This window comes from Natrix helvetica (assembly GCF_964273705.1).
Source record: "Natrix helvetica genome assembly, chromosome: 4".
In the NCBI taxonomy this organism is placed as follows: domain Eukaryota; kingdom Metazoa; phylum Chordata; class Lepidosauria; order Squamata; family Natricidae; genus Natrix; species Natrix helvetica.
Window position 1 is genome coordinate 92,994,079 of NC_138550.1, and position 288,358 is coordinate 93,282,436.

General features: G+C 38.4%; 4 protein-coding genes across 10 annotated transcripts; 3 read left to right on the forward strand and 1 right to left on the reverse strand.

Annotated features, from left to right (window-relative positions):
* Window positions 1–12,651: 12,651 nt before the first annotated feature.
* On the reverse strand, window positions 12,652–82,955 carry PIGN (phosphatidylinositol glycan anchor biosynthesis class N). Of its 3 annotated transcripts, none has more exons than XM_081951377.1 (29): window positions 82,800–82,955; window positions 75,427–75,695; window positions 74,073–74,194; window positions 73,090–73,188; window positions 72,345–72,451; window positions 71,102–71,226; window positions 69,743–69,873; window positions 67,788–67,904; window positions 66,380–66,420; window positions 64,367–64,426; window positions 62,177–62,269; window positions 60,679–60,734; window positions 59,420–59,498; window positions 58,578–58,757; window positions 55,317–55,456; window positions 54,184–54,283; window positions 52,602–52,694; window positions 50,429–50,520; window positions 46,281–46,395; window positions 42,182–42,290; window positions 38,003–38,105; window positions 37,412–37,514; window positions 32,550–32,636; window positions 30,715–30,770; window positions 29,124–29,199; window positions 26,597–26,670; window positions 24,353–24,395; window positions 22,056–22,108; window positions 12,652–13,405 (listed from the first exon to the last, which is right to left on the reverse strand). In XM_081951377.1, exons 2-29 carry the CDS (start codon window positions 75,651–75,653, stop codon window positions 13,282–13,284), a joined length of 2,805 nt encoding a protein of 934 aa, XP_081807503.1. In that variant the 5' UTR covers window positions 75,654–75,695; window positions 82,800–82,955; the 3' UTR covers window positions 12,652–13,281. The 3 variants fall into 3 exon arrangements, with proteins under 3 accessions (XP_081807503.1, XP_081807504.1, XP_081807505.1); XM_081951378.1 differs by having other exon boundaries at window positions 82,717–82,955; XM_081951379.1 differs by lacking the exon at window positions 82,800–82,955 and adding an exon at window positions 80,121–80,185.
* A 5,972-nt stretch (window positions 82,956–88,927) lies between these two features.
* RELCH (RAB11 binding and LisH domain, coiled-coil and HEAT repeat containing) lies at window positions 88,928–163,606 on the forward strand. Of its 4 annotated transcripts, none has more exons than XM_081950918.1 (29): window positions 88,928–89,019; window positions 105,280–105,369; window positions 108,899–108,970; window positions 109,082–109,137; window positions 109,576–109,689; window positions 113,550–113,750; window positions 113,842–113,933; window positions 114,658–114,957; window positions 115,806–115,881; window positions 116,638–116,733; window positions 127,046–127,158; window positions 128,790–128,880; window positions 129,251–129,322; window positions 129,948–130,088; window positions 130,649–130,813; window positions 135,364–135,511; window positions 138,356–138,512; window positions 143,329–143,452; window positions 145,466–145,514; window positions 146,946–147,025; window positions 148,222–148,328; window positions 149,237–149,336; window positions 153,066–153,148; window positions 153,355–153,418; window positions 156,968–157,106; window positions 157,226–157,342; window positions 159,584–159,672; window positions 160,096–160,166; window positions 161,345–163,606. In XM_081950918.1, the coding sequence occupies exons 1-29, from the start codon at window positions 88,953–88,955 to the stop codon at window positions 161,463–161,465; spliced, it is 3,195 nt and encodes a 1,064-aa protein (XP_081807044.1). In that variant the 5' UTR covers window positions 88,928–88,952; the 3' UTR covers window positions 161,466–163,606. The 4 variants fall into 4 exon arrangements, 3 of the variants coding, with proteins under 3 accessions (XP_081807044.1, XP_081807043.1, XP_081807042.1); XM_081950917.1 differs by lacking the exons at window positions 88,928–89,019; window positions 153,066–153,148 and adding exons at window positions 89,032–89,574; window positions 152,534–152,616; XM_081950916.1 differs by lacking the exon at window positions 88,928–89,019 and adding an exon at window positions 89,032–89,574.
* A 2,581-nt stretch (window positions 163,607–166,187) lies between these two features.
* TNFRSF11A (TNF receptor superfamily member 11a) lies at window positions 166,188–214,346 on the forward strand. Of its 2 annotated transcripts, none has more exons than XM_081951856.1 (11): window positions 166,188–166,496; window positions 173,150–173,422; window positions 192,678–192,759; window positions 194,995–195,120; window positions 197,542–197,685; window positions 198,295–198,388; window positions 200,502–200,593; window positions 203,683–203,805; window positions 206,034–206,083; window positions 206,388–207,195; window positions 211,719–214,346. In XM_081951856.1, the coding sequence occupies exons 2-11, from the start codon at window positions 173,360–173,362 to the stop codon at window positions 212,111–212,113; spliced, it is 1,977 nt and encodes a 658-aa protein (XP_081807982.1). In that variant the 5' UTR covers window positions 166,188–166,496; window positions 173,150–173,359; the 3' UTR covers window positions 212,114–214,346. The 2 variants fall into 2 exon arrangements, with proteins under 2 accessions (XP_081807982.1, XP_081807983.1); XM_081951857.1 differs by having other exon boundaries at window positions 203,698–203,805.
* Window positions 214,347–227,041: 12,695 nt separating this feature from the next.
* Window positions 227,042–267,106, forward strand: ZCCHC2 (zinc finger CCHC-type containing 2). Its single transcript, XM_081950259.1, has 14 exons — window positions 227,042–230,003; window positions 233,534–233,639; window positions 234,299–234,375; window positions 235,755–235,826; window positions 242,592–242,704; window positions 244,961–245,055; window positions 251,517–251,600; window positions 252,241–252,298; window positions 253,615–253,747; window positions 255,059–255,123; window positions 258,142–258,236; window positions 260,388–260,516; window positions 262,333–263,754; window positions 265,334–267,106. Exons 1-14 carry the CDS (start codon window positions 228,975–228,977, stop codon window positions 265,402–265,404), a joined length of 3,549 nt encoding a protein of 1,182 aa, XP_081806385.1. The 5' UTR covers window positions 227,042–228,974; the 3' UTR covers window positions 265,405–267,106.
* Window positions 267,107–288,358: the final 21,252 nt, after the last annotated feature.

Consider the following 288,358-nt stretch of genomic DNA (forward strand, 5'->3'; position numbering starts at 1 on the left):
CCACTGGAATCAGTACACGTAAAGGGTCACTTAATAATGAGAACAAATTCCAATGTGCAGAGTGAAATCTTAGATATCAAAATTACTGAGCTGAATTTTTTTAAACAGCATTTCATATTTTTATACATGTATTTTATATTTATATGCATTTGGTTCATGTTGATTATTGTTATACAGCTTTTGTAAGCCCCTTAGAGTTGCCTGATTGAATGGCATAAATAAATAAAGAATGAGCACATTTGATTGCATCCCAGAATGCTTTTCTTCCACCAGTTAAAAACCCATCTCAGGAGAGAGGAATGTTTGGAACAGCCTTTAATTAGTCTTATTTATTTCAATTGGAGAAGATTATGCATGTGCATAATTCTTCCTTTGGCATCACTGAGACTTGAAAGCATGGCTGAATTCCATCTGTGCAAAATTTGCCACACCACTTTCAGGAGTATGCAGGATCCATGTCCTCGGACACAAGTGCCTAAGCTCACAATTTGCAGCTAAAAGGCAGCAACAATAATCCAGCCAAAAATGTTAAATTTAAGTAAAGCCCTGGGGTTCCTTCCCACCTGCAAAACATTCCTCAGTGTTGCCTTTGTGAAGCAATAAATGGGTTTGCCATCTCTATGCTTAGTCAACACTTCCTAAATAAAGTTACTTTGGCAGGAACGAACCATTTCTGGTTCAACCACAATGCAATTTAAACTTAACAATCAGAGATGTCCACTTATCCACAAGGTGGAGTTTAAAACAAGATTTATGTTTACTTGCTTTCGCTTCTTGCTTCTGTTGTTTTCTATCATTCAGAGCCATTTCCGCTGCAGAGATTTCCTCACAATGACAAAATACACACCAGACATCACTACTATCAGGTGAACCGGTAGTGGCGGTGGCGGGAGGCTCCGCTCACCCGCCCAGATGTCATCATAGACATTCTGCGCATGCGCAGAAGCGCCGTACGTGAGCGAAGCGAGCATGCGAGGCTCCCGGTTCCGAACTGGTAGCGAAGATTAGAGCGTTTCATGCCTGATCACTACACTTTGATAACATTTGAAAAAAGGCTACAAAAGAGTTAAAGCCAGTGTGGATGAAAGGGAGCTGCAGAAGCCATTATATCTGGATATGAGAAAGTCACATTCACATCTGATTAAATAGTAGATATTCCACTCCTGAGGTTAGAAAAACAGAAACAGTGAAGATGATGTGCCTGGCAAGATACGAGATTTAAAGATACAGTAATTTAAAGATCAACAATAATGCAGGGTAATTTAGCCCAGCATCTGGCAAGACTATAAAAGACCTCAAAGGATTTCAGCACAACTTCTCCATCCAGACAATGGACCTCCATCCTCTCCAGATGTTTGGCCATCTTTGATTCTAAGTGTGCTAAAAAGAGAGAGAGAAAGGAGAGGGATGGGACTCATAAAACCACAGGATTCCTCATTGGGACTCATAAAACCATAGGGCTACTTGGAACTTCAAATAAAAGTTCACTAACCATACAAACTCTGCTCCGTAAGAACTTGTGTGCCATGTTGCAAATCAAGTATAAAAGAAGCTGGCATCAAATCATGAAACACTTTCCTCCCCCCTCCCACATACAATTATGCTATAAATCTAATTGACCCTATACAATTCACCCTATTCAACCCTATTCAACCCACTTCACCCCCAATAAACTCACAGGAAGATTTTTTTTTAAAAAAAATTGACATCTAACACTTTATCTAAACTCCATAAAATCACGATATCAGAAAGCGCTGAAGGTGACGAACTATTAATAATACTTTTAAGAATATCTTGGATAATATTATATAAAACTTAGTGGCTGTTGTTATCTCAGCATTTGCCCCACGGGGCTGTCCTTCTGTTGATCATCTAACAGCTTTCATAGCTCTCGGCCAAGAACTGCTATTCCTGTCAAAAGACGTCTCCTAATGAACTTGCTGTAGGCAGCCGAATGATGTGTTGGATATGCCTGGAGAAATAAAGGGAGGTGACATTACAGGATAAAAAAAGGGTGAACAAATATCACAAATGTGAACAAGTGACAGCCAGGAATGTGTGTGCTGCTTCCATGCCTTTAACCTTAAATACACACCCACATATCTTAATAACAATTACTGTATATCCTACCATGACAATTGTCTAATGCTTGTTAACACTGGGCCAAATTCAACATTTATATTTATTATCTGTATTCAGGAAGGCTTGAATATTTCAAGTTTTTTTCCAGGAAACAGCATTGGAAATCAGAGTCTCAGTGTTCTGGGATGGACACTAGCCAACCCTAGGAAGGTGAGAAATATCAATTATAAAAAAATACCAGATAGCTCATCACTGCATTGGCTGGCTTTCTTCATTTTATACACACGAAGGATTTCTTAAAAGAGAAATCATAATAGCTTTAGTATGTCTATGGAGAATTCCAGTAGTGGCATTCTGCCGGTTCTTACCAGTTTGGACAAACCGGTAGCGGCAGCTGCTGGAGGCTCTGCCCACCTGCCCCGAAGTAATGCCCGAGGTGGTGTGCATGTGTAGAAGGTGGACTCACATACGAGCGCGCTCACATTTGCGAACTGGTAGCGAAGGTAAGTTAATCCCACCATGGAGAATTCCCATAAGACTGGAAAGTGATCTTGGATGTTCTGGGTTATATAATATGACAATCTGAGAAATATCTAATTATATATACTTACACATAATTAAGCACTGCCCAACTCCCAATGTTTCTGGGTAATTTAGAATTCAAAAGAAAGGAGTTTTCTGAAGATGCCATTTAAACCAAAACACCAAATCCAATAGGATTCAACAAGGACCATTTGTTGATGCTGGGAGAAATGTCAGGTTTGTAGTAGCCTCTGAGTATTATCAGGATGGAAATTATCCAGATTAACTAGGTGGATGGATGGGGACTTGAACCTGGTGCTCCTGACCAATGTCTGCTCTTGCTTAAAAAAAAAAAAAAACAGACCTCTAGCCACACATCCCCATTCTACCATGCTATCTTGCCCTTTTTCTCAATCACAATATTTTGACACGTGGTTTTATAAGTAGGACAGAGATAAATAATTTTTCATTGCACGGTTTCTCTAAGTCCATCCAGAAGTTAATAGGTTATACTAAATAGGTCAATACTCGAAACAGAAAATACCGACTTTTATTAGACTTAAAAGTTGCACACAAAAATTATACACTGAACTTGTTCTGAAAACTTAGATGGGAAGATTTATTTAATGTTAAAGCTGTCAATAATTATTCCTCTTGGTTTTTATCATTATTAACAGTTATGACTAATTTCATGCCCACTGACTTCCCAATCACAGAGGGATAAACAGGAATGCCTAGAACATAGTTTACTTTCTTTAATATTTTGCCTGAATCTGTGGGTATGTGATCGCCATTTGTAGCCTTCTCACCTGGCTTCCAACAAAGTCAATGGGGAAAGCCAGATTCACTTAACAATCTCACAATACACTTACTGTGTTTCCCCGAAAATACAACAGGGTCTTATATTTTTTTGACCCATGAAATATGGCCTTGGGCTTATTAGAGGGGGAGGGCTTATTGCTTTGGGGTTGCCAGGCGGCTGCTCCTTTGCGACCGGGCTCCCGAAGAGCTGGGCACAGCCCCAGGGGAGAAGCAGCCGTGAGGTGACCATGCTCACGAGCAGCCATCCGGCAAACCCCCTCTCCAGCCAGGCAGAGCACCATTCACTGACCTAGGGGGTATCCCTAAGGCGCCAAGCCATGTGATGCTCTGCCCGCGCCCCCCCAACTCCCGCAGCTTGGCACATTCAGGATACTCCCTAGGTCAGTGCATGGAGCTCTGGCCGACTGGAAAGGGGGGGTTGCGCGAGTGCCTGCTCCGCCCCCAGCTCTCATGCCTCCCAGTCTCACCATGCCCTGGGCCAGCTGTCCTTCAGCCACCGCCGAGCTCTGAGCAAAATTTCTTCTCCGGCTTCCAAACTCCGGAACTCGGCTTCCGATTCTTCCAGCAGTGGCTGCTCTAGGAGTGTGCTCTATGGTTATGGGCAGGCTGCCGGAAGACTTTGTCCGGCAGCCTGCCCATAACCATAGAAAACACTCTTAGAGCAGCTGTTTCTGGAAGAATCGGAAGCCGAGTTCCGAAGTTTGGAAGCCGGAGAATAAATTTTGCTCGGAGCTCGGCAGTGGCTGCAAGGGCATGGTGAGGCTGGGAGACATGCGAGCTGGGGGTGGAGCAGGCGCTCACGCAATCCCCCTCTCCAGCCAGGCAGACCTTCATGTACTGACCTAGAGGGTATCCCAAATGTGCCAAGTCGCAGCAGCTTGGGGGCAAGCAGAGCGCCACATGGCTTGGCGCCTTAGGGATACTCCCTAGGTCAGTGAATGGTGCTCTGCCCGGCTGGACAGGGGGTTTGCCGGGTGGCTGCTCGTGAGCATGGTCACCTCATGGCTGCTTCGCCTCTGAGGCTATACCCGGATCTTCGGGAACCCGCTTGCAAGGAAGCAGCTGCCTGGCAACTCCCCCCTCCAGCTAGGCAGAATGCCACTCCCCAACCTAGCGGTATCCCGAAGGTGCCAAGCAATGTGAGTGCCTTTCTTCTGCCCCCCCCCAGCTCCCGTGGCTTGGTGCCTTCGGGATACTGCTAGGTCGGTGAGTGGTGCTCTGCCTCGCCGGAGGGGAGGGGTTGTCCAGGGGCTTATTTTTGGGGCAGGGGCTTATATTTTTGCCCATCTGAAAAATGTGGCAAGGTTTTAATTTCAGGACATGTTGTATTTTCGGGGAAACACGGTAGCAACCAGGGAGATTTTTTTAACAACAATGGCAAGAAGGTTGTAAAATGGAACACAACTCACTTAACAACTATCTTGCTTAGCAATGGAAATTTTGGGCTCAATTGTGGTCATAAGTTGAGGTCTATCTGTATGTAGGGATTGTAATATATCAAGAGCAGGGTTGTCAAACCGGATTTCTTTGAGGGCTGGATCAGCATTGTAGTTCTCATTCTCAGGCCAGCGGGGGGACAGGGAGTGGGAATGGGAATGACACTTCCTGCAGTATCCTGCCGGCCAAAACGGGGCACGGGGGCATGTTGGGCCCCCCATGCCTCATTTTTGCCCTCCATGGCCTCCTGAAGCACTCTGCTGGCTGAAAATGAGCTCTCTATGGCTTCCTGCAGCACTCTGCCGGCCAAAAACGGTCCTCCGTACAGCCATTTTCAGCTGGCAGAGTGTTGCTGGAGGCTGGTGAGGCCAAAAATGGGCCGCAGGGGGAAGCATGTGGCCTGTTTTAGTCAGCAGAGGCACCGCGGGCCAGTCCTTTTGATATTTCCAGACTGGCCCCGCAGCCCGGATTTAAATACCCTGCGGGCCAAATTACTGATCTAGAGGTTCAACTTAGTCCTCTAATAAGGATCCCTCCAAAAATAAGACACCAAATTTAAAAAATCTCCCTCCGTTTTGTTCAGGTCATTCCTACAAATGGTCTTCCTCTATGTTTTTCTCATTTTTCCTACATTTTTTTCTTACCTTCAAGATTTTCTGCAGTTTCTAAAGAATTGTAATTTCATCTCACTTTTCTAGCCCACACTGCTTCCTGATTTAGATAATTCATCCATCTATCTTTTTTCCACTTTCAACCTCGTATTTTCAGCTATTTTTGGCCTTTCTCCTCTCTCACATCTCTGGTTGACACTTCTAAATGTTAGGTTTAAAAGTATAAGCATGTCTAATATTGACCATGAATATCGACCCAAATTAAGCACATTTATGGGTAATTGCTTAGTGTTTTCCATTTGAAATCAGTGGCCACATTTGAAATTGCAGCATGTAGACAAGGGCTGTCAAACTCACAGCCTGTGGGCCAGATGCGTCACATGTTGGCCATGCCCATGCCCGGTTCAGCGAAGGAGGAAAGTCACGATACATCATGTGATGATGGTGTGATGATGCATGTTTGACATCCATGATGTACACTATAGCCCAGTCAAAATAATTTGATCTAGTCTCCAAAGTCTTTTTAGCTTAGTAATTGGGACATTATTCTATGCTTGCAATGAACTTCCTGATAAGACTAATGTGACCATCTGTGTAGGATACACACCTTGTTTCACCTTAAGTTCTCTAAGACAAACATTTAAATCATCAAAACTATACATTGTTAAAATACTTGAGATATTTGTTGCCAAACAAGGAAAGGCAAGGAGAAATTAACGAGTGTCTGTTATTACTTGACTCATTTTTAACATACACGTGCAAGCACAAATGCTTTAATTTTAAAAGTATTTTAGAAGATTGTGGGAGAAATCTTTAAATAATAATGAGATCAACCTACATAACAAACTAACCCAGGGAAAGTCTCTTTCTAGATACTTCTTCCATCCAGCAATCCAACAACAATCCTGGCTGAAGCAGCATGAATAACTACTGTACTTTCTTCTGAATTAAGCTGCTATTTATCCTTCCTTTCATCCAAATCACAAGACTCACTTTCACAACCTTTCTGGTGGAGATGAGACAATTATGTGCCATCTAGGATGTTCTGAACAGGGCTCCAATTCCAATCTCCTAATGACTTTCTCCCACATCATATAGATATTAACTAATATGAGAGTCAAGACAGATCCACAGCTCAGTAGGTAGAAGAACCATTTCTTAGCATCTAGAATCAAAATATCTAGGTATGCGATACCACCAAATCCTGATGTAACCAGAAGAATAGAGTAATGGTTCTAAAGCTGCCAATAATTCAATTGCAGGTAGCAACATGCACTTCCTATGGAGATCATTCATTCTGTTTGTTTGTTACACAGCCTGATCTCCAAGGCATCTTAAAACGAATTACCAGAGCATTGAAATAAAAGCAACTCTGAAACCAGATTGATTTCATTTTTAAATGAAATTAATTAAATGGAAGAGTAGAATATACAAATTTCACAATTATAATGGCAGCGTCAAAGGGTTTGACATGTGCATCTGATATATCTGATGCTGGGTAAAGACACAGAATGGCTGAACATATTATAAGATATACTCTAGTAATAACACTCTTTCCCAATTACCTTCTTGGGGAATTGTGACCACTTGAGAACTTTTGTTTTGGAATAAGGCAATTATAGATAATCAGTGGAGCAGCAGCGCAGCTAATTTGTAAGTAACCTGTTAAATTGCACCTTTCAAGAGCCTGAGGGTGAAGGTGTGATGCTTGGCTGTGCATTTTTATTTCTTTGCTGAATGCTACCCAGTGTCCTAGGAGACCGGGGTGCATTATAAACAATATAAAATAAATAATACACAATTATTTCATAGCATTTCCACAACACTAGACATGGTATAAAAGACTATTGCCATATAATTTTAAATAACTGAAAGAAAAAAAAACCTTGAGAAATATGCTAAATTATCCCAATCACCCTATTAGTGATTATGCACAACAAAAAGCAATGGAAAAACAAGGAAAGAAGTTGTTATACTGACCACCACTGCTGCAAATAACCTTAAAGGCTTATCAAGATTGCCCCAATAAGTTCAATAACTTTGGGGTGAGTTTGCTGACTTGTTGATTGCTAATCAAGGTTTTTTAAGGATACATCAAGTGAAGGGTAGTGGTTATGTCCTAGGTAAATCCTCAGTTCAGCAGGAGAAAACAATCAAACTCAATTGCCATTGCCAGAATTCCACATAAACTGATTTTGTGCTCTAGGCTATATTACTTGGGTATTCTACTGCTGACAAGGTAGCAGAGATTCTCTGAATGACAATTTGGAAAACATTCAACTAATGTCCTTCTAAACAGCTCAAGGACTTCTTTTTTGTAATTTTAATTTTTAAACAAGCACAAACGGACAGAACAAAAAACATTAAAACCATCTTCCATTACAAATTATAGAAAGTGTGTCAGTTGGTTACAAAATTTCTATGCATCACTTCCATAGTCATCACTTATAATTCATATCAAATCGCATATTTTTAAATCAAACATATTTATCTATATTACTATTATTATATCTATCTCAACCTTCATTTGACTATGATTGTTTTTACATCCTTTTATATGAAATATTCTAAATTTAAAGCAAAAACCATATAATGGCATTCCATTAGATTCTCCTAAAATCATCCAATAGCATTACATCTTTATAACATGTTCTAAAAAAAATTGGTTATATTTAATAATAAAGATTTTAAACCTCCTCTCATAGTCTCCATTTGTAGTTTATATAAAATTTCATATTATCAAATATATATGTGTGTGTGTGTGTGTTGTATTTGTGCTGATAAATAAATAAAGGGAGACTAGTATGAATCCATTTCAAGCTATTTAGCTCTCATCAGCTAGCCATACCCTTACTGGGATTTGAACCTGGGCTGTATTACATATTAGGCAAGAGTCTTAGCTGGGCTAAGACTCTAAATTTGAACCTGGGCTGTATGGCTACGTGGCTAAGACTCCTGCCTAATATGTAATACAGCCCAGGTTCAAATCCCAGTAAGGGTATGGCTAGCTGATGAGAGCTAAATAGCTCGAAATGGATCTATACTAGTCTCCCTTTATTTATTTATCAGCACAAATACAATACAAATATAAAAAGGCAACATTAAAAATAAAAATATGGTTTTCTGCCTGGATGGTTTTCTGTGATGAGCCGAAGGACAGAAGGAGGGAGTAATGAGCTTCCTCCCATATTTGGGCATACCAGGGGTTGTAACACAAATACATACCTATTTCCCTGGCTCAGCTGATAAAGGAGGAGAGCCTGTGGCATAGTGGCTAAGACTCCTGCCTAATATGTAATACAGCCCAGGTTCAAATCCCAGTAAGGGTATGGCTAGCTGATGAGAGCTAAATAGCTCGAAATGGATCTATACTAGTCTCCCTTTATTTATTTATCAGCACAAATACTACATACATACATACATACATACATACATACATACATACATACATACATATGCATTGTTATCATTATTAATCATTTATTTGACGATAACTATTATCACTTCATTTTATACATAAAATTCTAAAAATTAAGTTAAACTTAGTTAAACTTAATTTTTATTATACATTTTCATTACATCAGCCTGTATCTTTTCAGTAATAATGCAGTCTTATGTCTCTTGCTATTTGTAACATTAATATTCTGATTACTTTCTTGGTAAGTCTTGTATGGACTTCTCTTCGCAACTTGTTCATTTCGTATCTTATGAAAACTAGAAACCCTCCATCTGCTCCCTCCATCAGCTTGTCTTAGGTTATCACTGGTGTTTCTGTCAAGATTTCTCTCCTTACCTCCATCAATTTCTCTCTCTTTTCTTCTTCTATACTTTGAAATCTGGGGTAGAGTTCCAGTCCTTCTATCTCCCCTTTCCATATTCCACTCTTGCCATTTCCAACCACGCTCAGTTTGCTGTCAGGATCCACAATTTTCTTATCTCTTTGATCATTTTTTTCTTCAATTTTTACAACTCTGTCCTCCACTTTCTTCATTTGATAAACATCAATTTTTCCATCAAATGTTTCTGTTTTGTGTTCTATTTTTTCCAATCTCTTCTCAATTTTCTCTGTTGCTACTAATAATTTTTGAATTTCAAACATAATCATTTGCAATGTTAAAATTTATTTTTCCTGTTGCTCCATTCCTCCAACACTGCTACTATAGCATTCAAGGCTTTTTGTTAGATTTCAAGCAAGTTCATTATAATCTTTCAAGTCAAGGCTTTGTCTTTCCTCTAATCCAGCTGCTGATAAAACTCCGAAAAACACCTGTGTAAACAACCTGTGTTCTTCCTATTATCACTCTCAGTAAACAAGCTGAAAAGCCTTGAAGTGTCAAATGATCAAAGAGAAAAAAGAAAAAACAATGTTTCCAAGCCTCCAGTGTTACTTCTTTTCCCTCTGTTGTTACAGCCCTCTTTGTATTCCTCTTTATATCTTCTTTATGTTCCAAACTTAAAGAAAAAAGATTCTTAAATGGCAAGAAAAAACAATCCAATCAAACATTGTAAAAAGTTTTAATCCGTAGGTATAAAAAAGAAGAAAAAATAGAAGAAAAACTAATCTATTCAGTTTAAAAAAACAGGAAACATTTGCAAAAAATTCATCCATAAAAAGAAAAAGAAAAAAGATAACACACTAAGTTTAATATGGTTTAATTTCACCGCTTGCTCTCTTCTGTCTTCAATTTTAATTTAGCTTTATTTTTTTGAGTAGTCTCTTTTCTAATAATAAAATTTCCTCACCAATTCGACACACTTTCTATTTCCGCTTTCTTTCTGTTCCAGAGCTGTCCCAACTTCAGCAGCTTCAATGGCTGCATTTCTGTCATCAGAAATAAGAGCTTCTCCTGGATCTATCAGGGACTTTGCAGTGTCCCTGAGATCAGCAGGACGTACTCTTCTCTATCACCATCTCTACGGGACAGTTTAGGTCCAAAAGGACCATCCAGTGGCAGAAATATCGTCTGCGATTTTGGAGCTCCAAGATCGCACATCGTGTCGCCACAACGTCAGTTCCTCCTCCCACAGCTCAAGGACTTCTGTTGACCAAACTATAGTTATGGATGAATGTAATAAATGATGGCAATTAACCATGTATATATCCACAAATAAACTGCTTGTCTCAAACTTCAATGGAGAATGGCTAGTTCATTTCTAGTGATCTAACATAAAGAAAGGAATTAGCTTCTCTGGTTTCTCACCTTCTCCCAGGCTTGGAATTAAAGACCACTGAATCTAGGATTTATGTGTGTTCAAAAGATAGAGGCAAATAGGACATTTCACTGTGCAATCAATTGTTCAAGGTAAGACTGCTAAATTGTCAGAATTATGTAACCCTCCAGCACTAGAGAAATTTCAAATAGCAAGGACAAACACTCCTGACTTTTCGCCCAGAAAAAGTCTAGGAATAACTTCCTCAGATTTTCCATTAAGGATGTATAAAATATCCCTGAAAGGTGTTCACCCTTAATAGGATTAATAACATGATCAGAGGAAGTCAACTAAGGTCAGTGGCACTGTAACTCAACCAAAACAATACTAATTGAATTAGCAAATGAACCTTTCTACCGCACAGTGGGAGTAAAAAGAAGTCAGAGTAAATATTTCTCCACTCTATGTGTTTATATTTGTGAAAGCTGCATTAATGTGCTTTTGTTTATCACATCACTGTAACAAAGCTCTTCTTCTATTTCGGAGTGGGTGTTCTTTATTTTCCACAGTGCATATGTAGCTTAGTTCTATATTTTGCTTTTCTTTAAATCTAAATTATTTATTTTGGCAGATAATATTTACATGGCACATATTTGCAGGGTGTTTTTTTTTTAAGCTGTGACGCTCTTTCCTTTTTTGAAATGACATATTTTTTTTGTTCTATTAGGAAGGCTTCTCCAGTTCTTAACCAACGCAGCAATACTGATTATTAGAGCTGTATAGTGCACATAGAATTTGAAATCAAAAAAGGCATTCAGCGAGAAAAATACAGCATCTATTGGCAATTATTTTAACAAAAATAATCTTTTCTGAGATTGCATGGCAGTTGAAGAGAGCAGGCAACAGATTCATGTCTCTACATGTTCTAAAAAAAATTCTTTAATCTTGGGTCAAGTTTCTTGACTTTACCAGCTATTGGCAGATGAATTTTTCTAGTATTTTTGTGGCATATTATTTCATTGTTTCAAGAATACAAATGAATGCTTTTGTCTACTATCACATGGATATTCCTATTGGGGTGGCTGAATTCTAGAGTTTTACTGACATAGAGCCAAAAGGCTGGAGAGCTACAGCAATTTTCAGGATGAACAGGTTGCTGAAATGTTCCAGTTTTGACAGCTACCATGGTGTGCATGTTTTATAGAATTTTTTTTTCAGTTCCTTATAATTATGGCAGGCTCCTACGCCAGAGTATAATTTCTCATGGACACCATTATTTGCACTGACAAATTAGAAGTCTGAATAATGATGGCTTTTGTGAGCTATTTGCACTTGTAAGTCCATTCTCCCAGCAATGTACAACACTGCAGTATCATACTGCCCTGGAGTTTTTAGCTCGAATGTGTAATTGTAAAGAATGGCTGATTTCATACTGAGCAAATTGTAGCTCAGTAGTATACTATATGCTTTCCCTGCAGAAGACTCTCAATTCAATTGCTGAATACGTTGAATTAAAAGGATCAGGACAAAGATGATTAGAAAGATCATGACAAAGCCTCTGTCTGAGAGCATGGAAAGCACTTTCCAGTCAATGCTTCAAATTATTCAAAAAGGCATCACAGTAGCAAAAGCTAACCTATACTAAAAGAGAAAACAAATTCAGCTCAAGTGCTGAACGGTGGCTGTAAAACAATCTCACACAGCTCTTATCCAACTGATATTTGTATGAGAGCTGAGGATAAGTTTTAACTGAACAGCTGCTGTTGAAAACATTTGTTATTAAAGATAACTCCTTTCCCCATTGATCAGCAAATAGAGTCTCGAGCACGTAACTTGAGCAACCAACTGGTTTTCTAAATAGTTCTATTGGTTTAGTTGGTAGGTGTATAGTTTGCTTGATGGTTACATACAAGAGTTTGAACAGGTAGAGCTGGTTTTCAATATTTGCTAAGACAATTCCTTACAGTGGCTTTGAGCAAATGAAGCAGTTGAGATGAAAATAGGACAAACATTAATACATCATTGGTGTAGGATGAAAACTATTTTTGTATGTTTTATAAAAAGATGGAAAACAATAGCAGCAAACAAATATAATTAGTCTGCATCTTAAAATAGAAATTCCATTTGTACACAAACACACAATTTTTAAAAAGTACTATTAAAGTTTCAATCTCATCCCAATATATACATCTTTAAACCTGATTTGACTTCCCAAAGTGAAAAGTAGTCTGCCATATATCATAGCAAAAACGTATCTGTCTATTGTTTGTTCGAAAATTTGGCTTGGGAGTGGGACCAGACACAATGCTTAGCTTGTTAGCAGCTCATGAAACTAATTGTCTGGTCTTCTAGAGAAACCAATAAAACAAAATGCATCTTCCTTACCATCCTTTTGAGTCCCTTCTGTAAACCCAAGCACAGCATTCACCCTTAACAATAACTGAGGTTATATATAGTAGTTGTTCACCTTTTGATACCGGAAGTTTCTTTGAAGGCAAATGAAGGAACAAAATTTAATTCCATAGAGAAAATATGACAAGTTACTTCATGTTCTTCAGCATCAAATTCTTCAGGAGTCCCTAGAAGCCAATTTCATAATTCTGTCTGTCTCTTGGAAGAATGAAGATTCTATCAATATGAGTCCTTCAGTAATTTGTCACAATGAATGGCGTTTAGTTTCTTCCCAAAGCTCCAGTCTCTTTGTAGTGAGCAGCTGGGCCACTCCACTTAAAAGCATCAGGAAAATAGTGAAGGACATCACAATGACATAATGGCTAATACTGCAATGAAGAGAAAATGATGCATTAGAAAGAAGCAGATTACAAATCAAGTAATCTAAAGGAACAAGGTTTGCACACATGCACACATATGTAAACCTAGACACACATACAATCTTAGGCAGGTACAATCAAAGACACAATTGCAAACTGGAATTTTAACTGGAAATTTGCAGAAAGAATCCGAGTCATAGATTGATTTCTGAGCATTATATCGTAATGCATCAAATGCTCCCACAACTCTCTGTAAAATTATGGTTACCCAAGTTACTGGAACATAGAACTGCAAATGCCCTACATACAGAGTTTATTTTTTATTTATTTAATTTGCTTGCCGCCTGCTGTGCAAACAAGGCACTAAGTTCCCCTTAACTTCCCAAGAGACGTATGGAGATTTTGATACCAATTACCTTAGTTGGCAGCTTCAATAACAAATGAGAAAATGTTAGATAAAACTTAATTTTAAAAAAAATCCATTATTCAACAAGGGCCAAAAAGCTAACCATGGTTTATATAACATAATAATGGAGTTGGAAGGAATCTTGGAGGTCTCCTAGTCCAACCCTCTGCTCAAGCAAGAAACTCTATACCAGGGGTGGGGAACTGTGGCTCTTTTGCGACTTGTGGACTTCAACTCCCAGAATTCCTGAGGCAGCTATGTTGGTTCTGGAATTCTGGGAGTTGAAGTCCACAAGTCGCAAAAGAGCCACAGTTCCCCACCCCTGCTCTATACCATTCTGGATAAATGGCTGTCCAATCTCGTCTTAAAAACTTCCAGTAATGGAGCACCCACAACTTCTGAATGCAACCCTTTCCTAGTTAATGGTTCCACTGTCAGGAACTTTCTTAGTTCTATGTTGGTTGTATCCTTGATTAATTTCCATCCATTGCTTCTTGTCCTGCCTTCTGGTGCTTTGATAAATGGGCTGACTATATATTCTTTGTGGCAGCCCCTCAAATATTGGAACACTGTTATCATGTCACTACTGGTCCTTCTTTTCATTAGATTAGACATACTCAATTCCTATAACTGTCCTTCATATGTTTTAATCTCCAGCCCACTAATCATATTTGTTGCTCTTCTCTCCACTCTTTCCAGAGTCTCACAACTTTTTTTTATATTGTGGCAACCAAAACTGGATGCAATATTCCAAGTGTGGTATGACCAAGATATTATAACGTGTTACTAACACTTCACGTAATCTTGATTCTATCCCTGTTAATGCAGCCTATAATTGCATTGGCTTTTTTGGCAGCTGCAGCACACTGCTGGCTCATATTTAAGTGATTGTCTACTAGGAGTCCAAGATTCTTCTCACAGTTACTGCTATCGAGCAGTAACTCATTAGATAGGGTCCAGTATTTAAGTCTGTCAAGATCCTTCTGGATCCTGAGTCAATCTTCTGGGGTGTTGGCTATTCCTGCCAGCTTGGAGTCATCTGAAAATTTGATGAGCTCCCCTTCTTTTCCCTCATCTAAATTGCTTATGAAGATATTGAAGAGTATTGGGTCTAAGATAGAACCTTGAGGTACCCCGCTGCTTCCTTCCTTCCATATAGATGTAGTTTCATTACGGACATGCTGAGTGTGGTTTGTCAGCCAGTTACGAATCCATCTGGTGGTATTGCTATCTATCACACATTTTTCTAACTTACTCAAAAATAGGTTATGATCTCCTTTGTCAAATGCCTTACTGAAATCCAGGTATCCTATGTCCACAGCATTTCACTGGTCCATTAATTTAGTCACTTTGTCAAAGAATGAATTAAAGCCCACTTGACTTTAAAATCAGCCCAGAGTTTGCCCTCCATCCCTTAACATTTCTGAGAACCAGCCCACAGCATTGCTCAGTTTGCATAAAGAACTCAATAATAGACAGGTAGGATAATCAAACTGTACAAACTATTCTTTCAACAATTTGGCAAACACAATACAGTTGTCCAAAATTCTTATAATAAACACAACCTCTCTGGGAGAAAAATATTAACTTTGTAATCCAGCTGAATTTTTTTCTTCATTTCCAAGGAGTTTCACAGATAGCAAAAGTGCCATTGAATTAGTTCTCATTTTAAGGTAGAGCTTTGTGAAAGCTTATGAGTTCTGTATTCTATATTAGTATCTTCATTTCCTTCCCCAAAAGCTGTACGCAAGTGAGGAATAAAGCATAAGTATCCACTCTTTTGGTGTTTAAAAAAATACAGAGATTATTTGATGACTATTCCAATTTGTGTTTTAATCTTCCTAACTCAAATAAAAATTTAATTACTCTGAATAATTAAAAGGAATGCATGAATGCATATTTTGTTTGTTCAGAGTCAGAAGTTCAACTTATATTGAACTACTAGGGCAGTGGTGGGCAACCTTTTTTTTCAACTGAGCCAAATCTCGCCAAAACCACGATTGAAATTTATTTTGAGAGCCACATTTTTAAAACCGAAAATACATAGGATGGTACACTGTTTTTAGTTTCAATAAACTCTGGCATTTGAAGCACGCAAGTCTTAAAGCTGTCAAGTTACAAGATCCTTGCATCCCTAACCCTTTAGGAAAAAAAACCCAAGGGGTCTTCAAACCTGACAGCTTTAAGACTGGTGGACTTCAACTCCCAGAATTCTGAGAGTTGAAGTCCACCAAGGGCATCAATCATATTAGCCCAGGCAGGGATCTGCAAAATTGGCTCTTAAGACTGGTGGACTTCAACTCCCAGAATTCTGAGAATTGAAGTCCACCAGTCTTAAAACAGCCAACTTTGCAGACCTCTGTGTTAGCCGAAAGCCTGGCGCTGGGCGGGCCTTGCTCCCCCATTGGTGGAGCCCCAGGAAGCGAGGAGGGAGAAAAAGAGACGGAGGCCAAGGAGCTTCTCCCCCCCCCCCGCAAAAATCTTATCAGGAAGCCGGCGTGATCGGCTAATTTGCTAATGCCCGCCCGGCTCCCCGGTTAGATTTTTGCTGGGAGGAGGCCGGGGGGAAGCTCCTTAGCCTCCGTTTCTTTTTCTGCCTCCTCGCTTCTCGTCCCCGCCCTACTTCAGGATCCTCCCTAATCATTGTGGGTCAAAAAGAAAAAAGGGAAAGAGGCGCTTGTTTTGAAGTGCCCGAGAGGAGGGAGGGGAGTGGGCGCCCGGCACACAGAAGAGCCACATTGAAGTGTGTAAAGAGCCGCATGTGGCTCGCGAGCCGCGGCTTGCCGACCACTGTACTAGGGAATCTACTCAGTCACTGAGAAATACCTGTTGTAGGATATGGCTAAATGTCAAACAAACAATTGAAATGGCATAATCAGTAGATAATAGTAATTCACAATAGTTTGAATGAGATTCTTTGACATTTTGATTTTAAATGTGTCCAGGATCAACCTAACACCCATTTGCTAAATTGCAAATCAAACAACTCTCTCCTTTTTTCTTGGATTCACCTTTTAACTTCTTTTAAATTATTCTCAATTTTTCTGTGAATTCTTTGACTTCGCTCCATATTCTTAGCGAAACCAAGTCTAAACTGATTTCAAGAGCTAAATTAAATGCATATTCTCCCCCGTTACCTGTAACACCCACCATTACTTGTGTCATTTTTTTAGACACTAAGAATCTTGGAACAGAGACAATCGTTTTAATCTAGTTAAGCATTGTAAGATGCTACTGAATGAATGGCTGAAATGAGGAAAGCACATTTATTTGCATAGTGCAGAACTTGCTGTGCTGATCACAAATTGCCATGGGGAACTTCATTCTAAAAGATATATATATTACTGAAGTAGTTAGGAAGGCAGGAAGCTTAGTATAAATTCCTGTCAGAGTTGACAATTTAGAAAGAGGATAGACAGACAGATATAGAGTTATATAGATATATGGTTAAAGTGAACTGATATATTTGTTCCATGTCTGAACAAATGAAACACATATATACGCACACACAACACACACAAGAATGTATACCTATTTTACACAGCAGCTGCCCAATAAAGATGATTCCTAGGAACAAGAGTATTTAATGTCTTATTTGAATGTGACTGCATTCCTTCTCGTTTTTCCCAATGGAGAATTAGAGACAGCAATTTGTCATACGCTTTAAGCAGAAGTTTATCAGAACTCTGCTACCAGAAATCCATGACCAAGCATAGCACGGATTAGAAGCAACCGCTATTCGCTTCCGTTTAATTTATTTTCTGCATAAGCTGGGATTCTTTGCCTGATGGCCGAAGCACTGCAGTGGATAATCATCGGATTGAACATTCAAGCAATGAAGCATAATAATTTGAGGCAAGGCAACTGTGTTTGGAAAATGCAATATGGTTCGGGTTGGATATGCATGTGTGTGCATTTTTAAACAATAAACATTGAGCCAGCGTATATATCATGCTAAGCCAGGCTAATATTTTACAAGGAGTAGCACCTGCTCACACTCATTGGCTCCATTCCCTGGGCAATGCAACTGGCAAACAGATGTCACGGTTTAGCTAGAGCATAGCATATATTCCAAATGCGAGTTACATGCTAATCACAATTACCTAGAGAACATAACCATAAATAAATCTTGGCTACATTCTCTGGTTAGTACAGGCTGGATATAAAGTGCATCCTGCATCCAGAGAATACTCTTAAGTGTAGACACTTGTTTGAATATCAAATTACCTAAAGAGAATGGAAAACTAGGGGCGACTACTCTACGCTTATACTTATTTAATGTGATGTTTAAGCATTTCTGGAACACATTTTACAGAAACAGAGAGTAATGAGTGCAGAGGTGACAGACCCGTAAACTTCAAGCAAGTTTCACTCTTACCTATAGACATCAATTGCATTAGCAGTCTAGAAGACTTTTGACCAGCCACATGATTGATAGTAACTGTCTTTTCCCGTTAGAAGTCATTTAGTGTGTTCAAATCTATTTCTGTTGCTTTGCCTTTAAGCTGCAATAATAAAAATCCTGGATCTCAGATCAAATGAGACCATTTGGAATAGTACGGAATTGTGTTCCGGAGAAGAACTGAAACTTGGTTGTCTATACGTACACAGAAGCATGTGTTCTACCGCTGAGCTAGCATTGCCTAGCAGAGTCTGAACAAGACATTCTCATCATGCCAATCAAAGCTTACAAAGAGCGCTGCTAATCAGGATGAGGACGCAGCATGATTCGGAAAATGCTCATATTTAGTCATGATTACAGAAGGAACATCAGTGGGGGGGATAAGCTGTGATCTGAAGAGGTTGATTGATGCATCCGGAAGTAACTTCTTTTAAAAGTTTTAAATGTCTCCCGTGCTGATTCTTTCCATTCTCTCCTGATCGTGAAAGGCAGGCATCCAAAGCAAACCTGGAGGCACTTATTTTTAAATAAAGAGATTAAATTTTATGGCTCCAAGATTACATGTTCATATGTAGCTAAAAGTTAAGTAGCGGGTCAGGACATTTTAAAAACAATGTTGGGCCTCTTGATCCATGAGGAGAGCAAATGCCATTTCATTTTATAGCATTCTATAAAGAAAACCAGGGAACTATGTTAGCCTCAGTTCTGAGTAAGAATGGGAATTATCTATTCATAATTCACAAGACTCCCGTTAAAAAGGGACTTTGTCAGGTATGATTTAAACCAGTGTTTCTCAAACTTGGCGACTTTAAGTCCTGTGGACTTCAACTCCCAGAATTCCCCAGCCAGCTATGCTGGCTGGGGGATTCTGGGAGTTGAAGTCCACAGGACTTAAAGTCGCCAAGTTTGAGAAACACTGATTTAAACCAAGGGTGCCCAACTTTGGCAACTTTACGGCTGGCTGGGGAATTCTGGGAATTGAAGTCCACTAGTCTTAAACTTGGCAGGGTTGGACACCTCTGATTTAAACAATCATTGAACCATGATTTCTGTGTATTGTTAGAAAATACCCAGTGATTTGTTTGAAAATGTCTCTGTCAACTTCAAACTGAACCTGTTTTTTTTTCTTGTTCAGAAAAACAAAGTAAGTAAGCTTAAGGTGGAGGTGGTGAGGAAAATGCTGACAGACAGCTTCCTCATTGGTTTACCTCCAGAAAAATTAGTTTACCTTCTGAAAATACAATTGTTTGCTGGTTGGCCAAGCTAACCATTGCAGCTGTTTTGAAAACAAGGAAATGTTCATGGGGAGGGGAGGAAGCCACTTGGTGAGAATTACCAGGATATGCTTCTCAAATACCAAATATGCTCATCAACAATTCACAGAAGCCGGTTTTCTAGAGGAAAAGTCATAGGTACTCTGCACAGTGTGCCAGAATAATTTAGTAAAATTAAAAGCATAAAAGCATTTCAGATGTAAGAAAACTAGGAAAATGCTGTATTTTAGAGATGAAGACTGCAAGGACATAAATACTGCACTAATTATGTAAAACTTAAAGTAAGATGGGCATTTATTACTGGTGTAGCAGTGAAACCAAAGCAGCTCTTGTTTTCGATATGTATCATGAAAGAGCTATGTCAAACATGGATGATGTACATCAATTAATGAACCAAATTCTTTCAAAAGTCTTGAATGTGAAGAAATGTTCTACTTGCAGTTCAATCCCTGGTTACTTATTCACCCAAGTGATTTACTACATGATTCTAAAATGATCAAAGGAATAACAAAGATACGGTAACTTTTATGATTGCTAGAAAGTACTGGGGGCAGGAGCAAGGGTGGGCTGCTGAGTATTCGCAGGGGTTCGGGAGAATCTCTAGCTAAGATTCTCTGCAGTTTAGAGAACCCCCAAATCCCACTCCTGGCTGGCCCCACTCCTGGCTGGCCTCACCCACCCAGCCCCTCCCAGGAGTCCCCACATAGCCCATTTTGGATGCAGGTAAGTGCAGGGGAGGCTCGGGGAGAGCAAAAAACAGGCCTACCTAAAGTTCGGGAAAGCTGGAAATGGACCTGTTTCTGGCCCCCAGTGGGCCTCCCGAGCTTGGGGAGGGCAAAAAGGCCACCCCCACCATGGTTCAGGAGGCCGACTAGGCCACACCCACAATGGCCATGCCCACCCAGCAACCGGGCAGTTAACCCTTCGCTAAAGTTTTTGAAGCCCACCCCTGGGCAGGAGTCATGTAGGGTTTTTTATGCATTCTTCTCTTGTATTTATTAAATTTGCATGCTTCTTACCTCACCATTGAGCAAGGAAGCTTATATACTGAGTTAGAATGTTACTATGTAAAAATGCTGAATTAAAAAAAAGTGCTGTGAACAGAATACAATTGAAAGCAATTCCTAAGAAATTTGTATCATCTAATGGCAGTCTTCAAATATATATGGAGTTATCAGCAGCCCATAGTACTTGCCGGCAGCTCTATTTGGAAGATGAATTTTCATGGAGAAATGAGAAATGGGATAGTAATTTTAGAACAATAATAAAAAAGGTTTGCTGAACAACATCAACAAAATCAATAACAAAAAAAGGCTCAACAAAAAAGGACCTACTTCATGGCAGGATTTGATATTCTACATAGCAGGCACAGATTATGTTTATAATATTGAATATGTAATTTTTTTGTCTTGCTTAAATGTAAATAAAAAATCTACACATTAGCAGAATATGTGAATGTATGAATATGAGGAGACAAGGAATAGATAGCAATAGAAATAATACTTAGACTTATATACTGCTTCATAGTGCTTTTACAGTCCTTTTCTAAGTGGTTTACAGAGTCAGCATATTGCCCCCAACAATCTGGGTCCTCCTTTTACCCACCTCAGAAGGATGGAAGACTGAGTCAACCTTGAGCCTGGTGGGATTTGAACTGCTGAACTGCACTTAGCAGACAGCTGAAGTAGCCTTCAGTACTGCACTCCAACCACTGCGCCACTATATATATGCTGGTCTTGTTGTATTCGGGTCTTTTCCCATGTAAGATTGAGATTGTCTTGGCAACATTTCAGCGAGGTCTCACTCACCATCTTCAGGCTGGGTTTTGGGCCCTGAAGATGGAGAGTGAAACCTCGCTACTGCAGATTATCTGTCTTTTAAGAAGATGTCATTCACCTCTAAATGTAACACTTCAAAATAAAGTTAAAAATAATCTAGAAGGAAAAGGAAAGGGACATTGACAGCAGTGAAGACAGAAATAAATTAAGGGTATCAATTATACAGGCTTTCAAGTTTCCTTTGTGCTACCCTAGAACAATAAAGAACATTTTTGGAATCCCTGCTGTACCTGTTTCTTGACCTGGCCAACCTTAAAGAGTTGATATCAATCTTGCAAGCTTCTCTAGGCTTCTCTTTGCCTTATCTTATGCAAATAAAATCAGGGTCACTTTAAATTTACCATGCTTTCCTCTTTCTTGGAATTACATATGTTTTTGGAAGTCACTTGGCTCACTTATTATTTCCCCCTATTCTCAGTGTTGGATCTTTCTTTCTTTTACACAGATCATGTCTCACAGTTTGAGAATTTCTGCCCAAGGAACATACTATTACCCAACTTAATAAGGCGCGTGCCCGCACACACACACACACACACACACACACACAAAATAAAGGAAAAAAATAAAACGGGTAAGAAATTAGAAAGTCATGAATCCATTTTCTTTAACCAGAACAAGCAGCAGCATATTGCAGAACCACTTTTTACGCAACATTCTTGGTCAAACTGTTGAACCGCACATATTTGTAACATTAGGGTGGAAGAAGAAGTCGCAGGAGGAGCTAACCAATGATCTGTACCTTGTTCCAATGTCCAGCCAGCTTCCATAATCTTTAACCAGAAAGAAGAAGTGCTAGAAAAACAACAACAACTATATTCAGTACATGTACATTGCCCAATAAAAGTGACAAAACTGATATGTATATTTGAATTGTTCAGGACATATAAACCCATCTGTAAAAAAAGGAAGACCAGTCTTCAAAATATGATTTACAGTAAATAAAAACAGGTACATACTGTATGCCAGATAACAAGTCACTAAGAAAGTAAATGGGTAACAATCTGGTGTAGTGGTTAAAGACTGTGAGTTCTAGTTCTGCTTTAGGCAGAAAACCAGTTGGGTGATTTTAGGCCTGTCATTCTCTCTCTTCTCCCTAGGAAAAAGGCAAGGGCAAGTATTACTGAAATCTTGCCCCCAAAACCTGCAGAACCAGTCAAGACAATTGCTACAAGTCAAGAGTGATTTTAACAACACACACTCCCATCCCCAAAAGGAAACTGAATCAATTACTGTAAATTTTGTATTTGGTTATGAACTCCTTGAGTCCAGACAGATATTTCCACAAACAGACAGCTGCTGCCAAGAGCAACCAACCTGCATTTTCTTTACCACATTTTCTAAAAATGACCCAAAGCGTAATCATGTCTGGCTCTATTTTGCTGGCTACTGCTTGCAGAGATGGGATGATTCTTACTGGAACAATCATGCTTCTCTCAACATCTGCTTCAGCCTTCTAAATGGTCTTTGGCTAGTTGTTTCTCTTTCAGCTCTAATTCCCTATAGCCGCATTAATGATCAACCTAAATGATACCATTACTGAAAAGCAGGCATGCTGAAGAAGCCATAGAGATAGTGATTACAGTTTATTGTCTAAAAATTAGTGTAATTTTCCCCATCTCATGAATATGGCAAAGCAGTCTCCTTTTCACCGTCAGCAGTTGTACTAGCAGAAGAAAAAGCAATGGAGATAAAAAGAATTCTATTAATTTATTTCACCATTTGGCCAGATGGAAAAAGTTCTGATTCAGTTTAAGGCAGTTGTCTAGCTATACTGCTACAGAGCTATCACATGCTTATCCAATTTAAAATGCTGACAAGTAAAACTTTGAAGATGGCATTTAAGAGGATTCTACAGATTAGGTGGGAACACTTAGTCAACCATAGTTGCTCCCAGAATAAAGTAAGATCAGAACAGGTTAATATTTGGCGGGATAACACCAGGAAATCCCGTTTCTGTACAATATATTGAGAATTTGAAAAATCTGATAGGGGGAGGGGGGGAGAGGGAGGGGGAGGGGAAGGAGAGAGAGAGAGAGGGAGAGGGAGAGGGAGAGGGAGAGGGAGAGGGAGGGAGGGAGGGAGGAGAGAGAGAGAGAGAGAGAGAGAGAGAGAGAGAGAGAGAGAGAAGGAAATGGCAAGACCTTTCTATGTTGCTGCCAAGCAAACTACACAAATGTAGCTGCCAAGAGTTAAGTTCAACTTAAGAAGTTTTCACCTTTATTTTGGACTCAACAATAAATAGCCTGGGATTTGCAAATATTTCCTCCTATTTATGAGATTTCCTGGACCAGTTCAATCAAAACAATTTAGTTATGATGTGATAGAACAAAAGCTGGTGTGTCATATTTAACTAATTCCACTGGGAGGAATAAGGGAACATAGATTTGAAAGCATAAACCTCTTCCATTACTGTTCCAAAGACACATCCCTTGTAGCCAAATTGTGATGTGTGCATACACTACAGGCATTGTATATACTTTAGAGTGAGCATAGTTTTTAATTTTTTAAAATTCTATGTTTATTATAATTGTTTAATCTATTTGATGAATCCTGCTCCACCCACCCAAATCTCTCACTATATACAAAGATAGGCTTATTCAACCCGTTCTGGGTGGTATTTCTCATTACACATTGCTTGATAATTTGGTATTTCCTTTGAAAAATTAAAAGAGACTCTTTTTTGTTCTGAAAGTATGGAAGAAAAGATTAAAGCAGGTACGCATGTGCATCTGATATTTTCTTTTGCTCAGACTTTAAAATCCTGTATGAAGTAGATGAAAATTTAGTAGTAGCTAACTTAATGGCCCCATAAAAGAATCGAAGTGATAATATAGACTTACAACTTTTTTGATCATTCATTAAATTATTTCAAAGAATTATAGCCTTTCTGCAATTTATGCAGGGTTTCAAAGTCAACTCACTGACCTAATTCAAGGAACTTTGAAGTCTGAGGCTAATTCAGATATCCCTTGATTGAATTAGCAAAGCTCTTTGGGTTTTGATCTTATTTGTACAAAATGTCCAAGAGTAGCTTACCAAAGCCATAATGTCTGAAATCACAAGAACAATGAGAAAAAGCCTGAGGGGAAAAAATAAAGTGTGTCAGAAAAGGACAATAATCCACAGTTCAATAAAGCTTCGAAGAACACAAGATGTGTTCTGAGGTACAACGTAGTTCTCTTTTGATCTATTTTCTCAGTATTGCATGCCTTAAGAATATCAGGGCACCATACTGTGTGTTAACTATCAAACATGGAGCAGGCAGGAAATGAGCAGAATCAAAGTAGGCTGATTTGTATGACTTGTCAAAATTAGGCCTGGTTTTTTTTTTTTACAGCTAATGACTTTTCTACATAATTGATTATGTAACAGTTACCTACCTTTTCCAGGGACCTGACAGTCTCTTGATTGATGGAACCCTACTAAATTGTACAATTCAAGCTTCCAAAATTTCACAAAGGATTGGTCAGATTTCAAAGATGTTTGATATTTATATTCCAATTCTTTCCCAAGGAACACTAAACAGTATACCTGATTCTTCTCTTTTTCTTGGTCAATTTAATTACCTTGACAGCCATGGTTCCCTAGTCTTAATTCAGAATTATAACCGCTTTAGTAAATTTATTCAATATTATCTACTGTATGTAGATAGTGTAGAACTGCACAGCTTGCAAACACAAATGTTTGTTTGGTTTCGTTGGTTCATTTAACAATTGAGGCAAGAAAAGTCATAAAATGGGGCAAACCTGACAACAAACAACATACATTTTGGGCTCAAGGTTGAGGACTATATGTATTTACATAGGTTCTGCACCAGAAAACATTTGCTAATATTTATCACCATGTCTCAGTCATGAAGGCCTAAAGTGATGTCCACCAAGTTCAAAGATCATTAAGTATTTATTTCCCTTTAACCTTAAGGCTTAAGAAACTAGTTACCTGTATCTGAGGTACCCAAGACCACATTTTTGGGGGAAAGCACATTTCAAAAGAAAAAAAGGACTAAAAACAAGTAAACTCAAATACCACTAACGACCTTTGCATTATCATCTTTTCATCAAATAATTGAAATATTTTGAATGCGGATACTGCTCTAAATCACCAATGGCTGGTTTTACTCCAGGACTGTGCTAAAATGCTGTACATAGCTGACCTAGTAGCTCAAAAAAGAAATGGGTCATTAACTGTAATAATTTAATTTGTAAGAATTATAAAAGTGCTATCAGTTAGAGTGTGAAAACTCATTAAAATACTGCATTATGGCATTAATGCAAGGCAATCACAACAGCCTCTAACAAATTATATCCAGTCATATTATCAAGATCAGTTTTGTAAATTAACTTTACCTTAGAAGGCCATTAGAACAAGACAAAAAACATTTCATGCAAATTTGTTTAGAAGCTTACTTCTCTTTGCAAAAGAGATAACTCAGTTGGATACCATCAAAATCACTGATGGTATCTGATCAGCAGTGATGATCTGAGACTCTCTTCTGCATAGATTTGACAGATGCACAGAACATCAAAATCAAAATCAATTTCTATTGATTGCACTAAATATGGCACTGAAATTTCTTGGTTTGGAATGTGGTGAGTTTCGCTTTTACAGCTGGGGTCAAACATTTACCTACTCAGCAGGAACAGCCACTGCACAGAGGGAGAGCTGATCTGCATCTTTCTTCTCCAAGACATAATTTAAATCATTGATGCAGTCTCTCCAAATGGAGGTATATGTATGCCAAACTGCAATTTCTTCAATCATTCAAACTACTCCCCTCTGTCTTTAGAGGGGAGGAAAGAGAAGACTCCTATTAACCGGACAGTGATATTCCAGTATTATCCTCTGCATGAATTTGCTTCCATAATATGTTACTTCATCACTATAGACGGGCATACTTGCCTGCATTTAAACTCTCATGAATGTTTTAAAAACCCTACTTTGATAAGAAAAAGCATTTCATCCAATAATCTGTTATGTGTTAATTTTTAGCATTTGAGTGGAATGCTAAAATGCTGATCTTAGGTATCAATCCCTGTTCATTATGCAGAGACTGAAATTTTAATTGTTTGTGTGTGTGTTTGTGTGTGTGTGTATTGATACACATAAGGAGAGAAATCTAACACAAACTGAACACTTTCTGACAGGGGGAAAAACTTGGGAACTGAATCTAATGATCAAATTTACAAAGTAGCAGCCTACACACAGTTTAATTTTTCCCTTATCATCAATCCCAAGGCAACTTCTGATTCAGTAAGTGAAAAAGTAACTAAAAAGCTTTACCTTTTAGATGATAGCTGGGTTGTGACTTGAATAGCTTCAAATGCACATGAGACAAGAACAAAGGGGATTGCAATCTGTTCAATAAACACAATTCTGTTAAGCTGATGGCAGATTCCCACACCACAAACAAAAAGAAAGGACGCCAAAATTAACGTTGCTAATACTCAGAGAGTCATTTATGCACAGCCCAAAGTTTATCAGGTTGAATGCAGAGACTGCAATATATTCTTTTTAAACAATTCAGACGTTGTTTAAATTTAAACTAAACATTATTTTCAGTCCTGGCAAATATGGGCTGCTGCATTACGTTAAACCTTTTTAAAAGGTTATTAAAATAAACAGACTACAAAATGACATCTTTTAAAATAAATTATCTACTTTCAAGGAACATTTTCCATATAAATGCTGAGAAGCTGTTTAGTGATATGGAAAATCACTACTGGTAAACACATTCCCCTGTGCCAGAACAACCACCAGTGCTATTTTCACTGTGGAAATTCTGATAATTTCTGCTACAACAAATCCCCAGAATGTAATTTAAGATTGACCATATCCATTTTATATTATATTGATAAAAGTCACTCATTTGTTTATTCCTAAATATCTAGATGAGTCTGGGAGTTGAAATGCATATATTGTAAAGCTGCTAAGATTTTTTTTAAATGTTCTAGATTATTTAATTTTTAATTTTATTTATTTTGTCAAGCATGCATAAAATAACAGATATAAGCATAAACATGATTATGAAAACAGGAAATGGATACGAATAAGTGGGGACAGTAGGACAGGGACGGTAGACACACTGGTGCACTTAGGCACGCCCCTGACAGACCTCCTAGGAATGGGGTGAGGTCAACGGTAGTATATTTTAGGCAAAATGCTAAGTTTGTGTTTTTAAAAAAATATGTTCTCTCAATAGTTGTCTTACAAATTCAAAATCTAAGTACATCATAGTGATCTAGCTCTGAAGTGTTCTTGTTCCATACAGTTTTGAAGGTGTGATTTGTGGCATGCATGATAAGGGTATTCAACCTCATCATTCTTCTATAAGATTTAAAAGATGGTATTCCTGAGTACCATGCATTTTTTTCTATTTTTTTCTCAGGCAAAATAAAGGACAGCCTCATCTTATTTACTCTGGAAATTACGCTACGTTTCCTGAAGTGGCAGAGAGAAAAAAATGACTTTTTTTTCTCCTCTCTTTTTCGGCATTCATTCGGCATTCAGCTTCCACTATTTTGGTATAAACCCCTCAAAAGTCCTTCCTAATGGCATCCATGATTTATATTTTTTTTCTTGTGAATTACTACCACAAGTGACAGCAGCAAATACAAATTGATATGAAGTATTGTGTATTTCTTTAGTAGCATTTTTTTAAAAAAAATAGTTCAAAGTGTTGATCTGAACAGATCATCATAATCAATGCAGAAGTCTGAGAGACATCACCCCTGCCTCCTGTGACACAGAAAATGGTTCCTTTCTCTGTGAAGAAGGAACACAGAAGGAAATGGCTTCCTGTCAGAGATAAAGAGTTTTAGGAATGTGGGTTCCATGACCTGTAGGGAAAATCAAAACCTGCAAGATGGTGGATGCAGTGCTGGGATCCAAGCCCTGCTCCTTTTTGTACATGTGTCAAGCATCTACAAAAAGGGATGGGTTTGAATAGCAATGCCATGATTGGCAGCCTTTGGGTCCCTACAGATGCTTCTGCCAAAGCCCCACATTCTCTGGTGACATCAAGCCTGTGAGAGAAGAGGATCGGGTCTTTGGAATTTACTCAGTTTATCCCTTGGCCATATGATTTTATGATTTCATAACGTGGAAATCATAAAAGTGAAAATCAGACAAAATAAAACATGTTAAAACAGAGGCACACTAAAAGTCTAGTATTCTACATTTGAAATAGTACAAAAAACATACATAGGCCAATTCATTCTTCCTTCCTTCCTTCTTTCCTTCCTTCCTTTTCTTTCTTTCCTTCTTTCCTTCCTTCCTTTTCTTTTTTTCCTCCCTTCCTTCCTTCCTCCTTTCCTTTCCTTCCTGTCTCTCTATCTCTATTAAATTTCTATGCTGCCCATCTCCTCTACAAGATGACTTTGGGCGGCTTACAAATTATTGAAACAGGTGAAAAATAATTAAAAGATTATTTGTTGGAACGTGAACCTTGCTAACTTTAAGGTATAGTTACAAGTGTACAGTAGAACTGCAGCCTATCCCAGTAGTTTTGATCTTACTATATACATCTCATACATAGATGGGACTTCCAGCTCATGAAACTGGAAGTGCCATGACATCACAGGCTGCCGAGACTCGGGAGCAGAAAGGGAACCACTCTATCTTAGGTGCTGTCATCCAGGTGAGGTTTTAGTTACATAGTTGTGTGACATGTCCTGTCACTTCCTGTGGCTTACTGATATGGCACACCTGCGGATCTTTTGGGGCACATAAATGTGTACAGCACAGTGATTGAAAACTGCTGGCCTATCTAGTGTAACAAATAACATTTTCTAAAGGGGAAAATACTGACCTTCCACAATAGCAAGCCTCCCATCAGGAAAGGGCTGAACACAGTCAAGAAGCAATATACCGAGGTTGGATCAAAGCTAGAGTTTAAGAATGAGAACAGAACAAAACATTATTAATGTGCGTTTTTGTAGCCAATACATTCCAGGAGGAAACAGAAAACAGCATGTGTCCTTTGTCTCAATTACAAAAATGTGACACTATTATGTAACAAAGAGATATGCTGCTAGTTTGTACTGTTTCTACTTTTACAGCTGAATTTTAGTGTTTTAAGTCTCTAAGTGACAGCCTTCTTACCTCTGACTTAAATATTTTTAAAGCCCCAATGATCTCACAAAATATTTCCTTATATCATTTCCTTTCCCACTGATAATTATCAGTCCACGCCTAGATCTGTTAGTAAACAAGTGACATACACAAAAGCACTAGCACATTACCCGCTCCTTGTAATGATTGGCTGCCAGTTTGTGAGCCAGCTTACTGGTTTTGCTTTTTTTTTCACGTGGACAGTATTATATTTAGGATTCTCAGCATGGTCCCCATGATCGGCAACAATACCATATTTGGTGTTCAAGCTTTGGCCCACTTGAATTTATACACCCACGTATATGTTTCTTTCCTAAAGGCAGATTGTCAGCTTCCAGTATAATCTTTTATTTCCAAAAATAACACAGGAGGGGGGGGGGGAATCTTAGCACAAAGAATCTTAGAAAATACATCTAGCAGATGGTTGGTACCCGAGTGTTCCATTAATGCCTCAAGAAGACAAGACTAACCTAGGTGGGAGAGTGGTGGAAAGGAGGGCTTTGTGGAATAAGCACCACAAAGAGTATTCCAGCTAGATTTTCCTGTGTGGCTTTGTGATTTGCCACACTATGCAGAAGCAATTATTTTGTGAAGAGGTAAAGCCTCTGATAAGCAGTTATATTTATTTATCAAGAGCACAAATGGCATGTTCAAATTCTGGTTATGATTGCTATGGTTGTTGAGGACTACCTGTGTATGCTACTCTAACCTGAGTATTAAAGACAGAGAAAACACAGCAAGAAGCACTTATCAGCTAGAGCTTCGAGTTACTAAGATGGAGCTCCTACAATTCACAACTCACTTTTCCTCCCTCTATCCTAGATTGTTGGAATATTAGAGTATTCTTATGAAAGAGATGGAACATGTTAATTCTCCCTCAGTAAGGTAATGCATGCCAGGATAGAGCTTTCAGCCAGAATTTAAATTGCTGGTAAAATATATTTTACCAGCACCTAACCTGGCCTTAAAAAATGGTAAGTTTTAGCTGAAAATTCTACTCTCTCTGTCACCTAAACACGCTTTCCTATTGCATGAAAGGAAGACCAGCTACCGTATTCTCCCCTTTACAAATGGAAGAAAATATTTGGGGAAATTCCCTAAGGGTAGAGAAAATTTCTGGTCCTGCATATTCTTTTCCCCTCATCATGATTAATATAAAATATAAAACACTCCATGGTATGCAATATTATATGCAATTGTGAAGGCATTTGCTTAAATTGTTTAGCATAGAAACAAGTAGGCGGAAACGGAATGGAGGGATTGCGATGGTTGCTTTTAGATCAGTTTACCTGTTAATAGAAGCTATATTTCCAGTTCCAAAAAAGGCTGTCACTATGAAGAAAACCTGCATCAAGTTGAGGAAAATGCAATATTGCCAACAAGGTAACAAAGCATGTTTACTGCAATTTTTCTTTTACAAAAGTTAAAATTTCCTGACTGATCCAGGAACTAACAAGTATATACATTGCAATTCTCTGTATATGTACTCAAAATTATGACTTATAATATCCACCTGAGAACACCACCCAGAATTGCAACTATTAGTGCGATTAATATGCCAGCCAGCTTTCCACAGGCTACTAAACCCATATACATATATGAACAAACACCAAATCACTGCAGCTCCCTTCTTTTAACTTTGCATAGATATTACATTCTTTGGTTCCTTAAGATGAAATAGTTATTGAGCCATTAGTTTATATGTGTAGCAAGAAGAGGAGGAGGGAAAAAGAATTCAAATTTCTTGTGCCTGGAGGTCCCTGCTTATCCATCTAAATAGACATTTGTCTCGATGTTAAATTACTAATAGTTTTAAAAATATTGTTGCCAGCCCATCTCGCTGGATGACTGAGGTTACAGTCGACGGCAAACTGGTGCCCCAATTTCAGCTCACTTGTTTCTAAATTTTAACACTGTATTAGGCCCACAGGATTTGAAACAAGTGCAGTTTCAATAGCAGCTGCAGGATGCAAAGATTCTTAACAAGTGACTATTCCAGTCATTCACCTTTCACTGTCAAACAGGAAAAGCAAAACCAAACGGCCATCAGGTAGTTTCAGCAAAGGAGAACAGGTCATGTCCAGAATGAGGCCTTGAAGGCCAGGAAGGTTGGGGTCAGATGACCTGACAGTTATTTGAAAACCTAAAAGCTTGCATAATAATTCATGAGCAAAAAAATGTCTAAGCTGTTGAAATCTTAATATATAGACATCCAGATTACTATATATGTCATTTCATTTGGTTGGTGGGTTGGTTCTTGGTTTTTTTCTTTTTCTTTTCTTTTTTATTCAAATGAGTGTTGAATAAAATAGAAATGAGATAAAATAAATATAAACTGATTTGTGACTTAAATAGCTTTAATAATCTATAAATTTACCAAGCTTGTGAGCCTGTTTTATGTGCAAGTTTATTCAAAACCTGTATAAACCACTTCTACCTTAGGTGAGAAACCTTGAATTTCATTTGAAACTAAATTCTGTACAAAACTGTGAAGACAGAATTCTGTTGTAATATTTAATTTTGTTAAACTGTTATAATATCTTACAATATTTAATATTTGCTAAGCCTGAAGAACTGATTACATTAGCCTAAATGTTGTATTTTGAAGAATGTATATGGACAATTAATAATGATTTAAAAAGGAAGACAGGTTTTCTGATTAATTCTTAAAAGTACAAAACCCTAAATGCATGGAAAATAAGATTTTCCATTCTTGTGCTTGAAGCTATATGAAGTTAATTGGCTGCTAACACTTTCTAAGTAAGAAATCTAGGTTGATAATACTTAGAAAAAGTCAAAATGCCATTGTCAGATTGTTTTGTGATAGTAATTGAACCATAATCCTAAAATAAATGTATCAAAATAACCTTTAAAACAGTAAATCGTTTAGGCAATAACTCCCTAAAAGCAACTGTTTTTTTAAAAAAAAAACTCATCTTCACTGTGCTCTAGATCAGTGTTTTTCAACCTTGGCAACTTGAAGATGTCCGGACTTCAACTCCCAGAATTCCCCAGCCAGCGAATGCTGGCTGGGGAATTCTGGGAGTTGAAGTCCGGACATCTTCAAGTTGCCAAGGTTGAAAAACACTGCTCTAGATGAATATCTGTTTAAGTCAAAGGATACAAAGAAAAAAGCCCTCCTCAGGTCATCCACATGAAATGGTCGAAACTGGGGTGTATCTGTAGTGTAAGAAAAGCTGAGAGCAGCAAGCTACAAAAACAGAAAAAGAGAAATCAGTAACATAACATCAGATAGGATTGCATTCTTATTAAAAGTATATATCCCAGTGATCAAATGAGAAGTTAAGAGTACTTCTTCAGAGAATCCAGAGAATCTACACAAAACCTCTTGTCCTACAACTTTGTCATATCTCAGTTATTATTACAAGAAAGTTACTTTTCAAATACTGGTAACTAGTCAAGTACTTTGGTTGCCTTAAGTAAGGAAATAATATTCTGACCTATCCATTGGCTCTCTTGGGTTTTTTTTTCTTTTCCCCAATGTCCTACAAAGCGGTATATTTTCCTAATCCAGAAAAGTTGATTTTGCTTTCTAGCAATATCCTCTAGAGCTTTGTGGAGCAAAGATATTGCAGTGCCAAATCCATACTGAAAATTAAACTTGTTTTGCTCTGATGAGTTTCCAGCATCGAGTCCCTTTCGGGAGAGGGGGCGGTATATAAACGCTAATAAATAAATAATAATAATAATAAATTTTGCCCACTGCTCTCACATACCCTGGATTCAGAGGCTTAAATAAGTAGAATCAGAGATAAAGAAAGGACTTTAAAAAGGCATCTTGTACACTTCTGGTTAACATAGAAACTTCAATGCAGAATTCAATCTACATTTGCTAATACATTATTGTCCTCTTCATTTTAATAACAAAGAGGCAGATATTAGCAGATTATTATGGAACAAGTTTTCATTATTCTAGTTCTAAACTACATAGCCACATGCATAAAATAAGCCTGTTCCATCTTTCAACATGATGTCTTTCTATGCATTTGAAGTTGCCTACCATAGTTTCTTTTCTAAATATATTCAGCTCTTCCAAGCAATCCGTTGACTTTTAAATCCCTCAAAATCTTATCTCCCTCTTTTGAATGTCTCCACATCTACTGATGTCCTGAAATGTTTTGTAACACTCAGCATGGTATCCTAGATAGGATTTATGCCCACACACAGCATAATAAAATCATCTGTTATTTTCTTATGTTTCAATTTATTTTTTTAATAGTGAAACACAGAAAACTTCACCAACAGAAAAAGATGTATAGCAAATGTGTACAAGTGTATAACATATATAGTTATATAGAGGAATAAAAAATATAGCAATTAAAATAAACGAAAAAAACAAACTAGTAAAAAGATGTATATAATGTCCATTTTGTAATGGTATAAAATCAATTATATCCTTAAGCTTATAAATTAAGTATCAACCACAGAGAAACATACTGGTTCATCAATAATATCACTTGTGATTTGGATACTACTGTTCCATCAATATAGCTTAAGACTGCATTTGCTTGCTTAATAGCCATATCATATGGACAGGACTACAGACGTGAGAAGAATGGTTTGATTTATATCATTCTTTGGACTGGGAAATAGAAACTTCTATGTAGCACTCTAGCACTCATTTTTTACTTCCAGAATAAGGTGGCTGGAGGAAGATGGGGAGGAAATTAGGAGCAAACAGATAAGTGATTGGGATTCGACCGGAAGTTCTCCAGCTGGACAGTTGAGGGGGATGTAAGCTCTGAAGAGTATCACATGAACTCTGTCTGACAAACCAATTCTGAGACCCTTTTTGGATCAGAACCCCCCCCCCCTGGGGGGATGAAGAAGGGGCAATGTCTCATCAGACCCAGAGGGAGTGCAACAGGTCCCTCGTAGGTCAGAGATTTGCTCTCTGAATCGCAGCCTGGGCAGCAGCATGGCAACATGGCTGCACAAGAAGCTGGCTTCCAGCCAAAGCTACTGAACAGGAGCATGCAGGACAAGATGAAAGCCTGGTAAAAAGATCTAATTAACCCATGGTTATAAATCAGAACTTGGAAAAGGCAAAGAACCTTGAGAGTATAAATAATATTAATGGACAGATCTGGATTTTGGCAAAAAGAAAGAAAGAAGGGGAAAAATGGAGGATTGAAACACTAGCCTAAAAAGAGCCATTTGCTTGAAATAATTTGGACAGAAAAGGAGAAAGTAGAGAAGTGACAAACCCACACAAATACAAACTCTAAATTTGGTTTTGGTTTTGAAAAGATTGTGTTTTTAAAAGAAACTAGGAGGTTGAAATGGAAACCAAAACATACCGACTTTGTTCAAATGTCTTCTAACATATCTTAAGCAACTCCAATTAATGAGAGGTGGAATGTAATAAAGGAAAAAAGTAAAGGAAAAAGCAGTATTTTCTCACTGATAACCTAATCTTGCCTGTGAATGGAATGCAAAACTCTGAGCAGGAAGATTTAATTAACCAATTGCAATAAATCAGAACTTGGAAAAGCAGGAGGCAAAGAGAAACATACCGGAATTTGGATATATGCAAGTTTGTTCCAATTAAGATATTTTGAGCAACTATAACCAATGAGAGGTGGAAGGTAACAAGGGAAAAAATAATAAAATCAAGAACTTGGAAAATACAAAGTTTTTTTTCTTTGCAAAAGATCAAGATGTCTCCCGCTTCTCTTCTTTTTCACATTAGCTGAATTAGCTAAATTTAAGGTGGACCAGAACTTTGAAATAAGAACTGTATAACTAACTGCAACTTTGGAACTGGACATTAAGAAAGAACAAAGGATCAAGATGGCTCCCCCCTTTCTTCCTCTTTACATCAGCTGAACTAGCTAAATGTAAGGTGGACCAGAACTCTGAAATAAGAATTGCATTACTAACTGTAACTTTGGAACTGGACATTATGGAAAGGTGGAAATTTGAGGAACTATGTGAAATTATTAAAAAAAATGTGCATAAATCATTAAAATCAAGTCCAAATAGAATTTTGAACTCAGAGAAGCAGGAATTGAAGGAAGAAGTGAAGGAAGTAGGGGGGTGGGATAATGAAGGGGTAGAAACCATGGAAAATAAAAAGCAGAAAATTGAAGAGAGTGGACATGTCAAAACAAAGAAAAGGGAGAAGACGGGAATAGAGAAGTGGGACAAACGGCTTAGTAGGAAAAAATCAGACAATTGGAAATTGTTATATGGGGAAATATAAAGCTGAGATATGTGGTTTACTCCTATACATGATAATAAAATTGAGTTGCTAACTGATTGAATATGATAATGGAAAGAAAATTAAATAAAGGTTAAAATATATGAAACATGGACACATATAGAGCTCATAAGATGATGAACAAAGTGAGATGTGTACCTCTTGTTACTCTAGATTAGTGGTAGTCAACCTGGTCCCTATTGCCCACTAGTGGGCGTTCCAGCTTTTATGGTGGGCAGTAGGGGTTTGCTGTAACTCTACTTTATAAATTTTATAAAGTAAAGTTACTTCCCTACTTTATAAATCACATTACTGTGGAACCGGTGGGCGGTTAGAAAATTTTACTACTAACAGAGATACAAAAGTGGGCAGTAGGTATAAAAAGGTTGACTACCCCTGCTCTAGATAGTAGATTAAGGAAATTGTAATGAACAATGAACAGTAAGGATTGTTATTTAAAGACAATTAAGGATAACCTAAGCCAAGATATGGAAAAATGGAGAGAGAACATGAAATATGCTTACAATGGGAAATTATTGAGATTATAAAGACAGAATCACAAATTTGGGACGTGTAAGGATGCATAATTATATAAATATAATGATGAGAATAGCTGGGAACTGTAACCAGGTCTACATCTCAGCCAAAAATAGGCTGGGTGTGTGTGTGTTAAAAATACAATTACTATATATGTATACTTTTTTTCCCTTTTAAAAAAAGGAGGAAGATATATGTTAAAATTAAATATGTATATTGAAAAGGAATTATAAATACCATCAACATAAAAGGGAGCTTGCTCAGAGGCAGAAATACACCAAATAAATGAAATGAAGAGTGTGAAGTAGAGGAGAGAGGTAAGGGAAGAAGAGAGGGATAGGAGAGAGGGCAGGGGGGGAGAGGAAGAGAGAAAGGAGTGGAAAGAGGAGAGAGGAGAAGGAGAGAGGAGAAGGAGAGAGGAAGGGGAAGTAGAGAAGAGAAGGACGACAGAGGGAAGAAAGGAGATGGGGGGAGGAGGAGAGAGGGAAAAGAAAGTGATGGATGTACAAATATGGTAGAGCAGAAGAGCTAATAATTGTTTTTGGGAGTTGATGGTAAGATGAATTGATGTAAACATTTAATAATATAATATGATGTTGGTTATATAATAAGCGGTTATGTACATGCGGTTATATGTTATGAAAATGAAAAAATAAAAAACTTTATATAAAAAAGATACCATAAGTGATTGCAAGTCAATCTGAAGAGTGGGCTCCAAAATGCCAACTTCCCTCAATCTGGTGAATATAATTGCATTAACAACAGTGCCTTGCAACCATTAGTGTTCATACATAAAAATGGAGCCTGGATGTAAAAATACTGCCTGAAGTGGACCATCTGAAGATAGCTTTCAGATGTTTTTCAAAAGAATTCCCATAAGTTCATGAAGACTAGGTTTATGGCCTGGAACTATGACTATTTTCAAATTTTTCTAATGTTACTAGATCACTTAGCTCTGGTTTCCTCTGACTATAACTAGTTAGATTGGAGCTAGTGGAATACACGCTGGCTTCTGGGAAATCTGGCCACCTCTTTGGCCACAGCTAATGAGTCTCTGTGAAACTGCTGGACTTCTCTTATTTGAGCATTCTGTTTTAAAAATATGAGCACTGAAGTGGTTGGGATTCTGTGGCTACATTCCTAGGCTCATGAGTCAGTTGGGATTTTAATTGCTGGGGAAAATGGGTGGCAGCATTTTTTCCTGAGGTGTGTACTGAATCATTTACCTTAGGTTTAAATGAAATTCCATACTGTTGGATTGCTTCTTGCTCCATGTCTATCCACACAAACATCAACAAAGCCAACACCAGAGGGAAAAGAGCTTCATACCTACATCAGCACATATTTTGACAGCAAGTAAATATAAAGGAAATGAAAATGTGCCATACTTTGAACTTTTTTTCTTACAGGATAAACAAATATTTTCACAAATGTAACAATATTCAATAAATTCTCACAACTGCATAACCTTCCCCAAACCCAAAGCAAATCTACACATACAGAATACAAGTAAAGATTAGCTTGAGTCATACTAAATTCCCAGCCATCACACTAACAAATCCATGTAGTTTCTTTTGCAACATTATGGAAGCAGTTTGCCATTGCCTTCTCCCATGACAATTTTCCTATTTCCCAGTCTACCTAAGAGGCCTAGAAATCTTGCTGGGCTTCCATTGAAATATTAACCAAACCTTAACCAGCTTAGCTTCCAAGTTCAAAGAAAGTGCTGCCATCTGTTGCATAGAATCATCAGGAGTCAAACTCAATTCAAGGGCAACTTTATTTTTTATTTTTTTTAAAAAAGGGAGAAAAAATACCCGGTGCTAAGGAGAAGATAAGTTGACATCAGAGAAAGAAGTATGCTCAGCAGCCTCAGGGACAGAAAAGTGGGACTCAGGAGTGGCACAATCAAGGATGAAACTGTAAGAAATAAAATATTATCTGTCAAAAGAAAAATAGTTTATCATGTCTTTAACAGCATCCTAAATTTGGAAGCCATGGATTACCTGTAAACTATTGGCTAGTTTGCATTGCATTCCTGGAAATTACGGGACTAATACAGAAGAGCAAGAAGAAATACATTTTTTATACCTTTTGATGAAACTGCATAGTTTATGCTGAGCACAAACAAAACAAGGGCAGTTAGTACAGCCATTCTAAATTTCAATCATGGAGGAGGATGCTAATTTGTGTTCAATACTTTCTTCCCCTTTAAGTGACATTTGCATTGGGCAATTTGGAAACAAAAAATACAGAGGCCTGCAATACTTACAATACAATACAATACAATACAATACAATACAATACAATACAATACAATAGTAGAGTTGGAAGGGACCTTGGAGGCCTTCTAGTCCAACCCCCTGCCTAGGCAGGAAACCCTATACCGTTTCAGACAAATAGCTATCCAACATCTTCTTAAAGACTTCCAGTGTTGGGGCATTCACAACTTCTGGAGGCAAGCTGTTCCACTGATTAATTGTTCTAACTGTCAGGAAATTTCTCCTCAGTTCTAAGTTGCTTCTTTCCTTGATTAGTTTCCACCCATTGCTTCTTGTTCTACCCTCAGGTGCCTTGGAGAATAGTTTGACTCCCTCTTCTTTGTGGCAACCTCTGAGATATTGGAACACTGCTATCATGTCTCCCCTAGTCCTTCTTTCTATTAAACTAGACATACCCAGTTCCTGCAACCGTTCTTCATATGTTTTAGTCTCCCGCCCCCTAATCATCTTTGTTGCTCTTCTCTGCACTCTTTCTAGAGTCTCCACATCTTTTTTACATCGTGGCGACCAGAACTGAATGCAGTATTCCAAGTGTGGCCTCACCAAGGCATTATAAAGCGGCATCAACACTTCACGTGATCTTGATTCTATCCCTCTGTTGATGTAGCCTAGGACTGCATTGGCTTTTTTGGCAGCTTGCTTCAAACCAGTGCTCTAATGCCTAACTTGCTTCAAACCAGTGCTCTAATGCCAGACAAAGCACAGAAAAGGAGACAACTTAAAAGATTTTTTAAAAGAGGGAGATATGAATGATCTAGGGTCATAAGACAGCTGCCTCTTCTAAGTAACATGAAAAAGAAGCAAAGACCAGAGTGAAGGGATAGCAAAGTGGACTGAAAGTTCTGTTTTAGTGCTTGGAGCCTATATAGTTTTCCCACATGTCAGCTGGTAAGTGAGGGAAGTACAGAGGCAAAACTTTCAAGATCTTTATTCATCTTGGCACACAACACGGAGAACATCTGATCAGGTTTCTACCAAGCCTCGTATGCAAGATCAATATTCGAAGGGTGATGGGGCAGAACCTAGATCAAGGCAGTCAGGTGATGGGAGGTTCCTGACATAAAAGACTAGGATTGTGCAACTGGAAAGAATCAGATGTCAAAGAGTTCACTCTACTGCTGATTAATTATTTCTCAAGCCTTAGTTACAAACAACAGAGTGGAATATTATATTTTCTTAGGCTTGTTATCTACTTTCTTCAGGAGCTCACATCAGCATATATAGCATTCCCTCTTCTCTTTTTCTTCACAAAATCACCCAGTAAGATAAAGTAGGCTGAGGGTGAGTGACTAGCCCAAAGTTTTAATTTTAAAAAAAATTATTTCCTTTAAAATGTAGAAATAAAGAACGACAAAAGTCAAAAGTCAAACCAAAAAAAGGAAGAAAATACCAAGAATAAACACATCAAAGATATAGAAAATGATTTAATTTTAAACACAGTTTTAAATAAGATCAGTCCTCCCACAACCCAAAACTCTGGGGTGGCCCTGTATCCAGTCAGTTTCTATGGCTGGGGTTAGATTAGAACTGAGATCTGCCCAATTCTAGCCCTTCTTCATTGCCACCACACAACATTTAAACCAAGACTCTATACTTAATTATAAGGATTGGAATTTATATAATTGCCTTAATTCGTATGGACTAGTCAGAAAGAAACCAGGCTTCTGAAAATGAAGATCAGATAAGAAACCACAGCCAGTCTTCCTATTTCTGAAGAAGGAAGAACCATGCCAGATAACATTCTTTCAAGGTAGATTTCAAAAACCACTGCTAATAGCTAGGCCACAATCAGATTGTGCTGCAGTAAATACAGGTAGTCCTCAACTTATGATCACAATTGAGCCCAAACTTTCTGTTGGTAAGTGAGACATTTGTTAAGAGAGTTATGCTCCATTTTACGACCTACCTTCCTGCAGTTGATAAGTTAGTAACTTGCTTGTTAAGTGAATCTGGTTTCCCCATTGACTTTGCTTGTCAGGTCGCAAAAGGGAATCACATGACCTTGGGACATAGCAACGGTCATAAATGTGAACCAATTGCCAAGCATCTTAATTTTGATCACATGATCATGGGGATGCTGCAAAGGTTGTAACTGCGAACAACAGTTATAGGTCACTTTTTATACTGCCGTTGAAACTTTGAACGGTCACTAAATGAACTGTTGTAAGTCAAGGATACCTGTACCTAAAGTATACAACACAAAACATAAATCTTAAAAACAATTAGCAACAACTCACATTTTGTTGCTGCTCACATGCTGATTTTAACTAATGTTTTTTCAGCAAGTGTTCCAACCAGCAAAATATTCTGGAAGGAGATACAGTAAGCAACAATTTATACTATTTAAGTGGTTGGGGTGTTTTGTTTTTGACTGCAACTTAGAACAGAAGAATACATAAAAATGTGTTTTTGATGGATTGTAAGGCCGAAATGAAGAAAAGCAGGTAGAACAAGGAAAAGGAAAAGGAAACTGCAATCCCAAGGAATAAGGATCTTGTACTTTAGACGAGTACAAGAATGTATTTGGATAAGTGTGAGAACAAATCTCACCGGGCCCACCCTGGCTTATAGCTGTTATAAAACTTCTTAGGATTAATATGTCTCTTCTAAGTCTGATCACTCTCCAAATGTCAGCTCTGACTCCTAGGGAACTGATGGACAAAAGGCAAATATTGGGAAGGGCAGAGAGAACAGCAGCCAGCTTGAAGTGGCAAGAATGAGCTTTCAAAACAAACAAGCCTGGCCTGCAGAGTCTTTATGAAAGATTGGGATTGCCTGCCCTTAACTGGCAGCAGCAAGCAAAAGCAGAAGCATCATGCACTACAATCACATATAAGAACAAGTATCAGCAAGCACTGGCTTACAAAAACTTGGAAAATCCCCAGTTCTAATTCACATAATTTTCAAGTGCAGGGAGTGGACAGGTTGGAATTGTTAAGACACTGCCTTACGTTGAGGAGTGAATGCATTATGTTTATTAGTGATCCTCTTTTTTTTTTTTTAGGAATGTATGGTTGCTCATAAACTCTCAGCATCTGCCTGACTCTATTGCTATATGCAACACTTAATAGAATGTATTTATAGCATAGTGCACGTGGCTGTCCTCAATCCTGTTATGTTTGCAACAACCTTATCTGGAAGATTAGGTGAGAGATTGTGAACTTCATAGCTGAGAAGAGATGGGCACTTATTATTCAACACTAACATATTATTATGTGTTCATGTTTAGAGCAGTTCTTTGGAGGTTCATGCAAAGCCTTTTATTTCTGAAATTATTATTATTTTTTCCAATAAGAAAATTAAACTGAGAAATTCACCCCCCCAATATGCTTTGTTAGCTGCTTTCTCGATTCTTTGTAACTCCTATATAGTTCCAGGATCAATAACTGTAGCAAACTTAGTCCCTTAATCCACTGCTGCTTATGTTGAACCCCACTCAACACTTAACAAGACCACTAATTAATGCAATCTCTCATCTGCTTCAAAATAAATATTCATCATGGTGTGTTAAATCTGCTTATATTATTACAGAATGCATATGGATTCCTGTACTTATGTAATTACAAATCTTTATCAGAGTATGATCCTTCAGATCATGTTTCTCAATGACAGAACATGTGTAGCAATAGCAGAAAGACCAGCAAACCAGCATTTCTGATATGTACCTGACAGATCTTTATCCAAAATAATCTCTGTCGAGAGAGGTAGGCTTACCCAATGTCATCCAGCTGATAACCTGATTTATTATAGGCAATCCTTGTTTGCTCTGAAGACTGCTATGAGTACTGTTCACAATGTATGTTGATGCCACCAGACTCAGCAACTAATCAAAAAATAAAATAATCAATAGTTCATCAGAATGGTTTCACTTTATTGCAGTCATTAAGAAATGCTAGCAAGACGAAAAGTGGCTATTCAGATTTTTTTCAAAGACTACGGTAAAAAAGTTTTTTTTTAAAAAAAAACTGGAATGTTAGCACTTTTGTAAGAATTATGATCAACTTCAATTGACGATTTAAATAAAAAGAAATTGTGTATAAGAGAGAGGGGTAGAGAAACCTTCAAAACCACCCATTGCTTAAAATTTCATTTGATAACATTATTCGTTAAGATATTGTATAACCCCATTGTATTTTGGATATCACCATGAATGCATTCAGGAACTGCCAGAGCAAACTGTTGGTTCATACTTGCATAACTGCATTTTATGCTTGATTTCCTCCAGACTGAATAAATAAGAGAAAAAGGCACTCAGGAAGGAGGCTTTCAACGAAGTTTATTTAAAAGGGAGATTTGTCAATAGGAGTCCATTTCAGAGTTACAGATTAGAGCAGTAATTAGAGGTCATCAAACAAGTGCCATTTGGCATCAAGTTTTATGTTGGTTTATTGAACTTTGCCTGATGTGTCATCATGTGACAGTTCATAGAAGCCATAATAAGTTGCTAAGCTGCCTGACATTTTTCCCACTGTGCCTATGTGACGTACCGTAATTTGGACTTTAAACTTAAATACTAATAAAATGGCATAATGTTCTTATTTTAATTCTATTAAAAACAGTGTATGCATGATTCAAAATCCATTTCTCTCTATATTATTAGAGTGTCAAAAAAAGGATTGAAATAATTCATTGTTAAAAAGCAGTTTTCTCATATAAAAGTAAGAGAGGAGTGAACCAAATAAAAGGCACAATAAATTGGCACCAGTTATGCCAACCATAATTGGAAAGTAAAGCAAGTTTCTTAATGTGTTTAGAAAGGGCCACAAAATAATGGTTCAGAAGATGTAATGGTACAGAACCATTGTTTTTTGTCCTTATTCCATGTATAAGGACAAAAAACAACCTTACTTATCTCCCCTAACAAAAACAGCTAGTCTCGAGTTAAACCATTTGATAAGTGACGATTCAAAGTTACAGTGGCACTGAAAAAAGTGACTTATGAACGTTTTTCACACGACCCTTGCAACAATCTCATGGTCACATAATCAAAATTTGGGTATTTGGTAACTGGCTCATGTTTATGGCGGTTGTAGTGTTCCTGGGTCATGTGATCACCTTTTGCGTCCTTCTGGTGAGCAAAGTCAACGGGGAAGCCAGATTCACGTAACAACCGTGTTACTAATTTAACAACTGCAGAGATTCACTTAACAACTGTGGCAAGAAAGGTCGTGAAAAACTCACTTAACAACTGCTTCACTTAGCAACAGAAATTTTGGGCTCAACTATGGTCGTTAATCAAGGACTACCTGTATCAGATTTTTACCAAAAGGGCCGTCTGGGGAGATAAGGATTAATCCAAGGCTCTCTACTATTGGAAAAATGTACTATTTTTTCAGCAAAAAAAGTACATTTTTGTAATGTTTCAAACTTTTACAGAGTGATCCAAAAATTGAAATCATGTGAGAAAAAAAATTCAATATCTAATTCCAAGTCTATAGCAAAACTACACAATGACAATTCTTTATATATTTTAATCTGGATTAGTTTCTTTCAATGACTTCATTTATCTTAAATTTACAGTGACATCTACTGGACATGTTTTAATTTTTAAAATAGTGCTCAGACTAGCTCTTAATATTTCTTCTTCCTCAGAAAAGATGTACAGATAATATTTTAACATAAGATCATCAATTTGAGTACTATAATTTTTCAGCATCTCAACTCTATGCACTCAAACACAAAAAAATCACTCCAACACAAATCGGACTGCACAAATTATTTATGCCAACTTGAATATAGGTAATCCTTGATTTAAGACCATAACTGAGCCAAGATTTCTGTTGTTAAGTGAGACATTTGTTAAGTGAGTTTTGCTCAATTTTATGACCTTTCTTGGTACAGTTGTTAAATGAATCACTGCAGTTGTTAAATAAATAACCCGGTTGTTAAGTGAATTTGGCTTGACTTTGCTTGTCAGAAGGCCACAAAAAGTGATCACATGGCCCCAGGAAAGTGCAACCATCATAAATATAAGTCAGTTGCCAAGTATCTGAATTTTGATCACATGACCATGGGGATGATACAATGGTCATAAGTGTGACAAATGGTCACTTTTTTTCAGTGCCATTGTAAATTTAAATGGTCACCAAATGAACTGTTGTATATCGAGGACTACCTGTAGTCCTAATTGGAAAAGCAGAATAAAAGGTCCCAGTTTTCTTGGTGTAATTGGATTAATATCTTCTTTTAAAATTGTTGTGAAACATTATATATTCTTCACTATCGTAACACCAAAATTTCTCTCTGGAAAATATAACTGCTTTCCAGTATTAGCATTCCAGCATTTGGATTCTATGCAGAATATATTTGGACAATTTCTATAACATCACCAGAGGAATAATTTCTACCTTACTAGACCACCGCTGAATTAAGAATGTGTTGTTTTATTAAGCATTCCCCACACGGGGTTCAGGAAAAGAAGGAGGAGGAGGAGGAGGAGAAGTTGAGGGATACAGCAAAAGAACACTGAGGTATATTTTTTTCTGGATGTCCACATCTATTCCCTGTCCATCATCACATGCAAACTGGATAGCATCTTAGATGGAACCTCCTTGCTTGCCAGGTTAGCAAATCCCTTTTCCTAGGATTGTTTGACATCAAGTCATAGACTGTTTTGTGAGAAAATCTGTTTATAGACCTGGCTCTCCTAGCTAGTGATGTTCCTTTTGGGAGAACCATTTTGGAGGTAACATGTGAGTGAAGACCACAACCCCAGCAATATTGAATGAGGGAGTCTGCATGAGTAGATGATGCAAGTTGAGGGCTAGTTTCCCTACTGATTTTATTGATGTATCTTGAATAATGAGTTTGTTAATGGGTCAGTGTAAATTTTCCTAAACACCCAATCCAACCAGTTTCAAAAGTGATTCTTTCTAATGTAGAAGCTCAGTGTGAGAAACTGTGGGGATATTGGAGAATAATAAAAAGAATATTAAACATGAGCAATCAATGTTTAAGGAGGGAATACATTGATAGCTTATCCAAGATATTAGGTCCAAGTGGCAAACACGTGGAGGGAGGAAATGATTCAGACTGTTGTGAAAGTCTCCATCTTAATTAAACTACTAATAAAAGAGAGTTGGAAAATCTTCTGGCTGTTTCTAAGATTCTGTATTTATTCCGAATTCTAGCATCATAGTATCACATTATGGTGAAGGGTTCTCCACTTGTCCAAAAGAGTAACATGTCAGACTTGGAAGCCATCCTTGTATTGGGCCTCAAGCCTGCCACATATTCAAACATATTCTACTGTGGGAAACTGGGAGGGGGGGTTATATGGAGCATGTGAGATATGTAGCCAAAATAACATTCCTTCTCAGAAAGTCAAGGTCATCTTGTCCCTGCACATGGACTGACATGGATGGGAGGAATGATTGATTGGGCCATGTGATGGACATGTGGGTGCTGAGGCAGGGTCTTGAACTTTCAACTGGGTGGGGAAAACCTGGAAACTTTCAGTTTGGGTTTTACCAGATGTGCCAGCATGGCTTCTCTAATAAATTGGAACTTTGGGGAATCTCTAGCCTCGGACTTTTATTTGAATGAGGATGCGATCTGGAACCTTGACATAGTACCTATGAAGGATTCCAGGTCTTAAAAATATATAGAAAGTACATATACAATTCATTTTGTTGTTTGGAGATGCTGGTGTATAACTTAGCAGATTTTTTTAAAATGTAAATTTAAAAAATAACTGAAATAACTGAAAAGCAGTTGATTAAAATTGATGTGGACCCAAAAATACACAAAGCTGATTTTTCAAAGCAACAAATGTTATACTTCTCAACAATGCATATTTATAGAACTTACTTACCTGAAATAGATATATTTTGAGATCTTTATGATGCAAATATTTATTTTTGCTCCTCCGAAAAAATGTCACTAAGTAGGACAAAGCTATCAATATAATTAGCAAGCCAGCTGCTGTTCTGTAAAAGATAAACTATTTGTGAGTGCTTTTCAAAGATGTTTCTGTAGGAATTATTTCTTTAAAAAAATTAAATTAATCACAAAAGTGCAACTATGCAACATGAATAAGACATTAATCTAAGCTCCAGGGAGTCAAAAAAAAAGGTTCAAAACTGACAAATCTATTAAGAATGATCTTCTGCCCTATCATAATTCAATATTACTTGGAATCATTTGTGTGTGAATTGGGTGGCCATATAAATTTGTTTACTAAATAAATAAAAAATAAATACACCAAGCTTTCAAACTTGCATTTGGTTTATTGCTAGTAGCTGCCCTTAAATGATCAGATAATTATTTTTGGTAAAAAAAAAAAAAAAGATTAATTCTGCTGGTGCCTTTTAAAACTCTGACCAATACTTTTCTAAACCACTGACTCTAAAAAAAAAATTAAGAAGGTTGGATTTACTTCGGAATGGAGTCTTGGTGCTCATTAAAAAATCTGTCCATTATTATATTTATTAATGGTATCCTACCATTATTATTTTTAAAAATAACTCAAGGCATTGAACCTATCTATCCACCTTCCTCCTCCTTTCCCCCCCCCCCACAAAAACTGGGCTGAGAGTGACTGGCCTAAGGTCACCCAGCTGACTTTTAAGGTTGGCCAAGATAGGACTTTGAACTCTCATCTCCCACTTTCTAACTTTATGTTTTAACCACTAGATCAGTGGGTCTCAACCTTCCTAATGCCATGACCCTTTAATACAGTTCCTCATGTTGAGGTGACCCCCAACCATAAGATTATTTTATGTTTTCCGTATTTTTTCAAAAATATGTGTTTTCCAATGGTCTTAGGCGACCCCTGTAAAAGGGTCGTTCGACCCCCAAAGGGGTCTCGACCTGCAGGTTGAGAACCACTACATTAGATAATAGATTAGATAATGGAATATCCCTAAAAAAGATTTCCATGGTATTTGGAGTTTTGTTTTATTATAAGCATCTATTTTACAGGATAATACACGCTTTTCACTTAAGAATGACATCAAGGGTGTTTTCCTTGCTGCTTCATACTTGTTCTTTCTTTTCCATTTCTCTTCCATTTCTATCTGATCCTATTACAGTCTCCTGCTGAAAGAGAACCAAATAAACTGTTCTCTGGGTCAGCATGATACATGGATCCAGTATGTGACTCATCTCTTCTTTACATCTGTTATGAGAATGTAAGAGGCCTATGTGTAAACTTCTAGATCCATTTTGTTCCAATTTTTAAAAAATTGTTTTTCACTGATAAAAGAGAAGTTCAAAAATAAGAGAAAAGTTCTACACAAAGGGTGTCAAACTCGCACCCCGCAGGCCAGGGGTGTCATGTGCTGCCCATGCCCACCCTCCTTTTACTGAAGGGGGGGGAGTTGTGATACATCACGTGACAACAACATGACTCCCCAAGTTTGGCCTGGGTGGGGCTTGACGTCGCAATGACACAACATGCAATCTTGGGGCTCCAGGATTGCTGTCGATATCTCTGTTGCTATACGATCCTTTTGGATCTAAACCGTTCTGAAGGAACGGTGATAGTGAAGGGCATGTCCTGCTGATCTCAGGGACATCGCAAAGCCCCTGATTGATCCAGGAAAAAGCTCTTTTTGCCGGCTACAAGAGAAGCAGCCAATATGGCTACAGAAGCCCCTGAAACGGAAGCAGCACAGGAGAGACAGTGCATCGAAATGGTGAGAAAAATCTTTATTATTAGAGAAGAGAAAACCCAAAAGACTTAGAGTTAAAATAAAATTGAAGACAGAAAGAAACAAGCTGCGAATTTACCCAGGTTTAAAACTATCGTGTTATCTTTTTCACTTTAATTTTGTTTGTTTTTTATGGACTGACTTTTTACAAATGCCTCTTACTTTTAAACTGGACTGGTATTTTTTTCCCTTCTTCCTCTACACTTTTCCCATTTTTTGTGTTTGTGGATTAAAAGCCTCTTTCCTCGCAAGGCTCAGCCGGATTGTAATCTTTAAACATTTTTTTTTCTCTTTCCGGATAAAAACCCTTTCTGGAGTTTGGAGTTTAGAAAAGAGAGCCAAAAACAGAGGGAAAAGATGTAACACTGCCATCTAGTGGCTAGAGGCTTTGCAACATCTGATATTACAAAGCTATCAGCTTGGTTTACTGAAAGGGTCAGTGGAAAAAACTTCACTGAATTTGTTTGAAATCTAGCAAAAGCCTTAGTTGTTTTAGTGGCAGTGTCTATAACTTGAAAAAATGGCACTATATGAAGAAGAAAAGGAACTAACATTGCAAAAAATTATGTTAGAAATTCAAAAACTCTTAATAACTACAGAGAGAATTGAAAAGAGTCTTGAATTTATAGATCCAAATACAAAATATCAAAACAGAAAGTACAGAGGGAAGAGTTGAGAATACTTATAAAACAACGATGAAATTTGAGGACAGAGTTAAAAAAAACTACAGAGAAATATGAAAGTGATAAGAAAATTGTTGACATTGACAGCAAATCGAGTGTGGAGGGAAATGATAAGTGCAGAATACAGAATGGAGAGATCGATGAACTGGAACTCTATCTCAGATGTCAAAACATAGATGAAGATAGGGGAGAAAATTTGGCAGAAACAATGAGAATAATTTCGGCAGAAGCACCAGTGATAACAAAAGTCAAGCAGATGAAAGGAACAGATGGAGGGTTTTGAATTCTTTTAAGATATCCAATGAACAACAAGTTGTCAAGAGGAGTCCACATAAGACTTATCAAGAAAACACTTAGAATACAGATTCTACAAATGGCAAGAGATATTGGACTGCACTATTTCTGGAAGGATACCGGATGATGAAATGAAATGTCACAATAAAATTTAGTTAAATGTAGTTAAACTTTGAGTATTATGTATAAGATAAAGTAATAATAGCTATAGCCAAATAAATGATCAACGATAATAAAAGCATTTATATATACTAGATTGATAATATGAAATTTTATATAAACTGTGAGGATGATGGAGATGGTGTTGAAAAGCCTTTTTATAAAAGATAAATAATTCTATATAGAATAGAATATAAAGATGTAATATCATTGGATGATTTCAGGATGATGTAATGAAATGCCATAATATAAATTTACTTCAAATTTAATATGCCTCATATAAAAATGATGTAATAATAGCTATGCTTAATGGAAGTTTAACAATTATAATAATTTGTATAAATGTATATTAGATTGATGATACTAATAATGGAAAAAACATGAAATTGAAAATCATTAGAGAACATTATTAATGCTAAAATAATAGAATGATTTAAAATAGGATACAAAAAAAATATTTATTATTGGATATATTGAAGATGATATAATGAATCATCATAATATAAATGGATACATATTTAGAATATCTTGTTTAAAATGGTGAAACAATAGTGATAATTAAACAAATGAAGTACAATAATAATGTATACAAAGATATTTGATTGACAATAAGTGATTTTTGATAAAGCTCAAGTGATGACTATGGAAAGGACGGAGAAAGATTTTATAACCAATCGACAACTGTATTTAGTTGAAGAAGTTTTTTATGTTATATGTTTTGCATGTTTATGTTTGTTTGAAAATAAAAAAAATATTTAAAAAAAACATGACTCCCCAAGTTTGACACCCCTGGTCTACACTATAATTTTTATAGCTTACATAAAGTAGAAATCACCAGCAAATTATAATCTTCAGTTTGAAACAAGAATAAGAATCAGCAGAATTTTTGTTCCAGAAAGAATAAGTTTAGAAACCCACTATTTTAGAATATCCTTCTTTGAAGAAAAGAATGTGAACCATTCTGATAATGAAGTTCTCATCTGACAACTTCAAAAACTTACATCAATAATTACCTTTCTCCACTACCATAATTATGTGACTTTAATTTTGGGTTTCAAGAATAAATTATTTGAATTCCGATAACATATTTCCCTTCTAGAGACAAGAATTAGATGAAATTAGAATATGATTATATGAAAGTGGTAATGTGAAGAAAGCTGATTCATACTTACACTAAAGAGATATTTGATTCTCTTCCTATCACTGGCATCAAAGGGAAGATTGCCAGGAGCAAACACGAGAGAATCCAACTTAGCACTGTGGCCTATGGCAAAAAACAAGTAAGTTACACATACAAATAGAAACATAATGTTTAAATATTAATGTATGTAGGAAACATTTCAAATAAAGTTATATAAATTTCTACCTAAAATTGTATGAATTCAAAATGTAAATTTCTGGTGTGTGTGGGTGCATGTAAAATTTCAATATTGCTTGAAAGAATCATTCTAAGAGAGCGTAATGTAAAGTGTGGGGCAGGGTATTTAGTAGGCCAAGTAACAAGAGTAAGTAAGTGCTCACCCTTACTACAAAGTGGTCAAAATGTGGAAATAACTGCCATTAATACCTGTGTGATATAAAGGTAAAAGTAAAGGTTCCCCTCGCACACATGTGCTAGTTGTTCCCGAATCCAGGGGGCAGTGATCATCTCCATTTCAAAGCTGAAGAGCCAGCGCTGTTCAAAGACGTCTCCGTCAAAGGCACACAGAACGCTGTTACCCACCAAAGGTGGTTCCTATTTTTCTATTTGCACTTTTACATGCTTTCGTACTGCTAGGTTGGCAGAAGCTGGGACAAGTAATGGGAACTAACTCCGTTATGCGGCCCTAGAGATTCGAACCACCGAATTGCCAATCTTTCTGATCGACAAGCTTTGTGTCTTATCCACTGAGCCACCAGTCTCTGTGTGATATAGCTATGTGCAAAAAAGGAATGGAATCCCTACTGACCTGATATAGAATTATTTCAGAATATCTCTAAGCTATACAGCACTATTAATGATTTCACTGAGTTTAGATAACAGATAAACAGATCTAGTCCAACCCCCCCCCCCCAAGCAGGAGACCCTACACCTCCTCTGACAGAAGGCAGTCCCGTCTCTTCTTTAAAGCTTCCAGGGATGAAGCTCCCACAATGACTGTCTCAAACTGAATCACATTTCAGGAAACCTGTGTATTCTCTTTTTTATTACACTTTTCATTTCATTGTTTTACAGTTCAGATAAAAGCTAACTTTAGCTGAACTCAAAAAAAGCAAACAGAAAACCAATATCAGAACATATTAGTACTTGAATAAGAAATTATAAATAAATCCCAGGATGATAGGCTAAACTTGGAAGTCAAAATAAACATTTGAAAAGGTAGCACTTCTGCCTGTTGTTAAGAAAGTTAACCCAATCACTTGACTTAAAAAACTTTTTTACTTTCCCTTCAAATAAGTTAGCCGATGTACAGGTGCTCTTTGACTTACCAATATTCATTTCATAACTATTCAAAATTAGTGCCGAAAAAAATGACTTATACCCAGCACTCACACTTATTACTGTTTCAGCATCCCTGCAGTCACATGGTCAAACTTCATACATTTGGCAACTAGCATGTATTTATGATGGTTGCAATGTCCTGGGGTCATGTGATTATCATCTGAAACCTTCCCGGGGACCTCTATCAAGCAAATTCAATGGGAAAAGTTGGATTTGCTTAATAACTGAACTAAAAAAAGGTTGTAAAATCAGGTGCATCACTTAGCACTTATGATCACTTAGCAACAGTCATCCTGCTTCCGATTGTGATAGTAAGTCAAGGATTATCTTTATATTATTACTATGATTAATATAAAGAATTCTGCACCAATTTAAGACTTTTCTTAATTTTGATCATATGATCCTAGGGATGCTGCAACAGTCATAACTGTGAAAAATGGTCATAAGTCACTTTTTCAGTGCCATTGTAACTTTGAACAGTCACTAAATGAACTGTTGTAAGTCAAGGATAGTCTGTAGAAGCATCCACCCATTATTGCCTTAAACGTATCATTGCCATTTGGATTCCTTTAAGAAGATCATGTCACTGAAGCATAAAATGTTTCACAGAAAACCATTCTTGTTTAAAACTATGCTTGAACACAAGGTTTCCAAAATAGTGTACATGACTTGCAAGAAGGTAGCTATGGCTAGCAAACTACCAAAAGGCAGATAACTATTTACTCTTCCAAATATTTCCTATGCATTTGCAAAGAACTGCTTTTTAATTTAAATAAAGTGTTCATGAACTTCAAATGGAAATGTGCATTTCTCTGGGGGAGTGATCATAACCATTCTACCAAATCTCCTTATGCAGAAAATACCTTTGCTTGGATCCACAGTCGAATGACCACAGGCCACGTAGAAAACACAATCAAGCCAAAGGTAAGAGCGGAGCGATAGAAGAAGGAGAAAACCTAATTCACACAAATATATACAAATGGAAATAAAAGAACCTGGTTTAATAAAGAACTGATATTCTCCTCAGATACAAAATTTCATAATGATTTTTAATTTCTCAAAACATATTTTTATTGGATTCTTTTGTTATTTTATGTGTTTTTATTTTAATCATCTGTATCTATAAAAATTATACACAAATAATATTGTTAAAAATGTATCTAAAACAAATGGTAGCCACACTATATGTTCTTTCGTAAAAGTCCAGTGTAGATTAAAAATAGATTAAAATGAGTTAAAAATATAAAAATACATATATAGAGCGATTAAATATATCGTATTTTTCGGAGTATAAGACGCATCGGAGTATAAGACGCACCAAGGTTTTGAAGAGGCAATTTTTTTAAAAAAAGTAGGTAGGTAGGTAGAGGGATAGAAAAGGAGAGAAAGAGAGAAAAATACAGTAGGTAGGTAGGGAGAGATAATAGTTGGGTAGGTAGGTAGGTAGACAGAGAGAAATAGAGATAGAGAAACACAGTAGGTAGGGAGGGAGAGAGGGGGGGGTGTAGGTAGGTAGGTAGAGGGATACAGAGAGAAATAGAAAGAGAGAGAAATACAGTAGATAAGTAGGGAGAGAGAGAGAGAGAAGGTAGGTAGGTAGGTAGGTAGGTAGATGGAGAGAGAGGGAGAGAGAGAGAAATACAGTAGGTAGGTAGGAAGAGAGAGAGAGTAGGTAGGTAGGTAGATGTTTCCAGGTGTATTTATCCCTGTGCTGGAGAAGGAAATCACTGAAAATCTGCAGCACCTAAGACTTGTTTCTGCTGGCACAGCACTTGATCAATGTAATTCTCATCAATCGCTCTAACTAAAGAGCTTTCCTAAAGGGGAAAAAAAAAGTTTTTGCACTTTGCAAACCTCCCAAAAATGGCCCGTTTTTCACGAAAACAGGCCCGTTTTTTTTTAAAAAGGCATGAATAGCCTTGGGGGGGCTTGCAGAGCGCTCCTTGGGTGGTGGAGGGGGGCAAAAATGAGCAGAAAACATCCCATTTTTCACAAAAACAGGCCCTTTTTGTCAAAAAAATTGCATGCATGTCCTTATGGAAGCTTATAGAGTGCTGCTGGGGGTTGGGGGGGCAAAAACCGCCCATTTTTTGCTCATTTCTGCCTTCCCCAGCCCCCACAAGCTCTCTGAAAGCCTCCATAAGGGTATGCACGGTCATTTTGGTGAAGGTGCGGGGCTTCGTGAGGCAAAAAAATGCTGTATTGGATGTATAAGATGCGCCTAGATTTTCAGCCTCTTTTTTGAGGAAAAAAGGTACGTCTTATACTCCGAAAAATACGGTAGATTAAAAATGAGTTAAAATATAAAATACTCATGTATATATTTAAAAAAGAAAACCCTAATTTATTTTTGGAAGACCTCTTTACAGCCCTTGCTGCCTGTCCTCCATCTTACATCCTCTCCCCCACAAATAATATTAGAAGGCTATTAGCCAAATTACTTACTAATATTTCAATCCCTACAGCATACATTACTAAGAATCCAGAAAATTGAGTCCGCTGAACATTCAAGAGAAATGTGATCAATACATGGATAACAGGGTATCTAGAGGCAAACATTATTATAAATAAATTTCTTATTAGACCAAAAGCTACATAAAAATAAGAAATAAAAGCGAAGCAACATTTCCTAATTGAGAGGGATGGTATATTATAGTATAACCAGAGGTCGCTAGATTGGGAAGATTGAATTAAAAACGAACATGAACAAATTTCTCCAAGATAGTTAAATTCAAACTATCTATCAGGGATATCTGCTTTATCTGTGCCAGAGATTCCCAACTTTCTGGTTTATTGTGCCCCCTAGTGTCTCAATAATTTTTCGACATTGTCTCTAGTGGCTCTCAAACCTTGTGCTATGTCATCCGAGCGCAATACTGTAAACTTGTTACTAGTTTCTTAAATAGTAAATCTACCCTGAATTCCAGGGTAGAACAATGTCCTATCTGGGAACTGTACATCTATTCCATCAGTATTCGCAAAAGTACATTTCATAAAATTGAAACACAACTTAGTAAATCTGCTTATTACAGAATGCACGAAAGGCACTATTTCCTAAAATGAGCCAGAAAAAAAACTCCATAATCATTTTTTTAACCTACAGAAGATGCAATTACTCTTACTCTTAGTTTGTTGTACATTCTGAAGTAAAGTCAGCATCCCTAACTTTTGAAAGACACAAAGTGAGACTCAAGATCAAATGTTATTGATCTACCAGTCTACCTTCCTTCTGCTTCATATGTCAACCATCCCTTTCTTTCATTTTCTTGCTAGTAAAAGTCTATGTGAATCTACTAAAAATATGCATTTTTTAAAACCTCACAGAAACCCTAGCATCCACCACTTCATATACTAACCTTGCATTTTGAAAGCAGCACATACTGAATGTGAAGGGTTTTAGAAAACCACAAAATGAAATGAGAAAACCCAAATGGCTTCAGATCCAGGAACATGGATACATTCTTCCCTTTTACACACACACACACAAACACACACACACACACACACAGAGGGAGGGAGGGAGAGAGGGGGGGGCTGATTGACTGACGGACTTATTCATTTGTTTTTTAAAATCTTACTCTTTTAAAACTGCATACCACACAGGGACTGGTAATAGGCAATATATGTAGTAGGTCCAAGGCAAGCTTTGAATGAAGAGAAAAAAGGCTATCAAAACTCCAATAGCTGCAAACACACATTGGAAAAACTTGTCAGGCACCTGAAAATAGAAATGTTAATGTTATTTGATTATTGTAACACTGTAAATATCTATTTAAACATATCCAAATATTCACCAGGTTTTGAAACATACAACAAATATAAAAATCATCTCAGTGTAATTCACGCTAGGACAATCATCTGGGGCAGCAGCCCCAGTTACCATATATCTACCTGCTCTCTGATGCAAATCGACCGTTGACTTATCTGAAGGGTCCTTCTATGTGCACTGCGAGGAGAATCCATGCATGGGTTAACTTTGTCCATTAGCGAAGAGACTGAATTATGAAATTGTTGGCCACGCCTCCTCTAACTGGAAGGGTTCAGTTTTGTATGAAGACACAGCCGAATTAAGAGATGTAGATTTTGTTATCAGTTCAGAATGCAAATGAGGTAGTCCGAACAAATGAAATAGTCCGACAATTCAAGACAGGTGTCACATCCCGAATCCCCCTGGACCAGCCAAAGCGAGGGTGGGGTGGATTCTCCTCGCAGCACACATAGGACCGTTCAGGTAAGTCAACGGTCGTTCTCCTGTGCGCTGCTTGGAGAATCCAAGCATGGGACATGCCAAAGCAATAGAGTTCAAGGGCGGGAGCCAATCTGGTCAGGGGTCTGAGATGCCGTTAGAACCCTCTGAAGGACCCGCCGCCCAAATGAGGCCTCTGCTGAGGCAAAGACATCTAATTTATAATGTCTGACAAAGGGCGACTGCAATGACCAGGTCGCCGCCCTGCAAATCTCCTCAACCGAGGCTTGAGTGGCCCAGGCCGCCGAGGTGGCCACGCTCCTGGTGGAATTAGAAGTGATGTGCCTGGGCACAGGTCTAAATTGAGTCTTGTAAGCAAGGGCAATGCATGCTTTCAGCCAACGTCCAATGGTGTTGGAGGACGCTTTCTGTCCCATGGTTGGTGGCTGAAAGGAAACAAATAAGGCTTCCAATCTTCTGAATGAAGCAGTTGCTTCACATAACGGTGAAGTGCCCTGCGAACATCAAGATGGTGCATTGTCTCTCCCTCGGGTGCGATGGCTGCGGACAGAAGTCCGGGAGAATGATCGAGTTGACCTTGGGGAGGAATGTTGGATCCAAGCGAAGGACTACCCTGTTTGGGTGAAAAATACAGAGTTCCTTGCGGACCGACAGGGCTGCCAGCTCCGACACTCTCTGAGCTGAAGTAAAGGCTACAAGAAAGGCAGTTTTAAGGGTCAACAATCTGAGACTAACTGAGTAGAGGGGCTCAAAGGGCTCCACAGTAAAAGCCTGTAGTACCACAGCCAGATCCCACATGGGGACAGCGATGATGACTGGTGGTTTGAGGTTCGAAGGCCCTTTGAGAAATGACCGAACCCATGAATGGTGAGACAAAGAGCGCCTGTGTCCGCCGCCAATGACCGTTGATAAAGCAGCAACCTGGTGACGCAGAGTGTTGGGAGTAAGTCCTTTATCCATACCCGTCTGTAAAAACTCAAGTACTTGCGGCACTGAGGCCGAAACGGGGTCAATGTTGGCTCTGCGGGCCCACCAAAGGTCCTATGACTGCAGAATGCTGCAAAATACCATAAATGCAGGCCAGTTGTTGAGTGTTTCAAATGTGATTGGAACACTCAACAAGGTGACCACAGTGTGTGTGTGTGTGTGTGAGTGAGACAGACAGACAGAGAGAGGAACAGAGAGAGGGAGTGAGAGAAGGAATCAGAGAGAGACTGACAGAGTCTGACAGAATCAGAGAGGTACTTTTAACTACCTGGCAGCGGCGTTTTGCCTTGGGGGGCTCCTCAGAACATCCCAAGACTTCGGAGGGAAGCTTACAGCCCGGAGCAGGATCAAAGCCCCTTTCCCAACTGGCCCTTCCTCCCTCGGAATGCTTCAGAGGGAAGCTTCTGCAAAAGCCCGGGCGAGTGACAACAGGTTCCCGCCGTTACGAAGTCTCCGAGGCTGTAATTTTCTGAGCTGTGCGCGCGCACCTGTTTTCCACGGCGTGGAGCAGCGGCGAGCGATGATTCCGGAGGCCATCAGTGGGGGGGCAGGGGCCCCCTCGCGTTCCTCATCTTCCCGGATGGCCCCCGGAGTCATCGCTGGCCGCGCAGAGCCTCGCCGCTGCTCCATGCCATGGAAAACATAGGCGCAATTACAGAAGCTAGCTGCAGAGTCCTGACTTTTGGGGCGGCCGCCCGAGAGGAGGGAGGGGAGCGGGCACCCGGCACACAGAAGAGCCGCATTAAAGTGTGTAAAGAGCCGCATGTGGCTCGCGAGCCGCAGCTTGCCGACCACTGGCCTAGAGGAAAGAAATATCACACTACAAAGAAAAAATACTTACAGTCAATAAAGGTTAATTTGTCTATTATTCTAGAGAGAAAAATTATACGTCTCTTCAGGCTGGACTGAGTTAAAAAACTGAACCTTTCCAGTCAGAGGAGGTGTGGCCAACAATTTCATAACTCAGTCTCTAGGCTAAGGGACAAAGTTAACCAATGCTTGGATTCTCCAAGCAGCGTACAAGAGAACAGAAGATTCACGAAGATTATTTTCCCTGCAAGGTCAGAAAACTAAAATTTGTTCTTTTCCATAGCAAAATCTGTTTGCTTCCACCATGCAGAAATAAGAGTAAAACTACAAACAGAAATCTATTCATAAATTCCTCAAAAAAAATGAGCAATCAAATATACGCTCACATGTGGACACTCATATGCAAAACATATACTTTTATCAGCTTTATGTGATCTTCATCTGAATTAATGAATTTTTCAGAGGAATTTTTATAAATACAGTTTTGTATGTGAAGCAATGATGGGGACCCTAAAGCCATCCAAATGTTGAACTATGGACAGTATAATAAGATAGTTGTAAACTGTAATTCAGCAATCTCTGGAGGGTTTCCCATTTCTGATCTAAATATTCAACAGGTTACAAAATGTAATCCAACTCTCAATATATTTTAAAGAAACTTAAAAAGGAACTTCTTTCACAGCAGATTTACATTTCCAAAATTTCCATTTTTAAAAACATTTTATAATGTTTCTATAATGAAGGCATAGGCCAAAAATTCCAATGCTAAATTTTTGTAGACAAAATAAATTCACTTATGGAGTAAGCTGTCATACATAGCAAACCAAAAACTTACCTTATTTTTTGATATACCCCTGGTCATGTTTGTATCTGACTTTATTATAATCAGAATCACATAAAATGTCCAGCCTACAAAACCCATGGTGATACTCATGCCAAGGAAAAATCTATCATATGTATGGTAATAAGAGAGCCCATCTAAAGCAAGATTAATCAGCTTTCTACACAGGGATATCTGAAAAAGAAAAACAAACAAACAGCAAACAAGCATTTTAATGAGGGTTTAGCTCCAGCAGATCGGTATATAGGAATTCTTCTCCATGAGCATAATTTTGCTGGATCTTTAATACTGTTTTATCACCTGCATTATCCTTGATTTGTTTTTGCATACAGAAAGATTTAAGTGAAAATTATTTCACTTAATAACTGAATTGTCAGTCCCAGTTGTGGTCACTAAATAAAGACTGCCTTTAACAAGTTGTCAAGAGGAATTCTTATAAATGTTAAAGAAAACCCAATATGACAAATTCAGAGTATAGATTTTTAAGAAGAGACTGGACAGTCACTCTGAAATGGTATAGGTTCTCCCGCTTGAGCAGGGCGCTGGATTAGAAGACCTCCAAGGTCCCTTACAGCTCTATTCTATTCTAAATTCTATTGCTCTTAATGCAGAATTACAATAGGGGCAAAGCTTTTCTGAATGGAAGACAGATGCTTTTATAAGACTATTTGAGATTAAATGTATGCTCACATATTAGAAAAGTATCATTACACCATTAGATAATGGGCCAAAAAGAAAAACAGTAACATTTATAACATTAAGTTATAAATATAACAAATATATTTTAAAATTAACAAACATAAAACCAAAGGAAATAGGCTCATGGAGTTACTTACAGCTTCCTCATATTTCTCATGTTGAATAGATATCCTTGTTTTTCTCAGAATATCAATTTGTTCTGATTCAGGGAGAGATCTGTGCAAGACAGAATATTTTAATATATCACTTTTATTACTGATTTGGGAAAGATGGAATAAAAAGTACAACTTTAAAGATTCTTTTAAAAGCAATAAATTAAACCAGTTCACAGTATTATTACTGATAAATCCATTTCTACTAAATACATATTTATCAATAATTACTTTTAATCAAAAATTAAAATATCTTTGAAGTAATTTTAGCAAAGAGATTGGATGTAGTGCAAACAAAAGTTTCTGGAGAAATTAAGGAGCCCAAAGGCTCTATTCAAAAGAATCAAATTTTACAAAAGCAAAGTATATAAAACAGAACATTATACAACATATTATTTTATACAGCTGAATGTCTTAATAATTGCATATTAAAATTAAGAATATGATTAATCTGGATCATTATGACTAATGCTAACTAGATTTTTCAGCTCACTGAATTTATATGCAATGGTCATAGACTTTAAAATAGGATTAACAACTCTGATGAACAGAAGCTGCTTAGTTTCCAAAATATAAGTTACAATGGGAGGATAATTAATTATAAGATAAAACAACAGTGTTCAATGTACAATGCTTTGTAAATTGTCCCTTATAAGATGCAATGTATTCCTATGAGGAGCATAACTGACAAAACTATTGCTATTATATAATTGTCTTCCATTAGAAAAAAAATCTTGATAGTCCAGAACTCAAATCTGCAATAAAAATATATCATTATGATAAGCTTAAGAAATTTCATCTGATTAATGTTTGCCATCATTATTTTTAAATGCACTATTTCTACAGGGGTCATTTTCATGCCCATAATTGCCAACAATTTACTAATACAATGAATTTGACAGCAGGAATCTTAGATTTCTTGCTATTGCTTGCTATTTTTATTTTTTTAGGATTAAGCCACATTGCACCATGCGGTTTCAGGTCACAATATTATAATATTATATTATATCTCACATTTAAATTGCATCATCGCTTCACTTTCCCTTTCAATTATGTGTAGAAAGAAATTCAGCTCAGGCTCTGATTTTAAATTATTTTTTTGATCCCCCAAATACTAATCTTGTCCAACTTTCATTTTTTCTGACTAACTTAGTTTCAGTATAATATTCAGAAAATTTCATTCCCTTTCATTTCTTTATGTCTGGCTTAAAAAGATATATTCTAAGAATGGAACATGTACTTACTTGAATGGCGAAAACAAGAATGATAATGTAGTTTTCTTCTTCTGAACCATCTTAACCTGAACACACAAGAAAAAAATAACCAACACTATTAATAAAGTAATTTTGTATAAAATGAATGACTGAAACAAACAGTATGGTTTTCATTTTGTTCCTCCCAGTAGATCTCTTCCATTGTTTGATTATAAATCAATTTTTCTCCCCAACATATTGTCGGATTTGAGGCTGCAATGATATGTATTATATTATTTTGGCTTAGGACTACACATTGAAGAAATAATTAATAAATAAATACATGCTATTAAATAAAATAGCAAGAAAAGAGGATTATGAACCTTATGTAAGCATTAAATTCAGCATCACTTTTAGGAATTTATAACTTAATGATAATTTTCTAGATCTAAACCAAAGTCTCATAATTCCAGGTGCTTTACATGCTAAAAAAATGGAAAAAAATAAAGAATAACATAAAAGAACGAAACAGATATACACCCAGAATTAAATAACTTCTCCCAAACTTCCTGGAAACTACCTGATTTATCCTAATAGGCCAATGTAATAAAAGTTGCAGACACATCAATCAATACCTGAAATTGGAAATTACAAGTGTTTTTAAAAATAGGAGAGATATGCTTTCTCTCTTAAAGGACTAGAAGTGACTATTAATCGTAACTAAGATAAATATCAATGGCATTTATGTGTGAAAATAATTAATAAATTAGTAATATATATCTTAAAGATTGAGGTTAGCAGTAGTAAAAGCACAGAACAATTTATTACCCAAAACTCTTCTCAAAATTAAAGTCTTTGAATGTGAATAAAAGGCAATTAAGAGGGAGATAGGCAACCCTCTTAGCGAATGATTTCCAAAATTCACTTAGGATTTATTTCCTGATTTCAGGCAAGGCTGCCATAATAATATTAATTACTAGATCTTCACACTGGAGGAGCCTATTGTCCTTGAAGTATCCTGCTGTCAAGCAGCTTAAAGACCTAACCTCTATTTTGTGTATCAGGAAGCAATAAATAGTGACAACGGAAATTTAAACTTCAACTCTAAATCATCTTCTAGTGGTTGGAATAGGATATATGCCAGTCCTAATAACATCAGAATTGAATTATAGGAACAATTCTCCCCCTTGATTAGAATGCACTGCTTTCGATGACATCAATTCACATCAGTTATGCAAGTTCAACCCATAGAAATTACAGTAAATTCTATGTTTTAATAAACAAGTTCCATGAAACATTTAGATTTTTTAATATGATGAAAAATATTGGCTATCCCAGTTAAAAAAAAAGTTTTAAGGATTTAAGCTAGCTTTTCCATAATACTACTGTTTTTGATTTAGCAATAATCCTACCATCACAGTAAATTATAAGTATGGTGTACTCTATAACTAGCTATGTTGTTTCTAATTCTGCTATGACAATCTGATGTTTCTACTGGAAATATCCATATGAATGTGCAGTTTACATCTTTCAGCAATAGCTTACAGACCTTAAATTGTTCAAGAATCTGGACAGCGTTGGTAAGCATGCTCTCTGCCTTAAAATGAGCAGTATTATTCAAGTATTCAAGAGGTAAAACACCCTGGAGGGCAAAAAAATAGAATTAATATTTAGCAGCATAATCCAGGGCTAGAAAAGCAAGAATTTTTACTAAGATCTAGGACCTCTTACAGTACATAAAGTAAAACAGTATCTTCAGAATTAGAGAATCATATTATTCACAATGAATCAGTACAAACCTTCTACTAACAGTAGAGCAAATACCAGCTTTGAAACAGGAGCCTCCGTGCACATTGGAGAAAACTGTCCACAGAATGTTATGTAAAACTGACCCCTTTAGATAACTTCCAAAAAATAAATGGGTTTAGCTAGCCCATTGTGAGAGAGAGAATAGATGGTCCTCTTGCACATCAGACAGAACCATCGTGGTTTACAAATGATGCTCTCTTCTTTCAGAGGTTGTTAACTGAGTGACAATATTTTAACCTGACTGCTCCTTATAAAGGTTGGTTGATAGATGTGACAATTATTAGGCAAGTGTTTTGCTTATTAAAGATTGAAGACACAATTTCTCCTTTCCATAAGCTGGAACATTAGAAATTTCAGTTCACTTCATGTGGCACTATAATTTCATGACAGACAGCTGCTATGAAGTCATAAAGAGGGTGACTGTGATTTGAAGAAGTGTTTCAATTATCAAATGATCAAATTATTAATCTCCGTCTCTCTCACACACACACACATGAAGCAATAATTATCTGAGCCCCCAATAAGATACATTTTTCCAAGCACACATAGATTAAAGCATGAGAATGACTAAGGTTTCTTCCCCCAAGGTAATATAAAACAACTTTTCAAATGTATAATTTCTCCAAAAAGTATGGCTGATTTTTTATTTATCTGTTAAATTTATACCCGTTTCTTTAAAGTCTTCTCTTCCCCCTAAAACAACAAGCCCATGATGTAGATTACAGAAATAATGGCTGGCCAAAATCACTCAGTGAGTTTCTATGGCCAAGAGAAGACTTGAACTTGGCTCTTCCTAGCCCTGGTTCAGCACTTTCCTCACAGAATATTTCTTCTCAATTCCTTGCTCCCAGAAACAGTATTCAAGTTAACCAATAAGTAAAAGATCCAAAGATATGGCAACATAGATGAAACTGGATGAGTAAGACTGGATGAGACTTAAAATTGGCAGGGTTATTTATTATGAGCAGCAAAAGCTGTAATCCCACAGAGCTTCCCCCCCAAATAGAGGACAATCCCTCTTATTCAATGGAAGGAGGTAAAAATTGACTGCAGAGGTCTCTCTCACTTTCTTCTAAAATATTTGTGATTAACATTAACTTCTACAGGAGAAAAAAATAGTTAAACATGTCTAAATTGCCTAGTCTCATAGAAAAATAATTTAACATTTAAAAAATGAAAGCATCACTATGCAGATTCCACATTAACACATATATTGCCATTCAAAAAACATACTTTTGGATAAGCATTTGGAATGTATGAAGAGCTAGAGACAGTTTCTCTATATCATTGTTCAGCGATGGCACTTTGTATATTTCGAAGTTAATCTTTGCACTTATCTATTTATTTTGATATAAGTTTAATTAAGGAAGATTTTATGGGAGAGAGAAATTACCTAGGTGAGAAAGATACAATAATGTTCACCAATCTGTCTATGAGGGACCATGACAGACATAATGAGCAGGTGTTTATTGTATAGCAATCACTCCAAAAGGATACAGTCTCTATTTTTCATCATTCACTGAACTAAGAATGGTTAATAACAAAAGCACCATGGAAGTTGCTTCTGTGATTAGCCATAACATCAGCTAATGTTCAATGCTGCTGTCCACGTAATGAAGACAGAAGACAGTTCTGGAATCTTTCATCAATTGATTTGCTAAAGATTTAGCCTGCGCAAAATGCGTATAAGAGAATAAATATTAAATCATAGTGTGAAATATGTGCTTTTGGATTAGCTTGTTCTATGAATCCACTATGAAATATAAAAAGTTGGTTATGATTTACTGTGCTGTACATAGCCAGCCATTTGGGGTTTATTTAATAAAGTGATTAAACAAAACCATGGTTTCATGTAAAATATGAACCTGCTCTATAGAAAAATTTCAACACTGGTCATTTTCCACTGAGAAGAAAAATAGCATTAACTTACCACTGAATTCAGAGGAAAAGGAACTCCAATAAGGGAAGCCATCAGTGGTGCAATGTCAGCCTACAAGCATTAAAAAAAAGTCTCTCTTTAAATGTATACTTAAGTATAATTAAAAGCTGAAGTCTCTTTTATTATGTATTTTCATGAAACAATATGTATGTATGTATGTATGTATGTATGTATGTATGTATGTATGTACTGTATGTATGTATGTATGCATGCATGTGTGTTACAACCCCTGGTATGCCCAAATATGGGAGGGAGCTCACAACTCCCCCTTTCTGTCCTTTATTTATTTATCAGCACAAATACAACACACACATATACACATACATACATACATACATACATACATACATGTGTATGTGTGTGTGTATATATATATATACACACACACATACACATGTATGTATGTATGTATGTGTATATATCCCTTTATTTATTTATCAGCACAAATACAACACAAATATAAAAAGGCAACATTAAAAATAAAAATATGGTTTTCTGCCTGGATGGACTTCTGTGATGAGCCGAAGAAAAGAAGGGGGAGTAGTGAGCTCCCTCCCATATTTGGGCATACCAGGGGTTGCAACACAAATATGTGTGTGTGTGTGTCTGTGTGTGTGTGTCTGTGTGTGTGTGTTTGTTTGTGTTACAACCCCTGGTATGCCCAAATATGGGAGGGAGCTCACTCCTCCTTCTTTCTGTCCTTCGGCTCATCACAGAAAACCATCCAGGCAGAAACCCATATTTTTATTTTTAATGTTGCCTTTTTATATTTGTGTTGTATTTGTGCTGATAAATAAATAAAGGGAGTCTAGTATGGATCCATTTCAAGCTATTTAGCTCTCATCAGCTAGCCATACCCTTACTCGGATTTGAACCTGGGATGTGTTACATATTAGGCAGATTTGTTAGCCATATATATATATGTTTTCGTAGATTTTCACGGGTGTAGGTATGCTGGTTTTGTTGTATTCGGGTCTTTTCCCGTGTAAGGTTGAGATTGTCTTTGCAACGTTTCGGCAGGATCACACCTGCCATCTTCAAGCTGTGGCCACTTAAAAATGTGGCCATTTTTAAGCCCACAGCTTGAAGATGGCAGGTGTGATCCTGCCGAAACGTTGCAAAGACAATCTCAACCTTACACGGGAAAAGACCCGAATACAACAAAACCAGCATATATATATATATGTATGTATGTATGTATGTATGTATGTATGTATGTATGTATGTACATCTTTGGTTGTTCGGGTTTTCTCCCGCGTAGAATTGGAAGTATCTTCACGACGTTTCGATGAAGTCTCATTCATCATCTTCTGGCTGGTGCTTCTGGCTTGGTGCTTCCGGCTTGGTGCTTCCAAGCCGGAAGCACCAAGCCGGAAGCACCAAGCCAGAAGCACCAGCCTGAAGATGATGAATGAGACTTCATCGAAACGTCGTGAAGATACTTCCAATTCTACGCGGGAGAAAACCCGAACAACCAAAGATGTACATATAAACACCCGCGAAAACCTCAGAAAACATATATATATTTCAAATAATTAAAAAATTGTTTCCATGTTTAATGGATAGGAACTTATATTATGCATCATTCTTAAGAATTCAACCTGTGTCAACAGAGCATTGAGAAAAAATGGTCTGCAAACAAAATTGTCTCCATATTGGTAACAAAGGATGAGCAAGCAATGTAGCTTTAGAAATCAGGAAGGGTATTACAGATATAATATTCCCACTATAGTGCAGTTCTTGTGCTGAAAGCAGGGGCCATGTTTATACTATCAGCGGGTAAACCCATTTTAAATTTTGGATAAAAACAATGAATAAAACAGCTATCAAAGAGATTAAACCTGCGACATAGATTAGATGAAAGGCAGGCAGGAAGGCATAAAAAAAACTGGAGGCAGAGGGAACTGCCATGTTAATATAACTTATTATCATAATTATGTTTCTTTCTACCATCTTAAAATAAGGTAAGTTAAAAGAAACAATGGATTTGAAGCAACCAGATACCTGATTCACATCTTGGCGCCTCCACATCTCCAGCTTCCATTCTGTAAATGAGGAAAACAGAATGATAATTTATGAGGAGAAAAGATAACTTTTTTGATACTTAGCAGTTATAAGCTTATTCTTCTGATAACCTTTTTCTTCACATTCAAATATATTTGTGCTTCAGTTGCAGAGTATAGTATTAAGAAATTTACTCAAGGGAACACAAATCACTTTAATCTGAAGCTAAAGAATCACAAAGGAAAAACTACACATCAGAATATCCAAGACCTTCTCTTGGGTGGACAGCTGTATCTCGTTAAATCACTGATTAGGGTTTAGCAGGTAATCTACTTCAAGGTGGATGGGCAGCCACATAAATATACTAAATATTATAAACTGGGAATTGATTCCAGAAACAGTTAAGGCAGAGAGTTTCAACACATTCTAAAATCATGCATTTTTAACCAATCTGGCTATAGTTCTGTGGCTCATTGCCCAAATCCAGATTACTAGTTAATTTACCATTAAACAGCCAATAGTCTGTCTAGCAAAGAGCATTTTTTCCATCCCAGATATATTAGATAAAATTCTATTTAGAACTATATGCCTGCTATGTTCATTTTTTATTTATTTTATTAGTTCCCAAAACACTACCAGCATTGCAAAGATGACCTGAATACTTGGTTGGACCTGAGATGGCTGGTTCTGTTAATGAGTATAGCATCTATGAGTAATTTCTTACACTTGGATAATGTTATGTCCATCTTAGCATTTCAATTAATGTGCCCTTTTAAGTGCTGGAGGATACACCTATTTTTATCTTGGATTATTACACTATGCAGTTAATTTCAAGCTTAATTATCCCTCACATTTCCAATCTAGGAAAATCAGCCTTGGAAACAAGAATGATTCATACTCACAGAGGGTATGATGTTAAACAATATGAGCAAAGTGAAGATTAAATGTGGGAAGCAGGATACCTGGGCAAGCAAGAAGAATGCTGTGGATTTCAGGCATCATGAAGAACAATTAACATTATCTAAAAATCTGGTAATTTACAATTAATTTAAATGCAATAATCTATTTAATTAGGTTTGATTAAAGATGACAAGGAACCAAACTAGCCTTGTTTAAAACTGCATCTGGTTCATAAAACCAGGCCCACAAATCAAAAGTTTCAAGTAAAATTTTTTTCTGCAAAGGAGGATTTGCAGCATGAATATGAGAAACAGTGGCTCAAATGTTTCTGAGCAGTGAGAGAATTCATATAAACGTAATGGTTTCTAGTAAACTTTTATTCCCCATTCATTTAATGAGGATTTTATCTAAGTAACAGTAGAAGCAGCTTAAAACACTAAAATCTGTCTTTTAATAATGTATGTATAAAAATGGTAATTATAGGTATTACACAAGTAATTACATTTACCTTTTAAAAATATATCTTCAAATTGCTGTGAGGTAACTGTCTGAGGATATTTGATTCCTGCTCCCCAAGCAATTAGGGGTGTTAATGTTTCTGATGGATGACTTGCTCCATGAGTCCCTAAACATACAGAAAAAAAAATCAAAGTTGTTTTATTTTATTTTTTTTAAAAAAGCTGGCTTTTGAATACCATTTCTCTGCTCTGTTCATCTAGATCAGTGTTTCTCAAACTTGGCGACTTTAAGTCCTGTGGACTTCAACTCCCAGAATCTGGGAGTTGAAGTCCACAGGACTTAAAGTCGCCAAGTTTGAGAAACACTGATCTAGAGCAAGGGTGTCAAACTCGAGGGGCTCATCAGCATTGTGTTTGACCTCGGGAAGCAGGATGGAGGTGGCCAGCTATATGTCACTTGTGTCAGGGGTACCTGTGGTGGCTCAAGAGCTCTGCCCGCGATAATGGGCTGCCCCCCGGGCCTTGAGTTTGACACTCCTGATCTAGAGTGTAGTCTGCAGCTTCTATACCACTCAAATTATGTCTTCATGCAACTCTCCCTTTTGCCTCACAATTCACCCACAACTGCCCTTGAGCTTCTGAAGGATTGCCCCAATGTGGATTTTCAATTATTCATAAAGTATTTCTATGTATCTACTACTACCAACCAACAACCTAAAACTAAGGTTTGCTCAAATTCCTACAGATGCCTCAGGCACTTCATTTCTTTATATAGTAAACATTGTTCTATAACGAACTGTTTGCTTATTAATCCCGTCAGGCATAATTGTCACTCCAATTTTTTATTACTTTCAGTAATTCAAGATCTCTCATTTTTTAAAAATGACTCTGCCATTTTTCTCTTCCCATTCCTTAGCTTCAACATCATTTGTCAACCCATCCTATATGATCTTGATGTTTCTCTTATCCTTTTAAACTACCTATTAAAATCTCTGATTTGGTTCTTTTGTTCCTAGTCCCAGCTCAATTTGTTTTCACTTATTATTTGTAGCTTAGTCACATCTAAATTGAAATTCAGCCTTTTTCGGTCTCAGTCAGAACATCTTCGGTGTTATTAGTGAAATCTGTCTAAGACAGTGATAGGAAATCTTTTTTTTGATCAAAGACTGTATTCCTAACAAAGGTAATCTATTGGGGCCTCACAATATGTCCATGATTCGGGGAGGATGTGACTATTTAAGAATAAAGTAACTTCCCCCTTTTCCCTGACACTGACTTTTTTTCCTTATACCTTTTTGTTCCTCTCTTTCACTCCCCACAACAAGCTTCAGAATACCCAACTGATCAGCTGATCGACTTTTGCTGTATATCTGAACTAATTGCTAGAAATTAGACTAAGAGACATGAATCTGCAAATAATGTTTTGATTATGCTTTGTCCATTGTAAACCCTAAGATACTCTAAAGACTCCTTTAATAATTTTTATCAATGTTTAACAATGGATGGAACAGTTGTGAAAGGATTGCTTCAGATATATCTGCAATATTAGGCTGCTTCTAAGATAAGACTGATACAACTGAGAATGTAAGCATGCTAGCCTATATTTGCACAGGTGGTCCTCGACTTAATAGCCGTTCATTTAGTGACCATATGGAGTTACAACAGCAATGAAAAAAGGGACTTCTGACCATTTTGCATACGATCTTTGCAGTAACTGTCTTGCTTAACAATAGAAATTTTGGACTTGGTTGTGGTCATAAGTCGAGGACTACCTATATTGCTCTGCATCTGTAATATTTGTTTGTGCAGCTTCTAAATTATACAGTGCTGTGAATATAAACATAAACATCCATTTCTAAAAAAAACTTAATTCCAAAATATAATTAACCCTATGGAAAGAAAATACTGGCTTGTGTGATGAATAAAGAAAGCAAAACATGGAATACCACAATGGACAAAGATCTTCTGAGCTGAACCTTTATAGTGTTCTGAAACATAATCTCACCCCAGTCTGTCATTCCATGGTCAGAAGTTAAGATAAAGGCTGTGCTGCCATCATTTCCATAGAAGTCCTCAACCAATGAAACAATTTCTTGTACACCTTCATCAACTTTCCTGATATTGTTCTTATACTCCCTACAGAAAAAGCAAAATATTGTAACAATGAATCTAGAAATACATTTGCACAAGATTTAAAAATAGCACCAACTACAGTATTAAACGCATTAAAATATCCTCTACTTAGTTAATTTTGTACAATATTCCTTTCTTCGCATTACAAAACTGGATATAAAGCACTTCAAGCATTTAATTTTCAAACATGATATTGTATAAAAAATGATCAAAACAGTAAAAATGCAAGAGTTTATTTAGATGAAAGTGTTTGAAATATTTTTTTTATTACAAGCTGCCATTTTTTCACCTGCACATTCAGAATGTAATGGTGTTAACCTATATTGTCATTCTGCAAGAAAACATTCTAGCTGTCTATATAGTCCAGTTCAAACAATTTTCTTTTCCTTCATTTGCTACTATTACATTATTATTTAATTTTAGTAGAAGACATTAACACTTATTATATAGAATGCCCCCGTCTTCCATCAACCAAATAAACAACATTTATTATTATTGCAGAGGGAGCCATGCTCATGAAACTGATCTTGTCCTCAATAGCAATTTTTGTTCCATTCTCTTTCATGTGCTTCACAAGATATTTGAAACCTCTCACTTTCTAATGCATGAAGTTTCTTAATTTGAGAATTATTAAAAAACTTAATGCTTTCCTACAAACTTTGGAAAGTGTTAGCAAACTGTCTAAACTACAGCTTTTACATAAATGAATTAACCCGTTTTTTCCAGAGTCATAAATTTATCTCTCACTTCGTATAGATATCATCACTGTAAAGAAATCAACCTAGTTGAAATAAAACTGAAAATTTAATCACACAAAAGAAATTGTTCAAATATAATTGTGTCCTTTTAATTCTATTAATTTCAGTGGAGGATTTAGGCACATTGTTAATTCTCTCACTTATATCAAATGTACTCTGCACAAATGCCTTTAATTAATTAAACAGAATAGGAAAAAGAAAAACAATAAAAGGGGGGAGCCGAACATCAAAGAGACATATAAAGACTACTCATACATGTTTATAAACACAGCACTTTCAATAAAGGATCCGCATCATTCATAATCATTTATATACTGTAACCTATATCTATAAACAATTTGATCATCAGTTGGAAGTAACATCAAGTATTGAATCCACTGAATAATTGGTGCTATAAGTTAAAGATATTTAAAATTGTATAGCTTTGGTTGTACTTATACTATATTTAAAATATATAAATAATACATTTTTACCTTGAATGAGGCCGATGAGCGTGACCATTTGTATCTAATCCTAATAAGTGCAGGAAGAAAATGATTTTTTGTTCATGAAGTTTAGAAAACAATGTTTCATTGTTTTTAGCCAAGTTGAAGAAATCCTAGATCAGAAAACGAAGTAAATTACTCTGAACACCAGAAACGGTTCTAACCAGAAAGTTAGAACTTTTGTATCAGCAATTATCACGCAGAAGAACCTGGAAGGAAGACATTTAGATAAATTCCTCTATAGCAGCGATGGCGAACCTTTTTTGGCTCCCGTGCCACAAGTGGGGGGAGCGCAGGGGGGTCGTGTGCGGGCATGCTGCACCCATAATGCAATGCGCGACCCCCCCAGTGCGCATGCACGCACACGCGACCCCCCCATTTTTACATGCTTTTTTCGCCCTCCCCAGGGTCCAGAGGCTTTATAGGAGCCTGGGGAGGGTGAAAAGAGCCTCCCCCGCCCCCCCTGGAGGCCCTCCGGAGGCTTCAGGGACCATCCGGAGGCTTCCCTGAAGCCTTCAGAACGCTTAAAACCACCCTCCGAGCAACCCGGAAGTCACTTCCGGTTTGCTCGGAGGGTGGTTTTAAGCGTTCCGAAGGCTTCAGGGAAGCCTCCGGACGGTCCTTGAAGCCTCTGGGGGGGCGGGGGGGGCTCTTTTCGCCCTCCCCAGGCTCCTATAAAGCGTCTGGAGCCTGGGGAAGGCAAAAAATAGCTTTTAAAAAGGTGAACTCAGCTGACAGGGTAGTGCCTCGCGTGCCCTGACAAATGGCTCCGCGTGCCACTTGTGGCACGCGTGCCATAGGTTCGCCATCACTGCTCTATAGGATATGGACCTTATATTATTTTCTACAAACCCTCAGATTCTTTTCCCACTGTCTTTTACAGTATAACAAAAAGAAATCTGAAGTAAAAATACCGAAGGAGTACTTAGGTTGCAGAAAGTAAGAATATTCATAATTTAAGACATCAGTTCTCTTTGCATTCTGCCACAGAAATATCTCATTCTTTCTTCAGATGGAAATATGGACATGTACTACAAACAAAGGACAAGAAAACCCAACCTAAAATTGTCCTAAATACTGAACACTACCTAAAAACCCACTTTATTTAAAATGTACCACACTGTTTTTAAAAAAAAACAGAAACAACAAGGAATAAAGGAGATAGCACAAATTTGTCAGCTATAATCTGCCAGTCACATAAGAGGGATGCAAAATGAAGATTTTTATTCACCTTAACCTGGTCAAAAACCCAAGTGTCCAGTAGAGTGGCATCTTCAGCTGCAAAGTCCTCTCTTTCAGCTTTATAGCAATTGGTGTAAACGTGATCACCAGTAGCACCTGCAACCAAACATTCCAGCTGATGAAAAGGATAACTATATGTTTAACTCAGTTTGCCTAAGTCAACTCAAAACATATTTTAGCTTCACTTAAATGTACTTTAAAGTACCTAGAGTTATTTCACACCAGCTCAAAGCTGCTCACACACTTTACATGGATAATTTCACTAAAAATGATATTTCCTTCTATTTGATATGTAAACAACTACCAAAATGATGGGATGCTAGTAACAGGAGTCTTGGACTTATATCAAACTTCTTATCAAACAAAGCATGATATTATGTAATTATGGCAGCTCAAGACACTTGCACAGTACTGAATATATTTTTATTTTTTACTTTTTGAGGAAAATTAATCTGCCAACGATCTAGGCAGTATTTTAAAAACATGCATGGATTAAAATAGTCAGAAGACAAATTCACTGAAAATCCCCAAATAGTATCTACAATTATAGTGTTTCAGCAGAACATTTAATGCAGAGGTGCATGTTGTCATCAAACAAGGATGACCATCGGACTTTGTATGTCCTATATAGGGTTTTTCTGGGAAATGAACATTCAAAAGACTTCTGGTTATTGCAATTAATTATATTTTAATATTTTATAAACAAAGAATCATTAACACTAAGATAAACTCACCTTTAGCAAACATAGGTAGAATATCTGGACTTCCCCAGCTCCAAGTATATTTACTTTCGTTGAAAATAGAATCAAATTCCACTGGATTTTCTTTCCATCCTGTGAATCAAAAGATGCTTTGCTGAAGTTATTTGTTTTTCTTTAAGATAGAAAAGTAAGATTTGGTGCCAGTTGTTAAAAGCTATAAAGGCATTATGTTCATTTGGAGAAAGTGAATCCAGAACGCAACAAGACATTGTTTCAAAAATACGTTATCATATACTGTAATATAACATGCTGTACAATCAGCAATATATATAAAGAAGGATTAATTTTTAGTTTCTTATAATATGAATGAATATATCAATTCATACATATAGAGGGAGGGAGGGGGAGAAAGGGAGAGGGAAGGAGAGAAGGAGAGAGAGAAAATGAGAATGAAATTAGGACTTCAGTTCTGTTCAGATTTATTTGAGAACATACCCCACTAAAACTAATGATAATCATACACAGAATTGTGCTGCAAATATCATTTAGACACAGTAATAAAAGTAACTAGTCTCAAACTCTAACACCTGATTGCATTTAAGTTATGTCCTCATAATGGAAAGCTGACATGCTGCCATAATTCTATAAAGTAGTAGCTCCCATTTACAAAAGATTAAATGGGTGGATTTCAAAGACATAGACTGAATTCTTTAATATACTAAAATAAAATGAAATAAACCACATTATGGTTTATGATGAAATGTGAGCTTACCAGGTATGATTGCAGTCATTCAATAAAGCATAACTAACCAAACTACAGTTTAACACCACCATCTCATTTTCCATTTATATCAGAGGTCTTCCAGAATAATAAAGTAGGATAGGATACAGAGAAAATTGCCACAAATCGACAATCTAATTTACACACAGCAGTTCCCATGTTCATTATATAGCAAAAGGAGCCGCAAAAGACACAGAAAGTGCTTTTTTATTGAAATAAATTGGATGTTCCATACCTCTAGCAACAGCACTGACATCTTCATAAAATCCAGCTATTAGAGCAACATGCCCAGGTCTAGATTCTGTTGGAACACGAGTGTGAGATACTCCCCAACTGCCTTGTGAAGCTATGATATTCCTGGAAAGAAAGATTGATTCTAAATTAAAAAGCTGATGGCATAGGTCACTTACATTTCAAGTACTGAATCTTTAGGCTGCCATGAAAAACAGGGAACAATATCATGGACTCCGCTCGTAAAAACAAGAATGCCCATATCTAAGCATTAGACAAGTAAGCTAGTAATTCAATTCAAGCATAATGTTAAATTTAAAGCACTTTTGCATGACATGCACAGCTTAATCTATAGTACAGTCTTTCTGAAACTTGGCAACTTTAAAATGTATGGACTTCAACTCCCAAAATTCTTTAGTCAGCCATGCTGGCTAGAGAATTCTGGGAGTTGAAATCCACACATATTAAAGCTGCCAAGTTTCAGAAAGACTGTTCTAATACCAGTAATGAGTAAAACAAGTATAAAATGCTGAAACAGATTCAGCAAATGAAAAACAAAAATATTTGATAGTAATCTTATTATATACTTCTTCATTAGCTTATTAGCAGCCACTTGTAGGGATTTTGGTGTTGTTGTTTTTTTAATTCTATTTATGACCCCTAACCCTGATTGTATCTTCAATACTATGAACCCATGAAAAAGAAATGGTTTAAAAAGTGGAAAGAACTTATGTGGCTGAAACAGTTCTATATTGCAGTCATTCTAGCCTCCAGTTTTTTGTGTTCAGAGACCAAAAAGGGAAACAAGTTCAAAGTAATTCTCATTTTCAGATGAGGCTGGTACACAGAATCCCACAAACTTTTAGTACAATCAGTGGTTACCCAACATTCAGGTCCAAATCATGCACTATTTTTTTTTTACGAAAGATTAGTGTCCTCCAGATGTATTGGAGTTCAATTGCTGTCAACTTCAGCCTGCTGCATTGATTCATTGAATCTGTAGCCCCAAATATCTAGAACACATCGGTTGCCTATCCCTGCTTTAAACTATGCTGAAGAAAGTCAGACATAGAAAACCTGATGTGTTAAGCAAGGTAATCCATTGTTCAGTTGTCCAACACAAACTGAGTGACATACACATTCATGACATATTGGAGAAGGAGTTGGGAAAATATGCAAACCCAAGGCTGGACTGGAAAGACAGTAATTATGTAATTGCTCATAATGTCATAGTTAAGTACTTGGGGATTTTCCCTTAAAAATAAGAATCAAATTACATAATTTCAATACCTAGACTTGAATAACAACTTCTTTCCCTCAGCAACCAATACTTATAACAAATATTGGAAGGAAGTTACCTAAAGAAAGGTGCATTAGAATTGCCACTGTCATCCAACGTATATAGTGAATCTGCACGTAGACCATCCGCCACGAACAGTACTAAGCGTTGTGCAGGTGGCGGCAGCAGAATTTGATGAGGAGTCATTCCATGGACCAGAGGAGAGGTGAAATAAATGTCAAAGATAGAGATCAGGAACACGCAATGTACCAGAATTCCGGCAACTATAAAAAATTGCATATTCATGGCGATACGTTGTCAGCAAGGATGCAAACAAGGAATCCAACACTAAAAAAAAACAATCAAAAGTAATTAAAGGTCAGTGAAGCAGGAAATCATTGTATCCTAAGCTCACAAATGTTGTTGATCCACAAACAGCTAACAATATTGAGGCATAGAGGAGGCCGAGGCTGCTTCTTCATGAAAAAAAGGTTGTGCAATTGACTTACAACAGTTAATTTGGTTGACTGTTCGAAGTTCCACCAGCACTGAAAAAAAAGACTCATGACTGTTTTTCACACTTACGACTATGACAAGCATCCCCATGGTTAAGTGATCAAAATTCAGACACTTGGCAACTGACTCATACTTATGATGGCTGCAGGATCATGGGATTACAGTATTGTTTGCACCTTCTGACAAGCAAGATTCGTTTAAGAGCTGTGTTTCTAACTTAACTGCAGTGATTCCCTTACTAACATGAGCAAAAAGGTCATAAAATGGGGCAAAATTCACTTAAAAACTGTCTCATTCAGCAACAGAAATCTGGGGTTCAATTGTGCCCATAATTTGAGAACTACCTATATGACAGGTGACAGAAAGCATACAAAATTTGCAAATCTTTGCTTTAACCATTCAAAAAGAGGTTTTTTAATGTGTTTCTTTGTATTGTCAAGAACTTCCTTTAAAAGATTTACATAGCCTTAATGCCAACATATATACAGAATCACCTACATTATTAAACCAGTGTTTCTTAAACTTATTTTTCTCAGGATCTCTTCTCATGTTTAAAAATTATGGAGGACCCCCCCAAATAATTTTTGTTCATGGATTACATTTATCAATATTTAAAATGTATTAAAAATTAAAATTGACAGATTGGCTGCCACTACCATTTCTCACATTTGTTTGATAGGATTTTAAAGTTGCCTTGTAGCCAGCTGGGTGGCAAACATATTTAATAAATAAAATAAATAAAAACACTGTTATTTTTCAACATAGTCTGGTAACCAGTTTTGATTTTTCAGACTGCTGAGAGATCCACACTTTACAAAACACTGAATTAAGCATTGGAGCAGCTAATTAATTTAAAAACTTAAGCTTAATTACCTTATTTAGTTATTAAATTAAACAATAATATCAGGCAACCACAAGCAATTACCTTCTAAAATAAAACATAAACATTACAAAACTAATGAAACACAAAGTAATCAGAAGAAAAAAATGCTTCTTTCCTGGAAACGTAAAATATAGGAGCTAACAAAACTCCTGAGGAAACAGATTTGGCACAACTAAGCAGAAGGTACTTTTTCTAAACAACCATTTGATGGACTACTAAAAGTACATACTTCTTTATGAGGGTTTCTCTTAACCACCTTAGTGCCTTAGTATGAGCAATCCATCAAACAGTCAAGCCCTAAATTATCTAAGGCTATAAAAGTAACAGATGGTATGTATAATGAAACAAGCCATATCAGAAACATTTATTTTTGCTGTGCTGTGCTTTGAAGCAATTTTGCAACAGTGTACAATCTCTATTTATTTATTTTCCCCATCCCCCATCCTTTCTTGTTCTTTTACAGAAGTTGGTACCCAACCAAAAGTAGACTAATTAATTGCTTAATTGCTTTTCACACCATTAGAAAATGATGTGAAAGAAAATGCATTTAAAACCCAAGCCTAAATTAGGCATAACACTGTATTCATAGAACAAGTATATGTTTTTAAATATAGGCACACAGTAACATAATTCTGATATTATGTACTCCATCAATTACATTTTCTACCAACTAAAACTCCCAAACCTCTCTCTTCAAGGTATCAAAATAATAAGCATCTAATAAGTCATCCATCCATAAACTATGAAGGCCAGATCTCAATTAACTATCACTCCAAAACAGGGCTGTTAAACTCAAGGCCTGAGAGGTGCTTAGATCTGGCCCATGTGGAAACAGCGAAGGCCCACGGTGTCTCTGCCAGTGAAAATGGAGTACAGGAGGGCTGTAGGTGGCCCACCTGAGCTCCATTTTCGCTGGCAGACAGTTGCAGGAGGCCGTCGCAGCCAAAAATGGAGCTTGGGAGCCTGTTTTTGCTGGCAGAGTACTCTGGCCATCACAGGTGTCCCGGACACGAGTGATGTTGAGCCTTTGGGAGGACTGCAGGTGGCCCACCTTGGCCATGCCCAACCCAGCCCCCCAAGGTCAAACACAACCCTGATGCGGTCCTCAATGAAATTGAATTTGACACCCCTGCTCCAAAAGGCCATTTGGAACTTTTGTACTTAGGACTTCATCACATGACCTTGCTCTTTACAAAAACTGACAACACTTTGAATCAAAGCTGAATTCTGCCCCACTTCCCTCAAGCCACCAATTCAAGACATTTTTGGGCTCGAAACAAAGCACCAGAGAATGCAAAAGAATTAAAAACAAGAAACAGATCAGGCAGTTCTTCTCTGGCAATTCCATCATTGCTTGACAAAGAGCTGTCTATTTCTCCCAGTAAAGCTACAGGCTAATAAACTAGTGGGAGCAATGTTGGTTGCCGCCCTCTACTAAACCAGGTCCCTTTAGGTCGGGGGGGGGGGGTCCAACCTTGGCAACTTTAAGGTCTGTGGACTTCAACTCCCAGAATTCATCAGCAATCATGGCTATCTGAGGAATTCTGGGAGTTGAAATCCATAGGTCTTAAAGTTGCTATTGTTGGACACCTCTGTTTTTAAGCTGAATAAAAATCTAAAGTTTATGAAGCAAAATGCAGATCTTATTTTTCCCCAAACTACTCCATTTAATGCCCACTGTCTTTTGAAAAGTTTGCCTCACAAAGCTGGGATGTTGATACCGCTTTGTTTTTGTTTGTTTTTTTAAAGGCCAAAATATTAATCTTTATCAAATATGTCACCATTCACTATCCATTTCTATTTATGTTTTCAACAAGAAAGAAACATCTACAAAGCATTTGTCAGATGAACAGAGTAAACCAAGGAAAGGAGATACAGTATTTAAAGCATTCACACAAGTCCCAAAAAATATTTTAGTTGCGTTTTTCAAAAAAAGCCTATGCTCCAATGAGCATTACAAGCCTGCTATATATAATTTAAAAGAATCAATTGGAAATACATTTTCAAATACCATAGTATGCATATTGTTAAAAAGTGTGAAGAGATGCTATTTTTCTAAGTGGCAGGTTTAAAAAAATATCGGAGATTATTCAACCCAGATAGGAAACAATTAATTTATAAACAAGCACAAGCCAAGCAGAAATATCACTTCAGAATTTTATGCTGAAATGGATGCTACTACATTGTTCAATAATAAGAACTGCCTTGAATGTTAACCAGGTTCTTTGGCTCCACATGTTCAGCTGAAATGATCTAATTTATATATAAATACAAATTTGGATCTGACACCTTAAATATTAGAAAAAATATTGTAGAAATAATTGAGTGTCATGCACTCTGCTCACACCCTAAATCAATTTGAATATGTTTGCATGACATATGGGAACTGTCATAATGTATTGGATAAGATAATTTTTGAATGACTATTCATTTATACAGTATGTGTCTAGGTAACTAATATAATCCCTCAAAAGAGCTTCCAGTCAAGATTTTCATTGATTATGTTACATTGCAATAATACATGTCATCTGCTTTAAATTATAAATACAGTTAACCAATTATCTGTAAACCCAAGGTAAAAAGCTCCTTGAGAGTTAAATATTCCATTAATATAATTTGATTTATCAAGCTATGTCTCTGTATCAGCAATTCCCATGCAAAATCTTTAAGAAACATATATGATTTATTACAAGTTTGTAAGTAATTAAGCCCCAATGCTATCTTTTACAATCTACTCTTCTGAACGTCTTGTTATATTCTCCAGATATCAGTTTAGGTAACTCTGAGGAAATAGGGTATCCTATTTGGCAAGATCTGCAATATTTTTAAAAGCCAATGACTAAAAATATGGTTTAGACCACATCATTAATTTTAGAAGACTTGAATCCTATTGCAGACATTCCAAAGCAGGAATGTCCTCCATATACATATATATACAACCTACCATTCCAATGGACCTAGCTATTATCTCACGGGGACTGATATTAAAGGAATAGAATTTGGAGGATGACTAGATAAGGGAGGCTGGTGTCTAACATAAAGTTATTTGGCTTTGTCTAATTACCACTCAGAACAGGAATTCAGATAAACTCACCTTTATGTGCAGTAGCACAGTTCACATTTTAGAAGTAATATTGTATTGAATTGAGCAAAGACAATATTTAAAGTTCAACTAAAATAAAAGAATATTATGTACGTACGTACGTACGTATGTATGTACACACACACACACACACACACACACACACACACACACACACACAAGAATCCATTAACTGTTGCAGCTTGGAACTACAAAATAATTGCTTATGTGACATAAATTTAGTGTTGACTACTAGCAACAATTTAAGTAGATTATTCCAGGATGGGCTTACCTCAACCTGACTCTTCCCTTTTCATGCATCCTTACCGATGTCTTTGATTTCATTGCATAGTTCCATTGGTTCTCTATAAATGACAGTCAGGGCTTAAAAGCAATTTCTGATGTGTTTCCTGATAATGGTAGTAATATGCTCAAGATAACATTGTGTGCTGATTGATTTTGTTCTTTAGCTTTATATTGACTTGAAACTTGCACATGAACATCTGTTCCATAGTTATCCTACAGCACCTCTTTTCTCTTGTAATTCAGCTGTTCCACCTCCTTGTAACAATAATATTGTCAAGGAACTCCATTCAACATTTTTAAATTTTCTTTATACTGTATAAGGAAAGATCTCTGCTCTTTGCGCTGAAGACGACTAGAGGACAGGACTGCCTTTTCCCCCCTTTAAATGTAGTTACAGAACATAGGTAAATAATGGCACTCTATTTTATAAATTGCATGAAATACTACAATTTAGAGATGAGAAACATTTCTACTCCTCAATGGTCAGTTAATGTCTGCTAGGAATAGTGAACAAATTTAGATAATTTAATCCCCATGATATCTACCCTACCATTTCAGCTGCCTGTTCCAGTGCTCCCCAAATAATTAGAAGACCTTTGATGTGGAAGCAGTAGCAGGGTATTCACATTATTCTCAAACAGGAAACAGGAATCAGCTTTGCAGCATCTCTTTTGTGGCTTCTAGATTCTCTCCAGATTGAGAACAAAAAGTTTAACTCTTTCTTTTTGAAAATGGGCATTTTTTGGAAGAAAACCAAAACATAATAATTTGGGAAAACCCAAACACAATAATAAAGCCCAAATGCAATAATTAGATTTTCAACCCATAATAGTGACAATTATGCACTTGTGACAATTAAACTTTTTAAAGCCAAGGCACTACATGTTTTGTTGTATGCCACACAATGTTGCACTTACAAGGGCAGTCTTACATTAGGAGTTGCACAATTTCTGGGACCTTTACTTTGAGTTTCCCTGTCCATGACCTGTTGGGCTACCAAGGGCCCTTCACTTTTTACCAAGCTGCCTCTCTGCTCAGATTTTGGCTTCCTCTTGTCTCCAAAGTTTCCCTGAAAGAGTGCCTGAAAAGGGAGTTCAGCTTCCCTCTGTGTTGCAGAAATACAGGCCATAAAATACTCTTTCCTAGGCTGTGATAACTCTGAAATGTTGTTAAACAAACATAAGTCTAGTCAGATTGTTCTGATATGGTAATGGGATGACCACATCAGAAAAGAAATGATAGCAAAATTTTATACCATCACTAATAATTTTAGTTTATGTCTGTATATTTCAATAAACTTCAAACTGGGGCCAGAGATGCTGAGGGACAAAACATGTAAATTTCACATCTAAAAGCCAAATCTTGTCCAAAGGTTTTGCAGTCCAGGACAGCTCTTTTTTGATGTTCTATGCCAAACTATGCTTTGCTAAACTATTCTATAAGTAATAATTTGCTTATAGTTTAAATAAACCATAATGAACTAGGTTCATACAGCATGCATAATCTGAACCATGGTAAAAACAGCAGTGGTTGAGCTCATATAACTTCCTTTAGCTCAAACAAAACACATTTTTGAAGAATGTGCTTTAATTTTTTTATTAGCATCCAGGGATCTACCAATGGAATTCTCATGAAAAAAGGCTGCATTCACACAAATTTCAGCCCTCTTTTGGTTAACAAAAGTTTGCTGAATAAACCACAATGAGGTCTATTTATAAAAACAATAAACATAAACCACAGTGACAACAGTCTCATCATATCTTAATCCTACTTTGGCTTTGGCTGTGCAATCCATCCATAGTAAGAATTTGCTTGGTTACAATAGCTAGCTAATCTTGGACTTTTTTTCAGGTGGGCAGAATGCAATCCAGAGGGTCCTTGGATAGGAGACAACCAGGAAATTCCATTGTATAATAGCTTTGGAAATCAAGAAAACATTTTATTTATTCATCCCACCTTTATTATTTTTACAAATACTTCAAGCAGCAAGCATATCCAACACACCTTCCTCCTCCTATTTTTCCCACAATGTAAGACTCTGAGGTGGGTTGGATTGAAAGAGAGGGAGTGAGTGGACTAAAGTCACCCAGCTGGCTTTCATGACTAAGGTGGGACTTACATGGCAGGAGGCAATGCACAGTACTTCCATAATATTGTCAAGAAAAATGACACTGAAAGTCAAGCTTCGTTGGAAACTTGAGTCCATCCACACACATTTTGATTACTTCAAATATTCTTAATTCCAGCAATCTAATGTACTGACAATATATTAGTGTCTACAATAAGGCAGAGCTTATCATGTTGTTGCTGGCATGCTTAAACATAAGGGTGCCAACCACAGTGATGGCACCAAAAGTCAAGCCTCACTGGAGACTTGAGTTCACGCACACACACACTTACACAAATGATTACTTCAATTGTTTTTAATTCCAGCAATTGACAATAGTATATTAGTGTCTACAATAATGCACAGCTTATCATGTTATTGCTGGCATGGTTAAACACAAGCGTACCAACCACAAGCTATTGACAAATCACCTGGGCATAACCAGTCCCCACTTTCTTCCCAAATCAAAACCTACCGAACACACCCTGGAGACAAGAGACACGTCAGGAAACAGAACATCAGCATCATTTCAGGAAGCGACTTATTTATGTTGCTTACCCGGCTCATTCCACCAGCTACTGCGAGGACAATCGTTTCCTTGGAGACATATGCCGACCAGCCCCCCCCCCTCCTCCCCAAAAAAAGACTCCGCCACACTTGGCAGATAGGGAGAAAGTAATGGGAAAAAGTGCAGAAAGCAAAACGTTCACGAACTCTGTGCTGCCCCAGCAGTATATAGCTAGTGTAGGAATTAAGAACTGTCTCCTTTAAGAAACTACCTCACGGGAAATGTAGGCAGAGACTGCCTTATGGGAAATGTAGTTCCATGACATGTGATCACATCTCTGTTTCTGATTGGCGACTGGGGCATTCTGTCTATGTGCAAAGTTAACTGCATGCCCCGAACAAGCCTACAACAGAAGGCAGAACAGTAAAAAGATTGTGTTATGTTGAGCTCGCCTCGAATAAAAAGGACATTGAAGTTGAATCCCAAACTCTTTTTGCATTTTAACTGAGAACAGCTGCCGGGATTTCCCCCACTCCCTCTTGGGGCAAAGAGAAACATCCCGTTTCAGTGAGAAAGGCTGTGTTGTGATTAAGAAAATGTGCATGAGAAAAGCAGCCTCTACAACCTAGCTGGCTCAATCTGATCTGAAAAGCCTGTTTTTTGTTTGTGGAAGAATGCTTACGGGCTAGTCCCTTGTTTCTCCTCTGACATACTGAGAAAGCATATCCTGCAGAATTAGAAAAGCATGTTTCCTCTCTTTCCTTGTTTGAAAACAAGATCGACTTTGTTTCCATTTAATTGAGCTCCAGGGGAGTGGACCCAGGAATCGGATGAGAAAACAGCCCCCCTTCCCAACCTATCCAGTCCGATCTGCTGTGGTTAAGGCCAAGCACATGTGGCTTGGAAGCAAACAACAGCCTAACAAAGAAAGAAAAACCTGTTTCAATAAATCAATGCAAATTCCAAGCCTTACTCCTTAAGTGGTTGTAAAAGCCTCATGGAAGCTCTCTATGGAAACGGAATTTGAATAAGTAAGTGGTCAGCTAGCCCAGATCCTAAGTCCTTTGAACATTATTGATAAGTTGTCTTGGCAACGAGGGGCAATAAAGAGCCCCCAACCATCCCAGCATCAGCTTTGTGTGTGCAAAACCATCTGGCAGTCAAATGGCCACAAGGCAGATGCAGTCCAGCTGAAGGGCCTACAAATTATGACCTTGCTGATTTGTTACTATTGTTTATCAATTATTGGGAAAAAGCACAACTCCTTTAGGAGGTACCAAGCTAGCAAGGTCCATAATGGGTTCCAAGTCCAGGTAAAGACCCTTAGGAATTCCAAAATTGGAAAGTTACCAATCATTCCAAACATTAGTCACAAACAGCATCCTCTAATGGCTCCTCTACAAACTGCAATCCAGTATTTCAAGCTAATACTTGCAACGCACCTTAGAGGCCGACAAGTGAACTGCACCTGCATCTCCAAAACCTTGCAACGCCCCCTAGTGGCAGACATGTGAATTGTTCCTGCATCTCCAAAGCCTTTCAACGGACCCTAATGGCCAACACGTGAACTGCGCCTGCATCTCCAAAGCCTTGCAACGCACCCTAGTGGCTGACACATAAATTGCGCCTGCATCCACAAAGCCTTCCAAGGCACCCTAGTGGCTGACAAGTGGACTGCACCCGCATCTACAAAGTCTTGCAACACACCCTACTGGCCAAAAAAGTGAATTGAACTCAAAAATTCATAACACATAGAAGAAATTTCCTGACCTAATCCTAGTTATAGAATCTTCTCCAGCCATGGCAGAAGGGTCAGACACGCCGAACCCCATACCTGAACCCAACACAGACTCAGTATTGATCGTCCAAAGCTCAGAATTGATCGTCCAAAACTGAGAATTGGATGTCCAAATCTCAGAAAAGGCAGAGGCACCTCAGATAGCCTATGACAGCAATGGTGAAACTTTTTTGGCTCGCGTGCCATGTGGGGGGACCACAGGGGGGTCATGTGCGGGTGTGCCACACCCATAATGCAATGTGTGACACACACCCCAGTGCGCATGCGCACACTATAGGCACAACCCATTTTTTGCACGCTTTTTTCGCCCTCTCCATGGTCCAGAGGCTTTATAGGAGCCTGGGGAGGGGAAAAACAGCCTCCTCGCACCCCCGGAAGCCCTCTGGAGGCTTCAGGGACCTTCAGGATGCTTCCCTGAAGCTTCCGGAGCAGTCAAAATGAACCTCCGAGCAAACCATATGTCACTTCCGATTTGCTCGGAGGGTCGTTTTGAGCGCTCCGAAGGCTTCAGGGACCTCTAGGACACTTCCCTGAAGCCTGCGGAGCAGTCAAAACGAACCTCCGAGCAAACCAGAAGTTCCAGTTTGCCCGTAGGGCTGGTTTTTTGGGCTCCGGAGGCTTCAGGGAAGCTCATGAAGCCTCCAGAGGGCCTCCAGGAGGGCAGGGAAGGCTCTTTTCGCCTGCCCCAGGCTCCTATAAAGCCTCTGGAGCCTGGGGAGGGTGAAAAATGGCTTTAAAAAAGGGTGAACTCAGCTGGCCAACGCGCACATTCGCACTGGCCAGCTAACAGGGCAGTGCCTTGAGTAACCTGACAAATGGCTCTGCGTGCCATAGGTTCGTCATCACTGGCCTATGACCTAAGGCAGCATAGAAAGCCTACGCAGATTAAGCAGTCAAACCTCTTGGAGGAATAAAACAGGCTTTATCAAAAGCATGAGAATCGCTGAAAGAAGTTGCAGCATCTCTGCGACAAACTCAAAGACAATCTACCCCTCAAACACCTCCGCTCATTGGACGAGGACATGGACAAAACCTTCGCGCAATGGATATTTTATGGAGACCACCTTAACGACATCCAGTCACAAGTAAATGACGATGAAGAACTTCAGAAGGAAATGCTGCGCCTTCAGACTTTAAACAAAGAATGTAAAAAGCAGTTTCGACACAGCAAAGACCTTATCCAAACCAGTCTGAACAGGGAGACTTCCCCGAACAAGAAGTCCGAATTTGAAGTGTCTCATCTTTCGCATGCAACATTTCAGCAGTCGCATCTGCCTTCCTCTCAGGTTTCTAAGAAAGCATCCCCATCTAGTCTCAAGGACACACTGGGAGCAAAAGACGTATGAGGTGTTTCAACATTCACAGGCGTCATCTCAGCAGTCACTAGCAACTTCCTCCCATGTCTCCAAAAAGGCCTCATCCTTCCGCCCAAAATCAACCCAATCTCCAGTGGGTAGCAGTGTCTCGCAGCAATCTTCCCATTACAGCCAGAGATCATGGGGATCCAGAGTTGCAGAAGCACAAATAGAAGCTGAGATAGCCAAGGTAGAACTAGAAGTAGCAAGGAAAGAACGGCTGCTGAAGGTAGAGAGGGCAGCTGCAAAAGCCAAAGCTCAGGAAGAGAGGGCAGCTGCAGAAGCCGCTACAAACCTACGTAATGCTGAAGCTCAGGCTGAACTTGACTTTCTTCAACACCAGCGGGAAGCTATGGAGAAACTAATAAGGGCCAAAGCTCTACAGGCAGTAAAGTACTCGATCAACAGTTTGGATCATCCATGCTCATGGAGTCCTCACTCTTGAAACAGGTCATCGAGTACCCCAACATCAGTCCGAATGATCCTGAGGAATTATGGAAGTTTTCTACCCTCCTCTCGGAATTACGGGCCACTCAAAAGGACCCCGAAACCAAGTGATTGACATGCCTTGACGAGTGTAGCATATATAACATTATAATTGGAAAACTGTCAAGATGGTTCAATGATCGATGGACCGATCTGTGTGATGCTTACAGGAAGAACAATCAAGACGACAATCCTCCCTTTACTACACTTGAAGAATTTGTTCTCGATCAGGTAGAGCTATGCACCGACCCTCGAAACCAAGGTCATTGGGATCACCACCCCCCAGGTACCAAAAAGGCTGCCCATAATGCTGTTGCGATCAAGAGCCCAATGCAGACTGCAAGGGAAAACACCTACAAGTCTCCAACTCCATCAGGAACAACTCAGATGTGCAACCGTTAAGGGCAGTTCCAATTAAACCCCCAACAATAAGCAAAAACCCATTCTGTCAATTCCACAAGTCTTCCCACTCTTTGAACAAGTGCAGAGAATTTGGAAAGAAGCCCATGGAAGAAAGGAACGCTCTAATTAGGGAGTACAAAGTCTACTATAAATGTTGTGAATCTACAGAACACATGGCCAAAACATGTACAGTCAAGGTGCAATATCACATTTGTAAGAGTGACAGACACCCAGGCGCCCTACATCCAAATTCTGAGATGACGCATTGTCCGACGGCCGACCCTCCTCCAAACAATAAGTCTCCACACGATGCTGAAATGCACCCACAGATGTGTCAGATGCACCTCAGTATGTGGTGGTTCTTCATCACCTCACACATGCCACAAAATCTGCCTAGCCAAAGTCTACCCTGCTACACGCTCAGAACAAGGCGTGAAAATGTATGTAATCCTAATCAGGCAAAGCAATAGATCGTTAGCAAGGTCAGCATTCTTCGATCTCTTCGACATCCAAGCGATGTGATGGAATTCACCATATCAACGTGCACTTGGTCCCAGTGCATGACAGGGAGGGAAGTTGATGGATTCTGCATAGAAGCGTTAGATGCAAGTGCACAGTTCCCACTGACGTCATTACTAGGTGCACAATTACTGATCACAATCAGATTTGTTAAAGAGAATGTTAGAGTATGTTGTTTTGTTTGTTTTTTGTTTGTTTTTTGTTTTTATTGGATTTATATGTTGTCTCAGTTACAGTATTAACCCATGGTAAAAAATAAAATAGGACTATTATTTCTGCAGGACAATGTTTGAAACTTTTGTTTTAACAAAATGAAAACATTATGTGCCATCAAGTCATTTTCCATTCCTAGCGACCAGAGAGCATCATGGAGAAAATCTATCTCTAACTTAATATTTCAGATTTCAAAGGGAAATATGCAACTGACTTATAAAGAATAGGAATTTCTGCAATATTTTCATCTTCATTCATTACTGGTGGGAGATAACACTATCTCCGAATCTGCTACCATAACAAACTTCTGAAGTTTTCTACAATTGCTTAGGAGCAGTTGTCCATTATTCAGCATAAAACCTTGGGAGGTGAAATGGCATTGTAATAACCCAGGGAGCTTATCTTTGAACAATAGAATAGCAACCCCCTGCTCAAGCAGGAGACTTTATAGCATTTTCCATAAATGGTTGTCCAGTCCCTTCTTAAAAGCCTCCAGTGTTGGAGCACCCACGACCTCTGAAGGCAAGTTGTTCCCCTGGTTGATTGTTCTCACTGTCAGAAAATTCCTCCTTAATTCTAGGTTGCTTTTCACCTTGATTAGTTTCCATCCATTCCTTCTTGTCCTGCCTTCAGGTGGTTTGGAGAATAGGTTGACCCCCCTCTTCTTTGTGGCCCTTAGATATTGGAACACTGCTATCATGTCACCCCTAGTTCTTCTTTTCACTAGACATAACCAATTCCCGCAAACGGTCTTAGCCTTCAGGACCACCACCACCCCATTATCTTTTCTGCACTCTTTCCAGAGCCTCACCATCTTTTTTACATTGTGGTGATCAAAATTGGATGCAGTATTCCAAGTGTGGTCTTACCAAGGCATTCTATAGCAGCAGTGTCACTTCCCGTGATCTTGATTTGTTAATACTGCCTAGGATTGTGTTGGCTTTTTTTGACAGCTGCAGCATATTGCTGGCTTATACAGGTAGCCCTCGACTTACAACAGTTCATTTAGTGACCGTTCAATGTTACATCATCAGTGAAAAAAAGTGACTGAAGACCCTTTTTCACACTTAAAGCCATCTCAGCATCCCCATGGTCCCGTGATCGAAATTCAGATGTTTGGCAACTGACTCATAATTTAGGACGCTGTGCTGAGGTCATGTGATCCCCTACAGAGACCTTCTGACAAGCAAAGTCAAAACCTGTTTCAATTAACAACCCTGTTACTAATTTACCAACTGCAGAGTGGCAAGCTAAGTCGTAAAATGGGGCGAGCGTCACAGCAACAGAAAATTTGGGCTCCGTTGAAGACTGCCCGTATTTAACGAACGCTCCCTTCCCCCCTACAACTATGAGGATCTAGCAATTCCCTCAGGCCTGCCGGCATCTCCAGGAACCGGAAATGCAGCGAGGAGGATCTCGCGAGAGTTCCTATGCGGAAACCGAGCTCGGAAAGACAGGAGGGCGGGCCGGGCGCTCGCTCGCGAGAGAGAGGGATTGGTGGGTTGCGCCGGCTGCTGTGGTAACAGGGTTCGACTGGGGCGCAGCTCGGAAGAGCGCGCGGCTCTGGGGGGAATTCCTCTTCTCCTCCCAAGATGGCGGTGGTGGGGGGCGGGGGAGTGAACCCCTTCCTCAGTGACTCTGAAGAGTCCGAGCCAGAGGAGAGCAGGCCGGGGGGCAGCAGCAGCAGCGACCCCGGCGCCTCAGGCGCTCCTCTCCCGGTCTCTTCTTCCACCTCCTCTTCGCCACCCCTTCAGCAACTGTTGCCGCCGCCGCCTGCACAGGCCGAGGAACCGCCCCGAGTGCCCGTGGATGCTTTAGCGGCTCAGCTGCTGCGCGACCAGTTCGTGTTGACGGCGCTGGAATTGCACACGGAGCTTCTGGAGAGCGGCCGGGAGCTGCCTCGCCTGCGCGACTATTTTTCCAATCCTGGCAACTTCGAGCGGCAAAGTGCGGGCGGCGCCGGAACCCTGGCACCGACTCCTTCCGCCTCAGTAGCTCCCGGGATAATAGCGATGGTCGGAGGCGGTAAGGAGCCCGGCGCCGGACAGCTCCGTAAGTGGATAGCCGTGCTTAACAAAGGAAAGCTTAATAGGACTCTCTTTTTATTATTATTTTTCTTCCCCTTGCCAGGTTTCAACCCTTGGTTGACCTTGGCTTGGGTGTGTAGTTTCAATCAATTCCCCTCATTTGGTGTCGGAGCGTTTGTCAAATATTCGTAGAAAAGAGGCAGGAGGCGAGGATTGCCCCCATTCTGCAGTCATTTCATTACCTTAAATAGGTAGTAAAGAGTGCTGTTTGCTCAAGTTTATATTTATATGCTATCAGTTTTGTCTGTGTGAGCGGACAAGACAATCAAGACACCAGAATATAAACTGACCGCAAACCACTCCTTACTGCCACTGATTTCATTATCCTAACCTAGTTAGGATAATGAAAGGTCTGCAAGAAAACAAGCTCAGAGAGCACCAAGGATCCCTCATTTCAACTGCTAAGCTACAAATATTCTCCTTCATTGGTACCATTTATAAACTGTTGATCATTTAGATGATATAGATTGCAACTGCTACCTATTATGAGGCTTTTACCATTTTTATGGCAAGGTTTTTTAGAGCCACGATGGGTTGAATTATACAGCATAAGTTTAAAGTTTTTGGGTAGTTCATGCATCACCATAGAAAAGAATAGCAGTCCTGTGATTTCAGCTGATTTGATAATCTGAATTTTATATACACACACAAACACAATACTTTCACCTTTGTCACAAACATTTCAATTCAGAGATACCTTTGGGAGAGACTCTTGAGAACTAATTTTAGGAGGTCATCATATGAACTTGCAATAGTATGCAATCTTATTCTAAGTCATTATGTGTTTGGTTTTATTTTACCCTGCTTCATGACTTCAGCCAGTTGTGATTTAGTCAACAAACTAGGAGTAAACACAGTATGATTGATGGTGATAATTACCGTAAGTTGATGTTAACTCTTAATGAGTCAACCTCAACTTGATTACCAGCATCAAGTTGATAAATTTTCTTTATGTCATTTATCTGGTTTTTCAGGTTTTCTAATGGTATACCCATTACCACTGAAATCATGTCCACACATTATGCTGCTGGTTGGTCCCTTTTTCTTTCCATTATTCTCAGCATTATAGATTACTTAAGAGAGCTTGGTTATACATAATACGTCCAAAATGTGATAATTTGAGCCTGATCATTTATGCCACAAGTAAGAACTCTGAATCGATTTGTTCATTTATTTTCTTGTCAATCCCTGATATTTTCAGGAGTGTTTGGTAACACCAAAGTTCAAAATCCTCAATATTGTAAAGCAGTATGTAAAACCAGCCCTGAGTTCTGAATCAACTGGAGTTTTTTTGGTTCCTCTTTGCCATTTTCAATTTGATAGAAACTAAAAAGTCATAGCTAAAGAAGCAGCGATTTTTAATCTGTACTAAACCATTGGCAAAATAAAGATATTAAGGTAATACACTTTATTGATTTTAGCTTTTGCTCTTTCAGAGACAACATCCTGAAATATCAATGCAGGTACATGTTTTAGAATATTGTGGTGGTATAATTAATGCTGAGATATTGGATTAGATAATATGTGTTGTGTATATTGCTTATAGCTTTAGATAGTGGGAGGATGTTTGGACAATGTTTAGTAAATCCTGTTCAACTTAATGTAAGAATAATAAGAAATGTTTCCATGCAAGTGTCTCCATCTTTTTAATCTTTAGTACCAATATAGTGATAAGATTTTTAAAAATGTTAAGTCATTTCTAGTTTTTACTGGAAGATTATGAAGAAATATACACTGGGGAGTCAACAACATATCTTATAAGGTGGCAAGTGTCTAATAACATTGAGTCAGGAAAGACTTTATGTAAATGATGCCATGTAAATGCTTGTAAGGAACACAATAACTACCAAGAAATGCATCACTGTACAAAGTCAGGTAGAATATTTTAAGCACTTCAGCAGTTTAGAGAGAGAACAGCATTTTGTGATTCTATTGAGAAGCTTCTATAAATAATACATCTGCATCCCAGAAACATCTGCAGCAGCCAGATTACATCCATGCTAGAATTTTTGCAAAATGTCTTTATGTTTCCGTTACTATAAAGAATAATTTTAGTTCTTTGTTTCAGTCACTTATATTAATAAAAATAAGGAGCTTTTTAGTGTTTGCAAATAAGATTAGGCCATAATGTTATTTTTTAGTTTTGATTTAGACATTTTTTCTAAGCCAATAATATGTGGATAGTAAGTAACATATGTGTGACTTATTTAGCAAACTAAATCAGCTCAATATCTGATACTGATAAGGTGCTGGGATCACATAAGGTACAATTTGACTTGGCTATTTGTATAGGCAATGTAGGATCAAGCAACTCACCTCCTTCCTTCTGTGAATTGAAAAAGTACAGCATAATATCTAATTAGCAAAACATAGGCTTTAAATATACTGCTTATTAAAACTGCTCATATGAATATTTATTTGCCAGTACAGATGGTACTAAATTTTCAAAGCCAATTTTAGTATTGTATAAGAATGATGAACCTAATTTAGTATTATATTAGAAAAATACATTTTCCTTAAGGCAGGGGTAGATGTCATGGTATATGTTGAACTTATGTGGTATTTATTTCTTTGTCCCTTTTTTAAGAATGAAGATATGAGATTTGATACCATTTGATTTTTTAGTAGCATACAATTATCAATTTGTGAGGGAGTCATATGACAGAACTTATGAGATGGACGACTATGGTATGTGGTTGTAAGGTTTTTGTTAGCTTAATAGCGAGGTTAGTGATTGATAGGATTTTATTCCTAAGTACTTGCTATTATTGCAAATACTTAGGACTTCGCTTATTAATAATTTGGTTAATGTAAATTGGGGGTGTCATTAGGCATATTCACTGTTCAGTTTGTTTTGTAGGTTATAATACAGGTAATCATTGACTTACTATAGTTCGTTTAGTGACTGTTCAAAGTTACAACAGCTCTCAAAAAAGTGACATGATCATTTTTCACACTTGCTACCATTGCAGCATCTTCATGGTCACATGATTAAAATTCAGACACTTGGCAACTGACTCATATTTACGATGGTTGCAGTGTCCTGGGGTCATGTGAGCAACTTTTGTAACCTTCTGACAAGCAAAGTCAATGCAGAAGGCACAGTCATTTAACAACCATGTGTCTAACTTAACAACTGCAGTGATTCACTCAACTGTGGCAAGAAAGGTTGTAAAATGAGGCAAAACTCACTTAACAAATGTCTCACTTTTTAACCAAAATTTTGGCCTCAATTGTGGTCATAAATTGACTATTAGCATATTACCAAAGAATCCTGCAGCTCTCTGCCTTGGGCGTTATCTGTATATAGAATATATCCTTACAGTAAAAGACACCAAAAGTTGTTTAGCCTGGCCTATCCTTCACTAGATATCTTTAATTTCATGTGGACAACAGCAAAAGTTTATATGTAGGCTCACCCAATTGCTCCCCTGCTTCTCCATCAGATTTTTAGTAAAATTGGATAAAAGCCTTTTGATAAATGTTATCGCTAGTTTTTTAGCTAAAATTACATTAGCAACATCTGTTTAACCTATGTATTGTAATGTTATTTGCTAAGCGTATTAAGAAATAAAGTAACAAGAAAGATGAAGAAAATGACGTTAGAAAAATTAGCCAAATTTTCTTGTTTCTCCTTGTGCTTAACTGGAAAATGGTTCATTAAATTAACATGATTGAGTTTACATTACATATTTACCCCATAATTTAACTACATGGACTAAACTATGTTGGCTAATTTGGAGAACCAGAATTGTATGTTTATATACCCTATTGTTTCTCATTTTGTTGCTTTCCTGTTTTGTTATCTTCATTGGTGATTGTGTAAATTGTTTTCGCTATTGGTAATAAGTAACTGATCTTGTTAATGGTTGACCACTAATTACAAATGAAGGACTCAGAAAAGGTATTTCAGAATGGAAAACCCCAAAACTTTCTTCTTTGAACAAAAAAAAATCATTTATCATCTTAATAAAATAGAGTATATTTATATTCATTAGACATGCTTCATATTTTTCTTTCACTGTAAATGAGGAAATGATTGCAGCTCATAAAACAAGTGAAATAGAAACCAGAGGACTTGATGTAATTACCCCAAGAGCTGGAGCAGTTATCCTGTGTCATTTGCCTGTCAATGAAATAGTACTTCAAAACTCTGATTAGGCAAAACTGTAAACATATTGGCACGGAAATGACTTTAATCTTGAACCAAAATAATGCCAGATGCAAATACTTTTAGCTTTTAGCAACGTACATCAAGGGTTTAATGTTAAGTTCGCATAACTAAAATTTAATTAATAGGTAATTAAAAATTAACTATTTTTCTGTATTCTTTAATTCTTACTCTCAAAGAACTATAAAAAGGCTGATATTACAGGACATTTCCTGTATAATTTAAAGACAGGTCTTTATTTAAACACATTACAAGATACCCTGTTTCCCCCGAAGATAAGACCTTCCTGGATACTAAGCCCAATCGGGCTTTTGAGCGCATATGCTAAAATAAGCCCTCCCCGAAAATATTGCAACATAGCAGCAACCATGAGGTGACCACATTCACCACTCCTGCAACCTCAAAAAGAATAACCCCACCCCCCCAAAAGAAATAAGGCCAAGTGCTTATTTCGGGAAGTGAAAATAAAATAAAACCCTATCTTATTTTCGTGGAAACAAAGAAGTTCAAGAGTGATTTTGGACAAATATTCGACTGCCACTCCCATATAAGACTCATTGTTTTTGGTTGTTACTACATAGTCATCTTCAACTACATCTACAACTAATTTTTAATTTTATAATACCATGCGTCTGTACTGCAACATAAAATAAATGAGGGAAAGCATGTTACTGGAATTCTTTTGAATAATAGTTCTGTAACCAGAAAGAAGAGACTCTTTAAAGTAGAAGAGTCTGCAGTGCTGAACTTCTGTCCAAGTGTTTGGCCTGTCACTGCGTTAATTTGTTTGTCAATTTGAGTTTATATTCTGAGTTATACAGCAGACTGAACAGTTTCTTATCTGACAATGATTAATGTGCATGTCTCATAATACGTCACACATTCCTTTACTTTCCTTCTGATCTTCCGTTTGCCTACTGAAGGAGGTGGGCAACACAACTCTGCCAAAATGTAAGATTTAGATAGTAAGATTTGTATTATTTTCTTTTCTTTTATATTAAAGTTGTTCATTAGAACATGTTCTCGGGTTTTATTTTTCTGCTTATTCGGAGATATGCTTCTTGGAAGGCCGACGATTCACACCTTGTTAATCAGAAGGGGGGGAAACTCCCTCCTTCACATGGCCATTAAGGAATTCACTTTTTCCTTATACATTAACCTTTACACAAACATTTAAGCTTGCAGATTTTTTCCAAGTCACTTATCATAAGTCACATGTAAATCAGCCTCTAGTGAGCAGTAACTAACCCAGCTGACAAAACATTATTCATCTTGTGATGACAGAGGTAAATAATTGTTATAGTACAAGACTAGCAGTTAATAGAGTACTGTATTCCTTCTACTGGGGGGGGGGGGGGTTTACAAATATTGAAACTGGTGTCTGATGTGGGGGACTAGTAAAATATTTGTGTGTTCAGTCTTAGGAAAATATCAGCCTATAACGCTTTCGTTCTCTGTATACACAGAAGAGAAATATAGTATAACCTGAAATGTCATCCTTCAGAATTTTGATTGAATTAAATCCTAACAGTGTAAGTTAGGATATTATCCAAGTTGATCTCCTTATAGAATGTATACCTGAGGTCACCTCAGAAAGTTTTAAGACCACTGGAATAAATTAAACCTTATGGGCAAAAAAGGTGGAGAGAAACCTTTCTAGAATTACATTGATATTATGCTGGCTATTTTGAGCTATGAATTTAGCATGCTTCTATGGAACCTGGTATAATGGAAGTAATCTCCCAATTTTAGAAGCTGTAAATTCATTCAGTAACAATGTTTATTGATAGGCCAGCAACAGTTTAAAGAGCTTTTTGCACAATTCAATATTTTGATTGATTATCTTAAATAAAATGTTCCTTTGGGCAATTGCCTAGAGCACTCTCCTCTGAACTATATTTAACATGTAGCATGTAACATGTTCGCACATCATCCATGTCTATTAAGTCTGCCATTGTGTAGAAGTCTGAACAGATAAGTTGTTTGAATACACAGTTAATATAGAGATTAAAAATAGAGGGGCAAAAATGCTAGCCACAGTTTGTGTTAAAAGGTTTAAAAAGTGTTTTGGGTCACACATCAATGTACATATGCTTGTTACTTGCAATTCCTAAACCCTAAATACACTTTACCTAGGATCTTGTGACATTATAACAAAGATTAGGTCAGCACTTCCTTATTTGTTTAGCCACACACCTTTTTGACTCTTAATTCAAATTACTGCACTGCCATATAAAATATATTCATTTTACCATTATTGAGTTTGGAGTAGAGGTAGAAAAATTACCCACTAATTCGATATCTTACTCTGAAAGAAATGTTGTTATGACAGACAGTTAATAAGTGGTAATAGACAATGGTCCATTGCAGAGTCTTTTAGAGTTTTGGCCTTTAGATTAAATCAAAGCTTTAAAATCAGAAACTGCCACCTAAGTGGGATGCTGCTTAATTTTTAATTATGTATGTTGGGGATTCTACAATGGATCTCCCTTCTCAAATCCTCTCTGTTGTTCAGCAATTGTTTTTTTCCCAATCCATTCGTGTAATTTCTAGAACAGATTTTTTTATAATACTTTGGGGGCAGAGGTGGGTTGTAGTGGAATTCAGGCCTGGGTTGCAGAACCAGCAGCAACCCAGGCCTGCCATGCCCCCGAACTGGTTCCCTCGCTGCCGCTGGGCATTTTAGTGACTGCATGTGGGCAGTTCACTGTAAATTGTTCTGCGCATCACTTCCAGTTTGCTCGTAGAGCCGTTTTTAGTCCTCCGGAGCCTTCAGGGACCTTCAGGAGGCTTCCCTAAGGGCTCCGGAGGACTAAAAACGGCCCTACGGACAAACCGGAAGTTTGTTCCTGAACTTCCGGTTTGCCCGTAGGGCTGTTTTGCCTCCGGGGGGTGGGTGGGCAAAGGAGGCTGTTTTCGCCCTTCCCAGGCTCCTATAAAGCCTCTGGAGCCTGGGAAGGGCAAAAAAAGCATGCAAAAAATGGGGGAGAGCGCTGGTCATGTGCGCATGCGTGCTGGGGTCACGCATTGCATTATGGGTGTGGCCCACCCGCGTGCGACCCCCTTTTGGCACATGAGCCAAAAAATGTTCGCCATCACTGTCATAGGAGGTCAGTCGTATGGGCACAGTTATACAGTTACTGTTTATTACGCAGGTCCATGTTGCTGGGCATGCATACGTGTTCTGCTCATTAATAACTTTCGGACTACTTTGATGACATCTTGGTTTTTTTATTTTTTGATTTGAGATAAAATACAAAAATAAAACAAAAGTCAGGAAAGATAAAGAAGAAAGAAAAGAGGAGAAAAAAAGGAAGAAGAAAAAAGTGATTTCTGACTTTTTTAAGTGCTGAAGAATACAAAAAAAGAGTTACATCCTCAATCTTTTGCTTTATATTTCTATCAGACCATTTCTATAAGAACAAAACCAATCTAGTCACCAATTCCTTAAATCAAAGTTTCCTTTTTTCCAGTTTTGAGCACAAAACTCAGAAGCAGTTTCCAAACAGAAACAAAACTAGATAGATTCTTCTCTTTAATTAAAACAGTCTGTTTTGCCATCTCTGCCAACTCCATCACCTTTACCATTCATTCCCCCATTGTGGGAATTACTGTGTCTATCCATCTTTATACATAAGCTCTTTATCCATCAAACCTAAAAAGGACTACTTTGATGACATCTTAAAATTGCCATAGGTTTCTGCATTCCGGATTTGGTCTCTGAGTTAGATTTCGGTAGTACTTGCCTCTTTATTGCACATTGCATTAGGAGAAACTTCTCTGCTTCTGTTATTTTAGAGTTCTGCTCTTCACAGCAGTAGCTTCATTATTAGCTAAAGGATCTGATCTTGCTTTGATGTTTCCCATCTGTTGTAGAATTTGCTTTATCAAAGGATATTCAACCATTAACCACTTTTCTCGTTTTTAATCCGTCAAATTGGAAGGAGAATCACATCTAATTAATTTTTGATGCCCTTAGATATAATCCGAGTAATGGTGCGCTATGTTAGTTTTTTTTTGAAGCAAAAAGATCAATATAAAAATGCTAATTTTCAGCTTTAGCTTTTTTGGCAATCAGATATGGTTGTCCTTCTTGACTTCTTCAAAACTCATTGGTTGCATTTTTTCCCCAGCCCTTTTGATACGACTTTTTTGTTGTTTTACAAGTTGTTGTGTTGGGTAATTTTCATAGTCTTTTAGTTTTTGAGTTTTTGCTTTAACTTGCAGTTCAGCTCACACAGTACAGTTGTATCAAATTTATTTTCTCCTTTGAGCTCCTTTCTTAATTGCTGTCTAATTGTATTGCTGGAAAGAAGTTTTTCCAGTTATTTTTCAGAATTTTTGTTGCTGCTACTTTTTTTTTGATGAATTGTTGTATTATACCAATTTTATTGTAAAATTTGTTTCTCAGGTAGAATTGTACCTACTGTCATATTTCTTAAGAATTGCCATTAAGAAGGGATAAATGTTGCATCTTTGCATAATATGTAGTTGATCTCTGCTTTCATTTCCAAGTTAGGGGAGTGTCAGGTCCAGTATTTCCCTAATAGTTTCTCAAAGTACTGTAGGTGTTCATCACCTATTTCTTTATAATTAAGACTGCTAATTGTTCATCATATTCATTTTGCTTCTCTTTTGAGAAAAGGCCCATAGTTCTCACCCATTCCACATGAGCCTACTTAAGCATGTGAATATCCTTTGAAGAACTTTTTGTAAGCCAGTTGAGCTAGTTGTTATTTAAGTTCTTCATAAAAGCATTGGTTTGATCTTTGTCCAAATTACAGTAGGGAACATAACATGTGATGAGCAGTTGGTCATTCGGCCTTTTATTTTTAATTTGAGGATTGTAAGTCATTTGCAAACTATTTGTACTGACTGAATGTTTTGTATTTGTTGGTTGGCAACAATGATGCCAACTCCACCATTATGTGGGGTTTTGCCTATGGCTATTATTATCCCATTTGGATAATATGGATTAATGCTCTTGTTTTGCTGAGACCAATGATGTCATAGTTTAATTTTATGACTTCTTCAAAGAGGTGGCTTTGGCATGCAGCCCTGAACCCACTCTTAGTGTGGAAGAGAATTCAGAATTTGGTTGGGCTGTCTCTTTAAACCCATATTTTTGTTCTACAAGCGGATTAGAACTTGTAGAAATTAGAGTCCTCCGAAATACCATTCTTTTTCTCCTTTGTCTCCCTTTGAAACTCCCTCTTGTTCCCCCCCCCCTAACAATGAAGATGGGTGGTTTGTTCTTTGTAGCTTTCTAGTCCTGACAGAGATGCAAATCTGAAATTTCAGTTGTAGGATGTTTCTGACTGCCCCATGGATGAGTTGACAACAGCATTTTTGCATATAGTTTTATTATGTTTAAAAGTCTAAAAGTACAGTATTTTTCGGAGTATAAGATGCACCGAAGTATAAGAAGCACCTAACTTTTGGGGAAGAACACAATGGGGAAAATTCTGCCTCTGCTTCCCAGCAATTTGCCTTCTTGCACCAAACAGCAAACAGTACAGAAGATATACACTGTTTGTGGTGTTACATTTCAGACTATACTTGTACAGATGCTGTTAAAATTGATGTGGCTTTCTGAAAGTATACATTATTCTGTGCTATTCAAAAGAAGATACAATAGCACTGGGCCTCTTCAGATCAAGCATTTATTTAAAAAGCTGCTTCATTTTGTTAAGTTGCCTAGAACAATAATAAAGCAGTCTTTAAAAAATAAGTCTAATAACTTGAACATTCTATAGGCATTTATAGTTATTGACTTACCTCCTTGTAGCAAACAGCCTGTTTCAGTTTAGCCTGATTAGAAAAAAAAATCTGCCTCTGCCTCCCAGCAATTTGCCTTGTGGCAGCAAATAGCAAGTTTTACTTTCAATTTCAGCATGGGGTTCCTGATGATTAGCTGTTTCAGGCTGCAGGGATTGCCATAGCCTATTGCCGCCCCCGCAAGCCCTATATTCTCCGTTCGCTGCAAGGAGGTAAATTGCTGACAGGCAGAAACCAAAGGGTGGGGGACGGTGGGTGGGCAGGGTAGGGCTACATTCGGTGTATAAAACACACCCAAATTTTAAGGGGGGAAGGTGCATCTTATACTCTGAAAAATGTGATATGTGAAAAGAAACTGTCTCACACATTGACATATAAATATATCTATGTGAGAAAAATGTTCAATACAATATGGAATGGACACATAGATTTAGGTGTGTTGGGAAAGGGAGAGTTGATCTTTAACTAAAGCATCACATTAAATTCAGCAATGTTTAAATAGAATTACTAATCTGACAAAAGTGACATAAATCCTCTCAAGGAAGTGGCCTTGAGTGACTAAAAAGGAATAAAAAAAATGAAGAGAAACCTATTTCCACATAGCAGTATTCTACCAGGAAGAAACTGATCAAAAATTTCAAGGTAATATCTGGCCATAACCAGAAAGATGTGACCTCTGTTATTACATTGTTAAGTAAGTTTATATGATGACTCTTAAAAGTTCTTAATAGGTTTCCAAATTTATTGCTTCTTATGCCAATATATGGTCATTGACCAAAAAAGCAAAAGCTTGAGAAAAGAATATGAGAGTACAAATATCTATTTAAAAAAAACATTTGTACCTGAAACTGGACATATCACAGTCAGATCCAGTAACTTCAGACTATTAATTCTATGGCACAAAATTTGCCCACCATTCTGGAAATCTCTTGGTCCTGGTACTTTGGAAGATAATGCACAATTGCTTTGGGGGATTGATTTGAGTAGTTAATTCTGTCTCTGGTTATGTATGGTTAAATATTTCTGCTTGTGCGCTCTCCTAGGTTCATCCAGACATAGCATAGTATAATTAGGATAGAGGGGTGTTGAGTCCATAATAAATCAAGCCGAAGGTTATTTCTTTGCTCCAAAGTCCGGTGTCAATACTAATTGAGCTAAAGACTCACTTCTAAATATCTTAAATATTAACTTCATGTTCAGCAATAGTTTTTTTCAGTAAAGGGAATTTCCAAGTTGATCAAGAAAATTCCAGCATCCTTAAGAATTCCATATGGGATTAAAGAGAATGGAAAGGAAGCAGCTGGCTTTGATATTAGAGAATAAAATACATTGTCCATAAAATGCTTATCCTCCTCTCTTATGTTTATTGTTTCTGTGCTTCTGCTTTGCTTTCTGCCTGACATTTCTTTCTCCTCATGAGCATCCTTTTGTGTCCTATATACCATAATTACTTTTGTAGAGGAGTACTTCTATACTCTGTTTCCTGTTTTTAGTAGATTTTCACCTCAAATACAAATTCATTTCTATATTCTAAAGGTCTAGGCCAGTGGTCGGCAAGCCGCGGCTCGCAAGCCACACGCGGCTCTTTACACATTTTAATGCGGCTCTTCTGTGTGCCGGGAGCCCGCTCACCTCCCTCCTCTCGGGCACTTCAAAACAAGCGCCCCTTTCCCTTTTTTCGACCCACAATGATTAGGGAGGATCCTGAAGTCGGGTGGGGACGAGAAGCGAGGAGGCAGAAAAAGAAACGGAGGCTAAGGAGCTTCCGCCCGGGCGGGCAGTAGCAAATTAGCCGATCACGCCGCCCTGCTCCCCGGTTAGATTTTTGCTGGGAGGGGGCGGGGGGAAGCTCCTTAGCCTCCGTTTCTTTTTCTGCCTCCCCGCTTCTCGTCCCCGCCCGACTTCAGGATCCTCCCTAATCAGGAAATCAGGAAAACTAGTACTGACCGTGTCAGTATTGTTTGAAATGGAGCTGAGCACAAGAGAGTCTTTAGAATAGAACAGAGCTGGAAGGGACTTTGGAGGTTTTCTAATTCAGCCGCCTGCTCAAGGAGAACCTATACCAGCTCAATAAATTGTGTATACATTGATGGCATTTTTAAAAAAAAGGCTTAGTCTGTAAAATGTTTCAAAAACTAAAGACAGCATGGCATAAATGAGTGGGATAAATAAATCAGCCCACTTTGTGAAATAAGTGGGAAACAGAATTAACACACAGCCTTGACCTTTTAGTTGTTTGGATGCCTGGAGTTTCTTGCCATGAGCCTTTCTATCCTATTTTAAGAAGAAATTACAATTGGAGTATGGCTGGCTGGGGAATTCTGGGAATTGGAGTCCACACCCCTTAAAGTTGTCAAGGTTGAGAAACAGGCTCACCTTCAGCTTTATGATTTTTAATTTGTGTGTGTGTGTGTGTGCCATTCCAGTCAGTCTTGATTACTTTATGATTGGGTATATGTGGAAATGAGTGAGTTAATTTGGTGGCCATGGGATTTGGTAACAAAGTTGTGGGAAGGGAACCTTAATCCGGGTGCACTCAAAAGGCTTTCGAGGAAGTTGCAATCACAAATTGGTTTAGCATTCTTGGACAGTTCAGCATTACAAACGTTAAGTCATTTGGGATCCTTCCATGTTGCACATTGGTTTTTGTTCACAACGTCCTTCCAAGCGTTGATACGTTTTGAGGTTAATTTGCTACTGCCCGCCCGGCTCTCCGGTTAGATTTTTGCTGGGAGGGGGCGGGGGGGAAGCTCCTTGGCCTCCGTCTCTTTTTCTCCCTCCTCGCTTCTTGGGGCTCCACCAATGGGGGAGCAAGGCCCGCCCAGCGCCAGGCTTTGGGCTAACACAGAGGTCTGCAAAGTTGGCTGTTTTAAGACTGGTAGACTTCAATTCTCAGAATTCTGGGAGTTGAAGTCCACCAGTCTTAAGAGCCAATTTTGCAGATCCCTGGGCTAATATGATTGATGCTCTTTGTGGACTTCAATTCTCAGAATTCTGGGAGTTGAAGTCCACAAGTCTTCAAGCTGTCAGGTTTGAAGACCCTGGGTTTTTTTTTCTAAAGGGTTGGGGGTGCGAGGGTCTTGCAACTTGACAGCTTTAAGACTTGCATGCTTCAATGCCAGAGTTCCTGAGCCAACATGACTGGAGGAGGAATTCTGGGAGTTGAAGTCCACAAGTCTTAAAGCTGTCAGGTTTGAAGACCCCTGGGTTTTCTTTTTCTAAAGGGTTAGGGGTGCAAGGATCTTGTAACTTGACAGCTTTAAGACTTGCATGCTTCAATGCCAGAGTTCCTGAGCCAACATGACTGGAGGAGGAATTCTGGGAGTTGAAGTCCACAAGTCTTAAAGCTGTCAGGTTTGAATACCCCTTGGGGTTTTTTTCCTAAAGGGTTAGGGATGCAAGGATCTTGTAACTTGACAGCTTTAAAACTTGCGTGCTTCAAATGCCAGAGTTTATTGAAACTAAAAACAGTGTACCATTTTCGGTTTTAAAAATGTGGCTCTCAAAATAAATTTCAATCGTGGTTTTGGCGAGATTTGGCTCAGTTGAAAAAAAAAGGTTGCCCACCAGTGGACTAGGCTATGTTTTAATCCATCTAAGTGCCATGCTTTGAATTATGTTTCATGTTTAAATATTATTGAACCTTTATAAAACATTTAACTATGCACTTGCCCAAATATGACTGTATGTCAATAACTTGTAAAAATATAACTTTTGTGTGTGTGTGTGTGTTTTGCTCACTTGTATAGATGTGTACCCAGCCTACATCACAAAAGTTCTTGAAACACATCTTTTTCAATAAATGGCCACAAATGGCAATTAGAAACATCTCCAGTATTATTTTTGTAAAATATTGGAATAATTCCCACACCCACAAACATATCACTTGGAAACTGAGAGCCATCAATCTAGGTTTGACTTAACTCTAGTGGGATAAACATCCATTTTTAGTTTGCATTAACACACATTTCTCAAACTTTGAAAAATGACCCAAAATGACCTGGAAATTTATATTTCCCCCATTTTTAAAGGTTTGTGAGAGGGATTTTAAGGGCAGCTAGGAGTACTTTGCCTCCTAGAAGCCGCCTCCTCTCACCTTTTTTTGTCAGTAGCTACTTCTTAAAGTAGTTATAAAACGTGTACTTGTGTCATTGGTATTGATGTCTAGCTGCCTTGTCTTCTGTCTGATAGACTCTGTTTTGATTATGTTCAATTTTTTCAAGCATCTGTGTATGAAAAAATAAAGTTTTCGGAGAACTTCTTCATGTGAAAATGTTTGTTTACTAAAGTACTAAAAAGGTGATGTTCATCTAACACCTGTTTGGATTTACCAACTCTATTGAGTTAAGCATGGAATGAGTTGTAGTCAAAACAGTATTTCCAATCTATTTTACATTATACATTAGTGAATTTTGGGGGGCGGGGAAGTCCCATGTTTTATTGTTTTATTGTCTCAATATCCATAAATAAATAAATACTGTAAATAGAAAAATAGAAACAAAAAAGAGCAATGCACATTTTTAAAAGTTCAGTTCTTAAAACATTTAAACTTTGATCACATGGTTAAAGTATAAATAGCATTACTGAAAGAATTACTTTATGAAATAAGCTGTCTGCCACATTATGAAGGAAAGCAGAACTCAGCCACTCTTGGATGTAGTGTGCCTGGCAAACAAGGAACAAAGCCATGTTTATCTAAAACATGGTCTCCTCAGTTTTGGCTTTGTGAATCTAAACATGGTGGTTTTTAAATCACAGCCTCTTAAAAAGAACTAATTGTGCTAGGGATCCACTACTTTTTGGAACAAAAACAGTAAATGTTGATCCAGTGTATTCTGTAAAGCTATAAAAGTACACTTTGGGTTGTGGTTTGTATAACAAGAATCTCTCAATTTATTCATAGAAACTCAGTGAAGCCCATATCAGAATGTGCATCAATCACAGTGCTTCAGGATTACAGAAAAGTTCATACTAAAGCACGAGTGTCAAACACATCATATTGCCGTCACATGATGTTTCACAATGTTTTTCCCATTCGCAGAGCTGGGGTGGGCGTGGCCTGACTGTGATGCATCTGGCCCACAGCCCACCAGTTTGATACCCCTGTACTAAACCATTCACACTCTTTTTCTCACTACTGTAGTTTTATGTTTGCATCGTTTGCATTTAGAAAGTTGTCTCTAAATAAATATATTTGTGGGAAAAGGCAAATGAAAGGAAAACAGATAAGTTTATTTTTATAAATATAAGAAAGATAAGTTTATTTTTATTAATTTAGTTACATCCTGCCTTTATTATTTTTATAAATCTCAAGGTTACAAATATACATAATACTCTCTCTTCCTCCTCCTCTCCTTACCTAAAAGCTGAATTGGGCAGAGAGGGAGAGTGACTGGCCCAAGGTAACACAGCTGACTTTCATGCCTAAGGCCAGACTAGAACTCAAGTCTCCTGGTTTCCAGTTTGGTGCTTTAATTACTAGACAAGCTGGCTATCAAAGTTGATGCCATTACACTTGAAAGGTGGGCACTTTTCTTCATGGTTTTAGTGAAGTCAGTCATAAAACTTAACCTTTTGCAAATCACCTTTTTTTAGAATGAAATTCATTGTAGGTCGTGGAAAAACTAATGCACAACTCTCTTGAAAATTGTCCTTCGCATATACAGTAGTTTTATCCTTTTTGAAACAAAAGATAACCCCCCCCCTTTTGTTTTTCTTTAGATCGAGCTGGAAGCATTAGCACTCTTGATTCCTTGGATTTTGCAAGATATTCAGATGATGGAAATAGGGAAACTGATGAGCGAGTAGCTGGTGAGTAAAATTTCAGATAAGATGGCAAGTGGGCTTTGCACAAATCATGCTCCCTGTTGAATTTTTGTTGATGTCAATGTTTGTAAATCACACACTGTCTAATATTATGTTATAAATTTCATTTACAGAGCATTATCTAGAAACAAGTTATTGAATGGATGGTTACATTGTTAACATCTCATCTTTGTTTCTTCACATTAAAATAGAGTTCATTATATAAATTATTTTCTTGCATGATTTTTCCATTACTGTACTTGTCACAAATCAGTGGTTAGTACAAATGTTCCCAAGAAGCTCAAGTTCTTTAAATAATGAAACTTTTCAATTTACTTTACTTTTTTGCAAATAGATTCTTATTCATTAGGAAAGCATCATAACAATGTACTGATAGGAATTAAATTCTTTGTGGTAAGAAATCACTTATTTGGTACAAATATGAGCAACTCTAATAGAACAATAAAAAAACCAAAACAATATGATACTTTTTTGCATTTTTGTGTTGATTGACCAGATTCAGAGTGATAGGGAAATACATTCAATTCTATAATATATTAGTGGTTATAAACATGACCATTCCATTTATGCAAATCTGCCACCATTCACACCCAGTAGTTATAAGACAGCTAAAATCACTTTCCAGAGCAGATACATAAAGTAGAAAAAAGTAGTGACTGCTTTAACTGTTTGTGAAAAGATGCCCATCCATAATCTTACACATTTTGAAGCTTTTTAAAAAAAAGAATTGTACAGTCCTAATAACTAGAGATGAGAATGTAAATGAGAAGAACATTATTGTTGTTTCATTTATTTAACAGTAATCTTCACCTTGAGATTAGTCTCAGGATGTTGATATGGAAAGGAGTATTTTGTTAAAAGCAGAATTGCCAGAGCATCATTGTTTTCCATCCATCTCAAACCCAGGCTGAGATTAACAAATAATAGCTAAGAAAACAATGGATATATGGGTGGATAACCTAACTTTGGGAAAGGACTATCTTTTTTTTTTCTTTTGTTAGATTTGTGGCTCTTCTTCTCTGAGTGCATAGATCAGTTTTCTTTCTTCTTTCTCTCTCTTTATTTTGTTGTTTGTTTTTCCTCATTCACTTCCCTTTTTGAATTTATCTTCTTTTTCTGTTCCCCTCCACTAGCTCTACATATGATATGGTACTATTTTGTGATGGTGCGCATAGCACTGTCAAAATTTCATCAGCTCCAAAAGTTTGGATATCCTTTTGCTAATATGATAATTTGAATGTAGCCATTGCAAATTAGGCATCTTGGAAAACTTTAGTAATTTATTTTTTGCAAATCATTTTAAAAACTGTAACACTTTTCAAATGTAACATTGCATTTCTTAAGTTTACGTAATAAAAATATGTGTTGATTATACAATTATTTCCAGAGCTAGTGAACCTTCAGATGTTCATTGCAAAACGATAGCTGCTGCAAATACTACTGTAGACAGAGATGGAACCTCTGAAGATTTAATTCTTGTTTGAATTCCGAATACATAGCTTTTTAGTAAATGCAGTTTAATTCCTTAGCCTTAAAAGAGTAACAAGTGAAAGTCTCTTTCATATTTATGTACCATGGGCACCTGTGTAACAATTATGAAAAATGACACAGGGTGGGATCTATAAAAAAGGAAATGGGTTTGGGTAGGATCATAGGATAGTAAATTATAGTATACTTCTAAAGACTGCCTGAATCCCAGTCTAACTCATTTATTATTACATAAACATTTTAGGATAGGTATACTTCATTATATCATTTTCCTAAAGTGAATGTGGGAATAAGAGAATTAAGTATTTGTTTAGTTCCATATTAAGTTGAACTCTGTTCTGCTTTAATTTGAGCCAAATATAATTACTTAATTCTGGATGAACAGTGTGTTTTGTTACAGCTATGAGTCATTGTGGATATGCTATTGAATTAACTAGCTGTTTCAAAATATTAAGATGTCTGAAGAGAAACCATGCAGCAGAGTAAACTGTTTTAATAAAACAAATAGGCATAATTATAAAATCTGCTTGTGTGTAGTTGGTTGTGATAATTAGGTAATGGAAATACTTTGCCATCTGATTTACTGTAGGTGTATGTGATATGAATTTTCTAGATTTCTGTGCTCTCAGTGATTTGTCTCGCTACTGAACTTCAGTTTTCTCATTGGAATTCCTGAGCTTCTCCACAATTTGTTTTTGTTTTTTTTTTTGTTGTTTTTTTTTGCTATTTTTCTTATAAAAACATTTTTATCATCCTGTTGCAGGGCATTTCTGATCTGCAATAGTTCTGTAGCCATGCATTTCTACATTTTAAGGAAGAAATGTTGCCCACCATAAATTCTTTTAAACTAAATTAAATTTTCAAAAGATAAGCTTATCCAGATGCTGAAAACACTGAGAACTTATAAGGTATTACTTTATATAAGAAATATCCACATTGTTTTTAGACTTTGTTGCACAGAAATATTTGCAGATCAGCATTGCTGACTACTATAGATTTTTTTTATACTTTTCTATCAAATCCTCAGTTATGCTTTTATATTTCTGCATCAAAATTCTGTGCATCAAACAGGTTATTTCCGTGTAGTAGTTGTGATGTACTCTAATTATGCCTTCTGTTTTTGAAGAAAAAAAATGCAAACTGAGTGAATATTTTTCCACATAGTTCTATTATTAACCTATCAGTATTACTAGTAAATAGAGCATTTGTAAAAAAAAAAAAGTTCTAAAAAATCAGTAGAATATTTCTAATAGTAAAGAAATACCTGTAAAGAAGCTAGTTAATAAATTGCCTGTTAGTGTACCTTGGTGTTTTAACCAAGATCAATTACGCAAAATGTTCAAAGATTGGATAATCTTTTATGAATCACTTTTTAGGCAGAAAGCAATTCATAAAATTATTTCAGGTAACTTAAATATTGAAATCAATGTTCTTTATGAAAAGAAATATTTTTTTCAATGTTTACCGATATTTAAGAACTCAGTTGACATGATAAGCTTCTCTTCTCAACTGACATATCATATAACATCCCACAAAATGGGAATTAAAATATCCTTTGTAAATGGCATTAACATGAATTATTTAGTTTTTGCAATTACAGATTACTCAATTCTTTTTTTACAAAACTATAATTTTAAACATTCTCCTTATTCCCTCAAAGCAAGATGGCCTCATATTTCCATTTGCATAAGGTAAAACTTTAAAAGATTAGAATATAATCGTTTGTAATGTGAAATTTGTAAGTTTTTCAAAAAGAGGTGCATTTTATTTCTTAAAACCTATAGTACTCCTTGTCAGATACCTTAGATTTTTCAACTAAGATTAGGTTTGAATCATAGAAATCTCTCACCAGTTTGCTGCAGTCTAACTCTGCTGCATGCGTTCATGAATTCCATAAAGATTGCATGCTCTGTCTAATACAAATTGTATTTTATTTTTACACCCATCCTTGCTTTTTTATATTTCATTTTTGTTTCCCTATTCTTGATTGGATGCCTGTGTATGTTTAATCCAAATCCTTGTCCAGTCCTGGAGTTTGAACTACGGAAAGCAAAAGAGACCATTCAGGCCCTCCGAGCCAACCTGACTCAGGCTGCAGGTGGTGTACACAAACCTTTTCCTCAGTTTTTTGTATTTTGATAAAATAAAAAGAGGTGGTGCATGACTGCCTGGAGAATAATGTTTTTTTTTAATGTATTGCTGTTTTCAGAAAATGAAGTTCCTTTGCAGGAACGAAGAAATTATAAATCAAGTCCTGAAATTCAGGTGAGTGATCCAACATGCTACATCTGGGGTGTACAGCAGGGGTTTCAAACTCAATTTTATTGAAGCCCGCATCAGGGCTATGGTTGACTTTGGGGAGGGAGGGACTGTTTTCTCTTCACATTGGGTAGACCGGGCAGAAGCGACGTGGGTAAACCAGGCAGAAACAATGCGGCACAACCCCTTACATTTTCCAGGATGGCCCCACAGGCCAAGTCCGGCTTGCGGGCTTTGTGTTTAACACCCCTGCTGTAAAGCAATGTTATGTTCACAGCAATCCTATCTCTAACTAAATAACATACTTAGGCGCACAAATTCAAGCTTGTAGGTTTTGTTTTGAAATGAGTAATCAACTTAATCAATTTAATATCTGTTAAACATAATAGGAAAATGTTTTAATGACATCAAGATTTAGATGTTATATGCATTTATTTTTCCTAGGAACCAATTAAACCTCTTGAAAAAAGAGCTTTAAACTTCTTAGTCAATGAATTTTTGTTAAAGAATGGATGCAAGCTTACTTCAATAACTTTTTCAGATGAGAATGATGATCAGGTAAGTTGGAATGGCACCTTTGTGACATTCTGAGCTTGGGTCTTTTTCCCTTTTGTTCCTAACACGGTCTAGTTATTTTTAATTTATTTTCAAAAAAGTTTCTATGTTTATAGTTTATAGTGCATCTCTCATGTAAATTAATTAAAGTAGGGTTATTGCTTTGTTCAAAGTAAGGAATAATAAGCTAATTCCGAACAGTAATGCTGATGTTTTGAACTCCAGGAGCACTAGAAGAAAATAGATTTCTTTTTCACCCTCCTGAAATGTTCTCTTTCTGTTTTATAAAGCACTAAACATATGACATGTTAGATCTGAATCTGAATGCTTCATTGTTTTAGAAAAAATAAGTAACAACAAAAAAGCTGAACATAAAGTTCCTAAAATTGTTGGGAATATTTTTTTAATATACTCTGTTCATTCCCACCCACTCCATCTTAATGCTTTTTCCCTGCTTAGGTCTGAGATACGTAAGGGATGAGAGATCAATTTCATAAAAAGGATAGAAAACAATATAATTTTTTTTGAAACATCAATAGCAAGTATTCTGTTGTGAATAACTGCAATTAAAAAGCCCCCCATAAAAAACATTTAATGGATGCAGAAATAATTCCATCAAAATCCATAGATATATCAGCTATTTTATTATGGATACTGGCATCGTGTGTGCATAATGAGGACCAAAGTTTTAATACAAGGAGAAATACTTTTTTGTTTCATGATATAAATAATAAATTCAAATGATTCATCTATTCTGTATTATTAATTTTGTTCCAATAAAACTGATTTTAATGTATGAATGATCAAAAGCTGATGACCTACTGTGAAGCTATACCACTGATAATTTATTTTTGATGGAAAATCTTGAGCCTATGCATAGCTAGGAAGTTTTCCTAAATCTCATATTAATGAAACAAGTGTCATAAAATAATGTAGTCTTGACAGCTATCCATTTTTCCTATTTCCCAATAATCAGTCGCTACTTGTAGACCTTAAGTGTGATGAATCTTCTTTCTCCTATATTTAATCAATTCATACTTCATTGTGATTTAGCAATTATTGGTGGCTTACATGATATTTTGAAAGTTCATCCTCCTTGATTTTTAAAAATTCCGTGGGGTTTCTAGCTTCCCCTAGCTTGCTTAAATATTCTTATTTACAGCAGTAAATAAACACCATATATTTATATATGTCAGAGGGATGCACTGTATTTTCCAGGCCATGTACTACATTGCAATTTTTTAAAGTTTTTTTTTCAAGACAAACACAACATATCTTCCTTTACATACTGTAGAAAGTGTATAAGTTGGTCACAAAAAAAAGCTTATGTGCATCTCTTCCACAGTCAACAAACATACTTCATATTAACTCAAGTATTTTAACTCAGATATTTATACATGTTACCATCATCATACCTCCATTTTCATTTGACTATAATTGTTTAAACGCCCTTCATCATCGAATATACCAAGATTTAATATATAACCCCATACTGGCATTTCATTTGCTATTTCTAAAATCCTCCAATAACACTGAATCTTTATATCCTATTCTAGCTAAATATCCATAATATTCAATAACAAAATTTTCTAATCTTTCTTTCCAAATCATTATTTGCAATTTACATCCAATTTCCTTATGTTGTACCCATACCTATATATATGTTATTATCATTATCCCACCTTTATTTAACTATATCATGTAGCATAACATTTTCCCCCTAATATTCAAAACTTAACTATATCTAACTTAGTTATTTTTTATTAACCTCTATATATAATCCAAAAGAATTTCTAATCTTCCTTTCGTGGGTACCATTCAATATTCATATCCCATTATTGCTTATCATGACACTACACATTGTATACATTATTATCATTATCAATTATTTGTTTAACTATATTTATTGTCACTAAATTTCACTAAGTTTAACTAGTTTTAAATTATACTCTTCCATCTATCAACCTGTATCTTTCCAGTAGCAAAACAGTCTCATATCTTCTGCTATTTGTGGTATCAGTCCTGTAATCATCTCCTTAATCAACTTTGTATGGACTCCTCTTAGCAACTCTTTGCTTTTAAAATCTCTCATGTAATTTCGATGCCCTTCTTCTGTTTCCTTAATCAGCTTAACTTTGATTGTCGGTGGTGTTATCAAAACTATTGCTAATAAGATTTCTCTCTTTAAATCCATAAATTCTTTCGTTTTTTCTTCTTCTGTATCTTGCCATCTGGGGTAGGTTTCCCCTCCATTTAATTCCTCTTTCGGTATTCCACTCTTTCCATTTTCAAAGACAAACCAATCACCATAAATATCAGCAATTTTAATTTCTTTATATTCATTTTCCTATTCGATTTTTTGGATTTTAACCGCCACTTTATCCATTTGATGAACATCTTCAACTTCTCCGTCATATTTTGTTGTTAAATGCACTAAATCATCCAACTTCTTCTCTATCCTCTCACATGTATTTGATAATTTTTTTATTTCTGAAAATATCTTTTGCAGACTTAAAACTTCTTTCTCCTGTTGAAATTGTGCCATTATCTCCAGCTAATAGACACTGCTATTCTAGCTTAGAAGGTTTTAATAAAGATTAAGCATCGATTCACAATAATCATTTCATTTTCACCTTTCTCTGGTTAGAAATACTTCAAAGGAACATCTGTGTACTTTTCTTCTTATCACTCTCTATAAACAAGCAGTAAGACCTTGAAGTGCCAAACCAAGATAATCAGTGCAGGAAAATAAAGTGTTTCATTTGCAATACACAAAACTCTAGCCTCCGAAGTAGCCGTGTTATTGTTACAATGTTGCAAATTTTTTAAAGTATCTTTTTTGTATTTCAAGTTGAAAAGAAAGTCCAATTCTTAAATGAGTTAGAAAAACACCAACAGTAATGAAAGAGGAGAATTTTAGACCATATGTTACAAAGAGTAATGAAAAAAAAGAAAAATAGAAGAAGCCTTAATCCATTTGTTTTAAAAGTCTTACATAAATTCCATCTGTGAAGATAGCATTTTAAAAAAAGATAACCCACTGTCAAAAACCATTCCAAATTTAATTCTGCCGCTTATTTCATCTGTTCTCCAATTTGAATTTATTTTAAGTTTTTTATAGGCAGTCACTTTTAAAACAGTAAAAATTCCTCACCAGCTGGAAACACTTTCTCTTTCCATATCCTTCCATTTTGGAGCTGACTTCATCAGCCAAATGGCTGGATTTTTTGTCACCGGCTTGAAGACCTTCTCTTGGATGGATCAGGGACTTTGTGATGTCCCCGAGATCAGCAAGACGTATTCTTCCTGTTCACCGTCTCTGCAGGACAGTTTAGGTCCATTTGGACCACCTAGTGGCAAAAGTGTCAACTGCGATCTCAGAGCATTGAGATTGCACGTCGTGTCGTCGCGACTTCGGCTCCTCCTCTCGTACTACATTGCAATTTTGAGTAGCAGGTTGGAGAATGTACTCCCCAAAGTAATGAGCAGGACCAGGTTTGAATATGTTAAATTAGTGGCAGCTAGAATTGTGCTTCATGAATTATGAAATTTGGTTTTATCAACGATCTCACTAAGCTAATTATTTATGATCAGTGAAACCTTCATATGTTGAACAAAAATTTCAGTAGTGGTCACTTAAATGTTAAGAAATGAGATTTAATTTAATTATATCATACATTTTAAGCTACAACTGATTTCAACAGTATAGGATTAAGTAATAGAAGTGTAAATTTTATTTTTATTATTGTTACCTGGCCAATAACTAAAGTTCTCTTCTGGAAGTTGCATTTTATCATTTGATGTGATAACTTGCATACTTATTTACCGAAACTCATAAATATTTTAATTTTGCATATATAAAGGATTTTGAACTGTGGGATGATGTAGGACTGAACATTCCAAAACCTCCAGACTTGCTACAACTGTACCGTGATTTTGGAAATCACCAAGTTATTGCAAAAGACATTGTAGATGTAGCAGTTGGTCCAGAAGAGGATGAACTAGAGGCAACTACTCCTATCCTAGAAAACATTCCTGTATTTGGAACATCAGAATCAATAGAGGTATAATCCATTTTGCAGGATGGCAAATTTATTTATTCAATTTAAATTAATTAATCAAATTAATTTTTTGGGTCATATTCTTTTTATTTAGCAATGTGTGTTGGTGCAGAAATTGGAAGATCAAATTAATGCATTAAGCACAGAAAAATGGTCTCTTATGGAGCAGATACAAAGACTTGAAAGGTATGTTAATGTGTTGACTTTTTAAAAAAATATACAAAATAAGCAATTTGTTGTACATGACCAGTGTATCTATCTCAGTTTATTATGCCTATAAATGAATATGGAATCGAGTTAAACTGCTTTTAAAAACTTGTTTCTCTGCATTTCAGTTTAACAGCTTTCATTACCAAAACCTATTATATGCCTCAAGGTATCTTTGTCAAAATTATTTTCATGCATCAAAAGGAATGAAGAAAATAGATTTTGGAGGGATGCTGGATATGAATATACTAGCATGGCAGTATCTTATTTTATTATTTATTTATTAAATGTATATGCTGTCCATCTTTCTGATAAGGCAACTCTGAGTGGCTTACAGATAATAAAAGATAAATAGAAAAGCTGTTTAACATTTAAAACAGTGCATATTAAAAATTTAAAACTATGAAAATAAACAAACCAGGAACCAAGATATGGACTGTATAGGGATGAGATCTTACCTTTTCATCCACCTCCAGCAATGAGACCTAGAGTAACCCTGCAAAACCAAGTTCTCATCTCCAGTGGTAATAATATTCCATAGAGTTTGGACCACTACAAAATATTGCTGTATTTTTACATTTGTGGTAGATGTGTCCCAATTTGATATTCTATAAAATTTATTCATGAACTAGCTAAGTCATTAAAAGTGATTTATTTCATACTAATTTTTTGTTTCAGAAGCTTTTTCTTTTCTCTATTGCAGTGAAATAGACTACTTGAGAAGTCAAAAAACGCCTATTCCAATGGTATGTGATACAGTACAGTCATCTTCAGCCCAAGTGCCTCCCACGCTCCCAGATGATAATGGAAAATATTTAGACATTAAAAGTTCAACTAATGATGATAAACTTGGGAGAACTGAAGAAGAAATAACTTTGATGGAATCTGAATGTAGGACTTCTAAAGAGGATATTGGAATACCTTTTGCTTATAAAGAAAGAGAAAAATTTCCACTTTGTTCCCCTTCAAATAAAGCTGCCATACATTTTGATAAACCTAATAGGTTAGTTAAATTCATCTATGCTTTGTTTTTACAGTAAAATATTGTATTTAACATTGAATAGATTTACACAACTACATTCAGGTTTTGAATTTATACTGTCAGCACACAAAAATGTTGTAAGGTTCTTTCTTTCTTTCTTTCTTTCTTTCTTTCTTTCTTTCTTTCTTTCTTTCTTTCTTTTTTTGAAGTATAAGTTTTGTCATCTACACCTTTAATTAAATGCCCTACCTGGTTTGATGTAGTACATTAAGGTTATGGAATTCCATGTGAACATTTTTTGCTCCAGATTTCTCTTTAAATATTGGCCATCAGTTATCCATGTTTTCTTGCCCATGCAGCAGTCACTTATTTGGAATGAAATCAAGAAATGCATAGGATTATGTTAACCATGAAGAACTGTAACATGTAATAGAAGGAATCTTGACATGCTGATTATTTTTCAGTTGTCTCCCTATTTTAGTTGCAGCATGTTTTAAGAAATTAATAGATTATATTTCTCTAAGTACAGACTAGGTTTACATATTTTGCCAAGCCATAACATAATTCTTCATTCTTGGTTTAGCATATTACATAAATAATAAGTCATGGTTTAAGATTTAGGATATTGAGCAATTCCAGTCAGCTGTGCTTTATTCAATAACATGATTAAATAAAATATATTACAACACACTTAGTGAAGCCTGTAAATTATACTTCTGAAGATTGTTCAGGCTCCAGTATAGAATTCTTAATTAAACTTTTAAACTGAACATTTATTTTTTAATTATTATGATAATTGTGAAATAAATAGATTTGTACAAGTAACTTTTTGTTATGTTTTATATTTCCTTTCCATCCCACTATTTCAGGAAGTTATCACCTGCATTCCATCAAGCATTGCTGTCATTTTGCCAGATGTCAGCAGAGAGCCGTTTGGGATCAGAGGTATATTTATTTTTGTAAAATACTAATTCCTATTGAGTCATAAGAATTAAGCAAAGGAACCACCATATTTTTCAGACTATAAGACACACAGGAGTATAAGACGCACCATGATTATGAAGAGGATTTTTTTTTAAAGTTTTTGCACTCTGTAAGCTTTCCAAACCCTCTGCACACCTCATTTTTTGCACAAAAAAGGAGGGGTATGCAAAGGCTTTGGGAGGCTTGTAGAGTGTTGGGGGGGGGGCAAAAATGGCCCATTTTTTGGTCATTTTTGCCTTCCCCAGCCCCAGGAACACTTTGGAAGCCTCCCAAACCCTCTGCATGTCCATTTTGCGAAGGGGGCAGGGTTTCAGGAGGCCAAAAATGCTGTATTCAGTGTATAAGACACTCCCAGATTTTCACCCTCTTTTGGGCGGGAAAGGTGCGTCTTATACTCCGAAAAATATTTGACCATCTTACCCAATTGTCGCATGAGTGTGTTGATCTAGGTACCATTTTTTGAAATCTAGGTACATACTAATCTAATACCCTTTGGACAGTCAGTCACACAGTGGTGCTTTCTCATTATTCCAGTGTGTACTCTGAACCAATAACATACAGATAGCTTTTACTTTTCTCCAATATGTTTAAGATGTGAATTTTATTTTAGATTTGAATTGTGTATTAATTTCTGAAAGAAATTCAAACAATTTTTATAGAAGACATGTTGAATAACGCAATTGCTAGATATGACTTTGCCAAAAAATTGCACTTTAGGTGTCTCGAATTGCTGATAGTGAAAAAAGTGTCATGCTGATGCTTGGACGTTGTTTACCACATATTGTTCCTAATGTCCTGCTTGCAAAACGAGAGGTAAGAAATATAGGAATATTTGTTTAGTTTCATACAATATTTCTATTCATTTAGAATTATGTATTATTTATTATACTGAAGTCTGTTACTTGCAATCATCTTCTCACTTTTGTGCATGCATCTCTACTCCCAGAAAATGGTTGCACATCTATGTCAGGTGAGTTTTTAGCAAAACAGCATGGTATCCTGCTATATATCCTTTTGCTTAAGATCCTTAAGGCACTTTGCAGGGCTGTTACTGTGAGTCCACCTGTTTTGCCCTTAAGTTTGCTTACTTATATTAGCTAACCCTGGTTCTAGTGTTGTTGTATTTGATAGAACCTAAATTTTAAATTGACGTGAACTTGCCTGTTACATTATTTCTAAAAATGATACGTATTTAAATGTTTACCCTTCTTATTAACAGCCATATTCAGACAGACAGCATGGCTAGATTGAACTGTCAGTAGTTTGCACCAATAATTGGGAGTGGTTAGAGCAAGATCTGTATATTGCTCACTCATTGGCAGGCACGAACCCCGAAGTTTGGCTTGCTGTTATCAACATGGGCTTTCAGTGTAATTTTAACTCAGAATTTGGCTCTTAGTGATGCATTTCTAATCATACAATGAAGTCTGAGCTGAAGATGAGTTGGTTCTATATGCGTTTTCTTTGTTTTAATTCAAAATTGCTTTTCCAGCCAGCTTAGCTTTACATGTTAATCTAGATATCTAGTGATGCACTTTGGCATTTAACTTTGTGAGCTTTATGAAAAGGTAACTAAGTCAAGAAATGTGTACTGATCCTTCAGGTTATGGTCACTAACTACATTTTCCAATAGTTAATGGTTTATTGTGGGGTTCAATTTTTGACTACATATGCTGCGTGCCTAATTGTATGAAATAATACATCTGTTTACGTTATAGTAAAAGATATTATATGAGCTACATTAAATGGTCAGGATCAGTTACCAATTTCTGGCTGTTGCCAATCAGCTCGCCAGGATGCTGCTTTAGTTCTTCTTTGCAATTCCTAGTTATATTTCAACATTATATATTTCTGCCATGCTAATTTTCGCTTATTTAATCCTTGCACATGTGTGGAAATAGATAATCATAACTTTGAGTTGATACATAATTAATAAAAGTTAATAAATATATATTAGAATCTTGGTTTTTGCACGTGAAATAACCAAATAATAACAGAGAATGCTAACAACTTCCAATTACCAAGTTATTAATATCCTTAGAATCTAATAACATTTCTGAATTTAGAAGAAAAAAAGTATTAATGGTTCTCCTACTTAATAGGAACACAGGCTCCTATTTATGCACCAGCATAAAGATCATGCTTCTGTTCCTCTTCTCCCCATTGGAATAACTTCATCCAGGAATGCCCTTTCCTTATTTTATTTTTCCTTATGTATAACATTATTACCAGTTAATCTGATTTCCCATACACTGCATTATCACAAAAACAAACAAACAAATAAAAAATGGATGGCTAGATTTATACTTTAATTTTTACATGTTATATATCTGAAACAATCCAAAATCAATAGCAAGTATATTACTTATTTAGCTCATTCCAATTTTAGTACTATAGTGTTAATTTAAAATATAGAATTGGGAGAAAATAGTATTCAAAGTTTACTTATATTAGTTACCCATACCTAATTAATTAATTTTAGCAGAAACAATAGCATCGTAGATGCTACTTAATGACATCTATATGAACAGACTTTTAAGGTCAAGTTCTAAACCAGGCAAACTCTATTTCATTGAGAGCCGCATCAGGATTCTGTTTGACCTTGGGGGACTGGGGGTAGGTGTGGCTAGGGTGGGAGTGGCCAGCTCAACATCGCCCATGCCGGGGGCACCTGTGGTGGCCTGAGCTTTCTGCCAGAAAAAAATGGGCTCCCAAGCTCTGTTTTCGGCTGTGACGGCGTCCTGCAACCCTCTGCCAGCAAAAACATAGCTTACAAGGGTCACCCATGGCCTTCCCGAGCTCTGTTTTTGCTGGCAGAGGCACCACCGACCGGTCCTTCGCTGTTTCCGGATCCAGCCCCCAGGCCTTGAGTTTGACACCCCTGTTCTAAACTAACATGAGATTAGTTTTGTGGAACTGAAAGAGCTTTAGAGTTTATTGTTTTTCATACTGATTGAGAAATTATTTCTTTTATTTATTTGATTAAAATTTCATAATTAGTTTTGATATCTCATAGAGATCAGTTATCTAAAGATAAATCAAAAACACCAATTAACTTGAAAAAACTCTAAGCATTTCCTTGGCAAAATATGCATTCCAGAATTTTTTCCCCAATAATTGTAAGATTTATAGCAAAAGATATAATACATTCTATGCAAAGCTGTAATAAACAGGTTCTTGAAATACTTTTTGCAATCATTTTAACTCCTATTTCCAAAACCAAAAACAGCTGGGCTTCGTATATCCTGTGAAGTTTGCTAACAATTTCTGTTCATTTGAAGTTTCATTTATTGGAAAATTGTGCAATTGCGCAGCTAATTTGTTTAGTCAGTTACTATATTTCCATGTTACAATTGTGGTACAATAATTCTCTGATGCTTCACAGCTAAAGCTGCTTTCTATAGGATTCTTTGTAACAGATAGAAATTAGTAGAGATGAGCATTCATACTTCTAAAGGGCTCCATTATGAAATCATAGGTAGTCCTTGAGTTACGACTATAACTGAGCCTGGCAATTATGATCATAAGTCATGATGGTTGTAAAATGGGTCACCCTGTGGTTTGGACCAATTTTGCAACCTTTTTTACAGTGGTGTGTGTGTGTAAAAGCCCCTCCCCCCGGACTGCCAACCCAGAAAGGTTGGGGAACTCTATATTAGAGTGTATAATTTGTCAACAATTTTATGCGTCTTCAGTTGATTTCAATTTCTCATGGCATTCTTATAACCTACTTTTAAAGGCCTATTCAGTTTCAAAAATTGTCACACAACTAAGGGAAGTAGCATCAGGAAACTAAAGTTTAAATTCCCATTGGATGTACAGAAATAGCTATATAATTCATTGGATGTTAACTAAAATGTTCTAATAGAATTATAACAAATTATATAGTCAATTTTTGTAGAAATCCTGAATTCAGTGGAGGAGGGGGAATGTTGTTGTCCAACTGTTAATCTACTGGCATTGAGACAGCACTGCGAGAAGAAAAGAGAATATCATTTGATGGAACCAATATTTATTTTACAAGAAAATGAGTTAACTTTCCCTAAAATGGTCACTGAACATATGCCATCCTATCATGATTAAATCTAATGACTTTATTGAGGTTAGGATTGGATAAGAAATAATTCTTTTACTAAAACATTTCCTTGTACTGTCTTAGCCTGTGTTAAGTTTTTCAGCGCAACTGATAGGTCAGCCATCTTTGTTTTCCATTTATAAGTCAATAAAAATTTTATTCTGAAATACTAAAAATACAGGACAAATATATTGAATTTCACTAATGCAGATAAGTCTTCAAACATTCCAAAAATGATGGATGTATGCATATATACGTACACCATGCTAGAAGTCATCTACCAGTAAGAGACATATGTAGCAATTTTATGTCTGATTTTAATCTGTTGTGAGATTTATAGTTCAAACTAACACTCAGAACTCACTCTAGGCTTTGCGTAAGTAAGGTAGAAATACTGTCAAAACTTGTTCTGGGCTTTGCTTGTTCTTTTGTTTTGCAAGCCTCCTGTGGGTATGCCCAGGCAAAGCAGGGCCAAACTTTGACAGTGCTTACACAAACTGCTTACACTTTGCATGGGCATGCCAGACTAGGGTTGAAAAATACTATTCCTCCAACATACTCAGCTTTAGAGTCATGAGCTATAGCTTGAGAACTTTGGGGTTATGTTTTTACCTCTTTGGGCAAAAAAATATGTTAAGTAATATGTTATCATTTAAAAGTATGGCAAAATAGAAGTAAATGATCTAGATATGTTTGTGAAAGATGCCATGATAGGCAAGTTTAAAAATGCATATTTCATTATTTTGGCACACATGGTATAACTTCCCAACAGGCAAGAATCACTTTTATTTATAAAAGTGGAAACCTCTTTCCTTGGCATTGATCGTTTTTCATTCTTTTTCTTCTGGAAGTAAATTTAACTAGCACTTTGAACTTATGGAAATCTTGTTAAAATAGTAATCGTGCATATGCACAGTAATTATATACCTTGAATCTTAGGAATAGCCTCCAGCCAAATCATTAAGTTCAGAAGAATTTGATCTGTATTCTTCCTGTAAGATTAGACATTCTTGCACTTCTTGATTCACTAAGCAGGTGAAATTAATTCAGGTAAGTGTGCGTAAGAGTTCAGCACACTAAAGGCAGCTATAGTCTCTCTTACTGGAAGAGTTCTCAAGTTAAAAAAAAAATCTAAGAGATCTTCAAGTATAGGGAGTCCATATATAGCATTTGAGCTCTTTCCGCATTACTTCCCATTCAGTAAAACCTCTTGTCCTTCTGCTTCTGTCATTCCTTTTCTTTCCCCTTCATTGACTAAACATGGAACATGCATTAGGACATTCAAGAAGGTTTCTCATTGTTTCTCCACTCCCATTGATAGAAGGAAGTTTAGAAGCACTGATGCAGCGATGCAGAGAACGCTCCAATCCTATAATATGCATGAAAGAATATGACCAATGGACGTGGACACACAACTAATTCCAACAGAGTCAGTATCCAGCTTTCTGCAAGGTAAAGTCAGCCTTGTATCTGCCCCATATCAACCAATCTAGATAGCATGAAACAACCTTGCAAAAGATAATAGACTGATACCTTGTTATGTTACTGATCTCATCCAATAATATTTTTCAGTTGAAGGGAAAATATAATCTCAAAACTATTTTCAAAACATTTAATACATTTAATTTAAAAAGTCTAAATAGACTAATCAATTTTGAAAGTTTCAGAATCAGTTTGTAGAATGGAGATTTGCTGTTTATATAACCATTAAAAATTCCACTTAGTAAAAATTAACTAGAACCTCAGAATTAAAAATTCAACAACTATTTCAGCTATTATTCTGCTGAATATTGTTTTTAACTCTCAAAGTAGTAATTCCTTCAACCCTTCATCATTTGCTTATATTTTTAAACTACTGTAAAACTATATTTAAATATCCATTCTCATTTCTAGAAAATAACAATAAATATACTTCCAAGATCATTTTTATTGCCAGATGATTTAAACAAATGGTGTATTGGAAGTTTGACTACTAATTTATCATAAAATAATAATAAACATCTAACCACTGTCTAGGGTCTAATAATCTTCCTTAGAGTTACTGACAGGTATTATCATGCCATTTAATACTGATCACTTTTTGAACGTGCTTCTTCTAGTGGAATAATGTCTGACCTGTTTCTGCTTTCTAAGTATGTAATTTAATACTTTTATAAAATGCACTTCTCAGCATCATGTATTTATGCTCCTTAATTAGTATTGCATATTTTCCTTCTCTAAATCTTACACACAGAGACTTTTACATACTTTGTACTAAATCTTGGATAACGAATTACAACCAAAATGTTGGTGTTTTAATGTAGGATAACTGATACGTTATATAGATTAAGATTAAAAATCTTCTATAACTGAAAGCTTTTTTCCAGACCCGTTTAACCAATGAAAGTTTTCATTCACTGCCTCCGTTCTAGTTACATAAATATTCCTACCATCTTCCACCCTAAAAATTTTTTATTATTTATTTATTTATTTAGTGATCTTGAAGCAGAATAATCCACCTTTTACTATCTTGAGTCCACTTGATCAAATTCAGAGTATAGTCCTATTGAAGCAACACATATATATCTACTCTTGTGGGAATGGGAACAGGATTATTTAATTAGAGAAGTACAAAATATAGGAAGTTCAAGTAATGATTATTTAAAAATCAGTTACTGCACATCTATTCTTGTGGAAATGGTAACAAAAATATGTAATTAAAAAAATAGGGAAAAAAATATTCTCAATCATCCACACAACAGACCAAGTAGTCCAATAGCTCACTGATGGTGGCTCTTTAGTTCATTGTTGAGTGCAATTATAGCTCTGGGGTAAAAGCTATTCAGAAGACATGTGGTCCTAGTTTTAATTGTTCCGTATCTTCTGCCAGAATGCAACAGTCTAAAAAGATTGTAAACAGGATGGGAAGAGTCTCTGAGAATGTTATGCAACTTCCTCAAACAGCGAGATGCGAAGATGTCATCCAGGGCTGGTAGCAATTACAACACAGTTTGGTATTTTTACTAAAAATTCAGTAGCACTGACTGTTTACAGGCAATGCAAGGCCATGGTATTATTAAGTGGGGCAACAAGAAAGTGCCTGTTATATGAAACTAAATTCATATTGCTAGGCAAAGACAATCCAAAATTTAATTTCACTTGATTTTTCTGTCACTGTGCAAATTAGGAATTACGACTTTTTAAAAACTCTAGCTAATAGCGCTACAATTTTTTTTTTAAAACCCTCAAGGCTTGATACTGATTTATCAGTTAAAATCACAACTCCTAAATGCTATGTAAAGAGAAAGGAATATTGCTTTCTTTTTATTTATTTACTGTTACATAATTCTAGCAAACTTGTAAAGAGGATTAATACTACTACATATATGTTCATGATTACTTCTCTGATATATCTAAATATAAAAAATAAGCGTACAATGTGTATAAAAACAACAATATAAATGTTTTTGCACCCTACAGCATTATTGGATATTCAGATAATGTGATCAAATAGAGTTTTTGGATTAACTAAATTAAATATTGGTTAAAACTAAAATTCTCTCCAGTTGTATATCATGAGATTAATATTGTATATGTCCTTGTGCAATTGCTGTGTCAGCAGTCTTGCATCAAGATGTGACTCCACTTAGCAAAACAGATATTTCCTGACCCTGTTTTGTAATATTTAGAATCTAATTTGTAAATACAGTCTCATCTTTTTCTGTTATGAAACTAGTGAAATCTTCTCCATTCATTAAGTCTATTTCAAGAGACTTTCAAAATACTAGATATCCTTGTCATACTTAATTATGTTTACATTACCTTTATAGATCCTTCTTTATGTATATTCTTATAATTTATTTGAAAACTAATAACATGTATTCTTAGAGATACAGAAATAATTTAGGGAGTTTACTTTAGTTAGCTAATTGTTTTGTTGAGAAAAGTCTTAATCCCCCTTCAGGGCATTCTCTTCAGCCAAGACATTCTCCATTCTTTGATCATTATTATTCTATTTGTAAACAATTGTTTCATTTTGGATTTCTCTTTTTGGAAATTAGAGTTTCTTGGAGAGACTTTTACAGCCATAATGTTTTGGATTGCATTCCCTGGAATAATATTCTATAAAAATACTCATGTCTTTAGATTTGATTCAAAGAATCTATTCTATTGATTTAACCTTTTAAAATGGGGTGGTGTTTTGCCTATTAACCACTTTCAGTACTTGGACCCATTTAAATGCATGCTTATTGAAGTGGAGAAAGACTTGAATTCTGAAGCAAACAAAAATAGACTCCTTGGCAAGATTTTTTTTTTCTTACAATCAACGTCATTTGATATTAAGTTATATAATTAGATTTGAATGGAAGAAGAAATGTCATCGTAATAGAAAATGCAATAAACATAAAGAAGCTCAACACTGCTTTTCCTTTTATTAATAAAACTTGTTTCCAAATCTTTCATGTAGTCTTCTTGTCTTTCAGGATAATTTTATAATTTTTTATTATTGAAAGACAGTGTAATGGGGATCAGTGCTAGTCAACTGAGAAATAGCTAGTTAAAGTCTAGCTGCTTTTAAATTGTATTTTCCTACCATTTATGAGAATAAATACTCTGATGGGGACAGAATCAAATACATGATTATAAAATTACCAATTCAAGAGATAAGCAATCAGATATCCTTCAGAGGGGTTTGGACTTTAACTGTTATTAATATTTTGTCTCATTACATATCCAACATTAGAAATCACTATGTATAATTCACAGCCTACTGTGTTTCCCCGAAAATATGACATGTCCCGAAAATAAGGATTTTTGGGGTGGGCCTAAATATACGCACTTCCCTGAAAATAAGCCCAGTGGACAACCCACCCCTCAACCTGGGCAGAGTGCCACTCATTATCCCAAAGGTGCCTATCTACCCCCCCCCCGCCTCGCTTACATGCCTCCCATGAGAATGTTGGCAAAGGCAGTCTGCACCATGTCCTTGACCTCACAGCCGATGCCACCGGTGCCCACACCAGCACCCACGCAGAAGCGACAACCTGGGTGAGCTCTCCCTGCAAGGCCAGGGCTGCCACCGCTTCCATCCCAGCACTGAGGATGACTTCCTTTGCGGTTTTCAAACCCCAGGTGGAAGCAGAGAAGAGGCTGGTTGGGCCAGCCGCCTCCTGTCAGTCTTCCGGCAGCCGGGGCAGAGAGTCTTCCATCAATGGCCACTCTGGGAGTGCACTTCCATCTCTATGGTTCTGCCCCAGCTCCTGGAAGACACTCTGCTCTGACTCCCGGAAGACTTGGCAGCAGGTGGCTGGTCCAACCAACCTCTTCTCTGCTTCCAGCCTGGGTTTGGAAGCCACAGAGGAAGCCACCTCAGTTCTGGCGGCGGCAGCCCTGGCCCTCCAGGGAGAGCTGGCCCAGGCTGTGGCTTCCACATTGGTTTTGGTGGTGGGTGCGGGGGCATTGGCTGTGAGCTCCTCAAGGAACTGGTGCTCACCAGCTTTGCCCATATCGACGTGAGGAGGACTGAGAGGTGCATGAATGGGGAAACAGGTGCTCACACGGCTTGGCGCCTTTGGGATACTGCTTGGTGAGTGGTGCTCACTGCCCAGCTGGAGCAAGGGGTTGTCTGCTGGGTGGGCACCACGTGGCAAGAGGTGCCAGGTGGCTGCTCTCTTGCGAGCAGGCTCCCGAAGTGCCTGGCGCAGGGACGGGAGGATGCGGGCACAGCCTCAGGAGCAACAGCTGATGAACTGCTATGTTGCACTGTGACAACACAGCAGCCATGAGGTGACCACACTCATGCCTCCTGCACCCCCAAAATAATAAGTTCCCCTCCTCCAAAAATAAGGCCAAGCCCTTATTTCATGGGAAACATGGTATGTCTACAACTTTAATTCCCACAATTTGATGCTAAACTATAGATCTTATGTTTCCTAAGCTGTAAACCAAAAATATGAATGAATGTTTGAATTCATAATGCCATTTTTCTGAAGGAGAAACCTGGGCACCCAATTTTACCATACTGAAATATTGCTCTATTGCTATATGTACTCTCCAGTCTTAGAATAAATTGGGAAATATTTTAATTTCTTAATATTCTAAAATCTGAGTCTTACGTTTTCTTTGTTTGTTTGCTTTTGTTAATGAATTGCAGGTAATATGTGGAATTTAAAGTAGTCTATTCAGATAATCTTTCATTGTTTAAAGATTTAAGGAAACACTTTTTTCTATTCATCTTCTTATTAAAGTCTTCCTAATTCGAGGTATTTTTGAAAATGTCTAGTTTGGACATAAAGATCAAGGAAAGAGGTTTTTTTTTTAAAGTCATAGCTGCCTTTGGGAATCTATACCATCTGATTTAGAGATTATATTGAAAAGCTATCTATATAGAACCAGATTTTTGTTTTTAATATATAGACAACCATAGTTTAGTGAAGTGTATGTACTTCCAGGCAAACAAATGTATTTCTTAGAACAGCAGTAGGATGATTATTTATATATCTGATTGACATTGCAAAAAATAATAATCAGGAACTAGACAAATAAAATGTTTCTGAATTATACCCATTTTCTTTTAATTTTTTTCTGATTCAGAAGGCATATTATATAGTAGCACAAATACATGAAGTAGCTAAAATATCAGAATTTTAATATAAATTGCTTGCAAATCAGATTGAACTTCTGTAAATAGGCAAAAAGTCCTTTTTGCTATAAAGATGTCTTTATATAAAATGTATCAAAATAAAATTAATTAAGTTTATTGTATGGCAATCAGCATAATGAGAAGTTAATCTTATACTTAATCTCATTTTCAGTGGTTTAAACCACTTTCTTTTCTTCAGTTTCAAGTAAGCAAACATGGATTAAGACAAGATAGTTCAGATACCAGAACTTACAGCTATAATTTGTATGGACTGTTTTCTGAGTTCATAACATGCTTGTGAATTGTGTTGATAATGAATTCAATATGTGAAATAATTTTATTACTTGTTAGAGTTTTAAATGTTTCTTCTGTGTTCTTTAATATCACTTGATAGTTTTTGCTTTCCTTCCTACTCACATTCTTTTTAGGAGTTGATTCCACTAATTCTGTGTACAGCTTGCCTTCATCCTGAACCTAAAGAAAGAGATCAACTCCTACACATACTGTTCAACTTGATCAAAAGGCCAGATGATGAGCAAAGGTGTGTGCTTTATATTAGCAGGAGGCTTTCTCTTTCTGACTTTTTTTTTAAAACGCAGATTACTTATCTACTGCAGATTTTCTCTCAATAAGTTTTTAGTCTAGTTAATATTATCACTGTATAAATTGCCAAAGGTAACATAAGCATTTTTCAGCAATGTACTAAGTGGCAACATAATTTTCAGAGCATCAGTATAGACCACGGCTGTCAAACTTACAGCCCGCAGTCTGGATGCGTCACACGCTGGCGACGCCCAGTGTAGCAAAGGGGGGAAGGTCCTGACATGTCACGTGACAACGCCATTACAACACAAATTTGATAGCTCTGGTATAGACTAACAAAAAACTTGTAAATAGGTTTATGACCAATCCTCAAACTTTGAATCATCTCTTGATATAGACTTGGGGTAGTAACATAACAAAAAAAGTCATTGTCAAGTTCTAATCATCAGGCTGTGTCTCATAAGACTGTCCTTAGGAAAATATTTAAAAATCAAATTATCTGAGAAGTTATCTTGGCTTTGCAGCAGAGACTTAGAGCAATCTGCAGATTCTTCAAGCAGAATTTATTTTTTGAAGGGAGATGATGCAGTGCTAATTGAGGAACTGACATCTTTATAAAGCTTAGAAGACTATTTCTACCCCTCTATTGAATGGTAGGTAGTGGGTAGTTACATTTCTTAAAAACATTTTTTAAATTAAATATAGTGTGAGATTGTTTCATAGAGATTCAGTTTCATAGAAAAAAAAATGAAAAATAAATATGTTGCCAATTTTATCACATTTATGGGCTAAAGTTGATATATGGGAGATATTAACTAAATATTCTTTAGTTTCAAACAAATCATCAGTACAATATAGACTAATTCCTCAGATAAACAGTTCTGAGCATTTTGAAGTTTTTACGTATATTAGTAAAAAAATCTACTTTCTTTCTTTCCCTCTTTCCTTTTTTTCAATTTGTAGCTTACATTAAATATATGTTTAATTTTGCACAATATAAATTATCTAGACTTTATTCTACTATAGTATACATTCACATTGTGGATCGTTTGAGCTACAGCATTTTTCTTACAGTGTGTATTTTATTTAATATATTTACTTATGAAAAACCATGACCGCATTTATTTTGTTTTCCAAAATATAAGCAGCAGTTTTATACCGGTCATCCTCATTTAGCTATAAAATTGGGGCCAGTAAGCAAAAAGGTCCCTAAATGAAATCATGATTGTGTTTATGGTATTACTTCAGTTTTGATTTCCAGACCTGAGAAGCTTATAATTACAATGATTGCCATAAAATTACTTTTTCATCACCATGGTAACTGAGCGGTTGTTAAACGAGAGAATCATGATACAAGGACTACCTGTGAAGTCAATTCCATTGTATACAAAAGCAAGATAAAAGTGTGCATTTCCCACAGAAATAAAGAAAAATATGCTTTTTAAAAGATCTTGTCTTTGAAAGTTATTCATGTTATCAATTGTTGACTGGCTGCAAGTAAAAGCCATCTGGTTCAATTATCTTAATTATTCTTTCAGATGGTGCATCTGCTGTTTGTTAAATGTTTGCTGGTTGCACTAGCATGTTTTTTTCATTATAGGCTTGTTTCTTCTTTTTTTTTTTTACTAGGCAAATGATTTTGACTGGGTGTGTAGCATTTGCACAACATGTTGGACCTACACGTGTAGAAGCTGAACTCTTGCCACAGTGCTGGGAGCAGGTATAATTTCTGTTTTGCATTTAATTAACTAAAAAATCATATTTTTCCAGCCATAATAATATGATCAGTGGCATTTTTAAATTTACATACGGTGAAATGTAAATCTGCCGGAACAAATTCAGGCTAACAAAAATAAAGAAGAATTTGAATCAGAATCTGAATAGGTCGTATCGCAAGTCAAACAGTGATCTAGCTTTTCTGTGGAAATCAAAGAAACTTTATGTTCAGTCTATACAATAAATAGAAGATAATTTCATAGTACTGAAACATTATTGTTCACTTTTTAGTATGGGATTTATAAAAAAATATTGTAAGCAAAAATAAAGGAATAAATGCTAACAAATATTAATGAAATAATTGTCTCCCACAGATCAATCACAAATATCCAGAAAGGCGGCTATTAGTAGCAGAGTCTTGTGGAGCATTAGCACCATATCTTCCTGTAAGTGTTTTATGAGCAGTTGTTGATGCTGCTGCTGTTGTTGTTACAGTTATTATTACTACTTTAAACTGAATATACATTGTCAAGAGTTTAAAGCTATGGTCTACAACCAAAATCCAATAAGACTCAAGGAATAGGTTTATAATAGAGTTCATGGTCAAGTCAGGTTCATTTCCTTTTATTTAAAACTTTTTAAATGTTTCATTATTATTATTTTTTAAAGGTTTTTAAACCATCTAATATATTTTTCAAAATCATGCTTTACTTTTAAAGTATCCTTTCCTAAAATCAAAGTTAAAATGTAATATAAACCAAGATGAAGCAGTTTTCCGGAGCTGCAAAAACAAATCGTTAAAAAAAAGTAAAACTCAATAAAGAGTATTGAGTCAGAGGGTTCCTTAAGTGGCATGTTTTTATTCCACCAACCATCTGAAACAACAGAGCAGTGAACATATGATAAGTTTAATAATCATCCTCTTGAAGTCTTAAAAAAAAATTCATTTGCCATTTCCTTTTAGCTAATTTTTTTGCTAAAAGCTGATAGAAATATCTTGCTACTAATTTGCCTTTGCAGTTTTGAATTGTGTATTGCTGGATAATACCAGGTCCCTATTTGTATTTTCAGAAAGAAATTCGTAGTTCATTGGTTCTTTCCATGCTACAGCAGATGCTAATGGAAGATAAAGCAGATTTGGTACGAGAAGCTGTTATCAAAAGTCTTGGTATCATCATGGGATACATTGATGATCCAGACAAATACCAGCAGGTATTGTGCCTGTTTATATGTAAATGAGTACAAGCAAATGAAATATGTTGTTTACAAGGATCCAGGATAAAATATTTTGTACAATTACTTGCCTTGATTACTTAAATTATTCAGAGTCATCAGTATCTAGAATGCTTCTGCGCTTTTTATATGCACAATGCTGCTCATTTTCTTACAAATCATATTTACTCTGTAATTTTACAAATTTAGAACAATTACTTACTTTTTCTTGTTTTGTTGCTTTTCCTTTTAAAACAGAATTATGTATTTTTAATGTTTAAACACAGATTAACATAAAATCCTAAATGAAAACATTTCCTATGAACCTCTATTTTGCTGTAGCAAAGAATCCAGTTGTGAAGGTGGAGTGATCAGTTTTCTTACTTCTGCTTTTTATTTATTCTTCTGTTTTTCTATTTGGAAAGGTCACAGCATAGAGTTGCAGAATCGCAATAGAATTATAACTAAGCCTTCTAAAATGTACATATAATTCTGCTGGTATTTTGTGGTGTATCTAAACTAAATAAAACTTCTACACGTATTTTTCCTTCCTTTGCCAGGGATTTGAACTGTTGCTCTCAGCATTGGGTGATCCCTCAGAACGAGTGGTTAGTGCAACTCATCAAGTGTTCTTACCAGCCTATGCTGCTTGGACTACAGAATTAGGAAATTTACAGTTGCATCTTATACCTACATTGCTTAGTAAAATTGAAAAACTACTCAAGGTAAATATGTAAAATATATTAAAAGTCAGATATTTTTTATCATTTGTGAAAAACAAGACGTAATATAAACCAAATAGCTTTGGTGCCTTTTACTTCAAGGCACAGATGTATTGATATATTTGGTTGTGGACAGGACCATTATCCATATTTCTTATTATTCTACTAAACATTTTTCTTAAGACCTTTGAGTTGCCTATTTTAGTTTGTATCATAATTTGTGATGTATGTAAAAATAGTGGAAATATAAATACAGGTGGTCCTCAACTTATGATAATAACTGAGCCCAACATTTCTGTTACTAAGCAGGATAAGTGAGCTTTTACCCATTTCATTACCTTTCTTGCCATAGTTGTTAGTGAATCACTGCAATTGTGAAGTTAGTAACATGGCTAATAGAATTTGGCTTCATTGACTTTGCTTGTCATTAGGTCACAAAAGGGGATCACATGATCCTGGGACACGGCAACTGTGATAAATGCATACCGTTGCCAAGCATCCAAATGTTGATGACATGACCATGAAGTTGTTGCAACATTTATAAGTGTGAAAAACGAGCATGTCACTTTGACACACTTGCAACAGCTTTCCATGAAGGAAATTGTTGGTAGGTAAGAATGGTCATTCTCTGGGCGCTGCAGGAGAGTCCAAGCATGGGTTAAATTCAGTCTATCTGCCCAAGGACTGAATTGATTTTCCTAGACATGCCTCCTTCCTCATTGAGGTCCAGTTTAAAAAGAAGGAGCGATCCAGTCTAGGACGTCTAGACGTACAAAGGTGACTTTTAAAAGCCTGCCGAATCCTAGATACCGTCGAAGACCCCTGAGTGGGGTTGGCATCTCATTTTCATGATGACTTGAGGAATTAGATGGAGGGGTGGGAAGACATAAAGTAGACCCGAGGGCCAGCTGCACCTCAGGGCATCGGTCCCTTCCACCTAGGGAGAGTGGTAATGTGAGTAGAGGTAACTAGGTTGCACCCATTGGCGCTTAACCACATTCATAAATAGCTCCGGAAACAGGACCTGAGCTGTAGCGTTTTCCTTAAAGAGACCCTCCCTGGGATCCTGAGAAGTGGAGGGCACTAATGTCCCTTGAGGTGGGGAACCCAACTGAGTGGAGGCTCTAGCCTTATGAAAAATGGACTTGAAGAGAGAAGGCTTAAAGAGACCTGCAAAGGCAAGCTTATCAGGGGGAAGGTCCTTATCCTCCGATAGGTTCAGATCCCCCGTGGCCTCCTCCTCCAAAATGGAGTCCTTCGTTGCTATGGAGGTACCCGGAGACTAGGGGGCTGGGAAGCGGTCCCTATTCTGAGGACCCTGAGGTGGATGGGATTGAGGCGGTCTGTCCGAGCAAGATTCCTTATAGCGAATCCCTTCAGCAATGCCCTGAACTATGGCTTGGGCAATTACTTCCTTCATCTCTGCTGATAAGGCCGGGCCCTGATCCCTTCATGGGTCTGGCTCTAGATGGTGCAAGCCGGCCCCTGCCTCTAGAAGGCCCAGTTCCTCTGTCTCGGGAATGGCACAGTCAAAGGGCTCCATTTCCCCCCTCGTGGAGGAAACGGGGATCCAGGTAGCCCAAGGAGGCATCTGGAGAAAGATCTTGCAACCCTTCATCTACCAATGAAGGCAATGGGTTCCTCTTCAGTGGAAGGTGTTTAATTTCCCCAGACATCTCAGGGGAGGCGCAGGCCTTTAGTTCAGGGGATTTAGATTGCCTTTGAGCTCTTTCAAAGGTCTTTTCCAATGCCTTTTGCCTCCTAGCAGCCTCCCTATCTGAACTCTTGGTCCACTTCGAACCACTTCCCTTTGGCACCCTTTCTGCCCTGCCCCTCTTAGGTAGGGATTGAGGCCTACTCCCCTTTGAGGATGGTCCTGCCAGCTCCTCCTCAGCCACTAAACCTCCATTGGATATCTTGTCTGGTGATAACGAGTCTTAGCAGAAGCAGCCATGCAACTGTGACTGAAGGTGGTGAGAGGTGGCTCTGGAAGAGTAGAAAGACACTGGCGAGAGCCAGCAAGCTCCACAGCACCCGCAGATCTGCTCCCTGAGCTGGAGTATTACCTGGGTGGCCAACGACTCCAAAGCTACCTTCCGGATGTTGCTGGGAGAGGCAGACCTTGCCGGCACCCCGGACAAAGGCCGAATGCTCCCTGGTGGCGATCTGCTGCTGCAAAAGGTGGCACGGCAAAGTTCTGAGGCAAAAAGCGTGCGAAGCCTTGCTTCAAAATGGCCGCCGTGTTCGTCAGGACAAGGAGGGAGCTGTCGGATGCGACTGGAGCCTCTGCAAGACATCCGGCACTCTCAAGGTCCTCCGACAGCTGGGGGGAAGAAAGGAAGCAGCCTGCCTTCCCCGTGCTCACCGGCAGCCACCAGACAAGCACCCCTTTAATCTTGTTCACTGCAGGCGAGCAGCCGCAGCTCCATATAGCCTTTCCAGCCAAATGCAAACTGCAAAAAACCAGGATGTTTCCTATTTCTATCTAAACTAAATTCAAACTACTAAACAAAAATAATAAATCCTGCTAACTGGTTGAAGAGTCCCAGTCTATCTGCTCAAGAACTGAGGAGCTCCCCCAAAAACGTCCTTAACGGGTTTGACTGAGTTTTTAAACTGGACCTCAATGAGGAAGGAGGCGTGTCTAGGAAAAATCAACTCAGTCCTTGGGCAGATAGACTGAATTTAACCCATAGTTTGACTCTCCAAGAAGCGTACAGGATAATCTGTTATTCTTTAAGATTCTGTTCTTTTGGCAAAGGGGAAGTTGAAAACTGCTGCTGCTTTCGTGTTGGAAACACTGAGGCACTTCCAGAATAAAAGAATTTGCTGGTGACATCACCATTGCCCAGAGGATGCCCGGTTTGGGGCTCCTTTCATGATCCTGTTAATTTGCCCACCAAAGTGGTACCTATCTATCTACTTGTGGTTACTCACTTTAAAACTGTTAGGTCAGCAGCAACTGGAGTGAATTAAAAGGAGATCACTTTGCCATATAGCAGCACTTGGGTCTTGAATACATGCTTGCCAACCCAGCATCCTAACTACATGACTCACCATACTCCATAGCATTCAGATCTCAAATGTGGGCTTGCGTGATTGTCAACCAAGCGTCCTAACTATGTGGCAGTTGAAAATATGATCCTTATATTGTTGTACTGCCCATTTTATAAAAACATACAGCTACATTTTAGATTTCCCCTGATGATTAAATTACCAGGTCATTCTGTTTATTTTTTGTACAGTTGTTAGCAAATCAATATGGTTGAATTTCTTCGAATGTAGTCAAAATTTCATGTATTGTTTGTAGAACCTATTTTGGTTTTACAAACAATGCAATCATATTGATTATGTTTATCTTCTTTTATTTTGTTACTTTTCATTTTTACCATCTTTAAGTGGAGTTCTGGTTATTAATCATAATAAAGATCTGACTGATCAACTGACTATCTATCTATCTATCTATATATATATATATATCTATATATATAGATAGATATTCGTAGATTTTCATTTTTTCGAAAGCTGGCACCTTCGGCTTCGTGCTTGTGCAAGCAAAGCGTGATCGGAGCTGCCGTCTCTATAAATATTGGTGGGGGTGTGTAGAGTGCTGGCTTTGTTGCTGTAAGCGGGTTGGTTGGCTGTATTGTTACATCTTGATTAGTTGATGAGTTGATGTATGCAGATTAGTCGGCTGTTTCGTAACATCCTGTGAAGCTGAGGTATTAGTTGTGTGCCCATTAGTCTTTTGTGTTGTAACGACCTGGGTAATGGGCTGTGTGATGACATCCTGAGACAAACCGACACCGGACCCAGAACAACACAGGACGCCACCACCAATCACCCTCACCAGACTCAAACCCAAACCCACCCCATAGACAAAATGCAACCACCATCCAGAAGTCAAACCAAGGCGGCATCACCAACTGCTGCACCCCCCTCCTATCCCCACACAAAGCAAACTAACACACGCCATGAACACATGGCCAGACCGCAAATTCGAGCCAAACCAAAGCCCGGGATGTTACAACACAGCCATCTGCTCAGGACATTACATCACAGAACTCAGGAGGTTACAACGCAGCCAACCTCCCAGGATGTTGCAGCACAGGACTCAGGATATCACTACACTAGAGCTCAGGATGTCATCACACAGCCCATTACCCATGTCGTTACAACACAAAAGACTAATGGACACATGGCTAATACCTCAGCCTCACAGGATGTTACGAAACAGCCAAGTAATCTGCATACATCAACTCCATCAACTAATCAAGATGTAACAACACAGCCAACCAACCCTCTTACAGCAACAAAGCCAGCACTCCACACACCCCTGCCAATATTTATAGAAAGACGGCAGCTCTATCTTACAGGAAAAGACCCGAATATGCCACGATCTGCATATATGTGTGTGTGTGTGTGCGCGCGCATGCGTGCGCGTGTGCGCGTGCGCACACACACAAACACAAACACACATTTTAGGAAATGCTGTTGAGTGGCTATGTAGTAAAAAAGCCAAGTTTTAACTAGATTTCTGGCATATGTTTCAGGAAAGTGAACATGGACTGGATGAACATAAACTCCATATGTATCTTTCTGCTTTACAATCCTTGATACCTTCTCTTTTTGCACTGGTATTGCAAGATGCCCCCTTTACAAACAAAGCTAAGCTTCAGGGAGAAGTCCCACATATAGAAGGTACCTGCTTCAATATTTTCTGTAAAGCTTTATTTAGAAATAAGACTTCATAGAAATGTTGATGTAGTTGTTGGAGTTGTTCAACCATTTTTCTCTTTTTCGTTTAGAAATATTAATGCTTCTTTGGGAAATAATAATGTGTAATATATATATTTATGTATTTACACACATACATACATACATACATACATACACATACATACATACATATATAATACATGTGCATATATGTGTGAGTGTCTACATACCGTATTTATCGGCGTATAACACGCACAGGCGTATATCACGCACCTTCATTTTAAGAGGGAAATTTCAGGAAAAAAATTTAAATTTCAAATAAAGAACTTCGAAGCAAAATAAGGGTAGCTCAGAACTTTTTTTTATTAACTTTTAGTTGGGAGTCCGGGGAGAGGAGAGATGGCTCATCCATTCTCTCCTCCTCTCACCCACACCCCGCTGTCTAAAGCGCTTCCTTTCGCCCACCCGAGCTCTTCCGCGGGCGAAAGAAAGCATTTTAGTCGGGTGTCGGGGAGAGGAGAGACAGCTCATCCATTCTCTCCTCCTCTCGCCCACACCCCGCTGAGTAGCGCTCCGTGATCCTTTTCTGTGCGCCTGGCGTTTAGGACATCCAGCTATCTATCTAAACGCCAGGCACACAGAAAAGGATCGCGGAGCGCTTCGCCCCAACAGCAGCTGCTTTTCTGTGTGCCTGGCGTTTAGATAGATAGCCGGATGTTTTAAACGCCAGGCACACAGAAAAGGATCGCGGAGCGCTTCGCCCCAACAGCAGCTGCTTTTCTGTGTGCCTGGCGTTTAGATAGATAGACGGATGTTTTAAACGCCAGGCACACAGAAAAGGATCGCGGAGCACTTTGCCCCAAAAGCAGCTGCTTTTCTGTGTGCCTGGCGTTTAGATAGATAGCCGGATGTTTTAAACGCCAGGCACACAGAAAAGGATCGCGGAGCGCTTCGCCCCAAAAGCAGCTGCTTTTCTGTGCGCCTGGCGTTTAAAACATCCGGCTATCTATCTAAACGTCAGGCACACAGAAAAGCAGCTGCTGTTGGGGCGAAGCGCTCCGCGATCCTTTTCTGTGTGCCTGGCGTTTAAAACATCCGGCTATCTATCTAAACGTCAGGCACACAGAAAAGCAGCTGCTGTTGGGGCGAAGCGCTCTGCGATCCTTTTCTGTGTGCCTGGCGTTTAGATAGATAGCCGGATGTTTCAAACGCCAGGCACACAGAAAAGCAGCTGCTGTTGGGGATCGCAGAACGCGAACCGGCGAAGCGCGCTCAGGAAGGCGGGGTAATGGGGTCACGTGTGCTTGAGGCTGAGGCAGCCTCAGGCTACTGTAAAAACAGTATCGGCGTATAACACGCATACATCATTTGCCCCCTATTTTTCGGGGGGGAAAGTGCGTGTTATACGCCAATAAATACGGTATACAGTATGTGTGTATGTGTGTATATGAGTATATGTATATTTCTTCATTTGAGAGCAGGCGTTGGAATTTCATTTTAATTTGTGCCATAGACAAAGAAGTTACAATAAAGGTGATCTTATCTTTTTCCGATGTTATCAGAAAATAAAATGTTTGAGCTCACTTCCTAGAGATTGCATGGACACATGCATGTGATTTTCTCAGTTACAATATAAATATTTATTCTTGTCTCCTGGATTTATTTTAAATATAAATTTAACTAAAGCCTGGGTTTTTTAAAAAAAATCTTACACAATCCTAATGAGCTTTTTGAGGACAGCTAAATTGATTTATTGACACTAAATTGAGTAGTTTTGAAAATATTTGTTATCTCTTATGCTTTTTTAAATAGTTGGTTTGCCTGGTGCAAAAACTATGCAGAGGTCCAGTTGCTTTCTTAATATTATAAAAAATAGTCCTCTTGATTTAGCAACAGATGATATCCATTAGTTTAAAACCCTCTAGGTTATCGTTATCTGTGAATGCAGTTGGTTCCTTTCAGACATATTTTTCCTAGTACAGTACTAAACTGATAAGTTTCTCAGCAATTTTGTGTTTCAATCATAAAGCTTCCAAAAGGATTTCATATCAGTATTGTCCTCTAGATATTGTTGAACTCAATCCCCATTACTCCTAATCAGTATGACCAGTGGTGAAAAATAAGATTTTAGCTAAACAGTATTTAAAAGCTATATGTTGCAGGTTTTCTTTAAAGACATAAGAATCAGATCCTTACAGTATGTCTAGGATCTGATGATATTTAAAGAATCAGATCCTAGACATAAGACCAACAGATGGTCCTCAGTTAACAGCCATTCATTCAGTGACCGTTCAAAGTTACCAAGGTGCCGAATTAGTGGTACTTACAACTGGTTCCAAAATTCCAGCCATCCCAACACTTTCATAATCTTATGATTATGATCTGGATGCTTGGCAACTGACTCACAATTACTGTATGATGGTTGCAGCATCGCACAGTCACATACTCAACTTTCCTTGCCTGCTTCCTACAGGCAAAGTCTAAATTAAATCTAGATATTCCTTTTGAAATTTAATACTAAAACTACAGGTTCCTAGGAAACATAATATTAAGTATAATGTATGACAATAGGGAGCTATGTATTTCTCAGAATATTGTTATTTAATCTCATCATACCTCAATACCTCAGCATCAATCATGCTGACTAGAATTGATAATATTCAGAATACCTGGAGAAACACAGATAATCCATTCTTTCTTTGTTAATGCTTTGTGGAACACAAATTGAATAAAAATTGATGGTTAAAAATTAATCACACCCATTATTTCTTTTCCTGATTCTTATTGAATCAACCAAAGATAAATATTTCGGTTGTTTGCTTTCAGTAACAAGGTTTCCAAGACCTGTATCACCTCTACAGGATGTCGCCACTATAATCGGAAGTCGTGAACAACTAGCTGTATTGTTGCAGCTTTATGATTACCAGTTAGAACATGAGGGCACCACAGGATGGGATACCTTACTATGGGTTGTCAATCAACTGTGAGTTCTCCTTGTTTTGTTCCATTTGATAATTTTATTTTTAAATAATATTATTTCACCATTTTCAGATGACTACAGGTGGAATGCAAAACCTCTTATTTAAACCTCTTAATTCAAAAACATTACTTTTAGATTAAGATGAGATGTCTCAACATTGCTAGACATTTTTAACATTGTTCTGACCATTCCAGAAATGCTGCAAACTAAGTTTTAAATTGATGTTTAAAGCTCTAGATGTTTCCAGAATGGCCAGAACACTTAGGATTCTCATACTCAGTTTCAAACTTGACAGTTCTGAACTCAGAACATTTTAAATTTAAAGAATTTACCTTTACCTTTACCTTTATTTCGATTTTTATACCGCCCCCTCTCACCAAAGGGACTCGGGGCGGTGTACAGTCAAATGAAATAGATAAAATGGACTACAAACATGCAAACATAAAAACATAGAAGAGGAGGCAATACAACACTGTACAGGTAAAGCAGATAAAAACAGTATATAAACAATCCTAAAAAATACCCAATTAAAATTACCCAGTTAAAATATATCTGCCAAGAGGTATAATGAGGTTATGAATGGTCCAGGCCGGCTAAACGGAACAGGTGAGTCTTCAGTTTTCGTCGAAAGGAGAGAAAGTCGGAGGTGGTTCTGATATCGGGGGGGAGGTCATTCCAGAGGGTTGGGCCTATCACAGAGAAGGCTCTACTCCTAGGTGTCGCCCGTTGGCACTGCCTAGTGGACGGCACCCGGAGGAGCCCCTCCCTGTGAGAGCGAATCGGTCGCAGGGAAGTGTGTGGTAGGATGCGATCCCGCAAGTACCTAGGTCCTGAGCCATGGAGCTCTTTAAAGATGGTAATTAACACCTTGAAACGCACCCGAAAGACCACAGGCAGCCAGTGCAGCTCGCGCAGGAGCGGTGTTACGTGGGAGTACCTAGTACTCCCAAAAATAGCCCGCGCGGCTGCGTTCTGGACTAGCTGCAGTCTTCGAGCACGTCCCAAGGGAAGCCCCATGTAGAGGGCATTGCAGTAGTCCAGCCGAGACGTCACCAGTGCATGAGTGACCGTGCATAGGGCATCCCGGTCCAGTAGGGGGCGCAATTGGCGCACCAGGCAAACCTGGTGGAACGCCCCCCTTGCCACGGCTGCCACATGGTCATCCATTGACAGCCGGGCATCTAGGAGGACGCCCAAATTGCGCGCCCGTTCCACAGGGGGCAATTGCTCGTCCCCTATGGTCAGCGATGGAATCAACTGACTGAACCGGGGTGCCGGTAGCCACAGCCACTCAGTCTTGGAGTGGTTGAGCTTGAGTCTGTTGTCCCCCATCCAGACCCCGACGGCTTCCAAACATCGGGTCATCACCTCGACAGCCTCGTTGGGGTAGTCTGGGGTGGAAATGTACAGCTGCGTATCGTCAGCGTACAGATGATACTCCACCCCAAAATCACGGATGATCTCCCCCAGCGGCTTCACATATGCGTTGAACACAAGTGAGTGGCCTCAGAGTCGACCTCTGCCCCCCTGCCAACACACATTGCGTCCGGTCGGAGAGGTAGGAGCCGAACCACCGCAAAACGGTGCCTCCAACTCCCATCCCCCCCAGCCGGCGCAATAGGATACCATGGTTGATGGTATCAAAAGCCGCCGAGAGATCTAATAGGACCAGGATAGAGGAACAACCCCTATCTCTGGCCCTCCAAAGATCATCGACCAACGCGACCAAGGCCGTCTCCGTGCTGTGTCCGGGCCGGAAGCCGGACTGGCGTGGGTCTAGATATTCGGATTCCTCAAGGTGTCGTGGAAACTGCTGTGCCACCACATTCTCTACAACCTTCGCTAAAAAGGGAAGGTTGGAGACTGGACGATAATTAGCTAGCTCCATCGGGTCAAGGGAAGGCCTCTTGAGTAAGGGCCTCACCACCGCCTCTTTCAAGTCGGCAGGAAAGGACCCCTCGCTCAAAGAGGCGTTCACCAGGCCCAGTAGCCAGCCTCGTGTCACTTCCCAGGATGCCAGTACCAACCAGGAGGGACACGGGTCCATTAAACATGTGGTCGGTCGCAGCCGTCCACGCAACCTATCCAAATCCTCGGGGGCAACAGACGCAAACTCCTCCCAGAGTGGTCTCACAAGACTCACTGTTGACGGCTCCTCTGGTCCACTGAAGGGGGTCCATCCGCTCCGGATCTGAGCGATTTTGTCCTGCAGATATTCCCCAAACTCCTCTGCTCTGCCCTGTAGAGGGGCTTCCCGCGTCCTCTGTGATAAGAGAGAGCGGGTCACCCGAAACAGGGCGGCAGGGCGGTTATCGGCGGACGCAATAAGAGTGGCACAATGTCTGCGTTTGGCCACTCTTAATGCCACAAGGTAAGTCCGTAAATAGGCTCTTACTTGTGTTCGGTCAGATTCGGAGCGTGAAGACCTTCCCCTGCCCTCTAGGCGTCTCCTATGGCGCTTCATCACCCTCAGGTCCTCGGTGAACCAAGGAGCCCGGGTGGGTTGTCGCCGCAGGAGAGGCCGCAAAGGCGCAACTCGGTCCAGGGCCCCAGCGGCCGCCCTATTCCAGGCGGCCACTAGGTTCTCGGAGCGAGAGCGGGTCAGGGCTACAGGGAATGGCCCAAGCTCCATCTGGAACCTATCCGGTTCCATCAGGCGCCTGGGGCGGTACCAACTTGGACAGTTTGGTTCCGCCTCCTCGCTGTGGGGGGTAGCGCCAGGGAAGTCCAGCCGGAGACATGAGTGATCTGACCATGACAGGGGAGTAATGGTTACATCCCCTCTTCCCAGATCACTCGCCCACTGTTCAGATACAAAAACAATTTAAAATTTGTAAGTTTAAAATATTTTTAAAAATTAAAATAAAATTTAAAATACTATGCAGAATATTTTCTGTACAGCATTTTAAATTTTCTTTTCATTTTAAAAATATTCTAGTATTGATCACATTCTCATAGTTGACTCCTTGTGATGTTGCAAGCACTGCTGTCACCAGCCACTTAGCAAAAAATCAGAGTTATGATAGACTCCCCGAAAGGTTTTTATAGCCCAGTTCTGGAGTTCCAATGGTAGCTAGCACCAGCCCCTGCAGTCATATGACCGCATTTGAGTTATTTGGCAACTTGTTCACATTTATAGCCAGTTACAGCTTTCCATAGTCACATGACTTTAATTTATAATGTTTTATAATAGAAATGAATTGATTTTTTTAACAATTGTGTCATTTGTTTTACAACCAAAGCATTCACTTAATCAGATTGGTCATGTAGGTGTCTCAACTTACAACCATTGTAACTAATGCCGGAATTTCTAGATTCCATTACGGTTGTATGCAAAAATGTATACAAAAATGGAAACATTGTCATTAACAGTTATAATATATCTTAGGTAATTTTAGGAAGCTTGAATATTATAATTTTATATTTATACCGTGTTTCCCCTAAAATAAGACAGGGTCTTATTTTCGGGGAAACACGGTATAAATATACCGTGAGACAGGGTCTTATTTTCTTTTTACCCACAAAATATGGCTTGGGCCTTATTATGAGGGGAGGGTTTATTGTTTTGGGGTTGCCTGGCAGCTTCTCTCTTCCGAGCAAGAGCTGGGCACAGCCTCATGGGCGAATGGCTGTGTTGCACTGTCGCAGCAGTGCAACACAACAGCCATGAAGCAGCCATGCTCATGAGCAGCCACCCGGCAAACCTCCTTTCCAGCCGGGCACAGCGCCATTCACTGACCTAGGGGTATCACCAAGCTGCGTGAGCGCCTGTTCGCCACCGTCCAGCTCCCGCGGTTTGGCGCCTTCGAAATGCCAGTGAAAGGTGCTCTGCAAGGTTGGAGAGGAGGGTTGTGTGAGTGGCTGTTCTGCTCCCGCTCGCACGCCTCCCAGCCTCACGATGCCCTGGCCCAGCTCTCCCCACAGAGGCAGAGTACCTCTGCCGCCGCCGCATGGCTTTTTCAGCGGCTTCCATACCGAGCCTTCCGGCAGTGGCCGCTCTGGGCATACGTTCTATGGTTGTACGCTTGGCCAGCAGCTGGCCCACAACCATAGAGCGTATGTCCAGAGCGGCCACTGCCGGAGACTCGGTTTGGAAGCCACCGAAAAAGCCATGTGGCGGCGGCGGCAGCAGAAGTACTGTGCCTCTGCGGGGAGAGCTGGGCCAGGGCATTGTGAGGCTGGGAGGCGCGCGAGTGGGAGTGGAACAGCCGCTCGCGCAACCCCCCTCTCCAGCCATACAGAGCGCCTTTCACTGGCATTTCGAAGGCACCTTCGAGCTGGGTGGCGAATAGGCGCTCACGCGGCTTGGTGATACCCCTAGGTCAGTGTTTTGCGCTGCTGCGATAGTGTAACACAGTCATTCGCCCATGAGGCTGTGCCCGGTTCTTTGGGAGCCCGCTCGCAAGAGGACAGCCTCCCGGCAACCTCCCTCTTCAGCTCGGCACAGCGCTGCTCACCAACCTAGCGGTATCCCGAAGGCCCCAAGCAACTCAATCACCTTTGCCTCCCACCCACCCTCGTTCCTGTGACTTGGCACCTTCGGGATACCACTAGGTTGGTGAGCAGCGCTCTGCCTGGCCAGAGGTGGGGGGTTGTCCAGGGGGCTTATTTGAGGGGGAGGACTTATATTTTTGCCCACCAGAAACATGTGGCATGGCCTTATTATTAGGACATGTCGTATTTTCGGGGAAACACGGTTATCACATCAAAATTGTAAATAAAAATAAAATAACTTGTTTGGGCCCAAACATCAAAAACAGCAGAGTCTTCCTGGAAAAGAATCAGCTTGCTTATGTTAATCTTAATCTTGATTTTTCAGGTTGCCTCAACTTATTGAAATTGTTGGTAAAATCAATGTAGCTTCAACAGCATGTGTTCATGAATTCTCAAGGTTTTTCTGGCGACTTTGCCGAACGTTTGGAAAGATTTTCACCAATACAAAGGTATAATGAAATATAACAATTCTCTGTATAGATAGTGGAATGATAACATGGAATTATAGATTTAGAAAGGATTTCAAAGACATTTAGCTTTCTTCTCCTCAGACAGTTTTGTGTATTAAAAGGATACTACAGGTATCATGATTTTGCCTAATGTTTCCTTATCTATTAATAATCTTTTCTTGTTAATTATGCTTTTTCTATTGTATTAAATGCTTTTATATCATCACCATTAGAAAATGTACCTGCCAACACATTTTTCCACTTTACTTATCCATTTAAGCACAAAGTAGGTAATTAAAATCCAATAGATGCAATTTGCCAGAAAGATTAGATTGTCAGATTAGGTTACACTAATTGAAATGCATACTAAGGCACCAATGCTCTACCTACTAACAACCTTGGTGAAAGAGACTCACATATCATCAGCTATTTAGATAAACATGGGGAATTTTTCCATACTTTCCATTCTTATCCAGATCTTTGTAAAAAGGCAGAATAATTTCTCCCCCCTTTTTTAGCTTTAAAAAAAAACATATATGCTTGCCAAATATTTCAGTGCATGGTTCTAGAATAGCAATAGCAGCTGAACAAATGTTCTTAAAACTTTCTGAATGCGATTGCCTATAATTTCATATGTTACTGTAACTCTTCACTTCTAAAAGCAATAATCGGTTTCAGAAAATATTTTTCTATTTTTCTTTTGCTAGTTTTGAAACAGGGTGCAGAGAAAACTGTTTCTCTATAAACAAAGTTGTAGACATAATACTTTGGAGAGAAAATTCCATTAGAAGAAAATATATGTAGCTCAGGTTGAATTGCGGAGTCTTTGAGGCTCTCTAACTGATGTTTGCTTGTAGATGTTTCATTCCTCAACTAGGTAACTTCATCAGTGTAGTAGCTTGCCCTGACAGTGTTGGTAAGTATATGGTTTTCTCCTAGATAGGTCCTGATTAGGGTATTGTGTTCTGCATTGTTTGCTTGATATTAATACCTTTTTATCTCAATGTTGGCTGCTGGAAAGAATGTATTCTAGAATTTTTATTGTCTCGTTTGTATGATACGTAAATATGGTTAATTTCTATGTGTCTAATAATGACTGATTTATCAAAACCTGGAGGGCAACCTATTGTATGTAGACATTGAAGATGTTACCTAGTTGGGAAATGAAATATCTGCTAGCAAGCAGCCAAGGTCAAAGATCAGCAAGGACTCCACAAAACATTTTTTCCTGTGCAATGTAACATAACCAAACCTACACCTAGGTGTTTTTATAAACTAAGAATTCTTTTGAGGACTTCTCCAACATCAGTTGCATTGTGACCTCAGTGAAGATTCAGTCCAAGTTTTTTCTTGTATGCAACAGGGAACTTTTCATATGTACAGTTCTATACATGAAGGCTTCCGGGCAACCCCAAAAACTGCATTCAATTGAAGCTCTCATGGAAGCTTAGTTATGTAAATCTATACTTCCTGCAATCAGTTTTTGGCTAATGTTACAGCATGATGTATAAAACACAGAGGCTGGTGACTGTTAACACTGTGAGTTCTGTACATTTGTATCACCTGAATGTCAAAAAAAATATTCTTTGCATCTTAAACAAAACGGTGGTAGTGGTTAAATTTTTATATCCTTAAATTTATTAATAGCACTGTTACTTACAAAATAGCTTTTCAAGTTAATATCTTACCTGTGCATATCAACCATTGTCTTCCAAGATCTAAATAACAATGTATCAAGTAAAATAGCAAATGATTTTGAAAAAAAAACATTTCCAAATGAATAGCCATTCATTTCTAGGTCAAAAAAATGAAAAAGACAAATATAAAATAAAATGTGTTTCATTTTTCTAGACCTTTTTCTTCCAGTGTCCTTAATGCTTAATTAATATATGAGGGAAATATAGATGCAAGTATTTTAAAGGATTCCTAAAACACTGTTGTTTAATATCCAGTAATTACATTATGCTTTACAATTTTGAAGAAGAGTAAAGTGATTTCTGTTCCATGTTTTAGGTAAAACCACAATTCCAGGAAATTTTACGGCTCTCTGAGGAGAACATTGGTAGGTATAAATTTGTTCTTAAATGCTTAATTGGAAAGAAATATCAAGACCATCAGTTCTATAAATAAGATTTTGAAACACAATTCAACTTATTTTTAAAAAGTAAAGGATAACAAAGTGCCTGAATGAACTTTGAAAAAAGTAATTGTTTTAATATATAAAAAAGAGAAAAGTTAACAAATACATCCAAAACATACTACATATATGAAATATTTCATTATAAGTCCTTTATTTCATGGGTTGAGATCAGATTGATCAGTCATTTCAGTGCTTTGATAAACAGCCACTTCATCAACAAGAAGGGAAGTATAGCCATGATCTAAAAATAGTCTAACAAAAGTATAGCTATTATCTAAAAAAAATCATGGGGTCATATTGTTTTTCAACCATTAAAGAGTAATCCTTTGTGCTGTGTCTCCCATGCTTTATAAATCCTGAAAGATAAGATACAAATCTAAGAAATAACAAATAAATATTTCTATAGGGATGAATTTCATGTTTTATGTGTAATTCAGAAGTACATCATGAAACTATATTTAATATTATATAGCACATTAACAAATTTAGTTAATTTTAGATATTATAAAATGGAGCAGTACAGGGATAAACTCATTTCATGTGTATATGTGTGCCTTCACCTATTCCAAGGTAATGAGGTTAGCAGTCAACCCTTTTTATAAACATTCTCTGGAGTGTCCAGTAAGCATGAAAAAAATATTCTTGAATTATTTCATTTGAAGATTATAAGGTACTTAATATTACATAAACCTCTTAGCTGTTTACTTAATTAACTACAGCTGCGTTTCTCAACAAGTGACTTGATTTCTTAATATGTTACAGAGTTTTAGCAGGTAACTAATATGCTACTTAGCTATACTTCTTAATTGTTTATTTAAAGTTAATATAAGCTTGGGATTGTCCAAGACTTTCCAGAGCCAATAGTAATTTGGGAGTTTCAACATTCCTCATATTTAAATATTCCTCCTGGCCTAAGTTACAAAATCACGATATATTTTAATTGTATGTGCTACGATTTTGCAACAGATACAGTACTAATTTTAAAAAATTGTATGCCACCTGATTCTCAATGACTGAATGAATAAAATATATAATACTATTTATTTCTAGATCTGTATCTGCGGAACTGTTCCTTGTGCAAAAAGCTAGATAACAAAAATATTATTATTATTATACCACTTTATCTAACAGAGAGAATAAGCATTGCTAACTTTTTTTCTCACAGCACTTTTAATTAGTTTTACTCTCTGAATTGGTCCTACTTAGTTCTGTAGAAATAGAAACTGGGTGAATAGAGGGGCTGTCCCTAATTTTGACTGGGCATTTTTAACAATATTAGGTAATAGCATTATATAAATGTGTATCAACTTGAGCATCATAAATAACTTCAAGACTTTTATTTCTTAATTTCAGATGCTGCAGCAGGGAACGGAGTACTAACAAAAGCCACAGTTCCTATCTACGCAACAGGTGTACTTACATGTTATATCCAGGTAAACCTGCTCTTCAATTATGAATTTGAAAAGACAATAGTTATCTTTACTTAAAACTTCTAAATAAAGTTGAAACATACTTACGCTTTTCCTTGGATCCTAAATTATATTACTTTCAAAAGTGTATAGAAAGAGATTTCACCTTCCTTCTATGGCTACTTCCAAATAATCTTTTGCCTTTATTAACCTTGCACACTCCATCTCACGCTATCAAAAAAATCAACTCTTATTGTCAAGAGATTTTGTGGGGGAGGTGAATGCAGATGACTGGAATAGAAAATAGAAAACTTGTTATTTTCTGATAATGACTTCATTTCTTTAAAAAATATGTTACAATGTTATTACCACCAAAGTCCTTTTCCCTTATGCTTACGGGGGAGGGGGAGGGACCTTGAAAACGTATATTTAACTTTTTATCATGCAAAGTTAGATTTTATCAGTATTTGCTGTACTCCAATAAAGTATCACTATTTTCAATATTATAAAATGAATACATTAATATTTTCAGAATTCCTTTTAGTAAAAGGAACAGAATTAGATAAAGCCATTAGTTATACAAGCATACAATAGTCTCTATTTGTTTAATTGTGAACTTTGGAAAGTGATATAAGCTGCAGGGAGGGTTCGATCATTATTACATCATATCATTTTAATAGAGGAGAGAAGTGGCCAAATCAGTACACACTTCAAAACTGAACTTTAGAAAATTACGGTTGGCTGGAATGATAAATATAGTAAGAGAATCCAAGTCAAAATGAAGCATTCAGTATTATAGGAATATGCCTTGAGAAAGTAGATGCATAATTATTGTTATTCATAGCATGTAGTACTTGTTAGTTTGCAAGCATTATATATGTTTATGCTTTATGAATTTTTATATACAGCTGATTTCACACTTTAAGGATATAGTGACTACAATCTATATTCATTTAACCAATGATTCTGTGAAAATATTGATATAATTGCTTGTGGTTCTCTGACTAATGATTTGGTATTACATGACAGGTAATGGACATCCTATCCCATTCTAGAGCAAAGTGCTGAGAGCCGGGACAGTATCTCCTGATCAAAAGGCATGATTGAGTCATGGGTCCCAAAATATTACTAGGTTTTTTTTAGTTAAAATCTTAATGTGGTTCACTTCTTGATAATATGATAGCAAATTTAAATTTATGTTTTTAAACCTCTACTTTCAGGAAGAAGACCGCAAGCTGTTAGTAGGATTTTTAGAAGATGTCATGACTATGCTTTCATTATCTCACGCTCCCCTTGATAGCCTAAAAGCATCTTTTGTGGAATTAGGGTAAAGTATATTACTGAAACTGATATAAAGGGGCGATCGTTTACATACAGCATCAGATATAAGAATTTAATCTCAAAGATTTTGGAATTCTGTTCCTCAACATTCCATTATAAAGCAATAATCTGCAGAACAGGAATGCTGTTGTGTTTTTGTGACATTTTTTCATCAAAGTTATATAATAACCAATTTGATAAATAATACAATACATATTTTAATTTAAAAAGGTATTGAAAATATAGTTGGAAATTTGCAGTATCAGACCAACCTGCTACATGAAACCTATATTTGAACTCTCCTTGTTCACGTAGTCCAGGCAGTCTACTGGTAGTCCTTGACTTACGACCACAATTAAGCCCCAAAATTTCTTTGCCACAGTTGTTAAGTGAATCACTGAAGTTGTTAAGTTAGTACCAAGGTTGTTGTGAATCAGGCTTCCGCATTGAGTTTGCTTGTCAGAAAGTTGCAAAAGGTGATCACATGACCCTGTACTGTAATCATCATAAATGTGAGTCAGTTGTCAAGCATCTAAATGTAAATCACATGACCATGGGAATGCTGCAACAGTCATAAGTATGAAAAATGGTCATAAGTCATTTTTTTCAGTGCCATTGTAACTTCTGTCACTAAGTGAACTGCTGTAAATCAAGGACTATCTGTAAATGGCAACATTTGGGATAGTTCAATGTTTGCTCTAAAGAGCTCCTCCTACTCTAAAAATACACTTTGGGGGATAAATGCGGTTGAAAATGAATAAACTGCAGGCACTTTGCTTTTGGTTAGGCTAATTGAGGTTAGCTGAGAGAGAAAATTTGAGAAGATATTTGAGGAAAGAAAGAAAGTGCAAAATAAGTGCAGTTTGAAAGCAAATGACTATTTATAGCTTAGATCTGATTGTTTTGTGTTCTCAGTGCAAACCCAGCATACCATGAATTGCTGCTAACTGTATTATGGTATGGAGTTGTCCATACTTCAGCACTTGTTCGATGTACAGCTGCCAGAATGTTTGAGGTAAGTGTTCATTAAATATATTTTAGATATTACTAATTCTACTCCCTGCAGAAATAGTGGTTGCCCTTCCCCGTGCCTATCACCATTTAATTCCTCTTTTCTCAAGACCCTGGATGTGAGATAGAGGGGAAGCCTTACAGTCAAGTGGACATGGATTCTGAAGGGGCTTCACAATACATCCATTTTTACAGAGGGTACCAGTTATGTTAAAAATACTGTCAGGGAATATAGCAATTTATCTCATCTAATATATTTAGATTCTTTAAAGTACATTTTAATATTATACTCTGTTTTAAAATATTTTAAAGTAGTTGTGCACTGTGTGATGGAGCAGGATGTTAATCCTATAGTTTGAAATGAATTTTCCCATTCATTTCTTCTTCTTTTTTTAAAGTATTGCTGTGTTACACGTGTTTGTGAAACATTTCAGGGGAACAGGCCAAATTAGACATTTATTTCTGAACTGAATTGGTGCATTGCTTGCTTAAAAACTTCTGTTAGCTCTGAGAAATCATTTCAGTGCTGAATTCAGTGTTCAAACCAGCTATCAATTGTATATACCTTATAAATTGGAAAGTATCTATCAAAATGTTTGATTGCTTCCAATGATAACATCTGAAATTGCCCGTACTACGATTAAAATAAATATTAAGTAAGGAAAGGAACAGCATGCTTTTCTTGTTTTGCCTGATATTGCTGATGCATAGAATTGAAAGAAGGGGGGTTAAAAAATTCATGTACGGTTCCTGATCTAACCACACAGCAAACTGTACAAGCTGCAAAATGGAGATACTTGTTTTCAGTTTTGTATCAGATTATCCACTTGTTTTATGTTACTCCTCAGATTTTACCAATGTCACTTTAGTAGGACCTTGAAAATTCTAGTGGGAAGACAGGCCATACCTTTAATGAATAGATATGACTGTTTGGAGCATTTTCATGTCCTAAAACAAATATTTTGACCCTGGTCAATATATAAGGGCCATCTTGCCATTTCCCCTACATGCACAAAGATGCTGGTCTAATTTTAAGTCTTTATATCAGTGCAATTCAAGAAAAATTAAGAAATTGAATAGAAACGTAATTAAATAATCGTATTAGTTGCACATAAGAGACTTCTAAAGAACATTTAGATCTTTAAAAATATTGCTGGTGACAAAGCATATAAGGTTAAAAACAGAGTTTTATTTTGTTTTGCCACATATTTTTTCTCATAATAAGATGACCTCATTTGAGAGTATTGGGAACTCAATTTTTACTTGAATTGTACTAATTTTTTCAAATACACCCAGAGTCTAGTCTGCATTATTATTTTGTGAGTATCTTTCCTCACCTAACCTTTTTTTTTTAAATGACAATTGTCGAATGGAGAAAATGGCTAAATGAATCTGTGCCAATAAATTTTTCTAGTTTACTTTTTTTTGTGTTATAAGTGCTATTGCCTATGCCAGGTGTATTTTATTTTTATAATTCAGCCAAAATAGCAACAATATACATCTATCATGAACTCTAATATGGTTATAAGAAGGTTTAATTGGATAGTGAAGAAGTGCAAGTATTTGATGTTGGTCTAAACTAACATGCTGTTTTGGACTTATGCTTGCGTGACATGCATTAATATTAAATTGAACATAATCTTGAGTGCTCTATGATGATCCAGATTTGATCCTGGTTTGAACACTATCCATGCACAGTAAGGACATCAACTTGAATCTTTGCTGTACTACATAAGTTAAAACCATGGGTGGGCATTCTTTATTACCTATTTACCTACTGAGTGTGTAAAGTTTTACATAGATTGCAGGACTAAGTAGCTCATTATTTGGTATAGCCAAGCATTTATAATTTTATGCAAGAGTACCGATTCAAGTTCTATTAATGTGAACTAATTATACTTTTAGTCGCTAGATATCCTGAAACTGTACTCTTGCTTTTTAAATTAAAATATATTAATGATCTACACAAATGCTATATATAAAAGCAAAAACTATACAAGACTGAAGTAAGCCCACCCCTGGTTTATAACAAGATGAGTAATCATTGTGGCTTTCTATCAGTAAATCCTACTGTTACATCTTAAAATCAAAATACGTTCTAAAATGAGAATCCAGGTTCTCATTATCTTCTTATTATCTCAAGCTTCTTTTTTATGTTGTTTTTATCTTAGGCATACATTTACTAAATAATTAAAAGCCATGATTAGGGTAGAAAACTTTTATTAAAAAAAAAAACAGATGAAATACTCTTGGTGATTAGAAATAGGAATTATGTCAAAATCGTGCATTTTTGGATTTCCAGTAAAGTATTTCCTAACCTCCTGTCCTTTACAATTATACCTCACAGCAGGGGTGTGAAACTGGTGGCCTGTGGGCCAAATGCGTCACACACAGGCCACGCCCATCCCAGCTCTGCGAAGGGGAAAATGTCACAATAGATCATGTGACGGCAACATGACACCACGAGTTTGACACCTGTGCCTTACAGAATCCCTGCTGCTATAGACATCCTTAGTACAGAAACACAGACAATTAAAATCAAGGTTATTCTCTTTTTCCAAGCAAGATGGTTTGCTTCTGGGATTAAAATATTCCAACACATCTGAGTTTGGTGAGTCAGGTTTTAACGCTCAAATACCAGCCTCAGACCAATCCTAATAGAATTTATTGCCATTTTCTACATGTTTACCTGACCTTTTAAATTATTATCTTTTAATAGTGACAATAGAGCCCAGTTTACGCTCACAAATCACAAGAACTGTTTGGAGTTCTTAGTTATCAGTTCTTCATATGGAATCAGGGTGGGTTTTTTTTTTCATTTAGTGAACATGACACATTCCTACATTTCACAATAACTTGGTTTCTTTTGTAGAGCTATAACAACGTAGCAATAATGGAGCTTTAGAAACTTCAAACATTACTTTGAAATTTAAACATTAACTTTCAGGATGCTGTCGGGATACTTTTGTTGTCTAACAGCTCTGTAGTTGGTCTGTGTTGCCTGCTTGGGCCACTTAATGCTTTCATCATGCCTTCTGCCTAGTTATATTAAAAGAGCACTCTAGCGTAGCGATACTTGCTTCTAATTTTGGTTTGCCTTTTGTGTTTCTCTTCTTCTTGGTTACGCTGTTCTTCCCATGATACTGTGCTCACTTTTTCCGCGCATCACGTGTGATATACCCCTCTGCTCTGCCCATTCAGCTGTTGGTGAAGGGGGTACATGAAACTCTGGTAGCTCAGAGAGTGGTTCCTGCTCTCATTACTCTCTCCAGTGACCCTGAAATGTAAGTTTCCCCAACTGTCTTCTACAACTAGCTCCCTCTTACAACTTGTCAAGAAATAAACCTCCAGAATGTATTTGCTAATATTCAATTTTTTTAAAAAAAAATCACTAACTATTAAATATACTCAATATCTTTAGCAACTAAAGGAGTAAGTACTTTATTCTTACAAACAACTATAATAACTTTTATAGTAAATAATAACATGTCTGAATAGTTTCAGATGTTATCATACTGCTGTTTGTTTCTTCCATGCTGAAGAGGGATGCTAATTTCACTAATACATTACTGCCTGTAAAAAGCATGAGGAGACTCCTTACTTATTTTAATGCCCCGTGTGGGTGACTAAACTTAGAAAGACTGGTGATTCTGCCTGCCCATCCTCAGTCACAGCTAACTTAGTTATCCTTCCAGTTTAAAACCATTTTTATTGCATGTTGACTGGTTTACAGCTGACTCTTCGAGGCATGCGTGAAGCCTTAGTTGACAAGCGGGTTGCTCCGGCCCTTGTTACCTTGTCCAGTGATCCTGAATTGTGAGTTTCTGAATGTGACCTTGAGTTAATCTTTCTGTGTCTTTCTCTCTTTTTTTTTAAATTTTGATACTACTTCCTGGTCTAATTCCTGTCACTGCTAGCAGTTAATACCTTAATGGAGTTTCAAAATTAGTATTCTATTTTTAATTAAACATTTATTTTACTGTTAAGAGCTGAGTATTTGTTTTGCTTTGTTTTGCTCCTAGCTCTGTAAGAATAGCCACAATTCCTGCGTTTGGGACCATCATGGAAACGGTCACTCAGAGAGAGGTAGGATTTCTGTTGCATTGAACTAGGATAATTCCCAGTTTGTAATCGCTAACTATTGAACTCTGTTAAAAAAATAATGTTTTCGGGATATCTGGATTGGTAAAAGTTCTAATTAAAATGAGCAACCTTTTACAGCAAAGTGCAATACAGATACTCTTTGTTTAGCAACCACAATTTGCCTTTGCAAAGTGGTGGCTAAGTGGTCGCTTGCAATCCTATTTCAATTGTCCTTTGGTTTATAGACTTACAAAGGTCATCAATGCGAAAATTCATCATAAAGTTACTTTTTTTAATCACTGTTATAATTGCAAATGTTCACTGTACAAGGCAGTCGCTTAAGCGAGAAGTAGCTGTATGCGTGTAGTTTTATCCCACTGATGGTGTGGCACACAAGCAAGATAGCAAGGTCTTGCCTCCATTTTGTCATACACCAAAGTGACTTTGTCTTTATCCTCTTTTGCATGTACTGAGCACCCATCACATAATTCACCTCCTCATACTTCAGCTCTTGATGGAATACTTCTGAGTTGTAAATGGAGTACATAATTAAAAAGGGAAAATTATATGTGATGGTGATCTTATGTGTTCTAATCTTCATCCCAATCACTCTCTGCGTTGTTCACAAACTGTTTGGTGGGCTGCTTGGCGCAACAAGTATTCATATAATTAGCTGGTTTCTATAGCCGCCCATCTTGCATATGCAACTTTGGGCAGCTACCAACACATTAAAAGCAATAAATAAACAAGAGCAAAAGCATAAAAACTCTAATGGTCACAAACCCAATTAACAATAATGCCATGCTCTAAAACACATTTTGGGCTTCAGCGCTTCCTGAAAGCCAGCAGGGTTGGAACAAATCTAATCCCCAGTGGAATGGAGTTTCATGCCCACATTTCAGACTTAGTGGGATAACTAGAAATAATGAGAGACATATAAATTATCCCCATGCCATTTTGAATTCCAACCACAAACCCTGGGAGCTGGGGCAGCTTGTGGAGCAGAGTTGTAACATGGGCATATCCATGCTTATAGCTCCCTAAGCTGCCACATTCTGGACCAGTTATAGCTTCTCAATAATCTTCAAGGACAGCCCCACGTAGAGGACATTGCAATAATCCATTCAGGAGGTGGCTACAGCATGAACGATCATGAAAGTCCAGGAAAGAGTTCAACTATGAACGAAGTTGTGCAAAAACCGTCCTGGCTATGGCTACCACCTGCCCTTCAAACAGGAGTCCTGGGTTCATGAGGACAACAAATGCCCCCCCCCCCCCCGCCATTGTATATTAGTTCTATTTAATGTTGTATAGCTATATTCAGAAGCAAAGATGGAAAACAGGGTCTGTGTGGCCATAAAACCCAAACCACTTAAGTCATGCTAGGATTGAGCTGAAGTTTATTCTTTCTCATTCAAACTTTCCCACTTCCAACACTAAAATAGAAATTCCATTATAGCACCTGGCCCGAGGCAGAGATATAATATTGGGTATCATTATCAGCCTTAGACTTCAATCAGCAGCTTCATGTAGATATTAAATAGGAGCAGAGAGAATGGGAAACTGGGAGGAAGGCTTATGAGCTACATTTCTGCTATCCTTTAATACAAACTAGACCCAGAGGATGGCGGAGAACCGGCCCATAATTCTGCTTTTCACTGCTAACTACCAAAGTCAGTCCAGAATGATTGATGGTATCAAAAGCACTTGAGCCGCATCCTACTCCCATCAGAGATCATCCACCAATGTGATCAATGCTGTTTCAATCCCATGCCCACGTCTGAAGCCTGATTAAAAAGATCCAAGATAGTATATGACCAGGACTGCATGTAATTCCCAAACATTCACCACTGAAGAGCTTCTCAAACAGATTTTACAGGGGTATCTAGGCTTTACTTGACTCATGCCTTGCAGCAAATCATACCTTTATAAAAATCTTAATAGAAAGCAGTCCTCGGTTTATGACTTCCCCAGGGGGATATGTACAATCCGGTTCCAAAGTTCCAATAACCATTCCCCCCCAGCAGTCACATGACTCTACATTTAGAGCCATTTGCAGTGTCCCACAGTCATGTAACTGCATTTTGCAACTGTCATGCTTAATGACCATGGTGGCTGCTTTATGGCCACACGATTTGCTTAATGGCCACAACAAAAGAGGTCACAAAATTGGGTCAGTCGATGACACCATTTACAGTCATTACAACTTACAACCGTGATGGGCGTGCTCCATTATGGTCAAAAGTTGAAGACTACTTGTATGCATTATGAATCAACAGAGAGACCATCGTAGTTATCAGGATAGTGCAAACTCCTTGCTATCTGGTCATTTTTCCACATCTCGTTTTCATGATAAAAAGATTAGTCTATGTCACAGGTGTCAATCCCGCTGTGCCACGTTGCTGTCAAAAGTTGACATATCGCAACTTTTTTTTCCCTTCACTGAGCTGGGGTGGGTGTGGCCTGCACGTGATGCATCCAGCCTGCCAGCTGCCAGTTTCAGATCCCTGGTCTATGTCTAAAACAGTTATTAAAATCTTGAAATAGTAAAGAAAGGGCATCAAATTCTGACATTGCAAATAAGTGAAAACAAAAAACACTGTAATTATTACTGTATGTGTCCAAAATTTCTGTTGTGCTTTTTCAAAACCACTCTTTATATTCAAGCTTACAGCCTAATAGTATACATAATATAGAAGGGAAAAATAGAACGGCCAAAGAATGTGAACTGCCATGACTTCCATGCCTTTATCTAGTTTTGATAAAGTTAACTTGAGGGAGAGAGATTTCTTTTAAATGCACTGCCATACGATGCAGTCAGGGAGCATGATAGAGCATAGTTGCATAGACTTAAATCTCACTTTGCTTTTTTTTTTGTTTGAAAGTATGAAGCCTAACATATTTTAATATAAAACTATAGTAGAAACTATATATAACAAGAAATGCGTTAATTTTTTTCATTCTTAAATTTTATTTCATAACATGCTCAGCAAAAATATATTTGAATGGGCAGCCCATATTTTCAAAAACTTGTGAATTAACGAATAAAGCTGTTTCTGATGGTTAAAAAATATAGCAGAGTTTGCATTTGTATAATTTCAGACTGTTCCTTATTTTCTAAAATAACATAGTAGAGGAAATGGAACTGAACATTTGTACTGAGTCATACTTGTGTGCTGAATAAGTAGTAATAGGTTAGTTTAAATACATAAATACACATTTGTACTATGGAGTTAATTACATATTGATGTTTTGTTGGGGTTAATGGAATCTAGAAATTTGAAAATGGGTATTCAAGAGACTTTAGTCAGCATCATTTTTTTAAAGTGCATACATTTTAGAGAAGGATTTTCTAAACAGGAGATGTTGAGGGTAAGGTTTACTTAAGAGATAAAAGTATTAATGCTAGGATTTTTTGTAACAATAAAAATCTGATCATGTTAAAGTCAAAACAAATAAAATGTTAAAAGTTATTTTCTTTTGGGCATTATTAATTTTTACTTATTTCTGCAATAAAGTTTTCATATCTTATAAATTATGTTTCCTTTTAAGCTTTTGGAAAGAGTCAAAATGCAGTTGGCCTCTTTCTTGGAAGATCCCCAGTATCAAGACCAACACTCTCTGCACACAGAAATAATAAAAACCTTTGGAAGAGTCGGTCCAAATGCTGAGCCAAGATTTAGAGATGAATGTGAGTTTGAATAACAAAACATAAAAATATATGTTTTTCAGTTTGTCAACAATTATAGCTCTGTTCTTACACACTTTGGTGATTTTATTATGATTTTTTTTCAAATATTCCCTTTCCAGTTGTTCTTCCACATTTGCATAAACTTGCCTTGGTTAATAACCAGCAATCTGCAGACTCAAAACGACTGGACATAGCTACTCATCTCTTTGAAGCCTATAGTGCACTCTCCTGTTGTTGTATCCTTATTTGATTTGAAATTATAATTTTATATTTGTACAGACTATTGAAAAATACTCTGTCTCTTCACAAATTGCAATATTAAGTAACGTGTAATGTTTCCATCAGGTTTTGCTGAGAATATTAAAGGCAGACAAATTAAACAGCTTTTACGAATGAAGGCAAATATACGTGTCCCAGGATAATGTTGCAGGATCCAATCTGGGTTAGTCACAGGGACCAAAGGCTTTGTCTTCCAAGCTTTCGGACTCGTGCTGGAGCCCATCTTCAGGGAACTTCTCTCTAGCAGAGTATTACACAGCTCTTAATAATTGCATGAAGGCTCCTACGTTGCAGTAGCAACAATAAGAGTTGTATCCTTGTGCTACACAGGCTGTTTAAGGTGGAGATACTTTTCCACTTTCTGAATCTTATCCATTCTTGAGAGTAAGGTCATTCTTAAGTGTCCCACCGAACAGTTGCAAATCTTGAAGAGGCAAGAATTTGCACCCCGTAGCCTCCATGGTTCTGAAATTTGTGGCATCAAAAAAGCTAGTGTCCCTTTCTGGAAGGCTGTTTTATTTGTAAACTTCAGCTGACTAGAAAGTGTGACCAGCATTTTATGGATATTGATTTTAAATACATACTGTTATAGAGGTCTTTTTACACATGTACATCAAAGATCAATGCTTTAAGAGTTCAGTGAAAGTAAGTTCAGTTTCATCTCTTCCTCTGGAGCTAGAGTGAGAGGCAGCTATTAGTGATAATCTCCCACCTCATCCCTCTTCCTGTCACTAGGATCCTTCTCTTCCTCCAGGAAACCAAGCTCCTATAGTATTTCTGCTAAGCAGAGGAACATTTTGCTGCTCCCCACACAATGGCTTTTCTCTCTCTCAATAATATATAGTTCTATACTTTAAAAGCTTTGAGTATAGAACTATAACTCCAAGAATGGTAAATTAAAAAAGAAAGAATAATTTGTGTTAAAAATAAATTGCACCTTATGAATGTTGTTCAAGTGAACTCTGCAGTTTCAGAAAGTAGATATAAGAATAGAAGTCATCTCTTTTTAGTGGACTTTTAAGAATAAGTGATACAGGTTGTCCCTTCTTTCCTACTGTGGTCAAAGTGTACTCTGGATAAGAGAAAGGGGAACACAAGTGACAGATGTTTGAGCTATACTCCCAGTAGTAGAAGAAGAGAAGCAAATGTGGAAATTGTAGAATAGAGTAGCAATATTGTCTAAGATCTGAGGTAAAGAAGCAGCAATAAGTTAGGAGATTGGTTACAAACATTTTAGTTATTCTTAAGTTGCAGTATTTTAATTAATATTTAAAACATGCATAAGCAATAGTATATTGCAATCAGATTAATTAACTCAATTTTATATGATTGCCATACATTCTATATGCAGTTATTTTATTTATGGAATTATTGATCAAATGTATATAGTTGTCCATCTCATGGAAAGAGTGGCATTCAACAGTCCAATAAAAAAATAAATATAAAACTGTCATGCAAATATATTGCATTTCTTAATAATACCACTTTATAATGCCTTGGTAAGGCCATACTTGGAATACTGCATTCAGTTTTGGTCGTCAGAATGTAAAAAGGATGTGGAGACTCTAGAAAGAGTGCAGAGAAGAGCAACAAAGATGATTAGGGGACTGGAGGCTAAAACACATGAAGAACGGTTGCAGGAACTGAGTATGTCTAGTTTAATGAAAAGAAGGACTAGGGGAGACATGATAGCAGTGTTCCAAAATCTCAGGGGTTGCCACAAAGAAGAGGGAGTCAAATTATTCTCCAAGGCACCTGAGGGTAAAACAAGAAGCAATGGGGTGAAAACTAATCAAGGAGAGAAGCAACTTAGAACTGAGGAGCAATTTCCTGACAGTTAGAACAATTAATCTGTGGAACAACTTGCCTCCAGAAGTTGTGAATGCTTCAACACTGGAAGTCTTTAAGAAGATGTTGGATAGCCATTTGTCTGAAGTGGTGTAGGGTTTCCTGTCTAGGCAGGGGGTTGGACTAGAAGACCTCCAAGGTCCCTTCCAGCTCTGCTATTGTAAACTTGTAATAATTATTTTAAATATTTTATTCTTTTACTAAGGCAATAAAACAGTAGCATTCAGATAACCCTTTGAAGTTAGCTAAACATACTGTTTTTTGCACATTATGTTCCAGTTTTAACTTGAGAGGAAGCAGATCGCAAACCAATTTTGCTTCTGTTAGACCTTAACTGCTTTACCTTTTAGTTATTTCAGAAGAGTTAATGATCAGTCACTTCTTACCTGGACTCAGGTGTTTAAGAAATGACATGGAAGCGCTCTCACCAGAACATGAGGTGAATATCTGAGCTTCAATTTTATCCTCATGTTTATAATGACATATAAATTTATATTATTAGCATAACACTGCCAAATTAGAAATATGTATAAGTATAATCTTTATTGTCATTGTACTTAAATACAACAAAATTAGTTCGTTAAATAATTTTAAGATTAAGATTTAGTATTAAATTAATGCTAAAAAATATAACACGTGAGCTTAAATTATTAAGTAAAATAAAATATATCACTATTTGATCTCACTAGTAATGAAGTATACCATAATTTCAGTTTTCATTAATTTTAAGCCTTGTAGCCATAAGTATTTCATTCTTAAGATATTACCAAAAATATTGAAGTTTAATATACCTCTCAAGTTTGATTGTGTCCATTTAGATAACATGAATTGTCATAAACATTCGTCCTCTCCTACATCTTAGGTCATTTTAAATTCCATGATAAAAGAATGTGAACAGAAAGTGGAAAATAGAAGTGTTCAAGAACCTCAAGGGTAAGTCATTCTTTTTACAAAAGGCCTAAATTATATCGGCAACATTATTGGTGAAGAATTATGATATCAAAGCAGATCATTTGTATTCATTTAATAATTTTTATTCTTTTCTGAAAAGACATAGGGCTAATATAGTGGAAGAAAATTGAAAACTGGTTGTAAAATAAAGTCAGTCATCCGCACCACTTTATTAAAATGTTGTATAAATCCCAGTGGTAATGAAAAATAAGAAAGAAATAAGAAGTAGTCCTTTTGCCTTTTGGGTTGATTTTCAAACCAAGGGATATAATGGGAAATCCAAGTTTGTTGGGATAAATAATTTGTTTCCTGGTACCTGGAACAACTGTTCTTAAGAGATCGTGGAAAAACTGATCTTAAGTGATACACTGTTTTGAGAATTAATCTGTCATTCCCCTTCCCTCTTCAGATCTTATTCTTAACATCCAACTACATGCCAGAAGTGCAGTTTTATGGATACATTTTAACTAAAAGCAGGTTGAATTCTTATTGAATATCTTATTACTCAATGGTATACAAAGGGCTTGAATTTCCTACTAAAGCAACATATAGCCTTAATTCACAGCTGAATTTTGCATATTGGAAAAAATTCTTTCAAATTTGGAAATTGTCATTGTATTGTAATGACAAATTATTTTGATTAAACCATCTTATCCTAAACTAGATAATGAACATATCTAGTTGAACGAAAAGAAGGACTGGGGTGACATGATAGCAGTGTTCCCGTATGTCAGGGGCTGCCACAAAGAAGAGGGAGTCAAGCTATTCTCCAAAGCACCCGAGGGCAGGACAAGAAGCAATGAAGAGAAAGTAATCAAGGAGAGAAGCAACCTAGAACTAAGAAATTTTCTGACAGTTAAAACAATTAATCAGTGGAATAACTTGCCTCCAGAATGTTATGAATGTTCCAATATTGGTAGTTTTTAAGAAGAGATTGGACAACCATTTGTCTGAAACAGTATAGAGGGGTATAGAGACCTCCAAGGTCCCTTCCAATTCTGTTATTTTATTCTATTCTAAATCAGATCTGCTGTTTAACCTAATACTGCTGTCTTTTGGAACAGTTTTTCAAAGTCTCGTGTCAGAGGTCTTCTGCCCAACTACTTTAGATTGTTGTAATTGATGATGTTATAGATCAACTTACTTTTCTTTCTCCCTAGTTCCATGTCAATTGCAGCAAGCCTTGTGAGTGAAGACACCAAGACCAAGTTTCTGAATAAAATGGGCCAGTTAACCACTTCAGGTGCTATGCTGGCTAATGTATTCCAGAGGAAGAAGTAAATTGGAATTAAGAATGAAAGAACATTAACACTGAGAGACCTCATTAAGACTTGTTCCTTGTACTTGAAGTACTTGTCTTTTTATTTTCTGTCTTATGTTCTTGTAGTATAATTTTACTCGAATCTACAAAGATATTTGCACTGCTCTTGAATATTGCTACATATCTGTTAATTTGGGGCAAAATGTGGTTGATTATAAAACTAAATTAAGTCTGTATCAAGTCCCTGCCCCGTGTTCTTGTCTTTCCAGCATTTTTATATATATATAGTGGGTTTTTTTTTTTAATTTCCTGATGGGTTCTTGGCTGATATCTGTATTATACATGGAACTGTTATGATGGTACTTAAAATAATGTAAATTTGAAGTCACAGTTATAAAGTAATAAAAGTGGAGATTACTTATGTATTTAAGTTATAAGAGGGGTAACGCAGAGCTTTTTTAATGTTTCTAAAATGAAAGGTAAGAGCCACCAGCACTGATTCCTGGGTTGTTTTTGTAAGTTATTGTATATTTGAATTACAGAAGTGAATGGAGGATATAATGTACCACGGAATTCCTTGCACTACTAGTACTACAACGTATTCCAGAACAGATGAATGCAACAGATTTTTTAAATTGTCTCTCATACATGTATTGGCATTTTCATTGTGTATAAAACAGCTTAGTATTAACCTTTCTGCAAGGCAGTTTATACCGGAAGGGGAGGAAGAATAAATAGTGCAAACTTTATCATATGTACCTTGATGAAAGCCATACTGATTTCAATGAAGGTTTCTTTCATATGAATGAGTCTAATATTGCCTTCTTAGAATAAACTTTTAAGTGATACTGCTCTACATAAATGCTTTAAGCCAATATCATTTTCTGCATATAACAATCCTGTGTTTGAAGTGTGTCCTTGGTAAAGTAACATCTATGGTACTTAAACACCCCTCCAAAAAATAATTGACATAGAACATTCTGGGCACTACATAAGGTAAACATATTTATAGGATACTAGGCAAAAGGACTGGTTTCAACAATAAGAGATTGGCTAGCATTTTGTTTAACTTGGGTTTTAAATCTTGCAGGGCAAGGATGAAAGAAAATGTGTCATCCGATGCCCCAAGTAGCACAGAAGTGACTGAAAGCAATAATGTATTAAATTTTAAATGCAATTCCATATAATATCCTCTTAATATTCTGATATTTTTAAAATTGCAACTCTAATGATCATCTATCCTTGTAGCATTTTTCAGTGGTGAATCAATTTAAGCCCATCCGTTGTTTCATAATTACATATCCAATGCAAATTCTGGTCCGCTATGTGGCTTTCACCCTTTCTACATTTTCTCCATACTACATATTTTGTAAATATGCATGCACATACACATTATTTTCAGAAATAAAAGGAAGACATTACCTAATGCTGTGCCTATTTTAATGACATTATTACTTTTGTGTTAAATCTGGGGTAGAGACAAACAGACCTGAAACACTTGTAGAATCCTAGTATAAGTATCAGTAAATCTGTTATACATATGGTCAAGATCAATCCCACTGTTATTTCAAGGCAAAGGAATAGCTTTTCTGTTTTTGCTCTTTTTTAAAGTAATTTATCTTGGAAAGAAATATCACAAATAACCTCAACCCATTGCTAGATTAAAATTCCCATCACATCCATCCACCAGTGTCCAAAACTGTTTCTGGGTAGAGCTGATAGAAGTTGCATTCCAGATTCTGTGACAGGTAGCAGGTTGGGAAAGCTTGCCTTATTGTATACTTCGGGATTTCTGTGCTGAGAAGTAGAAAAATATTAATTAAAACTTGTCTAAAAGAGGTGCATATGTCATCCATTTTTCACTGTACTAGACTGGATTGTATCTGGAGTATTTTTACATTCCCAATAAATCTTCATCAGACGAGAGAACGCACTTGGAAAAGAATCTGTCTTGCATTGAATGTGCAAATATACCCATTTTGAAATCCGATGATGATGAATGATGAATGGGTATTCACCTCACTATCTGCCAGTTGTACTAACTGTGTTGCAAATGCTGTCTTAGTAGACCATCTGATAATGAAATGCTGGGGCATTCCAGAAGAAGTAGAAGTGGCTAACTCTCCTGTTCTTTCTTGAATTAAATAAAATGTTTTGCATACCTGTTTTGGATGTTTATTTAAGGAATTCTAAGTGATGTGGCATTTTTTTGGATGGTGTTGACATTTAATATTTGAGTATTTAATGTTCATGTAACACTTTATTTTATTTTTATCAAATACATTCCTTTTCATTTTTCTAAATAATGCAGTTCATTGTATAAATACTTTTTAAAGTATTAAAATTGCTGAAATTTCTCCCTACAGCTGTTCTCGCCCTCCCCAGGCTTCAGGAAAGCCTCCTGAAGCCCGTGGGGCCTGTTTTTCGCCATCCACAGGCTCCGGAGGCTTTTCTGAAGCTTGGAGAGGGCAAAAACTGTCTTCCCCCACTCTTCGGAAGGCCAAAAGTCAGCTGGCCAGTGGAGTTGACATAGGGCAACAGGTCGCGTGCCCACAGATATGGCTCCATGTGCCACCAATAGCACTCATGCCATAGGTTCATCATTACGGTCATAGAGTCATATATACACACACACACACAAACACACACACAAAACCTTTTATGCGTTGGCATTTCATAAGTTGTGATCCAAGAAAATGCAGTATGTAGAGGCCAACTTTACTTACTGTTAGCCAAGCAACTGGAAAATAACCAGATTTAGCCACAAGTAGCCACTGCAGCACTATGAAGATTAATCATTACAGTGTATGATTCCACTTAGCTACCCCATTTAAAAATCTGGCATATGTTCTGCATCAGTTACATCTATCTCATGCAGGATAGAATCAAATCCTGAGGATACTAAGACACAGATTAACAAAGTAAAGGATCGCAGGTAGGACTGTACCTGATGCCAGCAAAATCAAAGCACAGAGCACAGAATAGTACTTTAATACATCATCTTCCTAATCCTAGGTTTCAAATGAGTGGTCACACTTCAATTAGATTTAAGTTTTGCTTGTGAGTCCTCATAATCCCACCTAATTAAGATGGGAAAGAGAAAATTAGATTGTCATTAACATACTGACAATATGTTCCAAATCGCTAGCAGCTTCATAATAGACACTGAAAAAGAGCCACATTGTATACATTTGATAAATTTAAAATAGGAGTTTATTTTATACCACTGGCACATAGCTTTGTGGCATATTATTGGAAAGATGGAAAGAAGTTTTTTTTGAAGTTTCACAAGTGATCTTTGGGGAGAGGTCAAGTCAATTGTGTATATGGAAAAGAAATAAACTTATACAGGCTCTTCCCCAAATCAAATTCAGCTATTGTCCATTCCATGATCCAGGAGAAAACGATTCCAGCATAAATAGAGCTTCCCTACTGATAATCCTTGTCCTACCACAGGGAACATAATGGCAAATAATGTTGTCCCTATGATGCAAAAGGTACATTAAGGATAGATATTGCTGGATGTCTCTAGATTTGTTTAGTTTTCCTCCCACCAAACAGTAAGCAGCTGGTGAGAAAACCTCAATCCTCTTTTCAACGTGGGCTAGAAGTAGGACTAATGTGGAAGCAAGTTTTGACATGTAGCTGAAGTGGGCTTAGACATCGGTAAAAATTCATTCTGGTTTTGCACAAGTGTTCTGCATAGATGGAGCACCTAATTATTTTATCAGCTGAAGACACAAAGTTGTGCTGTGAGGCAGAATAGAGAGGTTGATCTAGGTCTCTAAAGCACTAGATTGGTGCAGAGATAAGTAGGCACAAGAGGAGGAAGTTTGAAAGAACTGTCTCCCTTCCATAACCAAAGCAGAAATGCCCTGAAATACCATGCCCAGAGATCCGAGGCAAAATGATGTGCTCGTACCCGCCTAACGGAGTCAATGGGTGCCAGCCATATCCACGCTTTGCTCCCCAGAGGTCATCTCATTACCATTGACAAAATGATGGGACTGTTGCTTGGATCCATACCAAATCTGATGTTGAGATAAGGGGGGAAACTAAGAACAACTTAAGGCAGCTCCTTAAGTCAACTTCATCTCTCTCTCTCTCTCTCTCTCTCACACACACACACACACACACAGGGCAACAACATGAGAGACAGAAGAAAACAAAGACTGTTCAGACATGTTAGAGGTGAGGCAGCTGCAGTTTCCATAACCATGACGAGGGCTTTATAACTCAGTAACGCCTGCTAGTTCAAAGATCACTGCTGTAGGTAGAAGATTGAAATATGGCTTTGTAAACAGTACTGCATAAAATTGAAACACTGCCTTTCAAGCAGAATATATTCTACTTAAGGTAGCATTTTCTTTATGGATGTGAAAGTGATTTTTTTCCTGCCAAAAGTCACATTGTAATTATTGAAGTTCTGTGTGACTATTGAGGAAAGTCTGAGCAAACATTCATTCTAGTTAATGTTTAATACCTAAGCGTTTCTCTTCAAATTAAAGTTACAGTATATGTATTCTAAGAGTCGTGGTGTCTGTTATGCAATATCAGGCCAGATATTCAAAAGTAGATTGCAAAAACATTTAAGCCTCTAAGGAGCACTCAGCATTTCATTTCACAGGTGAGTCATCTGCAATTGGAGGAAAAATTAATATTTTGCATTTTTAAAATAAGTGAGAAGTTTTTTGTTTTTTTTTAAGTACTGTGGTATGCAGCTGGCAATGGTAAAATGTATACACAGCTCAGGAAGCCCACAGAATGAACAGAATATGGTGGCATAGACTGGCTGTATATTAATTTATTCAACCTATGTGGAGAATGTTGTATATATTGAGGGAAGCTGGATTGAAACAATTTGAGTGTGGTTTTAAAACTGAAGGAAGAAACATCAATAATCTGCACTACATGCTGATGACACTACCTTGACAGCTGAAAAATGCAAAGGAGTTGCAAGCTTTAGTAAGGAGCAGAGTGAGAAGTTAATCCAAGATTAAATACAAAGACCAAACAAATGGCAATTAATATAAGATAATCTCTAATATAAGGTAAGATCTCCCCCTCCCTCCTTTCCTTCAGCAAGTGTCTGGTTCTGCCACTTGCCCTGGAGACCAGATCGGGGAATTCCACACTAAAGGTGGCTGCTGGATTGATGACAGATTCCACCACCACCTCTTGCTCCTGGCTTCCTGCTCTCCGCCCATCCATCTTTTTGTTATCATATTGATTTATTATTGTGTTCTTTTCGTTGTTTTTTTATTCTATTCTTTTATTTCTGTTTATACTTTATTCATTTCTTTTTATTGTTGTAATCAGCCTGGAATAGCCCCATGGTAAGATAGGTGGCAAATAAATTTAACAAATGAAATATTGCAGCAACCATCCTTAGACTTGAAAATGAAGACACTGAAGTGATAAATAGCACCTGCATTTTAGGATCAACTATTAAGAGAAAACTCTGTTCAAGAAATATGATGCAGACTAGCACTTAATTGAGTAAAGCCTTGGAAAAAGTATTCAGATGCCTGGTTATGTATATACATAGAACAATCAGATAAGATAACATAGAATAACAGAATTGGAAGGGACCTTGGAGGTCATCTACCATGCAGGCAATAGTTTTCCTTGTAACACTCTAGAAACAAGGAAAATATTGAACACATTTGAACTTAGGTGTTGGAGGAATATACTATAGATAACCAAGAAAATAAACAAATGAATTATAGAACACATCAACTCAGAGTTTCCTCATTTGAGGCACAATGACCAGGATCAAATTATTATATTTTGCACACATTAAGCAAATCTATACTTTGGAAAAGTCTGTAATGCTGGGCAAAGTGGAACGAAAGAAGAAAAAAGATTATCTGCAAGGTGGATGGACTCAATGGATACATTATATAGAAGACCTGAAGGACCAAGTTCAAGATAGATCCTCCTGAAGAAAATCTATCTATGTGGTTGCTGATTGTTAATAATCAATTGGCTGACAATGAAGTAAAGTATTTTTTCAGCATGCCAGCATTGTTTTCATACAAATATTTTCTTAAAATTGTTTAAAATATTCTCATATAATTTTGCCTCTGAAAAATTACATTAATATTCACAAGCTCAGCAAGTAAAGTATTTTGCAGGCAAGATAGTTTACATTTAATTTTATAATACTAATAATATACTTGAAAGTTGGGAAAAGGAATCACAGTTCAAATGTCAAGGATCTTGTCACCCATATTTTATAGTCACAGCCACTTGGTAATATTTTAAAACAGTAGCTATGATTTCTCTAAAAATAGGAGGAATTATCAAATGGCAAATGTAAGCGTTCAAATAACTTCCTTCTTTTTCCCACAATTTGAAAAAACTGATGAGTGAAGAAAAACCTAACTGCAAAGGGCAGTAAAACATACTTTTTTTCTACAACAACTATTAAGATACAAACAACTGTTATGTCACATTTCTTCAGAAGTTTACAGGATATAAAATATAATTTAGCCACAGAATGTTGTTTCCAAAGAATATGCTTAATAATACATGTAAGATTAATGATGCTTTATTCCACATATTATATTGTTTTGCCCTTAGCGATTTGAATAATTTTCACATGTCTCAGAAAAAGATATATTTAATACTGTAAAATATTGAATAAAAAAGTGCATTGTTTAAGAGAAGCAAAAAGTATTATGAAAATTAGAATCAATTGGACAAAATAACAAAATGATGTAAGCTGTAGTCAGATCTTAGAATTCAACATTTTTTGGAACTAAATGTCTTCTGTTGGTCAGAATTTATTTTTATTTTTAAATCAAGGTATTAGTGTTTGTTGTAATGCCAAGTTTATACTTAAGGATATTTTACAGATGGTACCTCAATTGTATGCTTTCTAAGTTCTGCCCAGAACTTAACAATATCTTCCTTAACAATATCATGTCTATCATACTACTCTGTGGGAATAATGAGAGGCACATTTAGAGAGAGCTTGGGAAGAATTCCATGGATGAGAATCCTCAAGGGGAAAACAACTCAAGAAGCTTGGGAAATTTTGAAAAATGAGATTACAAAAGCCTAGTCTAGCACAATACCAATGAAGAAGAAAAATAACAGCTCCCAAAAGAAACCAGCATGGCTGCATAAAGTACTGTCTGATAAATTGAAAGACAAAAAAGATAAGTATAAAAAGTGGAAAGGGGGGGAGATAACTAAGGCAGAATATCAGTAAATAGTAAAGATGAAGTAAGAAAAGCTAAGGCTCACAATGAAGAAAGGCTTGCAACAAAAGTAAAAAATAACAAAAAAAGCTTCTTCCAACATGTTAAAAACAAGAAAAAGGTTAAGGAAATAATTGGTCCATTGCTGGGAGAAAGAAGGTGACAAGCAACAGGGAGAAAGCAGAACTATTTAACTCATTTTTTGCATCTGTTTTTACACAAAGTGATAAAACAGTCCAACTTATCAAAAACAGCACCACAAAAATCAGATAAGGAACACAAATTGAAATAGGGAAGAAAATGGTAAGTGAGCACCTGTCTACCCTAGACAAGTTCAAATCACCAGGACCGGACAGATTATACCCCAGGATTCTGAAGGAACTGGCGGACAAGATCTCAAAACCACTGAACTATATCTTTCAGAGATCCTGGAGCACTGGTGAACTGCCAGAGGACTGGAAAAGAGCTGATGTGGTTCCCATCTTCAAAAAAGGGAAAAAATAGATCCAGGAAACTATGGACCTATCAGCCTGACCTCAATACCAGGAAAGATTCTGGAAAAGATAATCAAGCAACGAATTAGCAAACACTTAGAGGTAAACAAAGTAATAGACAAAAGCCAACATGGGTTTGTCAAAAACAGATCATGCCAGACTATCTTATTGCATTCTTTGACAAAGTGACAAAATTAGTGGACCAGAGGAAGGCCGTCGATATAGTTTACTTAGACTTCAGTAAGGCATTTGATAAGTTAGACCAGTGATGGCAAACCTATGGCACGCGTGCCACAAGTAGCACGCGGAGCCATTTGTCAGGGCACGCGAAGCGCTGCACTGTCAGCTGGCCAGCATGCACGCGCGCGCTGGCCAGCTGAGTTCACTTTTTTTAAAAGCCATTTTTTGCCCTCCCCCGGCTCCAGAGGCTTTATAGGAGCCTGGGGAGGGTGAAAAGAGCCCCCCCTGCCCCCCCTGAGGCCCTCCGGAGGCTTCATGAGCAAAAAACCGGCCTTACGGTCAAATCAGAAGTTCAGGAACGGACTTCCGGTTTGCTCGGAGGGACGTTTTGAGCGCTCTGAAGGCATCAGGGAAGCCTCCTGAAGCCTTCGGAGTGCTTAAAATGACCCTCTGAGGAAACCGCAAATCACTTCCGATTTGCTCGGAGGATTGTTTTGAGCGCTCCAAAGGTGACAGGGAAGCCTCCTGACGGTCCCTGAAGCCTCCCCTGGCTCCTATAAAGCCTCTGGAGCCTGGGGAGGGCAAAAAAGCATGTAAAAATGGGGGGTCGCGCCTGTAGTGCGCACATTTGCACTTGGGGGTCATGCATTGCATTATGGGTGCGGCACGCCCGCACACGACCCCCCTGCGCTCCCACCACTTATAGCACACGAGCCAAAAAAGATTTGCCATCACTGAGTTAGACCATAACCTACTACTAGATAAAGTAGAAGAATGTGGGTTGGACAGCATCACCACCAGATGGATTCGTAACTGGCTGACCAACCGCACTCAACGTGTAGTCCTCAATGGAACTGCATCTACATGGAGGGAAGTATGCAGTGGAGTACCCCAAGGCTCTGTTTTAGGCCCAGTACTCTTCAACATCTTCATCAATGATTTGGGTGAGGGAATAAATGGGGAACTCATCAAATTTGCTGATGACACCAAGCTGGCAGGAATAGCCAACACTCCAGAAGACGGGCTTAAGATACAGAAGGATCTTGACAAACTTGAACATTGGGCACTATCTAATAAAATGAAATTCAATGGAGAAAAGAGTAAGGTTCTACATTTAGGCAAGAAAAACAAAATGCACAGGAACAGTATAGGTGGTACCTTGCTCAATAGTAGTAACTGTGAGAGGGATCTTGGTGTCCTAATGGACGACCATTTAAATATGAGCCAGCAGTGTGCAGCAGCTGCCAAAAAAGCCAACAAAGTTCTAGGCTGCATCAACAGAGGGATAGAATCAAGATCACATGAAGTGTTAATACCACTTTATAATGCCTTGGTAAGGCCACACTTGGAATACTGCATTCAGTTTTGGTCGCCACGATGTAGAAAAGATGTGGAGACTCTAGAAAGAGTGCAAAGAAGAGCAACAAATATGATTAGGGGACTGGAGACTAAAACATATGAAGAACGGTTGCAGGAACTGGGTATGTCTAGTTTAATGAAAAGAAGGACTAGGGGAGACATGATAGCATTGTTCCAATATCTCAGGGGTTGCCACAAAGAAGAGGGAGTCAAACTATTCTCCAAGGCACCTGAGGGTAGAACAAGAAGCAATGGGTGGAAACTAATCAAGGAGAGAAGCAACAGAACTGAGGAGAAATTTCCTGACAGTTAGAACAATTAATCAGTGGAACAGCTTGCCTCCAGAAGTTGTGAATGCCCCAACACTGGAAGTCTTTAAGAAGATGTTGGATAGTCATTTGTCTGAAACAGTATAGGGTTTCCTGCCTAGGCAGGGGGTTGGACTAGAAGTCCTCCAAGGTTCCTTCCAACTCTGCTATTGTAATTGTAATTTATAATTGTACAATTAATAATATATAAACATTACTGATATGGAGAAGATAAAACAGAGGCCCTTCATATTACTCATGGCACAGTGGCCTATGTTAAGGCAGTGGACCCATAACACTAGCCTACCTCCAAGATTGCATAGCGTTCCTGTCCCACTGTCCTCATGTGTGAACATTTGTTGGGGCAAACACTACAAAAGCTGGATCTCATTCAGGCCTCATTCCACCTCCCACTGAAGCCTCTTGATATAGATTTAGTCCAACTGGTGACCATACTCCATGCATGGAGTCTGCGATCAAAAATAAGAAAGCTCCAAGGTTTTCATTGGCAATTTGAAATTAAAGTGTAAAGCAAAATGCACAAAAGTTAGAATATTGAAATGAAACATGGAAAAATATTAAATTATCTACAGTCAGTAATCTTAAAAAAAAACAACTAAGGACATACAATTCTAAATCTAAAAAAAAAAAAAAAAACCTAAGGGCGTACAACTCTAATTCAAAATGAGCATCGCAGACCGGTTGAGCAACTAATATAGTTAAATTGCAGAATCACATGAGTATGTTAAAAAAGAGGAAGATATTAACATTGTTTAAACTACAATTCTGGGAACTGCATTGGAAGAACAGATGTCGCCTGAGTCAGAAAATGCTCATATTCTAGCCAAAGTACCAAATAAATTAATATGCCTTGTAAAATAAGCATCTAACCTAAACAATTTGTAATAATTGAGTATGTATATTCTCTGTGTGTACATGCATAGCTACCAGCCTAAATGGAATATGCTTGAAACATTAATAATCCACAGAATATAGACTAATTAATAAAAGTCTTCATGCAGAAATAATTACCGCAACATGAGCTGCAAATTCTCCCTCTCACCCTCTCACACATGATATAGTCAACAGCTGCCTTAAATAATTTGTGATTCTTAGTTACATAATAAAGGACATTAAGGCCAGCAGGGACATTTCAGATGACAACTTCCTTCTTCTTTACCATTAGTGTTCATAAAAAAAAAAGCAAAATCTACTCTTCCCTAACTGGAAAGCAACAAAAATCTTTCAAAGGTCTGAAAAATAAAGAAAATTATTTCGTACGACAGGCCAGGAGATCATGCAGAGACAACCTATTGCTAGAGAACATTTAATTCTTGTTGTGTTTGAGAAGGAACATCAACTAGTCAGACTTCATCAACAAATGGATAAATGTCACCCCTTAACAATAGGCTGGCATCTACCATTTTATTGGCAGAGGCAGTCCTGAATTGGAGGGCAGAAGTGGAAATAGTGGAAAGGCAAAGGGGGAAGTAATGGAATTTCAGAATGTATGATGGCCATACAGGTAGTCCTCAACTTACAGCAATCCGTTTAGTTACAGACCATTTGAAGTTACAACGGCACTGAAAAAAGCGACTGATACCATTTTCCACACTTATGACCATTACAGAGTCAATGGTCATGTGATCAAAATTCAAACACTTAGCAAACTGGCTCCTATTTAAGACGGTTGCAGGGGAGTTACACGATCCCCTTTTGTGACCTTACGACAAACAAAGTCAATGGGGTCAAAGTCAGATTTACTTAACCAACTGTGTTACTAACCTAACACCAGCAGCGATTCACTTAAAACACCTGTGGCAAAAAAAAAGGTCATAAAATGGGGCAAAGGCTCATTTAACAAATGCCTCACTTAGCGACAGAAATGTTGGACCCAATGGTGCTGCTCAGTCAGGGACTACCTTGTATTCTTTATTTTATTTTGAACAAGCAAAGTCAATGGGGAAACCAGATCCACTTAACACCTTAACTAAATTAAAACTGCAGTGATTTACTTAGCAACTATGGGAAGAAAGATCGTAAAATGGGGCAAAACTTACTTAATAAATGTCTCATTTAGCAACAGAAATGTTGGGATCAAGTGAGGACATAAAGTTGAGGGTGTACATCACCTTGATTTTGCTTATTTTGAAAGAAGGGAAAGGTCAGCCTGACGGAGAAAACCCCACCCTCCGCCCTCCCACCCTGGATCCCTCAAGAAACCCGCGTGGGCCGCCGAAGCCGAGGAGGCGGGCTTTCTCTCCCCGCCTTCTGCTCTTCACTCGGGGCTGGCGCTGGAGCCAGGGAAGTGCCTGGGCTTGGGGGGGAATTGCTTTTCGGCTCAGCCTCAGTGATTCCACCGACTATGGCAGTTCCGCGGAGCTGCTGGCTAGCGCTTCTTCTCGCCACTGTCGTACCTGGCGTGCAGGTAAGGCTGCGCGAAGATGCGGAGAAGGGGGAGTTTCTTCCTCGCACCTACTCGAGCGAGCTTCCCGTTGGGTTGATTTTATTCGGTGTTGCCCGTTGCGAAAGCCGAACCAAACTCATAGACCACTTTCTGACGTCTCTGTGCGTTTGTATTTGCGAGCTTGGGTCTTTCTTTACATTGATTAAAAGCGATTATGTGCCGTCGGGTCGTTTTAGACTCCTAGCGATCGTATAGATTTTCTCCCTTCTGGGAACAACACCCCCACCCCAGCAGATTTGGGGGAGGGGGTGTGCTTTACATGCGCACCAAGGATGGACTGTACCTGTATATGGTGCAAATAACAGCGGGCTTAAGGGTTCAGTTGCATTTCTGCATTCACCCAAAGGTGCTTTTTCAAGAGGCAACTGGACTTTCTGGTTTTTCTTTGAAGACGTTTCACTTCTCATCCAAGAAGCTTGTTGAGCTCTGGATGAGAAGTGAAACGTCTTCAAAGAAAAACCAGAAAGTCCAGTTGCCTCTTGAGAAAGCACCTTGGGGACAACCATGAGCTGGAGGATTGAGAATCTCCATAGACATTCACTTGGAATACCTTCACTGAATTCCTGTCTTGTTTTTTGCATAGATCCTCATAGGTAGGGTAGAAGTGGAAAATTAATTGCATTTATTTCCTACTGACATTAATGGGGCTGAAAATAGTAACTATTAACTTTTCCCATTGATTCTGACTGATCTTAACTAACTTCATTTGCAGTTGTTTCACTGTTGGTTCGTATTAGCGCTGGTATCCTACACAAATATTTTGTGAAACAAGCTCTACTGGATAGTTGCACACACTGTACTAAACTGTAATTTTGGCTTGCTCATTTCAGCCTTATGTGTTGTGCAAACCTTGCCATAATGGTTTGCCATCCATCATTTATAGTTAAGCATGTTGTACACATGAAAGCAATTGATTATGGATTATTTTAAGAAACCATAGTTCAGCTAAGTATGTGAACCAGACCACTAAAGTTTAATGGAATTAATTTGAATGCTCAAATTGGACTTTAGTCCAGTCATTGTAACAATAGACAAGTGAATTAGAAGGGGAGGGGAGGGGAAGAAACCATTTCTTCTGGCTGGACTTCCTCCTTCTTCAGGTATACTTCATGTGCTGAAACCCACATGGAGAGACAAATAGTATAAAGCAATTAGGGGGGGAAATCAAGGATTGAAACTGAAATGAACAAAATAAGCACATAATCACAAGCCCTCTTCAGCAGGAACATATATTCTGCAAAGATAGCATAATAAGCTTCAGAGAATTTAAAAAAAAAAAAAGAATAATTCTTTTTACGGTTTCCAATTTCCTTCAACTGTCATATTAAAAACTCCTGCTAGTGTTTTTACTTCAGCAAATTTTGAAAAACAAGCCATTCCTAGCCATCTTTCTCAGGATATTTGCACCCAGTAAAACTTTATAGTGGAAGATTACAGTGTTGCAGAACATAGTTTGCATGTGCTGAAAAATAGTGCACTAGAATGCGTGCAAAGCACAACTATCTGCTTACTGTACGCATGTTTGTGCTTTCAAACCTTCACTGGGAACATACTGTATAGTTCACCCAGCTGTGGTTTTTCGCTCCTATCAGTCTTTAGGAACAGATTTCCAGCTGGAAAAGTCTCTGGTGGTGTGGCTTTCACCACTTCCCTTGGGAAGCTACCCTGTAAACTGTATTTAAACATTTAGATGTGTGTGTATATATTATGTGTGTGTGTGTGTCCTGTTTCATTCCCACTTAGGTTTGACTGTATTATTCTCAGCTACATTGCATTTAAAAAAAAAAGATTTATTTTAAAATGTTCAAGAACTAGTTTGAGCAGCTCGGGGTTAAATGTGATAATGTGCAAGAAATTTTAAAGAATTCCATGTTATTCTTCTATAAAGGGCAAGTATATACATTATTAAATCCCTTTGTGCTTCTTAAGTGTGGTATGTCAACTCATGAAGTATATAGTAGTACTATACTCCTAGTCTAGAATGTGCTGTGAATTGTATTGAATTTTACCTCTTATTAGCATAGACGATAACTATAAATCATATGCAGCCACCTACCTGTAATATATCTTAGTAGTATTTCTTATACTCTCAAGAGTCAATTCTGGACGAATAAATATTGTTCGGGAAAGACCATATAATGTGAATGAAGTGCTTTGAAGACTCAAGGATATGTCAGGGTTCATTGAGCTCCGTGTTTTTCTTGCAGATACTTGCTTGCCAAAGTAGCTAACATTGACAGTACTTTGATGATGTTTTAGTGATGTTTGATAATGATAAGTCTACAAGAAGAAAAGCAAATTCAATGAATATCAACATCCTAACATTTCACCTTGGGAATCTTAAAAATCGCTATAATTCCTATTGTGTAATGACACTGTTTTCTATATATATTCAAAAGGCAAAGTATGATTTGGAGCATCTGTGAATGTGTTGGGAACATTATAAATCCAAAACATTTTTTCTTGGAATTGTGTGCCACCAGCAGAGGGCATGTACATGAGCCCAGGAAAAGATATAGCCACTTTAAAGACATGTGTGACCAGGTACATTCTAAGTTACATTTTGCCTTTTGAATCTGGATCTTTGCATATCTTTATTATTTTTATTCTTTGCCCCCCCCCCCACTTATGCCCCAAACCATTGTCTCCAATAAGCCTGTTGTTTATTTTATTTTATCCATATAAGAACAGAAAGGCATAATTCCATTATTTTTATTCTGTATACATTGGTTCGTACTGGTATTATATTATAATCATCTGTTTTCCATTTTACCTTATCATTATTTATATTTAGTCTTGCCATATGCATAAAATACAGATCTATATTAAGCATTCAATTTGTATGCATCACTATGTATGTACAATTTACGTGTAATAATGATACAATTAATATTAATTTAAAAATGTGAAAGCTAATAAGAAAACAATTAAAAAGTTGACAAAAGTAAGAAATCCATTAACTTGCAATGTGATTAATAATAGTTTAAAAGTGTTCTCCAGATTCAGAATTCAGTGAACTAATAAATTATACAAGTATTCTGTAATTATTAAGAGAAGACTAACATTTAAAACTAAAATTATAAATCTGACACTTCCCATATTATTTCTGAAACGGTTGATTGAATCCTTTAATGTGTAGTCAAAATGCGCATTTTGCAATGGAGTTCATTCTTTTGGTAAATCTTTGACATCCTGCCCCACTAAATAGGCAATATAGAATGGACCAATCCACAATAGAACATCAACATTAATCTATGGGTCTTTATAATGACAGAAAAGGATTCCAGCCTTTTAAATTCCACTCCCTATACTCTATTAATTAAGCCTTATAATTAAGGTACAGTTAGTAATGATATAATTAAGGTGCAGTAATGTAGATATTGTTGCAGTTGGATTGTGCCGAATAGTGAAAAACATTCAACAGCAATTGTAAAATCCATGAGAAAAAGAGTAAATAATGTGCAATAGAGTATGTCACTAAGCACTGTAACATGTTCTCTTACATGCTAGGTCCTAAACCAGTCAGTGTCAGTCATCTTGGCTTTACAATTAACTGAGACAAGAGATGACAACTACTAAACTCTTCATGAATAACTCCACATTATACTTTTTTTATTTCAAGGATGAAACATGAGGTCCAATATGCACTCCCCCCCCCCCCATTGGATTAAGAAAAAAGAATGACTGGAAATCCTTTATGTTATTTCCACAAATCATACTAGGTTTTATGCGTATTTTATTTTTGCATAATGCCTTGCCTCCTGATAATTAAGAGGGGAATGCATGAAGTAAGATTTATTTCTTTTATTTGTTTGATGTTGAATATATAAGGGCTCCAAAATTTATGCCTTCCCAAAATGTCTTCGTATTAAGCATTACAGTAGTATGTGCTGTCAGCAATTCAAATCACTACTTCCCCCCTGAGTCTTACTAAATCTTTGGATTCAACCACATCCTGACAACAAGTTCCTCATTCTTTTTTTATAGATAGTGTGAAGAACAATATTGTTTTTCATTCCATGTATTATAATTGTGCTTTTGGAAAAGGGAAGGGGGAAAAATAAATTTATTCAAAACGGTGGATGCAAAGTCACATATTTTAAAAAAAAACAGTGCAAAAAGGAAGGTACCAGTAAAGCGAGCAGTAAAGCATGTGAAGAAATATTTTGTATTAATAATAATTGTGGTACAGGATTATGCAAGGATAATATTTTTCTCTGGATTGGCAATTTTTTAAATGTAGACTAGACCCCTGTTGCCAACACAGTTTTAATGATGTAACAAATATATAACATAACAGAACTGAAGTCTCTTACTACTACTACTACTATTAGCAGTATACTAATAATTACCAATTTTTCTAAAACCAGAAAGTGGTGTAATGGTTAGGGCACCAGGCTAAAAACCAAGAGTTAGAGAATTCTAGTCCTTCCTTAGGAACAAAGCCAGCTGGGTGGATAACCTTCAATTAAAAAAAAAGGTTAAAAACTAAACAACAACTAAGATATAACAATATAGAATACTCAAATACTGTGTATTTACACAGAATACTCAACTATCGAGGAACAACCATAACTCAATATCCCTTCAATTTCTGAAAAGAAAAACAACTTTTCAAATGTTGAAGTCGTTCTGAAGCAACCAGGTGTTTGTTGCATTACAGAAAGTTAACAGGAGTGGGGCATATCTGATATTGGGTGAATCTGTTCCTGAGAATTTGTGTAGTAACTCTTGAGCTTAACTATGGGATCCTTGGAGATGGCATTTCCAAAGAGTCAAAATCTATAAGGAACCTATTCTTCCAGATCTCAAATGACAGCAAATACCACACAGGCAAGGTGGTCCTGCAGATCTCCTGACCCTGAAACATGAAGGTCTTTAAAGTTGGTAGCCAGCAGCTTGAAATAAATCGATACCAATACAGGTCTTGGAGCAGAGATGTTAAACATACACACCACATGTCTCTCATACCTGGACCACTTAACGTTTCTTGGTAGTTTTCAAGGACAATCCATGTAGAATGCAATTGTATAATCCAACTGTGAAGTGACTATGGCATGAGTGACAATTTACAATGTTTCTTGATCCAGAAATGGCAGAAACTAGTGCACAATGTAAAAGACCTCCTAAATAAGGCTGCCACTTGCTCTTCACTTGCTCTAGTTAGTATGTGAGTTTCAGAGGTCCCCAGATTGCAAACTAGCTCTGTGCAACTCTGTTAAAGACCAAAGACAGAGAGTGCCTGGAATTGGAAAGCTTCTTCATTCAAGCCTTAATCTCTCTTGCTAGGATTGAGTCCAGGCCCTTACAGCTCTAGGCAATGGGCAGAATCTCCACCACATTTCTTGTTCACTCCATGCTGGCATTTAGCTTCATGTAGATGTTAAATAAGAGGAGAGGGAGTATTGATACATATGTCACACATAGGTCCATCTTCCAATGGTTGGCAGCCCTAGTCAACTCTATGGCAATTGAAGGGCCCTAATGGAGGGTCTAGCTGCACTTGTGGTTGAACTTGCTTCTGGCTTTGTGTTCATGCTGTCTTGACTCTAAACCAGTTTAGGAAAATCCCGTCCAGACTAAGATATTTTGGTAATAGTTGGAAAAAATCTGGACTGCAGGATATCACAATCTGCCAGTGGACAGTTGCTCTTCTGGTAGACCTCTCTACCTTTTTGTTCTGAAAAAAGTAATTGCCAGTAATTTTCTTTCTTCTCTATGTGTTTTCATGGACATGCATATTTTTATACATGACTATACATTATACATGTGTGTGTATATATACACATACAGACTTATATGAAATTTATATTTGCAAGGTTAAAACATGAAGATAGAATATTTTCACTCCAGCTCCAAATAGTCCATAGATTAAGTAAAAATTCAGTGACTAGAAATATTATTAGGAAAAAGATAATGGAACTGAAAAAACTCAGAAAGAAAATCAGTAATGAAAACAAGTTTCTGATAGGATTGAAACCAGCAAAACCTGAGATACGAAGGGAACATTGTATTGTCTCTACTTCTGTAAACAGTAGGATGGTTGCATGGGAATAAAATGTTTTTATATCAGTTTGTCTCTAAAATTATTTTTTTGATTGCAAAATTATTATTCCTGACTTACGTGATAGTCTCTCTCTCTTAGTGTTTTCCCACACGTGCATGACCCACCTTTTCTAGGTCAACCCAAAATGGCCCAAAGTCTTCTGCCAGGATTTGTGCCCAAGGTAGGACTAAAAATCTCACTCTTCTGGTTTCTAGTCTAACCACTAGACCAAAGTGGCTCTCAATATGACGGGCTCATACAACTGAATGAAATATCAAACTGCCTATTTAATCATAAAAATTAACAATGGTACTGCTAAAATTTTAACTAAATATTCTTTTAAAATCATTGGTACCTTTGCTTCTACAGCTTAAAATTTCTACAAAATAACATGAACTGTAGCATTTTAGAATAAATATCACAGCTTCCTAACATCCACTACCGCCTTATGTACAAATGAGATTTATCCGTTCTGAAAGAAGCTACCCTAATCACCACTTATCATTAAGTAAATTATAGATGCAGTGGGGTCTCTTAATAAGCAAGCATGGATAGAAGTTTTGTCTAAAAGTTAAGACAGCCTATCCATGCATACTTATTAACAAATCCCAGTTCAATGAGCGGGCTTGTTCTTTAATCAAAAGCTGGATTCATATGGCACATTGAGTTATTGTCTTTGTATTTGGCTTAGCAAAATATGTGAGCTCAGCTTGTAAACATTCTTAATTTTTTATGTGACTCATGATCACTATGACATTTAACAAACTGGATTTAAAAGAAATGAGAGTGTTTGCGCTGTTTCTTTAGCACTATAGCAGTGATGGCACGTGGCACGCGGAGCCATTTGTCAGGGCACGTGAGGCACTGCCCTGTCAGCTGGCCAGCGCGAATGCATCAGGGAAGCCTCCGGACGGTCCCTAAAGCCTTCGGAATGCTTAAAACGACCCTCCGAGCAATCCGGAAGTCACTTCCGGTTTGCTTGGAGGGTCGTTTTAAGTGTTCCGAAGGCTTTAGGGAAACCTCCGGATGGTCCCCGAAGCCTCCGGAGGCCCTCCGGGGGGGCGTGGGAGGCTCTTTTCGCCCTCCCCAGGCTCCTATAAAGCCTCTGGAGCCTGGGGAGGGCGAAAAAAGTATGTAAAAATGGGTGGTCGCGCCTGTTGTGCGTGCATTGCATTATGGGTGCGGCACGCCCACACACGACCCCCCTGCGCTGCCCTCACTTGTGGCACGCGAGCCAAAAAAGGTTCGCCATCGCTGCACTATAGCATTTAATCCTGTACATTCATATAATAGTTGAAATAAATTTACTCCACTAAAGACAGAAGCGTGTGCCTAATTTTCCTTTAAATAAATAAATAAATAAATAAATATTTATTTCTTAGCCGCACCCTCTCCCGAAGGACTCGGAATGGAACTTGAAATATGCTCATTTTTAAAACTTTTCAGTTAACTACAGATATTTAGATGATTTAAGAGGGTGCAGTGGCTCAGCTGAAAAGCTGACAGCCCAAGTTGAAGACCCGAGCACTGTACAATGGGGTAAGGTCCCCTTTCTTGCCCCAGCTCCTGCTCACTTAGCAGTTCAAAAGCATGCAAATGTGAGTAGTAAAGAGGTACCACTTCAGTGGGAAGATAACAGTGTTTTGTATGCCTCGGCATATCAACTTCTTGGGTACATGACCATAGAATTGTCCTCAGATAACATTAGTTCAGCTAAGAAATGGAGAGGAGCACCATCCCCTAGAGTCAGATATGACTGAACAGGGGAAACCTTTACCTTGACCTTTTATTTAAATTATTTAATTAGGAGTTTCTCTGTCTTTATTGGGTATTATACGAAGTCATCTCCCAGTGCATTGATTCCCTCACACTATAACCATTCTAAAGTTTTCACATCCATTTTTTTAAAAAAAAGAGAAGTAGTGATTTTTTTTTCATTTTGCTTTAGCTTCTTGCATTTCCTTAACTGTATATTTGCTTTATGGGATGGGAATTTGTGATGTGGTTAAAAACGCTTCATTGGAAAGTTGACATCATGAAAACCATTTCCTTCATGGTTTAAGAATTGTTTTGAATTATAGACCTGGAAGTGAATGTGTGGAGCTGCAGACTCTCTTTTAGGTCATATCTGAGAAAATGAAATGTTTTATTTAAATGAAGCCAGTTCCTGCGTTTTAAAGGGTTTATGAGCATATGGATTTTGGATGAAATAAACAGAACACAACTTCTACGCTTAGGCAAATGGTTAATTACAGTTAATATTAATTAAAGTAGTGACAGTGAATACCAATAATATTTATGTTTCAGGTTTTTTTTCTTAATAGGCAATCTTTAATTCTTAGTGCTAATTTTTTTCAGTCTTTTAAAATGAATATAACTCATAAATGTAAGATATATGAAAGTAAAATGTATAGGCATGAAACATAAAGAAAAAGTGGGCTTTTCTTTAATATGTGATCCCATTTTACTATTATATTGTGAGAAGAAAGTTGATTAAGTTACTATCCTAGCAATGTGCATTTCAAGCAGACTCCCTACAGCAGTGGTTCTCAACCTGTGGGTCGGGACCTCCTTGGGGGTCGAACGACCCTTTCACAGGGGTCGCCTAAAACCATCGTAAAACACATATTTTCGATGGTCTTAGGAACCAAGTCACCAATTTTATGGTTGGGGGTCACCACAACATGAGGAACTGTAATAAAGGATCACGGCATTGGGAAGGTTGAGAACCACTGGCCTACAGTGACATGACTACAGTATATTTGTTCTTCTATATTAAGTTAAATAAAAAACTAAAATGGCTACAAAACCATTCTCGGGATTGAAAAAAAGGTTCTTTAGTGATTAGAAGGACACTACATCTAAGCTGCAACAATCCAAATAGCAACCAGATAGTAGGACCAAGTTGTGGCCTTTGCTATCCCGTAGTAGTCATCCAGACTTGAACTTTGCAGTTTTGGTTTAAAAGAAATTAAGCATGATGCATTGTTTTGTAGCATTTGACAAGCATTGTATATACAGGTAGTCCTTGACTTATGACCACAACAGAACCCAAAATTTTTGTTGCTAAGTGAGATACTCGTTAAGTGAATTTTGCCCTATTTTACGACCTTTCTTGTCACAGTGAATCACTGCAATTGTCAAGTTAGTAACACGGTTGTTAAGTGAATCCGGCTTCCTCATTGATTTTGCTTATCAGAAGCTTGCAAAAGGTGATCACATGACCCTGGGATATGTCATAAATATGAGTCAGTTACCAAACATTCAAATTTTGATCATGTGACTGACTGTGGAGAGGCTGCAATGGTCATAAGTGTGAAAAATTGTCACAAGTCACTTTTTTCTGTGCTGTTGTAACTTCAAATGGTCACCAAACAAACTGGATTTTACCTGTATGTGCAGATAAACCAAAAACAACCCCCAAAATAGGGCTTGGCTTACCTATAGGTAGGAAATTTCTTGCGAAATTATGAAAAAAATTCTGCTTATCTGCAGGTAGCACATTTTTCATGTATTGGGTTAACAAATCAAGGTTTGGCTTAGAATGCAAGAATTTATGGTAGTTGTGCATGTCTTATCAATTCTTTAACAGAGCATGGTACTGGATGCAAATATTGTGTAGAATAAATAGCTATTATTCTTTCCCAGCCTTCGTTTTTTTTTTTAATGAGAGAGCTAATGTTCCAGTGAACAGAAAGCAAGTCCTTTGGCTTGAAAATGGAATCTCCTATTAAAACTAAAATTATCTCCCAAAGATTAACTCCACCAAATTTCACTTCTGTTTTGTAGATACACACATTAAGAATGAAAAAAAGATTTAAAAGTTATTGATGTCATTCTGCTCATCCATTTGAGTTCAAGATCCGACTTTGCAATTGGAGCTTGGTGGCATCATAATAGCATGTCATAGTTTGAACAAGACCATTGTATGTCACCTGTAATAAAAAAAGAGTACAGGTAGTCCTTGTCACTGCGTTAATTGGTTTGCTTAGCTGTGCTGAGATTTATTGCGCATGCTCCAGTCCTTATCTGCAAGTGATTTAGAACGCATGCTCATTCACATTCCTTAACTTTCTCTTCTGATCTTCCGTTCGCCTGCCGAAGGAGACAGGCATATATCTTTGCCAAAATGTAGTTTATTGAGTTAGCACTTTTTGTATTTTTATTTTCTTTTATATTAAAAATGTTTTTTATTAGATCTTGCTTTCGGGTTTTATTTTTTTGCTTATTCAAAAGTATGCTACAAGGAAAGCCACGGTCCACGCTTCGTTAATTCAGGGTGGAACTCCCCCCTAACAGTCCTCAACTTACAACAATTGATTTAGTGACCGTTCAAAGTTACAACGGCACTGCAAAAAGTGACTTCTGACTGTTTTTCACAGTTACAACCTTTGCAGTATCCCCAGGATCATGTGATCAAAATTCAGAGGCTTGGCAACTGACTCAAACTTATGACCTTTGCTGTGTCCGAGGGTCATGTGTTCCCTTTTTGTGACCTTCTGACAAGCAAAATCAATGGGGAAGCCAGATTCACTTAACAACTTTATCAACTGCAGTGATTCACTTAAGCAAGGTTGTAAAACAGGGTAAAACTCACTTAACAAATGATTCACTTGACATAAATTTTGGGCTCAATTGTGGTGGCAAGTCGAGGACTATGAGGACAATAGATGATATTCATCTATTGCTACCATTCTAATTCAGAAAAATAGGAAGAGTCATTTTAAGTTTACAAAATAATAATAATTCTGATATTAATGATAATAGTTGAAATAATAGTAATAATAATGATCAATTTACTTTATGCTCAATACTAATACCAATAATTGTACTATTCAGGTATATCTGATAATAGTCTTTCAACTTCTAACATTTGCGTCTACATGTTAATTGTAATATATTATATATATAGCATATATGGCATACTTATATTGATCATTATTATTACTATTATTATTTCAACTATTATCATTAACATCAGAATTATTATTATTTTGTAAACCTAAAATGACTCAAGCAATATACTGTTCATTCAGCCCCTATGTATGTTTAAGGGAAAAAATGGATAAATACAATTTTAAAAAAGATAGGAAAAGGATTATGTTTCCCCAACAGTGTACTGCTCTTTGAATAAATATTATATTTATATAAATATTTTGTAAAGACCAACAAATAACAAAAAATGTTTTTCAATCTACAATCAAGTTATCTGGGCTAATTATTAGTCCACTGGTTAATAGCTGATATCCAGTGTAACCCAGTGACATGCGGTGAGGTTTATGGCTGGTGAGGCTGGTGATGTCATCAGCGCGAGCCGCGGTCCCCTTCATGTTGACTCAGGAAGGCCGGGAATGGGACCACGTGTGCAGGAGGCTGAAGCTGCCTCAGCCTCCTGCACACATGGTCCCATTCCCCTCCTTCCTGACTCCTGAGTCAACATGAAGGGGACCACGGAGTGCACTCCGTGGGACTGTGGCTCATGCTCCGTGGTCCCCTTCATGTTGACTCAGGAAGGCAGGAAATGGGACCACGTGTGCAGGAGGGAGGCTGAGGCTAGAGGAGCCTCCTGCATACGTGGTCCCATTCCCGGACCATGTGTGCAGAAGGCTCCTCAGCATCTTTTCCCTTTTCCCTTTTTTTATTTTCATGATGAGAGTGGTGAGGCTCTGCCTCCCCTGCCTCCCCTGACCGCACATCCCTGGTGTAACCAAGAAACTAAGAGTCTTCCACCAAGACCTTATTTTTTTAAAAAAATCTTCAAAACTCTTGGGCCTTTACTATCTAATGACAAAACTGAAAACAGTGATGCATCTGAACAGCTAATTATTTGTATGGTTTAAAGGTGCCAGGTTTTTATACTCCATCTGGTTGTTGCAACCGCTTATCACAGCAGGTTGTGTCTTGCTAACTTCAAATTGATATGGTTACTTTTGCAAAACAGGTGGAGTTTAAACAAACAGCTTTTAAAATGATCTTAGTATTATAAAAAAAAATCCACAACATTATTGGCTCACATCGGTCCATCAAAAGATCCATGGAAACTCCCTAGATTGCTTGGTCAGGTTTTATTTCCCTTCGAAAAGGAGGAATAGAATAAACTCTATCCTCTACCGATAATGTGCCTTGCTCACAATCAACTGAGCGAAAAGTAAGTTTAGTGGCCTGTGGATTCCCAATGTAAGTGACATTGATTAATAATTTTTTACATTTTTTTTCTCTTTAAACTTCTCATTAGATTATAGAATAAAATACAAAAATGCAAAAGCAAATAAGACACAGTGAGAGAGAGAAGGGGAAAGAGAAGTGAAGGGAGGGGAGAAAAGAAAAAAAGAAGTATTGACTTCCCACTTCCTCTGTTGCGGTAAAATAAAGCATTAACATTGAATCTCAACTTTTTACTTTTCCATAATAATATAAACTATAGCTGTTTCTATAAAAACTAATCAGTCTAATCAGTAAAACCCAAAATCAAAGTTTCATTTTTTCCCCACCTCAAGCACGAAGTCCAGAAGCAGTCTCCATGTAGCAACAATAGTACCTACATTATTTCCATTGATCAAAACGGTCAATTTAGCCATTTCTGGCGACTCCATCATCTTCTGTAGTCATTCATCCATGGTGGGAATTGAAATATTTTTTGCCTACAGTAGTCTTGCTGCTATCAATATATACTGTAAGATCAAAGTTCCAATATTTTTCCCAAGTCTTTCTCCATTAAACTCAAAAGAAAAGTTTCTGGTTTCATCTTTATCGCCACGTTAAGAATTTTCTGTATTAAAATATGAATCTCACTCCAAAATTTCGTAGCTTTGTCACATGACAATTATTTTTAATAATTTTGATTTTTTTTTTTGAAAAATCGTTTTAAAAGTAATTAGTTGGATTCTGCTGATACAGTCATTTCCTATTGTACTGACTTCCTTAAGTTGGGTATATATTTTTATGACAGTGCCAGACAGAGGGGAAAGAATAGTATTGGGTATCAGGATTCTGACCGACAGATCTTGCGAACAGGTGTATCCCATGTGGAAGCATGAGTGTAACCCACTTAAAAGTAACATTTTACAAAAGGATACACTTTGGGGCAATTTCTTCTATGGTAATAAAAAAATGTGATCAATCAATGCATGTTTTATATATTTGATCTAATTTCTTCCTCATCTGTTAAGGTAAAGGTTCCCAAACACATGTGTGCTAGTGGTTCCCGGCTCTAGGGGCTGCGCTCATCTCCATTTCTAAGCCGAAGAGCCAGTGCTGTCCAAAAATGTCTCTGTGGTCAAGTGGCCGGCATGACTAAACACTGAGGGCGCATGGAGCGCTGTTACCTTCCCACCAAAGCGGTCCCTATTTTTCTACTTGCATTTTTTATGTGCTTTTGAACTGCTAGGTTGGCAGAAGCTGGGACAAGTAACGGGAGCTCACCCCGTTACACAGCACTAGGGATTCGAACTACTGAACTGTCAACCTTCTGATTGACAAGCTCAACGTCTTAGCCATTGAGCCACCATGTCCCTAGGGATCCTCATCTGATACCAATTGATTAATTTATGCATTTTACCTTTGGTTGTTTTTTATTCATTTGAACCATTTTATACTATGTCCAGGGGCCTGTTATTGGATATATGTCCCAAAATGATACTTGTGAGAGTGAGTGTTTGTATGTGTAAAATAGTGAAGTAAATTAGTATGAGGAGAGAAGAGATGCCAGACCACACAAATAGAGGGAACTCTAGTAGAACCATTATATTATTTTCACTAACATTGCTAAAATGTTTCTGGTTTGTTTATTACTAAATATATCTACTGTTAAATATAACTGAACTGAAGCATTTTTAAGAGGAAAAAATATATATCTGACATTGAAGTGAAAACTTCAATTTTGTGCATGCTTAAGCTGGGGGTAAGTCCCATTGAATTAAATGTGACTATCAGCCTCTGCTTTGCTGCTTGCTTTCGGCTGCCATTGAAATGGGGAAGGGGGGAGATAACATGGTATTTGGGAGGGTAAGCTTAAGCACAGGAGTGAATGAAGAAGGGAGTGGTTTTCTCACCATCTACTGCGCATGCTGCAGATAGTGGAATTGCCGCCAAGGCCAACCGTCTGGCATACCAACCTGATAATGGGTTTTGAAGCTGCAGCCCACATGACACCTGTGGGGTGTGCGGATTGGACTGGGGGATGGGGTTACTAGGGGGAGGGAGTTGGGTCACATATTGATATCTATGATTACAGGCACTTTTGCCTCAGATCTTGCTTTGCTAGCTGCTATCTACTCATAACCAGTAAAAGTATTCTGAAATATGGAGTTGAGTGGTTTCTTTCTTGGTTACTGATGGAGGCTGCCCTGACAGCAACTTTATTCTGGTTATAAATACTTATACTGCAATGCATTAGTGTACTTATGTACTATGTTATATATAAATCATTAAAAGTCTCAGCAATAAACTCATCAAGATAAGTAAGGGGCAAGGTAGTTGATTTGGGGGAGAGGGGGGGTTTGGTTGTACATCATAATAAAAAGGGGAAATAGTCTTTTATTGCTTTATTGTGGACTGTATCAAGGAAGTAAACAATTTGTTATACAAAAATTCATCTTCAAAGAAAGTAGAGGGTAATTAAAAAACACGTAGCAACAAGACTTCCTTTTGCTACAAATGTTTGGAGAATAGGTTTGTGAGTTGCTATAATACTAAAAAGAAAGGAAAGAAAAAGGAACTGGTTTGAGTGTGCTTAGGTTTCCTGCTACTCTTTACAATTTGACTCTGTGTTTTTTGGAGTTTTGCAAATTGTTCCTTAAAGTAAAGGACTTTGCCCTTGTTAACCTCTAAGAAGTCATTGTTAAATCTCTCTGATAAAGAGGAACTTTTAGACTGAACAAAGCGTGATATTTTTTTCAAATCACATTTTATGAATGCAAACTTTGTAAGCGCCAGTTTCTTGAGTTTGAAAAGTGTGCTTATTGCAGGACTTCCTCTCCCTTAAAGAGTATCTCTTAAGTTGGATAGGGCAGGCATGCTCCATTCTCTTTCTCTTAACATTGTCATCTTTTGAGAATTTGGAGACATGCTGCTACAGCTATTTGTGACAGCTTCCTATCCATTTGCCTGTATCTGATGAACCTTTGTACTAAAGATATGCTTGTTTTATTGATATTTTACCGACTTTGTTGTAAAATTTCCCCTAGGATCGTTTGCACACAATAATTGCAAATCATCTATTGCATAAGAGAGGTGGCCTACACTTAATTAATTAATCCTAACAGTGGTAAATCAATTGGGATATCTAAAAAAATAAGGCTCAACATGATATGCCACCACATTGTAATAAGGACACAGCCTTTGTCCTATTGATATCACTTTAATAGATTTATGTTGGATCGAATATCCATGACAGCATATGCTTCCTTAGCCCCTTTTCTACTAAATTGTTGCATTTAAATCATTATTTTTTTTAAACCAGTGTTATTTAAAAGGAGAGTTTGGATATTTTATTAACAAGAATATTAGACAATAACATTTTTATATTAAATTATGCCCATTGTTGTTTGGAGGAGGCTGAAGCTCAATTTCCTAGTCATTCAAAGTTCCATCTGTCCATAATTGTCAGGATTATTAGATAAACCACAATGGCTAACCTGTGCCAAAACTACACAAGCCATTTCATGTGTTTTGGTAATGTGAACAAAACCAAAACATTTAGGTGACTTAACAGAAAGCGCTATAATATAGTTATGGTTACTCATACAAAGTTAGTTTACTTTGAAAGGGACCTATGGAATATTTAAATTATTCACAAATATACATCGTTCAAGAGATTGTGATAGAAAAGAACACAAATCAGAAAAATGGCTATTCTCTGCCATTTGTTTTTTAGAAATTAAGCTGAGTTTAATTATAAAAAAATAAAACATGTGGTCCTTAGTAGTATTATCTGAACTTGGTAGTTTTTTTGAAAACATTTCATTACCAAACTAGATAATCTCATCAGAATAAAATATATCAATTGCTTTGAGTCCTGTGTCTACTTTTCTTAATAATAACTCCATTGTCTAGCTAACTGTTGTAGAAATTATATAGTTACAGAGAGTTCTTGACTTATGGGCACAATTGAGCCCAATACTTCTGTTGCTAAGCGAGACAGTTGCTAAGTGAGTTTTGTCCCATTTACCACCTTTCTTTCCACAGTTAAGTGAATCACTGCAGTTGCTAAGTTAGTAACGTGGTTGGTCAGTGAATCTGGCTTCCCATTGACTTGGCTTGTCAGAAGGTGATCACATGAGCCTATGAAACCATCATAAATATGACTGTTTCCAAGCATTTGAATTTTGATCACACGACCATGGGAATGCTGCAATGGTTGTAAGTGTAAACAGTCATAAGTCACTTTTTTCATGTGCCATTGTGACTTTGAATGGTCAATAAACCACCGATTGTAAATTGAGGACTACCTGTATGGTATGATATCATGACATGGTTATATCATTTCATCATTTGTTTATTGTCCATATAGGGACGCGGTGGCTCAGTGGCTAAGATGCTGAGCTTGTTGATCAGAAGGTCGGCAGTTCAGCAGTTTGAACCCCTAGCACTGCATAATAGAGTGAGCTCCCATTATTTGTCCCAGTTTCTGCCAACCTAGCAGTTCGAAAGCATGTAAAAATGCAAGTAGAAAAATAGGGACCACCTTGGTGGGAAGGTAACAACGTTCCGTGCGCCTTCAGCGTTTAGTCATGTCAGCCACATGACCACGGAGACGTCTTTGGACAGCACTGGCTCTTCGGCTTTGAATCGGAGATGAGCACCGCCCCCTAGAGTTGGGAAGGACTAGCACATATGTGTGAGGGGCTCAATTGTGTAACTCTCCCCTTTCCTGAATAAAGAGTTTATATAAAAGATTGCCAAGGCTTCAATAAAGTTAGATCTATCTTGTTACGTTATACATTTTGCTAAGGAGTTGCCTTATTTCTTGATTAAATGTGCATATTAGTTTTTAACCAAGTCCAGGTGCATGAAAGGTGTGACTATTTGAGTGAGTTGTTCAAACAGTCCCAAACAACTACTGCAAAATATCACAAAAGTATAGTTCATTACTTATCATGGTTAGAAGGGAGTGGATTTTATAACTTCTGAGAATTGGGAAATTCCCCATCTCACTTGCATTATTTTCTGATGAAATGAAATTCTATGAAGCATGCATTAATACTGATTTAGTCTACTTAAAAGAACTGCATATGTTGAAAGTTACTCAATTTTCAAGCAGGAACTGTCAGAAGAAGCTTTTTTATATTCCCCCCCTGTGCCCAGTGTGAACATAATTTAGATTTAAAAAAAATAGGTACCTATAATAGAAGCATTATACCATTGTGTCCAGAAAAGTGGCAATTCAAGTTTGGGATTGACTAAAGACCTACAAGGATAAAACAAATATGTTTGTACATTCTGGAAAATGCTACTTTAAAAAAAAACCTTAGAGTTTTTAAAGTCTTTAATCTATCTTGGGCTGCTACAGTTAGGTTGTGAGACAACATGATAATGCCTGTTTTCTCACTTTTTCTGCCCATTCTTCATGTGCCCAGAGCTCTTAGTTTAATTTTCTCCATATTCACTATGCAGTTAATTACCTTTTTTAATGCAAGTAGGTTGCCTTAATATTAACACTTTATATGGAACTACCTAAAATAGCAGCCCAGAAGGAATAGGAGCCAAAGAGGAGGTAAATCCAGCTGCAAAAATGTGGATGACCTGTAAACGGCAGCAAAGAGAGTTTATTGTTTCTCTGTGCTGCCATCTAGTGTTTTCTTGGATTTTAGCCACCCAGATATGGTAAACTTAAACATAAAGGCAGAAAATAGGTCCAAAAGTAGTTATAAGTCATCAGTTATATATTTTCATATAAAGGTAGTACTTGTTTAGCGAACAAAATTAGAACTGACAAGTCAGTTGCTAAGTGAAAAATTGCAGGACTACAAGTGTGCTTACAATTTTACCTCAGCTTCGCTTTACAGCGTAAGAAGGATACAATCCCAAATTGTTGGGTGAACTCCCCACCCTTTAGAACAGCGGTGTCAAACTCGCATCGTCACAGCAGTGTCACGTGATGTATCGTGACTTTTCCCCCCTTTGCTAAACTAGATGTGGGCATGGCCAGCACGTGACATATCCGTCTGCAGGCTGCGGGTTTAACAGCCCTGTTTTAGAATACTAATTCTAAATAATTAGCAAGATAATTGATTTTTGAATTTGCATTCAGAGGAGAGGAAGGGAATGCAACAGAATAAACAGACACACATTGGAGAATACACATTGAAAGGAATGCACTACCACCAGCTCTTTGCCTAGTGCTCTTGGTTTAGGAGGTGAACAAAACCTTTAGTGTGAAAATAATTAGGGTTTTGTCAATTCCAAGCAGCAACTACAAGCAGCTAGAGCAGTGGTTCTCAACCTTCCCAATGCCGCAACTCTTTAACACAGTTCCTCACGTTGTGGTGACCCCCAACCATAAAATTGGTGTCTCGGTTCCTAAGACCATCGAAAATATGTGTTTTCCGATGGTTTTAGGCAACCCCTGTGAAAGGGTCGTTCGACCCCCAAAGGGGTCCCGACCCACAGGTTGAGAACCACTGAGCTAGAGGGTTCTAATCAACTAATTATGGTCGCATTGCTGAACTTGCTAACTTGTTATGAGGACTTTTTAGGGAAGCACTGTGGTCCTAAGAAAAACAGCTTAGAAAAAGATAGCTTGGTTAGCTTAATCTCCGTGGGGTAGAACAGCGGTCAGGCACAGGACAGTGCGTGTTAACTGACTGCAATGGCAAATATATGAGAGAGAAAGATGTGAAGATCATAAATATGAGCATTAGTTCAATTTTTTTCAAAATCATTTAACTACAGTTGCTGTACGAAGCAATCACTAAACAAGGACTCTCTGTACAGCTGTTTCTAAATTTGTGCAGTTCTGAAATGTTGATTTATAACATCTATTCTCCTAGTTGGGAATACGGTGGAAATCATTGTACAACATACCTGAAATGTAGCAAATGAACGAAGACCGGCGTCATTGTACTGATATAAATGTATACTTTAAATTTGAAATAAAACTTGGGTATCCTTGAAAGATGTCTTAAATTAAAAGCAACTAAGGTATTATTATTGTTCTGTTCTGTCCTTCAGCTGTATTTACAAGTCAAGCCTTCTTGTAGCAGTGAGCAACATTATGAATATTCTGGCCAGTGCTGCATCAAATGTGAACCAGGTAATACGCTAACAACATTTTTCTCACACTTAAGTCAAAATTGATTTGTAAGTGAAAGAATAATCTCATTATTTTTTTAAAAAAAAATCTGATATCTCATTAAGGAGAGGGTGGATTGCATCCTTACAACACTTTTTATGTCTCTCAAGAGCAGAACTGCAAACATTTTGAGGGTGAAACCCACACTTGGGTTTCAATGCCAACCTGTGGAGCAAAATTCAAAGAGTGAGTTACAGACAGTCCTAACATAGCAAGTTGTTGTATAACAACTGTTTGAAATTACCACGGACTTCAAAAACAACTACATATGACTTGTCCTTGAAGTTATGATTCCTACACACAAGCAAACATATACACGTAAGGTGGTCACATTTCAGACACTTGGCAACTGTCTTGCGCTTATAACTGATTGCAGAGTCTTGCAGTCATCAAGACATCAATTTATGATGTTTTTTGCTGTTTTCCAATAAAAACACCCATTGGATATGCTAGTTTCACTTAATGACTACATGGATCACCAAATAACCAGGTGATTTGCTTAATGACTCCAAGAATAGTTGCAATTTTGTGTCAGGTCATTGATGACTACAATTACTTAGGACCAAAATTCTGAACTCAATTCTGGTCGGACGTCAAGGATTATCTTTATATGTTTAAAATTAATTAGATACACTTAGCAGGACTATTATAGGAGTATGTAATCCTTTCCATTCCAATATAGTAAAGTGAAATCTTTGAGGTAATTTGAGTATAGGGAGAGCTGTAGTTGAGGGCAAAATAGAATCCTTAGCCCACAAATGTTTCATTCAGACAATTTTTCCTCATAAAATCAGGAATCTGAACAGTAACTAGCTCAGTATTACTGGTATCCCATTATATGCAGGTTGAATCTGTAATGGTAATTTGAAAAGCAAAATTGTAGAATGTTTACCTATTGAGATAACTAACAGAGATTTATATTCCTGGTTAAAAAATAGAATTTTAAAGATAGCTTTTATTATATGAAGGAAGATTTAGAGGCTACTCAGAACTGTGTTTTCCAGTTATCTCCTCAAGCTGTGTATTCTGCATTGGTTAATTTATCAATGCCATGTCTTCCGCACTGATATTTAGGAATATGGGTTCTACACAGCAGTTGGGAAAACCTTGAATCTCAAAGGATAAGTCAGTTTAGAAAAGCTTTCTGAACTCAACTCATTTTGAACAATTTCCTCCTAGGTGGTCATGCTCAGAACAGACAGTGCTTCTGAATCACACAAGCTATTTAAAGAGAATGAATCATAGCTTCAGTATTTAAAACCAATCAGAAGATGCCTTCAAGGAAGAACTTGAAAGACTTGTGGTGCTTCCAGACAAATTCTGTTATAAAGTGAAAAGCCATTGTGTGCTTATTTCTCCCTTTTCTCTGAATTTTTGAAATACAGATAATGGGAAAATGTGGGGATACAGGTAGTCCTCAACTTACAACCACAATTTAGCACAAAATTTATGATGCTAAGTGAAACATTTGTTAAGTGAGTTTTACTATTTTTCTTGCCACAGTCGTTAAGTGAATCACTGCAGTTGTTAAATTAGTAACATGGTTGTTAAATGAATCTGGCTTTTCCATTGACATTGCTTATCAGAAGCAAAAAAAACTGATCATATGATTCCGGGTCATTGCAACTATCATAAATATGAACCAGTTGCAAAAGCATCTAAATTTTGATCACATGACTGTGGGGATGCAGCAGCGGTCAAAAGTGTGAAAAATGGTCATAAGTCACTTTTTCAGTGCTGTTGCAACTTTGAACAGTCACTAAGTGAACTGTTGTAAGTCAAGGACTACCTGTATTACAAATGGAAAACAATAACTGAATAATCTACTGTATAAGTTCTCGCATATAAGGCAGGGAGATGGCATATTAAAAACATTTTTGAATTCCGTGTTTTACATAGACAGTGATTGTTTAGTACCTCATATCCAAGCTAGCTACATGCTTCACTATGAATTGTCCAATTCTGTGGTTAAATCAATTTGATTAAGCAAGTGTTTGATTCTGATAATGTAATAAGCACCTAACTTGATGGCATTATAATGTTCTTTGGTTGTTCAGCCCACTTAATCAGTCATAATTGGCCATATTTTGCCATGTTCTGACTCCACTAAGATGATCTATGTAGGCCTGAGAGAGCCAATATTGCTAATTCTGAAGTATTTAACATTTCATCACTCTTTTCTGTTATTCTTCTCAGGAATGTACATGGCCAAAAAATGCACTGCCTTTTCAGAGACTGTATGCAAACCCTGTGGCTCAAATGAGTATATGGACATTTGGAATGAAGAGGAGAAGTGCTTTCTTCATAAAATATGTGATAGGGGTAAGGGAAACACATGGACTGTTATATTGCTTCTCATTTGTCAGGGAGATGACTTTTAGGACAGCAGATGAAGGCTTTTATTTTGAGTTGGTAGAGGTGGCAGGACAGGAACAGTTGGAAAAGAGGGATATGCAATAGAACAGAGGTCCCAAAATCTTTTTGAGCTTTAATCAAAATCTCTTAGGATATCAGGACAACTCTCACAAAATAACTGCTTAGATGACAGCATGTCACAAAAATACGAATATCCCAGAAGGCAAATTGATGCAGTCTGAGATACATAACATAGTCAAGATTCTGTATTTAAAAGATGGGGTTTGAACATCAAAGTTTAGATTGTATCTTTGGACCCAGGTTCCAATCCTGAGTTTGGTGTCAGTTAGATTCTCTTAACCCTTGACTGAGAAGTTGGAAACATCTATCAGTCTGTACTGGACCAGCATGGTAAATTACAACACATAATCTTCAATGAAGAGACCCGCATGACTTCCTACAACATTGAACAACATCATGCTCAGCTGTGACATTCAATTCTAGTCCATTTTTTTTCTGCAGTAAACCATGAACATTCAGTTTTTCCATAAGACACTCTTCAAATCATCCTGAAATGGATTGATTTGGACTGATTGTGAAATATTCAACACAAAGAAACAAGCATGCCACGAGCTGAGCATAGACACATATATCTCACCAAAGCAAAACATACAGCAAAACAGAAAGAAAGAATACCCTTGGCTCTCTGCCATACCCTTTAGTTCTGTAGAACAGCAGCCCGCAACCTTTTGGGCACCAGGAACTGGTTCCATGGAGAGAGGTTTTTCTACGGACTGGAAGGGGCATGGTTACGTGTGCTGACTGCCTCCGACGGATTAGGCTTCATTTGTTTAAGCAGCCTCATTTCTGGCATGCCATGGCCCAGGGTTGGGGATCCCTGATGTAGAATGTTCTTCATCAGCCCTTAATTCAAGGACACTTGTCAGCTTCAAAATACAGGGCTATAACTATATTGTAATTTTTTTTTTAATTAGGTAAGGATGTCTTTCTTAGATACCCAAGCAAAAGGTGGGTATTACTTGAGTTCGTTTAGGCACCATATTTGAAATCCTACAAGAAAAAGGACATGTCTACCGTGTTTCCCTGAAAATACGACAGGGTCTTATTTTCTTTTTCCTTACAAAATATGGCCTTGGGCTTATTATGGGGGAGGGCTTATTGTTTTGGGGTTGCCAGGTGGCTGCTCCCTTGCGAACTGGCCCCTGAAGAGCCGGGCACAGCCTCAGGGGTGAAGCAGCCATGAAGTGACCAAGCTCACGAGCAACCACCCGGCATACCCCCTCTCCAGCCGGACAGAGCACCATTCACTGACCTAGGGGGTATCCCTAAGGCACCAAGCCACATGGTGCTCTGCCTGCTCCCCAGCTCCCATGGCTTGGCACATTAGGGATACCCCCTACGTGAGTGCATGGAGCTCTACCCGGCTGGAGAAGGGGGTTGCGCGACTCTTACAGAGTCTTCCAGCAGCCAGCCCACAACCATAGAGCGCACTCCTAGAGCGGCCGCTGCTGGAAGACTCGGCAGCCGAGTTTGGAGCCAGAGAAGTCGTTATGCTCAGAGCGCGGTGGCGGCTGCTTCAAGGAGAGCTGGGCCCAGACTCTTCGGGAGCTAGTTTACAAGGAGCAGCCACCAGGCAACTCCCCCCTCCGGCCAGGCAGAATGCCAGTCCCCAACCTAGCGGTATCCCGAAGGCGGCAAGCAATGTGAGCGCCTTTCTTCCCCCCCCGACTCCTGCAGCTTGGTGCCTTCAGGATACTGCTATGTCATTGAGCGGTGCTCTGCCTGGATGGAGGGGGGAGTTGTCCAGGGGGTTTATTTTCAGGGGTGGGCTTATATTTTTGCCCACGTGAAAAATGTGGCAAGGCTTTAGTTTCAGGACAGGTCGTATTTTCGGGGAAACACGGTGTTTAAATCATCCATTTAGCCTCCATAAAGAGATTTCTTGTGTGACCCTTATAACCTCCTACAACATTGAGCAACATCATGATCAACTGTGACATTGAATTCTAGACATTTTTTTTCAATAAACCACAACACTTAGTTTTTCCATAAGACTCTCTTCAATTCTCACCACTTACCACATATTTACTTGTTTCCCTATAGTTTCATTTACAATACCATCGATCGACAGTTTGAATTCTTATTATTGCTTAATACTTGACATAGCAGCTAATACTTGTTCCTTGTATGTCACTTTGAATTGCAACTGGCAAACATTCAGAATTGTTCTTAAATCAGGAAATCTCTACATTATGCAAGCAGCAACATTGCCTCACTTGAAAAGAATGCTCTTTGTGGGTCTGTTATGTTACAAACTTTATGTCAACTTTAATTTCCACCTGCTTTCCCCTTTTTTTGCATTTAAAGGAAAAGCCTTAATAGAAGTGATTCCAGGAAACAGCACATTCCAAAGACAATGTGCCTGTACTGCTGGCTACCATTGGAACAGAGACTGTGATTGTTGTCGGCGAAACACAAAATGCGCTCCTGGCTCTGGAGTGAAATTTCCCAGTAAGATTTAAATTAACATCTTTGAAAGTTTTGTTTTATTTGTCAACCCTGCTGCGTGTACTACTGATGAGCTGGATTGACAGTGGAGGTGTCCTGATAATGAAACTTCTTAGAGAGTTTCTTCCACATTGTTGAATATTAGATACCTAAAATTATGCCACTGAAATTCAGGTAAATTTCAGTCCTGGGTGATATGCCTCAATTAAACTTCTAATTTTATATCTTATTTTTTATTATTATTTTGTCTGATAGTTAACAGTTTTATCATGGGAGAAATAGTCTCCCTAAATAATACTTAAACAGCATGTTGGTTATTTAGCTCATTCTTGGTATTATAATAGCATGAAAATGTAGGTGTATATCTGTATGTATGTGAACCTGCTTATACGCAAAAATAATCTGTGTGCTTGTTTCCAATGCTTTGAAATATTTAAAAACCAGTGTTATATTTTATCCAATAAATAGTCAAAAAGGCGGAAGTGTTCTAAATAGTAACACTTCAGTGTGTGCCAAAATACATCTTAAATATTTCGTTATCAGCAAATTGTTTTCAAGTGATGCTTTTCAGAGAAGTGGTGCTATGCTCAGTGTGTTGTTATATTTCCACAGTACAGCAAGACAAGAATACAGTGTGCGTACTATGTCCCACTGGTTATTTTTCTAATGTCTCCTCTGCAACTGATGCATGCAAAGCCTGGACAAAGTAAGTTTCATGTACATGTAACAGTGCACTAATAATGACACAAAGGAAATCCTTAGATGTCTGTGTTGTGTTGTATTTAGAAACACTGATGTTGGTTGCAGAAAATGAAATAATTTGTCATTGTTCGTTTCTGAACATTAGAATCTAGAAATCCTCACTTATTTGATCATGCATGTTTAGTGACATGAACATATGCATATTAAAATAGCTTTAATTTTGTAATAATGGCTGCATTTGCTTCTTTTCTCAGCCCCAATTCTTAAGTATTTGTGTTTTATGTAAAATTGAAACCTGCAGTAAGATAAAGGTAAATGTTCCCCTCGCACATATGTGCTAGTCGTTTCCGACTCTAGGGGGTGGTGATCATCTCTGTTTCAAAGCCAAAAACCCAGCACTGTCCAAAGACGTCTCTGTGGTCATGTGGTCGGCATGACTAAATGCCAAAGGCGCACAGAACGCTGTTACCTTCCCACCAAAGGTGGTTCCTATTTTTCTACTTGCATTTTTACATATTTTTGAACTGCTAGGTTGGCAGAAGCTGGGACAAGTAATGGGAGCTCACTCTATTATGCAGCACTAGGGATTCAAACCGCCGACCTTCCAGATCAACAAGCTCAGCGTCTTAGCCACTGAGCCACCGCATCCCTTTCAAGACCTCCAGTAGGGTAGTGTTTTTCCACCTCAGCAACTTTAACATGTAGAGACTTCATCTCCCAGAATTCCTTGGGAGATAAAGTCCACATATCTTAAAATTGCTGAGGTTGAGAAACACAGCAATAGGAAAATGAGAAATAGATCGTGAAACAAAAAGGAAGTAGGAATATTGTTTACTCTTTGAAATTAAGGAAATTCATTTCTCTTCCATTCCTTTCTTTTCATTAGTTAAAATGAATTGAATAAACTGAAAAATTAATGGTTCATTTAAGTATGAAAAGACCATTTAAGACAGGGGTCCCCAACTTGTGGGCCGCGACCGACTAGGGGGCCATGAGGGGTTTGAAACCAGGCTGCAGAAACTGCCAGTGAGCGTACGTGTGCGTCCTCATTTGCACAAGCAGCAGGCGAGCATGCATGCACATTTAAGTGAACAACAGGCATGCATGCACACCATTTACACAAAAGAAGCTGTGCATGCACTTGCTGGCCACTTGCACGGAACCATCCCCTCTCCCTCCACCAGTCTAAAAAGCCAGAAATGTTGGTTGAAGTATTTTAAAATTTGCTTTAACTGAGTAGCAGGTAGGGATCAGCGTAATGCAATTTATTGTAAACCCATCTGTTATGACATAATGTTACTGTATGATATGTCATGATAACCTGACTCAACAAAACTTGCTTTAAAAATTCTGGCATAGTGTGAGATCTATATGTGCGAATGCAATCATTGGCTTGCTGCAGAAAACCAACAGGCTTCCTTAATGATCATTAATTCTCACAGTCCTATATGAGACTAACAGGACTAAATAGTGTAAGAATAAATATTTACAAATTTGGTTTTGAACTTCCTTAGATATTAAGTATTATATATGAAATTGTTTTTCTTTTTCCTCTTTTGTCATAATATCAATGTCAGCCTTGTACATTCTGCTTCTCTCCACATCAGATAGCCTTGATAGACCATACCATTCCCTTATGGTGGGGAATTATGGGACAGTTGTAGAGAATCCAGGTGACTCTGGGAAAATAAGGAAATATCATATATAAGCAAAGAGGGTTAAAGCATTCTTTAAAGCCTGGGAAACAAGATAGTATTTGGAAAATATCATGTAGGATTCTTCCTAGTTCACTGGGATATAAAAAGGAGAGAAGTAAAGTATAATCAGGCTTATAAAATTCTGTTATTACAGCCTACGGTATTTTAATATAATTCTAGTCTTCCTGTGGAATCTGATTCTTGATCTGATCCACCTTATAGGCTGGCAGGAATCTATCATATCTAAAGAACACAAAAATATACTAAAGGAAATAGAATATGAGGTATGAATGTCATTGCATTAAGCATTGCCTCACTACCTCTTTATGCTATTAGTATGTTCTCCAAAACATACTTTACTTTATTAGCATGTCTCATCCAAAAACAATATAATTTATCATTCCATTTTATTTCATTTAGTTGCACAGCTTTGGGAACTGAGGAAAAGATTCCTGGGAACAATTTGTCTGATGCAGTTTGTAAGATACAAGAAAAAACACATTCGGAAGATGGTAAATATAAAAGCACCAACTGAACCATATTATTTTAAGATTTTCTGGCATTTCCATAATTAAAGTTACCCTTTATCTTGGTTTCATCCCAAGATATGGTGAACTGCTCAATAGCTTCAGTAATGCTATGAGTGATGTTAGCAAGAGCTCCTGGTAGGGTCTCATTGCTGGTAAGAATCCATTGGTGTTGGGTAGCTAATCAGTCCAAATAAAATTCTAAAAGGTAAGAGTGATACTAATAAAAATCCACAACAAAACTTAGGACAGGTAGAGGGGTCTAGGGGCATAAGGAAAGCCAACTTGCCTATTAAGTAGGAACTCCACAATTAAACTCCAGAAAAGAAATGGCAAATTGCTTTGGTATTTTGACAACAAATGTATATGAGCATGGCTGAAATATGAAGTAAAGTTTAAGTGCCATACGATGAGAATGTGAAGCACTTTTCCAATTATTGGGGAAATATATTGAATTCGTGTGACTAGAACTGAATGTGATGACATGACTAGACCAAAGAAAATCTAATCACTGATGGTGTCAGTATTGAAAGCAGTTTCCTGTTTTACAAGGACATATGCAATTTTAACATGAAAAGCATGAACCAAGAACAATTAAAAATTGTAAATGCATAAATGAAGTGAATGAATTTGGTGGACATGAATGGGCCACTTTAGATTAATAATAAATGATTATATGAGAATTGCGTACGGCAGGAGACAAAATAAAGAAAAATGGAGGTCAGTTGGCCCTTACGAAGTAATGAAGATCCTATTCAACATAGGAATTGGGCTGTTGAGATGAGGTGATTGCATTGTCAAAGCAGACAACCCATCCAATTTGTCTCAGTAAAGAAATTTGGGTAGCCTGAAGCAATGGCATTCTAGTATCTTGGGAGCAGATTGAAATGCTTCCAGGTTAAGAGGGTTTTCAGATTGCCTGAAATATACATCCCATCCTGAACAACCTTCAAAATATCCCAAGGATGTTTTGGGCTGGACAGCTTTGATATTGCAGCACTGAGTAACAGCATGTTGGAATTTTCCAGCCAGGAAGACTTTCTGAGTACATAGGATTACCTGTAATGTGCTTCAGAGCTGATCAGCATGGTCAATCTACAGGATTATCTGACACAAAAGCTGAAAATACCCAGCCTGGGAAAAAAAGCAAAGATAACTCAAGAGAGTCTGAGTATGGAATGTCCACAAACAACATAAATAAATAATAACTGTGTTTGGCAAAGTTGAGGGAAGTTGAAGAAGAGGAATAAAATGGATAAACTAGATGGAGATGAATGGATAATGATGTAGGAGAAGGGGTGACAGAACCTGGAGGTGGAATTAAAAGAGGGCTCAGGGTAGAATCTCTACATAAAGTCCAACCCCCCTTTGAATTCTTTAGACACTTTATCTAACTCCAAACAGGTATTAACCATTAGTTGAGAAGATTCCTATGTATAGGCTGCTTAGCATTAAATCAATTTAAATTAATGGACTTGCAGCTGTGGACTTGATCTTTCATGCTTGACAAAGGCTGATCACGGGAAGATCATTGGAACAGATTATTGTAGTGGGCAGGTTGAGATAGTGGATATTTCCCAACAGATATTTGTTTGCAAAGATTTAAAGATGCAAAATAAATTAAATACTGTTATCAGAAATTGATATTTTTTTCTGCCAGTTCTTGGCAACATAACCCAGCTCTCTGGGTTAACAAAATTGGGGCTGGGTTTATGGGTTGCCCAGTTCTATTTTAATTAGAATACAAGAGGCCTAAAAAGGGAAAAACTTAATCAATTTAAATTGGATAGGCATAACCCACAACTTTATTAGTTAACACACTGGTTCTCAGAATTCATATCTTAAATGCCATTTAGCAATGTTCAGAATATCTGTGTCCTGCTGTGATATACAGAAAAACTTCAGTTTTTCAAAGAAATACATTTACATATTATTATTTATTGTTATTATAAGTTTTAAAGATCCAGTTACAGGTAGCGTTCCTTTAACAACTACTTGTTCAGTGACTGTTTAAAGTTACAACAGCACTGAATGAGTGGCATTTACAACCAGTCCTCATAATTGGGGCTGTTACCAAATCCCTGCAGTCACATGATTGAGATCCAGACTCTTGGCGATTGGCTCACAACTCCTAGCTTCCAACAAACTACTCAATGGGGAAACTAGCAGATTACAAAAGATGACCACATGATAACACACTTAATGAAGGCATGGAATTTGGTCAACAATAGGAAGTGCTGGAACTGTTGCCACTAAGCAGTGCAGTCACATAACATTGTGCTTCCTGGCTACGTTGCTTAGCAATGATCCTAATTGCCATCATAAAGCATGAACTACCAATAAAGCTCAGTATCTTTTATGCCAGGGGTCCGCAGCCCCCAGTCCATGGACTGGCACTGGTCCATGGCATGCCAGAAACTGGGCCGCACAAACAAGCGAAGCCCCATCTGCAGGATGCAGGCAGCACATGAAACCATACCCCCTCCAGTCCACGGAAAAAAACTCTCTCTACGGAACCAGTCCCTGATGCCCAAAAGGTTGGGGGGGCCTCTATTCTAGGCTACTTTACAGAACCAGCTAAGTTGAAAACTACTAGGATAATATATGTACCCATGGAATAGAGCCTATTCTTGTTCTTCTGCCCCTCATGTACTCAGATATGTTGGACTCTGAACAAATCATCAACAACTTGAGCTATTTCCGTGACTATAGCTCAGCAGTTTTGTACAGGACCATAGTATGACTTACTCCAAAATGAGGTGGACCATGCACAATACCTTCAAAATATCTTAACATTGTATCTACGTTTCCCAGCACAAAAATTCATGGCTAAAAGTTAATCTTAGATGTGGGTAGGGTGTGTGTGAATTATCTTTCAGGACACAAATAGTGCAAGCATAGATTGAAAATTGCACATACTATAAACTATAACCAGCTTCTAGTTTGTCCTATCATGTTTCTATTTTCAATAATGTTTCCCTGTACTACTTGATTAAGAAGCAGGTTTGTTTTTTGTTTAAAAAGCAGATCCAAAACGGTATTTCCTGAATCTAAACTTTATAATTCATTGTCAGTTTTTCATTTTCCAGAAAACAAGAAATTATTTTATGTGTTGATTGTTCCATTCCTCCTCATTGCCTTGGCTGGTATAATTATCCTTACTGTATATTATCGAAGTAAGGGAAAACTATTGACAGGTACGTAACACCTAACGACCTCATATTATTATAAAAACTACATTTAACAGACATTTTAATTCAAATCTCTTAATTATAAAAGTCAGGGTACTTTTTTACATTTTTCTTTTTATATATCATTTAAGTTCTAACTTTTAGACGTTCATTGCAGTTTTCACAAATGTACCCTTGTGATCTAAGGCTATGCAGGAGCGTGTAATGTTTTCTAGGCTGAAGGTCATACTTGGCTTTTGGGTGGTATCTTGGCAGCTGCAGCTGAAAAAGTGAGGCCAGAGCAAAGAAGTTGCCACAGGCAGGATAAAATCCAAGTTTGACATATTCAAGTTAGAATTAAAATTAAATAGAGTTGATTGTGATTACTGCCTATATATTTAATAACGTCTGTGTTGCATGAAAAATTGGGGGGAGGACACATAAGGCTGCAAATTGTGTAACCCCGATCTACAGCTAAGGACTCTGTCCCTCTTACAACTTGAGAAGTAACTCTCTCAAGCTATTTCTTGAGCCAAAATTAAATGAAAAGTGCTATACCCATAGGTGCTTTATTAATGGAAATAATGAAAGTGTGCAATTATGAAAGTATTGCCCAATTCATTGATCTTCATATCTATATCATCTTGTGTGTCAGGTTCTAGAAGGGCGGCTGACCGGCACACAAACATTTATGTCTGTTTCAAAGGAAGATTTAATTGCAAGTAATTGCACTTTGCTTCCTCCACTGAAATAATAGGACTCCTCATAAGAAATTGCTGTAACTGGGCTATTTGTCTCCATCGCACTCATAATCAATAGATTTTCTGAAGCTGAAAATATGACTTTGAGGCTGGTTTGATGCAGCTAAATACGGATAAAATGGCTTTACATCTGAATTGGGCGCTGTCTTAAGGCTATGGGCCAACCTGAAACAATTCAATTTTAAAATTGAGTGTCAGTCAAGGTGAAGTGGCTCCTGCTCTCTGGGAAGACTCCTCTAAATCAGGAGTGTCAAACTCACAGCCCGCGAGCCGGATGCATCACATGCTAGCCCTGCTCACCCCCATTTTAGCGAAGGGGGGGGAGTCACGATACGTCACGTTACAACGTGACGCCGCAAGTTTGACACCCCTTCTCTAAATGAAAGGGAGGAACTCCTAGAGCAAATCAAGGCATAGTAGTTTCTGAATTTGATTACTTTGTACGTATCATTTAGAATTTTAGGGCAAGAGAATGATATTTTAATTTGCAGACAGTAGACATACTAACTTTTTTAGTCTAATAATTAAATCTGTATATGACTTTCTTTCAGCAACAGGCATAAACAAACGCATTCATCCACATTAAAAAACCAAGCAGTTTGTTTGCTATATACACATTGTGTGTGTGTATGTGTATGTATGTATATGTGTGTATGTGTGTATGTATGTGTGTATGTATGTGTGTGTGTGTGTGTTGTTATAACCAAATCCATAGAATATATTTCCCGGTAAACTCATGAAACCCATTTCCTCAGCTGAGCTAATGGCAGCAGTTCAATTGTTTTTCTTTTCTTTTCAACTCTTCCTAGTACTATATATATATACAATTGTTCTTTTGGTAATGCATGTGATATTCCTTGCAACAGACTAGCCAACCAATCACCCGCATACAGCTAGGTCATTAGCAAGTCAGTCATAAATTGATGGCACATGATATGGAACAAAGACCCAAGTGATATGGAATGTTCTGTTTTAGTCATGGATAGATTGTCGAGATAGACACATCTTCCATTTGTAGAGTGAAGGGGGGGCATCAGGAATCATTTTGCAGCTCACATTTTACCACAAACCCTTCAAAAAGCGAACTATTTTTAGCAAAGTATATTTAAAAACAAATTGACACCATAATATTTAAGAATGAATTATGCAAGCTTTCTTAATTTGTGCATATGTGTCATCTTTCTCACTTATTCTTAAGTCAGTGAACACAATTGCAGCAAGTGTACAAGTCTATTGAAATTAATACTTTAAGTGCGCTTCACTCTGTCAGAAAATTTAATGTTATATATCTATTATGATAATATGTCTCAACCTGACGGTTCACTGTGAATAAATAGTTCAATCCGATCTTTAATATTGAATGTTTATAAGTGTTTTGTAAATATTTTTTTATACAGCTAGCCATAATATGTATAGTTGCATTTGTGGTTCACTAATATTCTGCTAAAATGCTAGAATCTAACTGAATACTGTTTCTATATTTCCTTCCAGCAGATTTACAATACTGGGCACAGGAAATATGCCACCAAATAAAAGGGAAAAAGGTGAATTCTAAGACTTTATGGATGTTTATACCTTTTCATGTTTTTTTCCTGGTTTGCTCTCTTCTGATATCTTTGTTGGAGAATTCTTTAAGTGGTGAAATAAAGTTGTAATTTGTAAAACTGGTTAACAAAAGGTCAAAAGGAAATGATGGAAGTATAAGAAACAAAAAACCACAAAGACTCCCTTGGCTTTAAGCCATAGGAATTTTTAAAAAATTGTTGCAATTTGTCTGCAGTTTGCTGGGTTTACTTAACAGATTATCACTACTACTATAGGAAACGGTATATTCTTTTTTTTTTGCAGGATTCTTCTTGTGATACCTTTATAAACACAAATGTAGCACATCCTGCTGGCCTCCAGCTTTTGGGAGACACTTATTTGCCGGATCTTGACAAATATTGCTTTCCAGATGAGATACATTACCCATGTGAGCACCTCCTGAGTAGAAAAGATGATCCTGAGAAAATACTTTACGGATCAAGAGAAAATTTCCCGGCATTGTTTCTAACTACCATTTCTGAAGATGACCACTTTAGACAGATTCCTACGGAAGATGAATACACAGACAAAGTATTCCATGGGCAATGTTACTTACCTTTAGTCAGCCAATCTGATAACAAACCCACATCACCCTTCTCTGAACCGCTAGAAGTGGGAGAGAACGATAGCTTGAATTACTTCTTCACAGGAACGGAAAATCTGGAGGAATTAGTACACTGCTGTTGCTTAAACCCATCATGTGCAATGGATCCTATTCATGCTTCCTCACACAAATACCAGCAGGGTTCTTGTAATCATTTCACTTGTGCTAAGGTGAGAGAGGTTGATAATGAAGATGCAGGTACTTCCCTGATATCGTCTGAAGAAAAGCATAGCTTTGCTAGCTCATCTTATAGACAACCTCCTAACGAACTGGACAATGCCACAGATTCCTTAAAAGAAAATGGATCTTCTCTGCTAGGCACCTGTGGCTTGAAATCATCTTCGGTAGACCAAAATGGGTCAGCAAACAATATTGGAGACCAAAGTGACTCATCTGATGGAAAGGACCAGAATACAAAAAGAACATCGGAGTCAAGCTACAATGTTTCAGATCCACCAGCAGCATCTGGTAAGCCCTCTATATGAAGCCCACTTTATTCTTAGTAAAAAAAAAAGGTAAAGGAGTCCCTGCGGATTCTATTCCACTAGTCATTACTGACAATAGGGGACGGAGCTCATCTGCGTTTCAAGGCCATTGAGCCAGCGCTGTTTGAAGACATTTCCAATGTCATGTAGTCAGCATTACATCGCAGAGCGCTGTTACCTTGTACATAGTGCTGTTACCTTTCCACCAAAGTGGTACCTTTCTCTCTACTTACATTTGCATGCTTTCGAATTGCTAGGTGTTTGAGGAAATGGAGTGAGGATGAAAGTTCATACATTGTGTGGCACTCAAGTCTCAAACTTGGGCTGCTGTTTCCAGCCAACAAGCCCACTGTCTTAACTCCTGAGCCACCACACTGCCTGCTTTTATTGATAGTGAGGGATAGATATTATTAAGCACCTACAGAGCAGATTGCAGCACCCACTCTATATTGAAAAAAGCTAAATGAAGACAAGAACATTGTTAATATTTATATGGGGGACAAAGAGATCTGAGTAGATTATGTTGGGAAATTAAATAAATAGGAAACAATTTCTGTATTGAAGTAAAGACGACATATAGATGTAGCAGTATATACAATTCTGGAGGTCAATGCAGAAGACGAAGAAGAAAGGCAAGTCAAATGAAGGCATTGTAGACCTTAGATCTATGCAAATCTGAACATTGAAATTATATCTGTTCGTTACTCATTTTTGAGAATACAGTATAAAAACGTAAGCTAGAGGCAGAAAAGTGGAAAATCATGTTTAAGCAATTACTTCATATTGCTTCATAGTAAGTTCGGCTCTGCATGTTAATCTAGAAGTTAATTTTAAAGATCATTTAAATAACATTTATTTTTCTCTGGGATATGGGAAAGGTTAGACCCAATGTGATTATATTCTAGTGCCAGTGGTTTTTCTCCACCCAGCAAACAAAGTATGCTTTTTGGCAGTCTTTACCTTGGTCAAGCTAGTTGGCTAGCCAATGTTGTGGTGGTGGTTAAAAGGGGAAAAAATCCACAGTGAACCTCCAATTACAAATAGAGAGGTACAACTAAAGGAGATGAAAATATTAGTCATACTTTTTTATGGCATCCTTTTTACTATATTGTACATTTTCCAAATATGCTGGGCTATGGCCCTCATCATTTACAGTTGACAAGCAATTAGCTATAATAGTAGATACTGTCGTTTAATGCGAGTGTAGAGAAGATTTTGTATAGAAGCACTTGAACAATATTTTCAGGATAATTTGATGAATAATTATTCTCTCCCCCTTGACTGTTATCCTGCTAAACAAAATATGGAGTATTCATAATGATAACCACAATTCATTAAACTTGGGAATAATTCATTCTAGGCAGCAGGTGGTGCTATAGAGAAGGCACACTTCCAGGGTCTTGATAAATGAGAGTGCTTAATGGAAGAAACCTGGAAAGTGCCATTCCTGCTGGATCAGATTGACAGGCATATGCTACAGGACAGAGGTCCCTAACCTTTGCAGCTTGGCAGCCCGTCCTAGCAGGGGGACAACAACATGTGAATGTCAGGCCATGTGTACGCACATAGGTCCATTTGCGTGAGTGGCAGGAACACCCACCTTCCACTCATGCAAATGGACCTTCGCGAATGGAGGGTGCTTGCACTCACAAAGCTCAACTCGTGCAAGTGGAAGGCACTTGGCTCGTGCGTGAAGCTCCTCTCAGGTGACCAGAGGGCACTTGAGTTTGCACGTGAAGCTCCACTCACACTTGCCCATCTCTCCCAAGGCCCGGTTTCGAACAGGCCACGGCCTGGTAGTAGGCTGCCGCTCGGGGGTTGGGGACCCCACTTATAGTTGCTCAATAAACCAGGCTGTATGCCAGGTAGGGTTTTATAGGTAACAACCTATGATGAGGGTAATTGGGACCAGAATTTCCGTTGCTAAGTGATGCAGTGGTCAAGCTAATACCGCATGATTTAGCAGTGGAAATTCTGGCACTTCTAATTGCTGTTGTTAAGTGAAATCACATGATTTTTAAGTGAGGAATTACATGGTTGCCGTTTGAGACTTCCTGGTGGCTTCCCCATTAACTTTTCTTGTAATTGTGAGCCAGGCACTAAGCCTCTGGATCACAACCATATGATCATGGGAACACAGCAAGTGATGTAAGTACAAGGACTAGTCATAAGGTACGTTCAGCACCAACGTAACTTCAGTCACTGAAAAAGTATGCATTAAACAAGGACTACCTGCAGAGTCAATCCCAGTGATTTCCAAGCATTGCATTCAGTGAGACCTATCAGTGGACCAGAATACCCTTCCCTTTTTAATCTCTGCACTCTCTCCAAATTTAAATCAAATATTTGGAAGAATCTCAGGAGCAGATGGGCGAGACGCTCATGCAGTGAACACAACATTCACATAATATTGGATGAGGCCTGGAAATCATGTTGCATTTTCAAAATTTTCCTCTTCTGGTAATTAATTCCTTAGCAATATAACTCTTCTCACCCTTCTTCCTCTTCTTCAGTTCCTAGTTAGTTTAGATCAGGAGCCCATAATTTATCTGTTTTTGCACCACTCTAAATTATTAATCAAAAATTGATGAGAAATCATATTTCTCACATGAAAAGTAAATGTTTCTCTAAGAGATTGCCTTGGAAAATGGAAAATGTTTTCTGTCTTTTTAAAATAGGGCATCACCTCCATTTTTCTACAGCTAGTAGAAATGTATACATCAGCAAGAATCAGGGAAGGAATTGTCTATAAGTTTTTTTTCTGACATAGGATTAGAGTCTGGTGCAGATGTCTTAACAGTAGTTAGATGATCAGGTTGCCTAAGTGTTGTCCAGCAATAATTCTCTTTTCTAAGCTAAACAAATAAACACACTGATACACTTCTTTAATCAATATGTTGACTGCATACAGCCACTGGCTTCATATAAAATTAAGACAAAACAAAATACTACATGAGTTAGCATGTTCTGTCTATGCTGTGTTCTGCTCTTAATGTTTGTCATCATAGGAATAAAATAGAATCTAATTATATTACAAATTATTCAATCCAAATGTAACCCATTATATTAAGCAATGGATAATTAGCTACATCACAATTAGCTGAACTTATACAATAAACCAAACCACAAACTATAATTTGTTTGCAAGGTTCACATCACATGTTAAACTAAAACTAAATTTATGGCTTAAGTGCAATTTATGCAAACCTGATGCCAAAACGCTAATTGGTAAAATGTGCCAACCTGCAATATACTGCCAATATCTTAATTCTGATTAGAGCTTTGGTAGTATTACAGTACCAAATACAGGTAGTGCTCTATTTATTTACATTTATTTATAGTACCTGTTGTCTGGATATATGTTTAAAATGTCCCATTTTGGCTATTTTCAAAGAGTATCCACATTAATCTGCTAAGCACCATATTTTTTGGAGTATAAGATGTACTCTCCCCCCCCAAAAGTGGATGGAAATGTATGTGCATCTTATACCGCAAATGATGTTAAAGCCCTGCCTACTGACCTCCACGCATCGCATTCTCAACCTCCGCAAGCTCCATTTTAGACCCGTTCCAGGCTGGGGGATTCCCACAGCACATCGCCACTGATCACTGCCTTCGCTCGTCGCATTTTTCACCTCCATGTGTCGCTTTTTCGGCCTCCACACGCCACATTTTAGACCCTTTCCAGGCTGTGGGATCGCCACAACACATTACTGCCTCTGCATGTCTCGTTTTTGGCCTCCATGTGCCCAGTTTTTGGCCTTCATATGTTGTGTTTTCAGCTGGTTCCAGACAGCGGGGATCTCCACTGCTGCCGCCACCGATCCCCACCACCTGGAACCGACTGAAAACGCAATGCGCAGAGGCCAAAAATGGGGTGTGCTGAAGCCAAAAATGGAGACACGTGGAGGCTGACAACGTGACGCAAGGAGGCGGCGATGTGCTGTAGTGATCCTAGCACCCTGGAACAAGACTAAAATAGAGTGTGCGGAGGCCAAATATGTGGCGCACGGAAGCCAAAAACATGACGCATGGAAGTGGCGATGGGCTGTGGCGATCCCCGCAGCCTGGAACAGCTGATTGATGATATTCTGAGAGGCCAATGCAACCGCCAATCAGCTGCTTGTGCTGAATCAGGTTGCAATAATGTGCTGAAGCTGACCAGGCTGTTTACTGCAAGGGTGCTAGTCAGATGAATACCAATAGATGCTGGTAGGCAGAGGCAGATTTTTTTTTCTTATTTTCCTCCCCAAAAACTAATGTGTGTCTTATACTCTGGAGCATCTTAACCTCTGAAAAATATGGTAATTTGAATGAGAAATTTTTCAGAAATGCAAACAAAGTTTATGAAGACAGTATTTTATCTCCAGTTGATGTTGACTTGGGATACCAATTTTTATTTTTGCACAAACTATATCCTTTCTTGGAATATTGCCTAGTTGCAGTTCTCCTATTGTCATATTAATTATGTCTGTACTTATTTCCCTCTGCTTTGACCCCTTTTAGGAAATGTGACAGGAAACGGGAACTCTACATTCATTTCAAGTGGACAAGTCATGAATTTTAAGGGTGAAATTATTTTTGTCTATGTTAGTCAGAACTCCCAGGAAGGATCAATGTCTCCTGGATCAAGTGATGACAGCCTGGGGAACCCAGTGCAAGAGGAAAACTTAAACCGCTGTGAGACATTTGCAGGCAATGCTGAGCAGTATAAAGAAAAATGTGCTGAAATCAATACGTATCACAGCATGGAATCTGGAGAACCTCAAAGCACCATAGAAGGATACAAGAGGACTTTTGGGCCTATTGGTCAAGAAGAGAATTGTGAAAGCCAGAAGAAGCAGTTCTCTCATGAAGGCTCACAGCCTATACAAGAGGAAGGGAAGCCAGGATATCCTTAAAGGAGATGGTGCATTGATGCAGACTAATGCTCGTTATTGGTATTCAGTTAAAAGAACTGACACAACTACCATTCACTGAACATGATCTGGAAAACAGATGCAGATAGCACTAGTTAAGCAAAGGAAGCCTTCTGTCGGTTACTGAGATGTCAGATTGCCAACTACTGGCTTACAAGGGGGTTCTTTGCTCCAATATAAAAATGGTAGCGGAGACGGTTGAATACTGTTAATGCTATGTGGAATATTTTCCAAGAAAAGGGTAGCGTTTGGGGATTCAGAGATGAGGTGCGTTGTGTCACTACTGTTCTTCCAGATGCCAAGGATTATGTTCCTATGGAATTGACACATGCTGCTTAAGACTCATCCAGATGATTTGTGTTTTTAGAATGGTAGCTTCTGTTTATGTACAGTGGCAACGTTAACAGCTGCCTTAACTTTACTGTAGAAAATACAGATGAAAATTCAGTAAAACGTAAATTAGTTTTGTCTGTCCTGATGTTTCAGATAAGATTTCTGCCTCTTCTTTTTTTTTTCATTTAAAATATTTCATGTTCATCACTTAAATGTTTGTCCATGAACTTAATTTTTTTGAAAGGAAATTGGAATTGCTCTCGTCAAACTATCTTCATGTCACACTACACTCCTGTTGGGTTGTGTGGTACTTTTAAAAAAGTTTGTCACTGAATGAGTAGCAAACTGTGAGTTGTGTTATAGAACAGCACCATCATTCAGTCTTTCAATTGCTATGAAGCCCGTGATTACAAATTAAAACAATAAAACTTAACACTTTGTGTGTACCCACAACTCCTTCCCACCATATTCTCATTATTGGAGAAAAAGACGACTGACTGCTTGTGAGCACTTTTTTCCAAGACAGGCAGGGAAGATGGGGTTGTATATTTTAGATAAGTAACTTAACAACAATCCAGGAATGTCAAACTTAAAAGTCCATGAAATCCGGCCCGCAGGTTGCTTAGATCTGATCTGCGGAGCCAACCTTGAAACAGCGAAGGACCGGTCTGCAGTGCCTCTGCCAGCAAAAATGGAGTTCCGTTTTCGCTGGAAGGGAGTTGCAGGAGGCTGTCACAGCTGAAAACAGTTCACGAAGGCTGCATGCGGCCCTCCCGAGCTCCGTTTTTGCTGGCGGAGGGTTGCAGGAAGCCATCACAGCCAAAAACGGACCTCTGGAGCCAGTTTTCACTGGCAGAGTGCTCAGGTCAGCACAGGTGCCCCCGACAGAAGTGACATCGAGCTGGTCACACACACCCTGCCCCCCCACAAGATCAAATACAACCAACCCTGATGCACCCCTCAATGAAATCGAGTTTGACACTGGTATACACAGAAAAGGTGACTAGTTCATTTAATATCATCAAATTACCTTAAATCCATATCTGAAGCATGTATCTTTTAAAATGTGTAAAACTACAGTAATAATTTTATGAAATGAGGAAGTTAGTTTTTTAGGGAATGTTTATAATAGTTTTATTTGCTAAAATTGTAATTTTGTAAAAAAACAAAACCCACTAATATTTCACCAGCTGTCCCTTTAATACTCACTGTATTATCTCAATATTTCCAACACTTGTTGGTTGCTAATAATTACTCCAAGTTTGATGGCTGGAGTACCAGAGTCAAAAGTTCAGCTTTCCCCCAGCTTTATTTGCAACTTTTCACCTTTCTCATCTACAAGTAGCCCTTGACTTACAATTACGGTTGGGAGCAGAACTTTTGTTGTTAAGTGAGATGGTTGTTAAATGAGCCACGTTCAACTTTAAGAACCTTTTGCTGCAGTTGTTAAGAGAATCACTATGGCTATTAAGTGAATCTGACTTCCTCTATTGACTTTGCTTGTCGGAAGCAGGCTGGGAGGATTGCAAATGGTGATCATGTGACCCTGAAACGCTGCAACTATTGTAAATACATGCTGGTTGCCAAGCACTCAAATTTTGCTCACATGACCACTGGGACTTTGTCATTTGAGGATCGGTTGTAAGTCACTTTTTTCAGCAGTGGTGTAATTTCAAATCTACAAATAGATGTAAGTCGAGGACTGCTTTTATTGTATTAACACCTATGGAATTGATGTAAGAGTAAGAATAACAGAATAGACTGACACAAATATGGCACAATGTCATCCTGCAACTTCTCTAATTTTGAGTGGAAATTAGACTTCATTTATTAGGAATATGGAATGAAAAGAAATGAATGAAATCTTGAATAAAGGGTATAGATTCACACACAGTGATGTCTCTGTTTTGTACGTAATTTCTTTTCGATCTCGGAGGAAAGAAAAAGGTATGAAATAGATTTGAGGATGCTATCATTTACTGTGTACTACAAGCATATTGTGTTGATATGAGGACAATCAAAGAATTTATTCCATGATACAGAATAAAATGATAAATATAATGGTTCTAATGTTAAATATATACCAAAAAATCCCAAGATGCATATTTCATTGGAATCCAGAATGGATTCTCTGTTTCTTGAAGCACTGAAGTTGAATACATATAAGCAATGTTAGTGTTTTTCTAATATATAAGCAAAATGTATATACTGTAAGTAGTCCTCAACTTATAATCACAATTGAGTCCAACATTTCCTTTGCTAAGCAAAATAGTTAAGTGAGTTTTGCATCGTGTTACAACCTTTCTTGCCATGGTTGCTAAGTGAATCACTGCAGTTAAATTAGTAACACAGTTGTTAAGTGAATCTGGCTTCCCCATTGCTTGTCAGAAGATTTCAAAAGCTGATCACAGACCCCAGGACACTGCAATTGTCATAAATACATGCCAGTTGCCAAGCAACTGAATTTTGATCATGTGACCAGATGTTTCAAAGGTTGTATGAAAAATGGTCATTAAGTCACTTTTTTCACTGCCATTGTAACTTTAAGCAGTCAGTAAACAAATGATTTTAAGTCAAGATTCACCTGTAAACCATCTTTATAATAATTGAGGGAAACATTGGAATGTGCTGTTATATTAGGTCAGATGGGCTACCTAGCTTCAAAATAACTATTCCAAAAATCGGCAGTTATTCAGTGTCTTCCTACTACCTGCTTTTGGGATCTGTGTGTGTTCTAGGTTAATCTTTGAGACACTATTCTGATCCATCAAAATGGTTGGTTTTTTTAATGGATTTTCTTTTCAGTTTTAATCTTTTTCCATTTGTTGTCTGCTATTTTCTGTATCATAAAATTTTTCTACCCAATATAGTTACATTTGTGGGTTTTAACAGTTTTTTCCAATGACTGTTTATAGTGAAATCTCTAGGGAATATTTAATTTCCTCAATACAATTTTAAAAGAAAATTTCCTATTGCCCTGATGTTGTTTAGTTCAGGAGTCTCCAATCTTGGCAACTTTAAGACTTGTGGACTTCAACTCCCAGAATTCCTCAGCCAGCTGACTATAGCACAGCAGGCCTCCTTATCTCCATTGGAACTCCACCATTTCCTGGAGTTTGCCCAAATTCATGTTCATTGTATCAATGACACTATTTCACCCTCTGGCATCCTCTTCTCTTTTTGCCTTCCATCTTTCCCAACATCAGGGTCTTTTCCAATGAATCCAATGTATTTGAACTTCAGCTTCAGTATCTGTCCTTCCAAAAACCAATCGGTGTCAATTTGCTTTAGGATTGACTGATTTGATTTTGCAGTCCAAAGAACTGTCAAGAGTCTTCCCTGATACAATGCATGTTTTATTCACACCTTTTGTCAAATATATACTTTTGTGGACTCATCTTTTACAAATAGATGTGTTATGCAGACGCTTCACTGGAGGAGGAGAATGGACAGTAACAGACTTTATTTATGTTGCCACAGGAGATTTTTATGAATCACATTCAAAAGATATAAACAGTAGGAAATCTGAGATCAAATTGGCATTATAATATTCAAGTTATTATGTGGAAAATTAGGAATATGTACAGTAATTTTCAAGAAATGTATCCTAGAAGAAATTTGCTTCATAATTGACTTAAAACATTCATTTTAACTTGAGTATTAAAAATCAGGATAAAGTTGTTTAGTGGCGCTCAGAAAGAAAAATATATCATAGAATTTAATGTTGCACTAAATCTGAGATCAAGGGACACGGTGGCTCAGTGGCTAAGATGCTGAGCTTGTCGATCAGAAGGTCGGCAGTTCAGTAGTTTAAATCCCTAGCGCTGCATAATGGAGTGAGCTCCTGATACTTGTCCCAGCTTCTTCCAACCTAGCAGTTCAAAAGCATGTAAAAATGCAAGTAGAAAAATAGGGATCATTTTGGTGGGAAGGTAACAGCACTCCGTGTGCCTTTGGCGTTTAGTCACGCCGGCTAAAGGACCACGGAGACATCTTCAGACAGCGATGGTTCTTCGGCTTAGAAATGGAGATGAGCACCGCCCCCTAGAGCCAGAAACAACTAGCACACATGTACGGGGGGGGAACCTTTACCTAAATATGAGATCAGATTCATATGAATGAAACAAACATGAGGTGCATTTTGGTGCACTAAATAAATATTAAGTTGATACGAAAGAGTATTTTTATTTATTAAGAGTATATGTTCTTAAAACATTTTGAGCGCATTTGTGTAAATCTTGATTTGGCAGTAAAGCAGGCTTGGTGGGGGGAAGGCCTGAGGAATACAGGTAATTCTTGATTCATGATCATAATGGAGCCTGACCATTAGAGTTGCAAGTCATAATGGTTGTAAGAGGGCAGGCTGCCTAGAAAATAGTCAATACCTGGGCAACACCTTGCCTATTTAAGCCCTCTTCCAAGCAGCGCAGAAACCTTGGCTATAAAAGCTCTGCGGAGAGACAACTGAAAGTGCTAGCGGTAGGGAAAGAGGTGTGTATATTCTTGTGTGGAAATAAAGCAACCTGAAGCAGATAAAATAGTTGAACTCACAAAGAAGTTGGAAGAGCAGTAGTAGGAAGTGTGGTGGGGAAAAATTGAGTGGTGATGAACAGTGAGTACTAGGCTGTGGATGGTTGTGTGTGTTGCCTAGGAACCTGTGTTGTTGTGTTGGCTCTCTTGTGTTTTGGAGCCCACTGACTTGGTATATTTAGATGAATCCATGACAAAGTGAGGGTTTATGTTAAGTGAGGTGACCACATGATCACCTTGCTTAATAACCCCCACCTCTGTTCTCCTCAGTGTGGTCATTAAGCACAGAGTGCCTTGGCTGAGAGAGACCATGGTAGGCCTAATGAAGGTTCAGAACTATCTGGCGCATATCTCCCATAGCCTCCCCACCTATCCCAAGGTACCCCATGCTCTGCTTCCCACCGCTCAGGGACTCTGCAAAACTTGGGTTTGCTTCCTCCCCCATGTCTCCATACGAGATAGGCCTCTTCCCACCCCCACCAGGCCTCACACCCTTCTCCTCACCCTTAACTTCTCATCACACACTTGCCTTTCAAAAATTGATGTAGTCCTCAGTAACATTAGGGAAGTTACATTGAAATACTGTGAATTTCTAAGACACTGAACCCTATTGTTTGTTCCACAGCAGTATCTGTTATATCTCTGTTGTGTGCCTCACACAAATGCCTAGTGCAATAACTACTGAAGAAGTAGGTGTTTGAAAGGCCACATGTGCTTTATTGCTCATGTTTATAATGCAAGAATGTGTTATGGGCTAGCTATGGTATTGCTTTTATGGCAGAAGTTAAATGTCATTTTCCAATTTTTTTGTTGTTAAATGGAATGTAGGCTGCAAAACAAAAATGTATGTTTATTTACTGCAGTACATTGACAATCAAATTCCTAATAAGTTATTGTGAGCCAACTATTCCTACAGTTAAATGAAAGCAAATGAAGAACCACCAAATATGTATCCTACACAAAATTCACGAGAACATATGAACAATAATGAGTGAAAAAGAAAAATCGATGGAATGTTTTGGGGAATATATCATATATCAGACATCTGTATCAAATACTGAAACATGCCTGACAAAAATCCTTAATAACAACAGACTTACCCAGTGGTGGGATCCTCCCGGTTTAATAACCGGTTTGGTGATCACATGCGCTGAGCATGGGTGCACATTTTGAAGAAATCTTCACTTCTGGGTATCTTTGGAGGAGTAACACAGCTGATTCACACAGCAATCCCCTCTGCCGTGTGAATCAGCTGAGAAGATAAAGGTAAGAAAATACCCTGAACTTACTTCACTTCCGCCATGGTCATTAAACAAGTCACCATTAACTCATTACACCACAATGAAACAAAAGATATCACCAAACTATATTAATAAAAGGGAGTACTTAGACCCTGCAGGAATTGTGATGTTTATTTCAGACATGAATAATACGCAAATGTAAACCAATTATCAATAGGTTGTTGTGATCAGACTTGTTCCCATTTGTTCCTGTCCTACTCAAGATGGGTGTTTCCATCTGTGAAAGCAGCAATTATAGCAGGATCACCGGGAGGAGAGAAGAGATCAGGCCATCCTGTGACCTTGACCACTTTTGCAACATGTGAGTTGCAAGAATGTGTGATGTGTGCACATGGGCAATTTCCAATAGTAGTCCTCAGAACCAGAAAGTTGACTTCTTGTATTCACCCAATGCACGCACAGTACATGCACATAAACACACATAGAAATAACATAAGAGGTAACAGACAACAGAAACACAGATTCAACATGTTGCCAGGAGAAAATATAAATACAACTTGCTGGTAGCTGTGTGAAAAAGGTTGGAAAAACTTTCAGAAGCTGTACTCTGCATAATTTCCCTACGTTCTAAAATTACTTGAATATTTATTTTTAACAATATCTATACACATTGTTTATAATCTACCCATAACATCAGGGGGAATGATTCAACTTTGCATTCAAAGGGTATTGATTTGAAATATATACTGTATATTAAACACCCAATATTATGTACTTGCACGATTAACATAAATAAGCAAACTTTCATCTTTAACAATTTGTTCTTTTAAAAAAGGAGTTTTATATTGGAAAGGCAACAGAAACATAGCAACAAAGTTCTTCTTTCAAGTTTTATAATTTGTAATGACAGATCTGAAGAAATGGTTATTTCTTTTTTAAAAAATAGTTTTTATTAAACATTTTTGCCTTTAAAAACAGAAAAAAATGCAACAAAAAAAGAAAAAACAAGAAAAACATAACAATATACAAAATAGTTATACAGCCTTCTGTATCAGCATACATATTTAGCCTTTGTAGTTCTCCATTCTCCATTGCCTTCCTATCGGTTTTAACCTCTGTAATAATGTAATAACAGTTGTACTAATAATGATGATATTAATTGTTCCTATCACCATTGTATTTACACTGTGGTCAATACTTTTAAGTTTGATAGTAATTAATAATTTTGGTTAATTTTTATTCAATACTAATTTAAACAAAAACAAAAACAAAGACTTTTATTTCCTGTTTTGGCTTCTGTTTTCTAGCCACTTATAAATTCTATTCCATATTTTATAGAAATCCGATTCTTCTCTTTCTTTTAACTCCATGGTCATTTTGTCCATCTCTGCACATTTGAGTACCTTTCTAATTATTGCTTCTGTTCTATTCTACTCTATTCTAATTAAGTAATGGTTATTTCACCAGCAATTTTTGATGAAGTTAATGGCAAAGCAGAATATAAGAAAGGAATCTCCTAGGAAAGCCAAGAAAACATATATTGTTTCTAATTTAGACTAATACAAACAATGGATTGTATTTCCATCCACCACAATAGACGGTACAGTATTCTACTGCTCATGATAGCAGATTTGTCTGTTCCTGTTTCTTTTTTTTTTAGTGGAAAAAACCAACTATTGTCTGTTCTGGTTACCTAAAAACAACAAGCTGATTGAATACCTCCTAAATTTCACCAACTTCCTCCCTCTTCAGTACTTAGAAAGGATCAGTAAAAGAGCCAAGTCATAGGCTAGTCTGACTGCAGTATGGAGCATCCCCTAATGGTCTTCTTAAGGAATTTGTTCTATCAGAATGCTATATATAGTTCCCCTACTGTTAAAAGTCTCAAGAGTGGAGAGTGATACATGTTGCATTATGTCATCCCACTTTGTGCAGCTTCTACAGATCTACTGCACTCTTGGGGGTGGGGGGAATCATTTCTCTATTTATACATGGTATATATCGTATGTGGTATTTTCAACTACATTGACCAGAAGGAGGCACCCTTGATTGGTTTTGTCCTTATTGAAATAAACTATTGTGATTTCAATTCTCTCTAGAGTGTTTGAAACCAATAGAATAACATCTGGTTACTGTATCTAAGGAATCCTAATATCAACAAAGCCGGTCATGGGGAGCGTCCTTATAGCCAATATAACTAAGGACCTTGCTATATTTTTGGGTAGGCAACACAATAGATTTCATTACATTCTTTAAAGCCAGACATGAAATAACCTAATGCTGAATTTACAAACCAAACAGATCAGAGCACAGGGAGTTAAAACTGTACGTCCGTATTTATAAAACAGGGCATGACACCCAGAACATGGTTTTTTAAATAAACAAGGTATATATCATAGTATCATTGTAGGAAGTTATCACCTAGCCCTCTCCCAGAAAAATGAAATATCCTAGGAAATATTGATAAGGCAGAATATTATATTTTCCTGGATGTGAAAAAAGGGAGAAACACATTTTAAAAACTAAGTAAATTCCTGCAGCTTCCTGCCCATCCTCACTTTATCAATGGGCCATTAAGAAGGCCAAGCTAGTCCACTTTACATAATAAAGAGTTCTCCCCTTCAGCTCCAGGGGGATGGGTGTAGAGTTCTGGCAGTGACAATGAAGGCATGATAATATAAGCCTTTATTCAACTGACCACATGGCAGCTGAACTCAATCAAACCTGGATTCAAAACAGCCTAGAGCCGTGATGGCGAACCTATGGCACGCGTGCCGGAAGTGGCACGCAGAGCCATTTCTCCTGGCACGCAGAGCCATCTCCAGTTCCTCTTCCGGGTTCGGGTGCAGCAGCCAGCTTGTCTTGACACGCATTGGCGTGCCAGAAAGCAGAAGTGGAGCCGCCTGGTGCGCATGCGCATGCTAGGAACGTGATCTTTTTGTTTCCAGGGTGCACATGCGTGTCGGCCATTTGGTGATCTGGTTCCTGGCATGCATGCACACCAAAAACCAGCAACAGGAAGAGCAACGGCCGCGCGTGCCCAAAGACACAGAGAGTGGTTCCTGGCCATCGCTTCTTAGTAGAGCTGTGGTCGGGGCTTCCTTCCCTCCCCCGCCTGAATGGGCTACTTGCATAGAAACAACCGGGCAGCCACCGGCTGGAAGCAGCAGCACAACAGTCTCCGTTACCAGGGGCGAAGGGGTGGCGGTGGCGAGAACGGGTGACCGCCGCCCCTTTGTCTCTTCCCCAACAGCTGCTGTTGTGCTTCCTCTTCCAGCCGGGATGCTGGCGGAGGAGCTGCTGGCGGGGAGGCGAGCTACCTGCATAAAGACACCGCCGAGGGTCTGGCAGAATATATCCCGGCTGGAAGCGGCAGCGCTCCAGACCGTGGATCCTCATCAGAGCTGCAGGCTGGAGCTCTGAAGAAGTCTGCTCAGGCGGGGGGGGGGAGGGAGGGACGCCTGAGACCGCCCGTCCTTGCCATCGCTACTCCTTTGTTGTTGCGCTGCTTCTTCCAGCTGGGATATATTCTGCCAGACCCTCGGTGGTGTCTTTATGTGGGTAGCTCACCTCTCCGCCAGCAGCTCCTCCACCAGCATCCCGGCTGAAAGCAGAAGTGCAACAGCCGCTGTTGGGGAGAGGATGAAGGGGCGGTGGTCGCCCGTTCTCTCCACCGCCACCCCTTCGCCCCTGGTAACAGCAGCTGTTGCGCTGCTGCTTCTAGCCAGGACGCTGGATGAGCTGCTGGCAGGGAGGTGAGCTACCCGCATAAAGACGCCGCCAAGGGTCCAGCAGAATATATCCCGGCTGGAAGTAGCAGCGCTCCGGACTGCAGATCTTTATTAGAGCCGCGGGCTAGAGCCGTGCAAGCAGCCCGCTCGTGTGGGGAGGGAGGGAAACCCTTGCCCACGCTTGCCACCGCCGCCCCCTCACCCCCAGCGGCTGTCACAGTGCTGCTTCTGGTTGGGATGCTGGAGCAGCCAGAAGAAGGAGAAGCTGCTGTGGGGGAGGTGGGTGGGGCAGACACCAATTGCAAATGCTTCTCCCCCAGTGCAGTCCGAGAGACAGCAAAGAGCCTCGGGAGGGTGGGAGAGGCTGTTTTCACCCTCCTCAAGCTCCTTGAAAGCTTCTCGAGCCTGGGGAGGGTGAAAAACGGGTCTATCGCTTGCCAAAAGGGAGGGGTCACACGCATGCGCAGGGCGTGTTTGCGCGCATGCGCAATGGGGGGGTCGCGCGCATAGCATTATGGGTATGGCACGCCTGCGTATGACCCCCCTGCGCTCCCCCTGCTTTTGGCACGGGAGCCCAAAAAGGTTCGCCATCGCTGGCCTAGAGGGTTGCCCCTGCATGGGCCCATGTGAGTCTGACAACCAATCAGAATACATTTCTTACACAGGAACAGGAAACAGAGAGGTGGGACTGAACAGGTTATGAAAAGCCTAGCAAGCCCCTCCATCTTCCCTTCTCTTCTTCTCCACCAACATTGAAGCATGTGATCACCTTTTCTGTTCAGGACTCAAGCCATGCGGTCCTGTCCACCATTAAAACCATCTTTCCAAGCAGCCTCCATGTCTCCAGTGTCTTTTTCCCCACTTGGAGCCGAACCCAGAAGGACATTTCTTCCAACATCATATAATGGACATTCAATATCTGTACTTAACAAGCTCTTTTCTTCTTTTCTCTTGCCTTCTCTTCACTTAATTTTAAACCCTTCTCTGCTGTATTTCATCTCTCAAACTGGATGCTAAGATGTAATTTAACCAAGTCTTCTAAATAAGTCATAATTGGCCAACCTTGTGTAAGGAAGTTAAAACCCACCCCTCTCCCAGAAAAATGAAATACCTTAGGAAATATTGAAATGGCAGAATATTATATTTCCCTGGATGTGAAAAGGAAGAAACATGTTTTAAAAAGACAAGAGTAGCTCCCTGCAGCTTCCTGCCCACCCCCTTTGTCAATGGACCATTAAGATGGCCAAGCCAGTCCCTTTACATAATAAAGAGTTCTCCCCTTCAGCTCCAGGTGATGGAATCAAGATATGCTAGTATTGGCCCTTTACCCAATTCACCACATGGCATCTGAGAACTCAACCAAACCTGGATTCAAAAAACAGCCTAGAGAGTTGCCCCTGCATGGCCTCATGGGAGTCTGACAACCAATCAGAATACAAGCTCAAGATCAAAGGCCAGAGAGGGCATAAAACCAGGGATTCAGCATCTCAGCCCTTTCTTCTCTTCTTCCCAACATTGAAGCATGTGATCACCTTTTTCAGTTCAGGACTCAAGCCTGTCTACCATTAAACCATCTTTCCAAGCAGCCTCCATAACTCGTGTCTTTTTCCCCACTTGGAGCCGAACCCAGAAGGACTTTTCTTTCATCACTTGCACAATTTGCTGAACTATTTACTAAGCCTTACAAAACATAACACTTTAGTTCACCTAGTACTCTTCAGAAAGGAAGAGGTGGGGTTTGGCTTTATGTCAGTGTTGATTCCTGACTATAGCCTGGACTAATTCCTTTCTTGACAAGATTTGAGAAACAGTTTGCCACTGCCTGCTTCCTAGAGTTGACACAGAGAGACTGGCCGAAGGTCAGCTAGCTGACTTTGTGCCCAAAGCAGAATTATTTAGAAGTTAAGGTTTAGTCTAGTCCGTCACTTTGAACTACTTCAGCAATTTTTCGGTCTCTTTCACATGCTAGAGACTAAACCAAAGCTAAGCAAACTGCCTCATATGGCTTATTCACACATGAACTCATCCTGCATCTTCCTGAGTCCTACAAGAGCAAAACAAAAATGCAGATGTCAGTTCCACTTACTTTCAAGCAACTGTTATTTCTAGTCCCACCTGAGACATGAAGCCACCTGTGTGAGTCAGGATAGTCACTCTCAGCCCTAGTATCCCAGGGACACTGCTATAACGGCTTCTCATTGCCCTCTTTTCACTCCAACTAGTTTAGCTCAACTAGTTGATTTGAATCTGGAAAAGCATCATGGCTTAAGCTAAGGAGGTTATCTCGTCATTAGGAAGCAGGCAATGGCAAACAGTTTCTGAATTCTTGCCAAGAAAACTATGAGGACTTGGCCAGGCAGTAGCCAGGAATCAACAATGACTCAAAGACAAGGACACACAGGTATTTTGAAAGCATAGTTTGTAAGTCTGATCAGACTTCCACTTTTTGCTACCATTATATGCCAGCCACGCTCCAAAACCACAGACCAGTTTCAGCTTCCCAACCACCTTGTCATAAATGACTTAGCTGAGCAGAGTGAATATATACATTATTTTATATTCTATATTTTAAACTACTTAGCTATTAGCTTACAACATCGCCGCTTACAAGTGCTTGGTGTAATCACAACAATAACTTATTGTACTCCATAGGTTATAAGCACTATGGCGCTTACATCTGAGTTATACCATAAAAAAGGTTACCATGATCTAAAGCCCTAGCAATCTGCCTGGTCAGAATTAACTTCCAAATACTTGGAAGAAATATCCATCTGGATCAGTTCCAAGCTGGGAGAAAGACACTGGAAATATGGAGGCTGATTGGAAAGAAGGTTTAATGATGAGCAGAACCACCAGTGTTTATGGCTCTGGTGCAACTGACAAAATGAGAGTGGAGCTTTATACCTGTGCAAGAACATCTCCTTTCATATTCTATTGGCTGTTGTCAGATTCCTATGAGGTCATGTAGGGGTCATATTTGGCTCTATGGGCAAAAGAGGAAATAAAAATCCTAGGTGTTTGTTTGAGTTCATCTGGTCAATCTCTGTTTTATAGTTTATCTGAGCTCCCAGGTTTCTGTGACTTTGAAATTTGGATTGCAATGAAGGAGTTTGTGTTCTGAAAGGGTGTTGGGCAATTCCTATTGTGGCTAATTGTCCTATGTTGGATCTTGGGTGAGGGGCTGCTTCTAATCCTATCACTCTGCTGTCAAACTTTGCTGCAAGCAGCTTCAAAAGATCCTGTCTTGAATGGATTTCTGCCTGCAGTGTTTGCTTTGCTTATTAATAGAGCTATCTAGATAATTGGCTTCTTCTTTCAATAAGCTCTTTATCTCTTAAGTGCTGACATCTGCTGTGCGCTATTAAGAAAATATGGAGTCTGCTTTCTGCTTCTCAAACACGTTTCTCCATTTCTCCCTTTGGGGAAATACAATATTCTGCCTTTTTAATATTCCTCAAAATATTTCATTCTTTGGGGGGGGGTTCCTCACGTATTTATTTGTATCCTATGACTATCATTAAGTGTTGTACCTTTTGATTCTTGATGAATGTTTCATGTCTTTTTATGTACACTGAGAGCATCCGCACCAAAGACAAATTCCTTGTGTATACAATCACACTTGGCCAATAAAGAATTCTGTCCTGTTCTATTCTGTTCTACTTCTCAAGCTGATTGTAAATACTTTTTCACCTCTTTCTTCTGCTGGTAGAAAGTCAAGCTGCAGAGCAAGCACTCACAGCTTGAGAAATACGTAGCTTTAGGTTTTGCTTTCATTTCAGAGTCAGCAGAGCAAATTAACTTTCATTTCTCCTCCTGTATTAAGTTCTCCTCCCATTTCCTATTGACCTTTCTCATTCAGGTCTGTTTAGTTTCTTTATGTCACAGTTAACTATTCCCAGAGTTCTGCTGGTTAAAATATAATATCCCTGCAATATTAGATTTACCAATTTATCAAGGCTTACTGCAGTTTTACTGAATCCACTAGTTTTCACTTCTGGCACTCTAGTTTTTTATGTCTAATTCTGGAATGTTCTTCCAATTGTTTCACTCACGTCCCCCTCCCCCCAAATGAAAGTCAAGCAAGCAGTGCTCAGTGGGGGATGAATTTTAATTCACAGCTTGATTGGTTTCTCATTGATATTTGCGTATATTTTATTGCTCTTTCTGTCTCTTATCATTTTGACTAAATCTTTTTTTTTTTGACAAAAAAGCACTAAGACATTTTTCTGTGGACCACATTGCATGAGATTACAATGCAAAATGCGTAGACCAGTATCAAGCCAATGGATGTGACCAGGTTTTTCATTTTTGTTTCCTCTTTACAGGAAATTAGTGGAAAGTATGCAATATTGTCTATTTGGGGCTTATGTGACAGTTTTTGTATGTTTCTCCTCAAAAAAAAAGTGCTGCCAATTTTCAACACTCCTACTCAAAGGAATTTGGGAAATTTCAGAAAAGAGGCCTGGAGGCACATGTCACCTCAGGCCAATGGCTGTCATTTGTGCTCTAATTAGCTGATTTTTGGGGAAATTTAGAGCTAGATCACATATTTCACTCCAGGCTTTCTGGTAACAATTTGATTTTCTGATCTATAATAAATGACAACAATACAGTCTAAGAGCTACAGAGCAGTGATGTAGCAGCCAGTGAGGTCTAGGCTAAATACACATCACAGACTGGCATAAAAATAGGATGATGCCCATGAAAGCTAATGTCATAGTATTTTGAGTCCTTTAGATCAGGGCTGTCAAACTCCCGGCCCACGGGCCGGATGCGTCAAGTGCTGGCCGCACCCATGTCCGGTTTAGGGAAGGGGGAAAAAGTCACAATACATCACATGACACCATAGCATGAGTTTGACACCCCTGCTTTAGATCAATGCTTCTCAACTTCAGCAACTTTAAGATGTGTACTTCAACTCCCAGAATTCTCCAGCCATCATGCTGGCTGAGAAATTCTGGGTTGGAAGTCTATAGTTAAGAGTTGATAAATGTCAGAAACAGAGTTTTAGATGAGTAATTTCTTGAGGTAAGAACCAAAAGCCATTTTGCAATTATTCCATCCCTCTCATCAGTGATTTTGTATGGAGTGGGATGGGTGATGGGTAAAGCATATGTATTATAAGAGTTCAGCTGGATGCATATAGCACCTATTTAACTAGTTTGTAATTCAGTGTAGTGGTGATCCCAGCCTGCATGATTAAATCATGGTTAATTTAACTATAAGCATGTCTGCATGCGATTAATGATTAGTTTCAGACAACACACTCCGCCAGATTATTTGCTTGTTTATGTTTAGCATATTGTGAATTTAACCATTGTTAGTTTAGCACATTATGCAACCACAGCAAGACCTGAAGAGATTTTACATGTGGGAAGCACAATTAACAAATAAAAAGGAACAATATTTTTGTTCTCTGATGGAGTAATTTTCTAGGAATAATGCTGGCTAAATAATTTAGGGAGTGATTATCCCACTGACCTGCATGGCAGCAGCAATAAAATGCTTCTCTAACCGAGATACTCAAATTAGAAATGGTTTCAGTATATGGTCTAAATTAGATATTGTGGCATGGTGAATGCTAACCAAATTTGGGGGTGGTTTTGGTGCTATCCTAGTGTTTGGGGAAATATCTTTGCAAAATCCTAGCTGTTCCATGTAAACATAGCTATTACCATGCTTAAACTGATGAGTGGTTTGTATAATCAGCTAACCCCTGCTTAATTGAAACATGACTGATAGATTTAATCCAACTGCTTAGATTAACACACGTTATTAAACCATAACTGTATATTGAGAAATTTTACATGACATGCTGAGGTACAAATAAACCACATTTTGGTAAATGAGCTGTAAGTCCAGCCATATTCTGCTAGTCACTTCATTATAGACCATGTGCTAACTAATGCTTTTAAAATTTGCCCAGTGTTGCTGTATCAGTGAGATGGGTGACATAGAAATTTAATAAAAATATGCATTTGCAATGAAGAATTTATGGCAGATATATATTTCTTGTAAATCTATAATTTTATGAACTATTTTTTAAGGTGATAGGAAATGAAACTCGGTTAAAGCTTACCCATCCATAGGTTCCAAATTACAAGCGTATTGATAATAGCATAGAATCCATATTCAGGAGTGTTATTTCTCAGACTAACTTGGTAGGGACATTATGTGTAAGAATGGGAGAAGCAATGGCTTTATACGCTACCCTGAGACTTTGGAGGAAAATGATATAAATTCAACAAATCGACTGAGTAACTGGGTTAAGCTCCCAGTAAATAGGAATAGCATCGCAGCCTCCTTAATACACCGTTGAAAGATGAAACTTATTTATCTAATCATACGACGGATACAAATATAGGCTGCACACATTACCCACAGCCAATTACGAAAAGGAGATGACTAGACTGTACAGCTCTCTGCTGGATCTCAGCGGGAACGCTCACGGCCCTGAGACCTCCCGAAGGATCTCAGAACTACGCGTAGTGACGCTATTGGCGAATTTGCCCCCGATTGGCTGTCGCGGAATGTTCCACTTCCATTTCGTCTTCTCTTTGCCTAGTTCACCGATTTTTCTCCTCCCCCCCCCCACCACACTTCGTTGAACTCTCCCGTTCCTTCCCCCCTCCCTTCACACTTTTTTTCTTCGTTGGGGTTCAAAAAGAGAATTGTTGTAAAGCGACGAGGGGTGACTTGCGCAATCCGGGCCGTTCTTGCCTTTCGCTCGCTAACCCCGCCCGCCAAGGTCTTCACGCGCTGCTTCAGCGGCTGACAGGAACAGCGGCCGCCATTGTCGTCATTGCCTCCTTTCCAGCCAGCGCCGTTGCAAAGCTCCCCACCCCTCCCGCCGCCTTTCCTCAGCTCGAATTAGGGTTTCCTCTCTGAAGGGCGGCGGGAAGGGAAGGAGATGAACGACGACGGCGGCGGCGCCTCTTGACCACCAGCACGGCGGCGGCGCTGAGCCCGCCCAATTCACGCCCTTTCCCGTCCTCCTCCGTCTCAAGGATGCTGAAGATGAAGCTGCCGGCGAAGCAGCAGCCGCAGCAACGGCAAACGATGAGCCGTAAAAGGGCGGAGGAAGAAGACGACGCAGGAGCGGCCGCCGGAATCCCACTCAGGCCCCACGGCAGCTGCGGGGGCGGAGGCCTAACCACCAATCACCCGCCTCGCAACGAAGCTGGATCCGGGACGATGGTGGCTCCGGGCTCCGGCGGCTCTTCGGCGGGTCTCGGCTGCCTTTGCGGCTGCTCGGCCGGAGGGCCCCGCGAAGCCGTCTACGAGTGGTTCGGCCTGGCTTTGGGCTCGGCTCAGCGGCTGGAGTTCGCCGTCGGGCTGCTCGACTTGCTCAATCCGCTGGAGTTGCGCTTCCTGGGCTCCTGCCTGGAGGAGCTGGCCCGAAAAGACTACCATTGCTTGAGGGACTCGGAGGCCAAAGCTAACGGGGCCGGGGCCGGCGCTTCTGGAACCGCCGACGCGGCCCCGGCGGGAAGCAATTCCGCGGCAGCCGGGGGCAGCCGAGAGCAGCAGCCACAGCTGCTGACGGCGCCGCCGCCCCCGGCTTCTCCTCCCGGGGCTGCGGCCGCAGGTTCCCCCCCTCCGTCGACCCCTCTCCTTGCGTTGGGCGGCAGCGACTTTCGCGACCCTGCGGTCCGCTCCAAGCTCATCGTCTATTTGGCCCTGCTGGGATCCGAGAATCGCGAGGCTGCCAGCCGCCTCCATCGCCTGCTGCCCCATGTGGATGCCATCTTGCAGAGCTGCCGGTCGCTTGGGCCCTTGCGCCCAGGAAGGAAACGAGGGGAAGAAGACGAGGAGGACGAGGAGGAGGGCGCCTTAGCCGGACCGGAGGCGGCGACGGCGGAGGGACTGGGGCTGGTGGCTCAAGAGGAGCTGTTGCTCCTTTTCACCATGGCTTCTCTGCACCCTGCCTTCTCTTTCCATCAGAGAGTCACGTTCAGAGAGCACTTGGAGCGGTTGCGGAGAGCCCTCTGCCGGGATGAAGACGATGTGGAGGCCTTCCCTTGCCGTGGGTCACGGGTAAGGGCATCCCTTCCACATTCGCACCACTCTGCAGCCCTTCTCTTGTCTATGGAGATTCTCAGCCATCCAGGTCATGGTTGTCCAAAAGGTGCTTTTTTTCAAGAGGCAACTGGACTTTCTGGTTTTTCTTTGAAGACCTGTCGCTTCTCATCCAAGAAGCTTCTTCAGCTCTCCTGAAGGCCATCTAATAAGCTGCTTGGATGAGAAGCGAAACGTTTTCAAAGAAAAATCAGAAAGTCTAGTTGCCTCTTGAAAAAGCACCTTTGGGTCAGCCCTTCTCTTGTTTAATCCTTATTCCCGAATGAGAGCTCTTTCAGAAAGCATCTTTGCGCTGCTTCTACCTGCTGTAATAAAGGCACAAGCACACTTTTACTCTGATAACACAGCTTGGTTAATAGCAAGACTATCTGAGGAATTGTAATAAGTCCTATGCAGAGGAAGCTTGTTTGGGGAAGGCCAGTTGACTAGTATTGTCAACCAAAGGCTGTTTTTCATCCTTTTCTAAGACACGTAGTTTTGATTTTACCTGTTTGTAAAGTAATGCACAGGATTAGGTTGCTGTATTTAATAACATAATCCATTAGTAGGTCAAAGCTGGTTTGGTGAGCTCTTTCCCCATGACCTTAAATCTGGAGATGTCTCAGCACCTGTATTGAGGGGACAGAAAGTTAATAATGTCACCTTCAGCACTTCCTATCACAATAAACTTAGAGATGGGACCAGCCCAACTTCACTTGGTTATTTGGGGTTGTCAGCATGTCCCTTCACCACCTGGTCCCTGGCTGCTGATTTTCAGTGCCATTTGCCTTTTGCATGATCTTGTCAGGCCTCTCCCTTAATGTATCAAACAGGTAATCTTTACAAATCCTGCCAGACCTGATAATAGATCCCTGGACTGCTAAAGATTGGAGTTATGAAAACAGAAATAGGGGGAGGGGCTGTAATTGTTGATTCTTTTGTCTTTTGGAAGTGCTTTTATATAATTTTATTAAAAGTATAATTAAAAAGATAGAACTAATACTACTTGTATTTTAAAAAAAGAAAGTGCTGAAAAAATTAAGAAAAATATATGAAGAAATGACATCATTACAAGTTTAAACAATTTTAGTAATTTATACTTTCTTTTAAAATAAATAATCCCTTCTTCCCATATCTTATAAAGAAATCCTTAAAGTTTCGTCATTTCAGTCCTGATCAGCAGAAATGCATTAAGGGTTACCAGAGATAACGTGTCAATTTTAACTTTGATCACTTTTATATTGCTTTCATTTTGAACAACCTCGACCTTTAGTCCCTTCAAATAATCTTCTAGCATTCGACTTCTCTTCGTTTTTTTCTTCTCAGAAAATTTTAACATAGGAAAATTCCCTAGGTTACTCTCTTGGTTTGTTGTTTGTATATTCTTTTTAATTATTAAGACATTCCCATGTTTGCCCGAAAATAAGACAGGGACTTATTTTCTCCCCCCCCCCCAAAAAAAAATTTGCTTGGGCCTTATTATCAGGGGGGCTTATTGGTTTGGGGTTGCTGGGTTGCAAGCGGGCGCCCGAAGAGCCGGGCACAGCCTCAGGGGCAAACGGCTATGTTGCGCTGTCGCAGCAGCACAACAAACCGCCATGAGGTGACCACGCTCATGAGCAGCCGCCCGGCAACGCCCCTTTCCAGCTGGGCAGAGCGCCACTCACCAACCCAGTAATATCCCAAGGTGCTAAGCTGCGTGGCGCTCTGCCCATCTGGAAAGAGAGGTTGTGCGAGCACTTGTTCTGCCTCCAGCTCGCGTGCCTCACCATGCCCAACTCTCCCTGCAGGTCTGGGCCAGGGCGCCGGCGCCGCCATGCTCCGAGCATAACCGGCTTCCAAACTTTGGAGATCCACTGCGGCAGCAGTCGCTCTGGGACTACGCTCACGTGAGCTGGAGGCAAAACAAGTGCTCGCACAACCTCTCTGTCCAGCCGGGCAGAGTGCCACACGGCTTAGTGCCTTTGGGATATTACTGGGTCGGTGAGTGGCGCTCTGCCCGGCTGGAAATGGGCATTGCTGGGCAGCTGCTTGTGAGAGCAGCTGCCCGGCAACCCGCCGCTCCAGCTGGGCACAGCACCACCCACCAACCTAGCGGTATCCCAAAGGTGTCAAGCAATGTGAGCGCCTTTGCCCCCTTCTCCGGCTCATGCGGCTTTGTGCCTTTGGGATATTGCTAGGTTGGTGAGTGGCGCTCTGCCTGGCTGGAGGGTGGGTTGTCCAGGGGGCTTATTATTGGGGGAAGGCGTATACTTTTGCCCACAGAAAAAATATGGCATGATCTTATTATCAGGACATGTCATAATTTCGGGGAAACATGGTAGCCGGCTTCTTTTTCCATATCATTCTTATAGCCTGCTATTTTTAAATCCACTTTTAGAGTCTCTTTGGCTTGTCAGATATAACTTGCTCCTCTTTTATGACATCCTTTAATCAGTCTATGTATAGAAGAACATGCACTTAAAATTAATTTCTAAGTTCATTGTTCAAAAAAAATTCCTTCAGTATGTCCAGTGTTAAATATTTTGTTTGTTCTATATTAGTGATGGCTAGCCTTTTTGTTGTTGGGTACCAAAAATACGAGGGTGCGCGCACGATAGCGCATGTGTGTGCAGGCACCCATAATGCAAAGCGTGCCCCCCACATGAGCATGTGCACACACACACACCCGCACGCTCCCCCCATGCGCGCCACACTATTTGCCTTAAGCTGAGTTTGGTATTTCCTCTGGGGGGCTGGGGGAAGCTGTTTTCGCTCTCCCCAGGCTCCTGGGGAGGGTGGAAAACGGGTGGAAAGGGGCCAATCGGAAGTTCCATTAGGCCCATTGGGTCTGTTTTTCACCCTCCTCAGGCTCCAGAGGCTTTCCTGAAGCCTGGGGAGGGCGAAAACGGCCTCTCCCGAGGGCCCCAGAGGCCCTCCAGAAACGGATTGTTTCCAAACCTCCAGTAGGCCCGTTGGGCCCATTTTTTGCCCTCCCCAGGCTCCGGAAGCTTTCCTGAAGCCTGCGGAGGATGAAAACAACCTCCCCTTGCCCTCCAGAAGGCTGAAAGTCAGCTGGCTAGTGTGCACATGTGCACTGGAGCTGATGGCTCACGGGCCAGCAGATATGGCTCTGCATGCCACCTGTGGCACACATTCCATATGTCATCAAGGTTCTATATTAATCAAATTACAGTGTTTTTGTCCTTTACTTGTAATCTTTAGTTTCTTCTGGATCCCTCTAGAGCAGGGCTATCAAACTCCCGTCCCAAGGGCCAGTTGCATCACGTGCTAGCCATGCCCACACCCAGTTTAGTGACGGGAGAAAACGTCTTGATGCATCATGAGATACTGCCATGAGACACCCCTGCTCTAGAACATCTTAATTTTGTGGAATGCAAGTAGGGAGTGTAAAATACTTGAAATTTTAAGATTGCAGTACACTTTTGAATTAATGAATTTTGATTCTCTGTATTTCTAAAAGTGATGACATTTATATGTAACACTGATTTTTGTTTCCTTCAATTTAGAACTTTTCCCATAAATGCATGCCAACAAGTGAGAGCAGTTTACTTGAACAAAGGGCAGCAGTTCATGATAAACTTATGGTCGCCACTCACAGACCACAGCAAGAAGGTATTTTGATATATTTATATCTTGAAAAGCTTGACTTCTGGGAAAATCATTTATCATTTTATATTATTACAAACTAGCTGTGATAAGTATTTAGCTAATGTGTGGTAAACTTGTAGTTTCCTCCAATCTTTGTACCTGATGAAATTGTGAGAACATTCAATAATAACTATTGATCATTAAGCATTCCATTAAGCCTTTTGGAGGCCAGAGGTAGAAGCATAATTCATGTACTTTGTATTTGTTTGCATTGTTGAATCTGTGTTAACTATTTCAGGGACAACATATTTTTGGTAACAGAGTTCTTATGCTATATCCATCTTACATGAGAAGTCTTTCATTTCACATGCTCAGATTTGTTTCAGACACTTGGACTGCTCAAAGTAATCACAGAATGGATAATAGGGGGGAACCCTCAGTGCAGTGACACAATTGCTTATAATCCATAATTAAGGATAATTATGGATTATAATTAAGGTATAATTACTGTATTATAAAACAAAGTGTAAAAGCAAACTGACATTCCATTGATTTCTTGAAATTCTATTAAAAAATTAAATTTCCAGTAATAGTGACACAATGGCCAAATAAGTGACAAAAATCTATTAAATTTTAAACAGCACTGTGAATTACTGAATTCTGTCTTGTTTCTTTATTTTCAGCTGTACACATTCAGAAAATAATGCTGAAAGGAGTACCTAGGAAAAGATCTGATAAACATTTGGAGTATACTTTCAAAGTAAGTTATCTATCTGAAGGTCATATCTCGGTAATTTAAAATTACATGAGATCTAAAAAATTGACTCATGCATGCATTAGTCATAATGGTAAATCATAGTTTAGCACCATGATTAAAAAAGAGCCTGTTAAAATGCTGGACTTTCATGCTCCTCACTTTTCTTTCCACATAGCCGGGAAAAAAAATAAAACAAATTTATTTATGCCAGAATAATGACATTGAATACGAATAATAGGAAAAATTGTGAACGAAACAAAGACACTTATCTGTGTTTTAGGTTCATAAGGGTCCAAAAGTTGGTTTGTTCTTATAATATTAAAAGTTAAGTTTAACAATTAAGATTAAATGTGGGGAGATTTAGGGTTAGCAAATAATGAATGGAGGGTCATTTTGGTGTAATGATTCAAACATCAAGCTAAAAATCAGAAGACCACAAGTTCTCACCTTAGGCTCAAAGTCAGATGAGTGATTTTGAACCAGTCACTTTCTCTCAGCCCTAGGAGGGGAGCAATGGCAAACCACTTCTAAAAAACCACTTGCCCAAAAAACTGCATTGACTTGCTCAGGCAATGTTCAAGAATAGGACATGATGGAATGAAGTAAAAGGGAAATGGATAAGCTGTGGAATTTTTACATGTAACGATGATCACTAGAACTTAGATAAATTCTAAAGGGAAATTAAATAACTCATGGGGATCTCAAATGTTGCTAACAACCCTGGAAGTATGGCCCAAGATTAACAATAACCTCTGAAATTAGCATAGCTGCTTGAGATCAGCAGCAAAGAAAGGCTATCCATAGCTGTGAACTTCTTTAATATATCAGACTGGTCATGTGTTACGACTGCTGGACTAAACAGGCTACTGATTGGAACCGGTAGAGGGTTTCTTAATTTTTCTTGGTTTTTTGTTTCTAAAATCTGTTTTAGTTACCTAGTGCTTGAGTATGAAGTGCAGTCGTCAATTTACAAGCGTTTGTTTAATGACCATTTGAAGTTATAACAGCACTGAAAAATGTGACTTATGATCATTTACGACTGTTGCATCATCCCAGTGGTCACGTGATCAAAATGTGGATGCTTGGCAACTGGCATGTATTTATAACTATGGCAGTATTCTGGGCTATTTGATCACCTTTTGTGACCTTCTGACAAGCAAAGCCAATGGGGAAGCCAGATGTACTTAACTGTGTTATTAACATAATCAACTGCAGTGGGTCACTTAACAACTGTGGCAAGTTATATCATAAAATGGGCAAACTCACTTAATAACTGTTTTGTTTAACAATGGAAATTTTGGGCTCAATTGTCATAAGTTGAGGACTATCTGTATCTTAGTTTTAAAGAAACAACTCTTAAGGTTTTTTTCTTTTTCATTCAGGTAGTCTGGTCTGATCATTCTGTATCCTGTGTAACAAAAACACACCAGGAACTACAAGAATTTCTCTTAAAGGTAAATATTCAAAGGCTTAGGTAATAAAGCTAGATGGCATGAGGTTTTACCTCAAATTACAGTAGGAGATTGTTTTTGATATGCAGAGTTGATCTACTAATCTGTCAAACATTATTCATATATTCAATTTCTAGATGAATATATACAGGTATTATTTCTTATGAAATGTTAACCATGTTATAATTGCTTAAGAAGCAATAAATTGTTTCTAGTGATATAAATATTGTTCTAGTTGCAGAAAACCCTTTCTTTAACTTGTGCAACTTGAACAAGTTATGCACATCACTATAATTTCATGAGGTTTCATGCTTGTGCTAATTTTGCTGATTTTTTAAAAAAAGAAATAATGCATCACCGAATGTTAGGGTAGTTGCAAAAAGTTATGACTTGAAAGTACACTACTGAGACCAATTGAAAACACAAAGCGACAGTACACTTCTGCTCATCCAATTTACTTTTGATGAATATGAGAATATAAATAGAGCAAGTATCATCATAGTTCAGCATTGTGTTACTCACATTGCTGACCATATTCTTCTGGACCAAAAATGCCCGTTTTCTGCCATTATTACAATTGGTGTTTGAAGACAACTTTCCCAAATATAGATATAATACTATGTTTTCAAAATTAGTAGTCTGATAAACCTGTGTTCCATGAATGTATTCATCGCTTGTTTAAGCCATGCAACAGAGATCTCCCACATGTACTGTGAGAATTAATTCCATAGATTAATTAAGTGCTTAATCTTCCATTCGTTTTTTACTATCATCCCTAAATTTGCTAGCTCAAGTTTTATCTATATTTCAAGATGGTTTATGAACAAGTTATTTAACTTCTCTTTACTTTTCACTTTTTAAAAAAGTTCGCAATCTATAATATATTTGAGTTCTCTTGTTCCATGACTGCTAATTTAATTGAGCATCTTTAAAGAACAACTTTGTCCAAGATGTTATTTTTAAAAAAGGGATACATTATTAACAGTTCTATCCACATGCCTCTTAGTGCTCTTAAGTCTACAATATAAGGCTAGTGAGATAGGATTTACTTGATCAGAATTCATGTTGATTTACCTTAATTCTTGTCTTATGTTCATATTTGTGTGTGTTTTAATTAAGTTTACTAATCACCCTGGAACACATATTAAGTTTACTGGCCCTATAATTTTCCCATATCCTCTTTGGTATCAATTGGCTACATTCCAATCCTTTTGCTGCTTGACCCCAGTTTGAGGGCCAAGTAATTAATTTTTATTAGGAAGTCAGCACTTTTGAGTTATTTAATTCTTGGATGGATTCTATCAGGATCTGATGGTTTGTTATTTGTATTCTCAAGATGACTTAGAATTCAGGTAACTATATTACCTTAGTTTACTTTTGTTTTTCCAGTCTCCTTGCTTCTAAAAGTCAATATAAGCTTGGGAATCTATCCAATATCTTCCATACTAAAGATGAATAGAAATAATTCATTCAGTTTCCCTGCAGGCTTCATACTATCTTTGAGTATTGGTTTTCCATTTATATATTTTGAATGCCCTATATACTCTAATCAATCATCTACTAAGAAGAAAATCACACCTCTATCGATACCATCGGGACATGCTTCTATATAAAAGTGAACACGCACCACACTTATAGGCACTAATGATGTTATCTATTTGGGTAATGTAATGTCTGCAAGTGTACAACCAAGCTCAGGGGGCATCAAGGACTCCACATTAAATATATATTTCAAAATTCTTAGTGATTCCCTTAATATTTGTTGTATGGTGATCAGATGGTCTCTGTGTGTGCCCCTCCTGTCATCTTAACACATCTGACAAGACAGAACGTATATTTTATTCCTTTTTGGTTTTTCATTGGGGCAGGCTTTTCATTTCTTCATATTAAGACTTCTTAACTGTTAAGTTTCCTGAACCCCGCTATAAAGTCACTTCAGCCTCTAACTGGAGCTTCAATTATTGCATTTTGATAAAATCCTGATGTATTATTTATTTAATTGATATCCCACTTTTATTATTATTTTTTATGAACAACTTAAGGCGAAGAGCATATCTAATAGTCCGTCTTTATATTTTACGCACATCAACAACCCGTTAAGGCGAGTTGGGCTCAGAGAGAATGACTGACTGAAGGTTACTTGGTGGCTCTCATGGCTAAGGTGGGACTAGATCTCACAATCTCCTTGTTTCGAACTGGATACCTTAACCACTTGACCAAAGGGCTCTCTGAGCTCTTTGACTTTTCTTTTCAATCTTTTTATTTCAACAGTCCCCCTTTTAAAACATTTCATCTTATCTAGCAAACTGACTGTTATACTTGCTGCAATTTTTCTACTATAGTGGGACCCTGGGTCCTGAATGGCTCGGATGCCAACCAAAAAATCTGCTAAATGCTTCACTCACATCACGAACACATCCCCGGGTGCCGAATAAACACAGCAGGGCAATTTTCCCTGCCGCGGCAACTTTCCCTGCTGCGCCATTTTTTGTGTGTGCTCGCATGCGCAATTTGTCTTGTTTCTGGTCACGACCAAACCGAAGTCCTGGAATGGATTATTGTCAGCACCTGAGGTCCCACTGTACCATGTATTTTGAATGTCATAGCATTGCGTTTATTGTTTCCAGTTGGTTCTTCAACACTTGCATCTTGCACCAGATGATGGTCTCAGGTTGAGATTCAGTCTAGTTTAATTTTGAGACTGTCCATTCTAAATAACATTCATTTAGAGTATCTGAAGATATGGTTTCTTTGTCATGGCTTGAAGAGGAATATACACACTCTAAGTGAAGACAATTGAAGTTTCCTATTATTACAACTTTTCCTTTGCATTCCTTCTCATTTCCTTGCACCATCTGAGGACATTTTGATTAGGTGGACAATAATATATCCCTAGATTTATCCCAAAGGTGCTTTTTCAAGAGGCAACTGGACTTTCTATTTTTTCTTTGAAGACATTTGGGTTCTCATGTAAGAAGCTTCTTGGATGAGAAATAAAATGTCTTTCAAGAAAAAAAAAATAGAAAGCCCTGTTGCCTCTTGAAAAAGCACCTTTGGGAGAACCATGACCTGGATGACTGAGAATCTCCATAGACATCCCCAGGTTTAATTTACCTTCTGACTACATGTTGCCACTATAGTGATTCTGTGAAAGAATCAGCTTTTCAATATTTCACAGATTCATAATGTAGAGAACAGTATCACCATTTACGTCTTTCCATGTATGTATTTTCTGTTAAGTTGGATTCAGGAATGACTGGATTCTACTCTTACACATAGTTTCTGTTTACCCATTATATCTATGTTTTTGTTTACAATCATATATAATAATTTCTTCATCATGGCTCAGAGACTTACAGCACTGGCATAGAAAGATTTATATTATGTTCAAATGTTTTTGGCATTTGATTCAGTTTGTCCTAGAATATTCCTCCATGCTTAATAGGACTACATTCCTATTGATGGCTCGAACAGTTCATCCACATAAATTCACAAGCTTTGCCCATCTAGTTGACCCTGCTTGTGAAATAAATAGGATTTTTGAGAATGCTATTTGGTAGCACAGGAATTCAACCTGCTACCTAGCAACCTAGATTTGGATTCCAGAAGTGACCAATTTTTCAGTGGCAGAAGTACCAAAATAGAGTATGTCTTCTAATTACAGTATAACAACTTATCTGGACAATGCATGACATTCACTCTATTTGCATCAGTCTAATTATCAAGTGATTTACATACCTGCCACAAATTCATTTATCTATTTTTCAAATGACTGAATTATCTACAAGCAAAAGTTATTTGTTTTTCCAGAGAAGCTTCCCTGGTACAAGATACAGGTTTATCATCCAAAAATTCCTCCTATAAAATCTCTCCTATCCTCACAATTGCATTCTTCTCCTCAAGACTCTTGTTAGAAGAGTAATTTAGTAGAAAGGAGGATGTCATCTTGAAAGTGAATCAAAGGTGTTGAAGGTGTTGTTTACAATCTCTGTGGCATTTGTAAACATTTCCAGTAAGAAAAGTTGTGAACAGGAATGGGCTTGTTTTATGAGAGTCAAGAGCGCATTGCATGATGGATAAAGCCATGCTTTTGCCCTAAAGCAGTGGTTTTCAAATAGTGGGGCGCGCCCCCCAGGGGGGGCGCGAGGCTCCGTAAAGGGGGGCGCGAAGGCTCCCTTTCCATCTGGGTGCAACAGCGGTGGCAACAGCACAGCGGCGGCGGCGGACTGGAGTTTCCCACCAAGGTTGCCTGTCCGACCAGCCCCCGCTGGCTCCTGGCTGAGGGAGGAGCTGCCGCTCCGCCTTCTCTGAGCGGGATCCACGCCCTGCAACTGGCCGTGAGGGGAAGGTTTTGGCCAAAAAACGGGCCATTTTTGCCCATTTGTTGCCAGTAGAATGCTTCTGGGGGTGGGGGAGGTGAAAAATGGGGTGCACAGATGCCCCAGGAGGCACAAAAAATGGGCCCCTTTTCAACCCCCCCCCCACCTTCAGAAGATGATAGAGAAAGAGAGAGCTAGTGAGAGTGAGGGAGGGAGAAGTGAGACAGAAAGAGATAGACAGAGAGAGACACACACACACAGAGAGAGACAGAGAGAGACAGAAGGAGAAAGAGGGACAGAAAGAGAGAGAGAGGAGAGAGAGACCGAGAAAGACAGAGAGAGACAGAGAGAGAGGAGACAGAGAGAGACAGAAAGAGACAGAGAGAGTGAGAGAGAGACAGAGAAAGACAGAGAGAAAGAGAGAGGGAGACAGAAAGACAGACAGAAATAGAAGGAGAGACAGAAAGAGAAAGGCAGAAAGAGAGAGAGAGGGAGAGAGACGAGGGGGAGAGAGAGACAGAGGGAGAGACCACTTGGACTGTCTTCGCATCTGGGATGCATGGGTCTTTCCCATTGAGACGAGCAGGTGTTGTTTCTAGAAATCACTGCATGCAGGAAATATATGTGTGTGTTTGTGTGTGTATGTTACAGTGAAAGACCGAAATTGGTGAATGTCGACATTCACCGGTGAATGTCGACATTCACCAATCTCGCTTGGTGAATGTCCGAAATATTTGCTAAATGCCCTTATTTCTGACTTACACCGGTGAATGTCGACATTCACCAAGTACGTTTCCCCCTCTCTTTGGGGAGGAGGAGAGCCAGAGGATCGCCTCTCTTTGGGGAGGAGGAGAGCCAGAGGATCGCCTCTCTTTGGGGAGGAAAGTACGTTTCCCCCTCTCTTTGGGGAGGAGGAGAGCCAGAGGATCGCCTCTCTTTGGGGAGGAAAGTACGTTTCCCCCTCTCTTTGGGGAGGAGGAGAGCCAGAGGATCGCCTCTCTTTGGGGAGGAAAGTACTTTTCCCCCTCTCTTTGGGGAGGAGGAGAGCCAGAGGATCGCCTCAAAGGATGCCCCAAAGAGAGGCAAAACGTACTTTCCTCCCCAAAGAGAGGCGATCCTCTGGCTCTCCTCCTCCCCAAAGAGAGGCGATCCTCTGGCTCTCCTCCTCCCCAAAGAGAGGGGAAACGTACTTTCCTCCCCAAAGAGAGGCGATCCTCTGGCTCTCCTCCTCCTCAAAGAGAGGGGGAAACGTACTTTCCTCCCCAAAGAGAGGCGATCCTCTGGCTCTCCTCCTCCCCAAAGAGAGGCGATCCTCTGGCTCTCCTCCTCCCCAAAGAGAGGGGAAAACGTACTTGGTGAATGTCGACATTCACCGGTGTAAGTCAGAAATAAGGGCATTTAGCAAATATTTCGGACATTCACCAAGCGAGATTGGTGAATGTCGACATTCACCAGATTTCGGACTTTCACCGTAACATGTATACATGCACATACAAGTGTCATTTCTTCAGTGTTATCACAGAAGTGAGTACACCCCTTAACATTTTGTAAATATTTAAGTATACTTAAATATTTACAAAATGTTAAGGGGTGTACTCACTTCTGTGATACTCTATATATAAATATATGTATATATATGTTCTAGCTGTGCTCCTTTAAATCTTTTCTGCTACAGTTAATAAAGCTATTCTTTGTTGTAAATTGATCCACATTTTTCTTATTTTATTCTCTTATACGTTAATAAGGATACAGTGTTATGCAGAGGTGTACTTATAACAATTTTATAGACAAATGATACTATTTACAGTCACGCGGGGGGGGGCGCGAAATGTTTTCTTCTTCCTAGGGGGGGCATGACAGAAAATAATTGAGAAGCACTGCCCTAAAGGCAGATAATAAATTTGCCATGTGCCTTAGCACATGAGTGCACAGACTCACTCTCTCTCTCTCTCTCTCTACACACACACACACACACACACACACCTTTATAACATATTTTAAAACATTTGGATAATGGCTTTCTAACATAATTTATCTTGTTATTTGGATACCTGGAGATTGAATGCCAATATGCTTTGCTTTGCATCTTTGCCCTTTTGTTTCTTACTCATCATAACTTATAATTGTATCTCCTACGTATTTCTAAAGGTTGCTGTCTGGGTTTCATCTTCCATTAAATAAAGATTCACTAAATAAAGATTGTAGAGAATAAAGTTCAGTTGGCTATTCTAATGGATACTATGCATGTGGTGATAGTCTTTTCACCTTTGACATGCTGTATTACTAGATATATTGATACATTTAAATAAAAATAAAAATAATTTGAAGTGTTGATCTGTGAATTTATGGAATGAAGAAAGGAGTTCTAAAGTTAAATGTTATAATCTATCCATTTACTTATGATAAATGTTACTTTTTCTACAATAATTAATAATGTGCCTTTCATCAGCTTCCAAAGGATCTTTCTTCTGAATCATTTGACAAGACTATTTTAGCGGCATTAAATCAGGGGTTACAGAAACAAGAAGAAAGGAGGCATTCAGACTTTGAGCCCATGATAAGGTAAAACTTTTGAGCCATGAATATAGTTATTTTTACTGTAAATTTATCTTGAATTAATCACTTTATTATGTATGGTGTTCAGTTAGAGATCTGAGAAATCAATGTTTTATATAGTCATGTTTAGTTCATTTACCTCAGAATAAAGCAATCTACATTTTTCTCAATTCTGTCAGGTCCAACCAATGTGTCTTAATTACCAGGGCTTGCTGTATACTTAACATTCAATGGGTATCAAAGTATCTATTCCTGATCCAGCTGAATGGTGCTAATCGTGTTGAACATACAGATGTTTAAATGTTGACCATATTTTGTACCATTAAGCTATAATCCTTTCCCTACTCTGCAACTATAGGCCCTAAGCATCTTATAAAGGTTTCTACACAAAATCTGCAAAATTCCCAGTTGTACGAGGCTTTGTCTTTAAAATAATATGCTTCTATATAGGATCATTTCTGTCCCTGTGTATGTAGAATGAGACTAATATAAGTGTATTGGATGCAACATTTGAATTATACATATGTAGGCATGGGTATTATGAAAATAGCATGGGTTTAAGTGGCTTCAGTCTTTTAACATCTAGATAGCTGCTATGACTTTTGGATCATACAGTATGAGATTTTGTTCGCATGGTTTCTGTAACATTTTATTATATAGATGTACTTAAAAGTTTGCAAACCCTTTTGTTTTTATGTATTTCTGCAAAAAATATGATCTAAAACATATGTTTTCCACACAAGTCCTAAAACTACATAAAGAGAATCGGTGCCAAACCCATGAGTCAAAAGCATTATACTTGTACATTTATTTATTGAGGAAAATAGTCCAAAAGACATATTTGTTTATGGCAAAAGTATTTGCCATTAAAATCTGATCTTCATGCTACAGGCTTATCGGTCTGTCATGGCTTGAATACAACAGAGCTGTGAGGACCTCTCAGAAACAGTTAATGCTTACTAGACTGGAAAAGACTACAGAACTATTTCAAAAGAATTTGGACTCCCATCTGTTCACTGCATGCAGATTATGTCTAAATGGAAGCAATTCAACAACATTGTTACTCTCTCCAGCAGTAACCAAGATCAAACCAAGAGTAAGGGATTGCAATCCTCTGGGAAGTTTCAAAGAACCCCAGGGCAGGGTTTAAGGAACTAAGGATCTCTCTTGCACTGATAAATGTCAGGGTTCATGGGAATACCATTAGGAGAATGCTGAACAACCATTATTTGCATGGCAGGGTTGGATAAACAAAGTCAGTATTCTCCAAAAAGAGCAATGCTGCCCAGTTACAGTTGATGAAAAAACATGTGGAGAAGCCAGATTATTGGAAGAATGACCTGTGGAGAATGATACTAAAATAGAAGTTGTTGGCTTGAATGGAAAGTTTGATAAAAGGCAAATTCTGTCTTCCAGCATGAGAAACTTAGCTATGAAACACAGTAGCAGTATCCTAAGGTGCGCCTGCTTTGCTGCCTTTGGATCAGGACAGCTTGCCATCATTGATGAAACTTTGGCTTCTGATTGTACCAGCAACGTCTATGGGATGATGTCAGAGTATCTTGTCTGTAGATTGAAGCTCAAAAAAAAAAAAAAAAGCTGATCATGCAGCAAGATTAGAGCCCAAAATACACAATTTGTACAAAAATTGGCTAAAGCAGAAGAAAGATGCTCCAAACATATTTGTGTATGGTAAAAGTATGTGAACCTGTATTTTCAGAAAATGATATTCCCCCTTCCTCTTGGTCAGCAATAACTGCAACGTTTCCAATAACAGTTGATTAGTCCTGCACATCAGCTTGAAATAATTTTAGCCTATTCCTCTTTGCAAAACAAGCTTCAATTTGGGGATGCTGGTGGGCTCCTTGCCCATTCTGCCCACTTCAAAACCATCCACAATATTTCTATAATATAGATTAAAGTCAGGACTTAATTTGGCTATTTCCAAACATTATTTTTTCTCAATAAATAAATAAATGAACAGATATATTTTGACCTGTTTATTGAATTTGTTTGAGTTCTAGAACTTATATGGAGAACAGATAATGTTTTAGGTCGCATTTATGCAGAAATATTGAAAATTCAAAAAGATTCAAAAACTTTTAAACATCCATGACTTTGCCCATAATAAAATCTCCTCTTCTTTATTTCCTTCCTGTTTATGTATCTGTTTATTTGCAATGGAGTTGTTTGATACACAGTGGCATTTCTTTATGTTAAATATTAGTCTTAAATATATTTGTTTTTTCTAATATGTTTTAGGCAACTATTTGCAAATACTTCCCCAGCTTTTCTCCAGAATCAGAGAGTAAACAACTTCTTTCAGACTCTGTCTTCAGAAGATTTACATTCTCATAGTAAGAAACTCTGATTTTTGTATTCTGTTATGAATTTGTACACAAGTTTCCTATTTTGAAGCATATTTGATATTTATGCCAGTTAAAATTATAGGGTTTGAATGTTATCTCAAGTTGTTGATCAGTTCATTTTTATAATATGTTCTTGGTATATTACTTTCAGGATAGTTGTTAATGGCTGGCCTCTTTCAATTGTATATATTGTAACTTAGCTCGTGCAAATGATCTTTTTCACCTTCTGCAACCCTCTTGACTCAAAGCATCCTACTAACATCACATTTCTGTTGAGTGCAGCATTTAGATTATACATATGTATGCATAGGAAGCAAAGACAAATGTTGGGTTATAGCAGAGAAGGAGATTATGTTACCTGAAATGACACAGAGAACTGCAGTGAAGAGGAATGAAAGAGAATGATTGAACAAACTACCTCCTATTTGGACAGCCATAAAATACAACCTTATTTATTTATATTCATTCATTCTTGCATTCATGCACTCATTCATTTACCGTCCATCTTGCCTCAAGGCGATTCTGAGTGGTTTATAATGTTAAAAGCCAATAAAACCATGAACAAGTAATATTCCTAGTAACAGTAAAATTACAATTTAAAAAATGGGAAGGAAGTGAGCATGATGCTCAGAGGGGAGGTGAACTCTTCTCTTAATCAACATGATACACCCCTATTGGGGCCCTAAGCCAACTGGCAGAGCCAGGTCTTCAAGCCTTACAGTAGATCAGAAGGATGGGAGCAGATCTTTTTCAGGGAGCAAGATGTTCCAAAGGGCAGGCATCATGGTAGAAAAGTCTTTTCTCCTGGGCCGCATCAGCAAGATTTCTTGACCAATGGGGCTCCAGCATGCCCCTTCTGCTGGAATGGGTGGGGTGAACCAGTCCTATTGGGGTAAGAAAAAACATTCCCTTTTTATGACCCTGTAATCCCTTAATTCGGGGTAGAGTCAGGGCGGCTGGATGGAGCTGAGCATTTACTGGGTGGATGCTCTTCCTGATGCCACGCAGAGTTCGCAGCAGATATTTTTTCCTTGCACCCCAGCAGAGAAATATCTGCGGCTACCTAGGATTGAACCCTCAACCTTCTGAGTACGAGGCAAGCGTCTTCACTACTATGCCACCATGGGGTGAGACAGTTCCTCAGGTAGCCTAGACCCATGCCATGCAGTGCTTTAAAGGTGATAACCAACAGCTTGGATTAAATCCAGAAGCAAACAGACAACTGGTGCAGCTCACGGAACAGTGGTGTAACATGGGCCCTCTAGGGGCCCAAGAACTTCCCGCACCACCACAGTCTACCAGTTGCAGCTTGCAAATGCTCTTCAAGGGTAGCCCCAAGTAGAAGACATTGCAGTAGTCCAAACATGAGATGACTAGGGCTTGAGGGTCTAAGTGGAGGGACTCCCAGTCTTGGAAAGGGTGAAACTGGCACATAACATAAGAGTTGTGCAAAAACTCTTGTAACTTTGACTGCCACCTACTCTTCTGGGTCTATCTGGGGTAGTGCAACCCTATCCAGAACTAAAAGTCTTGGATCTTGAAGCTCCATGCACCCAAAGCCATTCGGTCTTGCTGAAGCCAGTTATCCCCTATCTAACCCCCATGATTTTGCTTGTCAGAAGATTGCAAAAGGAGATCACATGACCCCAGGACAATGCAACTATCATAAATGTGAGTCAATTGCAAGCATCTTAATTTTGTTCACTTGATCATGGGGATGCTACAACAGTTGTAAGTGTGAAAAATGGCCATAAGTCACTTTTTTCAGTGTTGTCATAACTTTGAACAGTCACTAAATGAACTGTTGTGAGTCAAGGACTACCTGTATAGATAAGATGCAGATAATTTATTGAATAATGTGAATTATTTTTTCCTAAATTGGATGCACTGTTGACTTAAGTTCCAAACTGTGAAGGCTTCCAAATTATGGGTATATCAGCTTGAATGAAAATCAAGTGAATTATTAAATGAGAATATATGAAATGAACACTAACAATGCTTACAAGTAGTCTTTGACTTATGACCATTCATTTAGTGACCATTTGACGTTGCAATAGCACTTCAACAGAAGGAAAGTGATTCATGATCTGTCCTCTATTTTATGACCATTGCAGTGTCCCTATGGTCACCTGGTTGCAGTCTAGGCACTTGGCAATTAGCTTACAATTGCAACAATTCATGTGACCTTTACAGCTGACCTTCAACAAGCAAACTGAATAGGGAAGGTCACAAATCATGTTCATGTAATGATTTGCTTTAACAACCACAGCAAAAACCTCATAAAGGGTCCAGTTGTGCAATGCCTCACTTAATGACCACCCCAGTTAATAACAAATTTTCCAGGCCCAATTGTGATCATAAGTCGAGGATTACCTATATATAAAAATACCTCGGCTTCTTAATGGATGCTAATTTATTAGGAAAGTTACATTCTGTGGTAGCACATAATTGATGTCTGATTTTGAAATGATAAGTAGGGTCAGCCCTATAAATATTTGAGTGGAATACCAGGAAGAAATAGCACTGCTGTAAGCTTATAATAATAATAATAATAATAATAAGTTTGAATTTATTAGCCGCTCCCTTTCCAAGTAGGACTCGGGGCGGCGTACAATGGGGCATATAAAACACAGAAAATATATAAAACACATAGGCGTACATACAGAACATACATACAGATACACAAACACGGACTCGGAGGAGGTAAACAATTTACATCATATAGACAGTTAAAAGACCCGCATTAAAATACCCCAATTGTAAAAACCCGATATAAAATTAAGATTTAACGTTTAAAATACAATTTAAAAACAGTTAGGAGGAATAAGAATAATTACGATTGAGCCAGGCCAGATAATTGAAAGAGGTGGGTCTTCAGCTGTACACGGAAGGAGCGGAGATCGGAAGTAATCCTGATGTCACGGGGGAGGTCATTCCACAGGGCTGGGCCCACCACAGAGAAGGCTCTGCTCCTGGGTGTCGCCCCCCGGCACTGTTTGGCGGACGGCACCCGGAGAAGTCCCTCTCTGTGTGAGCGAATTGGTCGTAGGGATGTGTGGGGCAGGATGCGATCCTGCATATAACTAGGCCCTGTGCCATGAAGCGCTTTAAAGATCATAATCAAAACCTTGAAACGCACTCGGTAGACCACAGGAAGCCAGTGCAGCTCGCGCAGGAGAGGTGTTACAGGGGAGTACCTAGTCCTCCCCATAATCACCCGCGCGGCCGCGTTCTGGACCAACTGTAGTCTCCGAGTGCATCTCAAGGGAAGCCCCATGTAGAGAGCATTGCAGTAATCCAGGCGAGACGTCACTAGCGCATGGGTGACTGTGCGTAGGGCATCCCGGTCCAATAAGGGGCGCAATTGGCGCATCAGGCGGACCTGATGGAACGCCCCCCTTGCCACGGCTGTTACATGGTTATCCATGGACAGCCGGGCATCCAGGAGGACGCCCAAATTGCGCACCTGTTCCATGGGGGCTAGTTGGACGCCCCCGATGGCCAGAGATGGAAACACCTGGTTGAACCGGGAGGCCGGAAGCCACAGCCACTCCGTCTTGGAAGGGTTGAGTTTTAGTCGGTTGCCATCCATCCAGACCCGTACGGCCTCCAGACACCGGGACATCATTTCGACGGCCTCATTGGGGTGGTTCGGGGTGGAAATGTATAGCTGAGTATCATCAGCATACAGATGATATCCCACCCCAAAACCACGGATGATCTCGCCCAGCGGTTTCATATATGTGTTGAACAGGAGAGGCGAGAGTACCGATCCCTGTGGCACTCCACATGTGAGTGGCCTCCGGGTCGAACTCTGCTCCCCTGTCAACACACGTTGCGTCCGATCAGAGAGGTAGGAGCCAAACCACCGTAAGACGGTGCCCCTGACTCCCAGCCCCTCTAGCCGGTGCAACAGGATACCATGGTCGATGGTATCGAACGCCGCCGAGAGATCTAATAGGACCAGGATAGAGGAACAACCCCTATCTCTGGCCCTCCAGAGATCATCAACCAATGCGACCAAGGCCGTCTCTGTGCTGTGCCCGGGTCGGAAGCCGGACTGGCGCGGGTCTAGATAATCATTTTCCTCCAGGTGACGTGGGAACTGCTGTGCTACCACACTCTCTACAACCTTCGCTAAAAAAGGAAGGTTGGAGACTGGACGATAATTGACTAGGTCCGTTGGGTCCAGGGAAGGCTTCTTGAGCAGGGGCCTCACCACCGCCTCTTTCAAGGCGGCCGGTAGAGAACCCTCACCCAGCGAGGCGTTCACCAGGCCCAGGAGCCAGTCGCGCGTAACCTCCCAGGATGCCAGTACAAGCCAGGAGGGACACGGGTCCAATAAACATGTGGTAGGTCGCAGACGTCCACGCAACCTGTCCAAATCCTCGATGGTAACCGAGTCGAACTCCTCCCAAAGCGGTCCCTCAAGACTCGCAACGGGCGTCTCTACTGAATCACTGAAAGGGGTCCATCCCATCCGGATTTGAGCGACTTTATCCTGTAGATAATTCCCAAACTCCTCTGCTCTGCCCTGTAATGGGGCTTCCCGTGGTCTCTCAAACAAGAGGGAACGGGTCACCCGAAACAGGGCAGCAGGGCGGTTATCTGCAGACGCAATAAGAGCGGCACAATGTTGACGTTTGGCCGCTCTTAATGCCACAAGGTACGTCTTCAAATATGCTCGTACCTGTGCTCGGTCAAATTCGGAACGGGAGGATCTCCAACGACTCTCTAGGCGTCTCTTGTGGCGTTTCATCACCCTTAGCTCCTCGGTAAACCAAGGTGCCAGGGTGGTTCGTCGCCGCAAGAGAGGCCGCAAAGGCGCCACCCGGTCTAGGGCCCCGGTAGTCGCACTATTCCATGCGTCTACCAGGTCCTCCACTCGGGGGCGGGTCAGGTCCACAGTAGGTGGCCCAAGTTCCGTCTGGAACCTATCCGGTTCCATCAGGCGCTTGGGGCGGAACCATCTAATACCTTCCAGTTCCGCCTCCTCGCGGCGGGGGGTGGCACCAGGGAAGTCCAGCCGGAGAAGTGAGTGATCCGACCATGACAGGGGAATAGTGTCTAGATCCCCTATTCCCAGATCACTCGTCCACTGGCCAGAGACAAAAACAAGGTCCAGGGTGTGGCCTCCCTCGTGAGTAGGGCCCTGAATTAACTGGGTCAGGTCCATGGCTGTCATGGAAGCCATGAACTCCCGAACCCCCTCAGACGCTTCTCCCATCGACGGCAGATTAAAATCCCCCATCACTAAAAGTTTGGGGGTCTCAACCGCCACCGATGAGATCAGCTCAAGGAGTTCGGGCAGGGCCGCTGAAGTATAGCGAGGAGCCAGGTATACTATCAGCAGGCCCAACTGCCTCCCTGGGCCCCATCTCACGACGAGGGACTCACACCCGGATGTCTGCGGCACAGTGAACTCTCTCGGCTCTAAGTCTTCCCGGATAATCACTGCTACCCCACCGCCCCTTCCCTGGGCCCGAGGCTGGTGAAATGCTCGATAACCTGGAGGGCACATTTCCACAAGGGGTAGACCTCCCTCGTGGCCCAACCAGGTCTCGGTTATTCCGGCGAGGTCCGGGTCCCCCTCCAAAATTAGATCGTGGATGAGGGGGGCCTTATTGACAACGGACCTCGCATTGCATAACAGCAGTCTCAGGCCTTGGGTCTGTAGATCCTGACCACCTAGTATGCAGGGGTTGGTACAAACGACCGGGAATGACCAAAAACCCCGGTCTCCCAACCGACTACGTGCTCTTAAACTGTCCTCGCACCTGCCCCTCCCTACGACCGTTGGTATTAAAGTGCCCTGCACAGGAATGCTATCTTCCTTCTCCTCCCCCACTCCGCTCCCTCCTCCTTCGACCACACCTAGATGCCTGGCTCTACCATCCCTCCTGACCTGTTCCCCCCCCTCCTCCCACCCCCCAACCCCAGGATCCCTACAAATTCTTAAAAAATATTTTACTAAAAAACCCCTTAATTTGCGCTTCCTCCACCTCTCAGGGTTAATAAACCCATCCTTGACCAGAAAGTTGAAAAAGATTCAGAAGAAGATTCAAATCACTTCTGTAGACGAGAAAACTAGATGGACATGCCCATGATGTTGACAGATGTTTGATAAAGAGTTTTCTTTTTATTAGGAAAAATCCCACAATTGCTTATTAATTACAAATACATTAAAATACACATTTTTTTCATTGTAGCCTTCTAGTATATATCATTTGGCGTGCCTATAGATGCTGTTTAGAAGTATTATAAATACTGTCTTCTTGTGAGCATCGCATTGAGTATTGCTAATACTAACATTGATTTCTGCTGGTGGCAGCTGTTTGAATTCACTTGTTCTAACTTCAAATGTTCAGGTTTTTGTACATCTAGTTTATTGTTCTACTTAAGCTTTTAAAATGATTATATTTTATTGTTTAATGGCTGTTACTCTTCAGATAACTATCAGTCTTCCCTGAAGACATCTAAAATGCCAGAACATTTCAAGGAGGATAGCTCAGAAGCCTCAAGCCAGGAAGAAGGTTTGTTCCAAGATTAAATGAATGAAAAGTTCTTTCTGAGTTGTATTTTGAGGTTTTTCAGTATTGTATCTTTGCTTTGAAGAGGTGTAACAATTGATACTAGTATAAGATAATTGGAGATTTTCTTTTCTTTTTCACCTTTTTTCACCTTTTCCTGATTTCTATTGCTTGCTACTATTTTTTTCTGTTATTTTCATAGAGTTGTTTACACCAAAGGGGAATAGTGTGATAAATATATATGTATGTTTTAAGTAGAAGATGCTCAAGTCTAAAAATGTTTCAAAAGTAAAAACCAAAACATTACATAGTTCAGTTTTTGAACTGAATGTTGATTATACTGTGTCATCTGACTTGTATAGGTCTAGTACTTCATTTTAACCATATTGCACTGTTATGAGCAAGAATGTTACATTTACCAGAATTAATATAGGTATTTGTAAAAGATACTAATTAGCAATTGAGTTGATTGCTAAGTTACAAAATGCTTTATTTTATAGTACTTCAGGTATTGCAGTCATGATAATATAATAAAAACATAATTCTGTAATATTTTATTTGAAGGAATTTGTATGATATTGTATAATAAAGCCATTATAATGTAATATTTAACTAATAGCACAATACTTTATTTTTTATCTAGATATGATGCAGCACCCAGTTATTCATAAGAAACATAATGGGAAATGTCCTATTGCTAAGTAAGTGTTAAATGTTTCTTTTCATTTAAAGTAGTGTTTGGTATTTGATTCAGTTGATGAATTTAAAGCTACTTTCATAACTTGCTAAACCTGGATAAGTTTGGGAGTTGTTAAAATAGGAGCTGATATTATACAAATAATCTGATGGTTGAGTGAGTTTGGGCCAGTCATTCTCTCTCAATCCAACCCATCCCACAGGTTTGTTGTTGTGGGGAAAATAGGAAGGTGTTATGTATGTTTGGTATCTTGAATTATTTATAAAAATGAAGGTGGGATATAAATAAATAAATACATCAAAATTTTCTTGAGAGTAAAGAGATTAAACAGTTAGGCATAATTGGAGAATCCTGTTTTGAAATTTAATTCATAATGTAGACTTGACAGTTGCCAAATTATTCTGTTAAATAAAATAGTATTGCTCTGGAACTATGTGGGGCAATAAAGGCAATAAAGCCAATAAATCAGACAACTGGCTATGACAGCCATATTTGACATCATCCAAAGGAGGCATAGGAACTTTTTCTCACCCAGCACGTGCACTATAATACTACTGCATAAGGAACCAAACTTTTCATGTTTCAGGCAAACAGAAAAACTATATCAATTGTATAATTTATGCTGTACTATGATATAAACAAGTTGGCTAACAAAATTTCAAAGTTAAAAATGTACATTAGAATCAAGAGTACATCAAGGTCTAATTTATCTCTTGAAAGTAGTTTTGAAATCTCACTTACAAAAAAAATGTACTGCTCTTTAGAGACTCTGCATCTCTGGTAACATAGACAATGGCTACAGTTGTATTTCTTCAAATGGGCATCTGCATGCATACAATATTTCTCTTTCCCTGATATAGGCAATTTCTTTTGAAAGGTATTTCCTATGCTGATATTTCAGGCCTACCCATGTTGGTTAGTGAAGCAACTATTGTGAATGAATGAGATAAGAGTAGGTCTACTATAATAAAGGTCAGTTGGGGATCATTCTGAAATAGTCTGCACAAGTCCAAATTTGTGTATGTACAGTTAATCACCCAAAGGTGAGGTCAAAGATAAGCATAGAGGGAAATATGCTTTAGATCTACAATTCTTAAACTGTTTGACTCAATTACCCTCGTTCTTCGTCTTAAATAATGCTCCCATTAAAAAAAATGGAAAAACAAAATAAAACACAAATTTCTTGGCAGCCGTAGCCCTAAACTGGATGCTTTACCCCAGGATATGCCCAATTTATCCCTAATAAGAGCCACTGGTTTTGATGGTTGAGAAGTCAGCAATCTGTTTAATTATAGTTTCTCATTATTTATTTTATAACAGCACTATTAATACCAGATGTTCTTCACTGGATGGTTTTGACATAACACACGCTGAATATAATGGTGTAGCAGACTGGAGAAGAAAAGGCTGGGCTCTACAGCAGCATCCAGAGCATTGCACAGTACTTGATCAGGTATTCTAGTTTGTTTCATCCTAGAAAACCTATGCAAGAAAATGACAGCAAAACTTCATATAAAAAGGCATATTTCTGAGACATTGAATTGATTGGTTTCATTTTAAATATTAGCTTTTTCCAGTAGAAATTTGTCATCTCCTCTTTAAGGTGGGAAGATAATGCAGATAACTTCCCACACTATTTAAGTTGGGTAGGAGACTGTTTAAGTTATTTAATAAGAATTAAAGTAGAGGCATTTCAATCCGGTTCCTCTTTTTTTTTTTTTTGGCTAGAAATTAGCAAGTTCATACATCTAAATATGTAGATCTTTTTCTGTTGTTTTTTTAAGCTTGGGCAGTGCTATTTCTGACGGGGTGACCTCTCTCCCAGCATAGCTAATTAGCATATGTGGTTTGTGGATTGGATGGTGCCTATTTCTCTATGAAATTAGATTGCTATGGCTATCCTCCAGTATTTAAGAAGCAAAATGATTCTTACAATCTGTCATTTCACTAGTAATTATTTGAAGCTATAAAACCTTTTCGTAGCTTTCTTTTGCATAGTTCTACAATTTAACCAATACATTTACTATATATAGACATTGAATTCATGAATATCCAAAGAGGTTGAATTGTAAACAATTGTACTCTGAAAATATGTGTCCAATTAATATAAATAAATGTCTTGGTACACTTGGGCATTATTAAGCATATGGCCTGGTGATAATTCACCTAGAAGCATATGATGGAAATTGTTGTTTTCATGAAAGCACTGATTACTGTTGAAGTTTTTGTAACTATTTACTCTCAGATAGTACTATATGGTTTATCTTTCTGATGTGATTAAATTTATAATTTCAAAATTGTAAGCAGGTTAAACATGTTAAATAAAACATAATCACTCTTCCGTTCTTCTTACACACATACACTCTATGGCTGAACTGCTTATTTCATATGGTATATGAGATATATACAAACATGTTACAAATCTCAGCCTGAAAAATGACACCCAACTTTTGTTACTCAAAAATAGAAGGGTGACTTTCAAAGATTGAAAAAGGAGAGATGATATTTATGTATTTATGTGTCTCTTTAAGACACATAAATATATTATGTGTAATTGTTTCAGATTATCTAAATCTAAATCCACTAGCACTGATACCAGAGGATGAAATATTTTTCATAAGTTCTTGGAAAGCTTATAGTTGCCTCTAATTGCCAATCGGCAACTGTTACATATTAGGGCCACAAATTGAACTAATTTCATTACATTTTTAAGTGAAATTGTACATAGATGGAAAACTTCTGATCTGTTTTTTATTTCATCTAGCATGCGGGAGAGAAAAAGAATGTGCCTGTATTAAACAAAAAAAAAGGAAAACAGCAACCAGAAAAGTAGGTGTTTATTTCATTTTTAAAAGAAACTGAGTATTGTGTAAACGTTTTCCCCAAATACGCCCGGTATCCCTAGAATCAATTATATTATTATCTGTTACTAAAAAGTGAATGTTTATAATTCAGACAAGTGTGGTTGATCTTGATTGTTAGCAATATTAGACAGATGAATGCATATTAAGAATAGCATGCACAAAATTGATAAATGTAACTTAAAATTAAAGTTGTAAGTAATAGGATATAGTAGATTTCTGAATAAAGACAAGGTGTTTGCTACTGTTAATTAGTTAATAGAAGTTTGAAGTTAGTATTTTTTTAATTTCTAATATTCCCTGTGGAAAAAGTGATGTCCCATTTCAGAAATAAGTAAATGACTGTATGTTATTTTTCATAATTCTGAACAACTTAGATTTTGCAGTTTGATTGATTTGCTGTTTGATGAGAATTGCCTAAAGAATTTCATTGAGTTTGTTTAGGGCTTTGAAAGATTGTCTATTGTAGAATTAACCATCACTGAACTTTTTGAAAACTCTTATTACCGTGTTTCCCCGAAAATACGCCAGGGGCTTATTTTATTTTGACCCACGAAATATGGCCTTGGGTTTATTATCGGGGGTGGGTGGGGTGGGGGTCTTATTTGCGCCAGCCGAGCGAGTGGCCGGCACTGCTCTGATGTGTCCTGTTACCGCCCTGCGTCGGGCTGGGCTTTCTTTGCGAGGGGGACAATCTGGGGAGTGAGAGAGTTAGGAAGCCGGGGCTGGCGTGGGGCCGTTTCTCCAGTCAAGCGTCTGATTCATCCCCAGGGGTGAGCGTTTTGCCTCCTCTCTGCCCCGGCTTGGAAGCTGCAGAGGAAGCCTGCCATGCCCGGCGAGGGGGGGAGAAGAGACGACAAGAGAAGGCAGGTCTCGCTCCACACCTCTCACTTCTCCTCCACCCCACCTGCCACCCCTCTCGCTAAAGAGACGGTGGGGAAGGGAAGCAGCCTGGATTCTGTTAGCATTGGGGTGGGGTGGGAGGAGTTGGGCTGCGACATACGCGTCCTACCCAAGACTTGCAGCTCCGTCGTGTTTCTCACTGTTTTGTCCAGGGAAGCACCCTGTAAAAAAAAATCTCGTGAGTTCAACTTCCCTGGACAAAACAGCAAGGAACACGACGGAGCTGCAAGTCTCGGGCAGGACGCATGTCTCGCAGCCCAACTCCTCCCACCCCGCCCCAATGCTAACAGAATCTAGGCTGCTTCCTTTCCCCACCATCTTTTTAGCGAGACGGGTGGCAGGTGGGGTGGGGGAGAAGCGAGAGGTGTGGAGCGAGATGTGCTCCTCTTGCTGTCACTTCTCCCTCCCCTCCCCGGGCATAGCAGGCTTCCTCTGCAGCTTCCAAGCCAGGGCAGAGAGATGACGAAGGGTGAAACGTTCATCCCTGGGGATGAATCAGATGCTTCACTGGAGAAACGGACACACGCCAGCCCAGGCTTCCTAAATCTCTTGCTCCCCAGATTGTCCGCCTTGCAAAGAAAGGCCAACCCGATGCAAACGCCGCCTCCAGCCACCTCTTCATCCTGGTGAAACTACGTTTTTAAAGGATGATCTGCGGGGGAGGGGGATTTCCTGCACATTGGCAGTGGCGTCTCCTCACAGGGCTTCTCCCGATGTCCCAGGGGTGAAGCAACATCCCATAAAGGAAGGCATGGAAATCCATACAACTGGGGATGTCAGAAGAAGCCTTGTGAGAAGACGCTGCTGCCAACGTGCAGGAAATCTCCTCCCCCTCCCCCTTCAGATAGTCTTGTGGGCTGGCCGGAGAAGTCTTCAATGAAATTTGCTCTGTCTGTGCCTCTGCAGGCAGCAGTATCTCCTCGCAGGTCTCATTCTTCCTTCTCTTTGGCCGATTCTCATATATTTTCAAGCAAAACACTGCCAAGAGAGGGAAGTATCTCTTCTCCCTTCCTTGCCAAACTTTGAGTGTAGACGTAACGTTTCACAAAGCTCCTTAATCCGCGGCTGTTGGCTCCCTCGCTTTGTGTTTTTTATACACATACCGACATACCCACCCTTCCTGGGAATGCCGTTTCCCACTCCCAAGATTCCGTTTCCAAGGAAAGAAGAGCGCTGGGGCCGCACTGGACTTTCCCCCCTGCCCTGACTCCTGTCAGCCTCAACTTTGCTCCTGAAACCCTGCGGGCCACTTCTCTGCTTGAGCTCAGCCGAAGGGGGGGGGGGGGCTGAGAGCAAGGGCGAGATGAAGCTGATTGCTTCCCCTTTGCCACCTCTCCCAAAAGCAGTCTCGGGCGGAGCCACTTTTGCAGCAGGAGACTCAAGCCGGCCTTCTGAAGGGTACTGTAGCAGCAGCTATCCACAATTTTTTTACCCTTATTTTGTCCCGATCCACGTGGCTCACTGGGCCACGTGGGTCGGGACGAAATAATGATTTAAAAATTGTGGATAGCTGCTGCTACAGTACCCTTCGGAAGGCCGGGGCGAGGAGCGTGGGGTGCATTATTGGCCTCCTGCTGCTTTTGTGGCCGTAATCGATGGCAAAGGTAGCCGCACCTGCCGGAGGCCACGGCCTGAGCAGCACCCGCAAATCAGCTGTTTTTTTAATGGAAGCCGGATCAGCTCAACTGATCCGATTAAGGAGCCGAGAAGCGCTGAGGTGACTAGGGAAGGGAAGGGCTTCCTTCTGTACTTGCCATGGCACCCTTTCACTTGGGCTTATTTTCGGGGAAGGGCGTATATTTACACCCACCTCAAAAACCAGGCAAAAACCAGGCGTGGGCTTATTAGCAGGACATGTCGTATTTTCGGGGAAACACGGTATTACCATTGATTCATATTTTGGAGCTTCTGGGCAGGTTTTCCATTGTTACAAAAATGTTGGAGAGGCATGTTCTAATCACAACCTGGATATCATGCCATTTTAGATCTTCACAAGTTGATGATAGTAGATGTTTAGAATTCATGGTTCCATGAAGATAATTTTATACTTATCCTTTTGATTAATGTTTTTATCCCTGCACAGAGATAAAATAAAGAGGACTGATTCCAGACTAACCATGAGAGCCAACTATGTAAGAGTTGCAGATGCTCACCACCTGCATCCAGGAACAGTAAAAGGTACAAAACACTCTTCAAATACATTAGAGATTATTTTAATATTCTTCTTTGATTTATATAGTGGGCAATATACTTAGCAAATATGCAGCATAACGCTATTACTTGTGGAATAGTAAGGGAAGATAGCAAGACATATAGAGATGCTGTTAGTCAGAGTTTAGCTTAATTCATGTAGATTCTCTTACATTATGAATCACCTTTGTTCAGTTCTCCATAGGGATTCTGCATGTTCATGCAGTCTACTTGGCATATCAGGGAACTGCTATCCACAATCCTTTATTAAAGCAGGAATGTTATTTCTTTTATTTTCTTTGGTGTTTCTTTTTTGTTTATTTCTACTCTGCCTGTATTATTTTTATAAATAATTCAAGGGGGCAAACATAATGCTCCTTCCTCTTCTTATTTTCCCCACAACGATAACTTTGAGAAATGATTGGGCTGAGAGTATGACTAGCTAAAGTCACCCATCATATCTCTATGCATGGGCTTGATTTGAAAAGCAAGCCAAATGCCCTTTTTCTTTATGACTGCTATGATAGTGGTGCCTTGGAGGACTTAGAAGAGAACATTTCCTATTGAATTCTTGAACTCTAGCTTATTCACTGGAGGACTTTTCCTTTTCTTCTATTTTTCTAAGACCGCAATCCTGTCTTTTTTAATCAGTGATTTCAATGGTTGTGTACCATGCCATAATAGAAATAGAAGTTGCTCAAAAAATTCCATTAGTGTCAAGATGGTAGTAAGTAAAGTGCTAATTTTGTATGGTCATAACCTTTACTTCAGTGAATATGACCAAGAAAAAGTAAACACTGAGATACATACTGATCTGTGTGAGCCTTTGTTCTGGAATAGGGCTTTGATAACATCTAACATTATCATTACCATCAAGAAACTCAATTTACTATCCAGATAACTCCAGTTTCTAGCCAAACCACCTGTTTTCAAAAGAATAAATAGAGATTCAAATTATTATTCTAATGTCATAAACATCAGTACCTGAAATAGTAAACTGTATCAAGCCTTTACAAGAATCTTGAAAACCAAAAATATACTTTATTTGCACTGCTACATACAGTAATTCTCTCAGTAAGTTCCTTTTCTTATGAAATAAGAAAGTTGACTGGTTGTTTTTTTACAGGATTTCTTTCTTACTCATTAGTCTCAAAACGTCTCTTCAAGATTGTATTCTCATATGCTTTCCTTGAGTCAAAGTATCTTAAATATGGCTGCCATAGGTATGCCTATAATGGTTATTTCCGTTGCCTGTTAGAACATAAATGCATCTGGGGGGAAAACTGTCAGACCATGCTTCCCATAATACACATTTGATTGATTTTCAAGAAATAATGTAGCATTTTGCAGAATTGTCATCGGAGATATTTTGGCTAGCCAATAGAGGCAAGACTGCATATAGTTTATGAAAAGGTTTGCTTACCTATACTATATGTTTTTCTTATGGTCATTTGCAATCATGCAACTTGTCATTCTTTCCTGCTGCAACAATTTTATGTACTTGAAGAAAAGCTGTGCATCATAACTGGAAAGGAATTGTATATGAAGTTGTTAACCTTTTTAAAAATAAAGTCACATGCAGACTTTCCTTTTAAGTGGAGCAAAAAGTGCCTGCTCCGTATTAGAATGTGCAATCTCTTTGGATACATACAAATCATAAGTTAAAAAGCAGGAATATGAACTCTTACTAGGATCAGAATATATTATGGGGTTCAGAATTTATTTTCAAGACCTAATTAAAGACTGCATAACATCAGCATTGATTTTTTTCCCTGAATAAAAGGCATCTATGTTACTTAAGATTGCTTTTCAATTATGGGAATTACAAAAGCCTTTTTGTATGTTGAATTTTGTTGTCGGGGGTGAGAAAACTAAAAAAAAAATCTACTCGGTACATCTAGGTTTTTTTTAGTAAAAAAAAGGTTTTAGAGTCTTGCCCATGTATTATATATTGTGACAGTTTTGTGCAGTCCAACGGTTTTTACCTTTTGATATTAGATTATATTTTTTGTTTGTTGGCTGCAATATACAGAGAATTGGTGCTTGGGTAGCAAGTAAAAATGCAAAAAAACCCAAGTTAATTTGCATATTACTTAGTGGTGTTTAGCAGTAATTTTGCTGTTATGACATCTTTTCTAGATTCAAATTTAGACATTACAATTGGAAATGACACATGTGGAGAAACCTCTTCAGAGAGTTACAGTTCTCCTTCTAGTCCACGGCATGATGGAAGGGAAAGTTTTGAAAGTGAAGAAGAAAAAGACAGAGGTTGTATTTTTGTATTTAAAATAAGAACATATAGAATCACTTTAGTATGCTGCTTCTTTACTTTGGTTTTGTGTCCCCAAGTAACAGCCATCAGGAATAGACTTTAACCGTTTCATTGATGAAAGTTTACAGCATACAGTTATATACAGTAAGTTATAGATGAGAATGCAAGAAACTGTATTCTATACATAGGATGAGAATTACATGTGAATCGTCCTTCCCTCTCCCTTGTCATTGTAAAACAATAGCTTTGATAAAACAAGACATATTTAGAGAAGTTCTTATACATTGTAACAAATCTTGCAAAATGCCCAATTTAATCTTGACTTTTATCTGTGGAACTATGTTCATGGTGTCATCAAAACTTTTTGATCACAGAGCATGCGGTTGCTGTTCTGTATAGTTGCATCTTTTACATCTGTTTCTTAAATCAATCTATTTCTTCCCTTGATGATGTTGAAAAAAGAAAAGGGGGGAAGGTAAACTTAAATTTATGCTATAATTGTAATCTTTATGAAAAGTAGGCTTTTAGATTTGTTAAAGATCTGCTTTATTTTTCCAAAAGTATGTAATCATTTTTAATGATTATTTTTCCAAAATATTTTTTTTAAAAAAACCATACATAACTGATTTTTGGTTTTCCCATTGGGAAGTTAATAAATTACAGGTGGATAAGGCTACTAATCAAGATAACTATTCCTTACAGTAACAGCATCAGAATGGCTTTCAGCACCAGCTATGGGATGTGAGTGGAAATGAGGATGATGTAATCAAATCCTGCTTATAGTCTACTGCATGGGTGTCAAACTCGTGGCATCATATTGCCATCACGTGACATTTCATGACGTTTTTTCCCTTTGCGGTGTTAAGGTGGGCATGGCCTGCACATGACGCATTCGGCCTGTGGACCGCCAGTTTGACACCCCTGGTCTACTGAGAAGCATGAGCTTTGCTGTAATGAGATCAGATAGGCTTTTAGTGTGACACAGCCTAACCATTTTTAACAATTGTTACAGATGAAATATGTCTATTCATGATTTTCAGATTTAAGAAAGCCATGCTTATTACACAAAAGCTGGTTTTGTGCATGAATTAAGCCATATTTCTTGTAATTAATTGTTTTAGCAACTAAATTGGTGGGTTTAAATTGGTCATATTAAGCTAAAAGCTAGGGATATTGAAAATGTTTCAGAACTGAAGTGCTCCATTTTAAGTTTAAAGACAAAAATTGGGAAAAGAGCAGTTTCAAGCTTGAAATGTTTTAAAGCAAATTGAAACAGCTCACTATGAATGCAAACCAGTTGACTCAAAGAATTGTTTTAAATTGTTTTGAACTCAGAATGGAAGCATTTTGAATTAAAAAATATCTAAACCTGAAACATTTTGCATCTGATTGTTATTAAACTACCTCATGTTAAACTATTCTCATTCCCCAAAGTGAAATCAAGTAAGATCAATAGCCTATTTAGAATGCAGTTAGTAAAGTTTTCTCAGCATTGAAAATGTCTCTTTTCCATATATCTGTTAAAGATGTTGTTTCAAATGCACAATTTTCATATAATTGTTCTCTACAATTGATTTTTATATTGTTTCCTGAAAAAAAATAACAGAAATTTGAAATACCAGGTTAATTGGTCAGTTGTAAATGACACCTATTGGATCAACGCAGGCTTTTACAACTCTGTATTTTTATTATTATTAACATCAATGTTTCGTTTCAATTACCATAAAAATTGCACTTTCAAAAATAATGTTTTTGTCTAGGGAACATTATTTTTCTAGAAATCTGAATATCTTTTTAATGACTTTTTCACAGACACAGACAGCAATTCTGAAGATTCTGGGAACCAAACTGTGCTGAGGTTTACTGAATATGGTGCTACGGACCTCAATAAGGCACTGACACAAATTTCAGTGACATCAAACAATAAAAATACTGTGGAGGATCCTTTGAGTTCACAGTTTCAACACATTTCATTTATGCCTGCCCTGCACTGTGTTGTGCTCAATAGTGCACAGAAGCCTGAAACAGTAGTGCCACCACCTATATCTGCTGATGGGAAAACTTTGGGAATGGTAGTTGCTAATTCCGCTCCGGTTGGAATGGGATCTTCGGTTGAATCTGAGAAACACATCGAACTTATGTCTTCCCCTTTGCCAGCCACATTTTTCCCATCTACAGTCCAGTCTGGTAGCCCTGCATTGCAGTTAGGGATGCACAGAATGAAAATATCTTCCCCACAGGCATCATCTGAAAATTGTGGAGTTAATGGACCCCAGCAACAAACTGGAAGCTTAAATATTGGATCACCAAACACTGCCTTTATTCCAGTCCACAGTCCAGGTAATTTTACAGGAACTCCTGTTCCAACAGCAGATCCAGTCTCAAAATCTGTATCACGTGTGATGGGCTTAAATCAAATGGTGCCTCATGTTGATGGAAACACAGGAGTAATCCCTCAGCCTCCAAATCTAAAAGTAGTGGTTCCTGCAACTGGGCTCTCCACAGCACTTCCACCAGCTCCTTTTACTGTACCAGTAACTCTTCACGCTACTAACGTTTTGCCTAATCAAAGTACAACAGTGCTGAATACTGTGGCATCAACACCACCATCTCCAACAGCAGGTCTTTGTGTTAGTCAAGTGCAGCCCACTATTCCTCCTGCAATACCGACCCACACTCCTGGTCCTGCACCTAGTCCAAGCCCGGCTTTAACACACAGCACTGCCCAGAGCGACAGCACATCCTATATTAATGCTGTTGGGAATACTAATGCAAATGGGACACTGTTGTCCCCGCAGCAGTTGGGGCCTTGTGGCTCTTGCGGTCGTAGGTGTAGTTGTGGCTCCAATGGAAACCTTCAGATTAACAGTTACTTTTATCCTAATCCAATTCCAGGACAAGTCTACAGAGTTTCACCTTTCTTCCATCTGCCCTTTTGCAATGGGAGCTACCTCAACCAAGGACATCAGACCAATGGAACACAAATCCCTTATTTCTTCTCTCGGGGCCCATATTCAATGCATGACCCCGTAATGGGGAGCCAAATCAACTATGGTGTGCAGCAAATGGCAGGATATCGGGGGTTTTATCCTGTGTATCAAGCTTCAAATGTAGTTGCCAGTTCTAATGGATCAGGTCCCAAGAAGAATGGGAATGTGTCCTGTTATAATTGTGGTGTTACTGGGCACTATGCACAGGATTGTAAGCAGTCATCTATGGAAGCCAATCAACAAGGTAATCATAACACCCAACACAGTTGCTTCTGAGTCTACACAGTTTTTGTTATTGGCCATGTCATTCTCATTTTGCTATCTATGGTTTGTATGTCTGTGTATGCATGTACGACTGACTGTTAACAGAGGTGGGCAGCCCGCAGCCTCCAACCACTTTGCTGTAAATTCAGCAGAAAAGACTGACAACTGCAAGTCACTTTCTGCTGTTTTATGGGTTGTTTTGATGTTTTAAGCCTTAGAATAGGCATAAGACATTAAGATAAACTGTACCCCTGGAAAAAAAGTGAAAAATTGTCAAGGAGGGGAAACCTGGCAAATTGTGTCTCTGCCACATATCCTGAAAATAAACAGTATAATCCCTAGGCACAAAAAAATCTAATGGAAGGAATTGGAATTGGTTCCGAATTACATTGCCTCAACAATAATGTATTGGAATTCATGGGTAGCTAAGCATCATTTCAGTTAACCTATTCACTGTTAACCATAATGAAAAGCAAACTAAAACTTAATGCATTTGTCTAGTTGCTAACAATTATGATGCCAAAATTTCATAGGCACATTCAGAGCAGTCAGGCAAAAACGTCCTAGCTTTTAAAAGTAAATCACATTTGTTATACGTTATAAGCTTATTTTTTAAAAAGAGCATATTTTTATATTAATGCCTAGGCAGATTTTGTTTTCTCTTCCCTACAAATGTGACTGACCAGAGATATTTTCAGAGAAAGAAAATTACCTTAAATGCATAGGTGTGAATTAAACCATTAAAAGCAAGGGATGTTATTAATTTTATACTTTAATTCTTTATATTTGTAATTATAAGGTATATACATTTTCATATTTATTATTATTATTTTGTTTCTGTTGATACTTGACTACTAAAGACCTATTTTGTAAGCTGATATCTGGAAGATATAGTTGCTAGAATAGTCCCCATTGCACAGTTAAGTCCATTCAAGGATTTTGAAGTTATAAGTTTGTTTGGATGTCATGCTGAGTCAAGACAGCTTTCCCTCTCTGACCACATGATGCCCACCATAATGTTTGCTGCAAGTGGTTCAGGAGTTGTTGGTGGATCACCTGAACCTAGATGCAGATGAACAGATATTAATTTTCACCTTTAGTTGTGGGAATGCATAGTTTTCAATAGCTGACGAAACTGCCTGACTTTCATGATACATAATTACTCTTAACCATAACCCAAATGTTAGGTAGCATGTGAAATTGACCAATCTAAAACAGAACGGGAAGTTTTGAGCTTCTCTCTAAAGCTATATGGGAGGATGGGGAAAAGAAGCACGGAAGCCAGAGAACACTATATGCTAAGTTTATTCTCAAAGCTAAAGCATTATTTGATATTATGTCTGATTGTAGCCATTGTGTGTTTATTTGTTTAGGAAAACTTTGAAAGATTTTCCTTTAAAAATAAACTGATTTCTACATAGGTTATATATATGTGGAATTTCTTTTGGATAATAGTATAGCATTTTTGGAAGACAGTATTCACCTTCGGGTTTTGTAGTTTTTCTCATAACTTTATGAAGTGTAAGCAGTGACTTAGTAAGTTCTTTTTCCTATTCTAGGCACTTACAGATTGAGATATGCACCTCCTCCCCCACCCCCTTCTAATGATACGTTGGATTCTGCTGACTGAAACCAAGTAAACATTGCCTACATACCAAAATGAAGTTTGAGAAATCTGGGAAATTCTTTGGATTTGAGAGATTCTTTGTGTGTGTTTATGTTTTGTTGCATTTTTTTTTCATTGCTTGTGAACATCTGTTCTAATAGAAAAGAAGAAAGCAATTTTACTCCTGGTCTGACTTGCATAAAGCATGTTGCTATCTCAGCCAATCATTCATTTGAATTAATTGACTTTTGCACTGAAGACTTGAGAGATGCTATGTTTACTGCATTTTTTAAAAGGTCATTTAATCTCCTGGTGAACAGCCATATGGTTAAAAGGAGAAACTGGGTTATGTTCCCAAGTCATGTTTCCCTTCCCTTCTCTTGTCTTAATGCTGCTAGTCTTCTCTCCTATCCTTGCTGAGTGTACCTGTCTCCATGGGACTGGGTACATAATCAGCTCATTAATTCTAGTAAATCCTACATTTGTGAATTGATGGAGGTATTGCTTACTCTCCTTGAGAGAGATGACCATTTACAATATATATACGGTTCTTTAATGTGCCTGTATGCTAAAATTGGATGAGGAACATTTAAAATGATACGATTTTTAAAATTTCTGAAATAGAAATACATTGAACAATTTCACATTGGTTTGCAGTTCTTTTTAAAACCTGTTAGGTTCAGAGTAAAAAATTAAAATGAATGCCTTAGCTTATGTCTGCATTTGTAATGGATATTGGCAGCAAGTATCTTTATTAACCTTTCAACCTTGTCAGTATAAAGACACACAAATGGGGTGTTAAATGTTTTTAACATTACTCCCCTGAAGTTACTACAGTGTTGTGTTTAGAATGTAAATGGTATAGCATTTTGGACAAAAACCTTGTGTGTGTTCTAAAAATCTGTTGAATATTTGTATGCTAGAAAAAGTCTACCAAATAGCGATGTCACTTTCTTATGACAATTTACCACTGTGTGATCACAATATAATGTGAAAAATTCCAATGAGTGTGAAAATTGATCATGTTAGTGTCATATTGCTAACTTTATTGCTGCTGTGTTTTATTTCTCAAAGCCAACTTATACTAAATTGCACTGAGTTTATCTGGAAGAAAACTTTTGACTGTTTAAATCAACACTGAACTGCCACCGTATATGTGTATCTCCATGTACCACAATTCATTAAAATGTAGATTTTACTTTTTTCAAATTTAGATATGCAGCAGATAAATACCGGTCAGAACATTTGATTCATTCTAATTGCTAAACAAACTTGAAGAAACTTGATTTATTACATTTATTCATAGATAGCATTTATATTTATAGCACCAATATATTTTGAAAGTAAAGACTAAAGGGGTAGAAGAGAGCTTTAATTTAAAAGAAATTAGTATAGGAAATTATTTTGGTTAAAAATTATTTGCGCTGGGTATGTTGGACCATATTTAAGTAAAATGACTGCTTCTGAGTTCAATAAAGGTGTAAAGCACCTTGAACTTGCATTCTCAATTATCTTCCAGTTTACTTTATGGAACTTATTTTGTGATTTAAGATACTGTACTGTAAATAGGAAGTATGTTGCCTTCCTCTTTATTTGTATGTTTACCCTATACTTTGATATTTCAAATGTTATGTACTGGAAAGGTCACTTATATTTCTAGAACAGATTGGATTTTATGCAGCATTTTTCCTTGAATTAACAGCAATAAAAACAGAAAAAAATCGTATTTTGAAAATAATGTATTATTTATGACAGTGAGAAGTTGTGCTGGTTTACCCATTTCATGATTTCAAGTTGGGAGTCCATTTAAGCTTGCTCCAAACATCTCTGATTTAAATAAAAGTTTCTTGAGTGTTTAGGAGTATACAGGAAGAAATAACATATTTTTCCATTGCCTCAAATTATTTCTAAAAAGGGTTGGCTCTGAATGTACAAGGAAAACAATGTTGGGTTTTCATATCTCCAAGTACAGGTTACTAAAGGTCTGTGCGTTAGTTATCATCCCAACAATGTTCTTACACCACTCTTTCTCTCAAATAATTTTGCTATATTGCAAGGATGTGTACCACATGACTTGTTACAATGGGTAGGTCATGCAAATCTAATGTTAAAAACATTGGTTTTAGATTGCGGAAAAGATGTCTTAGAAACACAAGTACACAAACAACAGTTTGCCATACATCACAGTATGTTATCATCATATTGTCCGATCTGCAGCTTTTATATATAGTGTTTGCAATAAACGCGACCAGCATTGAGCCATGGGGAGCAATAACAGCATCAACAAAAGGGTATCTGCTCTTACACAGAATGCTGTAACAAGCTATATGAGTTTATTTTTTCCGCAGATCAAGAATTCACTGAGATCAATACAGGGATGATGTACAGTTTATCTTTTAAATAATAATATTTTCTCCCAGAGAAGCAGTTACATTTTTCAAATTGCCTTGGATCAAAACAGCTCAAGAGTTACTTTCTCTCACAGGTCCTTTATTACAATTTGGCAAAGAGATTGCTCTCAGCCTCTTGAAGTTAAACAAGCAGTTCCAAGGCAACTTATTTTTTTCCCCAGAGTTGTATTCATTGTTGTGAGTCCTCAAGAAAGCAACCTTCATGCCATGGAAGAATTGCTGCATTCACTGTTACTTAATGAATTAATAATATCTTCTTGCTGTTCTGTTTAGTAGCATGTTTTAATAATTATACTTGGATTTTGTTGTGTAAATGTGTAATTGACATAAAGCACTTTGCTAGCTTGCTTGTTTAAAGGTAAACTGCAAATGGAACAGAGTTTCTTGAAGAGGTAGAAAAACAGTAAATAAATTATGGTTGCTGACCAGAATAGTATGCAATTGTATACCAGGATTTACAGACTTCAACTAAGAGTACAATTAATTTAGGAAGAAATAAATGTAGCAGTAAAATAAAAATACCAGAATGCTAAAAAATTAAGTACACTATCACTAAATTGTACAACTACCAAGTACATTTAGCATGGAAGGAAACTGGTTGCCTAAAATCCAGAACTTAGTGGATCTAATTCAAGGATTAGTCACTACTGTATTTGGAATAAATAGAGATTGAAATAGCTCATTATAGACAGCATAATAGACATTGTTTTAAGTCATTGTTTGACTGTCTTCTTGTACAAATCACAACTGACCAAGTTCATGTAATATGCAAAGCCATAAATTGTCATTTAGAAACTGCAATGGCTGAGTTCATAAAACATGCCAAGTCAAAATAAACAGCATCTCTTATGTTTTAGCCTTCTGGGTGAACCAGTCAGTAATTTTTCATTATTAGACATTTACTGAAATTATTCATCTTGCTTTCTTGATTTATCTTTAAAGTGTGTCATATTCATTCTGAATTATTAATATACCTGGATCTTTGTAATGTATTTCTTTAGATGCTTTTCCCCCCTTTGTTTTTATTTTTACTCCTTTATTTTGTAATGACATTTCTCCTCAGTGACTTCTTACTATCTACATGCAACACATAATGAAGGTGGGGCTTCAATTCTGCATTTGCATCAATTTTTTTCAAGCTGCAGAACCTGATAAAAAATATTGAAATGCCCGATCAAAAAGCAGTGTTTCTTTGGAGCCCTGTTTTTTAACCTTGGCAATTGCTTGGACTAATTGCTGGAATTCCTCAAGCAGGGCTCAGACATCTTAAAAGTTGCCAAAGTTGAGAGATGTGCCTCTGGAGATAGAAAACTGGCTGCATTTGAACGAACTCTTCACACATACCCCTCGTTCTCATGGAGCTTCCTTCTCATAGCATCCTAACCTCACAAATCCTATTAGAAAAACCCTGCCTGAGGTTAATCCCCACACAATCTCATTTCCCCCTTGGACACCACAGGTGAATAACACTGATTTAAATCTTGCTGTTCTCTGCATAAGGCCGCAGTTTGCTTTCTACTTCATTCAAAAGAATTTGGGAAGTATGGGGAAGAGATGTTCTGATCAGAAATAACTAGTAGTTTTGTTTCCTCTGACCTAGAAACAATTGTTTGCTTCAGAGGGTTAAGGGCATAGGTGGGATCCCCCTTACACAAAAACAGCCTTTAAAAGGAAGAGTAGCACAAGGGCTTGACACTTCCTTTGCCATTTCTCCACAGCATTAAGTCATTTTATGTCTTCCTTTCCCTCTCCAGTGGTAACATGTGATCAAGTCAGTTTTTGACTCCTGACAGTTGCTTGGACAAATTTCTGTATTTTTCTTGGATAGATTTTTCAGAAGTGATTTTCTTTTGCTTCCTTCAAGAGCTTGAGAGAGTATGACTAGCCCAAGTTCACAAAACTGGCTTTGTTCCCAGGATGGAACTAGAACTGGGGCTTCCTGGTTTCTAATTACTGAAAACTGAGTCTTTTGTTAACATGACCAAAGCGATATCCACACTTACCTTTAAATTGTTTCTGTTCTGTGATCATGTGGCAGCTTAAAGCAGTTTAAGCAAAACTGGTCCAGACTAAAATAGACAATTTGTTAAACATGCAGCTGCTGGATTATAAGTAATTCTAGAAGCCAATTGGATAACTTCTCCACTTCAGTTCCTACTCAATTAACCATGTATCAATTAAGCTGCTTTCCCTTCCTGTGACTATCAGGATTTGCTTTTGTGTTTTGCTTTGCCTTTACTTTCTTTATTACAGCCCTCTGAAAAAGTGTTTAAATGGGCTGCTCAGTTTTGCATTTCATGAGGAGTGGATTCCAGTCAATATTTTAAATACCTTTTTGAAAGAATGGCTGAAATTGCTTTGCATTCCACCGAACACTCCCAGAAGGGGAGAGAAATCATGTCAAGAGTTGAAGATTGTGCATTGATCGTCAAGAAAAATGGTGCTTCAGCTCTGGAACCACTTTGGTGAAAGATGACTTGTGGTTCTTGACAATGGAGTGGCAGCCAATTATCTGCTGTATTTAGCTTACCATCTATTTAGCACCTATTGCAAATGGATGAGAGCACCCAAGGCAACATTGGGAAAAATATATGCTTTGGAAGTGGTGCAGAATAATATGCAGGGAGGTTGCTTTGAAGGTGAGCAGAATACTAGAAAATTAGATGCTTCTTCTCTCCAGAAACCATTGCTGTCTGGTGCTGTTGATGGGATGAGCAATAAATCCACATGTGTCTTTAGCTGAGTAGAATGTTTATATAACTGAAAAACTAAAGACTCTATTTTAGTAGCCACTATACAATCCCTAATAGTTTTCTGCAATCACATTGGTAGAATGAAGAGTACATGAACCAAGGTATGTTTTTAAGATAAAATGTGCCTGTTAAGGCAGCTTGAACATCTTGAGCAGGATGTGTTTTTCTTTTGCCAGAATTTATACACATTTGTATAAGTACCGATATAGGTTTCTATAGAATCAACGCATGCTGATGTCCAATTTTAATAAGATGCCTACCAAAATGTTTCACCAGTTCTCCCTCACTTTTAGGCTATGTTCCTCCTCTGTATGCGTGCATGATTTTTCTCTCACACAAAGGAACTTTCAGAGAAACTGTTCACTTCCTATTTCCTTGCATCTGTTCTCACAACATATATACTCAGTGGTTAACTTATCCTTGAACTACTTTCTTAATTTAATGTGTCCATCTGACATACAGAACCACCAGCTAATCATAAAGGCAGAGTTCATAGAACATATGTCATAATATGGCTGTGTTGGCTAGTTAGTAGGGCAATGTGTCATGTGAACCCAACCTGTGTTGCAGTTCAACTCAGCAACAGGAGGAACTATAAAAGATTTATTTATTGTAGGAGAAGTAATTTGCATGGCAGCTGTGAAATCCAGTGCCACTTCTGCAGTGTAAGAAATATTTGTACATTATTTTAAAGCAGTGTTTCTCAACCTTGGCCACTTGAAGATGTCTGGACTTCAACTCCCAGAATTCCCCAGCCAGCATTCTGGGAGTTGAAGTCCAGACATCTTCAAGTGGCCAAGGTTAAGAAACAGTGCTTTAAAGGTTGCGTTGTTAGATCTGGGTGTAAATCTAGTTTAGCCCTTCAGGTGGCAGTAAAGTCTTCATCCAGCATGGACAGCCTCTTCTGCAGCCTTCAAAGGATTGTCTGAATAATATTTACATTTTTTCTGCGTCTATCGGGTTTAGCATAAGCCTTGTTTTTGACATAAAACATTCATTATAAAGGCTGAAAGCCTGCTTCTTGAAATATGGTTGGACTACTATACACAGTGAAGGATGCTGGCAGATCCTTTTGAAAATTATAATTCAGCAACATATGAAGAATCACAGGTTTTACATCCCTGAGTAGAAACTTAACATGAAGGAAGAATACCCTGAAACACTTTAAACTCAAAATTAATTGTTCTCTCCTATAAAACAAAACCCCCAAAACCCACCATATTTTTTTAAAAAATATGTTGTATTTTGAAACTTCAGTTTTCCATGCATAGTGAGATTTCAATTTTGTTCCTTCAATGGGGGAAAAATTAAACGTGCTTTCTGGATATTCTGGAACAGCCCATTCTTTCACTTAGCATTTCCTGCCATCTCTTGTCTGCTTCTCTAGATTAATATCAATAATGTGTGTGTGTGTGTTCGCGCACCCATGCAATGGAAAATCTCTTCTGAAATGGCATAAAAAAGGTAAGAATTATTATTTTATTTTTATTACCCTGCTGAGATTTTCTGACAATTACAGTGTACCAAAATCACTTGTCTAAGTTTGGCCCATAATGTACCTTGTTTTAGATTTTCCTCTTATCTCTAAATTGAACCAGATCTATCTCCTTGTCCAGGAACTAGGAGATGGCTGAATATATCTGCCCTTTTCATTTACTCAATGCCTATATTGGTATTACATTGGAAAGGTGAAATAGAGCTAGTCCTATTGTGCTGTGTGGTGTGCCACTTACCAATTGAGTAAAGGATATATCAAAGGGCTTGCTGGTCTTAGCTCCTTCAAATCTAAAGCAAGTACATCTGGAAGTTTTATTACTGTATAAGGAAGATAAAAATACCCTCACAGTCATCAAAATACTCAAGAAATGTACTTTTAAAAAAATCTAGCTAGCAGTTCATATTAACTAATCTACCCACAAATTGTTATACAAAAATATTTGGTATTATGTTACTGTTTATACAGGTAGTCCTCGATTTATAACAGCTCATTTAGTGACCATTCGAAGTTACATCAACACTGAAAAAAGTGGTTCTGGACTGTTTTTCACACTTACGACCTTTGCAGCATCCCCATGGTCACACAATTAAAATTCAGTCATTTGGCAACTGAGTCCTGCAAAGTCAACGAGGAAGCCGATTCACTTATCAGTTGTGTTATTAACTTCATGACTGCAGTGATTGGCTTAGCAGCTGTGGCAAGAAAGGTTATAAAATGAGGCAAAAGTCACTCAACAAATGTTTCACTTCGCAACAGAAATGTTGGGCACGATTGTGGTCGTACATTGAGGGCTACTTGTATTGTAAAACAGATGCTCAAATAGAAAATGCACCCCAATGCAAGCCCCAAACCAAACACAAATGGCAATCCAATCCAATCCAAGCTCCATCCTAGATGCATACCTAACTATTTTAATATATGAATAGCTTGACGGGTTTATTATATACAGTGATGTGTGCTGGGTGGGCATTTAATATTTAAACTGTTTGCTTATTGCAAACTAATCCTGAGGTACCCTGCCGACAGTTTTCTCATTAAGATAGTGACACAGCATGGTTGTTCCTGTAACAAGCAGGTTGCCTGCAAAGCTGCAGGAGCCCAGGAGAACCTACTGTGTAATGCTCAAAAGAGTTGTTGTGTAGCGGCAGACCGTGGACCACATAATCAGTGTTTGCATAACACATGAACTCAGAAACCAGCCAGCCACATACCAGCTTACTCTATCATGTATGCATAGCCTGTGGGGTTTTATTTTTGATTCAGCAGAACCTGCGAACAACCCCACCCTCAAAAAAAAAAAAAAAAAGCTCAGTTCAAAGTTGTGTGTGTGTAGTGGAAACATAAAGCAAGCCACTCTAGGAAGTCCGTTCTGAAGAGCATTCATTTTTTTTAAATGAAGTACAATAGGTCTTGACCATGAGTACATCAAGGTGTATTGATACATATTCAGGAAATATTATATTTATAATATTATAATAATATCATATATCATTAATATAATATACCAGTGATGGCGAACCTTTTTCGGCTCACGTGCCAAAAGTGTGGGGGGAGCGTGGGGGGGTTGTGCGTGGGCGTGCCACACACATAATGCAATGCGTGACCCCAGCATACATGACCAGCACTCCCCCCCCCCATTTTTGCATGCTTTTTTTGCCTTCTCCAGGCTCCAGAGGCTTTATAGGAGCCTGGGGTGGGCGAAAACAGCCCCCCCTGCCCCCCCGAAGACCCTCCGGAGGCTTCAGAAGCTTCCCTGAAGCCTCTGGAGTGGGAAAAAACGGCCCTACAGTCAAACCAGAAGTTCGGGAAAGGACTTCCGGTTTGCTCGTAGGGTTGTTTTTTGCCCTCCAGAGCCTTCAGGCCCCTGAAGGCTCCGGAGGGCTAAAAATAGCCCTACGAGCAAACCAACTGTAGAGCCATTTTTCCCCACTCTGGAGGCTTCAGGGAAGCTCCTGAAGCCTCAGGAGGGCCTGGGGGCGGGGCAGGGAGGCTGTTTTCACCCTCCCCAGGCTCCTATAAAGCCTCTGGAGCCTGGGGAGGGTGAAAAATGGCCTCAAAAAAGGCTGAAGTCATGTGCCCTGACAAATGGCTCCTCGTGCCACCTGTGGCACATGTGCCATAGGTTCACCATCCTGTACTGTACTGTACTGTACTATACTATATATATATATATATATATATATATATATATATATATATATATATATATATATATATATATATATATATATATATATATATATATGTTGTATTTGTACTGATAAATAAATAAAGGGAGACTAGGATAGATCTATTTCGAGCTAATTAGCTCTCATCAGCTAGCCATAGTATATATATATATACCATACCATACCATACCATACCATACCATACCATACTATTAATTTATCATACTATATTATATATATAATGTTGATGTGCTATTTTATGTACAAATCTGTTAATATATATATAATATTATGAACCAAAGTGCCACAGTGCTTAGAACGCAGTACTACAGGCTACTTCTGATGACTGACTGCTGCCAGCAGTTCAATTTCCAAGATCGACTTAGCCTTCCATACTTCCAAGGTGGGTAAAATGAGGACCCAGATTGTTGGGGGCAATATGCTGACTCTGTAAACCACTTAGAGAGGGCTGTAAAGCACTGTGAGGTGGTATATGTCTAAATACTATTGCAATAATATAGTATAGTATAGTATTGTATAGTATCGTATCGTATCGTATCATATACACTATCATACAAGACAACACAGGACAATGCAATACAATACAATACAATACAATACAAGACAAGACAAGACAAGACAAGACAAGACAAGACAAGACAAGACAAGACAAGACAAGACAAGACAAGACAAGACAAGACAATACTATAATGATTATTTCATCTTATGGCCAAAGAACATGTTATAACAGCGTAAGAAACAAATTTGTTTTAATGGAGGGTTTGGTACCTGCTCAGGCAAGGGCAAATATTTTTCTTTATTAGGTTTTTCCTTCTTTCTCTTTCAGTAATTCAATTAGAAGATTAGAAAGTTGGCAGAGACTTTGTTTCTAATTGGGAATAATTTTGCTCTTTTGTAGCCCTTGGAGTGTTTCTGTTTGAGCTGTTGGAGTCTCTCTCAGGGCACATTTTTAGAATGTTTTGTACAGTATTAAAACTAAAACAGCACATAGGAACTGAGGGAGCTGGTTAGATTTGACTCCCCATGCTACACAGCTTTCTACCAACACATTCCAAGAATATCATCTTGTTTTTTATGTTTGCCAACTTTTTCAACAGGTAAACTGCTTCCTACCTTGGAGGCAAAAGAAGACTCAGCTATGAAGTTTGCTCACATGTGCATTAACTTTAATAATATTTAAAAAGAAACATGCTAGGAATTTATAATAAAGGAAGATTTGTAAGACCCCTTTATTCAGGATGTAACAAGAACTCCATGTAAGCAATGCTGCCTTTTCTTCTAATTTAAATGGGTTCTACATGGAGTATCTTACACACTACACTTATTATAAAATACAATCTGCTCTCTAAATTGTATTGTAATTAATAAATAATTTTAACTTTAACTCCTTCTTTTCAAGGCAGAACATATTTGATCTGAATTCCTAAACCTCAGTTAGAAATACTTCACAATACTCGCTTCTCAGCTTTTGTTTCAAGGGACATTTGAACCAAGAGGGGGGGAAATTCAGTAAAGCATTCTTCTTATGTTTTCCTTAATATGCTTCTGTGCAGATATTAAAGCTAGTACATGTCAAATGTAGGCTTGCTTACATCAATCGTTAACAATATTTCATTGTCTTGACAAATTTTGCAGGTTTACACAGCACTGTGTACCATAAACAAACAGTTCAGGCTGAGTTGAGATTGCAACTCAACCACATTCGCTACTTCATGGACCACAGAATTGTGCAAACCCATCAGTGGTGGGATTCAACAATTTTTACTTCTGGTTCTGTGGGTGTGGCTTGGTAGGCATGGCTTGGTGGGTGTGGCAGGGGAAGGAAACTCATCCCTGTGGCAGATGATGAAAATTACAGTTTAGAATATCTAGAACAGGGATCTCCAACCTTGGCAACTTTAAGATTTGTGGACTCCAACTCCCATCTTCACTGGCTGAGGAACTCTGGGAATTGAAGTCCACAAGTCTTAAAGTTGCCAAGGTTGGAGATCCCTGATCTAGAAGACTTGTAGACGGAGGAAGAGTCTGTAGGGAAAAAATCCTGTTATTCTAGAGATCTGGCTGTGATGCTTGATTTCCATTGTTACAGGAGTCACTTTGTCTCTATCCTTACAAGAGTACAATAAAGTTTTACAGGACTGAAGTAGTCAATCATTAATTTGAGAAATGACTCACCTTGTATTGAATAAGGATTTGGACCTTAATCTAACAACCTAATTAGCTGTTAGCCTTTAGCCAAACTTGGCCAATAGATAGGCTTAAGATATAGAAAGATCTTGACAAACTTGAACATTGGGCACTATCTAACAAAATGAAATTCAATGATGAAAAAAGTAAGGTTCTACATTTAGGCAAGAAAAACAAAATGCACAGGTACAGTATATGTGGTACCTTCCTCAATAGTAGTAACTGTGAGAGGGATCTTGGAGTCCTAGTGGAAACCATTTAAATATGAGCCAGCCGTGTGCAGCAGCTGCCAAAAAAGCCAACACAGTTCTAGGCTGCATCAACAGAGGGATAGAATCAAGATCACGTGAAGTGTTAATACCACTTTATAATGCCTTGGTAAGGCCACACTTGGAATACAGCATTCAGTATTGGTCGCCATGACATAAAAAAGATGTGGAGATTCTAGAAAGAGTGCAGCGCAGAGCAACAAAGATGATTGGGGACTGGAGGCTAAAACATATGAAAAACGGTTGCGGGAACTGAGTATGTCTAATTTAATCAAAGGAAGGACTAGGGGAGACATGATAGTGTTCCAATATCTCAGGGGTTGCCACAAAGAAGAAGAGTCAAACTATTCTCCAAAGCACCTGAGGGTAGAACAAGAAGCAATGGGTGGAAACTAATCAAGGAGAGAAGCAACTTAAAACTGAGGAGAAATTTCCTGACAGCTAGAACAATTAATCAGTGGAACAATTTGCCTCCAGAAGTTGTGAATGCCCCAACACTGGAACTCTTTAAGAAGATGTTGTATAGCCATTTGTCTGAAACGGTATAGGGTTTCCTGCCTAGGCAGGGGGTTGGATTACAAGACCTCCAAGGTCCATTCCAACTCTGCTATTGTAATTGTAATTGTAATATTAAAAAGTTAGAATTATTAATACTTGGATAGGAGACCACCAGGAAATCACAGAGTTATCATCTAATTGAAAAAATAAATCTTGGAACAAATAATGTCAAACTATATGAGTGCTAAGACGACTGAACAGATGTATGCATGAAGTAATCAGGAGCTGAACATGATCTTTGCTGAAGTTCTCAGGTTATGCATTCTATTAAATCTTAAACATCATTTTTCACCGTCAACATCTTGGCTAACTTTGGGGCTAACCCAGGGGTGGGTTCCTGCCAATTCTAACCTCTTCTATAGAAGAGGTTCCACAAATCTACAGTGCCATTTAGAACCGTTCCAGCTCCCTTCCCCTGCTCGTCCGCACATCATCAAGATAAAGAGCGAGAGGAGGAATTCTGGGAGTTGAAGTCCACAAGTCTTAAAGCTGTTAAGTTTGAACACTCCTGGGTTTTTTTCTAAAGGGTTAGGGGTACAAGGGTCTTGTAACGTGACAGCTTTAAGACTTGCACAATTCAATGCCAGAGTTCCTGAGCCAACATGACTGGAGGAGGATTTCTGGGAGCTGAAGTCCACAAGTTTTAAAGCTGTCAAATTTGAACACCCCTGGGTTTTTTTTCTAAAGGGTTAGGGGTGCAAGGGTCTTGTAACTTGACAGCTTTAAGACTTCAAATGCCAGAATTTCTAAGCCAACATTTTGGTTGCTAAGCAAGAGCGTTGTTAAGTGAGTTTCACCACATTTTATAAGTTGGCCATGCCCACCCAGTCACATGGCTGGCAAGCCACTCCCACCCAGTCACATGAGCAGCAAGCCACTCCCACCCGATCACATGGCTGGCAAGCCACTCCCACAAAGCAGGCCACACCTACAAAAGAGGTTCTAAAAAATTTTGAAACCCACCACTGGGCTAACCATTCTTTAGGGGAAAAAAACAATGAACAAATAAATTAAAAAGAAAACTGGAATGACATTTTCTGACATGACAGCATTTACAGCTTTAGATGCAATTTATGAACAGGGAATCACATATATTGTGATGTGACCTCCCCTCTATTGGCCATACAATACACAAAAGAGAATTCTGTGTTTTCTCTCGAATTTATTTCTGACCTATTCTTAATGCAGTTGAGAGCTTTACTTTTTAAAAGGAGCTTTATTGGGGGTTTTTTCTTCTTTCTCCTTGCCCTCATTCTTTTCTTATCCGCTCTTATTTTCTCTTGAAACTGTAGGTCAACATAGTTCTGTGGAATTTACACAACTTCTAATCCTGCCAATTGATGGCATCAAAGGAGTATTTTATTGCTTATTTCCAGGAACATTTACATTTTGCCTCTGCTGCGGTAGTCTTACTAAGGCTTTAGATTGAGAGTCACAGAAACCTAGGGAAATTACTAGGAGTTCATGGTTTGATTGTCTGCGCTTACTATATATATGTGTATGTATGTGGGTGGGTGCTTAGCCATATAAATATAACTTTAAACTATGATGCACAAATAACACTATTCCATAGTTTCTATTTGAAGAGCAGTAAATGTACTTCATATATTAAAGGTAAAGGTTCCCCTCGCACATACATGCTAGTCATTCCCGACTCTAGAGGGTGGTGCTCATCTCAGTTTCTAAGCTGAAGAGCCAGTACTGTCCGAAGACATCTGTCTGGTCTTGTGGCTGGCATGACTAAATGCCAAAGGTGCACAGAACACTATTACCTTCCCACCAAGGTGGTCCCTATTTTTCTACTTGCATTTTTACATGCTTTCGAACTGCTAGGTTGGCAGAAGCTGGGACAAGTAACGGGAGCTCACTCCGTTACACTGCGCTAGGGATTCGAACCGCTGAACTGCCAACCTTTCTGATCGATAAGTTCAGCGTCTTAGCCACTGAGCCATCCTGTACCCGTCTTTATATATTAGATGAAGGCAAAACAAATAGGAAGGGCATAGACTCGACAGACTACTACAGTGATAGTATGGTACATCAGTCAGACTAATAATAAACCATGTTATTATCAATGAAAAAGTGCACATTTCCCCCCAAAACCCCTCACACATTTCAAACATGGAATATTCCACCAAAGCGCTTGCAGAGTAAACAGAATTGTAATTGCAACTGTTAAGTATATCTCCTTTTGGAGATTAGAGTTGAGTAGCAGAAGGTAGTAACGAATGTGCCGCTGAATAGTCACTCACAGCCACCGAAGGTAAAACAAGGATAGCTTTACTTATAGGATAAATAGTCTCCAAAACAAGCTATAAGTAGTCTTAAATTATATACACAGTCCATGTTACAACACGTTGATTTACAGATGCTCAACTCACGATTCACCATGTAGACAGGTAACTAATATACAGAGTAGCCACCATCCAATACACAGTATTCAATCCCAATACCAAGCACGGAGAACATACAGGAACAACCAGGAACAACCAGGAGCAAACAGTAACAGTGCCTACTTCCTTTTATGGCTGCTTAAAGCAACAGCATCCAATTACATCTCACTTGCATTTAAAGTAACAGATACATTGTTACAATCATGGCTTATGCATATATATATAGCCATACCCTTACTGGGATTTGAACCTGGGCTGTATTATATCTTAGGCAGGAGTCTTAGCCACTATGCCACAGGCTCTCCTCCTTATCAGTTGAGCCCGGGAAATAGGTATGTATTTGTGTTACAACTAAATTAGGCATACCAGGGGTTGTAACACAAATACATACATATATAGATAGATATATAGATATATAGATATATAGATAGATAGATAGATAGATAGATAGATAGATAGATAGATGATAGATAGATAGATAGATAGATAGATAGATAGATAGATGATAGATAGATAGATGATGTATGTATGTATGTATGTATGTATGTATGTATGTATGTACTTTAACTTTAACTTTTATTTGATTTCTAGACCGCCCCTCTCCCAGAAGGGACTCGGGGCGGTGTACAGTCATATTAAAACAGTAAATATACATAATATAAATATAAATAAATATAGGTGTGGCAGGAGGAGGTAGCAGTAGTTTACTGTACAATAGTTAAAGTTAGATTAAAATTTAGGAATTTAAAAATACATTAAAACACCCCTAAAAACTTTCCCGGAATAAAAATATTTGCCAGGAGGTATAAATGGGACTATAAATGGGCCAGGCCAGCTAATTGGAACAGGTGGGTCTTAAGTTTCTGTCGGAAGGAGCGGAGGTCGGTAGTAGTTCTAATATCGGGGGGGAGGTCATTCCAGAGGGTTGGGCCCATCACAGAGAAGGCTCTACTCCTAGGCGCCGCCCGTTGGCATTGCTTGGTGGACGGCACCTGGAGGAGTCCCTCCCTGTGAGAGCGAATTGGTCGCAGGGATGTATGTGGTAGGATGCGATCCCGCAGGTAACTAGGTCCTGTGCCATGGAGCGCTTTGAAGATGGTAATCAACACCTTCAAACGCACCAGAAAAACCACAGGCAGCCAGTGCAGCTCGCGCAGGAGAGGTGTTATGTGGGAGTACCTAGTACTCCCCATGATAGCCCGCGCGGCCGCATTCTGGACTAGCTGTAGTCTTCGGGTGCATCTCAAGGGGAGCCCCATGTAGAGAGCATTGCAGTAGTCCAGACGAGTCGTCACCAGCGCATGAGTGACTGTGCGTAAGGCGTCCCGATCCAATAGGGGGCGCAATTGGCGCACCAGGCGAACCTGGTGGAACGCCCCCCTTGCCACGGCTGCCACATGATCATCCATCGACAGCCGGGCATCTAGGAGGACGCCCAAATTGCGCGCCCGTTCCACAGGGGGCAGTTGCTCGCCCCCTATGGCCAGTGATGGAATCCACTGGTTGAACCGAGGCGCCGGTAACCACAGCCACTCTGTCTTGGAGGGGTTGAGCCTGAGTCTGTTGTCCCCCATCCAGACCCGAACGGCTTCCAAACACCGGGACATCATTTCGACAGCCTTGTTGGGGTGGTTTGGGGTGGAAATGTACAGCTGAGTGTCATCAGCGTACAGGTGGTATCCAACCCCAAAACCCCGGATGATCTCACCCAGCGGCTTCACATATGTGTTGAACAGAAGGGGCGAGAGGACCGACCCCTGCGGCACCCCACAAGTGAGCGACCTCAGGGTCGACCTCTGCTCCCCTGCCAACACACATTGCATCCGGTCGGAGAGGTAGGAGCCGAACCACCGTAAAACGGTGCCCCTTACTCCCATCCCCTCCAGCCGGCGCAATAGGATACCATGGTCGATGGTATCAAAAGCCGCTGATAGATCTAATAGGACCAGGATAGAGGAGCAACCCCTATCTCTGGCCCTCCAGAGATCATCAACCAACGCGACCAAGGCCGTCTCCGTGCTGTGACCGGGTCGGGAACCGGATTGGCGCGGGTCTAGATAATCGGTTTCTTCCAGGTGCCGTGGGAATTGCTGTGCCACCACATTCTCTACAACCTTCACTAAGAAGGGAAGGTTGGAGACAGGACGATAATTAGCTAGCTCCGTCGGGTCCAGGGAAGGCTTCTTGAGTAAGGGCCTCACCACCGCCTCTTTCAAGGCGGCCGGTAAGGACCCCTCGCCCAGTGAAGCGTTCACTAGACCCAGGAGCCAGCCTCGTGTCACCTCCCAGGATGCCAGTACCAGCCAGGAGGGGCACGGGTCCAATAAACATGTAGTGGCTCGCAGCCGCCCACGTAACCTGTCCAAATCCTCGGGGGCAACAGAGTCAAACTCCTCCCAGTGTGGTCCCTCAAGACTCGCTTCTGATGACTCCTCTGGTCCACTGAAGGGGGCCCATCCACTCCGAATCTGAGTGATTTTGTCCTGCAGATATTCCCCAAACTCCTCTGCTCTGCCCTGTAAAGGGGCTTCCCGCGGCCTCTGTGATAAGAGGGAGCGGGTCACCCGAAACAGGGCAGCAGGGCATACATTGCCAAGCCAAGACTAGGGTTACATCCCTAAAAGCAACTACAGGTAGACCTCGACTTACAACAGTTCATTTAATGACCATTCAAAGTTACAATGACACAATGTTACAAAGTTACAAAAAAAAGTGGCTTATGACCATTTTTCACATGACCTTTGTAGAGCATTCCCCATGATCCTGTGATCAGAATTCAGATGCTTGGCAAGCAGTTCATATTTATGACCGTTACTGTGTCCCAGGGTTATGTGATTTTGTGACCATTATACAAGCAAAGTCAATGGGGAAGTCAGCTTCACTTAACAGCTGGGTTACCAACTTATCAGTGATTCATTTAACAACTGAGGCAAGAAAGGTTGTAAAACAGGGCAAAACTCACTTAACAAATGTCTCACTTAACAACAGAAATTTTGAGCTCAATTGTGGTCCTAAGCTGAGAACTATCTTTACTCAGGTAGAGAGAATGCGCTCTAGATTCCACACATCTTTAAGAAGTGCTTGATAAAGCTTCAGTAACAGTTTACACAAATCCACAATGAAGATGTTTTGGAACCAGTGTAACTCCCTCACTTTTAAGAGGCCACAGTGCTTCATTTTACTCTGCTTATCTTCCTCTGACTGACCATATTTTTCTCCGAAGCATGAAACGCTTGGGGAAAATGTGACAGTTGTACAGATGTCACTTCTGACCAGACAGGCAGGCAGGCAGGGAGGGAGGGAGGCAGGGAGGGAGGGAGGGAGGCTCATTGCTTCTTTGAAAAATTGTCTTCCTATGCAACACAAAGCTCTTCAGGCTATCAAAACCACTTGCACTAGCCTGTTGAGGCATGTAATATTATGTTAAATAGAACTTGTTGCTATTCTTTAAGAACTTGTGGTAAGCATCTCTGTTTCTGTAAAATATAAACAGTTATGCCTTCCATGCTCTTGCCAAAATCAAAGAGCATTGATTAGAGGCCAAGGATTAATTATTGAAAAATTAAGCTAATCCTCAAGCATTTCCTATGCTGCTAAGTCCTTCATATCGCCATTCATTTACTGCAATATGAATCTTGTTAAATTTTGCCCAGGGTAAAATAAGAAATCCTATCATTTTCATCATTACTAAATGTTGCTATCTGTCGACATTTTCAGCTGCTTCAAGAGCCACGTTTTCAGTTGAGAACTAATGAAGTTCTGCATTGGCTTTTTCAAATATTGCCAAGACATTACCTGTCAGATACAGAAATTAAATTTTACTTGAATACTAAATACCATTATTGCCTCTACTTGGATGTTTGAGCTGATACATTCATCTAAATAATCTAGAGAATATTTGGAGAATTTTTCATGTCAAAAGTTCATAGCGGAAATCTTGGTGAAATGTTTAGGTGCAAATGGATTTGAGGCAGCTAGGAAATCTGTCATTCAAAGTAGAGACAAATAATTCCTTCACTGTCCAGTCCATTTCTAACTTGCTAAAATCTCCTGCCTTTTCTCTGTCTGTCTCTCTCACAAAACAGCATATGCAGTAAACATTGTTTTAGAAAAAATTCTATGAAGAGCTAATAGTAACACAATTTTTAGTATTTTACAGATATTTTCTTTCACGATTATAATGTTTGTTTGTTTTTTGCCAGTCAGTAAAGTAGAAATGTATGTTTAGTCCTTCTTAGCTTATGGTAATGTCACATGATAAGAAATTACATGTAACAATGTAATATTGTTACATTGAGAGTATGCTCAGCATAATGAGTGGCTCTTTCAGAATTCACACAATTTCATTTTAGCTATTAATGGCTTGAACGAAATTCTGTAGTTATATTTAATGTTTTAAATCTACTGAGGAATGCCCATGTGAATTATAAATCTGGCATTATTCTGTAATGGATTTTGCATGCATTTTCTGTATCCTAGTAATAGGACTTGTATATTTGCAAAGTGGATACTAAACTAGATTCTGTATAGTTTGTCCTATATACTTTGTATTTAAATGTTACTTCCAAAATAATAATTAGTAGTATAACTTTTTGGATTTTATGAATGCATGGTTATGGACAATTATATTCTATAATAGATATCTGAAGTTTTTTTTGTGGGTCTCTGGATAATCCAGATTTTCAGTACGATAGAAGGGAAAGTTTGATTCTCAGTCCATGGCCTTTTCCTAACATGTTGCCGTCTGTGGAAATTCTCAGCCATCCAAGTCAGGGTTATCCCAAAAGTGATCTTTTTCAATAGGCAATTGGATTTTCTTCGTTTTTAGACTTTAGAATAAGAGAGTTGGAAGGGACCTTGAAGGTCTTCTAGTCCAACTTCCTGCTTAGGCCGGAAACCCTACACCACTTCAGACAAAAGGATATCCAATATCTTCTTTAAAACATCCAGTGTTTTGTTTGAAGATGTTTCACTTCTCATCCAAGAAGCTTCTTTGGTTCAGAACTGAAGAAGCTTCTTAGATGAGAAGTGAAACATCTTCAAGCAAAAACAAAGGAAGTCTAGTTGCCTGTTGAAAAAAGCACTTTTGGGACTAAAGTGTCATTACAATTCTAAAAAAAAACCCTACAAAATATCTGAAGCTAAACATAGAATTAATTTAGATAATTCAGAAAACACAAAATTAGTGTGCCATTAGTAATGATGTCATTAGGTTCATCACCCCAGGTAGCATCCAAACCGTGGTTGCATACTGGCTTGCCTGATTTCCCATCCAAAATCAATAGGATTTACATCTGAAGACCAAAGAACAGAATTAGTAATTTGATGGTATTTAAGTGTAGCAATTTCAATGGGAAATCATTAAGACTGCACATATATACTTGATTTACATGTAATTATATTGAGTTGAATTTATTAGAGCTCAGTTCTGAGGAAATAAACCTGAGATTGTACAGCAGATTTGAATCTAATTCAAGACTAGGGTGAACGCTGGTGGAAATTATTTAGGAACAGAAGAAGCTGATTGAAGGCATTATGTTGCCTGAAATTAAAGTTATGATAGTTCCTGCTTTCCAAAATATGCAGAAATATCTGGGCTTAATACAGGCTATCCTCAAATTACACAATTGAGCTCAACATTTCCATTGCGCAGTGAAACATTTCCTAAGTGACTTTTGCCCCCCTTTACGACTTTTCTTGCCACGGTTGTTAGGTGAATCACTGCAGTTATTAAGTTAGTAACGCAGTTGTTACGTGATTCTGACTTTGCTCATCAGGAGGCCTCCAAAAGGTGATCACATGACCCCCAGACACAGCAATCCTCATAAATATGATCAGTTGTCAAGTGTCTGAATTTTGATCATGCGACCATGGGGATGCTAAAATTGTTGTAAGTGTGAAAAATGGCCGTAAGTCATATTTTTCGGTGCCGTCGTCACTTTGAACGGTCACTAAATGAAGTGTTGTAAGTCGAGGACCACCTGTAGTTAAATCTTTAACACTGATGATAGGATAGCATCTTCTAAATGTACTCACGGATGCTATTCTAGCCTGTCTTACAGAGGATGCACAGCTCCTCATAAGATGCACAGCTCTGTTTAAAACAGAAGGGAACAGCTGGGAGATTTGGAAGGAAAATATGCTGCTAATTACAGCCCCACCCTAAAATTTGCTGCCTGTGTCTGCAAGACTGCTTCGTGTTTGGGTCAGCTCTGAGAGCAAACAGCAGCTTTACGTTCTAGGATAAGAAGGGAATTTTGCTCTTCCTTCCCCCACAACTGGTGTGCATTCTCTGTATCTTCGCTCCCCTCTTTTAAAGGAGCCATAATTCTAGCTGCAAAGAATCTTGAGAAAGATTATTGGAATTCCCTAGAAAATTTTGAGTTATTTTGCCTGAGGTCTTAACAGCTGTTTCCATAATTCCTTCACAAACTGGCCCATCTGAGACTTGCTTTTGGCATTGCTGAAGGAGGTTACACTGTGAGGGGTCCAAACCAATTTTTTTTTCCTTTTTGCACAGCTGCTTGCCGTTTTTGAGGAAGACAGCTAACGGTCCGTTCATATTTGAATCATATTGAATTCCATTTATTTTCCTTCTATTTCTCCGGTTGGGTGAATTATTTTGGAAGGAACGGAGCAACTCTGAGGGAATAGTATTTGGATTTGAACCAAATTCTTTCATTATTAGTCATGTAATTTTGACTCAACAGATTGTTACTATCTGGGAGAAATTATGCCCATTACGAAATGGCAGTTGGGTCACCCAAGAACAGTAATTCATTCAGAAGGATGTTGCTTTTCTTTGAGTATATGACTCTTTTTTCTAACTTTATTTTAAAAAGTGGCAATAGATGGTCTTTAAGCACTTTGATAGTATTGGCATAATTTTAAAGTAGTCTTCTATTTCATGATTTCTGACATAACACCTGGACTAGAGGTTGTATTCAGCCAGTTCTGACAGTTTCTGGAGGACCGGTAGTGGACATTTTGAGAGTGGGGAGGGAATGGGGATTTTGCAGTACCCTTCCCCTGCCACTCCTACAAAGCCACACCCACAGAACCGGTAGTAAAAAAAATTTGAATCCCACCACTGACCTGGACCAATAATTGCATTAAGTTCTCTCAGATGAATAAAACAAAATAAAATTAGGAACTGATTTATGCAGAACGTTGTGCTGTATTCAATGCTGGGCATCTCCCATTTATATGCAAGAATATTACCTTTTTGCCTTTTCCCAAAGGAAAGATATCAAGGGCATAGTACATTTAAAGATCATAAAACTGACTATGGGCTATATCAAAGGACTTTGGACTGCAAACTGTAGGGGCGTGATTGTTTAAGTGAAAGTACCACTATCTGGGGCAGGGGGAGGAACCCCATCAAACAACTCTACCACTTTTCACCTTGATAACCAGATGGAAGCAGAGAATTCTAGCTTAAACTAGTATCTCCACAACTTCAGGTTTTATTATATACAACCCATCTCTCTCAGGTGCAATTTTTTTAACGGGTGAACTTTTGATCAGTGATGTGAAACATAAGAAAATTGCTTTCAATAGTCTGAGGAGTGGCCCAGGCAGTTGAGTGCAATCTATACTAATTGGCTAATGCTCTCCAGGACTTCAGACCAGAGTCTGACCTAGGAACTCTTTAGGAAATGCTGCAGATTGAAACTGTGTGCTAAGAAAATGCATTTTATCTTCTATATATATAAAAATGGCTGTGTGTGTGTGTGTTTTCTTGGTACACAGATGACTTACTCTCTGGCAAAAAATAGTGTGGGGGTTAGACACCCCTAACACTGGGGGAGGGGTTTGTTCTGTTAAGATACAGCCTGTTGTGCTGTACTGCCGTACTGGATTCTACTGTACAGCGCAGTGGAGTTGCCATGGTAATGGATTCACAGTACTCCACAAAGAGGCTCCCTCAGGTAAGGGGGAAAATCCAACATTAGAAATTACATTTGGTCCAGATATTTTCCCCTATAAATAAATCCCCGGGCAACGCTAGTTTATCCACCCCAACGAGGCTGTCGAAGTGATGTCCCGGTGTTTGGAAGCCGTCGGGGTCTGGATGGGGGACAACAGACTCAAACTCAACCCCTCCAAGACTGAGTGGCTGTGGCTACCGGCACCTCGGTTCAGCCAGCTGATTCCATCGCTGGCCATAGGGGACGAGCAATTGCCCCCTGTGGAACGGGCGCGCAATTTGGGCGTCCTCCTAGATGCCCGGCTGTCAATGGATGACCATGTGGCAGCCATGGCAAGGGGGGCGTTCCACCAGGTTCGCCTGGTGCGCCAATTGCGCCCCCTACTGGACCGGGATGTCCTACGCACAGTCACTCATGCGCTGGTGACGTCTCGCCTAGACTACTGTAACGCTCTCTACATGGGGCTTCCCTTGGGACGCGCCCGGAGACTGCAGCTAGTCCAGAACGCGGCTGCGTGGGTTGTCATGGGGAGGTCCAGATACTCCCACATAACACCACTCCTGCGCGAGCTGCACTGGCTGCCTGTGGTTTTTCGGGTGCGTTTCAAGGTTCTGATTACCATCTTTAAAGCGCTCCATGGCACAGGACCTAGTTACTTGCGGGATCGCATCCTCCCACATACATCCCTGCGGCCAATCCGCTCTCACAGGGAGGGGCTTCTCCAGGTGCCGTCCACTAGGCAATGCCAGCGGGCAGCGCCAAGGAATAGGGCCTTCTCTGTGATGGGCC

Coding starts and splice junctions, on each gene's coding strand:
- PIGN (XM_081951377.1), bottom strand. CDS start 75,653: ATGAATATGCAATTTTTTATAGTTGCCGGAATTCTGGTACATTGCGTG. Junction 72,452..73,089: donor TCTACCTATGTTTGCTAAAG/GTGAGTTTATCT, acceptor GTTTGGTTGCAG/GTGCTACTGGTGATCACGTT. Junction 59,499..60,678: donor TTCTTGTTTTCGCCATTCAA/GTAAGTACATGT, acceptor TGTCTTGCACAG/ATCTCTCCCTGAATCAGAAC.
- RELCH (XM_081950917.1), top strand. CDS start 89,115: ATGGCGGTGGTGGGGGGCGGGGGAGTGAACCCCTTCCTCAGTGACTCT. Junction 153,419..156,967: donor AAACGGTCACTCAGAGAGAG/GTAGGATTTCTG, acceptor TTTCCTTTTAAG/CTTTTGGAAAGAGTCAAAAT. Junction 157,107..157,225: donor GCCAAGATTTAGAGATGAAT/GTGAGTTTGAAT, acceptor TTCCCTTTCCAG/TTGTTCTTCCACATTTGCAT.
- TNFRSF11A (XM_081951856.1), top strand. CDS start 173,360: ATGGCAGTTCCGCGGAGCTGCTGGCTAGCGCTTCTTCTCGCCACTGTC. Junction 192,760..194,994: donor CTGCATCAAATGTGAACCAG/GTAATACGCTAA, acceptor TATTCTTCTCAG/GAATGTACATGGCCAAAAAA. Junction 200,594..203,682: donor AAAAACACATTCGGAAGATG/GTAAATATAAAA, acceptor ATTCATTGTCAG/TTTTTCATTTTCCAGAAAAC.
- ZCCHC2 (XM_081950259.1), top strand. CDS start 228,975: ATGCTGAAGATGAAGCTGCCGGCGAAGCAGCAGCCGCAGCAACGGCAA. Junction 230,004..233,533: donor TCCCTTGCCGTGGGTCACGG/GTAAGGGCATCC, acceptor CCTTCAATTTAG/AACTTTTCCCATAAATGCAT. Junction 242,705..244,960: donor GACTTTGAGCCCATGATAAG/GTAAAACTTTTG, acceptor AATATGTTTTAG/GCAACTATTTGCAAATACTT.